Source organism: Zeugodacus cucurbitae, chromosome 2, assembly GCF_028554725.1.
Source record: "Zeugodacus cucurbitae isolate PBARC_wt_2022May chromosome 2, idZeuCucr1.2, whole genome shotgun sequence".
Taxonomy (NCBI): domain Eukaryota; kingdom Metazoa; phylum Arthropoda; class Insecta; order Diptera; family Tephritidae; genus Zeugodacus; species Zeugodacus cucurbitae.
In genome coordinates this window covers 23,328,683-23,617,040 of record NC_071667.1, presented here as the reverse complement: position 1 = coordinate 23,617,040, position 288,358 = coordinate 23,328,683, and the positions used below count along the sequence as shown (strand labels likewise).

General features: G+C 35.4%; 27 protein-coding genes and 2 long non-coding RNA genes across 53 annotated transcripts; 14 read left to right on the top strand and 15 right to left on the bottom strand.

Annotated features, from left to right (window-relative positions):
* The first annotated feature begins 14,335 nt into the window (after positions 1-14,335).
* LOC105216716 (acetylcholine receptor subunit alpha-like 2) lies at positions 14,336-32,157 on the top strand. Its single transcript, XM_054233826.1, has 7 exons — positions 14,336-16,027; positions 19,011-19,165; positions 19,965-20,145; positions 20,289-20,448; positions 23,688-24,282; positions 24,418-24,619; positions 31,679-32,157. The coding sequence occupies exons 1-7, from the start codon at positions 15,794-15,796 to the stop codon at positions 31,871-31,873; spliced, it is 1,722 nt and encodes a 573-aa protein (XP_054089801.1). The 5' UTR covers positions 14,336-15,793; the 3' UTR covers positions 31,874-32,157.
* Positions 32,158-41,698: 9,541 nt separating this feature from the next.
* Positions 41,699-43,345, bottom strand: LOC128922640 (uncharacterized). The gene is made up of 2 exons (XM_054233830.1): positions 43,153-43,345; positions 41,699-43,085 (listed from the first exon to the last, which is right to left on the bottom strand). The coding sequence occupies exon 2, from the start codon at positions 43,074-43,076 to the stop codon at positions 42,228-42,230; it is 849 nt and encodes a 282-aa protein (XP_054089805.1). The 5' UTR covers positions 43,077-43,085; positions 43,153-43,345; the 3' UTR covers positions 41,699-42,227.
* A 6,417-nt stretch (positions 43,346-49,762) lies between these two features.
* On the bottom strand, positions 49,763-51,520 carry LOC105216714 (uncharacterized). The gene is made up of 3 exons (XM_011191340.3): positions 51,284-51,520; positions 51,085-51,197; positions 49,763-50,982 (listed from the first exon to the last, which is right to left on the bottom strand). Exons 1-3 carry the CDS (start codon positions 51,443-51,445, stop codon positions 50,610-50,612), a joined length of 648 nt encoding a protein of 215 aa, XP_011189642.1. The 5' UTR covers positions 51,446-51,520; the 3' UTR covers positions 49,763-50,609.
* Positions 51,521-52,452: 932 nt separating this feature from the next.
* On the bottom strand, positions 52,453-54,347 carry LOC105216715 (tenascin). The gene is made up of 4 exons (XM_011191342.3): positions 54,118-54,347; positions 53,890-54,002; positions 52,797-53,786; positions 52,453-52,701 (listed from the first exon to the last, which is right to left on the bottom strand). Exons 1-4 carry the CDS (start codon positions 54,268-54,270, stop codon positions 52,569-52,571), a joined length of 1,389 nt encoding a protein of 462 aa, XP_011189644.1. The 5' UTR covers positions 54,271-54,347; the 3' UTR covers positions 52,453-52,568.
* A 5,058-nt stretch (positions 54,348-59,405) lies between these two features.
* LOC105216713 (ficolin-1) lies at positions 59,406-61,381 on the bottom strand. The gene is made up of 4 exons (XM_011191339.3): positions 61,068-61,381; positions 60,834-60,946; positions 59,750-60,730; positions 59,406-59,654 (listed from the first exon to the last, which is right to left on the bottom strand). Exons 1-4 carry the CDS (start codon positions 61,218-61,220, stop codon positions 59,522-59,524), a joined length of 1,380 nt encoding a protein of 459 aa, XP_011189641.1. The 5' UTR covers positions 61,221-61,381; the 3' UTR covers positions 59,406-59,521.
* A 975-nt stretch (positions 61,382-62,356) lies between these two features.
* Positions 62,357-63,666, bottom strand: LOC128919829 (uncharacterized). Of its 2 annotated transcripts, XR_008469963.1 has the most exons (3): positions 63,580-63,666; positions 63,460-63,513; positions 62,357-63,283 (listed from the first exon to the last, which is right to left on the bottom strand). XR_008469963.1 is itself a non-coding variant. In XM_054225245.1 (2 exons), exon 2 carries the CDS (start codon positions 63,239-63,241, stop codon positions 62,606-62,608), a length of 636 nt encoding a protein of 211 aa, XP_054081220.1. In that variant the 5' UTR covers positions 63,242-63,283; positions 63,460-63,595; the 3' UTR covers positions 62,357-62,605. The 2 variants fall into 2 exon arrangements, 1 of the variants encoding a protein (XP_054081220.1); XM_054225245.1 differs by having other exon boundaries at positions 63,460-63,595.
* Positions 63,667-70,369: 6,703 nt separating this feature from the next.
* On the bottom strand, positions 70,370-88,777 carry LOC105216704 (acetylcholine receptor subunit beta-like 2). Of its 2 annotated transcripts, none has more exons than XM_011191325.3 (11): positions 88,555-88,777; positions 87,878-88,071; positions 84,471-84,599; positions 84,117-84,302; positions 80,904-81,036; positions 80,569-80,696; positions 74,676-74,851; positions 74,391-74,543; positions 74,058-74,140; positions 73,525-73,631; positions 70,370-71,095 (listed from the first exon to the last, which is right to left on the bottom strand). In XM_011191325.3, the coding sequence occupies exons 1-11, from the start codon at positions 88,610-88,612 to the stop codon at positions 70,880-70,882; spliced, it is 1,563 nt and encodes a 520-aa protein (XP_011189627.1). In that variant the 5' UTR covers positions 88,613-88,777; the 3' UTR covers positions 70,370-70,879. The 2 variants fall into 2 exon arrangements, with proteins under 2 accessions (XP_011189627.1, XP_011189628.1); XM_011191326.3 differs by having other exon boundaries at positions 70,371-71,095; positions 74,058-74,137.
* Positions 88,778-93,206: 4,429 nt separating this feature from the next.
* Positions 93,207-96,189, top strand: LOC105216717 (cilium assembly protein DZIP1L). The gene is made up of 5 exons (XM_011191344.3): positions 93,207-93,440; positions 93,495-95,144; positions 95,221-95,362; positions 95,432-95,594; positions 95,652-96,189. The coding sequence occupies exons 1-5, from the start codon at positions 93,341-93,343 to the stop codon at positions 96,063-96,065; spliced, it is 2,469 nt and encodes an 822-aa protein (XP_011189646.1). The 5' UTR covers positions 93,207-93,340; the 3' UTR covers positions 96,066-96,189.
* On the bottom strand, positions 96,142-97,137 carry LOC105216705 (DNA replication complex GINS protein SLD5). The gene is made up of 3 exons (XM_011191327.3): positions 96,897-97,137; positions 96,392-96,845; positions 96,142-96,331 (listed from the first exon to the last, which is right to left on the bottom strand). The coding sequence occupies exons 1-3, from the start codon at positions 96,993-96,995 to the stop codon at positions 96,210-96,212; spliced, it is 675 nt and encodes a 224-aa protein (XP_011189629.1). The 5' UTR covers positions 96,996-97,137; the 3' UTR covers positions 96,142-96,209.
* Positions 97,138-97,382: 245 nt separating this feature from the next.
* Positions 97,383-98,245, top strand: LOC105216706 (pre-rRNA-processing protein TSR2 homolog). The gene is made up of 3 exons (XM_011191329.3): positions 97,383-97,549; positions 97,615-97,753; positions 97,808-98,245. Exons 1-3 carry the CDS (start codon positions 97,433-97,435, stop codon positions 98,134-98,136), a joined length of 585 nt encoding a protein of 194 aa, XP_011189631.1. The 5' UTR covers positions 97,383-97,432; the 3' UTR covers positions 98,137-98,245.
* A 353-nt stretch (positions 98,246-98,598) lies between these two features.
* LOC105216707 (uncharacterized) lies at positions 98,599-99,232 on the bottom strand. The gene is made up of 2 exons (XM_011191330.3): positions 99,071-99,232; positions 98,599-99,013 (listed from the first exon to the last, which is right to left on the bottom strand). Exons 1-2 carry the CDS (start codon positions 99,127-99,129, stop codon positions 98,731-98,733), a joined length of 342 nt encoding a protein of 113 aa, XP_011189632.1. The 5' UTR covers positions 99,130-99,232; the 3' UTR covers positions 98,599-98,730.
* A 582-nt stretch (positions 99,233-99,814) lies between these two features.
* LOC105216708 (uncharacterized) lies at positions 99,815-100,747 on the top strand. Its single transcript, XM_011191331.3, has one exon. It carries the CDS (start codon positions 99,925-99,927, stop codon positions 100,552-100,554), a length of 630 nt encoding a protein of 209 aa, XP_011189633.1. The 5' UTR covers positions 99,815-99,924; the 3' UTR covers positions 100,555-100,747.
* On the bottom strand, positions 100,620-103,227 carry LOC105216709 (pre-mRNA 3'-end-processing factor FIP1). Its single transcript, XM_011191333.3, has 6 exons — positions 102,776-103,227; positions 101,727-102,714; positions 101,382-101,664; positions 101,178-101,328; positions 101,039-101,112; positions 100,620-100,980 (listed from the first exon to the last, which is right to left on the bottom strand). The coding sequence occupies exons 1-6, from the start codon at positions 103,106-103,108 to the stop codon at positions 100,821-100,823; spliced, it is 1,989 nt and encodes a 662-aa protein (XP_011189635.1). The 5' UTR covers positions 103,109-103,227; the 3' UTR covers positions 100,620-100,820.
* A 467-nt stretch (positions 103,228-103,694) lies between these two features.
* Positions 103,695-114,151, top strand: Nmdmc (bifunctional methylenetetrahydrofolate dehydrogenase/cyclohydrolase, mitochondrial). 5 transcript variants are annotated; one of them, XM_054225828.1, is made up of 4 exons: positions 105,815-106,084; positions 106,271-106,611; positions 112,991-113,778; positions 113,843-114,151. In XM_054225828.1, exons 2-4 carry the CDS (start codon positions 106,502-106,504, stop codon positions 113,980-113,982), a joined length of 1,038 nt encoding a protein of 345 aa, XP_054081803.1. In that variant the 5' UTR covers positions 105,815-106,084; positions 106,271-106,501; the 3' UTR covers positions 113,983-114,151. The 5 variants fall into 5 exon arrangements, with proteins under 5 accessions (XP_011189640.1, XP_054081805.1, XP_054081803.1 ...); XM_054225827.1 differs by having other exon boundaries at positions 105,843-106,084; positions 113,840-114,151; XM_011191338.3 differs by lacking the exons at positions 105,815-106,084; positions 106,271-106,611 and adding an exon at positions 103,695-103,863 and having other exon boundaries at positions 113,840-114,151.
* LOC105216710 (nuclear factor NF-kappa-B p110 subunit) lies at positions 107,592-111,563 on the top strand. Its single transcript, XM_011191334.3, has 2 exons — positions 107,592-109,154; positions 109,213-111,563. Exons 1-2 carry the CDS (start codon positions 108,255-108,257, stop codon positions 111,310-111,312), a joined length of 3,000 nt encoding a protein of 999 aa, XP_011189636.1. The 5' UTR covers positions 107,592-108,254; the 3' UTR covers positions 111,313-111,563.
* An 886-nt stretch (positions 114,152-115,037) lies between the features above and the next one.
* Positions 115,038-116,143, top strand: LOC105216699 (acylphosphatase-2). Its single transcript, XM_011191318.3, has 4 exons — positions 115,038-115,251; positions 115,327-115,343; positions 115,412-115,521; positions 115,572-116,143. Exons 1-4 carry the CDS (start codon positions 115,071-115,073, stop codon positions 115,684-115,686), a joined length of 423 nt encoding a protein of 140 aa, XP_011189620.1. The 5' UTR covers positions 115,038-115,070; the 3' UTR covers positions 115,687-116,143.
* A 198-nt stretch (positions 116,144-116,341) lies between these two features.
* LOC105216700 (serine-rich adhesin for platelets) lies at positions 116,342-250,726 on the top strand. 4 transcript variants are annotated; one of them, XM_054225820.1, is made up of 12 exons: positions 116,342-116,455; positions 118,934-120,495; positions 120,557-121,709; positions 121,771-122,196; positions 122,300-122,460; positions 123,072-123,560; positions 124,235-124,778; positions 124,858-124,965; positions 125,357-126,230; positions 126,297-126,375; positions 126,799-126,932; positions 127,010-129,249. In XM_054225820.1, the coding sequence occupies exons 2-12, from the start codon at positions 119,352-119,354 to the stop codon at positions 127,766-127,768; spliced, it is 5,871 nt and encodes a 1,956-aa protein (XP_054081795.1). In that variant the 5' UTR covers positions 116,342-116,455; positions 118,934-119,351; the 3' UTR covers positions 127,769-129,249. The 4 variants fall into 4 exon arrangements, with proteins under 4 accessions (XP_054081795.1, XP_054081797.1, XP_054081796.1 ...); XM_054225821.1 differs by having other exon boundaries at positions 116,408-117,184; positions 123,072-123,509; XM_011191319.3 differs by having other exon boundaries at positions 116,408-117,184.
* LOC105216701 (angiopoietin-2) lies at positions 129,565-133,840 on the bottom strand. The gene is made up of 5 exons (XM_011191323.3): positions 133,605-133,840; positions 132,193-133,528; positions 131,766-132,095; positions 131,462-131,672; positions 129,565-131,372 (listed from the first exon to the last, which is right to left on the bottom strand). The coding sequence occupies exons 2-5, from the start codon at positions 133,526-133,528 to the stop codon at positions 131,183-131,185; spliced, it is 2,067 nt and encodes a 688-aa protein (XP_011189625.1). The 5' UTR covers positions 133,605-133,840; the 3' UTR covers positions 129,565-131,182.
* Positions 135,035-157,013, top strand: LOC105216703 (serine/threonine-protein kinase PAK 2). The gene is made up of 2 exons (XM_011191324.3): positions 135,035-138,178; positions 153,754-157,013. Exon 1 carries the CDS (start codon positions 136,015-136,017, stop codon positions 137,728-137,730), a length of 1,716 nt encoding a protein of 571 aa, XP_011189626.1. The 5' UTR covers positions 135,035-136,014; the 3' UTR covers positions 137,731-138,178; positions 153,754-157,013.
* On the bottom strand, positions 158,111-160,223 carry LOC105216698 (methionine synthase reductase). Its single transcript, XM_011191317.3, has 4 exons — positions 160,120-160,223; positions 159,739-159,906; positions 159,522-159,683; positions 158,111-159,457 (listed from the first exon to the last, which is right to left on the bottom strand). Exons 1-4 carry the CDS (start codon positions 160,153-160,155, stop codon positions 158,330-158,332), a joined length of 1,494 nt encoding a protein of 497 aa, XP_011189619.1. The 5' UTR covers positions 160,156-160,223; the 3' UTR covers positions 158,111-158,329.
* LOC105216697 (tetratricopeptide repeat protein 1) lies at positions 160,295-161,465 on the top strand. Its single transcript, XM_011191314.3, has 2 exons — positions 160,295-160,982; positions 161,047-161,465. Exons 1-2 carry the CDS (start codon positions 160,405-160,407, stop codon positions 161,333-161,335), a joined length of 867 nt encoding a protein of 288 aa, XP_011189616.1. The 5' UTR covers positions 160,295-160,404; the 3' UTR covers positions 161,336-161,465.
* LOC105216696 (probable fatty acid-binding protein) lies at positions 164,159-169,084 on the top strand. The gene is made up of 3 exons (XM_011191313.3): positions 164,159-164,372; positions 168,546-168,817; positions 168,889-169,084. Exons 1-3 carry the CDS (start codon positions 164,300-164,302, stop codon positions 168,937-168,939), a joined length of 396 nt encoding a protein of 131 aa, XP_011189615.1. The 5' UTR covers positions 164,159-164,299; the 3' UTR covers positions 168,940-169,084.
* LOC128919948 (uncharacterized) lies at positions 168,603-177,428 on the bottom strand. Of its 3 annotated transcripts, none has more exons than XR_008470060.1 (3): positions 177,296-177,428; positions 175,950-177,010; positions 168,603-170,707 (listed from the first exon to the last, which is right to left on the bottom strand). It is a non-coding gene; the product is annotated as an uncharacterized LOC128919948 (long non-coding RNA). The 3 variants fall into 3 exon arrangements; XR_008470059.1 differs by having other exon boundaries at positions 175,950-176,362; XR_008470058.1 differs by having other exon boundaries at positions 175,950-176,362; positions 176,834-177,413.
* Positions 170,587-172,277, top strand: LOC105216691 (tricarboxylate transport protein, mitochondrial). The gene is made up of 4 exons (XM_011191307.3): positions 170,587-170,726; positions 170,789-170,915; positions 170,985-171,208; positions 171,519-172,277. The coding sequence occupies exons 1-4, from the start codon at positions 170,612-170,614 to the stop codon at positions 171,947-171,949; spliced, it is 897 nt and encodes a 298-aa protein (XP_011189609.1). The 5' UTR covers positions 170,587-170,611; the 3' UTR covers positions 171,950-172,277.
* On the top strand, positions 172,831-187,158 carry LOC105216692 (putative tricarboxylate transport protein, mitochondrial). 3 transcript variants are annotated; one of them, XM_054225831.1, is made up of 5 exons: positions 172,831-172,973; positions 185,154-185,426; positions 185,548-185,674; positions 185,733-185,956; positions 186,021-187,158. In XM_054225831.1, the coding sequence occupies exons 2-5, from the start codon at positions 185,225-185,227 to the stop codon at positions 186,422-186,424; spliced, it is 957 nt and encodes a 318-aa protein (XP_054081806.1). In that variant the 5' UTR covers positions 172,831-172,973; positions 185,154-185,224; the 3' UTR covers positions 186,425-187,158. The 3 variants fall into 3 exon arrangements, with proteins under 3 accessions (XP_054081806.1, XP_011189610.1, XP_054081807.1); XM_011191308.3 differs by lacking the exon at positions 172,831-172,973 and adding an exon at positions 175,366-175,527; XM_054225832.1 differs by lacking the exon at positions 172,831-172,973 and adding an exon at positions 179,760-179,783.
* Positions 188,509-200,849, bottom strand: LOC105216694 (8-oxo-dGDP phosphatase NUDT18). 7 transcript variants are annotated; one of them, XM_054225825.1, is made up of 4 exons: positions 200,712-200,776; positions 200,549-200,631; positions 199,188-200,493; positions 197,882-199,131 (listed from the first exon to the last, which is right to left on the bottom strand). In XM_054225825.1, exons 3-4 carry the CDS (start codon positions 200,481-200,483, stop codon positions 198,454-198,456), a joined length of 1,974 nt encoding a protein of 657 aa, XP_054081800.1. In that variant the 5' UTR covers positions 200,484-200,493; positions 200,549-200,631; positions 200,712-200,776; the 3' UTR covers positions 197,882-198,453. The 7 variants fall into 7 exon arrangements, with proteins under 7 accessions (XP_028898976.1, XP_028898975.1, XP_011189612.1 ...); XM_029043143.2 differs by lacking the exons at positions 197,882-199,131; positions 199,188-200,493; positions 200,549-200,631 and adding exons at positions 188,509-189,618; positions 189,674-189,963 and having other exon boundaries at positions 200,712-200,849; XM_029043142.2 differs by lacking the exons at positions 197,882-199,131; positions 199,188-200,493; positions 200,549-200,631; positions 200,712-200,776 and adding exons at positions 188,509-189,618; positions 189,674-189,963; positions 196,959-196,987.
* On the top strand, positions 201,065-202,913 carry LOC105216690 (metallo-beta-lactamase domain-containing protein 1). The gene has a single exon (XM_054225833.1). The coding sequence runs from the start codon at positions 201,143-201,145 to the stop codon at positions 201,827-201,829; it is 687 nt and encodes a 228-aa protein (XP_054081808.1). The 5' UTR covers positions 201,065-201,142; the 3' UTR covers positions 201,830-202,913.
* On the bottom strand, positions 203,974-238,432 carry LOC105216689 (uncharacterized). 4 transcript variants are annotated; one of them, XM_011191304.3, is made up of 2 exons: positions 237,098-238,432; positions 203,974-207,327 (listed from the first exon to the last, which is right to left on the bottom strand). In XM_011191304.3, exons 1-2 carry the CDS (start codon positions 237,107-237,109, stop codon positions 204,547-204,549), a joined length of 2,793 nt encoding a protein of 930 aa, XP_011189606.1. In that variant the 5' UTR covers positions 237,110-238,432; the 3' UTR covers positions 203,974-204,546. The 4 variants fall into 4 exon arrangements, with proteins under 4 accessions (XP_011189606.1, XP_054081799.1, XP_028898973.1 ...); XM_054225824.1 differs by lacking the exon at positions 237,098-238,432 and adding an exon at positions 223,918-223,938; XM_029043140.2 differs by lacking the exon at positions 237,098-238,432 and adding an exon at positions 223,557-223,592.
* LOC128919947 (uncharacterized) lies at positions 244,174-250,657 on the bottom strand. Of its 3 annotated transcripts, none has more exons than XR_008470057.1 (3): positions 248,950-250,657; positions 244,320-245,768; positions 244,174-244,262 (listed from the first exon to the last, which is right to left on the bottom strand). It is a non-coding gene; the product is annotated as an uncharacterized LOC128919947 (long non-coding RNA). The 3 variants fall into 3 exon arrangements; XR_008470055.1 differs by having other exon boundaries at positions 244,174-244,929; positions 245,024-245,768; XR_008470056.1 differs by having other exon boundaries at positions 244,174-245,754.
* Positions 250,727-288,358: the final 37,632 nt, after the last annotated feature.

Here is a 288,358-nt window from a genome sequence, read left to right as displayed (position 1 = left end):
CCAATCGTCAGGCATGCTTTTTTCTGACCATATTCTGCAAAGAAGTTGATGCATGCACCTTATCAGTTCTTCGCCGCCGTATTTGAATAGCTCTACCGGTAATCAATCGGCCCCCGCTGCTTTGTTGTTCTTCAAGCGGGTAATTGCTATTCGAATTTCCTCACGGTCGGGTAATGGAACATCTATTCCATCGTCATCGATAGGGGAATCGGTCTTGAAACCTTCGTTAAGTCGCTTCATTTTCGAGCAATCCCTCTGTCTGCCAGCTTCTCAAGCTCTTCGTACTAACGCATTTCGGCCTCTTTCTTTTTTTGTCTGCAGATGCGTCTCGCTTCCCTCTTCAGTTCTCGGTATCTATCCCATCCCGCACGTGTTGTGGTCGTCTGCAACGTTGTGAGGTGCAGTCCGTTTTCTCTCCGCTGCGAGACGGCAATCTTCATCGTACCATCTCGCTTTTTGTCGTTGCCGAAATTCAATTGTTTCGGCTGCAGCGGTACGCAGTGAGTTTGAAATGCCGTTCCACAGTTACCTTATACCGAGATGCTGACGAGTGCTCTCAGAGAGCAGGAGTGCTAGTCGAGTAGAGTATTTCGTGGCTGTCTGTTGTGATTGCAGCTTTGCGACGTCGCACCTTCCGGGTGCGTATCTTCGCTGCAACCAAATAATGGTTCGAGTCTATATTTGGTCTTCGGAGCGTACGCACGTCTAAAACACTGGAGACATGTCTTCCGTCTACCACAACGTGATCGATTTGGTTCCGCGTGTTTCGATCAGGAGACAGTCATGTTGCTTATTGAATTTTCTTGTGCTGGAATCTGGTACTACAGACGACCATATTTCGGGCCCCAGCGAAGTCGATCAGCCTCAGGCCGTTTCGCGATGTTTCGTCATGGAGGCTGAATTTTCCGACTGTTGTGCCAAAGGCACCTTCTTTACCCACCTTAGCGTTCAAATCGCCAAGCACGATTTTGACATCGTGGCGGGGGTAGCGCTTGTAGATGCGTTATACACATCACAACGTTACATCGTCCTTCTCTTCCATTGGGGCGTGGGCGCAAATAAGCGATATGTTGAAGAACCTCGCTTTTATGCGGATTGTGGCTAGACGTTCATCCACCGGGGTGAATGCCAGGACTCGGCGAAGGAGTCTCTCTCCCACCACAAATCCAACACCAAATTTAGCTCCTTTATATGGCCGCTGTAGTAGATGTCACAAGGACCCACCTTCTTCCGTCCTTGTCCCTTCCATCACACTTCTTGGATGGCGGTGATGTCAGCCTTTAGTCGTATGAGGACATCAACCCGCTGGGCGGAGGCACTTTCCCAATTAAGGGTCCGGACATTCCAAGTGCATGCATAAATTTAGTTAGCATGTACCCACTTAGTAACTCTATCTGTTTCGTGATATCAAACAATTTCTGGAATTTTGCGACTATCTGGTAAATCTCAGAACCATTATATGGTCTTGAAAAAATCTCATTAAAATGTTTACTGAAAAAACACTCTCTAGCTCTTGCTTTCTTTAGCTGTTGCTCTCTCTCTCCCTCTTTGCCTCTACAATCTTAAGCATTTAATTCGCAATATTGTGAAGAGCTTTTGCATGCACAAGAAATCCCCTTCAAACTAATCATCGCAATTCAGGAGTTCAACACAATTGTACTCAAAATACAAAACCAACAAATTTGTTTTGTGCTTTTTAGTGATGTTACAAAATTTTATCTGCATATTTCCCCGAATAATACATAAACTGAAAAGTTCTTGTGTAAAATCCTCACAGAGGAGTAAAAATCCACCAACACATACTTATGAATAGATAACACACACCCACACACGCATGCCTTAACCGACCACTCAAAGTTGAACTGCAAATCCACTAAATCGAAGTGGTGTTAGTAGTAAAGTGAAGCAGAGTTGAAGCGAATATAGCAGCCGACATGCATATGCTGCCATGAAAGGCCAGTTGTTGTGGAATATGTTGCATGCAACATCCGATACTGCAATGTTTTATGAAATTGAGTGCAAGCAAACTATTTGCAATATACACCTTAATAATGGGGCTGAATTAGAAAAAAACTCTGCAGAAAATAGAAAAGGCTAGTGTACTAAAAATCCAAATTTTGTTGTTGCATGTTTCTATTCAATTGTTTACTCATACTCGTATTTAGAGCACAGAGGAATTATACAAATTGTATTTTTCCAATCAATTGAGTATTGTAGTCCAACAGTAGAAAGAACTAACTCATATTTGTTATTAAAATAAACGAACGAAAATACTTAAGCAGAAAAAGTTCCAATAAAATAAGGATCGACTGAGTTTAATTATTATATTATAATATAAAGACAATAGAGATCGATAACGGGAAAACCGATAATATTTCTGACATTGAAACATTACTCATAATTTAAATCAGAGCTTTTTATTGAGATTTGAAAGAAAAAGAAGAGAGGTTTTGAAAGCTTTGTACAAAGCTTTTGGTGCAGGAGCAACCGATAATACTTTTGACATAGAAATATTAATCATAAATTATATCAGAGCTTCTGAAAAGAAAGAGAGCGAGCTTTTGAAAGCTTTGTACAGAGGTTATTGGAACACGAGCAACCGATAATATTTCTAAAATAAAAATATTACTCATAAATTATATCATAGCCTTTGAAAAGAAAGAGAGAGAGCTTTTGAAAGCTTTGTACGAAGCTTTTTGGAAGCTTTTTTAGAGCTAAATTATTGAGTATATGCAAATTAAATGACATTCCTTTTTAACCTTTGTATATATGTACATTGCCGCCACTTAATGCGTAACCCTCAACCATTTACCGCTAAACTCATTACCTTGTTCTAACACCAAATGTTAAGTAATCAGTTAGGACAAGAAAAATGCATTTTTCCATTTTTCCCCAGCAGCAGGTGTGTTCGCCCACTCAGCGAACATCAAATGAAGCAATATGTTAACGTCAATGTCCTTCTGCACCGCTTCAAGGTAACGCCAGAGACACAGCTGTGTGTTAGTTGGCTTAAAAACGAAAGTGCAGCATACTTTTAGGTGCAACCACATTACCATTTACTCCAGATTATATGCAAGCAGCAGAACGCTCGCATAGCATACAAGTAGTGTAATTGCAAATGCCAATAATAATAAATTTTTAAAGCTCGTTGCTACAGCAGCACTACTTTAACTATGCCACCGACGCCTTGACCATGCTAAGTGTTGCAGTTGCGCGTGTTTTAAAACTTTTTCGCTGCACCGTTTTTGTGCATGGTCTTTAGCGGTGGTTAAGCTGGTTAAAAATGTGGCTGCGTTTAGTAAAGAAATGTGCTTTTAAATAATTAATCATGATTTCTCCCTTGGCGAAGGCGTGTCCGGCATTGTAAGCGTTCGCTTAAGTAATTGAAGTGTTGCTGGCACTACAGGGCGTATGAGTGATATTAGTATTTACATTTTCATTTGCTCGTGTATGCATACATATGCTTGTAGGTGTGTCTGTTTATGGCTTAATGTGCAGTCAAGGTGAAGTGTAGCTATTTAACTCATTAATAATGTCACTTTGGTAAGCTGTCGCAAGAGTTACTTTGCAGGGTGCTACTGCGAATTAGAGATTATATCTGAAATGACATATCAAGTGACGTTAATGCAATTGCATTTACTAAATAAAATTTTAAAATGTTGGTAGCAAAATTAAAATTCATAAGAAGAAGCTAACCACAAGGACAGTGGCAATATATGCTGTATAGTTGAATATATTCAGTGTAAATGTAACTAAATATATATATATATAATATATATGTATATATGTATTAAACTAAAATTTAATTCAATTCTTTGGAATATTTATAAAAATTATTAGTACTTCTGCCTTATAATTACTCAAACTATATGGAAAATAATGGTAAATTGAGCAGACGTGGCGTATACGTAACATAAATAAATGTGTATAAAAATGCATTTGTGCGTATAGTGTTGTTCGCATGTCTTAGAAAAACTTATTTCCTATAACATTATGTACATAGAAACTTCTTGAAGCAACAACCATTTCATTGGTTTTCTTTACTCTACAGCAAAGTCTTAAAGTGCATTCACAACAACAAACAAATTAATGTGTTTCTTAGTAGTGTACTTCAATATTTAATATGAATTTTCCCCTTATTCCTTTCGCATTCTCTCCCTTTAGCCATTATTCGTAATTGTTAGCAAATGTAACATGCTTGTGGCTTTGCTTCTAAGAAACTTTATTTACTTTATTTAGAAAATGTTGATATTTTGGTCATTTCAAAAGTTTTGTAAGAAAGAATTTCAACTTTTTAGCTCTTCTTCTCGTTTATATGACGCACTGTGAACCATTTTCTAATAAAAAAAGTCATGTGATAGTGGCGAAAACTAATTCCTACCCAATAATTAATGTTAGATTAGGTGAGGTTAAGGGGTAGATCTCCGCAAATGCAGAGAATCGCACTGAGACAGATTCGACTGTCGATTGTGACACCCGTAAAAACTCCTAACGAATCACTAAGATCCTTATGTTGCGACGAAGCGCTTGGAATTAATAATAAAGTTCTTAAGTCGGCTAATGTCGATTCCAGTCACTTCGCTGGGTTCGCAGAAAATATGCCTACCGAGGTGATTTATCCTAAGTCTGGCGAATGCTGGACATTGAAGGAGGAATTGTTTGGACGATTCCTCTTCGCCTTCCTCCAAACAGCTTTGGCAACTAGCCTCTGCCATGATCGCTAGCCTCACCGCGTGTGTGCCTACTGGGCAATGACCAGTAAGCATTCCAATCATCGCGGAGAGATTAGCCTTATTAAGAGACAGTAGCTGCAAAGACCGTTTTCGATCCACTGTGGGCTAAAAGGACCTCGCTACTGCGCAGGTGCTGGTTGTTCTCCAGCGCTTGACGAGCTCAAACACAGTGTGTCCAGCGCTCTGGAGCAAGTGGACCACGGACTGCCCACACGTTTCCACTCCGGCGCCAATATTGCTAGGGTACCCTCTCTTGCAAGCTGATCCGCTTTACAGTTTCCAGCGATTCCGCGGTAAACGGGTACCCACACAAGTCGGATTTTAAAGTAGTTCAAAGCTACTGATAACGATGTTAGGCACTCCCTTACTAGCTTAGAGCGCACTGTCATCGAATCCAAGGACAGTATTGCCGCTCTGTTATGGGAGTGAATAAACCCCTCTCTGAAGGATACTGCACTTCGAAGCAGTATATCTACTTCCACTTTGATGGCAGCTACCTATGCCTGAAAGACGCTGCAATGGTCTGGCAGCCGAAAACTGGAGTTAATTGAGAGCTTCCGACAAAAAAACTAAAACTGAACATACTTTTCACAGTTACTCACTCCATCTCAGTAGTGTGGTAAATTTTGAAATTTGAAACAAAAATGAAATGAACGTTAAATTTAACGTTATCATGTATCGAAAAAATTATCAATCTTGTCAGGCTGGTACTTCGTTACTCGGTTAGGTTAGGTTAGGTTAGGTTGGTCTGGTAGGCCTGCAGGCCACGCATAGACCAGTTATGGTCCTTTGCGATACCAGAATGGAGTGCCTTTACGTATTCCCTGAGTAGTAGTCATCGTTCAGGATGCCTGCGCCTGTCGTGAATTTTAATAGTTTATGAGGCTTCACTGACGATATCTCCTCTAGCTTATCGTACAGTGGGGCCCCTAAGTATCTAACACGCTGTCTCGCTAACGCAGGACATACGCACAAGAGATGCTCCACTGTTTCCTTGGTGCCCCACTCTTGACATTTTCTGCATTCCTCCCGTTCTGACAGCCCCATTTTATAGGCATGTGCCGCTACAAGGCTGTGACCGGTAAGAATGCCAACCATGGTCCTACAGCCCTTTCTATCGAGCTCCAGTAGGAACCTTGTATATTTTTGATCTACCGCTTTGCACATGACCTTTGCAGTTTTACACCCTGGTAGATCCTTCCAGCGAGATATGATTCTTCTTGCCATGCACCTGTCTATGTCATCGTATAGAATGTGCATGGGTTTAGCGATGTTGATCATGTTTCCGGGTGACAGCTGTACACCACTCTTGGCAATCCCGTCTACGATTTCGTTGCCCTCGATGCCTTTATGGCCTGGCACCCAGTAGAAGTGTAGCCTCATATATCTGGCGACCCTCACCACTGCTGCCCTGCTGCTCAGGACACTTTTGGCCGATATTCGACACGAGGTTACTGCCTTGATTGCTGCTTGGCTGTCTACGTAGATATTAATTTTAGAGTATTGGCCTTGTGCGCTGGAGGCTAGCTCTGCTGCCTTCCCAATAGCAAAGACCTCTGCTTGAAATATACTGCAGTGGTTCGGCAGTTTGAACGGTTGTCTTATGCCTAATTCTGGACAGTATATTCCTGCACCTACTCCCTCATCCATTTTAGAGCCATCCGTATAGATGTTTAAGGTGTTTCGTGTAGTTACGGTGCCCTTGTGCCAACCATCCTTTTCCATGTTTACCATGAAACCTCTTTCCCAGTTGTAGAATGGGACCAGATAGTCAATACCTGTCAGACTGCTCTTAGCAACCGAGCTGTGTCCAAAAGTTCTGTATGTGAATTCACCTATTGCCATCAGTCGACCCGCCGATTTCGCCGCGCAGCGCTGTAAGCCGCTGAACCGATATGTAGATTTTCTGGTACCCGTCCACCATACCAAAACCCCATAGAGCAGAATTGGTCTCACTATTGCTGTGTAGCACCAATGCATGAGAGTGGGAGAAAGCCCCCAGGTAGTGCCAAGCATCTTCCTGCATGCATACAGAGCATTACTGGCTTTCCTCACTCTCTCCTCCACATTGTACTTCCACAGAAGTTTGGTGTCCAAGACTACCCCTAGGTATTTGGTACGGTCCTTGAGCGGGAGCTCGGTCCCATTTAGCGAAGGGGGCCTCCATGCAGGTATTTTGTACCTTCTAGTAAACACCAGAAGGTCTGTCTTTTCCGCATTAAGCCCCAGTCCCGCTTGCGTTGCCCAGTTATTGACAGTGCTGAGAGTGCTGGTCATTATACTGCTGACAGTGTGCAGACACTTTCCCGTTATTAAGATGGCGATGTCATCCGCATACGCTGTTATCTTGGGAGCTTTGTTTTCAAACTGTTTTAGTAAGTAGTTTACCACTAGTGTCCATAAGAGTGGAGATAGCACTCCGCCTTGCGGAGTACCTCTACAGACTTCCTTGGTCACACTGGCATCATTCCATTCTGATTTTATCTTTCTAGACATCAAGAGGTTTTTCACCCACCTTTGTATGACAGGCTCAACCCCCATTGACTCAATACTTCGCAGTATGGATTCCGTAGACACATTATTGAATGCGCCCGAAATGTCCAGGAATGCTCCCAGAGCATATTCCTTGTATTCTAGAGCTTTTTCAATGTTATATACCAGTGAATGGAGTGCAGTCTCCACGGATCTGCCTTTTGTATACGCATGTTGCGATTTTGACAAGCTGCCAGGAGGCGCTGTGTCCCTTATATGTGCATCTAGTATTTTCTCCAGCGCCTTCAGAAGGAAAGAGGTAAGACTTATGGGCCTGAACTCTTTCGAGTAGGTTGGATTGTTTTTACCTGCCTTCGGTATGAAAACCACCCTAGCCTCTCTCCATGAGTGCGGTACATAACCAAACCTTAGACATCCTCTGAATATCATTCGCTTCGTTACTCGGTACACCAAGAAAGAAATAAATCTACTAAACGAAGGGGAAGTTTCTGATAAAGCGGAGGCCTTTAGAAACCGAAATCACCAAGCAATGACTTTGTAGCTTTGGTGATGATTTTCAACCACTTTTTCCATGCATTTTTTTGCGAACTTTTCATAGGTTTTTTTCCCAAAATTTTTTTAATGTATTATTTGCTTAAAATTTAATATGAATCAGCTTTAGATATCACTTCACTTGCATAAACATACAAACAACACTTTAAAATGTCGAAATTTTTTGTAAAAAAATTAAATTCGTAAAATTCAAATAACATATGTATAATAATATATGAAAATAACTGTAAGTATGCATATTAAAGAGGAAGCATCTATATATGCAAGTTTTTACAAACATATTGTTGTACAACAAAATAAATTTCTCAGTCATATTTTCGAAGCTTATTTTTATCAGCAAAGCAATCATCTATACTCGTACTTATATTAACATATAAATATATATCAACAGCATGACTTCGTGCAAAACTCAAGCATCACATCACACACCTAAACATATTATAAATAACTAGTATGTACAATGAGATGACACCATCGTTTTTAACTAATGATAGAAATTTTTCGTTGTGAAAAAAGAGACGAATTATTTACTCCTAATTTGCAACTCATACGCTGAGCGAAGCGTGTAGTACAAGAGATAAGTAAGTTGTGTACATTGCAGTAAACCAAGCAAAAAAACTGTTTTCAAGTGTACCTACTAAAATAACAAAAGCAACAATAAATTAGCTGGCACATGAATGATGTAAGCGTACCCTGTAGGAAATCATTTTGTGAGAGAAATGAATTACGAAGTTAGTTAATGAGACTTTATTATGTAAATGCTCTCACCATTCCTAAACAATATTGATGTAAAAAATAGTGCCATTAGACAATCAAACTTTGCAAACGACTAAAATATTGAAATCGGAGCAATATGAGCATTTGTTGAATGAAGTCTGACATATATATACATGTTCATTTTAAAAGTATTCGATCGCATGTTTCAAAGTTTTTAGGACATAATCAGATATATTTTAAGATTTTTTTTTACAAAAATATTGAAAAATAACGGAGTTATGTGCTGCGTTCGGAGGTGCCAAAAAAAGTTCTCCAACTGATGACATGATTCCAGCCGAATGAATAGCTGAAGAAAAAAATCAAAAAGATTATTAAAGTTGAGGGTATTTCCTATATTTCTTTCCTATGTTTTTTTTGAAAAATATCAAAAATTAACAAAACGGCGTGGTTCTGTCATATTTTAAGGTACAAAAAATGAACGCTTTTAATACCAAATTGACAATTTTTAACCAATGAAAAAGATCGTAGGTCGTAGAACGTTGCCATTCACAATCTATTCAAGACCTTGGCGATTTCATATTTATATTTTTGAATGTATAAACCATCGAATAACCCAAACAAAATCGATTTTTTGAAAGTGACACTGGTATCGCACCTTAAACTTCCTCATGAATACCAATACCTCAAGTCTCTTCTCCACATATTGAAGCACAACTGCTCGATAAAAAATCAACAGAATTTCTATATTTGCTTATATGTGGTTTCTTAAAAAACTTTTCCGAATTTGCCTTTCCGAATTTTTCCTACAGGGCTCTTCACGCACGCCCACACATACACCAGAGCAGAGCACATTCTTAAATGCAATCAACGCAAGTCAAGCCAAATGAACGTCGCCCAACTTAACGGCAACTCAACTTCACGCAACTCGGCGTCAACTAGTGAAACTTTTCTCATTTCCTTGCGGGTGTCGTACGCAAACGAAGCGGAGAAGCGCATAAATGAATCTACCACAAAGACACGCACACACACACACACTCACTACATTAAATACTAGCAAGCAAGCAAGCAATTTCAGCTGTAAGCCGACAATCATATCGTCGCTTTCTTTAGCTCTTTGTTGTTGTTGCTGTTCTTTTCTTTTCTTACTTGCTGCCTTGCGTCTAGCAGCAAAAGACTACGCCAGCAAAACGGAAGTCGGCAATGGACACATTGGGAATTATTAATCACTTTGAATTTTGCAGTTTTGTGTGTAGAAGTTTTGCATTGGTGTTGCATCTTTCTTTGTTGAGGCATCTTTACTTAACGTTTATGCTGATATTTTACCTTGACAACAACAACAACAACTGTATAATGACAAAATTTTGAAGCTACGCAATTAAAGTGCAGATTATTAGTGCTTGTACTCCCAGTGGTTGCCGGTCGCAAAAATACATATATACATACATAAAGGCAAGTGCGTGCAACCTTTTTAAGTTTATTATTTATGTAATAGTTTTTTGCAGCCTGCTTTGCATATTTTTGGCGCAATTTTAATTTACACTTTCCTGAGTTTTGTTGTTGTTGTTGTTGTTGCTTTTGTTTTTGCTGTTATTGCGTAGAATTGTGCCAAGCAATCACGCCAAAACTTTTGTCATTTACTTTGTTGCGTTGCAAAATTTAAATTTTAATTGAGTTTTCGTTGTTGTACTCCCAACGCACACATACACGCAGCCACACTTAGCGAGCAGTAAGCACCAGCAACAACCACAGCAACACATGCACGTGTCAGGGAAAAGTGTGAAACTGCGCACTATGATGGCCTGCAAGTCATTACACACTTGCCCGTTTGCCGCTATTTGATTTTTGTTTTTCCCTTCGAACTTGGCTAGTACTCTACTCACTGTTAGCCGTTCCCCGCCCTCCGGTTATGCTTCAGCAATCATCGTGTTAATTTACTATTTCGTTGTCAGTGCTTAGGCATTATTAACGCACTATTCGTAGCATACTTTTCAGCGCGCAGCCTGACTGTCATACTCCCAGTACACATCACTCAACACTTGCGTCAGCCATCTACATGCAAACTATAGTGACAACTCTCGTTACTTCGCCGCTTTCACGTCATACCCCTCTCCGACACTTCTGCCGTTTCGCCCCCTGCTTTGACTAGCTTTTAACCGTCATTTGTTGGCCTTTTCGTCGGCAAGTGTCGACTTTTACGCAGTTACCGTTATAACAACTTAGCTTCAACGGTATCGGCTGTCACTTTTATGACACACCTTGTCAATTAGTGCTCACCGAATGGCACTTGTTTGTTTTATTGTTGTTGTTCACGTGTAAATATTGTTATTTAGTTGTATTATTGTTGTTTGTCGCGCTGATAACGGTATGTTCCAAGTGCCTTCTCTTCGCCTTATGTAATTTGTAGTTTTTGCCTTGTAATTAATTGCAGTTCACGAGCTTTCGAAACTTTCGCAAACATAAAGGACAAATGTAGAATTATCACACAGCATAGATCTTTATGGACTTAGGCATGGTATTTATGTATATTCGCAACTTTTCGAATAAGTTCATCAGATAGCATGAGGGAGAAACATTGCTGAAATCAAGAAATAAATAGTGGGGTATGCGGTGAGTTCGCTTAATTGCGGATGGATTTTTGCCATTTAAAGAATATCGAAATATTAGTTATTTATTTATTTTTGAACTTAAACATTATGATAAGAAAGCTTACACAGCTTACAGTATATCTGTTATCTCTTTTCAATACATAAACTTCACGGTATACCAACAGCCAAGCCAATATTAAGATATTCAAAAATAATTTATCGAATTATGTTTTCTCACAGAAATGATTGACTCGAGACCTTTTTCAATAAAAGAAATTCGTTTGAAGTTTCAGAACCGGAGTTATCGATGAAGAAATTAGTGAGAAACAAACTAAAAATCGGGCTCAGAGGAAGTCATCTAAGACTGGACCGATGGAGTTCAGGTTATAGACTATTGCTTGTAAAGATCTTGATAATATGAGGACTGACTATCGTCTCATACTAAAAAACATTCTTAGAAAATTAAATAAATAAATAGAGAATACATTTTTTCATAAAATTTAATGTTTTGTAAACCACTTTGAAGGTTTTCATAAAGAGACTTAAAAAATTATCTCCAAATACTTAATTAAATTAATAAATTTAACTAACTGTTTTAATATTCTAATTACACTGTGTTAGTCAAAAAAAAAGACAAGACAAAATTCGACGGTTTCCCCCTATTTCGGGTCCTACGAATCGAACTGCATCATTACTTTTTTGAGTTACAATCATGGTTTCATACAAAAATGTTTGTTGAAGTTTTTCATCAAAGTGGCCCATTGTAAGAGAAAGGCACATTTTTCTTCGGTGTCTAACTTTTTTCAATGTTGACTTTTTTGGTAAACTTTCTTTGGCAAAGCTTCTCAGAATAAGTCCGTCTTTAAGTTCTTAGATGACCGTAAACCCCAAAACCAATGTTTTTTGTGTTCTTATAGCCAATATGTCGAAAAAACTAAAATTTAATCCATTTTTTAATGTTTTTTCCCTCACGTTTCGTCAATATTTTAATTTACCCTTTGATACTTATACATTGAGTGACATCTTGTAATAGTAGGAAACTTAAGCAAAGACAACGTTCTGAGCAAACTAACCATTATAAAGAAAACTTAACAAAATTTGTATTTTTTAAAAAAGCTACACTAACGATGTTAGTGTGCTGTTTTATTTTTTTTTTTGTATCTTATAAGACGGACTTATTCTGAGAAGCTTTGCCAAAGAAAGTTTACCTAAAATGAAAAATGTGCCGAAGAAAAATGTGCCTTTCTCTTACAATTGGCCACTTTGATGAAAAACTTCAACAAAAATTTTTGTATGAAACCATGATTGTAACTCAAAAAAGTAATGATGCAGTTCGATTCGTAGGACCCGAAATAGGGGGAAACCGTCGAATTTGGTCTTGTTTTTTTTTATTTTGAAAAAAGCTATCACAGTGTTATTTAAACATCAAAGTTAATGAGAGGTAGTTGAATATTTTAAAGAGAAAAGTCTACAAAACAACCATGCTTTTTAATACAATTATGCGTCATCTTTAACTGTAGTTTAGACTAGAATTAGTCCATACATGTTAGTTGCTAAAAATTGAGGTTCCCAACCAACCCAACAGAGATAAAAAAAAGGAATCATACAGAAAACCTAATTTATAATAATATTTAAAAAGCACTTCTCTCAACCACCGAAGGAAAATCTGAGTGTTTTTGAAATTTAGAAATCGTATTTATTTTTGTTCAGTAGAGTATCATACAAGATATTTTTGAGAATTTCGCAAATATATAGAGATAATTTCATATAAAACAAAATAAGTCTGAGTTGAGTCTGAGCCTTTGACGTTGCAGTATTATTGAGCTGTTAAAAACCTGTTAAGTCCGTAGTTTTGGAGACTTGCCATATGAAGAATAATATAATAACAGAAAAGAGAGGTGTATAACAGATAAAAAGAGTAATTTAACAGCTAACAGAAACACTTATAAATTCGGGAGAGAAACAGTTGAAAAACAAACCCCGAAATTTTTTAATGTTGAGTATAACATAAAATTTAAATGTTCAAATGTGTGTGTTCATGCAAACTAGAAATATTTAAAGTTAAATGAAATAAAATACATAAAATAAAATAAAACAAAATTAAATTAAATTAAATTAAATAAAACAAAATAAAATAAAATAAAATAAAATAAAACAAAATAAAATAAAATAAAATAAAATAAAATAAAATAACATAAAATAAAATAAAATAAAATAAAATAAAATAAAATAAAATAAAATAAAATAAAATAAAATAAAATAAAATAAAATAAAATAAAATAAAATAAAATAAAATAAAATAAAATAAAATAAAATAAAATAAAACAAAATAAAATAAAATAAAATAAAAAAAATAAAATAAAAAAATAAATAAATTAAATTAATTTAAATTAAATTGAAATAAAATAAAATAAATATGAAATTACAAAAAATTTATTGTCACTACCTTTTCATAGTGAAACTTTAAAAGTATTTATTATAATTAATTATAATTTTTTAATAGTACACTTTTATTTTGATTGCACGACTATTAATGTTTCAAGAACTTGATTTTAAACAAGTCATTACCTGAGATATACCATACCAAATCTCATTAATCAATATATTGGGAATATTTGGAAAAGAGAAGATCCGGACCTGTTCAATATATTTTAGGTAATTTAATTCCTAATGCCTCATGCTTGATAAATAATTTCTAGAATAGTAATATAGTCTGCCACAGTTACGAAAATTAATATACATATATAATATATCGGTCTTGAACCGAATTTACCAATTTTCCACACCAAAAAAGAGTTTGTCCAACAAAAGATTTTCACTTCATTTTGTTAAGATATCCAACTCATCGGACGTTATAAATTCAGCCAGATGGGAACTAGCGTTACTTTTGAACCAATTTCCTCCAAACTCTCCAATATTTTCTGTTTTCGCTATTTTTTAAAAGAGAGTTGTCACATATCAGAGATAATATTTATGCTAAGATTTTAACCGATATATTGGAAGATGCTCCTTTCATCTTTGTTATATTATTTTAAGTATTATGTACAAGCGTTACGGAATTATAATAGTAAAAAAACAAAAATAAATAAATGGGTCGATAAAAACTAAACTGAATATAATAATTTTTTACTCCTAAATATTACCAAAATAATTTATTTAAATATCACACTGCATGTATTAAAACAAATAAATAAATTTTCATTTCAACCTTTCTTCAATTGAGCAGGCCTTCTCCAATTTCATTCAAAGCGCATGTACCAATACACTCGCACCAAACAAGAATGCTTGTCAACATGGCACACAATATATAGCAGTTAGCAGACATTAGATGCAGGATACAATGTAAAGCACGAAGCACGCCCTTAAAACGTAATAAATTAACTACAACCAACTTGAAACTAAATACGGCGAGTGTGTGTGAAACTCGCTGCAATGAAATATACTTTCCATTGCACACTCAGCTACAAAAAAAGTTGCGCTCAACTGAGAGAAAGCGCTTGGAGCGAGCTTGCTTCGTGGCTCTTTTGCAGCATCCAACAGCTTCCACTTTCGTTTGTGCTGGAATTTCTTTGTTTTTTTGTGCGAGCGAAGCGACAAATCAGATGCGGCATTGTGGCACGCTTACAATATTTTAGCGGCAATGGCAGCGACGCTACAAAAACAATACTCAGCGCTTCAGTACGGTTTTTGATATTTTTGCGCAAGGAACTGTGATGTTACGGCGCGTCTCCAGTGCACGAAAGTAGTTGCAATAGCCAGTGCAAAGAGAAATGTGAAAAAATGTGTTGAAAATAAAAGTCAATTAATATCTAACGGTATTACACGAAAAATGCTTTATAATTTGGAACAAAGTTAATTCAAGTTTTCAAAATAAAATAAACAACTTCAAAGTATTTACTAAAAAATTTAAATATTTCTCCAAAAACGTGTTGTCCAAAAATGAGAGCAAAATATTGGTGAACCAAAAAAAAAAAACGAAAGTATATTTTTAGGCGCGTTGCGGCCGCCATCAGCAACTATCAAGTCAATGACACAGGCCAAAATCACAAAAAAAACACAGAACAAATAACATAATGACACATATAACGGACGCTACAAGCACTCAACAAAACAACAACAAATTCGGCAACAAAACGTGCGCATCACAACAATAGCAACAACATTTCATACCGCTCACACCAAGTACGCCCAGTCCTGCGCTTCCCACTTGACACGAAGCACACGCTCTCTCAGCGCGATAAACTCTCAGCAACAGCTTACCGCTGTCATTTCACGAGGAGCGAGTGTTATTCCAGCTGTTCAATTTGCTGACGTTTCTACACCCAGCTTGTATCAAAAGAGACTCTTAGTACTTGCTTTTAGTACTAAATCGCTTAGACGTCACAGCAAAGTGTACTAAAAGCAAAAGGCAAAAACAAAAGCTACATCAACGCAGCAAAATAAATAAAAAGTAAAAATCGTAAGAAAACAAATAAGCGACGACAAGCATAAGGTGGGTGCAGTAAAAATAGACGGTAACCACCACCACAAGCGGCTCCGTTGCAAATCTAATATGCCTGTGCTCGCAGCAACTATGTCATATGCGTCCGTAAATATGCATTGAATTTTGTCTTTATCAATCTAGCGTTGCATACTTTTAAGCGCGCACACGATTTTTTTCAACCTTATTAAGATATGCAAATAACGGTGCTTAAACTAAGCAAGTTGTAGAAAATGTCATCGCTACGCAATTTAGCCACTTATTGGCTAAATTGCAAATTTATTTGCCTTTTAATTGTGTTGCTATTGCTCTGCGAAAGCGTTGTCCAAGTGCACGCGAATCCCGACGCCAAACGGCTCTACGATGATCTGCTCAGCAATTACAATCGGCTCATACGACCTGTTAGCAATAATACGGACACGGTTTTGGTAAAACTCGGCCTGCGCTTATCACAGCTGATCGATTTGGTAAGTGTGTTTGAGTGATGGAAATTATTATGTTTGTTAATTGGCTAAATAGTTATAATTAAAAAAGGATATAAGCAATTTAACAAGAAGAAGAAATTAAATAAAATGTCTTGAAATCAGTAGCGAACTTTCTTTCGAACTCAACTAATTTATTATAGCAATCTATTTGAAATACTGTTTGTTAGACTCTCACTACCTGCTTTATAGTCTTCGAGTTAGTTAAATTGCGCTGAACATGCCTTTCAGACAACCTAAAAAAATAGATTGCCAATTGCATGCATTCATTACTATTTTCTTCTGCATTCACCATATTTCCGGATTTGGTTCCAATGACTGTTCTGAGTGCAAAAGAAAATGGTCATTGGAAATAAATAGCTATAACTAAACCAAAAAAGTGTTTTTCTTTAAAATCATACTGCATTTTCGATCTTCCTAATTTATACTTGGTAGAATAATTATGTCCGTATGCCCTGGAGGTTAATGTGAGAAAGAGTTCTCTTGTTACTAAATATAATCTTCTTTATTTGCTTTTAAAACTATCTGGTATCTGGTATCTATGTTTATTGAACCCAAATGGAAAAGCTTTGGGATTACTTGAATTTGAAGAGGCCGAATACTAAAATGGAGTTCAAAATCGTATGTTCCAGTTCCCATGACATCACTTGCTTTATTCTGCTATCGTCGACGTGTGCTTTCACTATCCCGTTCCAGTTCCAGAACCCCTATTAAGCATTTATGACGCTTTTTCCTTAGTCCTCGCTTTAATCTGAGCTCTTCAATGAAATTTCTCGACATTCCGAACTGTCTCCGCAATTACAGTATACTTTTTTCTCACTAGAGAGGAGTTTATTATGTGGAGTTGTCTGTGTATGTGCGTTTGATTGGCGAAGGCACCGCTTACGCGCTTACACGATTAATGGCCGAATCAATAATAGGTTAGGTTAGGTTAGTCTGGTATGCCAATAAGCCACACATATACCAGTTTGGATCCTTTGCGATACCAGATGGAGTGCCGTCACGTAGTCAATGAGGAGTAGTCATCCATTAGGATGCCTGCGCTTGACGCCGATTTTAGAAGGTTATCTGGATTTAATAACGATACCTCATCCAGATTATCGTACTGTGAGGCCCACACTTTTGGCAATCCCGTCTGCAATCTCGTTGCCCTGAATCAATAATAGCGCGCTATTCAATTCTTCTTCTTGCAATTTGGCGCAAATTGTAAACACCTAGCGAAATCAGATTGCCCTCCACCTGATCTTTCCAACGGAGTGGAAGTCTTCCTCTGCTTCCACAAGCGGGCACTGCATCGAACACTTTCAAAGCTGGAATGCTTTCATCCATTCGGACAACATGACCTATGTATCTTTTTACGCCGAACTGTGTCATAATACAGGATGCGAATAATAAGCGACTTGTAGAGGTTAGTTTTGGTTTGTCGAGAGAAGAATTACTTTTAAATTGCCTACTCAGTCCTAAGTAACTCATGATGGCAAACGCGATTCTATGAGCCAAGACGTGGTTGAATGAATGAAAAATTCTGTACTATACTGTTTTTCTGGACCAATCATCTATCTCACGTCTGCTAAGGTTGTAAAACTAATATTCTTGTTTCTTTTTTTGCAGAAGCCCCGTGTGTGAGTGTGAGTTCCTTTGAACCTATTACTAGATTCTGACGATAAACTTTTATATCAAGCTTCTCTCACAATTCTGCACAATATATTGGCACTAATTTCAGCACTCTTGCCAGTATTCTCCAATGTGACTTTGATGCTTCGATGTTCAGCATACAGATATCGCTATATTAACACACATAAACTTCAATTGCCACATCAACACATTTTCAAATTATATTTCAAGAATTTATTTTCTTAATTTCATTTTAAAATATACAATTTCAAACAGTTTTAAAACCTTACCATTTGGCACACTCACACACATGGAGACAAAGTGGCGCCTTCAATTGTATTTGAAGTTGTTAACGCCCCTAAGGCTAAGTAACTGGTGTACCAAGTTTGTCTGTTCGTACTTCTATCTTTTTATCAGCAATTCCAAAATTAAATTGAGCACATTTCTGTCTATGCTGTCGACTGACTCCATACAGCGCTAAGCAATCACAAAGGTGCGCTAAAAACTTGCCTTACACCTTTATTCACCAATAGCGCCGAAATAATATCAAAGTCTGTCCCTTTTATTGCCAACAAAGGACACAAAAAAGTGCCAATTCAACAGCAATTTGATGGTGTCAAATAGACACCGGTCTACACATACACATACACACACATCTCGAGAATCAAATCAACTGACTGACAGACAAAGTCATACAACGCACACACACACAAACAAACTAGTAGAGTACACCTAAAAGGCAATTACTATGCAAAAGTGTTGGGTCGAATAAAAAACTGTAAAAAAATGGTTTATACACATTTCTCTTCTTCAATTGCATGAGGAAATAAATTTAATAGTCAAGAAATTAGACTTTTCATTTGCACTATAATGAATGGAAAAGGACATGCGGGCGAAATTAAAAGCGCGCACTTTGAAACAAAAGGTCAGCAATTATAGCGAAAGGAAATCAGCACACACCAATACACACACACACACAAAATACGTAGCGCATAAAAATAGAAATAGCAATGAAATAGTGAATACAGAGTGAAGTAAAGCAAAAAAATGCGCAAAAATCAAAGCACACAATCAGGCGCTCACAGGCGTCGTCGTCGAACAGCTCAGTTGGCAATTCAATGCGATTGCCAACGGGTTTCTTCGAATGCCTGCAGCCATTTCGCAAATGCTTAAGTGTTGGTTGCCTTTTCAATCAACTCTAGTTTTTCATGTTATGCTCTCTCTCACTGCCGCTGCCATTCATCCAGCCTTGGTGCGGGGTAATTTTATGCAATCATTGTGTCGATATTTAACTGACATTGTAAAAAATTTATTTAATTTTTTTTCCTGCATTTCACCCTTTGTTTCTTTACAGAATTTGAAAGATCAAATCTTAACGACAAACGTTTGGCTCGAACACGAATGGCAGGATCACAAATTCAAATGGGATCCCTCGGAATATGGTGGCGTTACGGAGTTGTATGTACCGTCGGAGCATATTTGGCTGCCCGATATAGTGCTCTATAATAAGTGAGTATTGTAGAGAGCAGAAATGTTTGCAATGAATTTCAACCATTTTAGTTAGCGAATATTCCCGGTAAAATACTATATCTACTGTTAAATATTTATTAGTTTGGGCTTCGCTGAAAGTATAAAATCTCAGTTATAATTTTACTCACATTTCAGCCAAACCAAATGACCGAATACTCTACTCAAACCGTTTAACATCGACTATATTTATATACTTTGATTTTTTACCACCCTGTAAGGTCAAACGATGTTGCAATTTTTGCAATTAAAATTTCTAATTTGTCAATTATTCCATTTGAATTCACTTTTCGCTTTCATATTCAAACGGAATTGTAAATGGTTAAAAAATGAAATAAAATAGCTCGAATTATTGATCTTCATAAATATGAATTCCACATACATATATATTATATTTAATAAATTTAAATTACTTAAACATCTATATGAGGATATCAACTTTAAAGCAAATATTTATATAAAAAAGTGTTCGTGGTGTGATCTTCAAATCGAAAATCAACCACAAAATTTAACCTTACTCTCTTAGAATCCTTCATTCTGCAATCGGTCCATATCATCCAAATACTGTTGTGGTAAACTCTTGCTATCAGTCTGGGAGCATGTCTTTCTATATGGATCTAGGCACCGATCACAGTTTTGTTTTAAGTTTTCAAAGATAGATTATTCAAAGAATGACGAGATATTGAAGTACACCAGTGTGCCAATTTTTTTTATCTTATCACTTACTTATATATATTATATTAGGATTTATGCAATCGTATATAATTATTATTTCCAACAGCGCTGATGGTGAATACGTCGTCACCACCATGACGAAAGCTATTCTCCATTACACCGGCAAGGTCGTTTGGACTCCGCCGGCTATTTTCAAATCGTCCTGTGAAATCGATGTACGATATTTCCCGTTCGATCAGCAGACATGCTTCATGAAATTCGGTTCGTGGACCTATGATGGTGATCAGGTAAGAAAGGAACCATTGAGTTAATTTTACATTACAAATATATTTTTTCAAAGATACTTTTAAGACTTTTTTCTAAATTTTGAACTATATTTTAATGTTTCAGAAATAATATTTTTAACAAATTTCCTCTTCTTTTTCCTTAGATCGATTTAAAGCACATCAATCAGCGAAACGATAAAGATAACAAAGTCGAAATTGGTATAGATTTGCGTGAGTACTATCCTAGCGTGGAGTGGGATATTTTAGGTGTGCCAGCAGAGCGACATGAGAAATATTATCCCTGTTGTGCTGAACCATATCCAGGTAATTTTAAAAATACTTACATATGTTACATAAACATAATTATATTATATTACCTACAATGTATATATATATATATATAAAATATTTACAAGAATAAATTCAGCTTTTAAATAGAGATTATTTATAAATTTTTAGACTATTTGGAAGATTATATTACTCGCCGAACTCACCGATTTATTACTCTCAGTTTTAAAAGCTTTCCTCTGACTAGATTTGAACCCATCACAGACTATCTTCAGTGACATTGAACCAGAGACGTGTTAGAAGATCGTATTTGTTAGGCTTTTAGATAGTGAGCATCAATTCGATGTTGTGTATAAATTTTGCTTGAGCTCAACTTGACTTTAATCTCACCTCTTTTTCAATATTTCTTTAAAACTATCTATTACAGGGTATTCCGGTAGGTGTCTAGCTTCTTGATAGGTATATTATTTGATCCAAAAACCTCTATTTTCCCTTTCTTCAAGTACCAGTTCTTTCAGATTTTCTTCATAATTATCTACATTACTACTCGCGCTCACGGTCGCTCCGCTGTACACCGACTTCATTATTGTTGTAATTTGGCTCTCATTGAAGTATGGAACTTCAAACAGTTTTCTTCATTCCACTTGAAAAGTCTAGTATGCAGAGGACTACTTCGTTACCCTCAAAGTATAATAATACTGTAATCATTGCTCCAACCAATTCTTTAACGAATAGTACTACTGTCGACATTCAATTCTCAACATTTATTACATAACCAAGGCATGGTTATTTTGCCTTAATCCTGAAAATAATTCATTTTTCAGTATTTAACTTAATTTATTGTACTTTTGTTGGCTTGAGAGTATACTTGTACGCCACAACGTGCTCGGTCTTTCAAGTCCCAAACCAACAAACAAAGCCCCTACAACGACAATGTGCTATGCATTGAAATCGAGTAAGATACTGTGGGGAATTTGCAATGCCACAGACAAATAAATAACAGCATTTTTGTGTTTATGTATATTTATGTGTATGTGTGTGTAAGTGACACACATAATAGATACTTTACACACAATTAAATTATCTGCAGATATTTGTGCTTATAATCAAATATACATATGTATATATTTATATTCATGTGTGTGTGTTTGTGCTGGCATATATGCAGTCCTGTAGGAATTTTGCACAGCATTTTCAATTTCAAAGAACTAAAGAATTAAATTAACAGTAAAATTCAACAGAAATATGCTGAAACATTTATGAATCTTTGAAATATTTCTAAACCCATGAACACACACACCCAGATGTGTAGTGCGTCTATGACAGCTCTTAAAAGCACATATTCATTTAATAGAATTCATTTGTATGTGTATGACTGCTGACAAATACTCCCCGAACGCTACAACGTACGGCTGTCTAAGACTTTATTATTTTGCATGCAAAGTGTAATCAAACTGTCAACATGGCCAGAAAGCGCCAAGCACGCACACCAGCGAAGGCACACATGCCTTACAACTACAAATATACTTTAGATACATATGTATGTATTGTACATATATATGTATGAGCACTTACACCCACATACACACACGTCGGTGCAGACAAAAGCCGCATAGCAAGCACATGCAATTTATAAGCCTCAAAAGTCTAACACATCATAAATCAGAAATAAGGATAATAACAAATACAACAAAAACGCAGGCAAAGAGCTACTCGCTACGAAACCCAAAAACAAAGCAAGTAACAAGAAAAAAAACATAAACAGAAATTACAAAGGCAGCAATCACAGGCGGCGAAGGCGGCAGCCAAGATTTATGAGTCTCTCGTTGATTATTTCATTTCATTTCAAAATTCAATTCGGCTAAAGCTAAACCGATTAACGGTAGCGTAAATTTTTTACTTTTTTACTTTTGTATCTTTCACTTTTTTTGTTTTTTTTTTTTACTCATGTATCCTCCCTATATTTAGATTTCAATAACACACTCCTGCCGTGCTGCCTGCCTTTAGACCGTACTTTTCAGCGGCAAGGTATAAATTGTTTATGAGTCTCTAGTTGATTATTTCAATGCCTAGATTTTATAATCGTTGTTGTGATCTTGTAATTTTTCATGTTTTACACTGAGAGAAAAGCAGACAGTTTTTGGTGAAAAACTTTGTGTAAAAAAATATTGTAAAATTTAGTAGAACAAAACATTCAATTTATGTATATACCGTTAACACACAATAAATTTTTGGTACAATCTTAAGAGCCTTCGAACACAATTCTTTAAATGTGCGTAACCTCAAACCAAAACAATCTTTCCTTGTAAGACATTTGTTAGCTAACGCCAGACATTTTTTAGTTATTATTTTTCAATTTGTTCATATTCCCAGAGCACAGTGGTTCGGCTTGTGTGAAGGCGCCTTCATAAATACTTCCCGTTCAGATATCGCTATGAAATCCAAAAATCGGAAAGGGGGCTTAGGTGTCAAAAAATCAATTTTCACTTTTTAGTTGATTCGGATGGAAGATGAGAGTTGTTTATTTTTAACAGCTGTTTCCCAGAAAACTAGTTTTCGCACGCTAGCTCCCTTTTCGTAGACCAGGTCACATATAGTAAAAAAATTGGTTCCGTCAGACTACTAGGTCCTATAGCTCACAGTAATTGCCATTATATGGCAATGATGCGCAAAACTACTTCTCATAAAGCAGAACGGAGATGATAAGAGACTCATACAGTTTGGTTTTTGTTCGACGGAAGATAACTTCATTTTTCAATTCCCTACACAGTCCATAGTGGCACCTGTTGGCAAAACTGATCAGCATTTTTTAACCTTTTCACATACTCTTCACGACATTGCTCATGACGGTATAGTTTATGTAGAATATCTTTAAAATAAGGAGCCATAATTGCTGCGATAAAGTTTCTCATTCTCAATATCTCTTTTTTCTCATATTTCGATAACTGTGTCAATGTTATGCTTTTAATTACATATTTGGGTACAATTCTTACCTGTATCAAATATCTGACGTCAAGTCACAGTCAGAATATCGGACTTTCTTCGGGTTCATAAAAGTTCTGTTCCTATATAGAGCCTTACATCCGCATAGAAGATATATTATGTTATAGTCTCGTTTTCATCCACTTCTTGGCAGATTCTGTAGTAGTCATTAACATAACTAAGGTTTTATGCCATACCCTTCACGGATTAGATACACTTAAATTTTAAAAGCGTCGATGCGAATAGGATCGTATTTTTTAATTTTTCTCATCATATATAATATGTACTTCCAGATATTTTCTTCAACATAACTTTGCGTCGTAAGACTCTCTTCTACACCGTTAATCTCATCATACCCTGCGTCGGCATCTCATACTTATCGGTACTCGTATTTTACTTGCCCGCCGATTCTGGTGAAAAAATCGCGCTCTGCATAAGCATTCTACTCTCACAGACTATGTTCTTCCTGCTAATCTCCGAAATTATACCGTCTACTTCGCTGGCACTTCCACTGCTCGGCAAATATCTACTTTTCACTATGCTGTTGGTTGGGCTAAGTGTCGTCATCACGATTATCATACTCAATATACATTACCGCAAGCCGAGCACACACAAGATGGCACCGTGGGTGCGCGCCTTCTTCATCAAACGGCTGCCGAAATTATTGCTAATGCGTGTGCCAAAGGATTTGCTGCGCGATTTAGCGGCAAGTAAAATTAATTATGGCACCAAATTTAGTAAGACCAAGTTCGGCAAGGCGCTTATGGATGAGATGCAAATGAACTCGGGCAGCTCCAGTCCAGATTCGTTGCGACGCATGCAGGGACGCATGGGCGCTTTGGGCGTAGGCGGTTGCAATGGACTGCATGCGACCAGCGCAACCAATCGGTAATTAATCTTATTACTAGAGAGTGGTACTCTATTATATTTTTATTCACATACATAAATGGATTTTACTTGAAATTGTTGTATTTTTTTGTGCTCTTCTTCCTTCCTGCTTTCTTTTTATTTCGTTGAAAACAGCTTTAGCGGTCTGGTAGGCGCTTTGGGTGGCGGCTTAAGCACTCTCAGCGGTTACAACGGCTTGCCATCGGTACTCTCCGGCCTAGACGATTCACTCAGCGATGTGGCGCAGCGCAAAAAATATCCATTCGAGCTGGAAAAGGCTATTCACAATGTGATGTTCATACAGCATCACATGCAACGGCAGGATGAATTCAATGCGGTGAGTTCATATGTAAATTTATACTGTTATATTCATTCGTAGAGATACTCAAATTAAATAATCTCCTTATACAAATATATATCATAAGAGTATGTAACACTCTCATATCAGCTTTCATATTCCATTTGAGTGATTCTTATTTATGGCAAGTGGGATGAATGCTGCAGACTATTGAAAAGCGTTTATCTATACTAATATTATAAAGCTGAAGAGTTTGTTTGTTTGAACGCGCTAATCTCCGAAACTACTGCATCACGCTGCGACCAATAGCGATAGAGCGAAGAAACAGTGGTAAATGTATAAAAAACGGGGGACATTATTTATCTTTGAGGGCTTCCGTTCCTTGCGCTACCAAAGCGGTTCAAGATACACAAAAGTTATGCATGAAAGAATTATTTCTCTTTTAATGATCTAAAAAAAAGTCCGTGAGTACCGTTTTTTTGAGATAACTAATATACTATATATGATAATTTTCGTTATTCTATTAGACTTTATGCCGAATATATGGGTCAAATTGTGTGATATCTTAATAAAACTATAGCAATAAATTGCGAGAGTATAAAATGTTTTGTTGCACCCAAACTTAGCCTTTCCTTATTTGTTATAGTATTGAAATATACGTGGAAGTACAGGGAAAAAGTAAACAAATATTAAAAATTTGCTAGAAAGATAATAATAAAAGAATTATATTTAAGTTGACAACAACGGGGAACAGATAATATTGAGTTGGCAACAATACGATTTCAAAATGGCATTGCGTTGGCTCTCGCATCTACTGGAATTGCTGCAACTTTACTAGAAGTTGGAAGAACGACACATTCGGCACTGAAGCTTCCGTTAAACATGCAAATCAATGTAACACCTGTTTGCAAGGCAAGCTATGTAAAAGTGTAAGAATTGTAAACTGATAGTATGAGATAAGTGCAATTCTCTAGGCAGAACAATGAAAGATCTGTGGAATAATAATCGTCGCTTTGGTTGCGCAATGATACCGTTAGCTGTCGATTTTCGACAAATACTTCCTGTTATTCCAAAATCAACAGCGGCGGATGAATTGAATGTCTCAAGTGAGATTTGTATGTTGAATTTCTAAATTTTTTGGATTTGCTTGACATGCCGCCGCATCATTTACATCTTAAAGTTGGATTCGTCATTATTATGTAATTATGTCGAAACCGTGTAATTAAACCCTGATTGTGACGCAGCTATCGAATAATGTGATAGTTGCAAGAATTTTGAAATGGACTTACAAGGGGCAGAATGCTTGATTCCACCAATTCCTCTGAGTTCCAACGATTTGCCATTTCAGTTCAAACGTATTAGTTTCCACTGGAACTTGCATTTGCGATGTCAATCAACAGGTCACACAGACAGTCGCTGGAAATGTGTGGCATAAATCTGGAAATGCCATGTTTTTGATACGGTCAGCTATATGTGGTGTGTTCACGAGTCGAAAAACCATCTTCTCTGTATATTTACGCTCCCGAACACAAAAACAAAAAATCTTGTTTATCAAGCTGCGTTACATTGAAAAAAAAATGTAGAAAAATCGCAAATAAATGCTTTTCAATACAATCTAAATTCAACTTTCTTTCCTTTTCAAAACAAATAATTTCACGCAGGGCAAAGCCTGTGGGGTCAGCTAGTTCTCAAATATATACAGCGGTAGTCAAAATTATTTACACATCGAACATTTTTTACAAATTTCACAGAAAAAGATTTTGTTTGTTTTTGTTGTTGGCGCAGGGTAACAAAATACTATGTTGTTGTAAACTTTGATCTATTCCTGAGAGAACGGAGTCATTTTGGCAAGAATAGCTGGAAATATGGCGGAGAAATAATCAAATGAACTGATGACTCGCAGTAGTCCTGTTCTTTTTTAATGATATTTTTTTTAATTTTATCGTTTAGTCTAAGTTACTATTCTAAGGTGATAAATTCATAATTGGTTACATCGCATTTCGCATCAATAACAGCCTGATAGTCCGGTTGTACAATGTAGTCAATAGTTGGAAAAGACCGGCTAACCACTACAATGGCATGGTCATGGGAAATCTGACATATCCGGATGATTTAGGGTCCCTAAATTAGTACCAAATTTTCAAAACTTAGGTAATGAAAACTTCCTCAAAAAAATGATCAAGTGACCTTCGAGCGTAAACTGAAGTATTCTTCTGCTCACATGGTAAATGCATAAAGCGTTTACTAAAGAAGCCCTGGAACTAAAATTCAACTTTATCTGCCCACAACAAGCTTTAGGATGCAATTTAAGGCAAATAAAAGGCATATCACTTTTTTGATTTCGAAAGTATTGACCACTTTATGCACAACGTAGGTGCTTATTTTGATATGTTGTTGCTGCAATATTAACAGGACTAATTGTGGGATTTTGTATGACTGTTTCTACTAATCTTCTACATTATCTTTGAGTTATCACAGGTTTCTGCCCAGTTCTCTTCAATTTGTCCTTTCAATTGTTTGTCTCCTTCTTTTTAATAACGTTATAAACAGTATTCCTTTAATTTCTATATTTTTTTTACTAACTTCGAAGCCGAAACACCAGTCTTAAGCTTAATAACAGCCTCCGATCTAGTTATAATCGATAATTCCTTTGTTTTCGACATTTTATTTGCCAAGTTTTATATTTTAAGGCTTTGTTAGTTAGTTATGAATGCAATAGAAGCCAATCACTACGCCAAGAATAAAGGCTAAATCGCGGGGTGTAAATACTTTTGACGCAAAAAAAAAATATGTGTAAATGAGAGCTCTTGGTATTCGACTAATCGACTAACCGAATTAACCGAATAGGGCATTATTCGAATAATAATATTCGGTTTGCACTATTCGGATAGTCCTCAGTCATCGACTATTCGATTAACCGCCTATTTCCGACTATCCGGTTAACCGTTCGTCGTCGACTATTCGAATAGTGTAAGTTCATTCAATTTCCATTTTTATAACTATTCGAATAACCGCAGTAGAACGACTATTCAAATAGTCGTAACATTGCGACTAATCGAATAGTACTAACCGGTTAATATTCGTACGAACGGTTACAAACCGGATATTCGAATAATCGAATAATTTTAAGAGCCCAAGTGTAAATACTTTTGACTACTGCGAGTAATCAGTTCATTTGCTTATTTCTCCTTCATATTTCCAGATATCCTTGCCTAAATGACTTCATTCGCTCAGGAATATATCAAGGTGTACAACAACATAGCATTTTGTTACCCTGCGCCAACAACAAAAACAAACAAAATCTTTTTCTCTGAAATTTGTAAAAAAATGTTCGATGTGATTTAATCAAAAAAAACCTATTTGGGGCTGGGCCACACACACTTTTCAAAAAACATTACACCCAAATATGTTCCTCCCTAATGTGATCCTCTGTACCAAATACAATTTTCATAACTTTATTTATGACTTAGTTATGATACTTTATAGGTTTTCGGTTTTCGACATATTGTGGGCGTGACAATTTCAATACCAACCTCCTCAGGGTGCTAGGGAATATTTGTACCAAATTTCATTAAGATATCTCAATTTTATCTCAATTTTTTTTATCGCTTACACGGACAGACAGACATCCAGATTTCAAATCTGCTCGTCACCCTGATCATTTATATATTGTATGTAACCCGATATATAACTTTTCTGGGTGACACAAACAACCGTTATGTGAGCAACTCTATTATACTCTGTGCAACATGTTGCGATAGTATAAAAATGTAGTGTTTCCTATAGGAGTTCCTAGTGGCTTTTTCCTCCCAACTTTATACTGCCAGTAAAGACTCCATTTAGTTTATGCTCTTTACATGACATTTTCCTAAATACGTTTCCGTACGTACGTACTTTCCTTTTTTCTCATCTCTTTTCTTATTAGTTAATTTGCTAGCATTCATGTCTAAAAGAGTCCTATCTAGGGCCAGTATCCATCCAAAGAATTGAGTTGGTTGGGTGGGTTGAAGAATTATCTTATGAATTCATATGATCTGAGTCGACCAGCGCAAAAAGGGGATCATTTAACCAATAACTACCAGACCGACATAACGATGTCAGAAGAGGAATACACCCAGAGAATGTCCGAGACGGAAGTAGCTTTAACATTAACCCGCCAGCCATTTGTGATGCATGTCACCTCAGCATATTCAAGTGGGGGAATAGCTCGACCAATACAAAAATAAAATCCCGGTTTGGGTCAATAGTTCAATAAAATTATTTTAGGCCGTAGAGGCATGGTTGACATTTAGCATTGTCCTTGTTTAAGCTTTACTAAAAATTTCTTACTTTTTAAAGGTTCACTTTTTAAATAAGTATTTATAAATATGTATGTATATGTATATACAAAATATTTCCTGCCGAGTTTTTGCGGTTTTCGAAAATGTCTGCTATTATTTCAAAATTCATTTTTAATTTCACGCTCGATTGTGTACAATCATTACTCACAGTAATCAATACAACGCTTTGCTGGAAATATTGATACCAAATTGCTTTGTTTCTTGTACGATATGTTTTTGTTTTTATTTTCCCCGTATTGTTTTTGTTGTAATTGTTAAACTTTTCAGTATTGCAACTTTTGCTAAAAGCTCAACATTTTACTCACACTTTAACTCATATCTAACTATTACATACTTCAATGCCGCCATTACTCGCTTCATTGCGCTCGCCCTTTGCACTCGGCTCTGAACTTTACATAGTAATTCTCATATTTGGAAGCACATTTATGGCTACATAATCTAATTTCCTTGCTTTGCTTGTTGCACACCGGCGATAAACTGTTAAGCTTTCTCCTGAGCTTTCACTAATAATTATATTGCGTAATGACCACCATCAATACAGCTTTGAACATTTTGTGGATTACATTTGATTATGAATTTATCATTTCTGACCTGCGTTAATTAGTTTTGGTGGTTGCTGTACTTTTGTGTTTCAAGGCGGTGTGGTATTTAATAGTATAGCAATGTCTTTTCAAATCACTTCAGAGACAATACTTTTTCTTCTTAAGAAATCAAACAATACTATACAGTCTACAGAAAGTGACGATTTCTACTTTAGTATGCTTCTCAGAATGTTCGGACCTCAAAGGAAATTTAACTACTTTCATTTATCTAGACGATTCCTTGTGAAATTTTATGAAATTTCTGAATATGAGTGAGACTGTTACATTTAGTAGTTAAGTTCATGAGTTCTTTAAAGACAGAGAAAAAAACGTTGAAACTCTACATTATTGAGGTTAATAACAAAGGGTAATACAAGACAAGAAGTTCATTAAAACCTCTCAATACATACGTGTCCAACTTTATAAAGAGTTTCAAATTATTTTTTGGATATCTTATAATAGATCTCTGTGGACATCGAATAGATACATGATATCGAAGTGGATGAAAGAAATGATTAACGAATGATAAAAAGTATGTGAAAATAGGGTAGATCTCTTTGAGTTAAGGATTAGGGAGCAGATCTAACAGCACTACACATTATATTCTAGATAAAGCAGATGTATCGGACAGAGGTTTGTGAATATTTTGTTGTAATGTGAGATCAAGGAACTAGAGAAATCTATGTCATGTTGAGCACAAATATATTGATAACTTACTTTTGTGTCAGATAAACTCCCATTGCATTTGTCGATTCGTAATTTCTTAATTATAATGAAGCTCAGATTTTAAATCCCAACCCAATTTGATTGAGTAAACGAACGAAACGATTTGACGGCAATTCGTCAATAACTTGCATTCAGCGAACTGTCAGCAATCCTTCAAAGAAACTCATCGCTTATCTCAACTGAAACACATCAACGCATAGGGCTATCAGTCAGCAAGTAGTAAGCACACCCTCACATAGAGCCCCTTCCAAGCGAAAACCCAACAAAGTCAAGCGTTGCTGCTCGTACACGTCCGTTTGTTGTTGATTAAAGTATCAAACTTCTGCACATGTCTGTCTGAATTGCAACAACAAATCACAACAACACGTATAGCTTGGCGGCTACAACAACAACTACAGTGAATAACCGCCAAATCATCCAAAAAAATAAAACAAAACAAAAACACTAAAATCCACGCCACCGATTGTAGCGGTTTCTTTGGTCAGAGTTGGTGGCATTTGTAGTTGTTGTTGCTGTTCGGTTACCCGATGGCAGTCAATTGCACAAAAGTAATTAAAAGTGGATTTCGGCTATGTTGTGCTGTTACAATCAAAAGAATAAATATTCCGCTAAACATACAAATGTATGCACATATAAAAGCCATCAACCAACTGAGCTTTAGCCTTTGGCTGTGGGGCTTCTTATTCATCGTCAACAACAACAAAAATAGAGCAATGACTTTTTATAGCGCGCAAAAGCAATAAAACGGGTCAATCGCTACAACTCAACAATAACAACAACAACAGCGAAAACCCAACTTTTGCGGTTTACATCGATCATTTGGCAATTGATTGCGATGATTGAAAGATGAATGGCCAGTCAACATGTCGCTGATAACTTCAGCGAATCCCTTGATTATGAAAAGACGCATTTCAATTGCAGACTTAGCGCGAAGAGACAGTGAAAAGTTTGTGATGAGCAGTCTAAAAAGTTTAGCGGGTAAAGCAAATGTGTTTGTGTAGCCAAGTTCTTAACAAGTATAGTTCAAAATGACTGGAAAATCATTGTGGTCCATTCAGCGCTTGTCCGGGAGGTAATTAAGAAAGTGTAGCTAATAAGGGCAGTCACTTAAACAGTTACAGGCATCTTTATAGGGCTCAGCACCACCTAAGCACTTAGATAAGTCGTGGACTAAACTAAAACAGACTTATCCAAAGCTTTCAATGGCACTTCCGAAAACCATTTTGCAATCTTCACTCTCAGAAGAATTAAAATCATGCAACCAGAACTATCTGAAATTCTCAGTAGACCTCTAAAACCACTGTAAATTTGACATTATAATCCACAAGTTGGAGTCCTCTCTCAAGCCATTTTCAGGTTTTTTTTATAATACATACTAACAATAATAAAACAAAAATTCACTTCTGAAGCTCTAACTAAATAAAACACATTATCTTCCTTTTTCTTTACAGGAAGATCAAGATTGGGGTTTCGTTGCCATGGTATTGGATCGTCTCTTTCTATGGCTCTTCATGATCGCATCCTTAGTTGGTACATTCATGATTCTATGTGAGGCACCATCACTGTATGACGACACCAAGCCGATCGATGTGGAGCTGTCGGTTATTGCCAAGCAACTTTATAATTTAACCGAAAAGAAGTCATAAATGCAGAAAGCAAAAATAAAAAAAAATTAAAAACCAAAAATTTAAAAATATAATATTAAAATGGAGCCAAAAGATTTCAGAAAGGAAGTTGAGCTTAATTAAACAAATGCTTACTTAGGAATATAGTAAGCAAGGAGCACACAATGTGCACGCACTGAAGGTTTTTCTCTCAAGACTTGACTCTTCCAAAAATAAAAAAATATTGATTGAAATGAAAATAAAAACGAACATGGCAATTAACAATACATGTTTGCCGAATTAAAAATACTGTTAAATTAAAGGAATCACATGAATAAAAAGTATCTGTAGTTAGTAAGCACTTTGAATCACATAAAACCCTAAGAAATATGAAGCATTTAAATAAAAATTAAATAAATAAAAAAGTTTCCGGGTACTTTTTTTCTAATCTAGTGTACCAGAATTTCATTCTTCTAGAAGGTAAGACTTACTTAATATAATGATTGGTCGGTCGATTTAGCAATCTTGGCCTAATTTTTTTCATTCTACCTGACAAATTTTTTTGTTGATACAATTTGAACCATTGAAGATATCCCATCTCAACTGGCTGAATACTTGTAATTCTTGTACTTAACCAAGTTTCTGACGATAAGCCCTCGGGAGTGCGCTCATACAATACTACCAAATTCAAATCATGATGAAAGAGGCGATGCGAAAACTACGGTCAAACTCTTTCTCGGTCTTCCAGCTTTACATATATGAGTTACCCCTTTTTATTACTAAATTATATTAGGAAGGTAGGCAAAAGCAATCTATATACAAACCGGAAACCTGTTATTTGATGCTAAGAGAGGTTATTATAATTAATTAAGAGGTTATACATATATGTTCAGGAAGAAGAATGGGAAAAATTCTGCTAACGGGGACGTTTCTCATAAATGCTAATTTTCTCCTCTGATGAAATGTATTGAAAAATTCATAACTTTGATATGAGATTTTAAACGAAAAAAATTAAAACGGCAAATAATTTACGCAATTTGAAAAAATTAAATCGGTAGAAAACTCTTTCGGCAATCCAAGTCACCGTTTCGACGTTTGCGAAAAACATGAACACTATAACTTCGCTTCTACTGCTTAAATCTCTATAAAAATTTAGATAACATTCTTAAGAACGTATACTTTAAGATAAAAGAATAAACAAAAATTTCGACATTTTAACTGACCTCAACATATACATATAACACCTTAAAGAAAAAGGAGTATAATTTTATAAATTTAAAGCTGAACATTCGCTTCATCAGAAGTCGTCCACAGATACGCCTCATTATATTTGGAATCAGCTCTCGATCATTTCTCAATTTACAGACTGCTGCCTAAGTTTGAAATGGAAGGTGTTCTTTGTTCAAAACAAAAGTATTATCTGCATTTTAAAATCGAATACTGTCGAACAATGAACAATGAATGAATGAGTATTGTCACACACAACAGAACTGAAAATATTTTATGCCACGACGGCAACAACAACAATATTATAAAAACAAGTAAGGAAGAGCTAAGTTCGGGTGTAACCGAACATTTTATACTCTCGCAATTTATTTACTTAACTTTATTTATATTATATAATACACAATTTGACCCACTTATTCGTCATATATATTGTATAAAGTCCATTGAAAGTTGGAAACCATAATATTAGGTTAAAAGCACCGAGGTCCTCGTGTTCGATATATGGGGCCTTAAAAATCTATGGTCCGATTTCGGCGATTTTTAGAATGGGGCTGTCACACTATAAGGATAGTATTTGAGCAAAGTTCTGCACCGATATCTTCACTAGTGCTTACTTTATATATTGTAAAGTAAATGATTCAGATCGTGTTCAAAGTTCTGGTATATAGGAAGTAGGCGTGGTTGTGAAGCGATTTGGCCTATTTTCACAACATATCATTGGAATGTAAGGAAACTATTACAAACCAAGTTTCATTGAAATCGGTCGAGTAGTTCCTGAGATATGGTTTTTGACCCATAAGTGGGCGACGCCACGCCCATTTGCCATTTTGTAAAAAAATCTGAGTGCAGCTTCCATCTGCCATTTCTTATGTGAAATTTAGTGTTTCTGACGTTTTTTGTTAGCGAGTTAACCCACTTTTAGTAATTTTCAAACTAATTCTTTCATTTTTGGACTGTATTAGGAAGTGGCTAAACAAAACGACTGCAGAGAGTTTGGTTTATATAGCTCTATTGGTTTCCGAGATATGTACAAAAAACCTATTTGCGGCCGGGGCCACGCCCACCTCCCCAAAAAAAATTATATCCACATATGCCCCTTCCTAATGCGATCCTTCATACCAAACTTTATTTCAATAGCTTTATTTATGGCTTAGTTATGGCACTTTATGTCTTTTCGGTTTTCGCCATTTTGTGGGCGTGGCAGTGCTCCGATTTTGCTCATTTTCGAAAGCAACCTTCCTATGGTAGCAAGAAATAAGTGTGCCAAGTTTCATCAAGATATCTTAATTTTTACTCAAGTTACAGCTTGCACAGACGGACGGACGGACGGACAGACAGACATTCGGATTTGAACTCCACTCTTCACCCTGATCACTTTGGTATATATAACCCTATATCTAACTCGTTTAGTTTTGGGTGTTACAAACAACCGTTATGTGAACAAAACTATAATACTCTCTTTAGCAACATTTGTTGCGAGAGTATAAAAAAACATATGATTGTAATTATTATAAGGTCGGAGGTTCAGTTTAAAATTTAAGTGACTTAATCGTGAGTCACCTTTCACACAGTTATAGTGAGACAATAACAATCGTATATTTGCAGGAATTGTTTCAGAAATTAAAAATGGGCTTTCATGAAATACATACAAACGCCGTTACATGCGTACGTTTTTCTCCCATTAACTGGATAGCTCATTAATTCTACAACGCTACACAATTGCGTTCATCCTTGATGAATTAACAAGAACTTTAAGACAAAGCTGCAGAATCGGAATCAAATGCCAGCAAAGGCCATAAGCGCTTCATCTTCTTCTCACATTCGCACACACTCACACACTCATACACATACTACTACACTTTCAGCGTTTTCCACAATTCATGCTACTTCGTTTTTAATTGTTCATTACGACAATTGTGTACAACAGACAGACTGTAATTTGCATATGTATTTATGTATGTATGTGTGTGTGATAATAATGACTTTTATATGCAATTTGCCACACAATTTGTTGTTATAATAGTACAACAAAAAAGCCAATGAATTGCAGATATGTCCTTGCTACACCTGTAAAATGTCATCAACGCGTAAAAATGAAATACATGAAATGAGCTTACGCAATTTCAAGCACACACACACACTCATAAATACATATAATTATGAAAACATGAATATATGTGCCTGTTTGTGTTTATATATATACATATATAGGTTTACAAACGGGCAGCAATTTGCTCGGTCAGTATGGCAATCAAACAGTCACTCAACTGAGCAATTCCGTTAATCAACAGCATCAGTTCTATATGTAGGTCATTATGGATAAATTCATATGTAATATTGCACAATACTTACGGTGTGAATGTTATTTACATATTATATATTGGTATTAAATAGGGTCGGTTTCGTCTAAAAACTCGAAACGAACTATTCGTTCACTTGCCGAAGATAGGCTTTCCTATAAGATTAAGAATCGGACTGAAAATAAGCTAGCCTAAGGATGGATAAGAGAAAAAATATTAATTCAACATAACCTTAAAAAGTTTTAATTTCTTTTCCTCTTTTCTTAATCCAAGCTAGCTAGAAAAGCTAGCATAAGAAGTATGATATCTCGAATCAATCCCCCACGACAACCAGTTCAACATTACCGAAATTAACTCCGACTAATGGACGATCTATCCAAGTTAGGAATGGCACATTGTAAGTTAATATTGTCATCATAGGAATGTTGTTCTGTATTCTCTTGACTCATGCTGGTAACAAATTAAACCGTGGTCTACAGAATTTTTTCTGCTCGAATATCAAAAATCAAAAAGGTGACATCCAAATATATAAAGTCCCCTTATGATACTAACCTCCTCTTTCGCCTCGGGGCGTCCCACTAGATACTTTTCACAATTCATGGTTTAAATAACTATTATAATAACAGCAACCACACGTCTTGTGTATGCAATCTGTTGAAACCAATTTCTTATTCTCTTAAAGTGGTTGCAAAATCGAAGATAGCTCTAACTGTGATCTTGTCATCCATATAGGAAGTTATGTCCATAAGGAAGAATACTCAAACCATTATTTTGGGATAACAAACAACAATTATTAAAAATTGTTAATCTCAGTCTCTCTCGCCCTTATATAGATGTCACTGCTTATGTAAACTAACGTAAGCTGATCCAACTCGTATACTTTTATTTCGTCACACCTTAATGCCCGTTGACCACATTCGAATAGCGTAAATTATTAAAATTACAATTAAACCTTTAAAGCACTTTCCGCTGTCACTTTCACGCTCATTTTTGCTGATTTACATTTGCACAAAGTGTGTTCTCATGCTTTTGGCCAAGCGTGTGCATACATACATATATTTAAGTAGATAGCTGTATTTATGTATGCTTATAAGTTATAACATTCGTGTAACTCATGAATATTATCTTATGCATTTTACCTGAGTACCCACTACTCGCACATGATAGCTACATATGTCTATATGTATTTATTTATTATCAGCTTGTATGTTGTCATTGGCAAATTTGCAAATGTGATCATCGCAATGCGAATTACAGTCTTATACCATTAAAGTACATAATTATATTACAACATAAATAATTAGCACATACTCTCACTTTTAACATTTATAAGTGTTCAATGTGAATGAGTAGGAAGACAAGATATAAGTTTTCCTAAAGTTCATATTTGATATTCTATAATTATATGACATAAGAAGTTATCCTTCTTCCATCTTCTTGACTACTTCGATGCATATAACCATATTATAAGATAAATAGAGTTTTGAGACGCACGTGATTAGCTTTATATCCCTGACGAGGGTGCTACAAGAGCCTTTGACCTAACAATGAAATATTTGTTTTCCCAATAAAATATGGATGCATTTTTTGTAACGGTTTTACAATATGTCAATACCGGTTACCGTTAGAAAGAATTTCTAGTTCTCCAAAATAAGTGTTTATTTCCATCTTGTCCGCCTCATTTGAAAGTCATTAAATTTAACTAAGTGACATCTTATTCCAGCGAACCACTTTTTGAATCTGCGAAAGACAATATAGACACGGTAATCCCACTGTACAGAATACGGAGAATAGGAAACATAGCAATTTTAATGCATTTCGTCAACATTTATATTTTTTATCAGCATGAGGAAGTGTTTTGAAAACTGCAAACTAATTTCTCAAACACACAGGCAATTACGGAATAGAAATTGCAAGAGTTTCAAGCCAGTGGCCAAATTTTACAATATTCTGCACACAACAACAACGTAATCGCAAACATATTAGATAACTGAACCAAAGAAAGCACTGCAAACAAATTATTTGCATATACACCTGCATATGGATGAGTGTGTGATCTAAAATAACTAATAATCTGCAGAAGCTTTAGGCATAGCCATTTCATATGCATACATATAAGAAAAGTTTGGAAAACAAATCTTATATCCATTCAATCAGGCGAGGCTAAGCAACACTGCAGTTAAAGTGATTAGTATGTTTTGTATAAATTGTGACCAGATTTGAAACTCATATAAGCCAAAATGTGCATATTTTGTTTGTTGAGTATAGATGGTACATATTTGGAAATGTTTTCACGAGGGCTGTTAAAGAAGTACGTGTTTTTAATAATACAACGTCAACAAGTAATGAAAGACTATATATTAAGATAACACATATTCGGCATCCTATAGAATAACGAATATCCTCATATATAGAATATGTGGGCTGAGGTAATTCCTGAACTGTTTTCACCACCAAGGTACACTATATCAAGGCACGTATTTTTGAAAAACCTATAATTAGGTATATGGGAGCTAGAGGAAGTTATGGCCCCATTTTAACCATTTTTGGTACACAGACACACTATTAGAAGAAAAAGATTCCCTCTGAATTACTTTAAAATATCTGAGATATTTACCGATATTTTCGGTGAAAAATTACACTTAGGCACTGAATTCTTCATGGTCGATATCAGGGATCTTGAAAAGTTGTAGTCCGATCTCGACATATTTTCCACAAGTGATGCCACCGCTCAAATACATACATTATTTGTGTAAAGTTTTATTCCGTTATCTTTAGTGGTTCCTAATTTGTCTATACTACTATTATAAAGAGGAAAGATTTGTATGTATGTTTGTAATGAATAAACTGAAAAACCACTGTGCCGATTTCAAAAATTCTTTAACCATTGAAAAGCTACATACACCTCGAGTAACATAGTCTATATTTATTGCTAGAATCTCAACTTTCTGGAAATAGTTACCAGGTTAGGATATCAAAAACACTCCCTGATCACTTTGATATATATTAACCTTATATCTAACTCGTTTAGTTTTAGGCCCGTGCGAAGACTGAGCGGTCTGCTAGTATATTACAAATAGAAGGAATCAGGTGAAATTCAAAATTGAGTTACATGGGAAGTAAACTGGTGAACCAAAGCGTCAAGTGTACCACGTTATATAACTGAAAGAAAGACTAACCAAGCTTCTCATCTAAGATAGATTGTAAGTAGAAAGTTTTGAGATTAATAGATTCTAACGTTCAATATAGGAAGCATGGGCTCTTACATTAATGGATCGACATTATCATGGTCTCTTTCACTTGCTCAAATTAGATAAATAAAGAAAGTAAACTCGTTGGGAGGAAGATTTGTTTAAAATTTAACTAAATTTTTATGGTTTTTCATTTTCAGATAACTTCACTCGACAGATTTCAATGAAATTCGGTATATAATATTTTCTTGACACCCTGATGACACTGGTGGAATATTGGGGAAATCGGTTTACAACTACGCCTACTTCCCATATAGCTCAATTTTGAATTTCATCTGATTCCTTCACTTTATAAGATATACATAAGGAAACAATGAAGATAGCGAAATAAAACTTTACACAAATACTGTAGGTAAATCTCTAAATAAATTGCGAGAGTATAAAATATTCGGTTGCACCCGAACTTAACTTTTCCTTACTTGTTTAAAGTGGTTGCTTAAAGTTTTTCTTGTAAGACTGTCGATTTTTTAACTCAACGCTTGGCTTTAAGCATCTTGGATCTCACTAATTTGTTTTCGAATAAAGATTTTAGAATCATATTTCTTTTAGCATATACATATGTATTTATTATACAACTTGGTCTCGATAACTAGTTTGGAGTTCTGGTTACTTTTGGTCATTTATATGTATATCTACATCTATAAATACAGTTCCTTCAGAGAAAGTCTAACAGAAACGAGTAATCAGATTGTAGCAAGTTTTAAGAATAAAACACATCAACACTTCAACTCCATTAATAAATAATTGCATAGTTTTAAACATTCAAGCTTGAAATCTTCTAAAAAATTCAGCACTCACTAGTCAAGTGTATCATTCTTGTTGCGCTCTTCAAACCCGGCAACCCGTCGTCTCAATGTTCCACTGTGAAACCACTTGCGAAATCCTTTGAGATTGGCATTGTTTTGTTGGTTTCGTGCATTCTTAAGCAGGTGGTCGGCTACACAAACTGCACTACAGCGCAGCAAGCAAACAATAAAAGCCTAACACAAACATAAAGTGCACACTCCTCTGTCCACTTCCGCTATATTGTCTCTCTTCTACGCTATGTAACTCTCCTTGCATAACTGAAATATTCGAGACCCTTGTGTCTATTAGTGCCTTGTCATTGGCTGCACTATGTCACCATTGATGGTATTCCACCTTCGCTCCATTATGCATTCAGCTTTGAACTTTTTTCTCAGACACTCTCGAACTTTACCCTCGCACTGGCAGCGCAACATCATCGAAATGAGCTTATGTAAGTTATGTAATGCAACGTAGTGTCCTTCGCGGCACATCCTTTGGATTACTCTGCTTGCTTACTTTGCAGCCGCTTTGTACTTTATTCTTGCTTCTTAGCTTTTCTTTGCATGGCTTTGGTAATTTAAAATTTATTTAATTTAATATGCTAATTGGTTGTGATGATGATTGAAAGTCAAGTAACAAAAGTTGCTGCCATCGAATGGCATTGCGAGCGCTCTGCCGTTAACTTGCCTGCACTAGCATTAGTCTTTCGCTAGAGCGCAGCCAGCAGTTGATAGCGCATTGGAGGTGTGCGCCATTTTTCTGCACACTCTAAATAATTTATATTGATGTGAAGTATGTTAATATGATCATTGTTTAAAAAAGGCTAATAGAGAGAATATTAAATGAAATGAGAAATTATAGAAGCAGTGTCCTCGACCTGACTTATGTTAGATTAAGTGAAGATTGTAATTGAAAGGCAAAAGGCAAATGCATATGCATTTAACTTATGACCTACATTGCTGTAATGAAATGAAATGACTCATACTAATTTTGTTTTCAACGATCATATTCAAAATACTATATGCAACCAGTTTTTATAACTAAATCTTTTGGATTCGGTTTTAATAAGAAAAATAAAAAAATACTCGCATTGGGCTTGTCTCTGATCCAAACTTGTGGCGATTGATTGTTGACCGTTATCACATATCGAATTTTAGTTGTGAAATTATAACTTTATAGAATTGATTATAGCTTTTCCCAAATATAAAAAAACTTCAGCGCAATTATTATTTGCAAATAGTCAGCCAAAACTGGACCCATCAATGACAACAACGGATACAACTAAAGGTTTTTTCAAAGGTGACGCTACAAAAGTAGACCGATAGGGATAGCAAACGATCCATATTTTTTCCCGCTCATTTGACATTTCTCTTTGTTAAGATTGGACATTTCATCATTAAAAGATATACCATTAGGGATGCAAACATCGTGAAATTAAACATCGATGGTTCGATGTATCGATGTTTCTCCAAAACCCATCGAAATCAAAAACATCGGCCATTAAAACATCGATACATCGAAACATCGATGTATTTTTGAACTTTTTTAGCGTATTTTATAAGTGAGCATAAAAGGCTTATTTCAGAACCATAAATAAGTGAAATACAGTAGTACGCATTTAGTTGATATATATTTGAGCTACCTATTAAAACCTTTTCTCAATAAATAAAATATATAAATAGTTTTTTAACAAACAACAAATTATTTATTTAAAACAGAATTTAAAAATAGCAATTTGGAAAGTCTTTTTCCTGTCAAGCGATTTCTTTGCTGTGTGATCGTTGCTCCAGCTTTAGAAAACAGTCGTTCACTTGGTACTGAAGTGGCCACAATAGATAAATATTTGGAAGCTTGTTTATACAATTCCGGAAATACATTTTTCATATCATCCCACATTTCTGTTGGATTCTGATTGATAGAAGCAACAGCCGATCCAAGATACATTTGCACTTCAACTTCCGTTGTTGTAATAGCAGATGAATTGGAAAACTTACATTTCATATTTTGGTGGGCCAACTGTTTATGATGGCTCCAAATATCAAACGGGTTTTCTGTTGCAAACTCATCCGAAGATTCCGACGTACTAACGCTATTATTTGCATCCTTTATGAAACTATTTAAATACAAAACTGTTTTTTTTTTTAGCCAGTGCATCTTTAAAATGCTGTAATTTGAATCTCGGATCCAATACAGTAGCCAACGCCAGAACTGAATTAAATTCAAGTTTGTCAAATCTCTTATTCATGTTCTTTTGCAGTACACTTTTTAGCTCCCCTACAATAGCATCTTGAGCTGAAATTTTTGTCAGAGCTTCAGTTAAACAGCTTACTAAAGGTATAACCTTGCTAATGGTAACGTAGGTATCAGCCGAAATCTCCCTGGTCACAATTTCAAAACACTTTAATAATTCAATCAGCTCCTTAATTTTGTTCAGCTCGGAGGCATTAACCATAGAGGGTGCTTCTGGGCGAGTGAGCAGTACTTCACTTAAAATAGGGGCTAACTGGACAAATCTCTCTAACATATAAAAACATGAATTCCATCGCGTTCTTACGTCAAGAATCATTTTCTTGGTATTACTTGTAGAAGCCCCGGTGTCTATTTGTTTCTGCCGCAATTGATCACTGGCATTAACACTTCTTTCAATAAACTTAACAATGTCACGCACCTTAGTTATCAAAGCCGATACTTCCGTGGACTTATCTATTGATTGCGTTACAACCAAATTAAGCGTGTGTGCGAAGCAGGGTATTATTTTTTTTTCGCCAAACAAGCTTCTATTTAATTTCATCATGGTTGAATCATTATCAGTTACACAAGCAGAAATTTTATTTATGGAAACGTTCCACTCGTTGAAAAGTTTACGCATAGTTCCTCTATATAAGCTGCTGTATGACTTTCGTGCAGTTCGATTACTCCTAACGTCCCACTCAACAAAAGTAAATTGTCCAAAAAATGAATTGTTACCCCAAGGAACGACTGATTTTTCATTGTCTCCGTCCATATGTCATACGTTAGGCAATAGCTGTCGCACTTTCGAATATACTCTTTGAAAATTGAAGACAGCGCTTCATATTTTTCATCCACTCGTAATTTTATTGTTTCTCTACTTGGAACTTTAAAAAGCGGAACCAGTTCTTTCATCATCTGCAGAAAACCTTTTCCTTCTACCGTGGAAAATGGCTTGTTGTCCATTATAATATATTTCACAATTGCTTCAGTAATTTTCTTTGATTTAGACCCATCTTGGTAAGAAATACTTTTGACCTGCTCAAAAAAGTCTTTCACATTAGGTTGGATCAGCGCTGGCAACTGATCCGATTTATTTTGCAGTACTGACGGAGTACATGTACTAGGAGACGATTCAATACATGCAGTCTTCTTACTACTATTATCGGATAACTCACTTGACGCTGTCGTCCCAGCGGTTGGTGTTTTGTTCATTATATCAGAAATTTTTCGCTGTTTTGGTTCCGAGTGCGGCGTAGTTTTGGAGGAGCATTCTGCATCATCAACTTGATCGAGTAATACCTTTTTATGTACATTCTCAACGTGACAGCGAAGATTCGACGTGTTACCTGATGTTTTTAATTTCTTGCTGCAGATTTTGCATGTGGCGGAAGCATCTGAATTTCTTATAAAGAAGCTCCAGACCCTGCTTTTTAATTTTGAAGGCAGCATTTTGAAAATCTGAAATATTGTGTACATATTTAATCGTCTAATGCAATTATTTACATATATTTTATATTCACTACACCTGTAATAAAGTTGTGATTGATAACAGATGAATTCGAAACAACACTTATATTAAACGCTCAAAAACAACTTCTAACACACATAGCACGAAAAAGACTGTCACACAAAATGTATTTTCGATTTTTTGTAAATCTTATTTCGCATTAATTCATAAGCGAATTCTCAGTATTATTCAAGTGCACATTCAACCAACGAATTCTCCGTAGCAGATGTTTTCGCATTAATACCGAGAAAAAGTGCTGCAAAGATGTGGAGTAAAATTTGAAAAAAACATCGACATAAAACATCGTTGAAAGTGACATCGATGTATCGATATTTTTAGAATCACAACATCGATGCTTTTTGACGAAAACATCGTCTTGGCCTACATACTTACAAGTTCAAATTGAAGCAAGAACTGAAGCCGGTTGTTCATGAACTGGGCTGAACAACAGCTTGAAAATGATCCGGATTTTCATCGGAAAATCATCTTCAGCGACGAGGTTCATTTCTAGCTGAATGTCTTCGTCAATAAGCAAAATATGCGTACTCCATGAGTCATCATTCCATCCCGAAAAAACAGTGTGGTGCGGTTTCCGTGATGATCAAGACCGGACAGGGACGGTCCAAGTAGCGCTTGACTTGTCAAAAGCTTTTGACATAGTCAATCATACAACGCTACTAGAAGATATTGAACAATCTGCGCTACCTCCAGGGCTGAAGAGGTGGACCATTAATTACCTGTGCGGTCGTCAGTGATGCGTAATGTTTCGAGGGCAAACATCCAAGTTAAGAAGAATTAAACTAGGGGTACCTCAGGGTGGTGTCCTATCCCCCTTATTATTTAACTTCTATATTTCGAAACTCCCTCAACCACCAGAAAGAGTCTCAGTTACCTATTACGCTGATGACTGTACGATATTGACGTCGGGCAATGGAATCGATGACATGTGTTCGAAAGTAAACAGCTACATCCTCGACCTTTCTCGCTTCTTCACTGCCTAACACTCTCCACTACCAAATCCACAGCGACCTTATTCACTAATTGGACGAAGGAGTACAGTCTAGACCTCAATATTTCAGTCGATGGTATTAAAATTCCGACAATTAATAATCCCAAAAATTTGGGTGTTACATCACCCACCCATCCATCCATCACCCCCCACACTACCGCGATCGTAACCAAGGTACAGAGCCGCAACAAAATCCTCAAGTCACAGCACCTGGGGTAAAGACAAAAAAACGTTTTTGGCAACTTACCAGGCAATCGGCCGGCCGGTCCTTAATTACGGAGCCCCGATATGGTCGCCTGGATGCAGTAGGACGCAGATGGGGAAGCTTCAGACTTGTTAAATTACCGCCCTCCGAACAGCCACAGGTTGTTAAGGAGCATAGCATAATGCTTACCAAGCAGTTTCTGTTGCGATGCTTTCGCAGAAATAACCGAGGTCGAGTTGCTTCGCGAAACTAGAGTGACCCTTGCGCAACTTCGTTCTGGATATTGAAGCAGACTAAACTCCTACCTAACCAGACTAGACCCTGACATACTCAACATGTATCCTGTATACAAAGAGTCCTGACACTAACCACTTCTTTGCATGCCTCCTTAACCCTACTCATCTAACACCCCTTTCCCTTTGGTCCGACCCCCTCGAAACAGCTCGTTTCCTGGGCCTACCGTTAGATGACTTCAATGAAAATTAGGCGTTTCAGGCAGGGCTGGGTAACCGCTACAACAACAACAACATGATCAAGACCGGCACGTTACTGTAAATGGGAATCTCTACCGCTCAATGATAACCGAATTTTTTTTTGGCCCGGATGGACGATATAAACTCGGACAGTATGTGGTCGGAGGACGGCGCCACCAGCCACACAGCGTCATAATCGATTCATTGAAATTTATTGAAAAATTTACAGAAATGGCCCAGTTATTTGGCCGCCTCGGTCGATCGTTTTGACGCCGTTAGACTATTTCCTGTGTTTATTTCCAGTGACTATTGATGAACTTCGTTCGAATATCGAACGTAAAATTGTAAAAGTATCGGCCGTCTGGACTTCTGCAAGCGTGCCCGTCGTGGCCATGCAAAAGATATATAGTGGTCGAATGTACTTTACTTTAATTTTTATTCCAAACTGTTTTTGTTTTATTTAAAAAACGTGTAGCACTCTTAATCCTTTACATATTAAACATTTTAATTGGTAGTACTTTCAACCTCGGACCGGAACTGAACTGAAAAAGTAAGAAAAAGGATAAAACCAAGTTGCCCAATATTCAATATTTTGCGACATTTGCCAAATACAAAATTGGTTGCAATTTTCCTCTTTTAAGTGCCTTTTAATATTTTTGACTTTGAATACGTTGAATATTTTCAAAAGGAAAACATATACTTAGTTTAGTAATATTAAAAATAAAGTAAAATATTAGAATAAAGTATTCGAGGCACTTAAGCGGGATTCATTTAAGTGCCTTTCCCACTTAAGTGTCTCAAAAGTCTTGCATGTTAAGAAGGGGTACTTATGAGGGGATTACTGTATTAAGAAACAACAATGTGCTGAAAAAGAGAAAACAACAGCACGGGTGTTGACATCCTCTCACATTGATTTGCTCAGTGTTCCCACCCAAAGAAGTCCAGATGATCTGGTTGCAAGAGATGAGAAATTATTACATGGAGATCTTGTGAACTCGAAATTGAGACCTAAACTAAAAATCAGAAAAAAGTATATAAAAACAAGTAAGGAAATGCTAAGTATGGGTGCAACCGAACATTTTACACTCTCTCAATTTATTGCTATATAAGTTCACACACAATTTGACCAATACATTCGGTATAAAGTCCAATAGAAAAACGAAAATCATCATATATAGTATATAGGCTGAGGTTATTCCTGAACCGATTTCACTCATTTTCATCACCAACATACATTATATATGAGAGTAGACTTAATTTGCTAAGATATTTTACATATTAACCGATTTATAAGTTAGTAAGCCTATCGTATTTTTGAAAATCCTATAATTAGATTGAGAGAGATTACCGATATTTTCGGTGAAAAATTACAATAAGGCACTGAGTAATATTATATACCGAATTTCATTGAAATCTTTCGAGTAGTTCCTGAGACATGGTTTTTGTCCCATAAGTGGGCCCATTTTCAATTTTTTAAAAAGATCTGAGTGCAGATTCTTTCTGCTACTTCTTCTGGAAAATTTAGTGTTTCTGACGTTTTTCGTTAGTGAGTTAACACACTATTAGTAATTTTCAACCTAACCTTTGTATGGGAGGTGGGTGTGACTATTATCCGTTTTTTTTTCAAGTACTGTATTAATAAGTGGCTAAAAGAAACGACTGCAGAAAGTTTGGTTTATATAGCTTTATTGGTTTTCGAGATATATACAAATAACCGACTTGAGGGCGGAGCCACGCCCACTTACCCAAAAAAATTACATCCAAATATGCCCCTTACTAGCGCGATCCTTTTTCCCATAGCTTTATTTATGGCTTAGTTAAGACACTTTATGTGTTTTCGGTTTCGGTTTTTGTGGGCGTGGCAGTGGTCCGATTTTGAAAGCAACCCTCTCACGGTCCCAAGGAACATGTGTGGCAAGTTTCGTCAAGATATCTCAATTTTTACTCAAGTTATCCGTTGCACGGATGGACGGACGGACTTTGACTCGTCTCGTCGCCCTGATCATTTTAATATATATCCCTATATCTAACTCGTTTAGTTTTATGACTTACAAACAACCAGCAACTTTTGTTGCGAGAGTATAATAATAATAGAGATATAATTTAAAAGAGAGGTACTTTAGTCAAAAGTCAATTACATATAACCGTCTCTCCCACAATTGTGGCATAGAAAAGAATAACAAACCAAAGAACTGCGTCCATCAATCAACTTTTGTTAAATACTGGGTATGGAATCAGTTTCAAGTTCAAAATAAAAAAATGCTTTAAGAAGAACTATATGTACTTATACATATTTCTGCGTCACGTATTAATCACGCTTGTATCAATGCTTAAGTGATTCCCCACGTTGTTGTTCATCAATTTAAATAATTTGTAAAATGTATAATGATTCCCCCATTGAAGTGCATTTGTATACAAGTAAGTATGTTTCAACTCAGTATACTTGTAGATAATTCGCAAATGTACATACATTAGGTTGGCTCTTAAATTAATGAAGACCATATTTTAATCATGATTTCCCTAATAACAACTTTGATATGGGTACTACTGTAGAGAAAAATATCTCAAACGATTTTGAAAGAGTGACATAGACTCGAAATTTTTAAGCCATCTCCAATTGGGTGCTAAGAAAATATTTGAGAGTCCATAGGTCATTGTGACTTATTCGGCCCTATTCCCGTTGTCGTTGTCGTTCTTATCGTCGTTTCGTTCCTAAATTGGTATTCTTGAAGTATATCGTAACGCCTAAGAAAAGTTATCGAAATTTGTCTACATATTTTATAGAGTATACTTTAAGGAGCACTTTTGCCATATAAAAATTTCTTATGCAACGAGACACATTTTTAAAGCAGTCCTTAATGGGTTTTATGCTATTCTATATTGACTCTAAACAACGTTATCACTGTAATTATTGTACTTCCGTACAAGAATGTTAGTCTTCCATCTTTATTTGATTTTTTAAAAGAAGTAGTGGTAACATCTGCGTCCTTCAAACTTTCTTCTAAAATATGTTATACTTCCAGCGTCTCATGCTCCTTGCTTCTGGCTAATCCAACTACTCTAACTAATGGTCCAGCCAAAGGAGACATGGGTATCTGTTTATTGACTCCTCCTCTCGTTGGAGTACTATTTTTTCCTTCGTTTTGAATTTTAAGATCTTTCATATCTTAAAATATAATTCTTAGATATAAAAATGCAATTTTATTAATGCCAACAATTTCCGACGCGAGATGGCTGTGGAATGGATTTATTTATTTATTTTTTTTTTTTTTTTTTTGAGAGAAAAATATCTCTCCCAAAAAATCGAAATTTAAAGGATTTATCCCTTTTCTAAAGTCCTTGGCATTTGCAGGATATTTTTCCATTTCAGAAATTAAAATTTCAAACTGTTTCCGATTTGGAATTTTCATCTTCACTTCAAATATTCCTTCAAACAACCGCGTCGTTTCTATGTCGCTCACAATTATAGCAACGACAAAAAACGACTGTTTCTATGTCGTTTCTATAGTCGTTTCAAATTGGGGAATCTCAATTTTTTTTCGATAAATCTCGTTAACGCCAACGGGAATGCCAAATAAGCGTTCTTAAGTCGTTTTAAAACGATAACGGCAACAGGAATAGGGGCGATTGATTCGCGATATCTTAGTTCTTGCTTTGACCGATTGAAATTAGTATTTTAAGAACCACCTTAATTTACACATTACACTACAAATACACCGCGTTACAAATATTAATGTGTTTTTTTTCTTTAAAACTTACTCTCTGCTATCAAGTACATGTACATGTCCCTCTTTATGTGTGTGCATACAGCTAATCTCGAGGGATTTCAAAGATTACCATTATTTTCAATTGAAATGCACTTTTGCTTAAATGAAAAATAAAAAAAAAATAAGTAAATATGTTGCGACTTGGGGAATTGTTTTACAACAATAACAACTACTCATACTTATGCGGCATGTGAAACACGATTATTGCGAGTACTCACTTAACGCAGCGCTCAGCAGCGGAACATAACCAATCTTGATGACACTGACAGCGAACATAACATAAACATTACAGCTCAACTTACACTTGTATGCAGTCGTTTTTTTCTACTATTTACTTTGACTGTTGTGGGCAACATCCACAGTAGTGTATATAGGTTTGCAGCGCGCATTCACATTACTGATAACAAATATGTAATACAAGCGAGTTACTAATATGTAAATGCATTATGGCAACAGTCAATTGAGATAAGGTAAATACTAAAGGACGAAGTTCAAATAAGAATGTGACTTCATAATGGTTAGTTTATGATGAGTCTTAACCCAAAACTAGTTAAATTTGGATGGGATTGAATGGTTTTTTATTTTATTTTTTTATAAACTGAGACGACTAATAAAGCATAACTATCTCTCTACAAACCAAAATAAGAACTTTAGATAAAAATATAAAAACTTTCTAAACAGTATTAAATGGCTGAAAAACCAATCTTAATTGAATACAAACTATTTCATTTTAGTGCAACATGCAGATCCATCAATATATTTTATATACACAAGCTGGTAGAGAGCAGCAGAAGAACGCCGAGATGGGAGCTGAGAGATTTACTCCAAATATAACCACATCAACCAAAAAAACATTTTTATACTCTGGCAACATGTTGCACATAACGGTTTTTTATACCACCTAGGACTAAAAGAGTTATATATATCCTGATGTCTGTCAGTTTGTCTGTCTGTCCGTGCAAGCGTTAACTTGAGTAAAAATTAAGATATCTTGATGAAACATGGTACATGTGTTCCTTGGAACCATGAGAATGTATTAAAAATGGGCGAAATCGGAAATCGCACTAGGAATGGGCATATTTACATGTATTTTTTTTTTCTGGGAACAAATCTTACAATATCATACAGTCTAAAAATGGAAGAAATCGGATTATAACCACGCCTACCTCCAATACAAGGGTTATGTTGAAAACTATTAAAATGCTTTAATTCAGTAGGGAAAAACACGAGAAACCTTAAATTCATGGTAAAGATGGTACAGAGGGGCTATACTCAAATTTGTACACACAATCTAAATGGGCGTGGCTCCGCCCACTTATGGGTCAAAACCCATATCTCTTAAACTACTCGACCAATTTTAACGAAATTTGGTTCGTAACATTTCTCGGGTATCCTAATGATTTGTTTTGAAAATGGTTTCACAACCACGCCTACTTTCCACTATTTTGAAGCCCATCTGATTCGTTCACTTAGCAATCTAATGAAGCATCGGTAAAAATATCGAAGCTTTTCTGAAATACTGTATTTCTATAGAATAGCCCGCATAAAAATCACAAAAATCGGTCTTTAACTTTTCAAGGCCCTAGATATTGAACATGTGAACCTAAAATCGTTTAGCTAATTTTTTATTGAAAATATCGGTAAATCTCTCCGATATTCTAAAGAAATTCAAAGGAGATGTGCTCCTTACATAAACAAGTGTGTCTCTTTGCCAAAATTGAGCAAAATCGTGTCAATAGTTGAAATCAGTCCATGAATAACGAGAGTCCCCATATATATTCTATATAGATTTTTGATATTCGAGTGAACTTTATGCCGAATATGTGAGAAAACTGTGTACTCGTATTAAAATTACATAAATAAATTGAGAGAGTATATTTTTTAAGTCACATCGAGAATAGAATATCCACATAACTATAGCTTCAGGCACTTAAACCACATTTATTCAACAATTTGTCTCTTATTTTTCATTGGCTTAACACCTAAACTATTGCAAGAGCGTCCTATAAACCCGTCTAGAATTAAGTTTGTGAATTGCAATCATAACATGTTGATGAATCAGTTGTGCGCGAGGATATGTCTGCAGCACTTTCGGAAGATTTTGTTCCAATAGCTGGTAAGTATGCCTCACCAATAAAGGATGACAAGTCGGTAGCAGGTATATTAACTCCACCAGCAGAAGATTGTGTACTTATAACAGGTACGTCAACGCCGCCTGCTGAAGATTGTGAGCTGGCGGAAGACTGTGTACCTAAGCTCGGAAAAACTACACCACCAGTTGATGCAACTGATAAAGAAATTGATTCTCCAATTTCGCCACGTACATCAATCCCATGCGGCTTAGTCTTTGCCTCTGGTAAACGTTCATCCAACAACTTTTTAATGTAATCCAATCTGTAGGCAAGCAAAATAAAAGCATGCATTAATATTAATGGTTCATAAGTGAAAACAAAGACTGACACAACAGAACTTCGCAAGATCGCAAAGGCTACTCACCTCAAATTGTATGAGTCCAGCAGGAGAAAAATATTCTTCATAGCATTCTTGATCTGAGTAACCTGTTGCGCCACATTCTTTAATTGCTCATCATCGTAGAGAGGTGTGACGGTCTGCAAATAGTAATATATTATAAATCTCAATTATGTTCAACCGAAGACGCTATAAAAACGCCGCTTCGTTGTTTATGCTATCATACTTTGCTTTCCGCATTATTCGGATCAGTTGAGAACAGCTGCTCAAAACTGGTTGTCTGCTCACTGGGCGACGCAAACGACGTCGCTAAGTCAAAAGTTAAAAGCAACAACGCTGATAAGAAAGCTCCGCTACTATGACGTCTATACTGAAGGTGTGTCCGCATTGCTGTCGATTCACTTGACTACGAGTTCAAGATGCTACTCCACTGCTGGTTGTTATACAAATGACACATGTCATAAGCGAGGAGTCATGCTTTATGGTGTAGAACCAAGAGATTTTTCAGAAATATGCTTGGTCTTTGTGTTTGCCATAATCACTTTTTCTATATTATTCATTGTGGAGAGCAATTCAAGTTTCGCCCCAGACAGACGGTAATCGAAGACCGCGTATAAGAGGCGCTACAACAAGTTTCAATTTAAGTCGATTTTGTGAACAAAAGAGAGCATGGAACACTCCAGGATCGAAAGCAAGTAGCTGCGGTTATATTCACTGATTTCGTGAAGAGGTTAGAGTAAAACGTGAAAGTGATTACCCTATTAAGAATATAACCACAAAATATAAATTAACCTAACTTAACCTCCTTCCAAACCACAAAATATCAAAACAAACTGACTCTATTTTATGGTACTATCTCATGAAGTCTTTCCAATTAGCAGAGTATCTCATCATACATATTTTTAATGGCGGTCTTAATAGCCACGGTCGAGTACCACAACGGACTCTTTTCCTATTGTTACATTCTGTACAAAGCGAAGCCCGAAGTACCAATGTTTAGCCACCCATACCGAACGAATCAGCCGTACTGTCTCTAGAGAAATGTGCTATCTATCTAACAAGGAATAACAGGGTACCATGGCGTAAGTTCAACAGAAAAAGGAGAGGTAAGTTGGTCTGACATATCTGTTATTAAGAAATAAATTAATTTTTATACAAAACATAAAGGTCTAACATCTATTCCTCTCAGAAATTATTTAAATCAGAAAAAAGAATCAACCTATGCTAGCAAATACAAATACGTTTGGCAGCAACGACATATTGCCGTTAGAACCAAAGCTTGTTCTCTATCTGAATCACACAACGTACAGTGATAGCATTAGCTATTTATAAGTACGGTAATTATCTCTTCTTATCGCTCTTCCCAGTAAATAAACTATGTAAGTAAGAAATCAATTCAAAATTGAGTATTTCGCTTTATTTCCTTAGTACGATTAGAAATATATTTTAATATATAAATGAATATGTGGTGGTATAATGCTAAATTCGGTCAATTATCAGACTTAAACATTTTATTGCACAGCTCTAACAGCCATATGCACATATTTTAGAGAGTATTCATGTCCATGCCAATGCGTCCAATCAATACCTTTGCCATACTTATCTTTACTGTATTTGCCACGTAAGTACTGACCATTCAAATTGCTGCAAAAGTCAAGAAGAAATATAAATATGAAATAACTAAGTAATGCAAATTGAAAACTATATCGCTGCTTCAATTGAATTTATTCTGAACTCACCTATCATGACAAGCCTTATACCACCATGCACCCGTATACTCCGCAGCACAATTACGATCCCACATATCATGATCGGCATCCTTTGTGCTAAACTTCTGACCTTGACTTGTGCGCAAAGAATCACCCGCATTGCCTTCAAATTTACCAAGCATATTCAAAGCATACGCTTCATGCTCATCGCCAATGGCGAAATTCTCATAACGAGCATAACGCGTTACATTTTCAAAATCCTCCATTTGTACCCACAATTCGTTAAGATGTGCATGTGTTATGCCATGCAAACGTTCCAAGCCGATGAAGTATTCACTATTCCAATTACCGAAACCCGTTTGATATTCCTCCCAATTGCGATGGAAAGAAATCGAGCCATCTTGTCGACGCTGCGCAACCGTCCAAGCTGTTCCGCCATTTGTATCGAGAAGACAGTAGGCATAGAAAGGTTTTAAACCCGAATCAGGCAAATAGAGATGATAGATACCGCTCTTAGCATTAGCACCAGCTAGCTTCACGGCCTCTGCGCAGGTGGGCGGCAGCACAGGATTACTATAAGGGCAAAGAGCGCCATATAAACCCGACTTGTATGAAGTTTGTGGATTGCAGCCACATGATGATGAGGATGAATCGGTTGGGGAAACGAATGAACCACCTGTGGCAGATTGTGAGTCAGTGGCCGGTATATTAGCGCCACCTGCTGATGATTGTGAAACGGTAGCCGGTATATTATTGCCACCGGCAGCGGATTGTGTACTAATAACAGGTAAGTCAGATAAGTCGCCGCTTGCTGAAGATTGTGAGCTGGCAGCCGGGATGTTTGCGCCACTGGCAGAAGACTGTGTATTTAAGCCTGGGAAAAGTACACCACCAGTGGTTGCATGTGTTGAAGAAATTGATTCCCCACTTCCGCCTGCACCACCGCGTACATCAATCCAATGCGGTTTAGTTCTTACCTCCGGTAAACGTTCATCCAACAACACTTTAATGTGATCCAATCTGTAGGCAAGCAAAATAAGTGCATGCATTAATATTATTAGTTGATAAATGAAAACCAAGGCTGCTGTAGCAGAACTTCGCAAAAAACACAAAGGCTACTCACCTCAAATTGTATGAGTCCAGCAGCAGAAAAATATTCTCACTAGAAATCTTGAGCTGAGCAACCTGTTGCGCCACATTCTTTAATTGCGCTTCATCGCAGAGTGGGGTGACGGTCTGCAAAATGTAAACAAAAAAATAGTCAACATTAAAAGTAAGTATATCGATTGTGTTCTTCCAAAGACGCTGTAAAAACGCCGGTTCGTTGTTTATGCTATCACTCTTCGCTTACCGCATTATTCGGATTAGTTGAGAACAGCTTCTCAAAACTGGTTGTCTGTCCACTCGATGTCGCAAACGACGTCGCTGAGTCTAAGGTCAAAAACAGCAACGCTGATAAGAAAACTCCGCTACTATGACGTATATACTGAAGGTGTGTCTGCATTGTTGTTGCCTACTTGTCTTCACTGCGCATTGGAGATGCTACACCATCGGTGGTTGTTTCACAAATGACACATGTCATAAGCGAGGAGTCACGCTTTATGGTGTAGCACCAGGAGATTTTTCAGAAACATGCTTTGTTATTGTGTTTGCCATAATCACTTTTTCTATATTCTTCACTGTGTAGAGCAATTAAAGTTTCGCTCCCCACACGGACGTTAATTGAAGACAGCGGATGAGAGTCGCAACAGCATTTAAGTTTCAATTTAGCTCGATTTTGTGAACAGTAGAGAGCATGGAACAGTAAAACACGAGTAAAATTCTAAACGTGGAAGTGGCCTCCCTATTAAGAATAAGCTACAAAACATAAACCAACCTAACTTAACCTCCCCACAGCGGCGAAACTCCCTATTATAGCGCCTTTTGTGCAAACGAAATACATTAAAATAAACAATAACTTAACAAGTAAGGAAAGGCTAAGTTCGTGTGTAACCGAACATTTTATACTCTCGCAATTTATTGAAGAAATTTTATTAAGACAACGCACAAATTTACCCAAAAATTCGGCATAAACTTTAATAGAATAACGAAAATCGTTATATATTGATATGAGGACTGAGGTAATTCCTGAACCGATTTCATTCCATTTCACCAGCAAGGGACACTATATCCAATACTATACGCTCACTTAATTTTGCTAAGATATATCACATATTAACCAATACATACATGCGTAATAAAGCCTAACGAATTTTTGAAAAACTTATAATTAGATATATGGGAGCTAGGGGATGATATTTTTGAAAAACCTATAATTATGTATATGGGAGCTAGAAGATGTTGTGACCCGACTTTAATAATTTTTGGAACAGAAACATACTATTCGAAGAAAACAATTTCCTCTGAATTACATTAAATTAGCTGAGAGATTTAACCATATTTTCGCTTAAAATTTAACCTTAAGCGCTGAGTTCAACATGTTCGATATCTGGGGCCTTGAAAAGTTATAGTCCGTTTTCGACACTTTTTTCACAAGTGATGCCACAGATCATATACTGTATTTGTGTAAAGTTTTATTTCGCTATCATCATTGGTTCCTAATGTATATGTTATAAAGTGAAGGATTCAGATGGAATTCAAAATTGAGTTATAAAGAAAGTAGTCGTGGTTGTGAACCGATTTCATCCATTTTCCACACATGTCATCAGGGTGTCAATAAAATATCATATACCGAATTTCCTTGAAATCTGTCGAGTAGTTCCTGAGATATGGTTTTTGACCCATAAGTGGGCGATGCCACGCCCATTTTCCATTTTGTAAAAAGATCTGAGTGCAGCTTCCTTCTGCTATTATTTCTGTGAAATTTTGTGTTCCTGACGTTTCTCGTTAGTGAGTTAACGCACTTTTAGTCAATTTCAACCTAATCTTTGTATGGGAGGTGGGCGTGGTTATTATCCGATTTCTTTAATTTTTGGACCGTATAAGGAAACGGTTAAAAGAAACGACTGCAGAAAGTTTGGTTTACATAGCTTTATTGGTTTGCAAGATATATACAAAAAACATAGTTGGGGGCGGGGTCACGCCCACTTTTCCAAAAAAATTACATTCAAATGTGCCCCTCCCTAATGCGATCCTATGTTCCAAATTGTATTTTCATAACTTTATTTAGGGCTTAGTTATAGCTCTTTATGTGTTTTCGGTTTTCGCCATTTTGTGGGCGTGCCAGCGGTCCGATTCCGCCCATCTTCGAACTTAACCTTCTTATGGTGCCAAAGAACACGTGTTCCAAGTTTCATTAAGATATCTCAATTTTTACTCAAGTTACAGCTTGCACGGGCGGACAGACGGACGGACAGACAGACATCCGGATTTGAACTTTACTCGTCACCCTGATCACTTTGGTATATATAACCTTATATCTAACTCGTTTAGTTTTAGGACTTACAAACAACCGTTATGTGGACAAAACTATAATACTGTCTTTAGCAACTTTTGTTGCGAGAATATAAAAATAAGTAACTCCACATAACGACATTTTTTCTGCTACTCAAAAAACATTAAACAGATACAAACATTACAGCAAGATTACTCATCTAAATCAAGTTTAAACAATTACAACAACAACCTTGAACGATCCAATAACAAACGACAGATTCTATTCTTCTTCTTTATTTTCCAATTCGTTCTCAAATATTTGTGATCATATAACACTTGATAACACGTACAATATTAATAAAAACAATAATAATATAATAATAATGTTAAGCTTGAAAATATATTTATTGTATATTAATAAGTAAATCATAGGTTTTTAATTACCGCAGCGTACTATTATCGATCTCTCGCCACATCTATGAAGTTGCCCACGTTCTGAATTCCTGTCCATCGTCGATTGTTTCGAAGCCATGAGAGTTGTTTCCGGCCGATACCCCGTATATTTTTCCTTGAGTAATTAATTTTACGAGCTTGTAATTAGGATTCCTCAGAACATGTCCTAGGTAGGCCGCTTTTCTTTGTTTTATAGTCTTATTGCGGTTCACTCTTCTCAAAACTTTACTGTTTGTTACTCTAGTTGTCCATGGATTTTTTAAGATTCTTCTAAGAAGCCATAACTCGAAAAACTCTAACTTCTCGATATCTGTGCTTTTCAGAGTCCATGTTTCCATGGCATAGTGAAGCACTGATAAAACATAGCATTTTAAAAAACGAATTTTGGTTGTGATGTTAAGGTTGTAACCACATAAAATGTTTCTGTATTTGAGAAAAGTTGCGCAAATTCGATTCGACATTTTATTTCTTTAGAACAATTCCAATTTTCGTTGATCTGACAACGAAAAAAAAATATATGCCATGAAAAAGTTTGCTTTTTTATTTAGGACACTGTTTTAACGATATTTTTTAAAATATGTAGTTTTAATTTTTAATTGAAAATGAAAATACTTAAAGAAACATTTTAATTAAGTTTTACTATCAAAATAACTTACAAATGAGCAAAAAAAAATAATCATTATATTATTTATGATTTATATATTTTTTTTTTTGCTCAAAATTAATGATTATTTATGATTTTTTACAAATTACTCAAAATTAATCATTAACGGTGAAGAAAATCATAAAAATTAATATAATAATGAATTGTACTCTCGCAACAAAAGTTGCTAAAGAGAGTATTATAGTTTTGTTCACATAACGGTTGTTTGTAACACCCAAAACTAAACGAGTTAGATATAGGGTTATATATACCAAAGTGATCAGGGTGAAGAGTGGAGTTCAAATCCGAATGTTCGTCCGTCCGTCCGCCTGTGCAAGCTGTAACTTGAGTAAAAATTAAGATATCTTTATGAAACTTGGCACACTTATTTCTTGGCCCCATAGGAAGGTTGCTTTCGAAAATGAGCAAAATCGGATCACTGCCACGCCCACAAACTGGCGAAAACCGAAAACACATAAAGTGCCATAACTAAGCCATAAATAAAGCTATGGAAATAAAATTTGGTATGAAGGATCGCACTATGAAGGGGCATATTTGGATGTAATTTTTTTGGGGAAGTGGGCGTGGCCCCGCCCCCGACAAGTTTTTTGTACATATCTCGAAAATCAATAGAGCTATATAAACCAAACTTTCTGCAGTCGTTTTTGTTAGCCATTTCTTAATACAGTCCAAAAATGAAAGAAATCGGATAATAACCACGCCCACCTCCCATACAAAGGTTAGGTTGAAAATTACTAAAAGTGGGTTAACTCGCTAAGGAAAAACGTCAGAAACACTAAATTTCACATAAGCAATAGCAGATAGAAGTTGCACTCAGATTTTTTTACAAAATGGAAAATGGGCGTGGTATCGCCCAATTATGGGTCAAAAACCATATCTCAGGAACTACTCGACCGAATTCAATGAAACTTGGTTTGTAATAGTTTCCTTACCTCCCAATGATATGTTGTGAAAATAGGCTAAATCGCGTACTTTCTATATACCAGAACTTTGAAGACGATCTGAATCGTTTACTTTACAATATATAAAGTAAGCACTAGTGAAGATATCGGTACAGAACTTTGCACAAATACTACGTTTATAGTGCCCCATTCTAAAAATCGCCGAAATCGGACCATAGGTTTTCAAGGCCCCATATATCGAACATGAGGACCTCGGTGCTTCTAACCTAATATTATGGTTTCAATGGACTTTATACAATATATGTATATATATGAAGAATATGTGGGTCAAATTGTGTATTATATAATATTAATAAAGTTAAATAAATTGCGAGAGTATAAAATGTTCGGTTACACCCGAACTTAGCCGTTTCTTACTTGTTTTCATTAATTTCACTTTCAAATAGTCGTTCCACATTTTTCTCCGTCAATTTATCCAGATTTAGCTTCATTTTGGGCTTACTTTTATAATTGCGGCTAGCATAATGCGCAATTCTCCTGGATATGTATTGACCTTTTTAATTGAGGAACGAAAGCGATTATTGATCACGATATAATCTATTTGATTTCTGATGATGTTATCAGAAGCATCAGATGGAGATTTCATTTATAAAGTCTTCTTTCACAAACCATAAAATATCAAAACAAACTGCCTAAACTTTATGCGAAAATACGCAGAAAATATCTCACCAACTCTTTCCAATTAGCAGAGTATCTCTAACTACTGACTGGGGAAGTACTTACTACACATTGGGCTCTTTTCCAATGTTTAGACACCCATACCGAACGAATCAGCTGTACTATCTCTAGAGAAATTTGCTATCTATCTAACAAGGTACCATGGCGTAAGTTCAACAGAAGAAGGAGAGATAATTTGGGCTGACAAATCAGTTATTAAGAAATAAATTATGTTTTATACAGAACATAAATATCAAACACTTTGACAGCTATTCCTCTCGGAAATTATATACCTCAGAAAAAATACATTGTTGCAATTGAGAGATTATACGACTGTTGACATGAAATCAGATACTTTTACATAGCAACGATAGTGCCACGATTGCCATAAGAACCGAAGCTTGTTCTCTATCTGAAACACAAAACGTACAGCTTAGCAATGTCTAAGTGCGGTAATTATTTCGTCTTATCGTTCTCCCCAGTAAATAAAATATAAGAAATAATATTATATATAATTTAAGAAATCAATTCAAACTTGAGTATTTCGCTTTATTTCCTTAGTACGATTAGAAATATATGTTAATATATAAATTCATATCGAGTGTTATAATGCTAAATTCGATCAATTTTCAGACTTAAAAATTTTATTGCACAGGTCTAACAGCCATATGCACAAATTTTAGAGAGTATTCATGACCATGCCAGTGCTTCCAATCGATACCTTTGCCATACTTATCCTTACTGTATTTGCCACGTAAGTACTGACCATTCAAATTGCTGCAAAAGTCAAGAAGAAATATAAATATGAAATAACTAAGTAATGCAAATTGAAAACTATATCGCTGCTTCAATTGAATTTATTCTGAACTCACCTATCATGACAAGCCTTATACCACCATGCACCCGTATACTCCGCAGCACAATTACGATCCCACATATCATGATCGGCATCCTTTGTGCTAAACTTCTGACCTTGACTTGTGCGCAAAGAATCACCCGCATTGCCTTCAAATTTACCAAGCATATTCAAAGCATACGCTTCATGCTCATCGCCAATGGCGAAATTCTCATAACGAGCATAACGCGTTACATTTTCAAAATCCTCCATTTGTACCCACAATTCGTTAAGATGTGCATGTGTTATGCCATGCAAACGTTCCAAGCCGATGAAGTATTCACTATTCCAATTACCGAAACCCGTTTGATATTCCTCCCAATTGCGATGGAAAGAAATCGAGCCATCTTGTCGACGCTGCACAACCGTCCAAGCTGGTCCGCCATTTGTATCGAGCAGACAGTAGGCATAGAAAGGTTTTAAACCCGAATCAGGCAAATAGAGATGATAGATACCGCTCTTAGCATTAGCACCAGCTAGCTTCACGGCCTCTGCGCAGGTGGGCGGCAGCACTGGATTACTATAAGGGCAAAGAGCGCCATATAAACCCGACTTGTATGAAGTTTGTGGATTGCAACCACAAGATGACGATGAATCGGTTGGGGAAACGGTTGAACCACCTGTGGCAGATTGTGAGTCAGTGGCCGGTATATTAGCGCCCGCTGCTGATGATTGTGAATCGGTAGCCGGTATATTATTGCCACCGGCAGAGGATTGTGTACTGATAACAGGTAAGTCAACGCCGCCTGCTGAAGATTGTGAGCTGGCAGCCGGGATATTTGCGCCACTGGCAGAAGACTGTGTATTTAAGCCTGGGAAAAGTACACCACCAGTGGTTGCATGTGTTGAAGAAATTGATTCCCCACTTCCGCCTGCACCACCGCGTACATCAATCCAATGCGGTTTAGTTCTTACCTCCGGTAAACGTTCATCCAACAACACTTTAATGTGATCCAATCTGTAGGCAAGCAAAATAAGTGCATGCATTAATATTATTAGTTGATAAATGAAAACCAAGGCTGCTGTAGCAGAACTTTGCAAAGATCGCAAAGGCTACTCACCTCAAATTGTATGATTCCAGTAGGAGAAAAATATTCTCACTAGAAATCTTGAGGTGTCCAACCTGTTGTGCCACATTTTTTAATGGCGCATCATCGCAGAGTGGAGTGAAGGTCTGTAAAATGTAAAAATAACATAGTCAACAATAAAAACAAATCATATGAATCTCGACTGTCTTGATCCGAAGACACTATAAAAACGCCTGTTCGTAGTTTATGCCATCATACTTTGCTTACCGCATTGTTCGGATCAGTTGAGAACAGCTGCTCAAAACTGGTTGTATATCCGCCGGGCGACGGTGACGACCTCGCTATGCCGAAGGTGAAAAGCAGCAACGCTGATAAGAAAGCTCCGCTATTATGACGTATGCACCGAAGGTGTGTTTGCATTGCTGTTACTTATTTGGTTACACTACGCGTTGAAGAAGCTACCTCAGCGGTGGTTGTCTTACAACTGCCGCTTGCGATAAGCGCTGAGTCGTGCTTTATACCTAACAAATGAGTAAGAGAGAGCAACGAAGGCATAGCTGCCGGTGATTTTTTAGCAATATGTTTTGTTTTTATTTCATTTCGGGCAAACCCACATTTCTGTATTTTCAATTTGTGTAGAACAAAGTTTTGACGAAGATTACAAGTACGCCTTTAAATATATGGGAAATTTTTTTGGGCAAGAGTGTGAATTTCAAGTGTGTGTTGTTTAGTATTTCGTGACTTTTTGCTTGAATTTTGGTAGCATTCAAGTTTACTAAATCTTCAATATCATAATAATTATAAGTAGATGGTAGACGTATTAATTTCGAATACATTCATAACTAACTTAAAACATAATAAGGTAGATTGGAAAGTAATTCCATCGGAAGTGGTTGAGCTGTACGAAAATTTTGCTAGAAAACCTAAGTTTAGATATAGTGATCTCATTAGGAAATGATGGCACCTACATAAAAGAATGTTCTTTAAGTTATTAAAGAAAGCGAATGTGCTACTCGATAAGTTCTAAAAACATTGTACTCTCTTGGATATAAAAAAAATGTTTCTTTGAAAAGCTGTCAAATGCATACGCGGGCATTTCTCCTTTTGTCAGTTTGGCGCCAATTGGTAATACCAAGTGAAGCCAGGTCCTTGTCCACCTGGTCCTTCCAAAGGAGTGAATGTCTTCCTCTTCCTCGCTTCTGCACCATAAAGTAGGACGGGAATGGTGTTTGATGGGCTGGTGGGCTGGCATTGTTATTGCTGACCTTGTTTGGAAATAATCGACATCGGCATAATCTTTGCCAACTGCCGATTAACCGGCATCGACATCGGGCAAAAATTGGGTATCGGTCGGACACAAGTTATGTATTATATGAGTAGGAATGCCAGCAAGCAAATTTTACTTCTATTTTAAATCCTGTCCTGTTTATTATATTTTGTATAAATTAAAATCCTAACAATGGTTGAAGTACCCTCAGAGATCTTTTCCGAGTAGAAATCATGGAAACTTAACCTCTGTTGTTTAGCACTGGCCAATAAACAGAAATATCCGCCATTTGATTTATCGCCTACTCCCTGTTCGGAGTGGATAACTCCATTTTTTCGTAAATAATTCCTTAATTACAGGTTTTTAATGTCTATAATGGCTGATGATTTGTAAAAACACAGTTGGAAAGAAAATATTAAATTCATGATTAGCTGTCGTAAAAATGAAATTAACAAGCATCCACCGAAAAAGGACAGTTGAATTCAATAAAACACATGTCACTTAAAACTTTTATTTGAACATTCGACATAAATCCGCATTAGCCATAGTAATAACCATAAGGCGAATAATTACCGGCATAATAATAGGGATAACTTGAGGTGGTATAAAAATTATTGGTTATATTTTGTACCGATGCTGTTGTTGGTATTGCTGCAACATCGTTAGTTGCGGCTGTTGTTGTCGTCCTATCGCGCAGGGCACTTATTAAGCTTGCCGCAATTACTCCAACATTATCGTTAGATAGCAAATTTGTCAAGAGCAAAGGAAGCAAACCATTGTCACCGAGTAGGCCCGGTGCATCTGTATTGGCGGTGACATTAAGCAAAAATGGAAACAACCGGCGCAGCGTACGCTCTTCGCGGGTCAATGAGCTTGGCACTGTTTCAGCTGCTGCTAAAAGAGTATTAGGGTTAGAAGGGGTTGGTTTGGATATTTTGTGCGCCGAAGTCTCTGCGGTTGACAGCTTTTGACCTTTTATTATACTCAAAACATTCCCCATAGCTGTTACTTCTGTTAATGTTGTTGTTTCATTGGTTGTGTGTGAATTCACAGGTCCTACCGTTATTTCAGTGGCATTTCTTGTTGTTGTTATGTTTATTATGCCAGCTGCATGACTGCCATAATTCACAATTAAAAATTCTGTCGCACAAATAATTAAAAAATATAACAGCATTGTTTTGTATTTTATTTCGCCGTTATTGCACACGTTTTGGACCTATTTTATGAAAACAATAAAGTCTAATTAATTATGTATACTAATAATTAATTTCACATTCAAAAGCAAAAAACAAATAAACGCATTTAGATAAATTCGCCGAAGGCTCGTAAGCACATACATATAAGCACATTTGCTTTTGTATATATACACAAATATATGGTTTAAATACTCACCAATTATTTCCGGAAATTTTTTGCTGCGTTTTTTTTTTGCTTGGAAGTTATTAGCTGGGGAAAAAAATTTTAATTTTATAATTAAAGTAATAAGTAGACACTGTCAACGTTATTAACTACAATTTATTTTCTTTCGTTCCCTTAAGAATACTTAGCCTCAATATCTACAAGACTCAAACGCCACCGTTACTTTTGAAAATCGGATATCTACTAAACTCTTAAACGAATACTATGCGCAACTTTAATATGTGTTCGAACAAAATGGATTACGAGGGCTGTTTGAGAAATCGTGAATAATATATTCGCTGATTAGTAAAAGAAAAGATTAGAACTTCCCCAAATGAGTTAAGAAATCAGTTATGAAATAGTTAACGAAAGATCAATGCAACATGTGTTTCAGTGAGATCCGACCAAACACTATTCATTTAAAAATTGAAGTTACTCTCCAGGGGATAAGAAGAAATGTTGGCGTACAATATGAGTAACATAATGTTCGCAAGTTTCAATTCGTTATATGACATGTGATATTATACGGGACCATTTTTACTTCATTTTATAGCTCTTTTAAGGCCAATGAAGTAACCTGGCAGTATAGGTCTCTGGATAAACGTTCACCGCTTGACAAAACAGTCATGACTATAATTTTTTGATATTCTTCGCTGCCCTCACTCACTTTGGCTCATTCAAGGAGGTCCAGAAAAGAACCTATCGTAATGAAGACGACGTAGTTAATTTGCGGATACGCCACTTCCATTGAAACGCTACACATTCAAAGAGCTGAAGCAGGCCATCCAAAGTCAAATTTGTTCCTCGAACTGTTCGTCGAACAAGAATTATATTTGCCCAACATTTCTTGCGAACATCGAATTCAACTGTGGTTGGGCTGTTTCTATTTTCTTGAACAAACCGTCGAATACAAAATTTTATAAAATTCTGTAGAATGAATGAAAGCTAGCAGCTGATAGTTAAGAACAACCATTTTCTATTTTTCCAATTTACAGGTTTTTGATAGTGTGGACGTATTGCTAACCTTTGCAGATAGAGTTCAGCTTGGATCTCCAAAGGAACATTGAAATTGGACAAATTAAATTCTTCAAAGAAACTACGAAGGAAATTTTAGACCTGAAGCAGAAGTCATTATTTAAACTTGGGTTTGAAAATATTCCAAGAATATTTTATTTTTAAAAACAAATGCTGAGCTCGCGAATAGATTTTTGAGAATTCAAAAGTTAATTGCAAAGTAATATATATATATTTCAAAAGCTCACTGATTTCTTCGAACCACCTCGTACACACAGAGTACATCATTGACGAATTCGACCTGAATTCCACTGGTGATAAGAATATGCTTTCATGTTCGATTCTTTCAAAATATGATTTCAAAATTGCTTGTGACTTAAACCACTAGAATTATGTAAGCTACGCCATCATTTGGGGCTGTTGTTGTAATGTAATAACTTTTTTAAGAAGGTGACACATATACTTTAGCTATTTGCATAATTCTTAATTACCCTTGCATATATGGAGGTCACTGAAACATTTAGTTTACAGATGTTTCCAACTGAGTTAACATACAAACTACGTAGTTATGTATAAACATATACCCCTTATATCGGCTAAAACGCTATATTTCGACCATTATACATATTTTTTTTAAAGAAACCCCGGTTTTAACTGATGCCTTTGGATTTTGGGATGAGATCAATAGAGTTTCACGACATGAAATTTCATTTAATTTTTTTAATTAATAATTAAAAATAAGTGTTTTCGGAAAAAATCATTATCAAATCAGTTTATCGGACTAAATTGAGATATAGCATAAAGAAATATTTCCTGTTTCTTTCGATAATTTAGTTTTATTTTCAATGAAATTATTTTTCATACCTTCACATTTCACAGTTTTTTCTATTTTATCAATATTTTGCATTCCAAATTTCAAACTGCACTTACTCCTTATGCGGTAAGCCTTCACTACCTCCAATCATTACAAAAAATAACATTTGATACTTTAATTGTTAATTCGCAGTCTAAAAACGCACTTTTTACATTTAAGGAATACCCTAATATAGTACATTAATTGATTTATATGTACACTAAGTAGTTTAATTGTCTTTGAAAAGTGTCTACTCAAACCGGCATAATTTTCATAATAATAACTGGGAAACCCCAATGTGATGACGAATTAATTTATACCCACTACCTTATTCATAGGTTTCAATGTTTGACGATGTTAATCATTAAACCGGTTTCATTTTGGCAGCAGCCAGCGACAACAACAAGAACGGAGAATTCAATTGCACAATAGATAATGAGAAATGTTTAACTGTAATTTTCGGTTAATAAGGTGAATAAATGTTCTATAATAGCAATCAATTTATTTAAAATTATATTGTTGAATATAAATACGAAAAAAAGCAAAACAATAAAAAGCAATTCAACAGCATTTTTGAATTTGTTGGGAATCCCATTTGAGATTTGTAAATACATTTATACCCTTTTGCAAAATTATAAGACCGATCAAATTATAGCCAACAATCAACAAAAAATGAATAAATACTAAGTAGGTCGCAGGTCAGTGACTTTTCATAACAAAATAAAAAATGTTCCAAAGTCAAGTGTCACCTTTCCAATTAGTATTAGCTTTTTGTCGAACTCTTGTCTTTGGTTCAATTGCCAGAAGCAATTACGTTGCTTATCAAAATAGCCGCTGCGATGAAAATGGCTTTCGTCAGTATTATTAATGTTTCGGTCAGAAGAATAATGCAAAATAATGACGTTGAACTGTGGACTAGGTTCAACGGCATAAAATCACAAGTACACAGACAGTAATACTGTTCCTGAACAAATCGCTTTATAAAACATGTAAGGAAAGGCTAGGTTCGGGTGCTACCGAACATTTTAGACTCTCGCATTTTATTGATGCAATTGTATTAAGATAACACAATTTGACGCATATATTCAGCATAAAGTCCACTAGAATAACGAAAATCATCATATATAGTATACTAGCAGACCCGGCCACACGTTTTTGTGGCTAAGGTATACATTAAATTAAGTTGGTCCAATCTTGGCTTCTGCGACGATATTGATTACTCGAGGGTGATTTATGTTACGCAGCATTATGACAACTCACACTACTTTTAATTGCAAAGTGAGTGGTGATAGTACAGGCAATTTTAAATAGTTTGGGATAACTGACATCGTCATCCTGGTTTGTAGCTGTGTCAACTCTCTTGGTCCGAAATTCTAAATTGTCGCATTAAGATCATCGATATCTTTTTTTTACCACCAATATAGGTCATTCAATCAGTCATTTACGGTTATCATATTGAGGTTTCATGTCAGCAAAACTTCTCTTTCGAGTCAATGAAGTGACAGAAATCTGTTGGAAATGCTATTAATCCATCGAGGTGTCAACTGCGACCCTACCATTTCCAACTGCTTCTACAACACTCATATGTTTGTTGTTAATTGGCGATTCTTTATGTGTCGCCACAAATTAAATGATTTTAGGCATGCGATTAGCCCGTCAGTAACAGTTGAACCAGGAATAATTGGAAGAGTCTGGCGTAAATCACCTGCTAACAGAATCCTGGCCCCATCAAAAACGTTCATCGACAATCAAGATCATTTAAAGTCCTGTGCAGTACCTCCAGCGACTTCTTGAATATTTGGAAAATCTTCGTTTAAGCGCTATTTTTGGCGATTTTGCCCACTGGTGTTTCGTTCATTTGCAATTTGGGAGTAATTTCAAGGCCGAATGTGCCGTTTGTTTGCCTACTAGCAGGTGCCAAGTTGCCCCTATTCCCGTAAATCTTGGTGGTGAAAATGAGTGAAATTGGTTCTGGAATTACATCAGCCTTCATATACTATATATGATGATTTTCTATTGGACTTTATGGCGAATATATATGTCAAATTGTGTGTTATCTTAATAAAATTACATCAATAAATTGCGAGAGTATAAAATGTTCGGTTGGACCCGAAATTAGCCTTTCCTTATTTGTTACAAATTGTTTTGAGCTGTCGACACAACCTTATACAATTGAACAATAACAAAAATATTTTAACAAAGCAACAATGATAACCTTCAAAATATTTTTTTTTTTTTGTTTTCTCTTTTTATATTTTTCTTGTCAACTCGAATAAAATTCTCTTATTATTATCTTCCTCGCAATTTTTCCATATTTACTCACTTTCTAATCTATTTCTGGCTTTCCACGAATATTTCAAGACTAAAATTAGCCAGATCGGTGTGGCCGTTCTCGTTTTTTTTTGCGGCACAAACAAACAGCAATTCTTTTTATACTCTCGCAACAAATGTTGCTAAAGAGAGTATTATAGTTTTGTTCACATAACGGTTGTTTGTAACACCCAAAACTAAACGATAGATATAGGGTTATATATACCAAAGTGATCAGGGTGAAGAGTGGAGTTCAAATCCGAATGTCTGTCTGTCCGTCCGTCCGTCTGTGCAAGCTGTAACTTGAGTAAAAATTAAGATATCTTGATGAAACTTGGCACACTTATTTCTTGGCACCATAGGAAGGTTGCTTTCGAAAATGAGCAAAATCGGACCACTGCCACGCCCACAAAATGGCGAAAACCGAAAACACATAAAGTGCCATAACTAAGCCATAAATAAAGCTATGGAAATAAAATTTGGTATGAAGGATCGCACTATGAAGGGGCATATTTGGATGTAATTTTTTTGGGGAACTGGGCGTGGCCCCGCCCCCTACTAAGTTTTTTGTACATATCTCGCAAACCAATAGAGCTATATAAACCAAACTTTCTGCAGTCGTTTTTTTTAGCCACTTCCTAATACAGTCCAAAAATGAAAGAAATAGGATCATAACCACCTCCCATACAAAAGTTAGGTTGAAAATTACTAAAAGTGGGTTAACTTATTAACGAAAAACGTCAGAAACACTAAATTTCACATAAGAAATGGCAGATGAAAGCTGCACTTAGATTTTTTTACGAAATGGAAAATGGGCGTGGCGTCGCCCACTTATGGGTCAAAAACTATATCTCAGGAACTACTCGACCGATTTCAATGAAACTTGGTTTGTAATAGTTTCCTTACATCCCAATGATTTGTTGTGAAAATAGGCCAAATCGCTTTACAACCACGCCTACTTCCTATATACCAGAACTTTGAAGACGATCTGAATCGTTTACTTTACAATATATAAAGTAAGTACTAGTGAAAATATCGGTGCAGAACTTTGCATAAATACTATGTTAATAGTGTGGCAGCCCCACTCTAAAAATCGCCGAAATCGGACCATAGGTTTTTAAGACCCCATATATCGAACACGAGGACCTCGGTGCTTCTAACCTAATATTATGGTCTCCAACTTTCAATGGACTTTATACAATATATATGACGAATATGTGAGTCAAATTGTGTATTATATAATATTAAATAAATAAATTGCGAGAGTATAAAATGTTCGGTTACACCCGAACTTAGCCCTTCCTTACTTGTTTATATTATATTATTATCAAGCGACAATTTTTTTTAATTCCGCACACGACCATTCAGTAGGGAGCCGACCGCGCAAGTGATCTTAACCCCCCTCCCGTACCCCCGTGCCCGAGTGACGCCTACAACTCGACAACGCATATATAGCCGCCGAGCCGCTTTTCAAAATTTTTAACTCGTAATACCTTTTAAATGGAATGTCAGAATCTAATAATTCAAAAAGTTATTTAAAGGTTTTGAAGCGATCTTAAATAATAAATCATTTATTTCGATAAGGATTAATACTAAGGTACAAATAAAGAGCCTTTTCAAGTAGTGGTATTTTAATTAATTTTTTTATATAAAATCGTTTATTGTGACAAAACTATAATAGTCAGAGATATGATGTCGCGACGTTTTTTTGTAGATAATGATAAGTTCTACAAAATTGTAGTACATCACTTTGTTATATCTTCAATCGTTTTCGCAGCATTCGCGATTAAATAAAGCTTTTTGGTATTTTTTTTACATTATCGGAGTTTTGGTAAGGAACCCTATTTTTTTTAAACTAAATATAGCCTATGTCACTCAGGGATAGTATATATATTATTCGAGACAAACAAACAAAAAACAAACCTTTCCTCTTTATAATATTAGTATAGATGTAGGCTGAGGTAATTCCGGAACCGATTTCACTCATTTTCTCCACCAAGGTACAATATATCCAAGACTACACGCTCACTTAATTTAGCTAAGATATTTCACATATTACCCAATATACGCGGAATAAAGCCCACCGTATTTTTGAAAAACCTAGAATTAGGTAAGGGAAGTTATGACCCGATTTTAACCATGTTTGGTACAGAGACACACTATTAGAAAAAAAATATTCCATCCGAATTACATTAAAGTATCTGAGAAATTTACCGATATTTTCTTTAAAAATTATCCTTAGGCACTGAGTTCTTCATGTTCGATATCAAGGGCCTTGAAAAGTTATAGTCCGATCTCAACAATTTTTCCACAAGTGATGTCACAGCTCAAATACAGTATTTGTGTAAAGTTTTATTCTGCTATCCTCATTCGTTCCTAATGTATATATTATAAAGTGAACGAATAATATGGAATTCAAAATTGAGTTATATAGAAAGTAAGTGGGCGTGGTTATTACTCGATTTCAAATATTTTTATATTTTTTTTTAAAAAGAGCAATGTGAAACAGTGTTCTCAACACAGCCTTATCCGTTTTTTTTTTAAGTATATGGATTTACAATTCTCAGGAATTAGGCAAAGGTTTTAAGACATCTGACCTCACAGTTAATTCATCAGTCGGAAAGAGGGTTTTTGTTTTCATCCACCACTAAAATGTAAGATAAATGAGAGTAAATCATAAGTCGTTTTCCAAAATATTTTGTTATAAACACACTAACTTTCAAAGTGATAATTTTTTATTCATTTTTCTTGCTGTTATACATTAAGTATTATACTTAAATATCATTATATTGCGAATCATTTTTTTTTAATTCTTCTCAAGGATTGAATGGCGTTATGTGTAGATGTAAGTCATATGCATTTATTAACATTACATACTATGTGCATGTATCTTACTATTTTGAAAATTTAGCATAATTTTTTTTTTTTTATTTTCCTGTAAGTTGGATAAGGTTTTATGCGAGTGCGATTCAATTTTTAAAAATTGTAAAATGTATCTTATTTAATGCAAGCAATTCTCTTTTCACAAGCTTCTTCATTTTTACAAACGATCGCTGTCTTTGCTATTTGTTTGTGTCAGACTATATGTTTTTTTTTCTTAATAACAATATGTATTTTATTACTTAATATGTCTTCCAGTGTTAACTCACTTTCAAATTTTTCAGCTTAATTCCTTATTTAAGTCTTAAACATCTTAAAACTTATCACTAAACACACGAATTTTCTCTTCAAAACATTTCAATTAACAATCTGACGCACAATATCCGGTGGCAGCATAAAGTTGTTCTTCCTCAACGGTATATCGCTGAGCTGTCGGTCGATCGGTTGGCGTGTGTCATATAGAGATGGTGATTGACAGATAATGGCGAAGGTGCCAAAAACACATGACAACGTAAATGTCCAGAGAAAGAAACGATCCAATACCATCGATACGAACTTCCAGTCCTCGACGATCTGGTATAGAAAGGAAGTTAAAAAAAAGAAAATTATATTATTAATTAATTATCAATCTTTTATTGAGAGAAAAAGTTAGAAGCTCTCCATGACTCTAATAGTAATGGATTTTCAAGGTTAGATTGAAGCATTCCCTTAAAAAGTTTCTTAAACAACTTTGTGTGATCCGAGTTGTGATCGCTTTATATTGTATATACATAAAGAGATTTTCAATAGAGACGCTACAAAAGTAGATTTATAGGGACAAACGACGCCATATTTTTGCCGCTCTTTTGACATTTCTCTTCAGTAAGGTTTACCAGTAAGGAAAGATATACGATCCAACAACGAGTCGAAATTATTAAATTTTGCTATTGAAATTTGGAGTCAGGGTCCTGAACTTTAAGAGCACTACGTAGGTTCAATAGGACGGCGCCACAAGTCACACAGCGAATGTCACATTCGATTTATTGAAAACCAAGTTTGGTGAACGTGTTATCTAACGAAATGGTCCAGTCAAATGCTACGATTTGACCCCGTTAAGTGCCTTGGAGACGATCAAATAATTGCGTCAAACACTTTAAGTGTGTTGGTGTCGTCGGCTCTCGTCGGCTACACGTACGCTACACCGACCTGTTGTCGGCTCTATTTGATGAAAATCAAAAGTTTTTGATATTCCTATTTGACGGACGATAATTTGATAGTCTCCACTCATGTTTGACAAGCATGAGTTCATTTGCAGGGAAGATTTCAAGCTGAGAGGACATAGAAAAGTGAAGTGAAGCGAAACGGAAAAAATAAAATAAAATAAAAAAAAAAATTAAATTAAATTAAATTAAATTAAATGAAAAAAATAAAAAAAATTAAATTAAATTAAATAAAAAAAAATAAAATAAATTAAAATAATAAAATATAATAAAATAAACTAAATAATATAAAATAATACAAAAGTGGAGAAATTTTTTTCATAAGAATTGCAGCACATGCCAATAATAGATAATCATCATCCGACGATGACATGATGACCGTTCGTCACGAGCTCAAAACTAAACTGATGTTTGACGTGTTAATTTGAACGTTTGCGGGCAACACACGATTGAACATCACTAACACATATGCACTGTTTGACGCAAGTATTTGATCGTCTCCAGGGCACTTTAAACTTTTTCCTGTGGGGCTACGTCAAGTCTGGGGTCTATGCCAACAAGCCAGTGACGATTGATAAACTTCGTACGAACATCGAGCAGTATCGGCCGATTTATGCTTGACCACCGCCGAGTTCCATACATAATGGCATTGAATGTACTTTCACAGGAATAAAAAATGTCATCGATATCCCAAACCGTTTTTGTTTTATTTGTAGCGCTCTTATTCAAAAACCCTTTATAAGTAAAATTTTTAAGTACGAGAGAACGACGTTGTTGTCCTTATTGCGGTAGAATACATTTCTTAAATTATTTTAAAAATTGCTGCCGGGAATATAATTCTAATTCGTTCTGAATACGAAACCCGATGGTATTACGGGTCTGCAACCGCTGTGGTGAAAAGTTGATAAATAGAAACATTTTACATCAGTTAATATAGAAATCGCCTTGGACTAGATTTTGAATGTTGGAGAGAAATTGTTTCCGGTTTCCTTAGAAACATTGGACATGACTTCTCTTGACTTAGTACTGTCTTCAAACTGACGTGCAACTGCCTTCTTCCAAATATTTGCAGTTGAAATTGAATATATAAATGAATAAATAGCTAAAGTAGATCCTTGTAAGTGCAGGCAGCAGTAATGTTATGACTATAAATCATAAATTAAATTTAAATCACGCTGCTTTACAAACTCGTCGATTTCCTAGTTGTTGTACATATAGAATATATACAAGAGAGTGATTGTGCGCCATCAATCGAAATCCCCTTAAGCAATCAATAAACTGACAACCGAAATAAAATAAATCTTAGAACGTTTCTAAACACCTCCACGTCATACATCTCTCATGCTCCAGCAGCTAGACTTACGCGCATTCAAATATGTTTAATATTTTATCGTAAATATTACTATTGTATTTGCAGGGTGTTATTCATAAAAAATGATAATAGCAGTAAAGAGAGAGGAGACAACAAACACACTACCAACAATAAATAAATCGCTTGTATTACAGCAATAACAAATTAATGCCACAAACCACTAAAGAGACAGATATAAAAAATAGTAAACCAATAACGCGGAGATAAACAAATAAGCATCGTAAAAATGCAATAAACCAGCAGAAACTAAGCAAATAAATAAAGAAGCGAGATGCTTATAAAATCAGTGAATGTTTAAGTCCTTGCTGGGGCAACATAAAAAAGTAGACGAAGTCGCAGCTTTAACTGTCAATAATAAATAATATTCAACATCAGCGTGTTATATGTATGTATATGTAAATATTTCCTTCTTTATTACTTGGAATACTCACCTCATTATCCTTGTCGGCATCTTTAATGTGCTGCGCAATAAAACGCACCGCACGTAATGCCTGCAGCACCTCGGGTGTCAAATTGCGCGGTATCACATTGTCAGAATCTAGCGCGAATGAAAAGGGAATCACAGAAAAGCGATGTTAACAACATTTAGTTGAGGTTAATTTTAAAAATAAAAGTATTTTTCTATTTCAGAAAGAGGACAAGTTAGGAGATTAGTAAACAAAGTTAAGTATTACACCATTTCGAATAATTAATTACAGGAATCTTTAAAACTACGAAAAATAATATCCACCAAATATCCTAGTCTTCGCTATATCTGGGTCAGAGAAACTAAGTAAGTACCAAAGCTCCAGAGGAACTATGTAAGTACCAGAACTCCAAGATAGTTGACAGCAGTAGCACTTTTAAATGGATTTATAACGATTTAGCGGTTTTTGATACTTGAGAAATTTGAAAAATAACATACAAACCAGTTCTCATCTTACTCACCAATTATAGTTTAATACTAAAACAACAAAACACTCACCAATCGAATTCTGTACACCATTATCATACGGCCCCTCCTGGCTGTCCTTGAACTCACTAGGAAAATCGCTAATACTATCGCTGCTTGCATTTGAATTCCACAAGAATAATGAAATAACAGTAAAAAGGTATTACAGTTATAGTTTAGTTTATACATACATACATTAATTACAATTACTATAAATATCAGATCTACTAGTAGTAAGTTATACAGTGCGTATGAGTAACCTGCAGGCATAAAGGAGCTTCAAGTAAATAAGTATTGGAATAGAGTTGCCATACAGAATAAATTTCAAATAAGTTTAATATGTATACTGAAAAAATTAAATCTCACCGCACATCAATTTCATTTGTATAACCATTACTGGGTGTGGAATCATCATAGTCAGGCAATGTATACTGCGTACGACGCATCATCATCAATTTCGGCATGAAGTGCAAAAATAATTTACGTACAAGTGGCGACATTTTATGCGTTGACGGGGATCTAAATTAATGTAAGTTTAAATAGTTTAATATACACACTCATAAATATATATGCACAACTGAAAATTTGTCTGTTTAAATTAATTATCATATTTTTTCTATATACATATAAGTATATGTATTTATGACTTACCTAAAGTGTATATTTAATACACATACCGTTGTCCATACGGACAACGAGACCAGTATCATGGTAAATAGCAGATATTTGCCTAGCAGCGGTACGGCCAATGATGTTGGCGGAATAATTTCGGCCAACAGCAAGAAGAACACAGTCAACGAGACAAGAATTGAAATACATAACGTAACCTGTCAACGAAATTCAAGTGTAGAGTTTTCTTCTACATACAAACTCATACAAGTTGTATACTCTTTTGTACAGTGTAATGGTAAAAATATGTTCGGTTTTATTCTTTCTTCGTATTTTTTATACTCTCGCAACAAATTTGCTAAGAGATCATAATAGTTTTGTTCACATAACGGTTGTTTGGAACACCTAAAACTAAAAGAGTTAGATATAGAGTCATATGTACCAAAGTGATCAGGGTAGTAGATATGCAAGCGATAACTTGAGTAAAAATGGAGATATCTTAATGAAACTTGGCACACATATTCCTTGCCACCATGAGACGGTTGGTATTGAAAATGGGCGACCACTGCCACGACCACAACGTGGCGAAAACCGAAAACACATAAAGTGTCATAACTAAGCTATAAATAAAGTTATAAAAGTAAAATAACTCACAAGTAACTTACTACGTCAGAAGCACTAAATTTTACAGAAGAAATAGCAGACAGAATCTGCACTCAGTTTTTTTTACAAAATAAAATATGGGCGTGGCATCGCCCACTTATGGGTCAAAAACCATACCTCAGGAACTACACTACAGATTTCAATGAAATTCGATATATAATATTTTCTTGATACTCTGATGACACGTATGAAAAAGCATGAATTCGGTTCACAACAACCGCAACTTCCCATATAACTCAATTTTGAATTCCATCTTATTCCTTCACTTTATTATATATATGTATATAAGGGGCCAATTAAGGTAGCCAAATAAAACTTTGCACAAATACTCTAGCGCCCATAGACTATATGATCGGTGGTATCACTTGTGACAAAATTGTCGAAATCAGACTATAACTTTTCAATGTCCCGGATATCGAATATGAAGAACTCCGTGCCTTATGGTAATTTTTCACCGAAAATGTCGGTAAATCTCTCAGATATCTTAATTTAATTCAGAGGAAATCGTTTTCTTCTAAGAGTGTATCTCTGTTCCAGAAATAAGTCATAACTTCCCCTACGTCCCATATACCTAATATTAGAGGTTTCAAACTTTAAATGGACTTCATACTATATATGTATATGCCGAATATATGAGTCATATTGTGTGTTATCTTAATAAAAATATAGCAATAAATTGCGAGAGTATAAAATGTTCGGTTGCACCCGAACTTAACCTTTCCTTATTTGTTTTAAGATTTCTTTTTTTTTTTGTAAATTTTAGAGCTTCTTCAATTTATAAAATCCACCTCACAAACAAGCAAATAAACAAGCAAACTGTTTTACACTCAAACAAACAATTATACATACAGTACGTAAGGTCAAACCATTTCAACAAAATCGAAAAATATATAACAAATAATAGCGTATTCTTTGCCAATTGTAAACTTAGACCAACTAGTTACTCAACAAACCAAAAAACGAACACAAAGGAAAGCACAAAATAGTTAAAAATTTGTGGTTAGAATTTCGAGTAATTTTCATACAAATACAAAGACAAATCAAATTATTACATTTTTTTTGTAAATTTGTTTTTGTAATATTTTTAAATTATTGCTAAAAGTCCTCCGCATGAACTGTCTATGATTTTAGAAAGTTCTTTTCTAATTCTTTCTAATTTTTTAAATAAGAATTTAAATTAGTTTTGAGTAAAAAACAAAATGTACATACAAACATACATTCGATACAAGAACTGAAAATGCTTGTTTGGTGTCTTTCTTTAGCAGAAAATAGCCTTATTTACACAAATTCAGCAAATCACTTCATTAACAAATTTATTTGTTCACTTCTGTCTTAGTTATCTACTTGTTAAGCACATACAATTTATAATACAAATTATAGAATCTACTTATATAATCAAAAGCTACCGATCTACTCAAATAACTTTTGAATTTAATGCAGAATTAGGAGAAGTTTCTTTATGGCTGTATAAGACGAAATATCTCCAGTCATCCAACAAACAGTCAACGCGTTCGTGTCTTGGATCTATTGGAACCAGTATTAACAACACCAACACTGTCATCCTCGAAATCCGACGCAGAATCACTCGTGCCAACAGGTGCTACTTTGGACTGAGAAAGCAATTGAAAAGTAAAGTCCTCTCTCGACGAACAAAAACCAAACTATACAAGTCGCTCATCATTCCCGTCCTACTTTATGGTGCAGAAGCGTGGACATTCGATGGAACGGCACTAGGAATTTCGAGAGAAAGGTTTTGCGGAAGATTTACGAACCCTTAAACATTGGCAACAACGGCGAATACCGCAAACGATGGAACGATGAGCTGTATGAGTTCTACGAAGACATAGACATAGTTCAGCGAATAAAATGACAGCGGCTGCGCTGGCTAGTTCAAGTTGTTAGAATGAACGAAAACGCTCCAGCTTTGAAAGTGTTCAATGCAGTACCCCCTGGTGGAAGCCGAGGAAGAGGAAGACCTACACTCCGTTGGAAATGCCAGGTGGTAGCCCTTTAAACTGATCTCGCCTGACTTCCTGCTTATCCTCCCTTGAAAATCATTTTGAGAAGTAACATAAAGCCAAGTTGGTATACATTTCCAGATGTCACGTGGTATCAAATCTTTTAGTGTCGCGAGAGGTCCCGTTTGTTTAGCATTTGAGTGGTACGAACGCCAAGCTAAATTGACGGAAGGTCAAGCTAGAGGTCGCGTAAGCAAAACGTATTTCGAGTTCAAGGAACTTCAAGAAGTCCAGGAAGTACTGATCTCTGGATCATCGCAACAAAGTTGCTACGAGAGTATTATAGTTTTGTCCACATAACGGTTGGTTGTAAATCCTAAAACTAAACGAGTTAGATATAGGGTTATATATATCAAAACGATCAGGGTGACGAGAAAAGTTCAAATCTGGATGTCTGTCTGTCCGTCCGTCCGTGCAAGCTGGTTAAAGAAGAAGGTTAAGTTCGAAAATGGGCGTAATCGGACCACTGCCACGCCCATAAAATGGCGAAAACCGAAAACACTTAAAGTGCCATAACTAAGCTATAAATAAAGCTATGGAAGTAAAATTTGGTATGAAGGATCGCACTATGAAGGGGCATATGTGGATGTAATTTTTTTGGGAAAGTGGGCGTGGCCTCGCCCCCTACTAAGTTTTTTGTACATATCTCGCAAACTACTAAAGCTATATTAAGGAAACTTTCTAGAGTCTTTTATTTTAGGTACTACCTTATACAGTCCAAAAATCGAGGAAATCGGATTGTAACCACGCCCACCTCCCATACAAAGGTTGTGTTGAAAACTACTAAAAGTGGGTTAACTCACTAACGAAAAACGCCAGAAACACTAAATTTCACATAAGAAATTGAATATAGAAGCTACACTCAGATTTTTTTACAAAATGGAAAATGGGCGTGGCATCGCCCACTTATGGGTCAAAAACCATATCTCAGGAACTACTCGACCGATTTCAATGAAACTTGGTTTGTAACAGTTTCCTTACATCCCAATGATATGTTGTGAAAATAGGTAAAATCGCTTCACAACCACGCCTACTTCCTATATACCAGAACTTTGAAGACAATCTGAATCGTTTACTTTACAATAAATAAAGTAAGTACTAGTGAAGATATCGGTGTAGAACTTTGCACAAATACTATGTTTATAGTGTGGCAGCCCCATTCTAAAAATCGCCCAAATCGGACTATAGGTCCAAGGCCCCATATATCGAAATTGAGGACCTCGGTGCTTCTAACCTAATATTATGGTTTCCAACTTTCAATGGACTTTATACAATATAAATGAAGAATATGTGGGTCAAATTGTGTATTATATAATATAAATAAAGTTAAATAAATAAATTGCGAGAGTATAAAATGTTCGGTTACACCCGAACTTAGCCCTTCCTTTCTTGTTTATATATAGATTTTGCTGACACCAGGAAGTACTCAGCGAACTCAGCCCTTCCTTACTTGTTATTAATATATTATTATCGATCTTCCGGTGAACGAAATAGTAGCTTAATAGCTTTATATTTTACTAACCAAAACAAATTCATTCACATTGTAAACAACAACATTAAGGAATTATTTGTATACCAAAAAAAAAACAATAACAACACAAATGAAACTTACAAGCAATAGAAATTTAACTTACAAAACACTAATATTCCCCCAATTTCCTTTCCAACATTTCTTATACAAAGTAACACCTGCTTTTGATTATTATGATTTATTTTCTACACAAAAACAACAAAAATTATGTATATATAAAATTCTCAACAAAAATTATACATACATACAAATTTAAACTGTCAAAATATTTAAATACCAGCCAAAAAAAACTACAATCAAAACTGCGGCGCTACTGCGAGCAAACCAACCGATCTCAGCTTACTTGTTTGTATGAATGTAGGTAAGTATGTATATGTATTGGTATTATTGTATGCGTGTTCATCTTGTGCTGTAGATATGCGCGTGTGTGTGTGTGGTAATATTGATGGCTATGCCTTTGAAAGGATGAGTATTTTACTTAATTTGTGTGAATAATGCTATTTATTTTCGAATAATCTGATTTTTTTTTTTTTGTTTTTGTAATTTTTGATTTTCGATGAAATTACGTTATGAGATTTCATTACTTCTATTAAGCATAGCGCGTACTTTTATACAGCTCTACCCTTGGTAGAAAAGCTGTTTGTAATGTAACTCGATACTTGAGAGTGCTTGAAGTACGCCTATGCTTAATTTTTCTCAGCCGGACAATTGTGAAATAAGTATGCGGCACTAATAAGTGATTAATATGCAAAAAAAAAAAAGAGTATAGAGTACATATGCTAATGAAAATTGAGAGACTAAGCTACACAAATGTAGAAAAATAGTTTTTATAATAATTATTTAGAGTTAGTATTTTGATGAAAAATTGCAAAAAGTTGAGTATTAAGAGGTTAAAATATTTCAGTTATTTCAAAAATTAGTTTTGCTAGCTATATTTGTGATTTTCTAAGTAATTATATTAGTTTTAGTAAGCTAAATAAATTAATTAATTAATTAATATGTTTAAAAAATATATTTTTGTACATATTTTATCATTTATTAAACAATAAAAAATATATTATTTTATTATATTATTACTATTAACAATTCATTTTGTATTTTGCTAATCACATTTTTTTAATATTATTTAATAAAATATTTTTGTAAATCTTTAATTTTATATATCTATTTTTTATTAGATGCAAAATATTCTTATTTATTATAAATTTTTTCAGCATAAATGGCTATATACAAACCAAAAATTAATAATTCGCGTTTCATACGATTTGGCCACATTTACGTTATAAAAAGTACCGTTATTTTAATATCATTAATTAATTTCCGAACAGTTATGAAGTTATAATAAATCTAAATCCTTTCGACTATATTTTTCAATGCAGTGATAGTGTCTTTAGAAAGCAAGTACAGTATTTGGAGGGTATAAGTGTATTAGAGATAGTTTTAAAGAGATCGCATGCAATATAAAGCATTTTTAAGTAGTACAATAAACATTATAAGAAGTAAAAAATTCGTAGTCCATATCGAATGGCATTAGAATACAAATATAATTGGAATTACTAAACATGCTTAAAACATAAATATACAAATGGAAAGTTTATTTACAACAAATATTAAAAATACTGAGAAATTATATTCTCTATTCCAAAAATTCCCAACAACTTTCCCGCCAACCGGCAGTATATATTTAATTAAAGAATTATATGTATTGTACTGAATTTGTTACCTTCTCGCCGGAATCGCTGGGCAAATAAAATACCAACACCGTTAAAAATGTCAATGCAACACAGGGCACAATTAAATTAACGGTATAAAACAGTGTTTTGCGACGCATGGTGAGCTTAAATGTAATATCTGTGAAAAATATATGTAAAAATGTATTGAAAATACTTTAAAATGCATTTGGACACAATTCGATGGTTAAATATTAAAAAGTATTTATAGAATATTCATATTTTAAGTAAAAATTTTTTTCAGTAAAATCTTTAAATTAATTGCGGCAAATACTTTGGCTGTAATGTTGCAATAATCATTGATATACTGTGTTTATCTTGGTTTTACCAGAAAACGGTTCCAATGTGTCTGGATAGTATTCCTCATTCTTAGTTGCAGGAACTTCGAGTATGTCCCATTCGACCGATAAGTAAAATTCACTTAAATCAATTCCGATTTGCACGAGATTACTACCAGGAACCTATGTACGAATCAAAGATCAAAAACAAATATTAAAAAATTCCTAAAATTAGGTTATGAGAAAATAATAAGAAAATAATAATCCGTTATAATAAAATAGCCTCAAAAATGGGAAGGCAGCGTGGAACATTGCGCTTGTCGATGAGTTAGATGCTTCATACCAAACCCGAGGTTCATGGTTTATAATATTTACTGAATCTTAATAATATATTATGAAATGGTGAAAGTAGTACACAGAAAAATCCTATGAAGTAGTATTGTCATTTCTTCTTTGATTTTCTTTAAATAATATTGAGGATGGAATCATATGTAGAAGTTCATGTAAGTGAGGAAAGTTTCTGATTGTCATTCACTTAGGAATGGTCAGGAACGATTCTTTTGCATGTGGCTCAAGCAGCTCACGACTTCCTGTCTTAGACCAAGTATCCTCTGGGTGGCCAACAGACATCCGTTTGGAGGCGAGCTAAAGTGAAAAGGCGATTCCCGCTTATGCGGTTGTGCGTAGGGTTTGTGACCCACCACATAAAAACGAATAACCAATGAACAGGAAGCAACATCCTCGGATAAGGAACCCCAATATTGATGACGACCACTGCAAACATATTAAAGACTATACGATTCCCGCTTATGCGGTTGTGCGTAGGGTTTGTGACCCACCACATAAAAACGAATAACCAATTAACAGGAAGCAACATACTTGGATAAGGAACCCCAGTTTTTATGACGACCACTACAAACGTATGCTACTTTGGGCTGAATATGCAATTGAAAAGTAAAGTCCTCTCTCGACGAACATAAACTAAACTCTGTCAACATCCGATGAGACGGCACTAAGAGTTTTCGCGAGAAAGGTTTTGCGGAAGATTTATGGTCCCTTAAACATTGGCAACGAATATACGAATACCGCAGAAGATGGAATGATGAACTGTATGTGTTATTCGACGACTTTGACATAGTCTAGCGAATAAAAGCGGCTACGCTGGCTAGGTCATATTGTTCGAATGGACGAAAGTGCTCCAGCTCTGGAAGTGTTCGATGCAGTACCCGCTGGTGGAAGACGAGGAAGAGGGAGGCCTCCACTCCGATTGAAGGACCAGGTGTAGAAGGACCTGTGTTAACTTGGTATTACCAATTGGCGCCAAACTGCCAAAAGGAGAGATGGCGCGCTGTTGTGGACTCGACTATAACCCCGTAAGCCGTGTCTACGCCAGTCAAGAAGAAGAATAATATTTTCTGTCTGATCAACAATCTTTATTGAAGAGGACGGGACTTTGATTAAGTCTCTCTAAAAGCATTTTGATCATTCGATTCAGACTTGAGATATTTGGATTAGATGAATAACTTGAAAATTAGATTGTACTTTGAACGAAAACTAGACGACACCATTTTAAATTCCATTAGGTTCTTTAATGGATAAATCCAATATCAATTTTATTATATTTTATCTAATAATGATCGATTATATTTTAAAGAGGGTTTAAGTCACCAGATGCCAAATACGTGCAACACTGTGGCTATATTTGATTTTGAACCAAAAATATCGGTTTTCACTAACAATAATAAATTCATTCCTAACACAATGATTTTGGCATTGTACTATAGGTATGTATGTATACGAGGGCTGCTATATATATTTCTGGCCTAGGCAACACTAAGTGTTGCCAGGTGCGATCATTTTTCACAACTTTCGACGTGGATTATCGCGACAAGAGTGCATCGATGAACTAAAATCTTTGTATGGCTATGAAGCACCATCCTATAGCACTGTGAAAAACTGGTACAACGAATTCAATCGTCGCCGACGCTCGCTCAAAGACGAATTCCGTGAAGGTCGTCCAAAAACAGCTGTTGTGCCAGAAAACATCGATGCCGTACGTGAAATGATAATGCAAGACCGTCATGTAACATACCTTCAGATAGAGGGATGCCTATGCATTTCTCCCACCAGCATACATTCGATTTTGCATGAACACCTGGCCGTAAAAAGGGTTTGTTCTCGTTGGATCCCACACAATTTGACAATCGCTCAAAAAAAGGCTGAAAAAAAGTGCTTCGAAAATTGGTTGGAGCGCATGCAAAAGTGTATAAATCTTGATGGAGAATATTTTGAAAAACAATGAAACCATTTTCGTTGATAAATATTCCTATTTTCATTATTAGGCCAGAAATATATATAGCAGCCCTCGTATCGGTCAGCATGTAACATTTTGTATTGAAATTAAGTGGACATATTTTCTTGGCTACAATGGTTGGTTTAGCGTCGAAAATTTATAAGATTGTATCAGATCTTGTACTATACCCCATATATATTTACCTAATGCAAATGATTTCCGTCTCTCTAGTCGACTTTATTCCAGCTTGTTCAACTTGTTTATATTTAAATTTTTTTTTTTTACATACATACATATATTTCTTTTTTTTCGGTTTACAACTGAGTCATTTATACATTTGTTGTGCTCTTTAAGTTGAACTTTTCACCAACTTCTACCACACTTTATTGTTTAGGAACGCATATTCCCCCTTGGAGTAGCACCTCGTCAGTTGAGAGAACAAAATATTTAACAAAGCAAAATATTAACGGAAAAAATCCAATCAAGCAAAGTTAAACTGGAACCTGTGGCCCAAACCGGGCAAGCAAATCAAACAGAAACTCCACCAAAGCAAGCTGACCGCCACTTTATTTATTACCATATAAATATGGATACATATGTAACTGTAACATCTGCTAGTTTGCCAGTATTTGTGCGTTTGTGGCGCATAAATTGCTAATTGTGGTGCGAGTACATTGCCATGGCTGCAAGTTGAAGCGTAGCCTAGGAGACGTACTGCGCAATATATATTCGCTTCAAATGTATCTGCGATTGTTTGTATGCATTTGACAAAAAAAAAATAATCATACAAATAAATAATAATAAAAATTAGTACAAATAAAGAATAAAAAAACGAATAGTTAGAGCAGCATGGCAAAAGTTAAACAACAATAAAAATACAAGCGAAAAATAAAAGTTACTTCGTTCTGTAACATTGTGGCTTGCTGCAGCTTTGCTTTCAGTCCCTTGCCAACGCAGTGCTTGCACTCACCTGATCCAAATGCTTCAAATCCACTTGTGCACCGTTGTATGTCCATGAACCGAATTTCATGAAGCAAATTTGCTCATCGTAAGGAAAATATTCGACATTCATTTCGCAAGAGGACTTGTAGATAGCTGGCGGCTCCCAAAAGACCTCTCCGGTGTATTTTAGTGTTGCCTTTGTCATGAGTGTTACCTGTGGAAAGTGCGCATGCATATACATATTTGATTGTGAATATGGCTATTATAATAGTGAATATAATAAAATTTTCTTAAAATATTAAAGAATAAAAAAATATGCAATACTGTATTTATTTTTAATATGTAAATTACTATTGACTTATTACATGTATTAATTACTCACCTCATAGTTACCATCCCAGTTGTTATATAAAACTATATCAGGCACCCAAATATGTTCGGATGGCACATAAAGTTGTTCAACACCACCGTACTCTTCAGGGTCCCATCTCAATTTGTAATCGAACCAACGCTTGTTGTTTTTAAAAAAGTTAAATGTCAATACTTTTAAAAAGCATAGTTTTTGAATGATTGTTTAAAGCAGTCAAGATATGTGTATGGTTGCTAAATATTCTTTAACAGTAAAAACTTGTATTAAGATATTTGAACATATTTATTCTGTATAAAATAGACACTACAGAAGTAGAAAATCTCTGCGTTGGTCATAAATATTGAATTCAATGAGAAGAGATTTTTAGTTAATATTAAGGGATTACATAGCTCTAGAATTCTAGATTTCTTTTCCTTAAAATCTTCAAAAGTGTTTTGAATAATATAACATATGGGCATTTCCGCCAGAAGGTCCACCACAGACAAAATATTAAACATTATTAGAATTACAAAGTTTTTGCATATTTTCATAGGAAAATATTTAAATTTATTTATATAAAATTTATTTTAAATTAATTCATAACCAATTACGAGATATACGAAAGCCAAGTCGCATTGGAGCTACTTTTTTCATTTCGATTTTTCTACTGCATTTGTTTTTTCGTCAAAATTGTTAAAGAAACATATCAAGTATAATTTTTTGCTTTGTGTAAAACCTTTATAAGGGTACAAAGAGCAAAATAAAATGCATAAGGAAGCATGCGATTGCAAATAACTGTAAGTTTTTGCTCTCTTATTATCCTATATTTTAATGTACCGTGCGACATCAAAAAACAACATTTGTTCCCACTGCAACGCAAATATAAGCAGCAAGCTCGCCAAATTTTGGGTATAAACGGTTAATTGGCATACAATTAAAATACAAAAAAAACCTTGTTCAAATATCAAAAGATTTGTGGTTTTAGTAACTACTTAAAATTGGTCACGTGCGACATCGTAGGTGTGGAGTTCAAAAATTTAAAATTATTTTTTGTCTTATAAAATTCATTTAAGTATGTAAATAGATACGTTTACATTAATTATTTACATATGAGCAAAGACCGCACTTTAAATTCCACTGAAATAGCTATTCAAATAGATTTTGGCGAAAATTATAGGCTTACAAATCAAAATAAGAGGGCACATTTTAACAAGGTTGTCGGAGAATATCGTTTGCTTTTAAAAGTTAACGTATGACATATTATTTTCTTGATAAATCTCTTAACTAAAATTAAGAAATCCTTTAGTTGCTTTTCTAAAATATTTATTTTTTTAAGGTAACTGCTCTCAGTTTTAAATCAAATTTATATTATCAACCTGGTTGGTTTTATAAAATAATTAAAAAACTCTTCATTAGAATATTATTTTTTTGAAAGGAGCCTCGATGGAGTGGGAGCAGTTATCAAGGAAAGTCTAGCAGATAACGAAATCCAAACATTTGTATACCCGAGGACTGCATTTTCTGAAAAAACTGTATTTCATATTATAAAATTTTTGTTGTGTTTCTCGTTGGATGTTAGTTAAAATAAGTAAAGAAACACATTTACTACTTTTTTAAGCCATTTTATTGGACTTGTTGTTAAATAATTCCGTATTATAACAACAAAATCAACATAAATATGTCCCGTGCGAAATGTCCCGTGCGAATGTGGTAAATATTTAATTAAAAAAAACTATAAATTATTTTTGGGTCAAATTCATACCAATTTTAAAAGGCATCCATTCACAATGCTCTACAATCAAAAACATCTGAATATTGCCTCACAATTCGTACACACACATTCACACAATGTAGAAGGCTAGACTCCAGACAGATTTATGGACACCGTTGGAAATGTATCTCGAAAAAAGTTTTGCTGATTGACTTGTAATTTGAGCAGTATTATCAAACAAATTTATCTATACATACATATATAGTTATAGGGATATAATACATTGCGTTTAAGCATTTAATTTTTCCGTTGTTCCTCCGAAAAAATCTTGAATGAAGTGATTTTGCGACTATAGAATATGCTAAGTAAAGATCCTTTTTTCGTACACTTTTTCCAGTCCGTCAAACGGATTCCTCAGTTAAGAGATTCGGATTTATTGTCATCTCCTCTAATTTGCTGATCAAATTGGAAAATTGTTTTTAGAAATGTATCGGGCATCGGTGAATACTTGTCCAACTGAAGCGACAGACCATCATTATTACCGTCAGTCTGTTAAAAACCTTTGTGAAGGTCTTTTATTAAAACAAGCATTTTTCTTTGCTTTTGTTAATATGTATTTTCTCTATTAATACAACAATCTGATGGATTTAAGCGGAGTACGAAACAAGATAAGCTTTCAGTTTACAACTTTTAGGATCTTGGTATCTATATGGTAAATAAAGAAGTAGAGGTCAGCAAAAAGAAATATATATTTAATATACACATGTAATCACCCAAGCCAATACCTTCGTACATTCCAGTAATCAAACCCGTTTAAAAGAAAGGGACTTCCAGGCTACAAAAAACAACGTGCTACCAAAACAAAGCTTATCTGGTTTTAACTAGATATGAGATTTTATAACTTAGTTTTAAGCTTTAAAATAGCAGATTCAATAAATAAAATACTAAAAAAAATTCTATATTATTCTTGACGGATAATACTAAAGAGAGTATGTGTTCAAAAAATAACGGGAATTTTATAATTTCGTAGGTTTAAAGAGTCCAATTGTCAATGTTTTTATTGTACCCCTGAAGTACGATACAATTTGCAACTGTATTCTGTGCTTTCCTTGCCTGTAGCAGCCGCTAACTTAACTAGATTAAGTTTTTATGAGCTTGGCGATTTTCGTTTGTTAAAGCATCAATTTGCATCAAATTTGGCGTAAAAAATTAAATAAAGTGTAACAAAGTGCGTGAAATGTTAATAAAGGCCATATTGAGTATGTTATGTGTAAAGCAAGAGTTTACAGGTGGTATAAGCGTTTCCAAGATGACCATGAAGACGTTGAAGATGACGAGCGCCTCGGACACACCAGCACATCAACAAACTAAAGGCTTTCTCAAAAATTGAATACCAGCATAAGTGCATAATATCGAATGTTTCCGAAAATTCCCGTTATTTTTTAACATTCCTCGTACGCTTGAATATAGAATTTCTTCTTCATTTTTAACAAATAAAAGTTTTTAGGAGCAGAACAAAAATAAATTCGAAGATTTTACTTTGCCTCTAGGGTGACGCCTTTAGAAAAAATCTAAATTATATATTTAGCATCGGTCAAATTTGAACATATGACCCTTTGGATGATATTATATACATATGTAAATGTAAATGAGATTTAGTTATACATAATAATATAATAAAATATTAATTTATTTACTATTTATATATTATATGCTAAATATCACTCACCTGTTTCACCCATAGGTTAGTGGTCATCACTTGATTTCGCAAATTCACCTCAATGAGCTGAGACAATTTTAAACCTAACCATACTGTCAGTGTCTCAGTATTATTGACAACAGGGCGTATGAGTCGATTATAATTACTCAATAAATCATCATAAAGACGTTTTGTATCTGGATTAGCCTCGAAACTGACAGGAGCTAAACACATAGGATATTTTTTAATGTCAATAGAATTTTGAAAAATAACGGAATAATCCTAAAAATATTTTAATAATATTTGTTTAAAATAACATAAGATAAGAAAAAAATAAAGTAATGAAAATAATAAAAACAAAAGCTCGTACCGGTAAAAACATAGTACCTCAAGGCAGCTCACCACGTGTCATGTAAGGTAAACAAAAACATAAGCAAAATGTAAACAATAAACAGTTAAACTACCCAAACAAACTCAAACCAGAGTGAAAATTAATTGCAACCACCCACAAGAAATATCCCAAAACACTGAAAATCAACGCATGCGTCTGTGCCAATGTCAAACTGACAGCTGTCTACGTGTGACCCACCCCTAGTTGTCGGTTTGCAAAAAAGTGTACAGAATATAAATGCAACGAAATCCATTCCACACCCCAAAAAATAAGTAAACTAATTATTTTTCACGGGTTTTCACTTCTTAACACTCACGCGTTGCATTGCTGTATGCGAAGAGAACTAAAAAATACACAAAAACTACTTTTAACATCTTCGCTACTAGTCAACGTTATCTAGTTTATTAGTTAACACATTAAAATGGTACAAAAATCGTTCACATATCTTTTATCTCTAAGGAGTATTGCTAATGGCGAGCACGTTTCGAGCGTTTAGGATGCGCTCATTTGCAGAACTAAAGTGCTATGCGTGCGCCGAGCTGTACGGATGCTGTATCGGCATTCAGATGACATTTAAATCGAGGGAAATTTCACTTCAGGCGGCGTCACGAATTTGACAGCATAACTAACGGTTTATATTTCAAATCCGGCGATTAAGGAAGACATACATATAGAGGCGGACATAATTATTCACACATCGTTCAGTTTTCCACAAAAACAGTTTTATCTTGGAAATCATAAAAACTAGCTTATAGGTTTATTCTAAGGAAATCTTTATTCATATCTTAGGTATGAACTCCGACTCCTCCACAGTCTCCAGACCTAAACCCCATAGAACAATTGTGGGATGCGCTTGGTAGGCGTGTCAGTAAGCAAAATATTACCAGCAAATCTCAACTATAAGAAGTTCTACAGCGAGAATGGCAAAATATAGGACCAAGTGTGACAAAAAAGTTAGTTTACTCCATGCAAAATATGCTTAACGATGTATTAAAACAAAAGGCCCACCAAATACACTGTCCAACAGCATTTTTGGAACAGAATAGCGACCCTATAATTCTGAAAAGGTATGTTGAGTAGATCATTTTTGTAGAACAAACTTATGGTCCAGCACGTCTGAGTTTTTTTCACAGTGGGTCAAAGTTTTCATTTTTTGGTCGAAGGGAGCATTATACTATTTGAAAAAAATGCTGTAAGTTAATGTCTGAGAGAATTCTTATGATCAGAGTTGTATTGTGGAATTGTATGAGGATTATTTTTGTGGAAGATCTTAACCCTCTAACTGATTTCTTTATGGGTCAATTTGACCCTTTTTTCGAGAAAATCAAAAAATATCCTTTAAAAAAGGACATTTAAGGATTAAAATATTCTACGAAAATGTTTGGCGGAAAATTTCAGTGGGGGTCACAAAAAAAAACCATTGTTGTAAATAAAGCTCTTTACGATTGATAAAAAAATTATAATTTTGGTTTAATAGTGGTTTATTATAGTATGTACATTTTTTTTTGCTTCAGCAGTAGTAGGACAATGGATTAAAGATTAAACTAAATATGCTTTCCTGTATTTAGCTTGACGTGAATGTTTCGATGTGTCAAGGTTTCTGTACAAGCCCCATACGTATTCAGCAAGCATTACAGTTTGGGATTTCCCTTTGAATCTTTCTTCCAATACCTTTATATCCTGATGAAACCTTTCATCGTGTTCATCTGAAACCGCTCCAAGGTTTTCTTTAAAAAAATTTAGATGAGAGTGCAGAAAATGCAGCTTTAGTGACATCTTACCGCCAATATTGTTAAAACCGATTAGCATGCTTTCAATATTTTCTGCATAGTTTTGTGCTTTTGAGTTTCCAAGGAATTCTGCATAAAGTCAAATGCTGTCTTTTGCATATCCGACAGATGACCATAAAATTCTTCATCTTGTAATAATTTTCTTATATCGGGTCCAACGAGCATTCCTAGAAAAGGTAGTTTACATTAAATTAAATAAATTATTTCTTAAAACCGTATTTTACCTTCTTTTAATTTTGCTGCAGGTAATCTGGGGAAAATTGTTTGAATGCGTTTGAAAGCATATCCTTGTGTATTTAAGCTTTCAATAAAATTTTTCACCACGACCAACTTAATATGCAGCGGTGGAAGTATGACCTTATCTTTTGGGACAAGAGATTCATGGATTACATTTAAGTCACCAATAATATTTTCTTTACGTTCTTAGAAATATTTAATATAATAATGGCTGCTGGTAGCATGTGAATCCCATTTCCAAAGAAAACACATATATTTTGTGTATCCTGTTTGCATTCCAGTCAATATTGCAATCATTTTGAAGTCTGCGCATACTTCCCATTTATATTTATAGTATTCAATTTTATTTAAGAGATTTGAAATATTTGCGTATGTTTCCTCCTTTTTTGTGGAATACGCAACCGGTATTGATGGATGCTGATTTCCATTGTGCAGTAAAACTTAGTACCGCCTTTGTACCAGGTCAAAAGACCACTTTCGCAAGTAGTACATACAGTTTTTGGTATCCAAGCTTCACATAAAAATCGTATTCCAAAGAAAAGAAAATATGGTTCTTCAACCATTGTAGGGAATATCTTTCTTCTGCTTTGCAGGTGCGTAAAATGTCCACAAATAAAACAAAACCAATCTCTTAATTTGCAAACAGAATCCGCCATGCTTATTTAAGCTTTAATTGTTCTTTTTTTGTATTAATTTTAGTAAAAATCACACCCGATATGTACTGCTTAGTAAGTCAATTATGCTTAATTTTATCACACCCGATTTGTAAGTCACAGCTGACTAGACGCGAGAACTCAGTGTTTGGCCCGGCCGAACTTGACGATGTTTTCACCTACTTTGTATATGTTGGCGTGCAATTTTGCCAATTAATCGTAAAGAGCTTTATTTACAACGATGGTGTCTTTGGTGACCCCCACTGAAATTTTCCGCCAAACATTTTCGTAGAATATTTTAATCCTTAAATGTCCTTTTTTAAAGGATATTTTTTGATTTTCTCAAAAAAAGGGTCAAATTGACCCATAAAGAAACTAGTTAAAGGGTTAAGATCTTCCACAAAAATAATCCTCATACATTTCCACAATACAACTCTGGCCATAAGAATTCTCTCAGACATTAACTTACAACATTTTTTTCATATAGTATAATGCTCCCTTCGACCAAAAAATGAATACTTTGACCCACTGTAAAAAAAAACTCAGACGTGCTGGACCATAAGTTTGTTCTACAAAAATGATCTACTCAACATACCCTTTCTATTCTGTTCCATTCAAAAAGTCTTCATTTGTTGGACAGTGATATTATAATTTTTCTTGTTAAACAAGAGTGTGTGAATAATTTTGGCCCTCGCATAAATGAAGTAATATGCAATTTTGGTAGATTTATTTAAAATGGAAAGTCAATTTATTAAATTATTGTTATTTTTAGATACCTAAGATATGAATAAAGATTTCCTTAGAACAAACCTATAAGCTAGTTTTTATGATTTCCAAGAAAAAACTGTTTTTGTGGAAAACTGAACGATGTGTGAATAATTATGTCCGCCTCTGTATGTATGTATTCGAAGGGTTATGATATGAACTTACAAATCTAGCAAAATGTACGACCCATATGATTGTATTAATAAAACTACTTAAAGTGCTATAATTTTCTAATTACTTTACATAAGATAAAGTATTTTAGGTTACACAAAGTTTGGTATTTTGAGAAAAAACAAGTAAGGAAGGGTGCAACCGAACATTTTATACTCTCGCAATTTATTGATGTAATATTATTAAGATAACACACAATTTGTCCCATATATTTGGCATAAACTCCACTAGAATAACGAAAATCATCATATATAGTATATGAAGGCTGAGGTAATTCCTGAACCGATTTCACTCATTTTCACCACCACTATGTATATCCAAAACTATACTCACTTAATTTGGCTAAGATATTTCACATATTATCCGATTTATAAGGTATTGAGCCCATCGTACTTTTGAAAAAACTATAATTAGGTATGTTATCGGAGCTAGGGGAAGTTATGACCAGATTTAAAAAAAAAATGGTTCAGAGACAGACTATTCGAAGAAAAAGATTCCCTCTGATTAAAATATCTGAGAGATTTACTGATATTTTCTGTGAAAAGTTACCCTTAGGCGCTGAGTTCTTCATGTTCGATATCTGGGGCCTTGAAAAGTTATAGTCCGATTTCGACAAATTTTCAACTACTGATGTCTTGCGAGATATATCCAAAAAAAACTATTGGGGCCGGGACCACTTAAAAATAAAAATTAGATCCAAATATACCCCTCTTTAGTGTAAACCTCGGCACCAAATACTTCTTCCACAACTTTATTTATGTTTTGTTTTATGAGTTACGAACAACCGTTATATGAACAAAACTAGCAACTTTGTTGCGAGAATTTAAAAATTTTTTTTATGAAAAAAGCTCCGATGATTCCAAAAAGGGACTTATCAATTGTAGTCCGGGCTCTACATCAAGCAACCATTCAACCAAAAAAAAAGCTCACCCTCAGAGGATTTCAGAGAAACTTATTAGGTATATAGCCAATGAATACATGCACATTCGGCCACAAGACCAAACCCCATGCGTCCAGTTCTTTTCTCTGACCAGAATAACATGCTCGCTGGAAAAAAATTAACGACGATTAAGGGGTAATCACTAGTATGTATTTTACTAAAAACCTTTTTCTTTAAAACGCCATTATTTTATAATTATTTAATATCATGTTGAAATTTGTAGCCAATAAAGGTACCCATTAACTTTCGAGTCTCACACAGTTTAACAACTGCTTCCCCACCAAGAATCAATGGAATATTAGCCCGGTCTTTTACGCCTTGCGACTGGAGCTACAGTTTATAACCAAATGCAGCAACATTGGACGGCAAACATTTTATGAACTACCTTTCTCGATTATTTCACCCCCAAGTGAAAACCCACATTGTTGCTTGGCGACCATTGTCAACGACTGGGCCAAACAAAAATAAATTTTTGTATATATTTTCAGGAAGTGTGAACTTTTTTTGTTTTATTTACATTAATGTTGTTTAACTTGCTACTTGAGAATGTCAATAAATTTCAATTACAATTATCCTCAACTTGCGCGCGAAGCCGGTTTCAAGCTGCGACAATACAAAGATGGACCCATCGACTGGCGTATCTTAGGTAAGCAAATGTAACCGAATTAGAAAACATAAAGAAGAACACATCCTTTCGTAGGTACCATCGAAATTGAGCGTCTACTGCAGGATCAACGATTCGAGCAAGTGGACGCATTGTTGGCACATCTCTCCGAAGCGCCTTTGGCCACAATCTTGGATACAAATATCTTAGATAGTGGTATAGCCAAGTACTTCGTAGTCTCGCAATTTGCCATACAATACCTGCTCTTCTGTCGTAAATTTCTTGATGAAACTATACGCGAACTACGGGAGGCGCACGCCGAATCACAAATGGATGTCGCCAAATTACGAAAATCACTTGTCGAAGCGAATAATGAGATCTTACAGCTACACAAGAAGATCACACAAATCGAGGCTATACACGAAGTGATATATCCATGTCATCTCTGTACGAAGAGTTTCATTAGCAATGATGCGCTGAATATACACATTAGTCGCCGTCACGGCATGCATATGACAAATAGAACTACTGGCGGCACCGACACTGGCGTCTCTGAACGGCATGTTGACACTTCTGCCAGTGGTGGTGCTACGAAAGAGCGTGAACATAATGATTTACAATTGATTAACGCCATCAAATTGGAGCTGGAAATTAAGCAGCTTAAAGAGCGACTTAACAATGCGGAACGCGATATACGTGAACGCAACACCGCCGTGTCAAATAGCCGACGCGATACGCCACGTGAACCAGCTAAAACTGTTAAGAGCATTGCTATACAGAGTGAACTAGTGGAGACCAAAGAACAAGATGACGGCGCAGATGCGACATTAAACAGCACCAGCGCCAGCACCGACAGCAGCGAGATGAGAGAGCGCAAAGCACAGTTAACCAATTTGCAGACGAAAATACAGGAATTTGAGGCATGGCGGCAAACGCAGCAGACAAATAATGAAGAGTCCATCGCTGAAATTAATCGGAAGTTAGGCGAAATTGTGCACACTTTGGAAGAGGCGAAAGCCGCACCGACTGTGTCACCTGTGACAGCAGTCGCCGAAACAAAGGTGGAGGAGGAATGTATGGATGCTGCTGCCTTGACAAGACGTGGATCACCCTCAGTGGAAGATCTCGAGCGCTTGTTAACACAGAAAGTAGTTGAAATCGGACAAAAAAGCGCAGAAAAGCTTGAAGAGTTCGTACACAATATGGAAGTCAACTACAAAGAGAAACTGAACGAACTGGAACGAGAGATAAAGAAGCGCAACGCTGCGGAAATTAGGATGACGAGCCCCGACAAAGCCACAGATATCGCAGCACAGAACGCGATAAATGCAGAAACAAAAACTGTCACACGCGCAACTTCCATTGCTGAAGCGAGTATACCGCAACGTGATATAAAATATACAGCTTTTAATCCCACAGAAAGTGATTCTAGTTTAAGTGTTGAACCGAAACCCGAAGCAGCGAAGCGTATGCCGCGCATCAGACGAAGCATAAATGTGGTTTCAGAAGTGTATGCAACAAATAAAGCAAAGCACACTGATGAAACGTATTTAATAATGGACAAAGAGGTTACGCAAGACACAACAGCAGTGAAGCCAAAGCCAAGAGTACGAAAAATCAGGGGTATTGAAGCAGCGTCGCCGAACAAGAAGAATACGCAAGGAGAAGAGTTGTATTCGCTGAGCGCGGAGAGCAATAGAACGTTTGTAAAGCCAGAAGATGCGGACTTGGCAATGGATGAGAGAGGTTTGTTGTGTTTTTTGTTGTATTAATAATGTTAAATATTATTTAAAATATTTAATTTTAATTTTCAAAAATATAGTCGAAAACGACAGCACAGACATCGCGGAGAGTTTAAGTAGTGAAAGTGAAGAAAGTAGCAGTAAATCGGAACTGGCTCCAACGGTTCAGAAAACGACAAATATCAAAGAAAAGAAAAAAAAGGAAGATATGAAAAAACCAAAGTAAATCAAGACTAAATCATTACTTTTTAACTATTTCTTACGTTTATCTACATATGTTTTTATACTTAGAGAACCACCAAAACCAAAACTCTTTACACGAAATGATGCACAGAGAATGGTAAATAAACGCTTAATTGCTGCAGGCTTGGAACCAAAATCAAATGTCATATCCACAGTGGCAATGAAGCGCCTGAGTGCGAAACTGGTTGACAAACGCCACAAATTAAAGCAGGTGTGTCACACTCAAATATTTATATTTGCAAATATTTATATTTTTCTACGCACATAGAAATATCCAAATTTTTATGCAACACGTAACAAAATTAAGAAGCTCGTGGATAAGTTGTGCTCAACAAAACTTCCCGGACCCGTTGAAGATATGTTGATGCACACAAAACCAATTAAACCGAAAACGACTTACGATATAGCGCGTCAGAAGCGCGACGACGTACAAGTCTCCACGGAAATAGATAGTTTCGAGACGTTGGAACTGACCTCCACGCCTATCCAAACTGCGCAGAATATGTATGAAAAAGACGCATTCAAGCAACGTTTAGAGAAAATTCTTGCCTCTCCGATGCGACAGCCTAATAACGAGGATGTGGTTTTCGGCGATCAACAGTTAACGACTGCACAAATACATGCAGCTCCACCAGTGCCATTAACGCGTAAACGAGTAATGTTTAATACACTTAGTAAATAAATGGCAATGGCGAAAGAGTGGAACAATTATTTAGAGATATAACGAGTGACTAAAACTCCAATGATAAAGATAAATATTTAAAAAAATATTAAAATTCTATATTAAATTCATTATACCTAAACTATATCTCTATGAAGAATAGTATCATATTAGCTGCGCTTGATTTTTGTATATTAGATCAGAAACTAGCTGATAAGGTATAATGTGTTGCGAACCAGCAGTCAAATCTACCTCCTCGTCATCAACACCAACGACAACAGATGGTACTGCAAAAAATTAAATTGATTTTACTACAACTGAAGCTAATTTCTTTATCCCAAACTTACCATCCACATTAGCTTTGATGAATACATGACTCATTAGATTCGGACGCACTATGCGTTGTTCGGCTTCCGCACGTTGCATATTGGGCATATATTGTAACGCCACTTGTTGGAAGTACTGTTCCACATTATCAGCATACTCTTGCGCATACTTGGACTCTTCCGGTGAAAGTCGCTTTTCAGCTTCTTCTCTAGCTTCCTCTTCATTTAGAATATGTTTAGTGTATGTTTCTATTTTTTGTAAGCGACATCGTAAATAACTAGCAATCACATATCGTATACGTTCCAATTCCATTTGATGTACAATAAATCGGAAGTCATTTTTATCTAAATCCTTCATATTCTCCTCCATATGTGCTACCTGCCCTAGCATCAGCTCCAACATGTCGGTTTGATGTTGAAGAATTTCTGGTGCACATAATTCATTTTGCCAAGCAGTTTCGACAATTTCTAAAACCTGTGTGCAAAAATATTATTGAACATTATGGAATTAAAAGTATCTACGCACTTTCTGAGCTGTAATCAGTTCTTCCTCATCACCCTGGTCATCGAAATCCTCATTGTTTTCCGTATCGCTGAGAGGTGGAATGAGATCGTCTTCGGACATTTGTATATTTTCTAAAATTATTACTAGATTTCAACCAAATAGGTAATGGCGCGCAAATGAAAATTAAAAACAAAGAAATGAAATATAAATTTTGTGGTTTTGTTCTAGTTGTCATTAAGTCACAATGTTGTCATTACGATCAGCTGTTTCAATTACATGTTAGTACACTAGTGATATAAACAATATATATAACTTTCATTACAATACATATTTTTACATATTATTAAAAAAAAAAAATAATAATAATAAATGTGTGATGTGTTGATTTTCTAAATTACTAACCACAAACGTAAGTTTTACATAATGCAAATATACTAACTACAAAAAATAAAAAAAAATAAAAATTTTAATAGCAACCCTGATTTCACATGTGCTTGACTTTGTTTTGACAATTGCTGTCCATTATTCTTTTATCCAAACAAATCTCCAAATCGGACATGGCGCAAACAGATTTCCAAAAGAATTTTCGCCTAGTTCTGGAGAAAATCTTCAACAACTGGCAAAATTTGCGGCTAGCTGTTGAACATGGAATGGGTGGACGCAATGGACAACAAGTACAGTGAATAATAATACACTTTAATATATGTATGCGTAATAAACTATATGATTTCTTTCTCAGCTAGCAATTGAAATTATGGACTACACATATAAATATTGCATAGGCAATGAAAGCATAACTCAAGGCGAGCTACAGGATGTTTTGGAAGAATTATTAGATCAGGAATTCGACACAATCTGTGATGACAATTCAATTCCTGGTAAGGCTATAAAATATCAATTTATTATTTTAAATAATTACGGTATATTTACAGAGATCTGCCGTAATTTATTGCGTTATAAAGCGCTCTGTCTGAAAGGGGAGTATGCACAAATTGAAAGCGAACTAAGCAAACTGCCACAGGGTAAAGATTGGTTACGTCCAGATGTAAAAATTGTGTATACACCTGTTGCAGGGGAAGATTCATCTTCAGACGAAGATGATGAGAGCGGAGACTCCGATGACGGTATGGAAGTAGACGAAGATGACAGTGATTTGGCCAGTTGTAGCCGTGTAACACGATCACAAACACGCAGAAAACAACAAGAAGAATTTGTGGAACCTGAACCAGGCTGGACAACTGTGCGTACTAAAAGGAAGTAGTATATATTCGTATATGTTATATATTACATCAAGAAATCTAACATGATTGAACTTATATAGTTTAATAAACAAGTTCACACATGATATAATTTAAAGTAAAAAACTAAAATATTGTTTCATATTTTATATTAATCCATAATACTCCTGTTTACATCTTGTAAATCTAAAAACCGTAACGTTGATATCTGTTCATGAGCAGCTGGTAGTTGATGTGTGCCTTGACAAAATTTACAATTGGACAACACTTTGCGCTCCTTTCGCGGTGTAACTTGCTTGTTGTACCTCACTCGAGACCAACCATTTTGGTTTAATATTTTTGCATCTAAATTTATTTCTGCATGACGAAGTAGTAAAGCTGTATCCATCACAGACTCCAGTTGATCTACATTAGGTGTCATCGCTAGTCCTATTCCGGGGTATATGAAGAATTCGAAAAAGAACATGCCCATAAGTATGAGTATAGGAAGATATGCAGCAAAGTATTTATCCGGTAGGTAGTGCAAGCCCCAGCTCTCAGTTGGAAGCAATGCCCACATTACGTACAAAATGAAAAGTGTAAGAAACAGTAAATAAAAGCCAAAACCATAAACTGCTCTATGTGGAGTTGGCGCTGGTGTATGCTCCGGCATTGTCGTTGTCTGTTGTTATTGGCGCAAATTCTTTTATTGTATCCGTACAAAGTAGGAGCGCTCCAAAAAATGATGTGATTGCTGTGCGAAGATTTTTAACTTGGTCAGCAATAAAATGTACTTCTATTTGATCACCCACTAAACGTAACTCCTTTTGGACAAAATTGCGTCGAGGTTCTTTATCCACACTTAACACGCGATATGCAATTTCTGCACTCTTGGCCGATTCGAAAGGAATTTTAAGAGTCCTGAAAGTGAACAATGTAATTAAGCAATGGTTCAATAACCGCTTTACTTTCACATACGCTTCAGTAGATTTGTTCTCTGTGTGTTCCTCAGATCCTGAATCGGTTGATGGTGGCATATTTAACGTTTTACTATCACAATATTTCTATTACCCTTTTAAATCCCACAAACCATAGTGCGTATAAACATATGTGAAGATTCTCAACAATTCTTTGGGTCATATAGTTGATAGGGTGCACAATATGATATAAAAATAGATATTAGCAAAATATATGAAATCTTTGCCTTAAATACAATATGATTTTAATTTGGGAAAACTTTAGAATAACATCCCACGATTTCGCAGATAAAATGTGTATGGTTGGATAGAGGAGATCCTCCAGATTAAGAATATATATAATTGTAGCCGCAGGAGACTTATAGTTTTCGAGATATTCGCGTTTAAATTTTAAAAGTTGTCAAATTTTAACACGTAATTTGTCGCTATATAGTTAATTTTTCATTTATATTTTTCACTTATTATACACTTACACTTCACTACTTTCTTTCTATATATTTGTTTTATGTTAATTATTTAGAAATTTGCTTTAAATAAGCATTTTAATTTTTATTCAATTTTATCAATGGATATAGTATCTTAAATTAATAATAGTATCTATATATTAATAACACGTAGCTTAGTACATAACTGTTTTATAACATGTTAGAGCTACAAAGAATTAACTTTTTTAAAAATAATACATTTATATGTGCAAATTCTAAAACTTAAAGAAAATAAAAAAATAATACACGCCCTATGCTGTCAAATTACAAAAGCAAACATTATTTGACAAGTGATTTGTTGACATCATTCGGAGAAATTTTTGCAATTTTACTATTTTCGTTCGTATAACACTCAAATACTTTAGCAATAATGGAAGCCTTAGATTTACTTGAAAAACGTATCGATACGCTATCCCGAATGTTAGGTCCGTTTCCCGACGAAGGAAACGCAGCTGCAGCTGGGACTGGTCCCGACCCAAACAAGCCACCAGCCGCACCCGAAACAGTTGTCGACTCATTGCTTACAGTGAATAGTATGCTAAATGGGGTTATTGGAAACCGTGAACAAATTGCAAAAGCAATTGTTCGTGCTCCTGAACTTGAAAAATATTTGGATCCAAATTTTCTGGAAGAGAACCAACAAGTTCGTTCCAAAGAAGTCTATTTAAATGCTATTGCACCAGATTTACATGCACAATTCGAACAGTTGGATCGTGTAAAACAACTTGAACCTACATTGGGTGCTGAATATTTCCGTAGTATACCCGGTGAATGTACAGAAAAATTGAAACAGCATTCGCAAGATAATACCGAGTTTGCTCATCAAGCTGAGTTAATAGAGGAAAGTTTAATTTTGGCTATGAAACGGTATGGAGAAATACAAACCGGTCTTTTGGAATCGCTCGGCACCATGAATAAGCGGTTAGAAGCGATAGAGGAAAAAATGGAGCAAAAGAAGCGTACCGAAGCTGAAAAGGAACTTCCTTCTCCTAAGGAATGAAAATATTAGACTTAACCCAATTTGTATTCGTATATTTTATAAGGTTCAATGAGCAAATATTTAAATTCATAGTTACGTATTAACTTGTATTTTATATGTAGCCTTTATTCTAATTTATTTCTAAGTCCATGTCCATTGCTCTGTCTTACATATAATTGAAAAAAAAAAAAAATTTAACATTGTTCGGCAACTACTTTTTGTGTTTTTTGTTACTTTATTTTTCTAATTAACAAAGACTATCAACATCTTAACGAGAATCTTGTCTTTTACTCTTCTTCTTCTTTATCTTTACGATGTGATTTCTTTTTGTCACTACGGTTTGTTGAAGACGTGCTACTTGTTTTACTGCTTCTCTCACGCTCTTTTTCCCGAGATTTGGAACGACGTCGCGTTTTTTCACGACTACGCGAACGCTCTCGTCGCGACCTGAAAACAGAACGTTAATTTTTTATTAATTATACAAATAATTAATTATTATTATTACCTTTCTCTTTCGCGATCTCGTTCACGATCGCGTCGTCTTCGCTCACGTTCTTCATCGACCACACGATCAGTATCCTATAAACACAAATAATCAATAAGAGATTTTCTGTATTAGAATCTTACCTTTAAGGTTTACTTACATCAAGTTTTTCACTCCTGTCCCGTTCTCTTTCTCGTTCAGATTCTCGGTCGCGCTCACGTTCTCTGTCACGTTCGCGGTCGCGTTCTTTCTCACGCGATTTCGAACGCCGTCTAATTTTTTCACGGCTACGTGAGCGTTCACGGCGAGGTCTAGAAAATATCATATTATATAATCTGTTTTATACGTCCATAATTTCTCTTACCTTTCACGTTCTCTTTCTCTATCGCGTTCACGTTCCCGTTCCCTTTCGTTTTCACGATCTCTATCGCGATCACGTTCCCTATCTCTGTCCCTTCGTTCAGTACGCTCATATTCTCGCTCTCTTTCACGCTCACGCTCGTGACGTTCGCGATCCATATGACCGGGATTTGGTGGCCCACCACCATGTGGTCCCATCATGCGTGGCGGTCCCATTGGCATTCTCATTGGTGCCGCACCTCCGGGTCCCATCATCATGCCCATGCCTGGCGGTGGTGGTCCCATACCTTATCATGATAGAGGACTGTTAATAAGAGTTAAGATTCTATAAATCAAGAGAAAAGTATACCCATATTTGGTGGAGGCATTCCAGGTAGTAACGGTGGATGTTGACGCATTTGTGGAGGCGGTCCACCAATTTGTGGTGGAGGAACTCCCATGGGAGGTACACCAGGTGGTCCTGCCATTCCAGTTGCAGGTGGTTGCGCCATGTTTGGTCCAGGCGTCAACTCTTTTATGCCTGAAGGCATCCAATTAGGATTTTCATTATTCCATTGCGACTCTTGTGTAGGCTCATATCCGTAGTCGAATGTTTCGGGTTCCGGGAAATAGGGTTCATCATTTGGCGGTGGCGCACCAAAATTCGTAGGTATTTGAGATACCGTACCTGGACGTGAATATTCACGGCATTCAGCTGTCATTACTTGAATGGGGTTCTCTTTGCTATTGGTACTGTTAATTGGTCGTGGACCACGCGGCATTCCCATACCCATACGTGGCGGCCCATGGTGCATACCTTGAGGCGGTGGCAAAATACCAGGTGGTGGTAATTGCATTTGTTCTGGCACCATTCCAGGTGCCATTGTACCAATCGGAGCACCATTAACAGGACCGTCATGCTGCCTTTCACCAGATTGATTTATATTTTGTGTTAAACTAGCTAAGCCAACACCACTTTCTTGAATGCGAAATCTTTTTTGTCGTTCACAATAAGAACGCCAGGTCTCTTCGTTGAATCCGTAATTGAAATAATCAGTTATATCAGCTCCAGGTTTGCGCCAAGGTTTATCTTCCAAGGAATCAATACTAAATTCATGTGCTGGTACGCCGTTTATTGTACCAACGCCTTCAAAATCTTCAACACTAAATTTGCCGCCTGGTGCACCAGACTTGGTTTTCTCTTGGCCCGAACCTGGTGGCCCACCCAATAAATTTGTGCGCTGCTTAATATTATAAGTGCTGGGTGCTGCTTTTATGTCACCGATTACAACATTGATATCATCATCGGAATCATCGTCATCATCTGAATTCGCCTCACCATCTTCCGAACTTTTTGACTTCAAAATTGAAAGCGACAATAAAAATAAATTTGTGTCAATTTAAATTCCAAATGTTTACCTTTTGTGCGTTTTCGCCCACATCGTCGTCACCATCAGTAGTATCTGCTGCTGTGCTAGCAGCAGCGGCTGCGGCATCTTCATCTTCTTCCATTTCCTGTGCTGGATCTTCAAATTCACCAAAAGGCTCTTCTTCATCAGGAGATTCAACTGGTTTTGGCCCCAGTGCCTCACTCACACCACCCAAAGCTGTTGCTTCATTTTCTGATTTTTGCGAAAGAAGCGGTGTTTCTTCGACAATGCCGGCTGCCACTTCAACATTCTCTTCATTTGTTGTCGAATCAGGATTTGAAGTGCCATAAAGCCAGCTATCTTCATTAGTATCATCGGCCATTATGTTTTAAATATGTAAATCTTTTTATAAAAATGTTTTGCAATATTATATTACTACCGAAATGCGTTTATTAAAGTTTCACGACTAAATAATATACTTGCACAAATGTGACAAATCGTTCAAGACACAGGGTGATCATATTTTCTAAACTAACACCGTATGTATTTATAACAGTTTCGTGGCTGATTTTCGCAATATTTAATTTCTATTAAAGTTTTTTTTAAATTTATTTCGCAAAGTCAAATATTTAATATGGGTTAAGTATCATTAAAAATGTATTTAGACAATATTATCGTTGATGGTATTTTTCAATATATTTATATTAATGTATGTGTTTACCTTAATTTTTTATTCAATCGTTTGCGCAAACAAATGTTGAGGGTGTAAATGTCACATATATAAAAAAATATACTCAATAAAGAAAATATTACTTCAAAAAGATCATTAATATAATTATTTTTCATTAAATATCATGAATTAAACCGAGTGTTATTATTGTGGCCTATCAGCATCAAACACTCACAGCTTTAACATCTCTTTATTCATCATTGCTATAAAAGCTTTATATAGCTTTTAAAATCGAACGATTATTTGCATTACTGTTTCAATTCATTATTTAAAGCGCTATTGATCAGTCAATAATCTATGTTTTTAAGATATTTTTTTAGTTTTTGGTATATTGTTGAGTGTTATTAAAGAAAAATTCGTACAAAATATAACAGTATAATTATTTACAGCATGCGTTTCAAAATTAGGTAAGTCATTCAAAATTTTCAAATGAAACATTTGCATAAAAATTATTATTTAATGTTATATCGAAAATAATGTAATTAGCCAATATGAAGTAAGAAATAAAACAACGTTAATGAAATATAAGTGTGTAAGTAAACTTTGAAACTGAAAAAAACATAATACTTTTTCAGTCAAATAATTATTATTAATAATTAATAATGTTAATATTTTTTATGGGACTTTAAATTAAACACACATTTTCAAAATATATATTTTTTGTGATGGTTGAAAAAAAGCTTTGTGCATAAAACTGCCATTGGAAAAGTTAAGAACCAACCTTAAGAATTATAGTTTATCTTCTTTTGGTTAAGAAATACTAAATTACTTCAATTTATCTACATTTACATATTTACACATACATACATACATTTGCTTTAATAACGTATGCATTTCATAAGTAATGACCTCTCTAAAGAGTCTGTTTCCTTGCCTTTGTTTTTGCCATGACGCACGGGATATACTCGTACACACCCAATTTAATCTATGACGCTAAATGATATGTTACTTATCAGCAAGAATATTTAAAAAGTAATAAAAACAACGTGCAGTTATTAAAAACATGTTTTCGAGCAGAGCATCACAACAACACTGTTCAAGCTGTTGCCGAGTGTATTTTTGTTTAGCTGTCTACTACACGGAGACGTAATGAACGTATTCTTAATATTATTACTTAATTGTATACATTAATATTTTAATAATCGTACCTGTAATTCCATAATAAAAAAGGGAGATCATTAAGATTTCCGAATTTAATGGTAGCACTTTTGATAAAGTGATAACAATTTTCATACATATGTATGTATGTACAGAAATAAATCGCGTCATGAGTCACATCACTAGTATTTCGCTTATCAATGTCTTCCCTCGGCCTTAGAAGGCTGTTAACAGATTATTTTACTAATTGCCTAAATAATATGTATAGGCGAGTAGACATAAGCAATAAACCACAAAACGTCATAAGTCAGAATTGTATTTATTTATTATTACAATGTGGTTGCGGATGTTGAATGATTAAATTGGTATTTCTATGAATTTCATTTGCATTATTCGAAAAGTATATGTATGTATGTATTTATGAATATTATAATTCTTTCTAATGAGTATATGAAACCACAACAAATATAGTACCTATAATTTATTTCGAGTTAAGATCTTTTAGAGTTTAATTGTATATATAGACATAGTATAGACAGACATGTTCTTAATTGTACATTAATAGATTAATTAATAATTAGGAATAATAATAATTATTATGTCTAGTACAATCATTCATAAATTTATATGTACATACATATAATATATAATACTATATATAAATACGCATGTAATCTTGTATGCAAAATCTGACAACATTTCATCAGCATTTCATTTGTTATGCCACCTCTTTATCAACAACAACAACAACCTTCGTTGATTGGTAACAACCAATTTATTAATTCTTGTGGAAATATTCGAACAAAATTTTAACAATTAATAGGATATTTATTTTTGGTATTCTAACATTTTAATTATTATAATAAATTTTAATTTTACCTTACCTTAACCCTTGTACATGTTGATAAATTGTTAATAGTGATTGTGCAGAGTTTGAATTAAATTTAAATTATTACATTAATCTTTAATTTACGCTTAAATATATATATATGTATTTTCACATGGCAATACTAAATTGTAAATTGAAAAAAATGTAACTCAACTCAATTTGGACCCACAAATAGCTTTTGGATAAATTGAGTGTGAAATGAATGTGAGTAAAATGCTGATCGACACAAAATTCATTTATTAATGATACACATGTGTGTATGTATGTATGTATGGATTTCTCAATTGGAGATCTTCTTTATTGTTGTTGTTTTTGAAAATGATCTCAAATAAAGAGTCTATTGTAAGCAATTCCTTTTTTCAATACATAGTGTAGTAACAAACGTCAGAATAGGGGTCACACTTCATAAATATACATGCACAGGTAGTATATACATACATATAGACGTTTTGAGCCAAGTGAATAGTTTGAGTCGAAATCGTAATTTAGCGTACAACGAAGAGCGCACACGTTTGCCAGATTTGCTTTGTCGTGGTAAAGTGGAAGCGTATTTTATTGGCGCTGGTTGACTTTGTGAATTTGTGGATAAAATTCTTCAATTATTATTTTAGGCTGTGAAAAATGGCAGATATTGAAACGAGGTATTTGGCATTTGTTTTTTGTATAATGTATTATTGGAAAATCTTATTAGATACACGTTATAATGTATATAATACATTCCAATAATACAAATTAATTTATAATTAGTAGTTATAATGACAGCGATATACTCTTATATGTATGTACGTTAATAAACTTATTTCATTGACATGCTTTTATTGTTATAGCGCAAATTAGTTGTGAAGCGCACTACTAAATCGCGTGAGATAACGCGAAAAGAAAACGTGCGCGTGCATACTTACGTGTGTACGTATTGTTTTTGTAATTTACCTGTATGGGCAGTGTAAACACGAGGTTGGCCAACAACAATTTGACAAGACCATACACAGGCATCGCAGTGAAATGTCAGAAAACAGCTGTGCTCGTATGTTGTGTCGTTATAGTTCTGTGTATATTAAATGTTTTTGCGTGTAAAAATACGTTTCGCATTGCATATTTGCAATTACACAACTCAAACAATCAGTCTAATAAAGTGCAAACATGTGACAAAGAGTTTTTCTTGCAACAGGTTTGTGTAAATAATCGGTATCAAGTTTAATATAAGAATGTTGTGTAGGTGAATCCGACACCTTCCTACTTCAATTTTTATCGTGTACAGTGGTGTCGATTTATCCAATTTTTCCCTCTTTATGTAGACGGGCAGAATTGGTAAATATATATGAAACTTTAAAAAGCTAACAACTTATAGTAATTATAAAAAAAAAATACCTTGTGAATTTGAGTATATGTAAAAAAATGCCAATTCAAGAAGCCTTGTTTCCGAAAAAAACATTAAAATCTAAGTAGGCAATGATTAATGTTTGAATAAAATTTATTTAATAATAACCGACGTTAGCAGTTCTTGGTAGAGAAAAGAAGGATCAATGTACTTTTCTTTAAATATTTGAAACCTTTTGTTATGATATTATGGCAATGGAACGAAAGATTGTCGAATAATGCAATGTTCAAGTTACCGCGAGTGCACTGTATCTACAAAAGCTCGTTTGACGAGATAACCGTATCTATTGTATTGACCGATTTCACACAGGCAATTTTTGTTGCGGCAATTCTTAGTTTTATAGGAGAGGGGGCGACCAAGGGAAGCGAAAGAGAGAGAAATTCTCCTCTCTTCGTCGCCCCCTCTCCTATAAAGTTAAGAATTGCCGCAACAAAAATTGCCTGTGTGAAATCGGTCATTGCACCAATACATTGGAAAGTTTCCGGAGTGTGTGTGAATTAGTGATGGAAGCTTTCGATAAATAAGCAGCTGAAATAGACTCCCCTTGACTTAAAATAATTAATATATTGTTTTAGTATAGTTGTGAAATAAAACGTAAACTTGACCAAAAATAAAAAAGTTATGCTGTAGCATTATGTAATAACAATATTTAATTAAAAGGTATACATTATATTTAAATATATAAAATATCGATAACAGCATTGAGATTATGTAATCGTTAGAAAAGTTGCACTCGTGCTTATTGAAAGCGTACAAATTCATGCAAAAAAGCTATGTTGGCGCATTTGTGTATCTGGCACTGCTAACTAACATAGTTTTGAAAGATTATAATGGTCTTCACGTTTTTGTGGAAACAAAATTTTTACTAAAGTGTTATTGAACAAAAAACTTTCGTAGTAAATCATTAATAGTGTGGAGCAATTGAATGGTGTGATTATTTTCATAAATGTGATTCACCGATTAAGTTCGTAACTTGTTTGCACGATCGGAATTTTAACGAAGAAACTAGCCGAATACATCAGCAACTGGAGAGAAATGCCAACAACGGGGAAGAACCCATCTCAAATGGCGGTGCTTCAACACGATGAACAACGAATGAATCGAACGAAATTCATTTTAATTTGATCACTTGATCAAGTCAGTTGTTAATTGCGCATAAAGTTAAACCTGTTAAAACATTTAGGCACACATTTTTTATTTAAATATATTCATATATATATATATTCAAGTACTTTCAAATATGCGTAGAGTTACAATCAAGATAAAGCAACGTCAATGTATTTAGTGTGGTAATCGTGACAACGCGAAATTAAAAGTGAGTCAACGTGGAAATTCAAATACATACATACATACATAGGTGTGTGTATACTATATAAAAATACAATTTACAAATCGTTATATAGAAAACGATAAACGTAATAAAAAAATACAAAATGATAAACGAGTATATAGATATGGATACGCAAAGTATTCGCTACGTAAGCGAATCATCGAATGCCAGTACTAGTGGATATTCCACGATGTCACCTGGATATAGTACTGTGAAATCAACACCACCGTCACCATCACAGTCTCCATCGAGTCAATTGCAGACAGAATTTTCAAATATGAACCTGCCCTCGGAGTCTCCACAAAATCAACCTTGTTATGCCACATTACAAAATGCAACTCTGTTGTACAATCAAACTGCTCATCCCCTAACTACAACAAATAATTGTATGAATTTCGCACCGGTCATGGGAATGCCATCAGCAATGGTTACATTACCACAGCATCAATTCAGTGGACTGCCGTCACAATCCTCACATATGTTTTCCAATACTTCCCGAACAGCGATGAGAACAACACCATCAAATGGGAAATATCCTGCGGAACTGCGTATACTTGAACATCCTGTAGAAAAATTTCGATTTAGGTATAAATCTGAAATGCATGGAACACATGGTTCGTTGAATGGCGCCAATTCCAAACGTACACCAAAAACATTCCCTGAAGTGGAATTGTGCAATTTTAATGGTAAAGCCGTTATACGATGCAGTCTCTTTCAAACAAATCTGGAAAGCCCTCACTCACATCAATTAGTAGTGCGTAAAGACGATACGGACATTTGCGATCCACATAGTTTGATTGTTTCACCCGAGCGTGGTTATGTGGCACAATTTCAAAATATGGGCATCATACACACAGCAAAGAAGTTTATTTTTGATGAGTTATTAAATAAGAAAATGAATAGATTGAAATTTGAATTGGCTCGTGATGAATTAACTACAAAAGAGGTACAAGAGCTACATAAAGAAACAGAGAAAGAGTCAAAGGAAATGAATCTGAATCAGGTAATGAATATTGTAGACAATTATTTTTTATAAATATTAACTTATTTAAATTTTATAGGTGCGTTTATGTTTTGAAGCGTTTAAAATGGAGGATGATGGGATTTACACTCGTATAGCAGCGCCTGTATATACAAATCCAATCAACAATCGTAAGTCGGCACAAACTGGTGAACTACGCATATGTCGTCTAAGTATTGCTACCGGTAGCGTGACTGGCGGCGATGACCTCATTTTGCTAGTTGAAAAAGTAAGCAAGAAAAACATAAAAGTACGTTTCTATGAATTCAACGATGAAGAAGACCTGGTGTGGGAGGCATATGGTAAATTCCGAGAATCTGACGTACATCACCAATACGCAATCGTTTGTCAAACTCCGCCATACAAAGACAAGGACATTGATAAGCCTGTCGACGTTTGCATAGAATTAGTACGTCCCTCAGATGATGAACGTAGCTATCCACCAGTGACTTTCCGCTATAAGCCTCGTGATGTTATTGTGTCGCGAAAACGTCGGCGAACATGCTCGAGGTCCACCAGCAGTTCTGGTTCTGGTAGCTCTGTAAATTCATTTGAATTACCGAAACCAGTACAAGAACAAACTGCTAACCTAAAAATGGAAAACCGGCCAGTAAAAGTGCAACTTGTTAACACAAATGGTGGTGAATTTACAAATAATCATCCAACCATAAGTGAAGAATTCAATAAGGATTTACAAATTACTCGTATAATAGGTAGCGAAACTTTCAGAGAATGCATGCAAATGAACTCAGCCGAACTCGAAGATATATGTCACATAGATTCTATTGGCAATATTACGAATATCATAGATATGTACGAACTCTCTGGCCCTGGAACTCCAACTATTGGTGCACTTGTAGAGGATGGTGTATCTACGACATCCTTTTCAAACCGACAAATATCTGGTGATTTGCGTAAACAGTATATGAAATCCATATTAGGAGCACCTACGGATGTGCAGCTCAATAGCTATTTACAAAAAATATTTAAAATATTCGATGATGTAAGAACATCAAAAATAAAAAGCGAAAACGAATTTGAGAAGGCTAAAGCAGCTAAAGAAATCGACGATGTATTTATGGAGCATTCAGAAAGAAATGAATTCCGCGAAAGCATACTACATGAAATTATAGTCAGTGATAATATAAAAGCGGTCTTGAAAACATATCATATTTTGGAATACTTCAAGCTTACACACCTTTTGAATAAAGTGCTGAATGCACGCAATGAAAGCGCCCTGCATACCGCTTGCTTGCACAATCGTGTCAAATATATTCGTCCACTTTTAGGTCTCGGCTGCGATCCAAATATTCAAAATCATGATGGAAACACAGCACTGCATATTGCTGTTAAGGAACATAATGAAAAGTGCATCGAAAGTTTTCTGAATAGTGGTATACGACTTGATTTGACGATTAAGAACGATGAAGGCTTCACACCGCTACATTTAGCTATTCGACAAAGGAAATCTGAAGTAGCTAAAAAGTTATTGCAATATGATCATCGTGCGGCACTTGTACCAAATGCGAAGGAACAAAATAATGCCCTCCATATGGCCGTATTGCAATCTGATTTTGAATTTGTCAAATTAATTTTAGAAACAGCAGCAGAAAATGTAAACGAACTCATGCAAGCATCCAATGCAGCCGGACGTAATGCTGTTGATTTAGCTAAAGAACTTAAGACAATAGTGGGCACACAAATTATCACATACTTCGCTTCATTAGGTTATAAAGTCATTGATAGTGGTAATTTAGTTGTAAAAGAAGAGGAGATATCCTCCACCTCTGGTGAAGAAGATGAAGATGGCACATCAAATTCAGTCGAAGAAACTAGAGAGATGGGAAAAATTAGAGTTAAAGATGAATTTAAAGACATGGGCTTGAATGATGTCGCGAAAAATAAGCCAACTACTTTTGAGGAATTGTTGCGCGATGAGCGAAAATACCGAATTCTTGTTGCTGCATTGAGTTTGCAAGATAAATGGAAGCAGCTAGCGGTGCCTTGCAAAATGCAGCATTTACTATGTTTGTGGAACAAAGCTGACGATATGCTGGATTATATGCGTAAAAATATTGAATTTGACGTGTTTGTCAATGCACTAGGGCTGGTAGATAAACAGGCCTTGAAGCTGCTATAAGATATATACATACATATGTAAATATGTCTATGAATGCACATGAAATTTGAAAATACATATTGCGTTATTAAATAATTTAGCTTTATAAGTGGCCATGTCAATGACTATAAACAACCTTTGATTTCTCTGTACTCCGCAACTTCTAATTGTACGTTATTTATCTATTTATATTTATAAAAAAAAATTAAGAATTCCAAGTTGTACTATAATATAATTATTAAGCAAATATATAAACTTCATTGTACATAGCATAGCGTTTGTTTCCTTGATATTCGATGATAAAATAAAATTGGATTTCATATGTAAGTAGATATGCATGTACATACATATGTGCAATGCGTGTAGGTTAGATAAGAGCTATGCAGCATGATTAATAAATATTTTTGCATGTACTTCGTTTAATGTATTTGATCCAATGACATATGTACATTTATGTTAAACCACAAACTCTTCCGCCTTTTTTGCGGGGACTTACAGTGGCACAATATTTTCTACGAGAAAACGTGAGCAACGACAAATGTTATTTTGTTGTTTACTTCTTTATTAGGGTGAGCAATGCGGGGGAACAACGTATGCGCACTGGTAAATCCCCAAATATACATATACTAGCAAACACCTTGTTGTTGTTGACAACAAATATATGTATTTGTGAATCCCCTTGAGTCATTTATTTATGCGATATCACAGAGGCGTGTAATCTGCACTTGCATATATTCTTTTGTATATTTGTATGTTGATAAATATGGGTGTTGGGCATGCATATACATATTTATTATTACGCACAGCACATTTTCTCTGGAATCGATACAAGTTTGTTGCGGTGATTTGCTGTTAATTGTTCAACAACTATAAGTAAATTGGATTCATTTGAAGTATAATACGGAAAGTGAGATTTTTCACTTGACTTTACAGTTCCACTCTCTACTAATACCAAAAGATGAATTTCTAAAGAAGTTATAGGAAAAGTACTTTTATATGTAAAGTAAAAGTACTTTATTTGTATATATGTATGTATGTACAAATGTAGGTTGCATATTATCGGATCGATATGTATAATAGTTTAATTTATCGATCGATATTAATAATAGTTAATTTGTTAGAATAGATACATATGTAGATTTAAAGATACCATAACATTCAATACCTTCTGCAATATTTCTCAAGTTTAAGCGTACATTTTATAATAGACTATATACAAAAATTATAAACACATGACAACTAAATTTCTTTGCTCAATTTCAACAAAAAGTAGTAAATAAATATAATTAAAAAAAACATTTCTCATGCGCTGATTAGAAATTTAAATAAACTTATAATTGCATACAAAGACATGTCTCAAAGTTGTTATGTACTGTGTGAATGCATTGTAGGGGATTTTTCAAGAATTTTAGTACGACCTCTGATAACCTCAATTTAAAATGAATTTATTCGTTTACATGTATACGTTTACGTATGTATATATATTATTTATGTATATGATATAATCATCATATAATAAGTAAATGCTTACAAAATATATCAATTATACATACATATGTATGGAAAATAACACTATTTGATCTTTCGTTGTCCAGTTATTTTTAATAATATACAAAAATATACAATATACAAAAATAAAATATAAATAAATTATAAAAAGCCATATTTTTCATTTATGTTTTCAACATCTACTTTACAGTCATGAAGCAAAACTCATCGACGGCAAGGCTATTGCCGATAAAATTAAGAATGAGCTCAAAGAAAAGATTTCAGACTATGTAGCTCAGGGGAATCGTCCACCACAGCTAACCGCTATTTTGGTTGGCAATGATCCAGCTAGTCAAACATATGTCAAAAATAAAATGTTAGCTGCTAAAGCCGTTGGCATAAAGAGCAACACGATCGAACTGCCTGACACTACCAGCCAGGATGAACTGTTAGAGCGCATCAGCAAATTAAATAACGATACGTCCGTTGATGGTATTCTAGTACAGTTACCCGTACCGGAACACATTGATGAGCGTACCATTTGTAACGCTGTGGCGCCTTCCAAAGACGTTGATGGTTTCAATGAGATAAATGTCGGACGTTTAGCCCTCGATATGAAGAGCATTGTGCCGGCAACACCGTTGGGTGTGTACGAGTTGATACGGCGTACTGAAATACCCACATTCGGCAAGAATGTAGTTGTGATTGGACGTTCCAAAAATGTAGGAATGCCGACAGCTATGCTGCTACATACAGATGGTCGACATGAGTCGAAGGGCATGGATGCCACTGTGACCATATGTCATCGCAATACGCCACCGGAGCAACTCAAAAAACATTGTCAGAATGCTGATATAATAATAACCGCAGTTGGCAAACCGGGACTGGTGCGTCGTGATATGGTTAAGACTGGTGCATGTATCATAGACATTGGTATAACACGCGTACCCGGTAAAGAGCCAGGTAAAACCAAGCTTGTTGGAGATGTCGATTTTGATGGTGAGTAATGTATACAATGTCGTTATTAATGATAGTATGACTTAATTATTTCTTAATACAGAAGTGCGTAAAGTGGCTGGCCACATAACACCGGTGCCAGGCGGAGTTGGACCCATGACAGTGGCGATGTTAATGAGCAACACCTTCATGGTGGCACAGTCGCTCGCTAAGACGAAAATTACCAATGGTTTCGGCAGCGATTAAGTTCTTCGCAATAAAAAAGTTATTTAAAGTCATAGTTTTACTACTAGAGTATTTTTTGTCTAAATATTTTATTAATATTACTTTCTAATGCTACATAAGCAATATGTATTAAAAATATATATGCATACATATGTACATATTAAACATATATGGATGTAAATGGTGCACATGTGAACATTTTTTATTTGGAATACTTTATAGGATTTAGAGTACATATAATAAATCTCATCAAACGTTGGCAGTTATATGTATGTATATATATATATATATATATATATATTACGTAGACCCGACTAAACACATGCGTAAAAATATTACATCTACATATCTACTTACCCGCTTGAAGAAACAATAATAATACAATTCGCTCAATTTATCTATAACACTTTTAATGATATTCGGTGGGTTATACAGTTATATATACAGTGATGTTATAAATATAATAATCCGAAATCAACTAAAACTACTGAAGCTATGGAAAAATAATTATTTGAAGTAATTTAACATATTTTATCAGCATAAACTGTATTTTCTTATCGGTTACCGGTTACCCATCACAAAGGATGTTTTGTAAACAACAGTGGGTAACCGGACTGTGTAACCGGAACGAAGCGAAATTTACATCCGGTAATACGAACCAACAAACTGTGCTGCCAAATTAACTACGTGAAATAAACAATGAAAGTTTTTCTTGCCGAAAAATAAAAAATACCAAGCTATACATAGTTAACTTATTGGGGAATACTAAAAATAAACTGAAATAAAGAAAACAACAAAAACAATTTCAGGTGCGGGTGGGAAAGAAAACTACTGGTTTATAATTTTATCGGTATTTTTATTTACTAATGCCTTGCTTTGTGGGTAATAACAAAAAAGTGCCAAAATTTATTAATTACCCATTTAGTGAGTTGTCTCTATCAAACATCAAAAATGTCTGTTCCTTCCTTTTACGAAATTAAGGGTTAAGAGTTCATATACATATGTATCTAATTAAGCAAACCTGGAGCCCTGTCAAACTTTCCTTATGATGGAACAGCTGATTTCGCTTTTTTAGCTTCTATAAAAATACAAAAAATCACTGTGTTGTTATGGCAGCTAATAAATTTTTCGGTTCCATTGAATTACGTTTCATAAATTTTTTGCTTGGTGCTATACTCTTTTGTGTCGTTTATAAACCTCATTCAGTAATAGGATCTAAAAATACATTAATCGAAATGTCTGCAAAGCAAATATTTAGTACTGATTTCGAAATCTTTGGAAAAGTTCAAGGCAAGTATCAATGAATAAAATTGTTGGCTTATTCCATGTCTAATAAATAACATTCTTTTTTATGTCAATGGTTAGGAGTATTTTTCAGAAAGGTAAGATTACATTAACGCTATTGTTAGTTAGATTTATTGAATGATTGTATGCTTTTTTACTGCAACAGCATACGGAAAAACAAGCAAAGTTGTTTGGACTACGTGGTTGGTGCATGAACACTTCGCAGGGTACCGTGCGCGGTCAAATGGAAGGAGAGCTCAATAAAGTCAATGAAATGTAAGCATTTATTTAGTTTTCGAGTCTTTAATATTTATTTGTTCTATTAGGAAATATTGGTTGCAAACCAAAGGCAGTCCCAAATCGCGTATAGACAAAGCTGTCTTTTCGGAAACAAAAGAAATCCCCGATTATACATTTAAAGCCTTTACAATCAAACGTTAAGGACATTAAATAATCCAATCTTCAAAATTCAGAGGAAAGTTTCAAAATCATCATGTTCTTCATATAAGCTATAGTTTTTGTGGATGCAACTCTGAAATGTAGATAAGGCAGTGTTATGTAAAAGAAAAGCGTGACTACTGCATATTTCCACTTGGACAATTAATATAAATTTGTGACATTAGCCATTGGATTTGGAAAACCTTAATTTCTGGTTGACGAGCATTTCTAGAAGTTTACATGAATTAAAATGGTTGCAATGAGGGAATAGAAATATTTAATCACATCTTTCACCGCTGAAATAATGCAGTATGAAGTGCGTGTTATTTCACCGACAAAGTGATGCCATACCTCTAGTAAAAATCTCAATTTATATCTATCACAGAAATGTATCTAAAAACGATACTCTTGGTAAATAACGAAATAAATAAGTAACATTTCTGTTTGACTTGTAGCAATATGGCGGATTAGTGTTTTTAATATTAGATTTGCTATTGCCTTATTACAAATCTGGAGTGAATTTTAACTTGTTTTGTGTAGAATATTAATGCGGGGAAAAGGGACAGTTGGAGTTGTATTTTGTGTGAGAGTAGGATGGCAGACCACTCGCTACATCGGGCAACGAGTACGCGCAATGTGAGTCCGCTGGCGAAGGAGTAAATGGAAAAACGAGTACAGCTACCATTAATTCACAGTGTACAGTGTGATGGAGATACACGTCGGTTTTAAGGTTTTAGTAGTGGCTGTGTTCGTTCGATTTCGGATGTGCAGAGTAAAAAAAAGATTATTTTGTAGTGAATAAAATATTTTTTGAAAAGCGCAGAATAAAAAAATTCGCTATCGCGACCGCCATTGTTTTACTGCGCACAGTATGAAAACGACATTAGTGTTTGCTATTCAAGAAGTGCGGAGATAAAAAAGTGAAAAATTGAAAATTCGTAAAACTCAAAGCAAGCGGAATAAGAATATGTTGGGGAAAAAAGTTTTCTCACAAATGTCGAATTGGCTTTTGTTATCCATATAGTGGCTGGTGTTGTTTTTGTAAATCTACAGTGACTACCACTCGTTCATTCTGCCTCTAATTAAATCTAAAAGAGAATAAGAAAAAAATAAAGGCGGCCATAACTAAAAAAATTATAATTTGAAATAGTTTCGTGTAGTTAATATCAAATAAAGTTTGCTATTTAAAACTTACTTGAAGAGTGCTTGTGGGGGTTTAAAGTTTTTGAGTACATTATAAAACCTTAAACCAACAGAAAAAATCAAAGTAAATAGTCATATATGAAAGTACTAAATCGAAATTCTGTTCCCGTTTCGTGGTGAAAGAAGAGGAAGAATTTGTAGCAAAGCTAAACCCCTAGCTGTATGGTTGTATGGCGCGATTATGAATTTGTGATTTCGTCAAAAAGTTTAAATTTAAATGAAATACTCCACATTTGCAGTATTGAAAAAGCTCGCGAATTTATAAAATTCAATAAGTTTTTTGAGTGTAATGTGTTAGGTATGTAAAAAAAAACTAAATAATAACAATTTATAAAACTAGAAATTTGAAATAAGTAAAGAATATATATTGAAATTAAGAAAGATTTTGTGAAATTCCAACTACAAGTGAATGCATGTAATGTGCGCGGAATCAAACCAGTGTTTCCATACCCTTCACTAAAGGAAGACGACGTTGTGGTGCGCTGCTGCTAGCAGCGACGAGATGGTTAAAGGCAGAGTGTACCCAGACATTACGTCCCATACCATGCTTGTTATGAATATCGTGCCATTCCATCTCGAATTGTAACGTAACTAAATATATATGAACAGTTTAATGACAATTGTATTAAAGTTAAAGCAATTCCGTCGATGCGCAGTACTTTATCCCTCTCTTTTGCTCACGTGCGTCTGTCACTGTTTCGGTTTGCTTAAAAATTTGCTTTACTCTAACTCGTTGTAGTGCGCACTTCTCGTTAGTTTGTTCTGCTATATTGACTAGTTCGCAATAACAATTGCAGCCATGAGTACTGTGACAACCTATTGTGAATGCCCAACTACTTTGCTTGAGTTGGTGTTTTTTTTATCATAGTTACCGGGGTATATTTAGTGTGATGTAAATCCAAATGCGCGTCTATACGATATGTTGTTTGTGTGAATATGAGGTTGTGTGTACGCTTCAAGCCTTTGGTTGAAAAATTTAGAATAGCGCGATTACATAGATAAAAATGCATTAATTTATGTTTTTACTAATATTACATTATTGATATACTATTTCAATGACCTTTATATACTTAATGTATGTATGTGATGTGAAGCTAACGCGAAACATGTGCGTTATTTCGAAATACTTAGAAACCTATTCGAACGAATTGAACTACATACATTTTCCGATAAAAATAATTTCATATATACTTAGCTTCGTTCTATATGAAAACAACAATTGGAAACGTATTGTTTTGTTGCCCATAGTCTAACGTTTTCCAAACGTTTGACATACTTTTTGTATAATGTCCAGTCGGTATTTGTTTGACACTGGTGCATTTTCTGTGAAATTTTTTCAATGTTGTGAAAACGTTTTAATCGATAACTATTTTGATCACAATTTTAATTCTTGTAAATAACAACAAGAACCTAACGAAATCTAAAATACTTTACCGCGCTTTTCTAGTGTTGCGTTTAAATAAACATATCTAGGACATTTAGTTACTTTTATCATATGTTACTTTTGTTGTATTAGCAAACTTTTTTGTTATTGTTATTATTCTCAATGTTAAAAGGATGAGATCGTCGTGTCAAGACAAAACATTAAATATTTTTTTAAAATACTTCCGAATTTACAGTCATTCTGTTCAGTTCTGGTTAGATAGAAATGATCACAGGAAAACCTTCAAATAACACTCCCCAAAAACCATAATAATGATTATATTTTCAATCCAAAAGAAGTATCTATTATCCCTCAGTTCATGTGAATTTTCAATTAAAATATCTAATGATAAAAAACTTTAAATGTACATATTTTGATCTCATAAAAATATGTTGTACGTTGTTTTTATTGTGTTGTGTCATTAAGCTAAACACATTATTTGTCAAATATGACAATTCATTGGTTGGAGTCTCTAACATTTTTGTTCTTGGAAAATACGTACTATATTGAAAATCAGATTCCAAATATTTTACGGCTAGAATCATAACGTCTCTGGTTTAAGACAAAAAATCCTTGCTTTGTACTGGTAATCCTAATGTTTATACGGTTTTATTTAAATTTCAGAAAGAACCCTATTCATTTTATGCAAAATCTACTTCAGAGAGACAGCTTGGAATTGGCTGGTGAACACCAATTCCACATATGCAAAATAGATCAGCTGATTTGTTCCACAAAGAAAGAAATATTCACATCGAAAGAAAGAATATTTATAAACAGCTAGCAAACACTGTTCTTTTAAGTTATATATCAAGAAAGAAGGAAAACAACATTAAAAATTGAGAAGTCAATTGATACGACGACGCGCGCAATACGCAGGCGCAGTCAACGAGTTGGCAGTGGTCGTGGTGCTGAGAACGAAACCGTGGCGGTGGATAGTGGAATCAACGCCAGCGCATTGACAGACGCTGCGTATGATAGCATCGTGGCCGCTGACGCCGCGATTAATGAGAAACCAGATGAATCAGCTTCTGGTAGTAAAACTATGGCACCTGCGCTCAACGAGCCAATGAGCCCCACTGAAAAATTGTCCAACTCGATGACAAAAGTTGCACCTCCATCTCGTTCGACTAAGAGTGTTGGTGAACCCGGCTCAACAACGCCAACAACGCTCATCACCAATAGCGAACAAAAAGTAAAAGGTTACCATCGATCGTCTGTTTCTACCCCAACGTCGTCATCATCGACATCTAATTCGACACGGGTGACCCGCTCCAAAGACGCCTATCAACGAGTTTTTGAACAGGCTGTGTCGCCCACTACAACAATTGCGCAACAATCAAAACAACTAAGCAACACATTGACAGATAAAAAAGGTACATCGGTAATAGATACCAGTTTGACAGAGGTGGAAAAGAGGGAGACTCAGAAGGAAGATACTAACAGTAATGAGCCAATGGGCCTAAGCGTAATCTTACATAACAAAGGCATTAGTATTGGTAATGACAATAATATTGTTGAGCCAATATTTTCGGATGCAGAGGCGAATGAGACACTTCGCAAAGAAACCGAATCAAACTTCAACAATAATAATAATACAAGTATAAGTTGCAAAAGTAATTCCACGGAACAGCTTTTGGCCGATTTGACAAACGATATTGAAGAGAGCATAACAACGAAAGTTTGTATTCGCAAACATCTTCAAGAAGTCACAGTGGGGAAGAACGGCTCAAATACATCGAACGTTCTAACAAATACAAAATCGGAAACTAAAGAACCCACTAACAATCTTAAAAATTGTGGAAAAGACGCAAAGGAAGCTTTAAGCCCCCATAACGCACAATCCTCTCAAAGAGTTGAATCACAACACATGGAAGTGGAGTTTCTTAATGAAAGTAATGAAAAAAGCGAAAATTCTATAGGGTCCACCTCCAAAACGCAAGCACAAAAGATATCAATAGGCAATGAGAGAAAAAGGAGTAGTGACGGCAATTTAACAGCTCTGGGACAAGAAAAGCCTACACCGCCTGTTCAAAATGAAGAGGTACATGCCGAGTCGGGGAAAGGGAACTCAAGTGCTCTGAAATCAGATGCTGCAACGCGTATTCAAATTTTGTCGGTAGACGTCCTGCCGCCAATAAGTACAGATTCAACAATGACCGCCTCAGAAGTGGAGGATAATCTTGAAGGTTAGTTTTCTTTTCCTTTCAAATTAAGGGCTTTTTGTTATTTCTTAATCAAATTATTTAGAGAGATTAAGTCAATTGGATGGTACGGCGATGGCTTCGCCAACTTGTGACGAGGGTAATGCGCCAGTAAGTGGTAGCATTGGAACTCTTCCCGTATCAACAACACCACCGTGCACACCAACAAAGCAACAAACACATCTCCAACAGGTGCAGCAGTTGCAACTTCAATTGCAACAAACCCCACCAACACCATTATCAAATCAAGTGCGCCAGCTACAACACTCTTTCACGCCGCAAAGCAGCACATCATCGGTGAATACATTGAACAGCACGAATTTACCACCGGCGTTTATGAAAGAGGGTGGTGCTGGCGAACTAGAGGATCAAGATATAGAGGAGGTTTTGAAAGTGCTTAAAGGTTTCGATGGCAGCGCTGGCGCTGATACGCTCTGCGACTTAAATGTACTATTTAATGAAGAGTACACACTATACGAAGACGTCAGTAGCCAGGTAGCATCTACATCGAACAAACCGAGCCCTTTAAAGGAAATGCAAAGTGAAATCGAACGAAATCAACAAGCGATGCATCGGAAAATTGATTTTCTATTACGGCGTTTGAGAAAAATACAATCTCGATATATGAGCAAACACTGTAGCGAAGAAATAGCTGGATTGTTTGAGTGGACGGCGCGTATATCTGTGGGCAAAAGTAATTCGATGAATAGAGTTACGGATTTAATATGTCCTGACACCGCAATCAGTGTCATAGCAGCGCGACCTCCCGCCAATAATTGGGAGGATGAGAAGAATCCAGTGGCTTCAACTCAAATGTCATCTATGTTACGACGTTTAGAGCAGTCTTCGAACGCCCAACAACTGTGCATGGTTCCCACAAATAGCAATTTGAGTGTCGCCAGTGCGCAAATGCCCCGAAAATCTAAAAAGGCATTTTTACAAGATTTGCAAACCGCCGCGTCAACATCCGCAGCGGCGCCGTCAATATCGACGCAAATTGAACGTAAAGGTGAAGTTGTGGTTCCCAATTACGATATAAATGTCAGCGAAGAATTGGCTCAGGTAGCTGGGCTGTTGCAAACTGAAATGCGGGAGGTACAGACAGCCATGGATTCGGATGCGACAGAGTCCAGCTCTGGCGGTGAATCAGCCGATGAAATGGTCACCTATAATAATCAAATACAACAGCCATTAGCTATGTAAGTTTTTATTGGTTAATATGTGGTTATTGTTTTTAATATGTTTGTAATTGTTTTATAGCGCAAAGCGGGCAGCTTGGCGATATTCACGAGATAGAGCAGCGATAGCCGCGCGTTGGTCATGGCTACTTTCACAAATAGCTGATTTAGAAATTAAAATACGGCAACACACTGAACTACGACAGGAAATTGTACGAACCAAGGGCTCAGTACTATGTGGTCCAGATGAATCGTACGCAACTGCGAATGATGGTAGTCTCAAAACAGACGAAGCCTCCACAATCAATATAACAGCAACATCTGTTAATGGTTATAAAGGTAATCTGACAGGAAACACAAGTAGTAAAGTGGATTTAGCCGAAGGGGATGGAACGGGAGTAATGGGTGCTGCTCGCACTCGTGGATTTGTGACAACACTTTTCCGCAAACGTAAACTTCTACAAACACAGAGCCTGCACACAATTTCTAAGAAGGCTGCACGACCAAGGTGCGTGTAATAAATATTACATTAATTAATTTTCGAATTTAAAATTTGTTATGATCAACATTGAGAGTTTAATTTCTTAATTTATATTTATGGATAATTTCAGTAATATCAAATGTGGTTGCCAGTGGCCGTTCAATCCATGTGCACTCTGTACGGGCCGAATAGATCCGACGGCGCCTCGTGATCCGCCAGATACAATGATGATGGCGGATAGAATAGCGCTACTGGATCCTGGTTATCATCCTGTTTTAAGTTTCCGTGAAGGTATGTTGAGTTATATTATGTAAATTTTTGGGGATTTATATTTTGGAATTTTAGTTTTTTACTTCGAACAATCGTTTGTAAATAGTGTATAATAATGCTCTGAAAAGAACTACAGATTTTTCAAACAAAATGATGTAAAATTCATTATGAAATTCCGAAATTTTTGAGATATGTTCATTTTGATATTTGATATTGCGAACTATGTGTCCTATTTTAACAAACCTTATTTAAAACGGTTTCTAACGGCATGGTATTATAATGTAAATGCTAAATGAAGTGGCAATCTCCTCTTTAACGATAAACTTCCGAACTACAAAAGTAATAACTCTTTGAGTAACAATGATAATATTTAATTGTGTTTATCTCTACAAAAAACATCATCCTTTAACAGTAAATTTACGAATATATGAATTGTGTATTTTCGCTGATATAACCTTAGACTAGACAATACAGTATTCGATTATTTGAGTATTAATTTTATTTAGGGTCAAAATATAGTATTTTTTTAATAAAAATAAAACGAAGTAATATTTTCAAACATATTATCTAATGTAATAACATCGATGATATTCTTTGTAATAAATAAGACACAAATTTGCATTCTTCTCTAGACATCAGCAGCACTTTGCACTTGGAGGCTATTGCTCGAATTCCAGAATGGCAGCAAAGAGTTATGCGTTGTCAAGTTAAAAGTATTGCGAAAAGCGTCTGGAAAGCTGAACGAGAAGCCGAACGTGCAGCCGGACTTAACACATCCAAGAAATACAATGAACCGGTCGTGAAACGCCGCTATACAAAGAAAAAGGATCGCTTGGCGATGGAGGAAAAGAATGCGGCGGCGGCAGCGGCTACGGCAACAACAGCAAATTCTGCGAATGCGTCACTGTCAACGGCAATTGGTTTTACAACAGATTCATCGGCTAATTTAACAAAAGGAGTCGGTCTGGAAAGTGTTGGAGCGACTACGAATGTGTCAGCAGCTAGCGCAAATGAAACCGCAGCGATAACAGCAACAGCAACGTCATTGCCGGCGAGCGATGGTGGAAACGGTACTGGCATTTTGTCTACGTCTACTACAACAACGCCACTTGTGGCCAACAGTAAATTATTGTAAACATGAAAAATTCGATAATTGATATTAACATAAAACAAAAACAATTTTGCATCTCTTTTTCTTTCCATTTTGTGTTGCAATATGAACTGATCTGCTCCATGTTGAAACGACTCTACAATATCGATTACAACATAAAACTTATTATTCTGATTATGAACTGCTCTGCTCATTGATCGAATTATATTATGCTTGACATTTTTATCTACGTTCTTGACGCTACTCAAATGCCGCCTGCCGCCAAATGAAATTAAATGAAAAATCACACTCCACCATAATGGTGTTAAATGGATTGAATTATCGCTCTGAACGATATAAAACAAAAAAAAAAAAAACAAAATAATGAAAACATAAACCTATCGCGTGCGCTTCGTTTATTTCATCAAACTTCATTTAATATTTTAATTTATCTGATTGATTGCTGCAACCATATTTGAAAACACCAAAAAAAAAAATAATAATAAAATTACGTGACAAACACACATCTATTCGAAAATGAAAATACTTTTCGAAATAAAACAAAATATTTTATGCAACCGACTTTTGTTTTCTTTTATGCAATGTTAAAACTGGATCTTATGATTTTTTCAACACATACCATATTTACAAAATGTTTTCAAACGATATTCGATCTATTGGAATTACCTGCTTGCATTGTAATAGAAGTGGCAAAAAATTCAAAAAAGCTGCATCATTATCATCTAGTTGGCGACGGTGTGTTGTTGGAACCGCCACGACCCTTATCACCGGTCGCCACCAATCACAGCAGTCACAGTCAAAGCAGTTATCACAGTCAACAAAGCGTCAACAGCAATTCGGTACATCAAACAAGCGACAATCCTCCGCAAAATTACGATCCATACAGTCCCAACCCAATACATTCATCATTGATCTCCAGCAACAGTAATGGCTTCAACGGCGGTGGCGGAGTAGTAGGCGGTGGTAGTAGTAGTGGTATTGGCAACCACAAACATAATAAACATCGTAAAAGTTCTGCGTCAAGCACATCAATGGGCAATGCGAACAACAGCAGCGGCAACAACACTCATTTTCAATATCAGAATAATTATGTGTCATCGAACTACACCAATTACACCGGTGAATCGAATGATGCAAATTGGGACGGCTTTGCGACAAGGAGTCGCACATCATCGCCAACACATGTCAGTGCATCCATCGGAAACAGCAACTATTACAAATACGAAAGGTAAATGCAAGCGAAAGCTAAACTTAACAACTTTTATGTATCACCTGCATTCATGACGCTTGCTTCTAATTCATTGCAGATCTAAAAATCGAACTTCATATGACATAGACAACATTGTTATACCCTATAGTGTTGCGGCGACGACACGCGTTGAAATTTTACAATATAAGGAAATACCAACACCCAAGTAAGTAGTCCCTTTTTATTACTAAGTTGTATACCCATACATGCATCTATGCTCACATATTCATATAAAGAATTTAAGCTACACGACATATTTTAGAAATTTTCCTTCCCCAAATTGCAACGATCATAATTGGATAAGTATTTTTCAGTAGTTCTTTAGTAAAACTTTGTAAAGTATCTATTATAAAATAGCAACCGTACAAGGAAAATGTATGTACAAAGACTTAAGATACATGCGAGTGCTTACGCATCTCTAATTAATCTCTATATAATACCATTTTAAGATTATTAAAAGAAATGTTTAAACATGTTACATTAAAAAACCAATTTTTTATTTCTAGACAGTATTTTTTAATCGTTCGCGCTAATTGCATATTTCACAATATTTTTAGATGGCGTGTTATTGAAGAAGGTGGAAGACCTGCTTCTGAGACAACCGAAGAAAATGTTACGGATAATACAGTTACAGCGAAAACTGATGTCGATGGGAGGTTAGTAAATGATGTAAGTGATATCGCTGATGTGGCATCAGATGATATAACAACAGCGAACACAAATGAAGATGTTAAAGAACAGAGTGCACCGGCGTTGTCAGTTGAAAACTCAGCAGCGACAACAACGGCAACAACAGAAAATGCAACGCAAGCATCCCAAAAAATTGATGTTTCTAAGGAAGTCCTGCCAACAATTGTTTCTCCGCTTGTAAATGCGCCGAAAGTGTTAGAGCATAAAAATAATAATGTTTTATCAAAAGATGGCAATGTTTCAACAAAAGTTGAACGAGAAAACAATACAGCTGACTCAACAACAGCTTCTACGTCGTCAGACGAGCCAGCAACGAAAAAAGTAAAACATGAAAACCCCTCATCTTCAGCTGAATACACTATAGCGGCTGAAACAGAAACTGTAGACGATCCTAATCCAGGAAAAAATAAAATTACAGAAACTGAGTTAACTTTGTCTTTCAATGATACGTCGCAGCTGAATCGTAGTGACACAATTCAGGAAGATAACATTGAGCCTGATCTTACTGCTGATGAAGGCAATGAGACAGAGGACATCTCTGAAGAAACTGTAAAGTTACGACATGAGCGCGCGCTGGTAGAGGAGCGGCGAAAATTCCAAACGTATTTAAAATATCCTTGGAGTACACGTTCACGAGCTAATCGGCGCATTGACAGTCGCGCAGAATCTAGTGGCGCCAACACTCCGGACCCCACTTCTCCGGCCCCACAAACCGCCAGTTTATGTGGTGGTGATCAGGAGGTAAATATTTTTTTAATTAGTTTAAGTAACAGATCGTAGAAAATTATTTTTTTCTTATGCTTGCAGAGTATTCCGTCTCCTGCACCACCGTCTGCACCACTTAATCCCTTAGACACGATCACGGAAGTGACCGAGAATGGCTTATGTAAGTAAATGGCGATGTTATGTTTGGGTTTTAGCTATTTTGAAACTAGAAAGGGTATATTAATATTATATCATTTATAAAATTCGTAATTTAGTTCATTTACATTTTTTCAATGATTTTCGGTTTTTTAGTAGATATATGTATATGTACATATAAGAAGTTTATTTGTTTCTCAGTATTATGAAATTAATGTTTAATATTTAAAATTCTCTTTAGGAAAGATTAAAACTAAAATTCATAAATCGTAGATTTTTAATGTTCATATCTTTATTTTGCGATCACCAAATATGATTTACATTTTTCAATTACCGCCGTCTAATTTTTCCTCATAAACCACAAATAAATGTTATATTAACTGCTACAAATATTTGCAAATATGTATAATTTTTAAACTAAAATTCCAACATCACCTTCATCCTTCAGCAAACCCCATTGGTGGCACCTCAAATTGTGCGAATAATAATGATTTAAACAAACGTTTGGAACGCCGTCGTACAACATCGACGAAAAAGGATCGCGAAATGGAGCGACGAAGTTCTACGCCAGATTTAAGAGAGGTAAACAAAAATTAATATTATTCATACGACTTTAACAAGGACTTAACCTTATTTATTTATTGTGTATTTGTATATAGCTTGTGCCTCCATATGAACCTTTGAAATTCCCACTTACCGATGAGGAATTTGAAGGCTTGCTAAAGGCAATGCCCATCGAATTTCACCATTTGAATTTCGACGCAAAATATTTAGAAGACTGTAATGGCACTGGTGCTGCCGCTGGTGGCTCCAAATATCCACGTCATCGCAACAGTTGGCGTGGTGATGGTTCGACTGTGGTTAACCGACGTGGAAAATCAATGCAAAACTGTGATGTTACAACAAATAAAAGACAGCGAGTTAATGGCGGTAAGATACGTAAAGGTTCGAAGGGCGGCAGGGGAAGGCGCCGCGGTAATCATACCCGCGTTAAATTTAATAATGAAACGGTGAACAATTGTGTGAAATATGGTGGTGGTGCGGCGGACGATGTTGAAGAAGCGGATGATGACGACGATGATGATGATGATGTCGATTTAATGATGCTTTTAGCCGAGGGGGATGATGATTATGACTATCCAAAACATCATTTGGCTCCCGATGATGATCTCTTTGATGGCGGCGCTAGTAGTGCAGGCGGTGTTGGAGCCCTAAACGGTGGCGCACGTGAGCGAATGATGAATATAGACGATGAGTATGAGGCTTATTTAGGCCGACGTCATCGTGACAGCGATGCGGAGTCCACGGACAGCGAGCCATTCGGCGATGATGATCCGAACGATCCAGAATGGCGTGGCGAAAGCGATGATCGTGGTGGCGTTGGCGCTAATGAACGTCAACGCCGTACCGTGAGGTAGCGAGAATAAATAAATAAGTAAACTTATTAAAGTCGCCTGAAGTAATCGCCACTACGCTTTTATATAATATTTGAATATTTTCCACATTTGTTTTAACAAATTCGATTCATGTTGCGTTGCATTAATATTTAGTGTGCGTAATGCCTTGTTCGTGGTAAAGCTATAGAATTAAATTTCCCAGTTTTAATTACAATATCTAAAAAATTACACAAATACTTGCGAGCAAACACAATTGACAAGAGTGATAGACGAATGGATGTATAAGAAAAATAAAAAATAACCCAGACCTATAGTTGCACTTAATTAATGTACAATAACATAACATATTTCAGTTCTTACATAATTTACACATTTATAAGAAATGTTTCGTAAATATGCAAAAGTATGCTTTTCTCCATTTGAAAATTTGTAATTTATATACATACATAAATACCTACATATATATAAATGAATGCAATTTTGTTGTGCTTTCATGTAGTTTTAAATATCTACAGATGTATATAAATCAATATCACATATGTTCATGAAATTTTAATGGTAACAACTGTAGGAGTATATTAATTTTTTGCTGTCTTAATAAAATGCAAAAGTGCAGAAAAACGAAAAACGTCGAAAGTAAAGCATTAACAATAATTGAAGGCATTTTTTTTTTTTCTAAAAACACATTTACAAACTAATTTATGTTGTATTCGTCTTCATTTGCGCACAACGACAGGAGGCGAAGTACGCATTGTAAAAATTATAAATAAGTTAATGCTTTTAATTTCTTATCGGTACATTTTATATTAGCTTTCATATTGAAAACAAAAAGAGAGAAAAATAGTAATAGCAAACAAAAAAAAAACAAAAATTTGTATTTAAAAACAAAAATAGTTGTCAATAGCATAACCTATAGAAAACAAAAACTAATATATTAACATTTAATTATAATTAAATATACATACAATTTATTATTATGCTTAAATTTAGTATACACACATAATATTCACATGTAAAACAATACATTTACACATAAACATAAACGCAGAATCTACAAACAAGATTTGGAATTAACTATGTGTATACAGCGCGTGTTGCGCAATTATACTAATTGGTTAACAATTTTGTTGTCTTAATTATGTTTGTAACACTCAAAATTGTACACGACCACCGCTACTCGGAATTCGAAACGATCTCTTTGCAAATGCATTAAATTTTATCCTCATTTTTGAAATTCCAAATATCAGAGTTTATTGTTTGGTTCAATATATGTACATATGTACATGCAAAGTTAAACATTTTGTAAAATATTAATTATTCGCTCTCAGAGAATGTACGTAGACTCACTTAAAACCATCAAAATTATTTGCTTGTAAATTGTAAAGTGTTCTCAAGAGACCACATAAATTGTTGATCGCTCGTTAATAGGCTCTAGGAAAGGCAGTTTCAAATAACGGCTTATATTTAAGAAATATATTGGCTTCTGCAAGCCGACTTATAAATCCAGTGGTTTTATTTACATGTGAACTTGTGAGCATTGTCGATGGTAACGGTATAAAAGAAAGGATTTCAATTTGTCTGTTGTAACTTCAGTGCTACTAAAAACCGTTAACAATTCTGAATTCCTTTTTTTTTTTGCTGTTATAAACACGAGTAAGTGGTAACACTTTTTTTCATCCAAGCATTAAAACTTCAATCTATTTAGTTTTATTAAATCGTTTCAGTTTACACTCTATAACGTTATGAAAGCAGCAAAATTCGCGTAAGCTGTTGCTGTACGAATTAAACAGATTTATGAGAAAAATATTCTTATTAGAATTTTAGTAAACATTTCTTAAAAAATTAAACACAACATATAAATGTAGATGTTTTTGCTGTAAATATTTGAAAATATGTATGTATATTTATACTCAGTTCTAAATGTATAAAAATAATGATTATCAGAAAACAAACAAAAAACCAATAAGAATTTACCAATACAAATGCGCAAGCGCATTAGTATTAAGTACAGTTTTTGCAAACATATTAATTAAGTTTTTAAATGATAGGCGGTACCTAATTATAATTTTAAAAATTACATATAATCATATTATAATATAAAATAGATCGACACCAAATGGTATAGGGTCAAAGTTTGCAAGGCACACTTTCTTGTACATGAAAAAACACAAAAACATAGAAATAAACAATAATTTCATTGAGCTACTTTTTAATATTAAATTCTACTACTTTCAATAACACAAAATAATAATGTTAACTTCGTTTCAACCAAAAAGAAGATTTCAATTACATTGCACTCTGCATTTTGGTGCGCGGATTCTAATTACATATTCAAACTTATATATTCGTTTTCGAACTTTGTACTCGAACCATTTAGTATCGATCACCAATTCTATTCGAGTCAGTGCACTGTTAGCGCACGATAATAAAATGCTACATATAATAATAAATCATAAATAATGCTAAATAAAAAAATACATGTCCGCATGTGTTGTTTACCAAAGCACTTAGGAAGTATTGCTATGAGTTACAAATTCAACGGCAGCGATGAAAAATAAATTTAAAACAACCAACAATAATAGTGTGGAGGACAATTTCGTGATTTTTCTAAATATTTGCTTAAAATTCTATTCATATTTTCTTTAATTAAAGTAAGATATTGCTTTTTCCCAACTCATATGCAGTTTAATATACTCGTATGTGCTGTATTCGATAAATTTTTATAAATCCTTACAATTTTAAATAATAAAAAGTTTGCTAACAGAAATTTGTATGAAAAAAGAAGTAAATTTATTTAATAAATCTTAAAAGCCCAAAAAAATAAAAATAATAACAGTAGTAGGTATAGATACATTAAAAATCGTTGTAAAAAAAATTGATACATTTATTTGTGTGAATTTGTGTGTTTGATTGTGTAAAGTATGCATGTAAAGATTGTATATACTTATAAGCAGTGTTACTGTAATATTCTTTATTTGTTAATATTCAACAATTATCTCTATTATTAGCAGTGAGAAATTACAAAACAATTTATGTTATGCATAAGTATTTATTAAAAATACAAAAGTAACATATTTCGAGAGGTGTTCATTATGCACTGCAAAATGAACGTATATATGTACACGCATATGCAAGAGTTATTATGTATATATACGAAATACATATGCATGTTTGTATCTATGCATACATATGTTACAAATTATATGTTATGAGTATATGTTAAAAATTTTGCGAAACTGTGAAAAACCACAAAATTGATGAATGGACAAATAAAAAATATATATGTAGACATATATTAAATAAGAATGGATAAAAATTATTAACGTAAAATAAAATTGTAAAGAATATAAAAAATTGCTGATTTTCTTAGAATACAAGTTATTTCGTGGTGCTTTAAGTTTAATGCTTCTTACGGTAATAATTGTAAGCATATTTTTATGGATCTTCATTGTGGGCATTACGTCCTTCGACTGTTTTTACTAGTTTTGCCAAATTTTTCGGTCTAATTAACATGCGCGTTTTAAATAGCGAATAGTCACCACGCCATTGCTCCCAAATGATGCCCACGTAATTGTGTCCATTGGGTGTTTGACGATAAATACCATTTAAGTTCGCCTCCGAGCAGCTATAGTATGTAAAAAAGGATAAATAATTTGTGGTTTCATATATTTTCATTACAAAAATTACAAAGTCATTTAGACACACTCCACTCACTTGTCAAACCACCAGCCGCTACCGTAACCGGTGGCGCATGCGCAACATGCATCAACGCTCTTGTCGTTGCGTCGATCATAAGTACTGAAATCCATTTCGTTGTGATAATGCATTGCATCGGGTGCCGTACCGCTATGTCCGCCAACCAACAAATTGTAGTTGTAACGCTCACTGTCCAAGCGGAATAATGAGTATTCGGCCCACATGTGTTCTGTTAATTTATGTTAGTTTGTATTTGAATGATAAAATCAGTATTAGATACATTAATATATAGACAATTATAATACACAGTTAAATCGTTTACCATTCTCAAAATCCGCCAATTCAATACGCAGCTCATAGTCATCTCGATCAACCAATTGATGTATGAACTCATTACCATACCAGAATTCTTTGTCCAGCTTACCAAATCCATACTTATACTCCTCCCAAGAACGATTGAAATTCTCATGTTCGATATAGGGGCCACGGTTTTGTATGACGGTCCAAGCAGCACCGTCAGTTGCAAAGGTACAGTAACGTTCATTAAAATCGCGTTTTGCTTCATTGAATTCGGGCGTCGAGAATTTGTAAACGCCATCGACTGATGGACCAGACAACTCATGACAGCCGATTTTATTTGGTTGTAAAAAATCTAGAATTTTTATAAAATAAAAATACAGTTTCGTAATTATTTAGCTAAAGAACTTTAAACGTGGCTAGAGAACCCGCAAATTCTGTTTCTGACTCACCAACAATATCAAAACGATCGTCAATCCGATCTGTCTGCTCTTCTATTGCTGCATCTGTAGGTTCATCTACATTTTCATCAGCATTTGCTGTCGACTCATCATCATTTGCCGACTCATCTTCAGTCTCTTCCGCTTCTTCATCTGCATTAGTTTCATGCTCAACATCATTGTTATCGTTACTCACTGCCTCGTTAATTTGAGGTGTGTAAACCATATCAGCATCTTCCGGTTCCTCATGCTCACCTTCATGCTCTTCATCATCTCTATCACTTGTTTTGTGTAACGGTTGCTTCGCTAATTTTTCATTTACTTCGTGTAGTAAAAATTCGATGCGTTTTAGCAGTAAATCGGAGCTTTCAGTAAAAGTGGTTAGCTCACCAGACATGGTCTGACATTGTTGCCAACCCATGGCACTTTCATCACGCCACTGCAACAATTGCTCATCGATTTTATCCATCCAATTTAAAACTTTCTCCATTTGCTGTGCATCCTTTTTCGCTAACGTGTGTATTTGATGCAATTCTTTTGGTGTTGTTGGTCGTTTTAGAAGTTTACTTAGCTGCTGATCCATAGCTTTTAGCGTCTTTTCCATATTGTGATTTGAATTGTAACCGCCAATTGGCGCCATTAGCTTTCCGACCTTATTGTTGCCATTCGCTGGTGTGTGGCGTTGTTCGGTGCGACAATTATCGCGTTCAATGTTCTGCACATGTCGCAATATGTTGTTGAGACGTGTTGACAGCTCCTCACGCAGCTGCTTGTCAACGCCGATGGCATGCTTTACGTCCCCCAGCAATGCGATATGCTCATATAGCAGTTCGTTGGTATCTCGATTTCGTTGTTGTTGCGGAGTTTCACGGCCATTGTCATTGCCATTGCTGTTCGCACGGGTATTATAGAGTATTGGTGATCGCATGGTGTCGCCGCCTCTTTGGTGCGCATTGCAAGTATCACTCAGATACACTACTTTGCTCAGAATGTGATTCAGTGTGAATTCTAAACTGATAAACTTATTTCCATATACTTGTTGCTCATCCTGTGTGCGCCTAACCAAATCTAATTTGTGTTCAAGGGCCTTGATTTGTTCATTCCACGCATCGATGTGGTGTCGGAAGATGGCCCAATTGTGCGCTTTTTCTTCTAAACTTTGCACGCTGGTGTCGATTCGACTTAAAGCGTGATTGATGTGCTCCAGCTTCAAGGAATTGGTGCAATCATTTGATAAATTAGGAGGTTCTTTTGATGTTTCCACTGTAGTCGAATTGGTCACAGCCGCTGCGTCCGATCGTATTATACATACTAATGCAAAAGTCAGACAAATCGTGCTTAACCACATCTGAAAATACAAAAAATATTATATTATTTAATATTATTACTAAAATATATTATATAATAAAATAATTAAACTTAACTGTTCAATTTTGTTGTTTAAGGAAATTAAAACACTTGATTCCGCACTGTTCGAGTGTTCGAATTAAACTGAAATAAGTGACTGTGTCTTTTGCCAAGTCGTATCCAGATTTAACTTAACTCATCTGTTGAACTCATCATCTCAATCAGAGGGTGTTTAAATGTTCCCATGAGTTTATAGTCAGGCTAACAGATGCTTTTGTATACGTAAGTATGTTTGTATTATGTATGTGACTATGGTTCCGAAGAAAGAAGATACTTAATTATGTGCCAAAGTAAAATATCTTCCAGATGTTGATAGTCTTATAAATATACTAATGTCAATATATTAACACTTGTACACATATCCAAATGGGTTCGATTTATTTTATTTTGTCATATACTTATGTATGTATGTATGTACATACAAAGACGCATATAACAAATGGAGTACATTCAAGCTCATAGGATAAAGACATTATTTCTACATATTTGTAGCATACAAAGTTAAAGCGCCACAGATTGACAAACATACAGCAAATGGGAATCAAAATTTATTGTGAAAATAAGTTGTTGTTTTTAGCAGTTAAAAAACATTACAAAACTATGTATATTTTTTGCTTTTGACAATACTCAGCGCATTCAATGCAAAAAAAAATTAAAAGGCACTTAAAAGAGGAAAATTGCAAAAAAAAATTATTTAAAAAATTTAAAGAAAAAACAAACGGTGCACTAAAGCGGTGAGGCACTGTATACAATTATTTTTACTACTGAAAATAAATACTTCATTTCATTATTAAACATTTATATTTTTTATAATCTTAACGAACATGACTTGAAGCAAAAACCGACAAGGAAATATCCGTTTCCTTTTGATCATTCTATGTCGTCGATTGAGAAGAAGAAGGAAGAGCTGCTTAACCAGCAATTATATTTTTCATAACATTCTTCGGCGAAAATTTTAATTCATTCGCTTATTATTTAACCTCATACAAAATACAACGCAATAATGAATGTTTAAAAATAAAAATACAAGTTGAACAATAATTTATGAATTCTAAAACTAGAAACAATTTTTACATTTAAGTTAAAATTTTGGGCGTTCGTATTCTAGACTGTGCACCTTTAGGAAACTGCATTGCCGACATTACACATTAGAGTGAGAAGTTACTGCACAACGCCGTAGATGGCCTTTGTTAAAGTGAGATGCAAATTTAACAAACCACCTCAGGGTTGCCATGTTCACAAGTTGATTATTATACATTTGTCTTTAAAATTTATTTTTTATTTACAAAAAACACGACTTTATTTAAAATGTTTATACCTGAAAAATTGTGTGAATATACTAAACTACTAAACCTTTTGGTTAGATAAATATTTCATGTGTAGTTTAAAATGGATTACATGCATCCCTGTAGCAAAGCAACAACAACAAATTATTTCGTTGGCGGTGTCAGTCGTTCGTCGACATTCAATCGAGAAAAGTGTAAAATTGAATTAAAACAAATCACAACATATCTCTTAAAACTACCAATTTTCTAAAGTTTTTGTTCTGCTGCAATGAAATAAACCAAAAAATAACTAAAAGAAGGGCATAGAAAATATGAGGGAAACAGGAATAAAGATGTAATAAAGATATTACAAGACGTGTGTGAAGGAAGAGAAATAAAGAAGGTGAAGTGCCACTCCTTTGTGTAAAAGACGAATGCGCCAGCAGTGGAGACAAAAGTGCTAAGTGCATAAGTGAAGGAAAAGCCAGATAAAAAAAGATATATGCAAGGACGGAATGTAGAGTCAGCAATAAAATATTGTTGAAAAAGATGCAATGTGATTGTACAAATGCAAAGAGGAGTGAATTGAATGCATCTGAGAAATTAGTAGATAAGAAAACATGTAACTAGTGCATGTGAAATTCATGTGAATAAAGAAACAAGTTTATGTATAATTGAAACGTAATTGGTGATTAATTAAACCACAGATATTTTAAGAACGAAAGAAATGTGCATACATGACGAAAAGTGGAATATATCATGTACAAAAAGAGCGTATTTGAAGTAAAGTAATCTCCAATAATTTAAAAGTTGGGAGTTAAAAGTACGACAAAAAAACTTGCTGAGTATTTGAAATAAGGCAATATATACATATGTACTTTCATGTTTTAAAGACTGATCGTCACCATGCATACTATAGAAACGCTACGTGTGAGTCACGCATTTTAGTAAGCAACACCTCCGAACTAGAGCTAAATGAGCAGTAAATTAAGGGTAGCAACAAACATCAACAAAACTATGTGTGTGTGTTACTGACTTAAAAAATTGCGATAATAATAAGATCGAAGAAAAAAATTATCAAGTTTACTTGCACAAAGAAAGAATACAATTCAAAATAGTTTATATAAACTAATATATATATATATATATATATATTGTCAAAATGACTAGTTTCACAAGTCTGAAAGGTTGGTTTGGACGCAAGAAGGAGCCTATCTCAGAAATTGGTAATCCAACAAACTTCCAGAGACATTATCATGTTTCAAGAAATGAAGAGACCGGGCATCTTGAAGGTTTGCCTGCGTCGTGGACGAGACTCATGAATGCACAAATTACCCGCGATGAACAGGATAAAAATCCTGACGCTGCCTACCATGCCGTTAAATACTATAACTATTCCATTAAGAAAAAGGACAATGAAGTATTTAAGCCGTTCATTACTGAAGAGGCCATTCATGAAGAATCAAAAGAGATTGATAACTATGTAAATTATAAAAATAAACACAAATCTCATGATCCAGATAAATCCGATGATGATGAATTATATGGGGGAGGAAGCTCGACTGGGGAAAGCGGTGCATCGTCCAGTGGAAACAGCAATAGTAGTAGTTTCAACGATAATCAACAAGCCATCCGTATGACCGGTTTGAATCAAGTGATTAAAGAACTTGAATCAAATTTATTAGCGCAACGCGAAACATTGAAACCAATATCATCATTGACCGGTGACGATCGTCCTCCATTGCCTGCCAAAAAATTACAAACTCTACCCCCTAAACCAGTTTTAAAACCAAAGCCCAGAGCTGTAACTCAACAGCTTTCGCGGGGAGTATCTGATCTTACTACTATCAACGCAGAAGAACCTTTGAACAAGATCAACACTAATACTATTATCCTCAATCCTGTAGCACCAGCAGATGCTGAAACCGAACCTGCTGAGGAATCTATTTTACGTCGATCCAAAGATAAACGTGCACAAAAGACAGACGCTGAAATTTATGAGGAATTACGGGCCATATGCAATATGGATGACCCTCGCGAGCGCTATCATACTACACAAGAAGTGGGTAAGGGCGCTTCTGGCATTGTATTCATTGCAGCCGATTTGCAAACCGAAGCGCAAGTTGCTGTTAAGACGATCGATCTTAAAAACCAGTCCTCAAAAGATCTCATTCTTACTGAGATACGTGTATTAAAGGACTTTAATCATAAAAATTTAGTAAATTTCTTAGATGCATATTTACTTGAACCAGAAGATCAATTATGGGTAATAATGGAATATATGGATGGTGGTCCACTGACAGACGTTGTCACTGAGACTGTTATGAAGGAACGGCAGATCGCGTGTGTTTGTCGTGAAGTTCTTTATGCAATAAGTTTTCTACATTCCAAAGGTATCATTCATCGTGATATTAAGTCGGATAATGTGTTATTAGGCATGGATGGTTCCGTAAAGGTGACTGATTTCGGTTTCTGCGCAAATATTGAAGGTGATGAAAAACGTCAAACAATGGTCGGAACACCATATTGGATGGCCCCCGAAGTTGTAACACGTAAGAAATATGGAAAAAAAGTAGACATATGGTCAATCGGTATTATGGCAATAGAAATGATCGAAGGTCAACCACCATATCTCTATGAGACACCGCTTCGTGCGCTCTATCTTATTGCAGCTAATGGCAGACCTGACGTTAAGAGCTGGGACAAACTGAGCCCTAGTTTACAAGACTTTCTAGATTGTTGCTTACAAGTTGAGGTCGACAAACGTGCGACAGCTGATGAGTTACTACGACACCCATTCCTTGATGATTGCAGTGAAGTAAAAGCATTGGTGCCGAACATTAAAGCAGCCAAGAAAGTGCTGCGGCGTATGGTGTAAAGTAGCATGCGAAGGGATGGGAAGATAAAAACAACGATTGTATACATAAAAGATCTGATCATGTTGGGTAGATTGACGTGCAATTGTAATATTGGATTAGTTCAGTTGTATTCATGAGCTGTGCAAGAACGTTGTGTATTTTAGTTGCCTATTTATATACTACGTAGCTATAAGTATGTATAAGAAGAGCCTTCAATCGGATATGAGGAATATTGAGTACGAAAATACTGTTAAGATATGCCACAAAGTCTTAATGCTAAGTCAATAAGTGTGACAGAAGGGTGAAGGCGAATGCTGAATTCAATATAGGGGGGAATACGAATGGAATATTGCTGTTGACAGAAAAATGCTATAGGGAACAGAAATAGTGCAACATAATTTTTATGAATTGGTGCATTAAATGAAGCATGCTAGAACATCGCTGGACGAACAGTATTGCAGTCGAAAGGTGAGCTCATTAAATTAAATAAGCTTACATACATAAAAAATATTTTTAATTTTTTTATTAACTTTCTTATTGCGATCGTATTTAAGTTGTACATATTACAATTCGATACATATTTGCTACTGTTTACAAAAATGTATGTTTTTGTACTATTTTCACAAAATTCGAAAAAGTTAAAAATTAAGTGTGAATATACTGACAAAAGTTTGGTTTGGCAGATGATTTTGGTTACATAATATTCCAATAAATATATATACATACATCGAAGTGGAACGCATCGTTGTATATTCGACATACGTAAGTTGCTTTTACTAGTCAACCTGACTAGGGAAATTAAATATTTTTTTTTTACAATAAGTTTTATATTACCTCATGTTATTGTTAAAATCGTACCGATTAATTCATTTACATAAAGTTTCTTTCATTTGTGCGACAAAAAAGTTGTATAGTGATTAGTCTGGCGAACTGCGTACCTACCTATTGTAGTCTTTTGATAAAATACAACCGCATACAAAGTGGGGTCGATACGTTGTGCTTAAGATTTCCCTCTAGGAAATTGAAACCTCCTAGTATATATAATAGTTTTGATCAAAGACGTTAACACCCGATTAGCTACAAATAGAGAAATCAGCTGTAATGTTTTTTACTTAATTATTAGTAACTTCTTGTTGCTAATACAAATATGTATATGGCAGATTTTAGTGAAAATAATGTGGATCCATCTTATTAACCTAAATATTTCCGAGCTACCATAAATTAAAAAAGCAGCCACTATAAAAAAATCATATGCAGATATTTATTTTCTGTGCTTGTTTATTATTTTATCAATATGCGCAGCGATAAACGAAAGTGTTTCCACTAACTTATTTATTAAGCGAAGCTCATTGGCATTCGTTGTTGATTATGTTTTTTGGCAATCACGATCGGGAAACGATGGCTGGTATACTGATGTATAAGTTGGTATAATGGGTATTAGCATGTACATTAGTATAACGAGTCACGATAGCACCTACTGGAAGGATAAAACGGCATTAGTTGTAAATTACTAGCCACGTTACTGTATTCCAAAATATTTTCGTATAATTTATTCTAACATACGTAATTTTGCGTAATACGTATTGATTGTCTTTTTCAAATCTCATTGTTACTAAATCACTGAAAATACATACATAGATGTGTGTTATTCTACATATTTGTTGTCTATCTATGATGAAAATGCAATTCTAACAACGATAGATTGTTTAATTACTCTAAAAGCTACTTAAATATATATGTTTAATTTTTTTAAATAATATTAATACAAGTTTGCTACATTTTGATGTAATTTTTAAATGTATTTTATGCTCCATTAATTCGGTAAAAACGTTTTGTTATTGAAAAGAAAATAATGCCCTGAAGGTAAAATTAGATTAGATAAGACCTATATTTGAAAGTTCTTATATAAATTTACTTTTGCTGTACGCATATATTACAAAAGAATTTTTGTTGTTATCTGTTAAACCGTTATCACAAATAGCAACAATCAACTTGCATTCGCAATTTTATTGCTGATAATTTTTGAAATGATTATAGGGGATTTTTTTATATATAAACGTTAACCATTTGCTGATTTGTTATGTCACAAATATATTATTTTAACTTTGGTTGTCGTTGTTGTTGCAACGGCATAAAATATTCCCAAATAATTTTGAGAAATTCTGCCAGTTGACAGTCCTTGGTAGGATAAAAATCCGAGTCCTTTCCGGTTACGCAGAAGGGACTGTGTTGGGAACGGTAACTTTGTAGGTATTGTCATACGGTGATACTATCAAAGTTTCATTCCTAGTTCATAACTCATTCCAAACAATTTGCGTTGTGAAGTATCTTATTTTTTGTGAATTTATTTAGACTCTTCTCTAGGTTAGAAAGAATTTGTTCCTATACAGGTTCATGTCTAATTCTTTGCTGGTCCGATTGGTATTGGCCCATTTAGCAGCGAACATCAGTTGCTCAGAATTTAAAGCCAACGTTGTATAATTCCGACAGCAAATACGAGAAACGTGCATAAATAAAAGAAATATACAAATATCGTTTCTTTTTTTTTAAAGAATATCAATTTTTTCGTTTTTTGTGTTGTATATGTAAACATCCGCCTTGCAATGTGTCCATCTTTTCCTGGTAGATGAGATTAAGTTTGTGTGAATTATGAAAGTATAGATGCACGGGGCCAGTAAATAGTATCCGCTACAAAATAGCAACTTGAAATGATTACAAACTAATATTAGTGGCAGCCAGTGAGTGACTCGTCGACATCTCTGACTTTTACGTTTCTCCTTTTTCAATGAAATAATTTTTGTGTAATTTCGTTTTCACCAGACATTTATATTTCCCCAAAGTGGTGTGAGTGTTTGCGGCGTGGCGCTTGTGTTGGCCATGGCGGCCGGCATTCACGATTTGTCTGTTGCTTTTTGGCTATATTTTGTTTATTTATTTATTTTTACTTGTTTTTATTTTTTTGCTGGTATTCGTACGTGATTTGTGATTTTTTGCCTGTTTTCTTAGTTAGTTATTAATACGTTTTTTTAAGTATGCTTTAAGAATTTTTTCGATGTAATTATGTGTATTTCTTTCATATTATATTAATTATTCTAAGCGCTCATTTCCTTGGCCTCAGTTGTGTGCCAGCTGTTTACGGATAATTAACAATAAAACCGAAGGTGATTGCTTGGATTGTACGTACATATATAGGAGTATGTTTGTAAATTTGTATCTGTGGCACCTTATCTCCATGATGGGAAACTACACTTGAGTGAATACGAAAAATGCATTCACGTGGACGTTCGCTTATTTGTATATATGTATGTATTTTGTTGTACATACATACTAATGTATTTAGGCATGTTCGTATGGCATGAACATAATTTACATACAAGTGTTGTTTGCACTTTAACTCACATTCATACAAATCACAATTGTACACAATCGCTTCCACTATAAAACGTGTGTGAAATTTGCAATTATTTATGTTAATGTTGTTGTTTTTTTTTTAATTTACTCATCGCGGTGGCACTTTTACTCATCAACCAAGTGTGGCTGTTATTCCAGACGTGTTCGCTGATTTTATTTTTTAGCCAGATTCATGTTGCTAAATTTCAGTGGAAAGCAAGCCAAAAAATAAAATTGCAAAAAAAAGAAAATATATATGTAATGCATTAAATATATAAAATAATTTGTTTACTTCAACTGTTTTATAGGAAACTGTACATTACCTTTCCGCCTCCTCTTACGTGTCGCCGTTAATGGAAATAAGAACTGCCGGTATAATCGTACACAAATGTATACCGTTTTTGTTTTTATTAAGTAATAAAACAACAAATGATAAAAACAAAATATACACTTGAAAAGCTATATTATTAAAAATAAATTGTTTAATTTACCAAAAATATTTCATTGCTCTGTTTAAGTGGAAAAATTCATGAATCACGTTTAATATATGTATGCATACATTTATATGGTTGTACATTATACATTAACAAAATATACAATTGAGTTTGTTTCCATTTGCTATAACCTGGTTCGTTTATATATTGAGCTATTTTGAAAATTTAGAAGAAAGCAGCGTCGTCAGCAGTTATTGATAAAATTGTATTTAAATTAACTTAATCCAACAATTAACCCATTCAGTATTCACTTTATTCATTTTGTATTTATTCTTTAGAAATTGAATTGAGAAATTGTTATTTTTTGATAATATTGTATTAGTTTCGGCTTGAATAATGTATTGAGACAACAATACTTTTATTATTATCATTAAGATCTGATTGTGAGTTATAAGAGATAAGGATTCGATTACAAAGATACAGTTGTAAGATAGTTTTAAAATCATTGCAAATTGTAGATTTAGTTGGACTCTTGCTGAAAGAACCGTAGAATGATGTTGTTGAATGTGGCCTATAAATTCAGAAATATCTTATCTGCTGATCTAAAACTTATCGAAAATTACGACAGTTATGCTTGCTTAACCTGAACGTGATATTTTTGTTCGTAGATAAAGTGTTATTCCTCAAGCAATTTTATTATACAACAGATTTTGTGTGTGAAGCCAATCCAGAGGTTTTAAATATTGTAGTGTTAAAATTAAATTGAATTCGTACGCAGGAATCAAGTAAACTAAAGATTTTTTTGCATATTTATTTAAATTATTACCCTAAAAAATAAGATTCGAACGCAATGTTCACTTAGCTTTGCTTCCTTTAATGATACACATTAATTTAACTGGGGTGGTTACACGTTGTGACTATCAAATTTCAAACAAAATTATGTGTCATTTCAACCCCATTTCCCTGGCCAACATGGCTATTAAGTTTTCGTGCATTAAAAACCGCTGAGTCATGTCATATACTGTACTGACTATGATGCATTTGTGCGAAGTTTGCATGCGTATTGTTTGTGTCTATGGTACTTATTATGTACATATGTATATATTTATATAAAAAACTAATAGGACTTATGACCGCAACGAAAAAAAGGAAGGGCTGCAAAAGAGTAAAGTCTTTTAATTATAATTACATACATATATACCTTAGGAACGCTCTTATCTTGAATGTAAAAAAACGGAAAATTATTATATTATTATGTGACTTTATTTAAGCGTGCATACATGTTCTCTTTAACTTAACTTGTGTAGGAAAATATTGACAAAATATGTTGTACAAGCGGCTACAGTTTGTTGACCTTGACTTGATTTTTAATTTGCCTTTTGGCTACCTACTTAACGAGTAATTGTGTAAATGTGTTTGCACATATTCGTATGTTGTAATCTTAATGGCTCGCTTTTAAGCTACGTTTTGTATTCGTATGTATGCCTATTTACGAATTTCTGCAAGTTATTTTTAAAAATGTTTCTTCGTTGTTGTTGTTTTGCTGTTATTTAAGTACAACTATTTTCCCATATGCTATTAAATATTATTTCCATAATCGCAGCGCAAAGTGAATGAATGTGCATTTCCAACTCAGCGCAAGCGTTAATCTCTGCATGAGTGTTAACATCCACTTACATGTGTACATATTTACATATGCGTGTGCATATATGTACATATGTACATACATATTTATATGTATGCATAAAATATTGTATCAATCTTGCACGCTTTTACAGACACGCTACATACAGTCATGCAAACATATGTATGTCCATACATATGGCTATGGTCGCGTCTTTGTGCCGCTGCCCGTCACTCAGAGTCAGTCAGTCAGTCGGTAATGCAACGCTGTAAACTTGTTAATATCCATGGGTTATTTTCGATTTTTAAATCGCCACACCGTGGCGCTGTCGATTTCGTTGTTGGTGCTAATATTTTTCTTTTTCATTTATTTGCATTTAATTCTTTTTTATTGCTGCACTGTCTATGTTAATGTTTTTGTTTCCACATATTTTTTCACTCTGATTTTCTTTTGGCCTTTGCTGCCGTTCCAGCTGTTGGTCTGTTGTTGGTGCCTCGGACTAATCATTGGTGAGTTGAACGGCAGTCTGCTCTTGCAGTTGTTGTTGTTGTTGCTGTTGATGCAGACAACGTATTTTAATTTTATTTTTTATTATTCATTGCTTTTTGAAATGTGTGGTGTTGTTGTTCTTGCTTGGTTGCTGTCACTGGCTGTCATTGCCATGGCTTTATGTTGTTGTTACTATTACTATTGCTTCTTGTTGCTTGAGTGCATTAGTAGGATTGTTAATGTTGCTTTAGCTGCTTCGTTGGCTGCCATCTTCGCTGTAAAGTAATATTGCTTTTATTATTGTTGTTTTTGTCCTTGTTGTTGTTGTTGTTTGGGTGTGAATTATTTAGCCTCAACGTTGATTAGCATTTTGTATACACACATTCACAGTAGCTTTCGCGCATTTCATTTGGTTCCGTTTCATTTCATTTCTTCATATTTCATTTGAAGTAGTGCAAGAGTAAAAGTCGAAATTAAACATTCATGCTTACGTATACACTCGGTCATGCGTGGATACATATGTAAATATCAAATTATGTGAATACTTGCAGGCATCAAATCAGACAGTTGCTATATTAGCGAAACTACTCCATCTACAGATGAGTTATGTACGTGCGTACTTACAAAGATATATAGATGGTGTATATCTTATTACATAATGAAAAGAGGTCATTAATCGAAGCTTTAATAGCCGGTTCACGAAAACTTTACACTGGTTCATTGGATTTTCGTTATCTTTCAGGGGTTTTGTTTGAACGCCATTGACCTGCTAGCTAATTCCACTTATTCATTCTAAATTCATTATCACAAAAATTAAACTAGTTAAACATTTTACAGACTACTCTAAATAAAACTAGTTTTATTATCAAGTTAAATTTAGTAGTGTAGTATACATATATGGTACATTTACGTAAACCCTTTATATATTATATTTATTTATATTTACTATATAGCTACATTCATACATATGCACGAGTATGTATCTCACACATTATGAGCACTTGCGGAAACAAAGAAATTCCTCACAATTGCTTATTTTTCAGTGTATAAATACTGTTTTCGTGTTAGTTTGCGGCTTCTGCGTTTGACAGGCCTAATTTTTCGGAAATATTAATTAGTAATTTAAAGCAAGTTATTTTAACATAATAGAAATCCATATTTTATAATTTGCTTGTAAGCGAAATTAATCACAACTATAACGAAATTTGAGAAAACCATTTAAAAGAACACACGCTACACATGTTGTGTGAAGAGGAGAAAGCACTTTCTTTTAAATTTTGGTATTTGCTTAGGTTAAGGTTCTTAGAATACCCAATTCACAAAAAAAGCTCAGCCTAAAATGTAAATAACTAAAATTAATCAAAAGTATAATAATACTAAACAAAATTAAGTAATTTCATTCACTCGGAAATCTTTTATATCTACATAAAATTTTGTTTTAAAAAGTCTAACAGCCGGTTTCACCAAAATTTTTAATTAAAAATTAAGTTCCATTTAATTCTAATTTTAAATTTTATTTTGTTTTGTACTTTAGTTTCCTGGGTTTCAGCTTTATGTACAATTCACATACAAAAAATTGTATTTATTTGTCAAAATAAAAAATATTCGAAATCAGCTGATAGAAAAATGTAAACATAGTTGTATATGGTTATATTTATTATAAATAATATTTAAATGGCAAAGCGAGACCGATTAAATAAAAATTAAATCAAATGGTGAAACTGAAATAAATAATTTTTCACTTCAATTTGTTTTGTGAAACCGGCTGTAAATGTTCGTTTATATAATCTTTAGGAAAACATTTTTGTCGACAACCGACAATTAATATTACCCACTTATTAAATATATCCTTTTTTAATCCGCTATTAACACTTTATGCCAAAAGATTCAGTACAATTTGTAGTTTTTTTCAAGTTAGACCTGATAGGTATATTGTTGTACTAAATAGAAATATTTTTTCTAATATGCATATTCGTGCCGAATGTTGAGAGATTTTAGCGGTCTTATATGTATGTACATATATGCTATATATATTTTCTCACCATATTCATTTCCTTCGATTTGTGGTATGAAAGTGGAATAGGAAACTTTAAAAATTCATCCCCGATCAAATAAAAAAAATAGAAGAACTTTCATATCCGCCATAGTTTTGAAATAAAACCTTTTCCCGTCCTTTCGTCATGCTGTAAGTCATACGTTTGTACTTCATCTATTTGAATTGTGTTCAGTTGACTTTGAGCTGCATTTGTGACAGTAAATATTTGTTCAGCCTGTTATTTTGTGGCTCACGCTCAAAATTTAGTACGCTCTTTTGTTCCCTTTTGATATTAAAACCATGTTTATCGCTTTTTATTTGCCGAAGAACCAAAAACGTTGAAAATATCTATGAACTCGTTACATCAATACCGTTAACATGTGACTTTTCATGCAGAGCGTTTGTATATTGACTCACCCACTACAGTGGCCCATTCTTGCACTCTCGCACTCTCTAATCAGTCGTCAATATCTCCAATAAAACTGATAAGGACACTGATAAGTCGCTATTAATTTCAATTTAAGACTTAAAATAAAAATAACACGTACAAAATATATTTATACAAAAACATATATGGTGAGTGTATAAGCGCACTTTGGTCTGTGTATGTTTGGTCAGTGTTAGTGAAACAGTAACAATGAAATGCAGACTGCAATAGATAAGAGTTTTGGAATTAGATAGTTTGTTGGTAGTATTATATGTATATATATATATCTATACATTTATATACGTATGTACTTTCAAAAATTAATCGATGAGAGGTTATATAACGGAAACGTTGAACAGCATATGACCCACAAAAATATGGGTGTAATGTATATGTTTACTCTTCACAATTAAATCTTGTACAAACAACGGTGTTTTAGCAAACCATTGATATAACTAAAACATTATATTGTACCCGCTAAAATAAGTAGCATTGCAAATAAATATGATCTTTTATAAGTAAGCAGTACTAGACAAATTAAAAATATATTTCACTTAAAAATATGTATATGTATATCTAAATATTTGTATATATCTGAGTAATCTAAACATGTTTCTACCATTTTGGCCATATCCGATATGTATATAGTCTGTGCATGTATGAAGCCAAGAAAGTATTTATTATAATAAACAAAATAAATTACCACATATTCGTATGTACGTAATGCTTTTTGAAAAGGTCACCTGTGAGAATGCTTCATTGTTTGCAAAAATTTACCATGTTTATATACAACAGACAGAATTTATTGTTTTCAACACGTAGAAACACAATACATCAATTTGTTTGAAACAGCAAGCATATTGTTTCAATAATACAGGTACCATATCCTTGCTACTTAAGGCTTTGCCTAAAGAATGTGTTACACAGTGTCTGACAGGTAACGAAGAATTTCCAAATAGACGGATTACATCTAGACATACTTAAATATACAGACAAAAAGCCAGACAAATTGTATATTGAGGCATTGTAGTAAAATAGATAAGCAATGCCACAGGAAAATTTACGCTTTAATTGCAGACAGAGTTCATCGGTTGTATTGCTTTCTTCATTTTACCCACATAAATACTGAATGCGTTTGTAACTGCGCTGCAAAAGCATATCAGGTAACATAGTGTCAAAATGGAATGCAACAACATCAATTCAACTTTAATCCGGCTCAAATGGAATCGGTGTTTTGACAATCGATTTGAATGTTGCTGAAATGCATTTTTTGTTTCTTTAAAATTATTTTTTGTTTAAGATCTTAGAACATTTGATATACTCGACTTAGTATTTTTATCATTTTTATCTGAAGATGTACATAAAATTATACTTATAAAATGTAAACACATCCTTAGAATTTTCCATTCTATTCATTTGTATGTATGTAGTGTAATAGTCTAAAATTTTTGATGTCCAGACCCTTTAATATCTTTATTGTGTTATCTATATTGGTCTACGTTATCTCACGGCCATTCAAAATAATGTTGTAACTTGTTGTAACTTTTCGAAATTTAGCATATCTCATATGAACAGTTGCTTCACTTGACTCAGAATCAATTAAACGCTCATAAAGCCCAAAATTCAAATTTCTTTGTAAAACTTTTTTAAATACTAGTGTCTCGAAGATTTTCGTTTTTCTGAAAACTGTATATTTTACATACATAAATCATTTCTACAAGAGTGTACAGCTCCTGGCGTATGCCGATGATATTGATATCATCGGAAGCAACAACCGCGCCGTTTGTTCTGCGTTTTCCAGACTAGATAAAGAAGCGAAGCGTATGGGTCTGGTGGTGAATGAGGACAAGACGAAATATCTCCTGTCATCAAACAAACAGTCGGCGCACTCGCGTCTTGGCTCCCACGTCACTGTTGACAGTCATAACTTTGAAGTTGTAGATAATTTCGTTTATCTGGGAACCAGCATTAACAACACCAACAATGTCAGCCTTGAAATCCAACGCAGAATCACTCTTGCCAACAGGTGCTACTTTGGACTGAGTAGGCAATTGAAAAGTAAAGTCCTCTCTCGACGAACCAAAATCAAACTCTATAAGTCGCTCATTATTCCCGTCCTGATGTATGGCGCTGAAGCGTGGACGATGACAACATCCGATGAGACGACTCTTGGGGTTTTCGAGAGAAAGGTTTTGCGCAAGATTTTTGGTCCTCTAAACATTGGCAACGGCGAATACCGCAGGCGATGGAACGATGAGCTGTACGATTTATACGACGACATTGACATAGTTCAGCGAATAAAAAGACAGCGGCTACGCTGGCTAGGTCATGTTGTACGGATGGAAGAAAACACTCCAGCTCTGAAAGTATTCGATGCAGTACCCGCTGGAGGAAGCCGCGGAAGAGGACGACCTCCACTCCGGTGGAAAGACCAAGTGCAAAGTGACCTGGCTTCACTTGGTGTTTCCAATTGGCGCCAAAAAGCAAAAAGGAGGAATGAGTGGCGCGCTCTGGTGGATTCGGCTATAATCGCTTAAAGCGGTTCCTACGCCAAATATATATATATATAAATCATTTATGGATAAGTCTAATTAGGGATTTAAATTTAGTGACGTTTTCTCATTAAAGCGATAAGGATTTTTCAATGTTTGTGAAATCTCTTTCTCCGACGAATAAATTTTGTTTTATTTAAATTTGTATTCACCACTCCTTAAACCTTTTTCAATCTCATTTGTTTATCATAGGTCACCACAAAGATTATTAAATCGATTTACAAGCTGAATATGTATTGAATGAACACGTTGTACACAAACTTTCCAACGCCTGTAATTTCTCTATGTTTTTAAATCATTCAAACATTGAAACATTGTAGGAAACTATCGACGTTTCGAATACCTTTTCGAATTTACATAGATTGGTTTAAATTGTCGGTGATTTGATGCAATCGATTTTAAAACTGAGAAACAAATATACGTTAACGTATGAAGTTGTAAACATAATGGGATTGCTTATAATCAAATTAGTTGTTTCTTTAATAAAATTTTCGAAATTTCGACAGGTATTTCAGCGGAGATTACTGTACATATTAATGTATTTATTTATATACTCACGGAAAATGAAATATATTTAATCGATATCGCTTCTGTATATAGTCTACTGGCTCAGACCTTTAGTAATCTTCTTCTACAAATATTCGTTGTGTTTTCAATGACACATAATGTAATAGACCCGGATTGTAATATTAGAATTATTCAAATCACTTTTATGGCCTTGTATACCATTTGTCAAGTTTTTATGTATTCACCCGACCAATGTTTGTAGTAATAGTAGATATCTACGCCATAGTACTTTCAAACAGCGGATCAAATTGTATCAAAGTATTAATCAAGTCACACATTTCTCAAGCCTCAGCATTTGACACAATTTTAGGGGTGTTTCCAATTTTTACATATTTTTTGACGTTTAAGTAAGTAAAAGTGATAGTGAAACTTGAAATTAAATACCGGTGATTTGTCATAAAAGTAATCTGATATTTTTTTTTTAATTTTGTCAAGTATTAACCATGTTAAAGGAACTAATGTCAATTATTACTTATACATACATATAATACCATTTGGAAGCATACGTATGTATGTGTATAAAATACTACTTATTTGCTATAATACCGAGTCAAGCTGGCCGCGGATTACAAAGTACATGCGTAAGCACATACTTAGTTAATAATTAAGCATGCAGACGAAATTCGTCAACCGATAAAATATAATGCAGCTGTTATTCACGAAATTATAAGTTGCTCGTATGTGAAACAATAATAATAACAAAATGTATTTAATAATGAGCGCTGGAAAATTTCAGTTTTTTTGTTATATAAATTTAAAGCACAACACTGCAATTCATCTGTGTGCATTTTGTATATAGCTACTTACATATGTATGTATACAATGTCGATGGATATGTGTAGTAATATCGCATACAGCAATGGCTTCGGCGTCACCAGCGTCAATTATCAGCGTTATAATTATATTTATCAGCAATGGGCCGCCGCGAGTTGAGGCCATTGCAAATACTTACATAGTTATACACATATACAAGTCTGTATGAATAAAAGTGGAAAAAACTTCAACGGCAATTGGTGAAAATAATCATTTTGTTTTTGTATTGGACATTCCTATGTGAAGTGGAGCGCTTTGGTGGGTGTTGAGGCATTTTTTTAACGCACATACATACATACATATTTATACAGCTATGGCTGAAGTACATAAGTATGTTTTAAATGGTGTTTTGGAACTCTATGCACACTCCTCCAGGGATATGCTTTAGCATAAATTCACTAACTTGCGTTCTATGAGAAAACCTACTGATTTTCAGGTTGTGTTCTGCTATTGTTTTGCATGTGTAAATCGAAAATTTGCAAGTTTTGACGCCATTATACACCTGAGACCATTCGGTAGTCCGTTGATTTTGTTGTTGGTCGGCCCCTAGACAAAACATTCGGAGGTCAGTATTTTGTATGCCTTATTGGCTCTATTGGACACCGAGTTTAAACTTATTAAAGATTTTTGGGCCAAATACTATACATTTAGTAAAATGTATGTTAATATTATTATTAAAGCATAATTACAAAAAAGTACACATTTTAATGGCAGCTAAAAAATGTATATCCAATAATATGTTGCACACTGTATACTATTACTTTGTAAGTACTTATGTATGTATATGTTGTAGTTGTGTGAATTATTGACACACTATAATAAAATATAACAATGCAAAGACACGACTGCCTTATTTTAAAATAATCGAGCTATAGTACTGGTTAGCGTTGGAATTTCCGCGAATATTATGCAAGCCTGTACGAACATCTACATATACTACATATATTTACTAAGTGTTCACTGCATAACATTTCACTCTAAATCAGCAGCTTTATGGCAATGAAACCTATTAGGACCACAAATTAAGTAAAAGTTTGGTCGTAGTCGATGAAGCACTCAATAGTATTCTGATTGCTTGAATTATACTAATTCTAATAATCATAATAGAAGCGCATATAAATCAGCTGTTTTTTATTTTCCATGAATTGCCACAATGACGTTTACGGTATGAATGATAAAAAGTTGTTGTCGTCATAATGGATTGTAATGTCGTCCGTGGTAAGTGCATGATGAAATCCTAAAAATAATTTGTTTGGGATAATGAGAAGTCTTGTAGTTGTCGCGTTATTGGTAAAGTTCAAAGTTCGTTTCTTTTTCTTCGTCTAAAAATCATCCGCTATACTATTTTAATATGCTCAATCGCCGTATTGGGAATAAATCAAAAAAAAAAAGATTAAAATTTCAAAAATGTTTAAGAATGTTACAAATATTAGATTTTTGAGTTTTTATACTCTCGCAACCTGTTGCACAGAGTATTATAGTTTTGTTCACATAACGGTTGTTTGTGTCACCAAGAAAAGAAAGAGTTAGATATGGGGTTATATATATATATAAATGATCAGGATGACGAGTAGAGTTGAAATCCGGATGTCTGTCCGTCCGTCCGTCCGTGCAAGCGATAACTTGAGTAAAAATTGAGATATCTTAATGAAACTTGGAACACATGTTCCTTGGGACCATGAGAGGGTTGCTTTCGAAAATGAGCAAAATCAGTCCACTGCCACGCCCACCAAATGGCGAAAACCAAAAACACATAAAGTGTATAACTAAGCCATAAATTAAGTTATAACAGTAAAATTTGGAATAAAGGATCGCACTAGGAAGGGGCATATTTGGATGTAATTTTTTTGGGGAAGTGGGCGTGGCCCCGCCCCCACATCGGTTATTTGTATATATCTCGCAAACCAATGAAGCTATATAAACCAAACTTTCTGCAGTCGATTCTCTTACGTACCCCACCACAAACCATGAAAATAGTTGAAATCGGATAATAACCACGCTCACCTCTCATACAAAGGTTAGGTTGAAAATTACTAAAAGTGGGTTAACTCACTAACGAAAAACGTCAGAAACACTAAATTTCACATAAGAAATGGCAGATGGAAGCTGCACTCAGATTTTTTTACAAAATGGAAAATGGGCGTGGCGTCGCCCACTTAAGGGTCAAAAACCATATCTCAGGAACTACTCGACCGATTTCAATGAAACTTGGTTTGTAATAGTTTTCTTACATCCCAATGATATGTTGCCAAATCGCTTCACAACCACGCCTACTTTCTATATACCAGACCTTTGAAGACGATCTTAATGGTTAACTTTACAATATATAAAGGAAGCACTAGTGAAGATATCGATGCAGAACTTTGCACAAATACTATGTTTATAGTGTGGCAGCCCCATTCTAAAAATCGCCGAAATCGGACTATAGGCCCAAGGCCCCATATATCGAACATGAGGATCTCGGTGCTTCTAACCTAATATTAGGGTTTCCAGCTTTCAATGGTCTTTATATAATATATATGACGAATATGTGGGTCAAATTGTGTATTATATAATATTAATTAAGTTAAATAAATAAATTGCGAGAGTATAAAATGTTCGGTTACACCCGAACTTAGCCCTTCCTTACTTGTTTTTATACTCTCGCAACCTGTTGCACAGAGTATAATAGTTTTGTTCACCTAACGGTTGTTTGTGTCACCAAGAAATATAAGAGTTAGATATGGGGTTATATATACATAAATGATCAGGATGACGAGTAGATTTGAAATCCGGATGTCTGTCCGTCCGTCTGTCCGTCTGTCCGTCTGTCCGTGCAAGCGATAACTTCAGTAAAAATTAAGATATCTTAATGAAACTTGGAACACATGTTCCTTGGCACCCTGAGGAGGTTGCTTTCGAAAATGGGCAAAATCGGTCCACTGCCACGCCCACAAAATGGTGGAAATCGAAAACCTATACAGTGTCATAACTAAGCCATAAATAAAGTTATGAAAACGAAATTTGGAACATAGGATCCCATTAGGGAGGGGCACATTTGGATGTAATCTTTTTGGAAAAGTGGGCGTAACCCCGCCCCCAAATAGGTTTTTTTTATATAACTCGCAAACCAATAAAGCTATATAAACCAAACTTTCTGCAGTCGTTTCTTTTAGCCATTTCTTTATACAGTCCAAAAATGAAAGAAATCGGGTAATAACCACGCCCACCTCCCATACAAAGGTTAGGTTGAAAATTACTAAAAGTGGGTTAACTCACTAACGAAAAACGTCAAAAACACCAAATCTGCCGTAAGAAATGGCAGAAGAAAGCTGCACTACGATTTTTTTACAAAATGGAAAATGGGCGTGGCGTCGCCCACTTATGGGTCAAAAACCATATCTCAAGAACTATTCGACCGATTTCAATGAATTTCGGTATATAACACTTTCTTGACACCCTGATGAATATGGGCGAAATCGGTTCACAACTACGTCTGCTTCTGTATATATGTATAGTACTTCAGAGTATTTATCGTACAGTTGGAGATAATAAATATCAAATTTTATCCACTTGGACAGTTTCGGTACGGAAAGTATTTGATTCTACGAAAATTATCGATTTAATTTAGCACTATTATTTTTTACTATTTATTAATTAATAGTTTTGTAGTTGTATTTATTGCTATTTTATTTGTATAATATTTAATTAACAATTATATTATTTGTTTCAGATAATTAGACGATAATTTTGAGTGCACCACCGGCAATTTAGATTAAATGCAACATCCGGAGTATTCCGCGCCCAACTATAGCAGCAGCAGCAGCAGCAGCAGCAACAAATACGACACAACACCGTTTCTACTACTACTATTATTAATAATACAGCAACTACTACTACTACTACTACTACTAAATAGTAATCATTATGAGAAATATCAGCAAAGTCTGAGTTCCATATTTTTTATTAAACACACACATCCGCACATCAACAAACAGTAGTAATAAAGTAATTATAATTATCGAAAATATAATTAATATGTACGTACGTAGTTTGTATATCGAATAGCCGACTATACAAAATAATCACTTCAACTAAACTATCAAAAACGCGCATTTTGGCAGTAGCTAAGACATAGATTCTTACAGTGGTTGTACTCTTTCAGCTAATTCATACATACAATGTCAAAAAGAACGTAGTTTAAAAGCAGACAATTTAAAAAAAAAATAAACTAATTTATTCCTATTTTCCATTATTTCAAATATTTGCTTTATTATTTACTCAAAAATGCCAATAATTTTGCACTTGTAGTTCTTTTTTTTAACTAAAATAAAGTGAAAGCTGCAAAACAAAAAATATAATAATATTAAAAAAAAAATTAGTCACATTTCTATGCATAAGCAAATATGTATATAAATACTTGCACACAAAAAATATATACGATAAAACGATTAGCGATATTTTCATTGCCAAAATTATTGTTATTATACTTCATTTTAATTATATATAAACTTGTATGTATATTTAAATTAAACATTTTTTAAATAAATAGTTATTTTTACATACATAGATATGTACTTTATTTAATATGTAACTTTATTAGTATTTAGTTATAATCTTGCGTTATTTTTTTAATTTTTTTAAATATTTATTTTGTTTCTACAAAATGCAATTGCACTTTTAATGTAACTTGCAAACGAGTTAATTTGAATTAAACATAGTACATGCATACATGCATACACTTACCAATATATTACGTTAAAGAATTGATGAGCGTAAATACAACTCGTAAATACTTATAATCAATTAATATCAATGTGATTTAAGCGATTTTATCAAAGCTATCTAATGTCTTTAAAACCACGTTAAAAACATAAAAAAAGTTGTTCTATGCGATGTTGTTGTAGGTTCTCAAATGCAAAGTAAACTAAATGAAACATTTTTACGCAATAAGAAGTACTGCAAATATAAAATGTAAACATATTGAAAATAAAGATTGTATTTCAAACTAAAAGAATGAGACATCAATTAAACATATACATAAATACATATGTAGGAATAGCAATTAAAATAATAAATTAAAAAACAAAAAAATAAAACAAAATATCGTGGGCATTAGACGAGTATTGAATGGGCCAAATATTGTTACAACGCGCATTTTTAATTTAGTCTTTACAATATGCAAGTTGTGATGCCTGATTATTGAGTTTCGCTGTCATTGAACCATATAAACTAAAATTGAAATAAATAAATATACATACATATAAGTCTTCTATATTTTTTTTTTATATACTGTTGTAAGCTAAAGTGCCATTAGGTCTAAATTGTTTAGAAAAAATCGAAATTTTATTGTTGTTGTTAACAATAACGCTCAGCAATAAGTTTACAAGTTGTATATAACTTAGCTATGTAAAGCGATAAAATTTCGTAAAAATTCCTTAAAAACGCATTGTATTGTAATTTGTAGCTTCGAAAAATCCATAGATTCCGTTTGCATTTACATCAGCGAAAACACATTTGTATTATATAAAAACCTTTCGACTGGCATTTGCTACAACATAAATAGTAAATGCATTATTTTTAGACAGGCAATTTTAAATACACACAATAATCATATATGTACAAATTTTAAAAGGTTATTTTTTCATTATTGTACCACAACAACAAATATGTATTAAACGAGTACTTGCTTGTAGGTTAAAAAGCTTAATTTAGCACAGCTGAAAAGTTTAAAAATTCTAAATTTAATCATAAGCCGGTAAATGAAAACACGCAAAGTGTCGCTGTATATAACTAAAATTCAAATAATTTCATTAAGAATTTGTACTTGGGGGAATACAACATATTTTTCAATATTAAAATATCAAACAACTTTTAGTGTATTTCTGCCATGCAATAGCTTGACAGTTGGTGGCAATACATTTTGTATCGCTGAAATTAAACAATAAAAATTATATGTAGTTTATAAAAAAAATACATAATTTACCATAATTTGTGCTTTTCTTACTATCGGTCATTTCACTGAATCAAGATACACTAACATTATTCTTAATTTATTTAAAACCACAATTAGCTTCAATTTAATGTTTACTGAAATAAAAATGAGCTGTTTTCTCACCTTTGTGATGGTTACAGTAATTTATATAACGGTTTTGAGTAATTTGGCAATATTCTAATGTTATAAAAACGCAGCGCCACTGAAAACATCAAACGCACAATTAGCAATAATTATATGTAGTAATAACACAAAATTTCATTATAGCTAATTATTGGATGCAAAAATATAGTTAAACAAATCAATATGCCATTATTATGTGCAGGCATATATTAAAAGCAGTATAATTCACATATGAGCACCTATACTTATAATAAAAAGGCAGATAGATATGTATATTTTTTATTTCCACCCAAACGGTCTTAATAAATTCCGCTATGACATTGCATAGCTTTGTTGCTTTAAAATGTTGTAAATGAGTTTAAATTATTTCACGTTCCATTTGTTTATATCATTTTCTTGTAAATGATAGTTAAAATATCGTTTTTGACCTGCAACAAATCTTTATTGAATTATCGACTTTACTGTCTAAATTCTAACCCATAATAAATTAAATTCTAAAATTTACTTCCTTGCATTGTCATATAAATTTAAAATTCTTCCTTATTTCGCTCTTTTGCAAGCTAGCAAATCAAATATATCATAAGAACACAAAGTATAACTAATTCAATTAAAACCTGCTATTTATTCGACCTTCATTATGTTGTGTACATACTTGCACTCAGCTCATACTTATTTGAGCACTTTCCAAGAAATAACTATTCTCCTTTTGTGAACTCCCAATTGAGGGAAAAATCAGATCAACGCATAAGCAACGATATTAATACCATTTCTTTATATACATATATATATACATAGTTTTAACAGTAGCATAGTTATCCCACAATTATGCAATAAATGAAAAAAACCAATAATTTTATAGTATTTAAATGTTTAATGTAACAGTGAATTAAGTAAAGCAGAAATTTTATACAAACAAAAAATATAAAGAAGTGAAAATTATAATCGAAAAAAAGTACGCAAAGCATTCGAAGAATTAACCCAAAAATTCGCATTTATGAGTATGTGTGTACGATATGCAAGGGTTTATTAGAAATATTTGATATGCAACGTGTTTGCGGCAAGCGAAGTGAAATGCCAACACAATATACGTGTATTATTAATAATTAAAATCGTTTTTTATTATTATTATCGTAATGTAGGTACTGTATATTGTATGTATTATTATCAATTTTTGATAAGAACACATTTTTTGATAGAAAACTTTTCTGTAGTGTGCAAATTTTATCGCCAAAAATAAGTAATAAATAAAATATTAATAAAATTATATAAATTGAAAAAAAAAATGGTTTTATTCATATACTTGACAAAAACAGCAGTGATTGTACACGCACAAATATATTTCTCATGTACATAAATTAATTAATAAATTTCATAATTTTAAAATTCAACTAACATATTATAAATATATTAAGTGTGATTAAGAATTAAATACATTAATTAGAAAAATGTGTTTTGTGGAAGCAATGATTAAAAAAATTTAATACCCCTACGAAATCCACGGCTACACTTCGGTACGGATCGGACGTGATAATACACATTCCTTACGACCAAAGAGACGTATTACCAACAAGCAGCAAGTTGGTCATAAAACATGCCGCCGACGCAGACCTGTGACCTGCCTCAACACTACATGTTGACCAGTGACATGATGGCAAGTTCCTCAAGCAGATATCAAACTGCTCTCCTAGGTTTTAATTGTTTTTCTTGTAGTGAAATAAGACATTCGCCAATTCTTTTGGAGTTCTAACGGTTATTTAGAGCTTGCTTTGAGAGAAAGAGTATATTAATGGTCATCCGAGTTACCTTAACGGAAGCCGCCACGAAACTAGCTATTTCGACCGAGGCGGAAGGTGTTAGATGGGTAGATTTCACTGGGCATGTATAGATTTAGTCGAAATACTTGTTGTACTTTTACATAGTTTCGATCTGGATAACATTAAAATAATTAAAAATCTACAAAATAAAAGAATAATTTTATTTTTACAAGCTGCTTTATTGTTATTCGAATATTTACTATGTACATATGTATGTATGTTTCTATGTACATATGTATGTATGTAACACTTTTTAAGATTTTTTATTTAAAATTAAAATTGTCAATTTTAAATTATTTTTTATTTTAATATTAACCCTCGTTTATTTACAATTCAAATATATACTCGCTCATATGCAAGTATTCACTTCAAATTAATTATAACCACAAATCTTCACGATATTTGCCATTTTGTTTGTATAATTTCAACTCTTGTGTAGCTTCTTCAGGCGTTATATGTTTAACTTGTGTTAAACATTCTACAATTGCCTTTTCTATTGATTTTGATATCGATCCACCATCAGCGCAAATGTACAGCATCGTGTTTTCTTGATGTAAAAATTCAACAAATTCGCTGGCATACGCCACTAATTGTTCCTGTATATAGTGAAATGAGGCACTGGACACACGAGAAAAACTTTCAAAGTAGCGTTGCAGTACACCAGTCTCTTTACATGCTAATATTCGATCTCTATGTGGTAGATGTGTTTCATTGATGGCACCAGCAAATAACCAAGTGTCACCTAATGTTTTAAACGGTGCATTCTCAAGTAATTGTTGCTTGAGTTCTAGAAATCCTAAAAACGGTGCTAAAGCTGTGCCCACACCGATTAGAATGTGATTTCTTTCGGTTGCTTCTTCTGCGGTAAAACGAAATTGATTTGGTTGTCGTGCATACAATGTAATTGTTGGCAACTCTAAAGGATTAGCAGAGTTGAGGAAACGTATCGTCAAGTTGTTCAACATATCAGTTGTTACACCAGGTTTTTCTGTGAGTCTTGAGAATATAATTTTTAAATCATTAGCTACAGGGTTATTTGCTATTGAGTAAGGACGCGGCAGTAAACGTGGAAGATGTTCAATAAGTACTTCTAATGTAGGTTTACACGATGGACATAATTCTAGCAGATCGAGAAGTTTAAGGCCACGTTCTAAAATAAGTTCGTTGTAATAATTACTGCCTTCTTTTGACGATAAACTGCTTAGAAATGCTCGTTCATCATTATCCTCACAACAATTGGCTAAAACATTAAGAAATTGTTTCTTTGGTATGGCATGTATGCTTAAACAATCACGCAACAATTGATATGGTGTGCAACGATTTGGAATGTGTGTCGGTAACTTTGCAGTTTTTTTGATGCACTTTGGAGAAATCAACAATTGGAATGTATCATCAATATTGTTTTCCAGTTCCATTTGTTTTAGCAGTAATTGCACATCATTAATGTTGTTTATCGGTAGTATACCAATTGTGTCGCCAGGTTTAAAATAATCTCCAACTGATTCCTAAGGTAAATTAAATGAAATCGTAAGTTAGAAACAGTTACACCATAATGTTTACATTTGATACCATATTGAGCGTTATTTCCAATATCCGTTTTCCTTTGATTTCATCATCTGCTTCGGCCATGATTTGTGCCGCACTAATAGGTACTTGTATTGGCGAAGCTCCTGTTCTGCTAAACGGCCAAACAAGTTCAGTACATTGAAGTTGTGAGTGCTCATTGGGGAACTTAAAGAAAATTTAATGATTATAGTTTTATAAATATTGTTGCTTATGCACTAACCTTGTTTTCATTCAAGCAATCCACAAAATTAACCGAGTAAATGGGTTCCGACAGTTTTAGAGGTACATATTTCTCCAATATGTAGTCCTTGATATTAAGTACATCAAAACCGGAAGCAGTAGATTTAGTGGGACACACCATCTTGGAAATATATTTTAAAGGACACAGCTGTTAGGACCAAAGGTAGGAAGAAATATATCGATTTATGGAACCACCATCCGATACACGTTGTTCCCGGCAGTATTTTTTTACAGCAGCATTCGATTAGATATAAAAATGAATTCGATATAATAGAATATATCGACTATTTAAAGACTTCTAAACACATATTCTAATAATTTGAGAAATAGAAATATTTATAATTTGATTCACCATATTTACCCAAACCCTTTTTGATGGTATAAATAAGGATGACATATGTTATTAGTCAATGTAATAATAGGTATTAGCAATTTCGAAATATGGGTAGTTCTCTCATTTAATAGTTGAGATGCGTTAATGAAATATGGTAATTTATTTCAAATATTTTTTTTAATGTGGCAACATGTTTTGGATTTGTCATATGTTTTTGTTATTCTATTCTCCTTTTAGTAAGATATTGTGAATAATTCAAAGTTTTAGTTCATTGAGTTATATTTTTTGTAAAACTATTATCATAAATTAAGAATGTCTGGATTTACTGACGCAAGTGACGATGAATTTCACGACGCACTTACTGAAGTGCCTGGCGAAAAAGAAACGAGTACAACCTCAGAAATCGTAGCGAATGAAACCACCAATTCGTCACACCTTAAAACTAATGAAGAATTCATTGAAGAAATAACACGCCAGCAGGATGATCTCAGACTTCCTGATGGTGTTGAGGAAAATGATGATGCTGAAAAAAAATCAGACAAAGATAAAGCTGATGACATTTCAAAAATGTTCTCTGATGATATAAATATTGAAGAGTTGCGTGAACGGGAAAAGACCATGAATCCAGAAGAATTGCAGCAAAACAAAGAGGAATCAGATAGAATGAAATTAGAAGCAAATGAGCTGTTCAAGTCAGGTAATGCACTAAAAGCTGTTGAAATTTACACAAATGCTTTGCACATTTGCCCCACAACTTATACCAAAGAGCGTGCTATATTGTATGGTAACCGAGCTGCTGCTAAAATTAATTTGGACTCGAAGAAATCGGCTTTAGGCGATTGTACAAAGGCTATTGAGTTATGGCCAGATTACGTACGTGCACTCATGAGGTAAGTGTTAGTTGTAATAATACTTGTTTAAATGTTTCATACAAAATATTTTATTTATTTAAAGACGTGCAAAATTGTGCGAAAATGAAGATCGATTGGAAGACGCATTGGCAGATTATCAACGTGTGTGTGAATTAGAGCCAGGCCAAAGAGAAGCGCGGGAAGCTGTCTCACGTCTACCAGAACAAATCACTGAACGTAATGAGCGTTTAAAAACAGAGATGCTCTCTAAACTAAAAGATCTTGGTAATATGTTCCTTAAACCATTCGGATTATCCACGCAGAATTTCCAGATGCAGCAAGATCCTAATACAGGCTCTTATTCCGTAAATTTTCAACAAAATCCTAGATAGTTTATGTTTATACCAATATCGAACTTAGGATGCTTCAATTATAATTATTATAAATATATTTTATAAGCCGTGTAAATATAAGTAAATTTCTGTTTAAATCAAACGTAAATAAATTGTAATTAAAATATTATAGTTTCTATTAATTAAATCAATGACCGTTTTCTAGGAATTTCTGTAATAAAATACCCTCAAACAATTCTATATTTAATTTTAAATATTCATTTTGCATTAAAATGTAGTTTGATGTAACAATAAGTATATTGACAGATTCTGATGTACTTTTAAATGTATGGGTGCTGTGTGGCATTAACAAATTTATACCAGAATGGGCTTAAATTCTTTGTCGAGGCAAACCGTAAAATTATAGAAAACGTTTTTCCTATTTTTAATAATATTCTTCATTTCTTACAATATTTTAAAAAGTTAAAAGTTCATAGAAAAATATTAGCAAAAATTTTTTTAAATATATTTTTTTTTCAATATGCTGTATGAATTCAATTAAATTAAATTTATTTATTTTTTTTACTTCATCCATCGGTTATGCATACATGCTATGAGATTCGTAAGTATTGTTATTGATATGTTTCTCTGTCTAATCTGAGGCAAGCGATACTGTTCCTACTGCTTGTTTTTAAAACCTTTCGTCCCTACTCGAATAGCAATTTACAGAAAACAATTTCTATGAAATATAATTCGGACGTTTCTGAAAGTTTTTAGTATACAACTATTTTAGACCAATGTTAGTGACTATTTCCGATTGTATTGTGATCTGTTGAAAAAACTATCTATTCGAAGACTACTTTAATGCACCACAGGCATGATGAACATCTAGAGCTAAAACAATCAACTTCTTTGTTATGAAATGTAACTGTTAATAAAAGCTATAGTTATCGGGAATTGTGCATTGTGCAAGTCATAAATGATAAATTAATCAACCAGGGTAACACGTTTGTAGTTTCTTCTTCAGCTGGTTACTACGGCCAATAAACTTTATAGCCGATGTCATAAACGTGATATCCATATAATCAATATAGCAATACTTATGTACATATGTATGTATATGTAATTATATGGTTCTAATCTGTTTAGTAGTTGTTGTTGTAACGACAGAAAACATAATTTTGAGGTATGCTGCCGAGTTAACAATCCTTGGCCGGATAAAAGTCCTGGATCGTTCCGGTTACCTAGAAGCGACTGTTGTGGGAACGAAAGCTGTTTAGGCATTTACATAGTATATTGGAAACATTTACATATAATTGAGTGTAGTAGATAAAATAAGAACATACTAATATATTCACTATACATATCTCTATTAGAAGTAGCTTACAAGTTTATAAAATTATTAAAAGATATTCAAAAATGTCAATGCGCGTGTGCGTGAAATCGCGACAATTTTCGATTTAAAATTTCGTATTTTATAAATTTGATATTCAGTTATTTCAATTATTTTATTTTATTTTTTTATTTAATGAAATATGTATATATTTGTATGTATGTATGTATATATATGCGCAAGATTTATGGTCCTCAGAACATTGGCAACGGCGAATACCGCAGACGATGGAACGATGAGCTGTACGAGTTATACGACGACATTGACATAGTTCAGCGAATAAAAAGACAGCGGCTACGCTGGCTAGGTCATGTTGTACGAATGGATGAAAACACTCCAGCTCTGAAAGTGTTCGATGCAGTACCCGCTGGAGGAAGCCGCGGAAGAGGACGACCTCCACTCCGGTGGAAAGACCAAGTGCAAAGTGACCTGGCTTCACTTGGTGTTTGCAGCTGGCGCCAAAAAGCAAAAAGGAGGAACGAGTGGCGCGCTCTGGTGGATTCGGCTATAATCGCTTAAGCGGTTTCTACGCCAAATATATATATATATATATATTTACTTTCCAAAAAATAATAATATAATTCTTTTGAAATAAATTAATTTTCATCATAACCGACTTTTATAGTAGAGACGCTCAATTCAATAAATTAAAAAAATAGGTACTATTATTGAAAGTTCGTGCTGATTTGCACTTTATGTACATATGTACGTATGTGGATGTATAAGTATGTATAGGTAAGTGCAAATGAATATATAATAAAACACGCATCTACATACACTTTACATAAATAAATATGTACAATTTTAATTTTAGCCTTATAATATTCATATGTACATATATTGCGACTCTAGATTAGATTACAAAGCGATCTTCTGTTCAATTGTCCAATTTTCATTCTTGCATTCTTCATTTATATTGTACTTGTGGCGCGCACACATACATATGTAAATATGTATATACGTGTCCATTTTACTGTCCATATGTGTATGCCTACATGTATTTATTATATTATTAACGCATTTTTTATATTTAATTTAAGAACTTTCTTATATTTATTATAATATTATATTTATGAGAGCAACGTTTCAGTGAGATTATTACTGACTGTTGTCATTGGCAATTATGTATTTGTCTACTTATATACAATTTGTACATACATATATTATTTATATGTATATAAATACATATTTATGAGTTAATGTATGTACGTATGTTTTCGCCTTCTATCAGTAATATGAATCATCAGTTCAATATTGGTAAATATACTAATAAATATGTTTCCTATATCAAACAACTCTGTTAAAGTAATGAAACAATCATTATTAAAATGAAAAAAGGTCTTCGCATTTCCTGTACGGTAAATTTCAAATGAGCAACATCAAAAATTCCTCAATCTTTGTATATGATTAGTGCTTGGTGGCAACGCTATGTTTATCAATGTCGCCGCCATTGTTGCTGTTGTTGTTCCAATTGGCGTTTGCCGGCATACAGCTGCTGCTGTCTGTTATAAAAGCGCAGCTCCATTTGCGTCGACGTCTGTCATCAAGTGTCGTCCACTGATATCGTGTGAGTGCTCCAGTTCTTTAGTCTTTTCAAGTTTAAAGTAAAACTTATAAGTAAATTTTCAAAAATGGCCGTCTGGGAAGGAAAGAAATACAAATTGGAAAAGAGTGAAAACTTTGATGAATACATGAAGGAATTGGGTGAGTTTTATATAGATTTTATATAGATTATTGCTGTGTTGTTTATACCGTTAAAACCGGACATTGAGGAATTTATCCATTCCTCCCTTATACAAGAATTTTATAAATGGACACTAAAGGGTAGCAGTGTAGCCTACGTAATTACTTCAAAAACTTAAATGAATGATTTCAAATGATTCATAAAAATATACATATGTATATACATACATATATCCGCATAATTTTACTAAGTACTAAATAAAGAATGCACATACTGAAATGCTTATTTAGTGGTGGTTAACTTAGCACCGATGGCGTGATTTTCAGCAGAGTTACATACATAAGAACTGGTGGGAATTTAGTGTACATAGGTACATATAAACACATGTGACTGCAGTGAAATTTGGCGCATTGCTGTAAAAAGGAAACAATCGATTTTTCATTTCTTTTTGGAATTTCGCATTCCACATTTCTCTTAAACCGCAATAGCCTCAGCATCAATGCAGCAGTTCATTTCCTTAAGTTTCATTGGTACAGCCAAAAGCCGGCTTTTATTTCGATCATAACTAAACCGGTTTTTAGGTTCTTGCTAAAGAGTGCAATAAAATGTGGTAAAGTTAAATATACGAAAGAAGATTACGATTCATTTCTCTTTAGTGACAACAAAAAATATACAAGCGATAATAAAAAATAATGAGCACCTATATACATATGTATATATGTATGTATATTTCATTTATTTGTTGGCACTGTCGGTACTTTTGAATATAACCAATGGGAAGGTTCAAAGTACAAACGTGTATTAAGTCAAAGAAAAGTTGAACTTCGAACCGAATTTTGTATGAATGGAAGATAAAAAGGCATATATTTTAGTCATAAATAAACTAAAATAGATAAATATTCTCATACATGCATAAATATATGTAAATATATGAAAATAAATGGACACACCCTTTTTATTAAGAAATGCAAAGTGCAGAGTATTTCCATTTAAGATTTCAGTTACTCTTTTAGCTTTTATTGAAAATTTTGTTTTCTTAAGCTCTCAAATTAACAATTTATTATAAACTTTAAGAATTGAAAATTACAAATTAAAAAATTGTTTTCAGAAAAAAAATTGTTTGACACGGAAACATAAATTAAATTTGGACTTTGGTTGTAGTGCTGCGTTCAGTAGTACACTGCAATGTATACTATCCAAATATTATAAGGGCATTATACATTTATCAAAGGGAATGCGCCATACCTTTATTATTAGTATTTTGACGCTCTCAAGTTGTAAAGTACTAATTGTAAATTAATTTATAAGGGCCTATATACTTACTTAGTATTATTAGTTAACATGGATATTTGTAAATATCTTCAAAATCGTTTAACTGATAAGTAATTTAATAAAGCAATAATCTGAAGTCATAAAGTCCATTTAGATTTTCCTATTGCGTGATTAATTTATGTGGTCATATCTTTACCATATATGTATATGAAACATGTATGGGTACTACACCTAAGCGTTACTCAGAACAATTATAAAAATAATAATTTATTTAATTACTTTAGCAATTTGTATGCCATTTTGTATTGAGGTGTACATTTAGTTAATTTGAAGTGTTTACTGGCTAGGTGGTGTATACATATTACTAAGTTTATTATATATACATATACAAATTATTTGTTTTTTGTTTACGATATTTAAATGTGTATAGTTCCTGAAATCGTATACAAACGATTTTGCTTTTATAGCAATAATATTACTACCAAAGTCAGCAAATTGTTCGGTATAACGACGTATTTATGTATATTTTTGTTCTCGCTGTTTATTACTAAATGTTATTTATATGTATATTTTGCAAAGTGTATGCATACATATGTATGTACGTATTTGTGTGTATATTTGCAATTAATTTTTATTGTTGAACATTTGTTTAATGAGGCGAAAGGGAGAGTCTTATCAGTAATATACTGAAACAGCCGGTCGAACAATATTCAGATATCACATTAACGTCCACATACATATATTTATTTGCGTTAATTTATGATCTGAAATTTGCAATTTGCTTGTCTAATGCATTATGTTGATTTAAAACATTGGTTTTAGACTCTTATCTTCTGCATTTGGTTGACTTTTCAACTTTGATCACTACTTTGATTTTTATTAAACTATTTTTAGGTTTTTAAATTGGGCGGGGTAATATAATTGTCATTCATACATTATCTGTTGGCTACTTGACTACGCTATATAATTCCATTTTTTATTGTTTACTTCCTATTGAGAATCGTATTTCTCTCGGGAGGAACAATCGAATCCGTTTCTTATTTCACGAGATGAGCCCTCAACATACAATGCAATGCAAAGAAATTATTTTAAATGCGTTACTGTTATTAGATTATACATATTTATATAGCGGTACTTAAATATCTTCAATTTAATCTGATTAATATTTCGTCAAGTGCGTGACAAGCCTCCAGTCAAGTACTTGTGTGTATATAAAGATATACATACAATTAAATATGTATATAATGATATGTGCGAGTACATACTCCAGTTCATATACATATACTAAAAATACATATGGATATGTTTATTCGGCGTAGCGACATGTTCGCCCAGTGTGGTGGCGTATGGTGTGCCAGTATCTTATGTCAAGCGAGTTCAATTCAATTTACATATTTTATGAATTATCTGCTTGTTAGTTATATGTACATACATTAATACAATGCAAGCGCATTGATGATAAATTGCCGTTTAAGTTGCGGTATCACGTAGCACAATTAAATTAAAAGTTCTTATTATGTCTACTTTTTGACTTTACCTGTTAGTTTATGGGAATAAATTTAAATTTAAATTTGAATTTGTTTAATTGCATGTTTAGACCATAACCTATAAAAAATTATTATATTAGAAAAAAATACAAAAAACCGTTACTGATTTGGAATTTAAAAAAATTCAAGTTTACAGTTATTCATTAAAAAATTAGTGAAAAAAGATTGCAACAGAAAGCATATTATTCCTTCCATAAGGAAGTCTAACTAATTTAAGATGTCTACATAAAACTATCTACATATGTACATATGTAAGTGTATACAGTGGAACTTCTCTAACTCGAATCACCATAATCCACTAAAAACTTCGAGTTAAAGAGACTGCGAGTTATAGAAATTTTCATTAAAACATAAATTTTTCAAAAAAGTATAAAATATAAATTTACCCAGTTTTACTTATTTACTTCGCAAATAGTTGTATATAAATACATTAAAACGTGTATTCTGTAATTTTGTTTGTTGCACTTTGCTATTGTTTGTCTCTTGACGTCTGTATCTCATGCCTTTGTTACACGATTTATGAAATCTATAAGTATAATATCATATTTTTTGTTCGCCTCCATACGAATAGGGACTCCTTTAGAATTATTCCTTGATAGTAAAATTTTAAATTTTGTATTATGCCCTGGTCGAAAAGTTCGATTTATGGAAGTTCCACTGTATGTAAATACACGCACATATGTATATTTGTAAGTCCAAAGAATTTCTCAATTGAATTCGAAATTCCGCGCCACTCAATTATTTCTCGCTTAATGCAACAAGTGCATGTATGAATTTACTTCTTTTCTACTTTGGGGCAAGGTACATACATACAATCTACATATGGACTGGCACTCGCCCTTTTCCAAAGTGATTTTTTTAGTTTTACCGCGTTGATTCCCGTTGATTACGTATAATTGAATTTGATTTGATCGTTTTGAACTTTAACGCGGCCAATTTTGGGTTAATTTTATTATTGTATAACAATATGTGGGCAATATACATACAGACGTATGAATGCATATGAATATGTATTTGAATAAATATGTAACTATGTTGATTGATATGTGAATAAAGCTTTTGAAGGCAGAATATCGCTTATAATGTAAGAATGTGCTAAATTTAAAAATTGCCCTTTGTCATTTTCAATGCGTTGTATATCAATTAACACTATTATCAAATATCTTTGCATCCACATTTACATATGTGTGTATAAGTGCGCATGTACTTCTATTATGCATTGTGTAATTGATTCACATAATCTTTGTCGTAACCACAATGCTGTATTTTAATATGCCAACACTTTTACCTTGAATTGCAATTAATACAAATTGAATATTTACATAAATACGAGCATTGCAGTGAATTAATTTTACCTCTCCTCGTTTATTGCAGGTGTCGGTATGGTTATGCGTAAAATGGGCAATAGCGTCAGTCCCACCGTTGAGTTGAAGAAGGATGGTGAGACTTACACTTTCACCACTACCTCCACATTCAAGACATCGTCTATCAACTTTAAACTGGGCGAGGAATTCGATGAAGAGACACTTGATGGTCGTAAGGTGAAGAGCATCATTACTTTGAATGGCAACACCCTAGTGCAGGAACAGAAGGGTGACAAACCCTCAAGCATTGTGCGTGAATTCACCGACTCCGAATTGGTGACTGTAAGTGTACTAAAGCTTTATAAAATATAATTTCAATTAGTAAAATTAATTTTAACAACTTCTTTCCATAGACCCTCACCATCAACAACGTCAAATCCGTCAGAGTGTACAAGGCTGTCTAAATGCACTGTTAATTGCATACCATAGCAACAAATAGTTAAAAAATATATTTAAATTAATAATGCCACATCTTGCGAGAATTAAGAATTGAAATACTAAATATCATCAATATTTTGCACTTTATATGACAACATATACATCAAGATATATTTTTGGTTTTTGCGTATTCCAATATTATTTGACTGAAAAATTTTGAATTAATTAATGCATAACCGTTACTAAACTATTAGTTTGTTATAGAATAACAATTAACTAATATTGTACTGTTAAGCATTTAAAGAAAGTAAACTATTTTTTGCTAATACATTTAAATGTATTTATATTTGAATTCAAAAATTGTATTATTGATACACATTTAAGCACAAAACTTACGACTGTGAAAAGTGAGTAAACTTTTGCATCAAAATAAACTTTATTAAATGAATAAAATGGATTTTAATGGAAATAAAAAATGTGAAATGGTTGTTTCGGGTGTTTTCTGGCTTACATTTTATACTAATATTCATTTAAAATACAGTGAAACTTCTATAAATCGTAGATCTCCATAACTCAAACTTTTGAATTGACAATAGAAGTCCAATTTCCTTCCATAAATCGTACTTTTCGACGAGGGTATAATACAAAATTTAAAATTTTACTATCGATGCAGAATATTAAAAGAATTCCTCAATATCGTATGGATGCGAACAAAAACTATAATATTACACTTATGGATTGCATAAATCATGGGATACAGACGTCGAGTGCCAACAATAGCAAACTGCAACAATCAAAATTACATACATATGTACATACAACTTTATACGATGTAAATAAATAAAACCATAAATCTATATTTTACAGTTTTTGAGGAAATTTATGTTTTAATGGAACTCTCTATAACTCGAAGTCTCTCTAACTCGAAGTTTTTTTGTGGATTATGGTGATTCGAGATAGAGAAGTTACATTGTATTTACAATTTTTAAATTTTTGGCTTAAGTTAATCAAATAAATTTAAATGTTGCAACAAACGACATTGCCTTAATCATAATTATCACGAAGATAGGGGTAATTTGTATTAAATCTTTTCACCATTTGCTACTATAGATTCTTTATTTATTTATTTATATTTATTTTCATTGTAATTAACTGTAAAAAATATGATATGGTTATGGTTACGATTAAGTCTATAGCAATCAGCTGGAAGAAATGATGATTCGATATCGGGAAATCGATTTTCAAAGCATGTATTTATATCGATGTTAATAATAAAAGTTTTACGATGCTTTTTGAAACTTTATGGAAGAACTCGTAAATTATTTGTATTGAATGAACATTATTCACGTGTTGTTATGTATTATGTTTATTATGTATTTTACAAAATTTTATTCACGTTTGCTTGATATATTTTTACGAGTGTAAATTATTTCTTTTTATTTCTTCCATCACTAACGAAATAGAATCAGCTGGTATTTGTTTACGTAGTCGAAATAATTTATAACTTTTATATTAGATAATACATTTGTGATAACAAAGCATATAGATTTTATAAAAGCGTAGATATTATTACTATAACTCTCGAAAAATTATGTAAGAAATTAAAAAAAAATATTAAATGATGTATTAGCAAACAACATTTCGGAAACATACGTTTGTTAAAAATTGTGAAGTAAATCAATTTATTTGTAATTTATAATGGGTGATAAAAGATGGAAAAGTATTTTATGCGGTGGCATGGCTGGTGGAACGGATGTGCTGCTCACATTTCCCATTGAATACATAAAAACACAACTGCAATTAGATGAAAAAGGTATACATTTATAACCAACGTTAATTGTTTATGTTTTTAAAAGAAATAAATATTATAAATAGGCGATAAAAAGAAATATAGCGGAGTGCTGGACTGCTTTAGGAAAACCACCAAACAATATGGTATTTTTGGGCTATACCGTGGAATGAGTGTACTGCTTTATGGAAGTATACCAAAAACAGCCGTGTGGTAAGCCAACTATAGGTAAATCTCTTAAGATATTTGTGTACATAAGAAAAATTTATGCCTCTCTTCTAGCTTTGGATCATTTGAATTTTTTAAGTCACATTTAGTTGACGAAAAGAAGTCACTGTCAACATTTAATAGCTTCTTATGTGGTTTGGGCTCCGGAATAGTCGAATCTCTGGTTGTGACAACACCAATGGAAACTTTGAAGGTCAAACTAATAAATGACCGACGTAGTGAGAAGCCAAAATTTCGCGGATTATTTCATGCAGCTCGTCTTATAATCAAAACGGAAGGTTTGTCCATTTATATAAACTTCAATTATATTTTCATTTAATGTTTTTGTTTTTATAGTGCACTTTACTCATAATAACTGTGTTAAATCATAGTGTAAAATTGTTAGCTCTATTTGAGTTGAGAACGATTGTAGGCATACATTCAAAAGGTATGAAGAATCCTTTATGTTTTTTTCCTGTGGACCCATAATGGCCGAGTTCCCTCCTTTGTTCCTTTCCAATTCTTTATCATATTGTTGAATCATTCTATTCGTTGTACATTTTCTACATTTGTTGTTTTCTCTTTAATACTTTAAATTTAATCTTATAGGTTTCCATGGTATTTACATGGGTCTTACGCCGACGTTGCTCCGACAGTGTTCCAATCATGCAATACGCTTCCCAATAGTGGAAACATTTAAAAACTACTATAAAGGCGATGATCCAACTCGGAAGCCACCAAAATGGATGATAGCTGTTGCAGGATTTATGGCCGGCGGTACCGCAGTGTTGGCCAATACTCCAATCGATACATTAAAAACGCGCATGCAAGGCTTGGAAGCAGCTAAATATAAAAATATGTTCGATTGCATGTTGAAAATATCTCGTAACGAGGGAGTGTTAGCACTCTATAAAGGTATGGTGCCACGATTTATGCGTTTATCCTTACAAGCCAGCGTTATTTTTACACTTTACGATGTATATATGGAAGCATTTGATGCATTAGAAGAAATGTTGAAGGGAAACAAAGGGACGAGTTGATATTGTATTGGCAATAAATTCCATTCCTAACAGATGTTGCATCTGATGTAGTATATTAATAAATCTAAATGGTTAGGATAATACGAGATGAAGATATTTTTTTATAAATAATACTCAAATGATGAATTGCGGAATTTGTTTGGCGCAAAAGAAAAACGTAAAATACTGATAATTTAAAATGTTTTTAAATTAATTTTTTGTATAAACTAAACTGCCGTAATTGATAGAAAGGAACTTTCTATACTCTAGAACCGTCTATAATGTACAATGACTATAGAAAAATATTTAAATTATGAATAAATAATAAATTTGTAATGTTGATATTTAATCAAGCGTGGTTTACTATATGAAAAATTTTTTTGACTTATTTATTATAATTATTTTCTACTGCTTCAACAGGAATAACAAATATAATATTGTTGATATTAAGTAAACCGGCGTTGAGTAATATTTTTATGGCTTGGCACTCCTCTTACTGCTACTGGGTCCTTAATGTTATCAGCTGTGTGTCTCTTTTTAAAGCATGCGCAGTTTTGTCCTCAGATAAGTTGGTATATATTGGTAGGTGTTAATATGACAGTCATTAGCGTTTTCAGGGGTTCAAAATATTTATTGGCATTAGTACTCTCTATTATGAGCGTATTTGTTTTGAGTTGTGCATATGATCTGCAGTTTGAGAAGCGCTGAGTTAACCTAAGTTACATACATACTGAGCTCACCTCTGGCGACCTATAAACATTGCTTGTATGCGTTAGTAATAGACTGCCGGTTGATATTGTGTGGCGTGTGTACAACTTTTCATAATTTTTCGAGTGAAAATAAAATTTATGTAAGTTTTTATAACTGTTAATTAGTGCGTTTCCATTGTGTAGTGTTGAAGTGTTACTTTCGCAAAAGTTTGTCATGGCGTATACATAACGTGGCATTGGCATTGAAACCGATCAACACGCCTACATTCTGATTCATATATTTAGACGCGATTCTTTCTAATTACGCTCTTATTAATAATAAGAACATATAAAAGGTATGTGTGTTAAATGTGTCATTGAGTGTATGAGTTATGCGTTAAAAAGGTTTCTCATGCGACTTATGAATAATGCGATTCATTTACGTGTCACTTCTTTTACGTCGCTGTGTTGTTGGCCATTTTAGTGCCGCTTATTTTATATTCCCCCGTGCAGAGTTAATATTTAAACATTTTATTCTTTACAATTAAAGAGTTTTATTGGCGTTTAACGTGTTGCACGTTAACGTCTGAACTAGCAATTTAAAATCACGGGAACTTAATGTTTTACCGTGTATTAATTTTAAGAGGCTTGAAATTCATATTGAAAATTTTTGCTACCTAATCGCATGGAATAATAATTAAGAAAGCCTTTAAGAGGGAGGCACAGTGGAAATCCAATCCAAATCCAATATTTATATAAAAACAAAAAAAGAGACTAAGAGATAGTAGTTCTTGGCAGTATCTTTATGGTTATTAGACGAAACTAATAACGATTGAACACAATTTTTTTACCGTTATTTATGTTAAAATTGCTCACTGAAATGGTTTTGATTTTACTTCAATTCGACTTATCCATTGCATTATTTGTTAGACGGAAGTTATGGCCATATTAATCCATTTTTGTCATGTTGTAATTGGCGTAGGCACCGCTTACGCAATTATAGCCTAATCACAATTTGGCGCCAATTGGAAATATTACGCCAAACCAGGTCGCACTTCATCTGGTCTGGCCAACAGAGTGGAAGGCCTCTTCCTCTGGTTCCACCAGTGGGTACTGCATGTATGCGTGTTGTCTCATCGAATGTCGACATCGTCCACGTTTCAGCACCATTTAGCAGGGTTGGAATGATGAGCGACTTGTAGAGTTCGGTTTTAGTTTGTCGAGAGAGGACTTTACATTTCAATTGCCTATTCAGTCCAAAGTAGCACCTGTTGGCAAGAGTGAGATCCATGTTGGATTTCGGGGCTGATACTGTTAACCAAAATACGTATGGAATTTGTAAGCCTATACTAATAATAAGCATTATACTGTTATCGGAGTTATTGAGATGAACAAAATCCAGTGTATCTAAAAAAGGTTAAAAAAGCATACGAATTCAAGTTTTGTGCCTTGCTCATTCTTTATGAGATATATTTTCTGAACTGCTTCACAACACTAATAAGTGCCAATCATCTTATTAGGAACTATTATTTCTAATTAATAGAAAATCGTTTATTACTTCATTATCCAATATGGATATTTGCATAGCTGAGCTCTAGCAGTTGCTAAAATTAATTTTCAACTTAGTATAATTTTACGAAGATCGTTATAGCTAAGGAAATGAATGAACAGTCTATCGAACAGAATGGGATTTATTCGAGTTAATCATTCAAATTTGGTATCCTCAGCTACTTGTATTCAATTCAAATTTATTTGTCGTTCATATTTTTTCCATCTTCTCTTATATTCGACGAAGGCTTTAAATGTTCGTAGAAAAAAAAATTTCATATTCATAATCATACTAAAATCATGTAGTCCTAGGAACTAAAGGATTTATGAATAATTCTAAATCACTAGAAAGTCTACAATATGAGAAACAAAATTGAAATCGTAAAAAACCGAAAGCTCTAATTCATAAACATGCTTTGTGTGCTTTATTTTCTCCATAAACTCAGACGAATATAAATGAATTTATGCAACGAATGAGTAGAAAGTTTCAACGGAAACAAAAAAAAAAAAAAATATTAATGAGCAGCTAAACAACACCGAACCACATCACGCTCTTTCCAGCGGCTCAGGTAGCTAACGTGCAAGCTTTCCATACCTCACACAAATGCGCTGTCGTGCACATTAAAGTTAATGGCGATCGCTAACAAGTAGATAGCTTTTGCCAGCCAATTTTTGTGTGACTCTCATCGGAACTATGCGCTCATTGACATGCTGCTCTTCGAATCGTTGAACTTGAACCGGCGAGTCAACAAGCAAACGCTTCTTTTTTTGCAGTAGCTTTGTTGTAGTAAAGCTACATCCACACATACATAGGTAGTTATGACTGTTTGTATGTTTGCTTATGGTGAATTGGGGCGCATATGGCTATCGAATTGAGAGCAACTTGGACTTTTGTTGACATTTTTTGTTTTCCCTTTTCCATGAGCATGTACTCGTACTAAGTGGTCGTCACTTTGCTTTTGTAGCCACACATTTGCATTGTATTGAGCGTGAGCAGAATGCACATACAAACAAGTATACATGTATATGCATGTATATGAGTGGTTGAGTGTAGATATGTATGTGGCATGGTGGTTCGATTTGGAATTGGAAAGAGCTGGCCAATACCAACAAGCTACACACATACATACATACACTTATTTGCAAGCGCCAATACATATATATTTATGGAGAGCTTCGTATGAATATTTCCATTTTCAAAGTGTTGTGGGGACCATAGCAGCAACAGTCGCTTTTATACAAGTACAGTGTATCGTACGATCGCCAACACTAGCGGTGCGTGTTCTATTTACTTGGTTACTCAAGCGCGCGCATTTCGTTTGGACGGATTTGAAATCGATTGTCGTAATCAACCTTTGGAAGGTGTGTGAAAAGTACTATTCCTACATTTATTTTCAATTCAATTTCTTCAATAAACAAGTTTACAATATTTTCTTTTTATAATTTTTGAACTTGAGTAAAAAGAAATCTAGAGATTCCAAATGTGTAAAAGAATTGAGTTGTACTTATATTACTCATACCTACATAATATGTACATTGTATACTTACATTTGCTTAGTTATGTATGAGAGTGATAACAAAACCGGAAAATATTCAACGCACGCTGGCTCAAAGTGTCACGTTTGCGAAATATATTTAAAACACTTCGCAATTTGATGACATTTTTTATTTACGAGCTCATATTTGAAATAAGATCATGTTATGCAACCAGTGTTTTGTACTTTATGGCAATTTCTACCAAAGTATTCAAACCTTAAAAGAAACCAAAAGTATTTTATACATACCAATAACTCAGTAATAATTGAGCACCAAAATTTAGTGACCTATTTCTCTGAAGTTCGTGGTGATTTTCCTTTCAACAGACATGCTGCTTTGACGGTGCCGCCGTATTATGAATATGTAGATTTTATCTTTAAAGTTTAGTTTCTCTCATGACATGTTCGGTGCACTATTATTTTATGAATTTTTCTTTATTTTTAAATATTCAAAGCCTTCGATATAAAAATATTAATTTGAATTGTACTGAAAATCATTTCCATGACACCTTTATCGACGATTTTTGTAGGCAAACTCATCTTATTAATATTGTTTAATTCATTTTAAAGTTCATAGAATATTTTTTTTAAGACGAATGTCGGATTTCAGCAATTTATAACTCCATCCATAGCACGTATACCTGTTGAAGGGGTCCATTTCTCTACGGCAAAATATAGAAAAAAAACCAAAAAGTTACTTATTGCATGTTCTAGTAAAAAACATTTAAATACTGAAAAAACTCATCGAACCCAGGAAATAATATTGAGTAAATCGAAACTGTCGAAGAACTCTCCGATGCCACAACTTTAAGATCAAAGCTTTTGAAAACATTTATAATTACAATTTAAACATTTTACAAATATATAATAATAATTTGTGGTTACTTTCACATATGTATGTACAACAAATTATCGCCAGTTAAATTAATTACAAGAGACATATATTGGTGAATATTTCATCAAAGTGGTGTGATCTTTATATATTCCCCCCATATTTGAGTATTCCTTTCTATAAGACTTATACCAGTTGTTTATTCCCTGCTCCCTGTATATTTTAGTTACTGATTATTCTCCAGAAGTGAGCACATATAGTTCTGCTAATTAATTGCACACGTCTGTACTTATAAACTTACATAGAACGTTCATAGACCGGCATTGAGTTGCTTTACATGCATCTAAAATTCCAGCAATCTAGTCAAATGTCCACTTGCATCTCTAAATTAACATTTGCATTTATCAAATAGAAACTGAATGCATCTGAATTTGTGCAATTTTCTCTGTAGCATAATTTCAATTAATTCGCCTTTTCACTAAGGACAGAACAAAAAGTAAAATAAAGTAATAGACGGAATGGTAAAAGAGAAATCAATAGTAGTTTTTAGCTTAATTTGCATGCCTAAATACTTTGTAGTTTTTCTTTATTCAGTGTGCGCTCTACATTTCATAACTTCTTACTTATATATTTGTTATAAGTACTTAGTATTTCCAATTCAATTATATAATGTGAAAAAATAAAATAATATTTTAATATAGTAGAATATTAAATGGAATATTGCTTCGTTTGTCACACAATATACAACACAATATCTCCTTACATTAAGCTTATCTTCGCAGACGTCGTTTGGCAGTTAGGCCAAATAGTCAGCCAGCAATTCACCAACAAAATGTGAATAAAAACAAAAAAGTAAAGCAAACAGCTGAGCAATGACAACGTCAAAAGAAATAAATATTCCAACTAGTCTTACGTTTTTTGTATGGTGCGACGCTGGAACATGTTTACAAACATACATATACAGACGTCAATAAATATGTGTATTAGGGAGGTGCATACCTGTGGGAATTCAGTTTTTAAAAACAAATCGATATAAAAAATTTTTAAGATTTTATATATAAATTTTGTTTCCAATTAAGATCTTCTGAGATAATTGAGTTAAAAAACCTAACAATATACATAAGGATTATAATTGAAGAGAGAAGGCGTTACGTTGTGGTCTTATGTCAACGTCATTATGTTCTTTTCACATGCTGTAAAATATAGGTATTTATGGTACTAAAAGTAAAATACTCCCACGAGTGCAGTAAAATTGCTCGTGTGAGACTGCGTATCAATAATAGACTGAGTATAGTCATCGACAGGCAACCGTAGACCAAAAAATACATTACCAAAGACTATCTGCGAATAAAACGTGCTATTGAGTAATCGGAGTCGGTTTTTTTATATTATTCATTATTTTAAATCATTATTATAGTATCCAGAAATGTCAAAATATTTATAATTCTAATAATAGTGCCTAAATAGATTTCCAGGTTCAGGTGGGTTTCAGAGGTTATACATTTTTTTTATATATACAATACATTATTTCATTTAAACAATTCAACATGTCAAAGAAAAATATTTAAAGAGTATTTGTTAAATTTTTATTTAAAAATAAAAAATCTTCATGACGTGTTCAAAAACATCATAACTCATGACTGGTTCATCTAAAAACAATAAACCATTTCGATTTCGAAATTTGAATTTTTTACAGATTTTTCGGCATATGTAAAAAAATATTATAGTTGGTTCATTAACTAGATAATGTTATTGCAAAGGTTTGTGCAAAATTCGAACAAAATCACTTCATAACTTTTCGATCAATCGTGTCCACCGAGTTGAAAAATTGAGTATTGAGATAAACGCGTTTAAAGTTTTCCATTTCATACTGGCCTGGCCTGATGGGCGGAACTTCCAAAGAGTATATCTCTTAAAATATTACTCGGATTGATTTGATATTTTTGAATAATATTTTAAATATATAACACAATTTATAAGACAATTTTTTTTTTAATTTTAAAATCCACATAATCCCGTAAAACTGACAATAACAATAATCTATACTAATATTAAAAAAAGGAAAGGTTTGATTTTTTGTTTGTTTGTCTCGAATAGGCTCCGAAACTACTGTACCGATTTGAAAAATTCTTTCACCTTTGGAAAGCTATACTATCCCTGAGTGACATAGGCTATATTTAGTTAAAAAAAAAATAGGGTTCCTTACCAAAACTCCGATAATGTAAAAAAATACCAAAAAACTTTCTTTAATCGCGAATGCTGCGAAAACGATTGAAGATATAACAAAGTGATGTACTAAAATTTTGTAGAACTTATCATTATCTACAAAAAACGTTGCGACATCATATATCGAACTATTATAGTAATATATATAATAGATTTGAATGTTACATATTTTATTTCATTTTATTTCAATTACGCAATTTTGTGCGATTTTTTTGTGAGAATGTGTCCATCCTAATATACTTAAATGTAGATTTACTCACTAACCTATGCACATACGAAAGTATGTCTGTTTGCTTAAAATATATGTATAGTAAGTATACAATTATGTATGTCACATGAAAAAGACACATCATTTAGCGTGTCCGTTATCAGTTAAGTCTATTTGCTTCTGTTTTTCGTCGATGCTGATTTGTGACAAAGTCGAAAAATGCCCATTTCAATTATTGCCATTCGAAAATTTGCCTTTGGATTCTTATGTAATCGGTACATTGCAGTCGCTTAGCTGACTTGACCTTGACTAGTTTTTGAAAGTGATAACCGAAATTTCGAAATTAATGCTTATCAAAACTCAAATTCCTCTGTGTGTTTCATACAATTTAGCAATCTTCGATTTAATACTCATAATATTTCTAGCCACAATATTTTAATATTCTTAAAAATAGTGCACTGCATGTGAATACCCGTAGAAAGATTAGATAGACATAACATTTTGGCATTAGCGAAATCACTTACTGACGGTTTTGTTTTCTTAGGATAAGTAAAACGTGTGCTTTTGAATAATCTTAAATAAATTTAACAAATATTAGGCAAATTCAAGTTAAATAAATCTTTATGACACAAAACTAAACAATAGTATTAAATGGATTGAGATAATCATGACTAATGAACGGAAAGTTGTTCTACAAAATCCAAATAAGGCAATTCGAAGTTCGGTTGTAATGAAAAATTATTTATTTTCGCACTGTCTAAGAGCATAAACACATGTTCTAAAGGGATAACGAAAATTTTGTATTCAAAATTTAAAAGTAAAAAAAAAATAATAATTAATTCCGTGTAGAACAGCTAATTATATGTGCCGTGCGGCGTATGAGTACCCTTTATAAGTGAAAGTGAAATTTATAGAAAACTAGCTGTTACCCTGTGCGCTTCGCTACACCTAAATCGATTAAAACTCTTAAGGGTTTTTACTTTGTGTTTTATTTATTGTTGTAAAACTGTTACTTATTTATAAAACATATTGGTATACAACATTTTTGGTTTTTCCACCTGGCGCGTAAATGAATAAGCACCTTGGTGTTCCCACTCTCGAGCATGCGACGAACAATTGGCCGTGGGAGAAGCACGGTTCTTTCAAATTGACGCCGCACACTTGAAACGTTTGCCCTTGCGATTTGTTGATGGTCATCGCAAAGGCAAGACGTACTGGGAACTGCAAGCGCTTAAATTCAAACGGCATGTCCGTTGGAATCATGGGAATGCGTGGTATGAGTACAACTTCACCTGCTGCCTTGCCATTTAGTATTGTTGCTTCAATCAAATTTGGCCACAATTTTTTGACTGAAAGTACAAAACTGACGATTTTAAACATGCGTTTATTTCGTCGGCAGGAGTTGATCGAGGAATGACTGACAAAGTTTGCCGAAAATCGCCAGATAATAAGACTAATGCTCCGCCAAAAAGTTGTTGCTTTTGGCGTAAATCTTGCATTGTTCTATTGAAAGCTTCTAATGACTTTTTGTTAGCCATTGGGCACTCATCCCATAGAACTATTCCAGCTCCTCGCAAAACTTTTGCCATTGCTGAATTCCTCGATATGCTGAATTGCTGAATGCAGCGATGCCTGACGAAGCAATTGCCAGCGCAATTTTCTGCTGTGACCGTATAGTAGCAAGAATCAAAGAGATCAGAAACGTTTTCCCTGTACCACCGGGCGCATCCAGAAAGTAGAAACCACCGGCATTATTGTCAACCGCTCGTATAATCTTATCATAAGCATTTTTCTGCTGAATATTGAATTTGGTAATGTTAGCTTGTATGAAAGCACACAATTCATTGCAATCGTATTGTTGTTCACGTTGAAGCTAATGGTCAAGCATATCAATCGCTGAACGATTGGGCGCAGTTATGCCAAGTTACGCTATTGCCTTATTCGCAATTGTAAGGCACAGATCTTCAGCCAATATCAAAGCATCATTATACATTTGTAATGTATATAGCAAGTCTGCGTCCGATGCTCGATTACGCGCCAAAATTAATAAGTCCTCGGTCATGCAGCCTTTGTACTTATTCCACAGTTCTTGCGGATTTGACTTTTGGAAGGCATGTAGATATTATTATGGCGGTGTCCCAATGCATATCATCTTCTAACAAATGCAATCGCTGACATGCTCCACGATACGTCGCACACAACTGACCGTCAACAGTTTTCAAATCATCAAATGATCTTGGTCCGCGCACGTTGACTAATAGCAGACGCAAATAGAAATATTCGGCGTTGTTCGGATGGATGGTTTAAATTCGTCCTATGGCATCGGTTTTACGGACCTTTGGCTAACCGTCAACACGCTCCCCTTGCTTTCGTCGTTGAAATGTATTCAATGATGCATTCCAAGTGAAATATGGTGGTATTTTGGAATATAGTAATGTTCTTGCAAATTCATTTTTTTTTGCAAAACGTACAATGATACACACATTAAATTTCTTATGTGCACCCTCCACACAGACCCCAATCACCCCTGAAAATTTCATTGAAATCGGGTAAGCCGTCTAGAAGGAGTATGCGAACAGGAAGTTTTGCCACTTAATTTTATATATATAGATGTACCAAAGAAAATTATTGAAAATTATGGAAAAGGAGAAAACAAGTATACAATTGTAATTTTGGTAGGACCCCTAGTCACCTTGTTGGACATAATTGTTATTTGCTTAATTGATAGAATGATATACTTACTATATTGTGCGAGTCTATCAGATATATTTCCAGATATTGCGCTACGCAACTAAACGAGCTGTCAAACTTCAACTTCCTTCGTGTGTGACGTCACGAACAAAATTTTAACGTGATGAATATATCGCAATCTTCATCTATAATTCCCTTCTTGGGAAAATTCCCAATTTTTCAGCTTCGTATTATTTCTTTCAAATAAATGTATATTTAATTGGTAGAATCTAAAATTTTTCCAATAGAAATCCGAAATCAAATGTTTAAAATTACATATAATTCATGCTTAGTCCTTTGCGGGTTCATACCTAGGCTTGGTACTCTACAACATCCAAGTTGTCCTTTGAGCATGTCTATGTCTTCTATGTAATGTCATTTTTATACTCTCGCAACAAAGTTGCTAGCAACAAAGTGGCTAGAGAGTATTATAGTTTTGTTCACATAACAGTTGTTTGTAACACCCAAAACTAAACGAGTTAGATATAGGGTTATATATACCAAAGTGATCAGGGTGAAGAGTGGAGTTCAAATGTCTGTCTGTCCGTCCGTCCGTCCGTCTGTGCAAGCTGTAACTTGAGTAAAAATTAAGATATCTTGATGAAACTTGGCACACTTATTCCTTGGCACCATAGGAAGGTTGCTTTCGAAAATGAGCAAAATCGGACCACTGCTACGCCCACAAAATGGCGAAAACCGAAAACACATAAAGTAACTAAGCCATAAATAAAGCTAAGGAAATAAAAGTGGCATATTGGGATGTAATTTTTTTGGGGAGGTGGGCGTGGCCTCGCCCCTTTTTGTACATATCTCGGAAACCATATCTCAGGAATTACAATATATAAAGTAAGCACTAGTGAATATAGCGGTGTAGAACTTTGCATAAATACTGCATTTATAGTGTGTGGGTCAAATTGTGTATTATATAATATAAATAAAATTAAATAAATAAATTGCGAGAGTATAAAATGTTCGGTTACACCAGAACTTAGCCCATCCTTACTTGTTTTGCTATGTATTTCACACATCTCGATTATTTGTACGACATTACAAACAGGTGTGGCACGATAGCAGGTGTGTTATTAACAGTATTTGTACGAAGATAAGAATGTTTAGTAAAGCAAATATTGCCATTACTTTTCCATCATGAAGACAACAAATATTGTTATGATTTATTTCGTAAATACGCAGTATTCGCTGAAAATCATAAAGCCAGATAGTGTCAGATTCTATGTTTGTATATACTAAAATGTGATTTGCAGACTTTATTCTGTGATTTAGTGAATTAATATGTCGACATTCTTATTTTAGTATTTGTTTGAACCATCCTTTTATTAATTTATAAGAATATGCGGAAGCTTCCTCTTGAATTATAAAACCTTGTCTACATAATGCCTTCTTTAATTTGAAGTGGTGTAGAATATACAAGGTCGCACTAGGGCGTTGAACTCTAAGCGTTCCCTACGCCTTCATAATCAGGTCAGAGAGAAAGACAACGGACACCAAAGACTAGAGGTCGTTATCAAGATTTAGCTCATTACAAATAAAATATAATTTCATATTCGAATTTTCCTCATTTTGATTTTTTAAAATGAACCCCCGCAGGAAACGGGAAAGTACATACATATGTATGGGAGAGTGTGTAAAAACTTATAACTTTTGAAATGTTTGTTTAAACCCGTGCGAAGCCGGAGCGGTTTGCTAGTGCTTACATAATTTTAAACATGTATGTGGATAGAAATTCCAATACCTGGTGTTCATTTAAAGAGTTCAAGACTATATCACTGTCGTGTCTTGAGCTTATGGTAGCGACTTCGTTTTCTAATTTCAATTATATATCAAGTTAAAAATATTCCTTTACTTATTATATTCTTAGGACAATGTAAATTATTGTTCATAAAATATAATTGTTTATAACGTTTCCCTATTAATATGAACAAAACTGTCGATGATAACTTTCATTAAATTTCTGCAGTACTTTCACAGATTAAATTTAGCGACAGATTGCAAAAGTAATCAAGAATTCAGTTGACAACTAATGTGTGGTTTATTTAGTATTTTTGTATACAAATAATTAATTTATTGATTTGCATCTATAAGTGGCTGCATTTATATATTATTCAAACAAACTGTGTGTATATATTATTTTTTAATATTTATGATAACGCATATGCAAAATGAAATTAAGCGACTGGCGGGTGTTATTATTCTACTCTTCCAAGGAAACATTATAAAAATATTTCATTTAACCTCTCTTAATTACCGAGCAAACTGAATAACTGCAATCTTTAATAGCTGCTTTTGAAAGAAATCAATAAGTGGTTCTCAGATTATCTCATATACATAGGTATGGTGTGATATTTCTGCATTAATGAGGCATATAAAATATGATTATTGAACAAATAAACTTTAGTTATGTCATAATCGAAAATAAAGCATTTTTAGTGCTAGTAGTAGTACTTTTAGATAATTTTACAGGTAATTTATGACATTTATTCGAAGCAAGCTTCCATGTTTTGGCCGATAAATAACTGTTAAGTTAATTTATGGTCATTATTATAATTTTTGCAGGTTTTTTTATAGAGCTTAATATAGTCAATATAATTATAGAATATATACAATGGTGAATAGTGTTATAAGGATTCTTAAAAAAATTATAAATTTCATTTCTCAGCCTACATATAACAAGTGATTTTACTCTAAATAGTTGACATTGCTAATGTTGCTTAGTCCAGAAGATATCGAGAAATTAGTCGAGAGTATTTCGTTTGGTTGAGAGATTTCGTATAATCTGACTTGGTAACAAAAGTGGAAGGGATTGGTAAAGATCTTTCTCTACCATTCACATGGTTTGACAACTGATTTCCTTTAAAAAATGCTCCGTACAATGTTAGTAAGGCAGAGCTAATAATATAACTGGAGTATCTGTAACCTGAGTTTATTCGGAACTCTGTTTAGCTTCTTTAAAAGCGATACACCTTCCCATCATATAGATAATAGACTTAGTCCTTCTTAAAAAAAAAAATAAAATAAAAAAAGGTATAACCCAAATTGGAAAACAGCTGTCATAGTTTATATTACTACAACAAAATATGACGTGCCTTCATACATAAGAAATATGTATAGCTCTTGAATTCCGAATTTTGCTCAGCTGACTGCCAGCTTTCCGGGTTAGGTGTTCAAGGTTCTTTATGATGCTAAAATTAGATACTATTTCTTTTTCAAAATTCATCTTGTTCAGATATCAAAGAGAGCAAATATACTCGCGCTCTCTATTACTTACGTACAGAAACATGAAAATAACAAAAATTGCAAGTTAACATAATTTAAAAAAATTATGACGTAATATGTTTGGCCGACAGCCAGCGGCGTTTTCCATAAAACAAGAGAGGGTTTTTTCCTGTTGAGATATGTAAATACCCCTTACTACCTGTAAATTCTTATTTTCTCTTCATAGTCCACACGCTCCCCTCCACTTAAATACATATATCCGTGTAACTCGAAAACTCGCACAGCTACAAATCAAGTATGGATCGACGAGGATTATGTACGGCCTTTGTAAACCCCTTCGGACAACGGCCATGGATGGCAAATACTGGCGCGGCAGCACCTTCAGCGGGTAACAAAGGCTTGAAGGGTATTGTGGCGGGCGGTATTACTGGCGGTATCGAAATTTGTATTACATTTCCCACCGAATATGTGAAGACACAGTTGCAGTTGGACGAAAAGGGTAAGTAACACTGAACTTGAGACTGAAAGGTATTCCTAATGTCCGATTTTTCACTTCAATGTAAGGTATAAACAGCAAACAAAAGTCAACTAACCTTAAAATTTCCTTCTCTGAAATGCAGGTGCCAATAAAAAGTACAATGGTATTGCCGACTGTGTCAAGAAGACTATTAAATCCAACGGTTTCTTTGGTTTGTATCGTGGCTTAAGTGTGCTGATCTATGGCAGTATACCCAAATCTGCAGCACGGTGAGTTCAAATATGATCTATTCCTCTTTCACTGTTACTAATTTATTTTGCTCTACAGTTTTGGCGCATTTGAGTTCTTGCGCAGCAACATGGCCGATTCCAATAATCAGTTGAGTAATTCCGGCAAACTCTTATGTGGTCTTGGTGCGGGCGTGTGTGAAGCCATTTTAGCTGTCACACCCATGGAGACCATCAAAGTGAAATTCATCAACGATCAGCGCTGCGCAAATCCACAGTACCGCGGTTTCTTCCACGGCGTCAGCACAATTGTGAAGCATGAGGGTGAGTACATACCCCTACGTTATTATTATTTTATAAAACTTAACTGTTTTGTTTGTTCTTCAAGGTCTGGGTGGTATATACAAGGGTCTGACACCCACCATACTTAAACAGGGCTCGAATCAGGCGATACGTTTCTTCGTGATGGAATCACTGAAGGATCTCTATAAGCGCGGCGATCACGAAAAGACTGTGCCCAAGCTGGTAGTGGGCGCTTTCGGTGCGGTCGCTGGTGCCGCCTCGGTGTTTGGCAACACACCACTCGATGTGGTGAAGACACGCATGCAGGGTCTAGAAGCGTCTAAGTACAAAAATACTGCTGATTGTGCGCTGCAAATTTTGAGAAATGAGGGCGTAACTGCGTTCTACAAGGGTACCGTGCCACGTTTGGGACGTGTCTGCTTGGATGTGGCCATTACATTCATGATTTACGATTCATTCATGGATCTGTTCAACCAGGTTTGGAAATAATAGACAACGAAATGTGACCAGCATTAGCGACTTAACGAAAATATATACATATGAAAGTTGTTGTAAAATAATTTAGAAAATTAGACCAAGTCCACATGTACGATCACGTGTTGTTGTGCTCACACATACACATATACCACGGACATATATGATGATACAACTGTAAATTAGCTAGAGTGTAGAGTAGAATTAAATGAATGGAAGTTACACGCATACATACTTACATATGTATACAAAGACGTGAAGGAGAACTACACAGCAATTATTACAACTAACGGGTTCGTACAACAAATTAAATGGGCAAAATTAACGTATAGATTTTCATCATTAAGCGAATATAAAGAATTTACAACGCAAGCCAATTTACATATGTGGCATTGTGGTGGACAACTGGAGGAATATGCATTTTAATAATTAATTTAGTTGAAAAATTGAATAGCTGTGACTTTATGCCCTTCGACCGTTGATTCACATATATACATACGTACATATGTACATATTTATATTAAGAGAAGCATGTCAACACCCGTATTTGGTCACTTGAAACATTCTAGCGATTTTTTAGAAATCTATATGTGTATAGCTATTAGTACACAGATTCATGCATTTGTATATTACAATTATTTTTATGGTGTAATTTGATTTGAAGCTGCATTTACTTAAAAATTTGTAAAATAAATGACACAAAACTATGTATGTTAATTGTAAATTAAAAGAAGAAGAAAACAGTAAAACTGCTTTTATTTAAACCCCCTAATATGTGATCCAAGTAGACGTACTTTTACCAATGGCCTTGTTTTGACAGATCACGCGTGAATCGCGTCAAGCTGTCATGTTATTTTTGTTCAGTATTGTTTGACATTTCATCATGGAAAGGCTTATGCTCTGAACACGGCTGACGGCTGGCTACAAATGTCGCTTTGAATTTTGAAAAACCGACACCGTATTCGTAATCAGCAAGCCCAAAAACCCACGAGTAGCGAGTTTTGACCGATTCCGATGAAGTTTTAAAAACAATGCCCGCCATATTGTTTTTCTGGGGTTATCTCAAAACTCTGATCTGATAAAATAGACCTCGATTCAGCGACCTCAAAAACATTAGGCACACATAATAAGACCCAGGTCATAACACATTCTGTGTAATCAGACCGATGGTGCCACTATCGCAGGACTGCACACTAGTACCGTATATTCTTATAGACAGCTACTGTCAAAATTTCAGCCGAATCGAAGTTTTTGGAAAGAGTACCGAGAGTTCGGTTATCGTTTTGGGTAGGGAAATCATAAATTGAAAGCAAAGAAAACTTGGCTGATGTAAACGGCTATTCTTCGTTTTTTGATGTCAACGTAGTCACATGAGTGGTTTTAATGACGTCCAAGTTCACAGATCTCAAAATACCCCATGGATCATATGAGAATCCGGATCATAAAAGAAATCGTGAGAACACTTCAAAACCGTGTTTAAGCGCAATTCGAAAGAATTTCTGGAATTTCTATGGATCTTATGGTACACCAGAGACCAAGTTTGAAATAGTGGACATCATCCACGAACCGGAATTTCCAACATCTCTACCATAGCAATTACCAATGAACTGCCGCCCCTCCTATTTATTTTTGAGGCAGATTAAAGAAGTAGACATTTTACATGTTATTTTTGTAGAATGACAGTGTTGGCACTGATAAATTACCAGGTTGGGCCCAGTCACGTAGAACCGACTAACTCAGTGGCGTTTTTCGACGACACAACCGTTTGTCAACAGTCATCATCTTTGAAGCGGATCAGGATTATCGTCATTCAAATCGTCTGGGAGATGTTTATATGATGGCATTCCTGATCGGAGGAAACACTGATGAAATGAATGAAATATACATATATAGCTCACTTGTTTCAGAAAACAAGATTTAAAAAAAATAAAATATTGAAAAATATATTGAATTCTCAGTCTCAGTTGAATAGGTGTCTGTTTCCAGCAATTATTTTGCGCTTTGCAACGGGTGAGTTCTAACAGAAAAATAGAAGAATCGCAATAATTCTGTCGTATGTGTTTCCTTCTTCTTTTTCCTTAGTGAGTTAACGAATAGAGTACGTAGTTAACATGGAATTTTTATTTATAACATAAAAATTTGTATAACAGCAACTTAATAAACAATGATTGGTGTATATAAAATCAAAATATTTAAAAAAATAAATATTATTGCAAATAAGTAGTATAAGTTGTAGCGCAGCACTGCAGCTTCTTAGATATTCCCTTCAACTTCATGATTTTGTAATTTAACTCATTTTAATATACAAACATACACAAGCAATTCCCTAATTATTGAATATATTTTACGTTTTATCCCATTTGACTTCCACTTCCCGAATCCAGACCCTAAGCACAACCGACACTTCAACGTATACTCATACAGAGATTAATGTGTCTATCGTATGACATTTAGTGGAATTGTGGAATGCTTGCTCGACAGTATGCGCGCCAATTTCTCCTCGAGCGGACGACTCAACTCGTGCCAAGTGCATTTACCAATGAGCGCCACTTCCTCCAGCGGCGGTCGAAATACCACCAACACATTCAGGCAAATACCATCGCTGGTGTATGGCATTGGCGAGGGGCAATGTTCGACGCTGAGTACGCCGTGTGGCCGATGTTGTGGCAACTCTGCACCAAAGAGCTCAATCATAAATTTGCGTAGCGTCGAGTGAAGACTTCGCTGGGGATGCACCTCGACTGTGGGGAAGTGATGCACATTCTTCTCACTAACGAGCACATTCAACGAATTGGTGGCACGTTTGCGTATCACCGCGACGACACGCAAGTAGTTTTTGTGATGTGAGTATTTGGTTGGCAAGACATCTGGGTGATATGGTAGTGCTTGCGGTGACGAGTTGCGTTCATTATACGAGCGACCAATGTCGATTAGATTTATAATATCATTAGCGCGTAACGGCAATTCAGAGAGTTTGCCGATCCATTTCGCTTGTAGTGACTCGTTATCCGCCTGTGCCGGTGTCTTCAGTTGACCACCGGTGACGCGACCGGTGAGCACAAAACGGAACCATGAGCCGCCCGCTACCTCGATGGCCAGTAGAGTTGTGATATCCACATTTAGACCGGTCTCTTCGTAAACCTCTCGCACTGCCGCCTCACAGATGGTCTCGCCCTTTTCCATGCGTCCAGCTGGGAGATACCATTTGCCTGAAACGGTGAAAAGTGATACAGACTTACTATTTCATTATTAAGAATTGCTTACCGGCGCATGATTGTTTGGCCTCCTGCATCATGAGCACCTCATCCCGTTCGTTGAACAATACGCTAGCGACTATGTATGTAACAGATTTTCCGAGTACAGGTATGTAATCCGCGGAAGCGCTTGGTTGTATACCTTGTGCCTCGGCTGTGGCATTTTGTTCTTCGAGTGAAAAATCGCATAGCTCCTGTGTTATATCGCCTAGATCTTGTGCAGCAAGTATTCCGAGCAGCTTTTGCTCAATACTTTCGGCGGCATTGTGGGAATTGGTTTGGGGCATTTTAAAGCGCAGGCTAGAAAATAAATTAGATAAATTGTAGAGAATATGAAATTAGTGTTTGTTTGAAAATATGAAATAAGGTCACAGTTAAGGAAAATATATGTATAAGTTTAAAGTTTCGTCATTTGTAATACAATCACAAGTGTGTATTCTGAATATTTTTGGAATCTCGCAACGGTAGTTATAGATTGCTTTTTGATGGAATGTATTTAACTTTCAGTAGTTTCAGCTTCTTGAATTACATGAAGTGGAAAATGTAATGAGAATGGATGAGGGGTATATCCCATTTTAAACCATAATTGCCCCAACTTTGATGTTCGAGGTTTTCTACTTTTTAAAAGAAAAAAACTCGGAAAATTCAAATTTAATTGGGAATGTTTATTATCATTCGAAAGAACATTGTTTGGCATTCATTTTTTAAAGATTATCTCTTTTGAATGTAGTCCATCCGTTGAGTCCAATTTTCGATGGCTCGTTCGAGCATTTCGACAGGTAACTGGAGCTCCAAGGCCTGAATCAAAACGGGATTGTCCGCATAGACTTTAGACTTTACATATTCCCACAGGAAAAAGTATGTATAACGGTGTGATATCACACTGTCTTGGTGGCCAATCAACCGGTTCAAAACCTGAAATTATATCCTCACCGAAGTGTTCTTACAATAAATCCATTGATTGAGCCTCAATTTCAGGCATCAAATAATCGGTTATCATGGCGCGATAAATGTCGCCATTATGGTTACGTTCTAATAGGCTTAATTTTTTAAGAAATATGGACCGATGACTCCACCGACCCACAAACCGTTGTCTTTGGATGAAATGACAGATCTTGAATCTCTTCTTCTTCTTCTTCTTGTTTACATACCCAATGAGCTAGGAATGTTTCTCATTGCTGAACAGAATTTGGCTCGAAAACGTCGGATCTTCTTGGAACTTTTCAAGAACCCATAGATCGAAGCGCCTGAGAAGGTCGAGCGGCTTCAGTTCTTGCACTAGCAGTATTTTGTACGCTTTTAATTTAGGATCACGACATAAAATACGCCAAGTCGTTGCATACGTCACTCCGAGTAGCTGCGAACGGCTCCGAATCGATTCACCACGGTCTTCGTGAAACTCTCAGCTACGGATGCAATATTTTCTTCAGTTTGTGCTGGACGTGGACTATTCGGTCGAAAATTATCCAATAGTGAATTCTGGGTCGCAAGATGGGTTGCGAATAGTACGGTCGGTAGGCCGATTGGGTTGACCATAAGTTTAGCGAAGCGCGTAAAACATTCTTTACTTTACGTAATAAAGTTGAACAATTCGTAAACGTTGTACAACGTACGCCTAACGCCTTTCCATGCAAAGGCTAGTCTTTCCGATTAGAAGGCAAACTTAGCGGTCTAGCTGACCAGTAGGAGGCGGTACGTAGTCATTGTTATCTGGGATATTAATTCGTCTACCCAGATCCACAGATTTACATTTGCCACGTTCACCAGAGAGTCCTAGTACCCAAAATAAGCTAATATACAAATATTGTGATGATGTGGAGAGATATACCTGATTTAAAAGTCATCTACCATTCTTAAGTTCTGAGAGCCCCTTAGCTGGTATTATCGTTGACTTTAACTAAGGTAACTCTGATTAACGATAACCACGGGTGTCAACACGGTTACGCAGAAAGTAGAGTAAATCTCAGTTCCGATTCATATTGAATAGTTTTTCTAACAGCAAACCACTGTCATGAAAAATGTTCCAATAAACGAATCATCAGCTGTTCTACACCAACTTAAAACATTTGTCGGATAATCTCAAAGGGCACTATACAAATTTCAGTAGAAGCTTCGGCTAGCATCTAGTAGAGGTGTAATATGAATATATTCAGGTAAGTTGTTAGTCCACAGATTACAAAAAGGCGTTTAATCAATTTTAACGAATCAACGCTGTCCATTTTAAATGAAATAAAAATTTCCATAGCGTGTTAAGCGTCTCTTTAGCAGACTGAAACTAGTCTGAAACTAATTAGCATACTAATTTATAATTTACATAATACAAATATAATGATGAGTTATTTTTTGCGCTTTGTGTTTTGCTTTTCGTACTGGAGATGACATTAACACACTAAAATATAAACGCAGTATGTAATTTAAAAAAAAGCAACGCAGATGACACACTTTGCCATATTTGCCAGTGCTACGGGCCGTAAGCAACACACCTAACTAAGAGAATATGGAGAAAAACAACAAATAGCGAATGGGAGTTGCATGGTATAGTAGAATAAGCGGTCATTATGGCAGTAATGATTACAAGAAGTGAAGTAGTTTAAATGCTGTAGTATAAAACTTAGAAATATTTCTAATAACTAAATAGTTGTAAACAAGTGATGAGTGCACATACTAATTTGATGTGAAGAAAGATAAAAGTGATGAGCACAATAAAGTGAGCAGAGATCAACAACAGTTAGGCGAAGAAAACTGCCATTAACAACGAAGTGACACAGCAGTGACACTGACAGACATTGATGCGCATGCAATCGAAGCTTGAGAAATCACAAATGCGCCGAGGGGAGAGGGCGGGCAAAAAGGTGAGTTGTGAGCTACAGCTAAGCATGTGGCGGCTGACAGTGGCAGGTTAAGGCAGGAGTTGTAACTGAAAGCTGCGTGCGTGCAACAAATAAATGGGAGACTGAGACGCGTTTAGCGTGTCTATTTGTGGCTTTAACGATAATTACGGTGTTAGTGATTTAGCCAAGACTATTGCAAGCGGATGCAGTTGTAATGTGAATGGTCGCTACAAGCGGTAAATAAAGCAGTCAGCGGCCTGAATGACAGATCTTTTGTAATCACTTGCCGCAAGCTGTTGCGGTTGTTGTGGCAGCACGTTGACGCGTGACTTAAGCAAACCAAAAAATATATACAAAAAAGAAAAAAATGCATAAAATACGAAGAAATTCAAACTAAAGAAAAAAAAATACAAAACCAAAAAGAAAATAAAAAAAATTGCAAAAAATAAAGAAAAAAAAATATAAATGAAAAAAGAGAAATAAGTTAGAATAGCGCGTCCCGCGTACGTGCGCCTGCGCAGTGAAAAAAGAAAGTCAGTAGACGACTACAATGTGTCTGTCGTTAGGATGTGATTGCGACAATTTTCACCTCGACTCTATGTTGTTATGTGAAAGTGGCCGGTAATTTCTCTCAAACATTTTCACGCTTTAATGAAAATTCAGCAAACTTTTTCTAATGACAACAGCACCAACAATTGCTTGCCAAAAATTCCAAAATTACATATGTCAGCTCAGACATACTTTTCTACACAGATAAGCTGAAACTCAAGAATGTTGTACACAAACACACACACACAGAGACAATTTGTTGTAGAATGTTTGGTATTTCTTATGCAAACTTCAAAAAACATCGCACCAAAACAATAACTCGAACTCGTTGGTATGCCTCGCGTTCGTTGCTTAGATCTTTTGTTTTTGTTGTTTCCTTTACATGTTGCTTGCTAACAATGCACACACAACAATCACTTACTATGTGGACACACCGCTTTAGCTGTTGTTCTTGCTATGTTTGTAGCACAATTTCTTTTTATTTTTGTTTTTTATAAATTCTTTCCTTATTATTTTTTTCTAGTTGACTTTTTAATAATTCCTTCTTCTTTTGTCGTTTTCGAAGTTTGGTTATCTATGCTGGTATTATTGATTCACTGCGGTGCGCGCATGCGCGAGACACGGTACAATGTTGAATCGTGACTGTTTCCCAATTGTTTATGCGGTTTGTTTGCTTCTTCACCGAGCGCTGTTGGCATAGGGTAGCAGTGTAAAATACCGGTTGTAATTCGCTATGAAATTGTCTTGTGAAGAAATTGAAGAAGCTTTATAAGCTGCGCTTCGTTTACATATTTTAATGATTTCTTATTCCATTATACCGCTTCAAAATTTGTTATCTTCTCTCTGAGAGCATAATGCTAGCGTGACGTCATATTTGATAACTCTCACCACTTTGACAATCTCTCAAAATAACTTGTTTCATCTCTTTCTTGAGCCGATAACAAAGCTTTTAATTTGTTTTTCTTAATCACAATGCTGATACCATTAGAGTTTATCAAGGAAAGTGACAATTTCTGTTAATTGTTTTAACATTTTTCACAAGCCCCACATAACTCTCATCACGTTCTTACAATGAAATTTGAGTTTTAATTTTTAAGATAATCCCAAATTGTATATATATTTTTAATATTTTATACTTCTGGTGGTTATTAATTGTGGTAATTCAAACAGGAGGAAGATCATTTCCAATATCCGATGAATTGCAGAAAGCTAGCCTCAAGCTAGTTTGGATCTGTAGATGATTCGACTATGGACTTACAACAGAAGACAATAATTTTTGCGCGAAGAAAATGGAGTACGGTACGAAAAAGAAATGTTTGGCAATTTCATTGCTAAAGCACCTTTCCTCTATGTGATCTCTTTCTATTCACGAAAGTCAAATATATGCTCCGTGGAACGCACTATAGGTGTTACAAAAATTGGGCGAGATTTTACATCGAATGGTGGAGACTAAAATATAATAGAAAAATATGAAAAGATGAAAACCTCAGACAAACCAATTTATCAGAAGTCACCGTATACACACTTGACTTACTTATGCTCGTTGCAGCCACCACAATTGTGTTCGGTAAACAGTCAATAGTTGTAAGCGAATAAACTTCAATGCAAGGGAGTATAAAGTATCACAGACTAGCAGGTTATTTGGTTTGTTACTAGAGTATCTAGTTGTGAACAACAAATGAATGTAAATATGTAAATACTTGCAGCGCTTCGGTAACAAGTTTACAGTTTGTTTTGATCTGTACATATACGAGTATGTATGTATGTCGTGGGAGTTTATGTGTGTTTAAGCCAAAACCCATAACAAATGAATAAGAAGAGAACTGAGAATGTGACTGACAGCTTGGAATGTCGGCTAACGTCGATGGTAGGGATTAAAGAGAAGGTATGCGTTACCTTTTTGTTGGAATTCTTTTCTTAAATTTCATAGTTTATGTAGGTTCGTTTTTATAACACCTGTTAATTTGATTGCCTTTCTCTATTGGATAGATAAATATTAAGTACAAACGTGCGAAGAATCTTTCTTATTTCGGAATTTAAAGAAAGCATTAAAAGAAAATTAAGCTTTGTTATATAAATAGAAGGGTTCTACAAATTTTAATCGAACTCCGATCGTTTGAGCCTCTACAACGGATAAAAAACTTGATATATTTTATCATTGAAAGTAATATATTTTATATTATTTTTAAGTTGAGAGTCTTCTTGACTCTTTATCGAAGTAAATTAGAGGGTGTTAAAGTGCTCACGCAAGCCCCGTGAAAAGATGATCGATACACACCATCTCTTTGTCTATTTTAAAGCTGCTTTTGAAAGCATGCAAAACTAATACAGCTGTGTAAACTGACGTTGGGCAACACCAAAAGCTCAGTCAGAATCGGGATACCAATCGAGGTTTCAGACAAGGTGACTCACTATCGATTGACTTCATTAGCCTGATGCTGAATAAAATAATATGAGGCGCAGAGCTAAATAAAGAAGATACAATCTTCTGTAAGTGTGTACAGCTGTTGGCGTACGCCGATGATATCGATGTCATTGGAAACAACAACCGCGACGTTAGTTTTGTTTTTTTTACGGAAGCGAAGCGTATGTTTAGGAGGAGTTTTCGAGAGAAAGGATTTGCGGAAGATTTATGATCTTTTAAACCTTGGCAACGGCGAATAGTGCAGACGATGGAACGATGAGCTGTGTGGGTTATTCGACGACATAGTTTAGCGAATAAAAAGACAGCGGCTGCGCTGACTAGTTCATGTTGTTCGAATGGAAGAAAACGCTCCAGCTTTGAAAATTTTCGATGCAGACCTCCACTCCGCTGCAAGGATCAGGTGGAGAAGGATCTGGTTGCACTTAGGATTTTAAGAAGAAAAGTTAAAAAAGCCTGATTTGTTACTTAGTTGTTTGCTTAACCGTAATAGATCCAAAATTTTATCCAGCCAACCACTATTACAAGCTCAACTACATACAACAAATTACTTGGGTAATGTTTTCTGTCGCTGAAATAACAAAGGCAGAGAGAGAGAGAGAGAGAGTCTAACTGGATATTGTAGGATCGGCTATGGATCTTGGGCCATAAAGGGAGTATAAAACTTAAGTCAACTTCACGCAACAAAAAAAGCGTAGCGTTATCTTTTTTATCGTACTAAAAGTAGTTTTAGAGAAACCCGTTAAATGAGAGCGGGCTTAATTTATGTAATTTAAGTGCAGATGCACAGAAAATTAATCGATTTGGACTTTGTTAGTTCTAGCAGAGGTATATAGCAAAATTTATTTGTAATATATACTAAGGAAGGAACAATACGATTTTGTGAAACCGCTTCGTCTCATTATTTTAAACATACAGATATTTAAATTTATCGCAAATATTTTTTACACTACATACATACATATATAAATTTTTTTACACCAATCATAATTTTTGCACACAACTGTAGTTTAATTGAAATCATTATTCTCTGCATAGTTAGATTACTGGTTTGACAGCGTGCAGCGAATAATCAGCACTTAGATGCGGTGATTGAGCGCGGTTACCGCTTTAATGACTGCTTTATGTGAGGCTTGGGGTATGGCCAGAGTTCTGGGCAACACTTTGCAATAAACTAAGACATTTAACATAAATAAATATGTCTAATTAAAGCATAACTATGCGATACAGTGGCATAGCGGCAAAATATATGCTTACATTCCTACATACATACATACATATGTTATATGCTTTTAAGAAAGGGAGTAATGCCATTTTATTGTACGATTTACATTTTTTATGACAGTATTAGGGCATGTAACTGCAAAAAAGTCTTATGATTTGCCAAGCGTGTACAAGATACTTATATACGAAGTAAGCAATTTATATAGAAGATATTATTTCGATTTGCTGATAAAAAGAAAGTTCAATGAAAAACAGAATAATATACTTACATATATACAAACATAAATAAATGTGCATTGAAGCGTATAAACTCTAGTTCTGCGCATTTGAGTCGTTGACTTGATGATTCTATTTTCTCAAAAGCTTCAAATCGTAACAATTATTTTCTAGGGTATTGCAAGAAACATACATACATACATACATACATACATACATATGTAAAAATAAAGTTAAAAACCTAAAACATTTATGCACGTTCCCGTTAGAATTCAAAGTGATCGGTATTCTTGTTATAGACGTGAATTGGGTAAAGTCGAACACAAATACAGAAAAGCAACAACAGAAAAACAATATTTTCATTTACCGCACACTACTCTTAATAATAATATAAAATGTATAGTTGAGTGTTTAGCAAGTTAACAATCGCATTGATTGACAGTAAATACGCTGAATTTCTCACTTTCACCACAATCACTCACAACTGTCCATAAAAATGTAGTTTTCACATGTATTGCGCGTGCCAAAAGCATTTGTCTTACTTTTATTTCGATGAAAAAAAATATACATATATATCGGTTGGCGGTCAAGGTCGGCTGGCTCGTCGCGTATCGAAGAAGACCGCTAAATTCATTTGCATTGCATTTCAGTATCACGTTGATGACAACATCTCTTTGTACATCGTTTTGTATTTTGCGTATTTTGCGTATTTTGCTTTATTTTTAACTTGTTCAAGCGCTTTAAATAGTTATTCGTGCAGATGTTGTTAGTTGCATTTGAATTTTAAATTCCTTACTGCTCCGCAGACGCAACAATTGTGTGAAGAAGTTATAAACAGAGGGTTCTTGGGGGATTTTCAACTTTTATTCGTGGAATTAATGTTTACGTAAACTGATCAAAGTTGATAAAACGCAAAAACCTGTGCCCAAATTGCCAATAAACTAACTTTTAAATGAAGTAAATTCGACAAAATCGGTTATAAATTTATAATTTTTCGTTTTTTAAACTGTTTATTAATTTAAAACATTAGGTATGGTGCCTATAAGATATTTTCCAATTAATATTGACTTCAATAAACGGTCATATAACTTATGAGAGGGATTCTTAACAGAAATTATATTGATAATCCGAAAAACTTTATACTTTAGTAATTCAAATAGTTTCTTCATTAACAGCAATCAGCTTGGAAGATTGGACACGCTTTGATGAAATAGAAGTTGCCTATCTACGTATTTCCAATTAGTGCAATCACCGATTAGGAACTGTCAACACGGAGGCAAATCCGAAAATTATTCGGATAATGTTTCTGCCGCGACACTAACAACAACAACAAAAACTGTCTACTATCTACGTATTTCCAATTAGTGCAATCACCGATTAGGAACTGTCAACACGGAGGCAAATCCGAAAATTATTCGGATAATGTTTCTGCCGCGACACTAACAACAACAACAAAAACTGCATCTGTTTAGCTTTACTGCATATTCAACCAATCTGGAAGTTAGCAAAATAAGACTTCAAATTGCAACGATCGCCATCACAGCTATCTTAACTAAAGTAGTCTTTTATACTAGGTTGCAGGAGTTTTTTCTTTAATTCTACATAAGGTTGCATCAAGTTATTTAAACCACTTTCGAAATGTGTTAAGTTTGTCTGTGCTTCGAGTTGACCTAAAGTTTCCAATAGATCATGTGTTAAATCAAATGCTTTGTTTATTATTTGTATTTGTTCACGCGCTTCGGTATTCTTTTTCGCAAGAGTTGTGTTATTGCTTCGTGTAGGCATTCGCAATTTAGAGCCATATTCATTGGAATCTTCAGTTTGATGAAATTGTATGAAGGCTTCTTCGTCAGATTGCTCAAATTCATGCACTTCATCATCACTGTCGGCAAATTGAATGTATATTTCATTTTCACTAACTTCTTTTATGCCCTGATTTATGATAATGTCAGCGTCCTCTGATTGCGTATCTGAGCATAAGCTGATAAGCTCCTCATTTTCTATTTGAACAGGCCGTTCCGCAGATTTTTCGTACTTTATTTGTTGAGTGGACTCTGTTTGTGTCTCAGGTTCGTTATTTGTTATACTCTCGCCGAGTTTCAAATGCTGCTTTATATCCTCAATAGTCATATCAGCAAAATCATCTCCGGGTAGTTGTCTGCCATTAATTGTAATATGTGTTATTTCATCAGCGAGGAGAGAATTGTGCGAAGGTTCGATTCCAATCTGAAAAAAGTAATTTTAGGATTAAAATTGTTTACTTAATATCAGCAGATACTTGCTTTTGACCAAAGTTGATACCAGCCACTTTTCCAGCTTTCTACATTGATATCTTCCAATGACTCATGTATGTTATCAATGGCATGGGCGATTGAGTATTTCTGCCAGACTTTATACAAATCAGATTCCGTTTTCACTTCGAGACTTTGCACCAAATGTTCGAAGAATCTGCGCAAATATTTGCAATGGAAAATTGGCAACACACTTTGCGCAATTGGGTGCAGCAATTGTGCGGTGTTTTCTGGTAGGAATTCAACGCGTAAAAATGATTCATCGTATGTTGGAAGCACCATTTGCTGCAGCTCACTACTTAAAAGAAGTACGCAACGTTCTGGCATTTCCATAATTTGCAAATAATTTCGAACGCGTGGTGTGAAACATTGTATGAGCCAATCATGGAAATGTGATGGCGTCACTTTGGGTGAACTTTGTGTTTGACGTCCACGGCAACGCCAAAATACGGGTAAATCGCTTATTTTTGTGTTACGTAGGCAATGCGGCATGCGTGTACGATGTATCAACATTGGTTTGACGCAGAAATTTCCTTGCGCGTTATTACATATAAGTAAGCTAATGTGATCATAACCCATTTTGTCTCGTGATTTGTCTTCTTTTGCAATGAATGTATGACTTGGCAAGCTTTTCCAGGCAAATGACAACTCAAAAGCGCTAAATACTTGACATGGCTGATAGTTTTCTGTCTGCATTAACTTACTAAATTTTGCTGCGTATAAATTGCATATAGATTGATCAACGGATTGAGCTATGTGGGGAGTGTTAAACTCTAAATTATAACGTTTGCGAAATTTCACAAACCAACTTTTGCTAGCTTTAAAATCACGGCTATCCAATTGCAATTCTTCGTCACTTTTTCGATTGCTTTTACCACAGTTGAATACTTCTTTTTTACCCTTAAGTGATCTATATATTTCTCTTGCCTTGGCACATATGCTGCTAACGCTTTGCGTACCACCGTGATGGAGTTGATCCTCATACCACACATACAATTCGTGTTCCATTTTTGCTTGCACTTCATCCCGTGGGATATATGCCACAGATCGATATGTATATTTTGTACACTGCCTAGCGTATTTACGGATTTGGCTTTCGCTACTTATAAGCGAACGTATTGTACTATCGCTGATTTCGTATTCTCGACTCAAATCCATTGTACGTTCTCCAGCTTTTAAACGATCCAATAGTTTTATTTTATCTTCTATTGTAAGACAACGTCGCTGTCGCTTACTTTTTGTGGTACTGTCCACCGGTAATTCATTCGTTCGCTTGTGGTACTCCATTATTTGAATTCTAAAAAATAAATTTAGAATTAAAAATTGTAGATAAAAGGTACATATAGGCTTACCAATTCACTTTGTGCAGAATTAAATTGGATATGTTTTTTAGTATAATCACATATTTTCACAAAATTATACTTTTATAATACTTCTTTTATATATAATGCATTTTTCAAGAAAATATTTGGTAAATTTATTAGAGTTAAAATTATTAAAAATGTAAATACTCACAATAATATTGTTTATTTATCCTGTTTTGTTTTTAATTAAAATGCAAGTTCGAGAGAATGTTTATTTTGGTGAAATGTCAATGAAACTTACAGCTGATGGATCTCATGAGAGAGAAACTATTCATATCGATTAAATATCGATAACAAACATTTCACAGAAATTTAATAAACATATCAACAAAAAGTGCTTAATAAAATATATTCATTTGCATTTTTACAAAGTAATATTACAATTAGAATCAACTTTTTTCATGTATTATATAAATTTACGAAATTTCAGAAGTGAATTCGATTCGATAAAATAATTTCCGATATATTTGGTTATTCAGCTGCACATCATCTGTAAATCAACATTTACCGCCTTTATCAAACGTCTGATTGCGTCTTACCCTAATAAAATTTATAAAAATTTTAAAACCACTTCCAACTAGGATGAGTACTAAACAAAATGAAGTACATATTTTATTCACGGGATATTCCAGACCAGATAGTAATGATTCCAACGCCATGCGCGCAAATTGTACCTGTACTCTGATACGCACACGCAATGGACGCAACATCATCGTTGATACCCTCACCGCTTGGGACGGAGATCGTCTGTCAGAAGCTCTTCAAAACGTACATGGACTTAAGACACAAGATATACATGTAGTTGTTTGTACACATGGTCATTCTGATCATACAGGTTGTAACTACCTCTTTCGTGCGGCACAATGGCACTTTATGGGCGCATGTGTTTCCAATCGTGACAAATATTTAGATTGTCCACTAACCCGTGGTGACTCGGAACCTTTTCAATTGTGTGGTGATGATGTGGTTGTAGTACGAACCCCGGGTCATACCCTCAACTGTGTATCCGTGTTGGTACGAGACACTAATCTGGGAGAAGTTGTTGGAGTTTGTGGAGATTTATTTGAACGTGTCGAGGATATAGCAGATCCCACCATTTGGCTGGAAGCAGGCAGTGAAAATGCGGAATCTCAGCGGAGTCAACGTTTGCGAATGGTGGATTTATGCAATTACATCATACCTGGTCATGGTCAAGGATTTGCCGTAACCGAAAATATGCGGGAAAAACTGCGACAACAAGTGAATTCCAACAACGCGAATAATCAATAACATAATGACAAGCACGATTGATGATAGCAGTTGCGGAATAAAAGCCGATGCCAAATAGTGTGTGTCGAAAACTCGCCTGCGTCAAAAATTTGGAAATAATTTCATTGAGGTTTTGTTACTCATAAATTACATATTCTTCAAATTAGTATAATCTTGTCCCAATTACCACAATATCCCATTCCGATTTCCCATCGCTCGTCTTATAAGATAAAAATCTTATCAGACATAAAAACCTCTGCCTGAAACTTACATTATTCCATTCTCTGAATGGGGCCTGCTACACCTTCAATATGTATCGTGATATTTGGATCGCGATCTATTTTGAATATTGATGGATTACTTCGCGACTGCTAGACGTTCAATATATATTACGTCAATATTTATACGATGTTGTTAGTGTTTTCATAAGAAAAAATATTTAAAGAATTTATTTGTTTATTTTTTCGTAAATTTTTTCATAAAATTTCGGAAGAAAACCTAAGAAAATCATGTTTGGCTATTGTTTTTGCTCCCACAGCAATTCATTATTACTGTATCCAATATTTGGACGTTATCAAAAAACCTTTGGCAGATGAGTTGCATAGCTCTGGGAAAGATTCTATTTTAAACAGTATAATTCATGTTCATTTATTAGAATAAAGTTTATTTTAAAATTTTGGCACTGTTGTATTTCACCAATTCGGACTTGTAAATCACAAAATATGCTACACATTCAATTTTTATCTCGCGATCCACGATCCGCGATCTGGATTTCAAAATATTTAAATATTTTGTGATATGGATCGTGATCTATCAATATTGCATGCTAAACGTTCAATAAATATCGCGATACAGGAAATATCACGATAAATACTGAACGTGTAGCAGGCGCCAATAAGTAAACCCTTTTAAATGAAAGCCAAACGGTTAAATTTTAAAAACAAATCTGTCATATATTTTCTCTTGCTTGGGTTTTCACCATATTTTTATGTTTTCTTTTTATAAAACATTATTATAATTTCTTAATATTTGTTCCATTTATAAATAAAATAAAAAATACTAATACTTATGCCTGAACTATGAATTACATTAATTATATTTACCACTACTCTATAGAAATACATGAATCCTTCATTATTTTGAAATACGCACTTGCAGTGACATAGTTAATGCCAAAACATAACTGTTTATTTATGTATAGCGTAAGGAAATTGTCTTTAAATATACATAGTTCCATATATATGTTTGTACATATGAACTTATTTTAATTATATATAACTCTCACAAATGATTTTGAATAATATATACGAGATAATATATGTATATTTTATCTAGTTAATTTCACACTTGATTCTTGATCGTTAGCTTGACTTTTAAAAGCTATATTATTTACATCAGTTTCAATTATATATTATTATTAATTATGCCAAAATCTTATTATATACAGTGTAAGTTATGTATTTACATAGCTATAAAATTTGCTACATATATAATTTATGTATTTATTATATACATTTTAGAATTCTGCTAGTTTTACTATAGTGTCTAACGAGTATGAATTACAGTTTTGAGTGAAAATATTGGCAATAAATGTTTAAATTAAATTTATGCAAAAGTTTTAAAGTAAAAAGTTCTAATGTTGTATGTGTCTTTTGTGTACAGGCGCATACAACAGAATAACTTTTTAACATACAATACTAAAAGCATTTGACAGAATTGAGTTTCTGAAATGTTAAAAAAAAAAAACAAAAGCCTTTTCTTCAAAAATAATATTGAGTTTTAAATGCAACCGCTTTTTGTAGCTTATGGTTGCACAAAATAGCCAATAAATAGGTGTATTTATTTGAAACAATTATAAAAAATAATATGTCAACAAATTTTATATCTTTGCAATCTGTTCTAGCAAGGAGAGCCGCAGTTGTTAGGCGCATAATTGGAAAGAAATTTTTATTAATTTAATTTAATAATAATTTAATAAGAAATAGGGTTTTAAAAGAAAAATAACTAATTTAAGATTTTCCTATTAAAAATAACATTTGTTCTTAAAGCATTTCACAACTAAAAGCAAAAAAAAAATCAATTATAGATATTTTTTACATATCTGCAATATTTTACAGAAGTAAATTTTGTCTGCATAATATTGCAAATTGTAAAAACATAGTAAATTAAGTACAATTCTGCTTCTGTATTAAGTATTTTAAATTCACAAATAAGTACATTTTATGACAAAAGAAGATAATTTCTATTCAAACTATGCGCCTTAGCTGCTGCTTTGTGTGCTACTTGCTGCACATACAGTTTTTATACAGTTTCGAAACAAAAAGTTCACAACCTGACCATTATACACTTAAGAGAATTAATTTAACTTGCAGTCAAATTTTTAATACAAAGTAGCATATATGGTTGTACAAATCTAACAAATACATATGCATGTATGCTAGTGAAAGAGCGTCAGAGCGCTGCGCTCACTCCCACATGGAAGTTATGTACATATACAATGTATCTTAACATATTTTCGGCTGTTAAGTGTTTCCGCTGCTTGCTGCTCAGTGGCTTAGCGCACCCGCTACTCGCCACAACGTATGCCATGTTCTCCATGGACACCAGGCGTCCGGCGCCATTAGCGGTCATAAACACCAGCAAGGCCACCTGTTGGCGTTGCAGTACGTACCGCCGTCACAGTAGTATAAAGCTCGGCACCACGTCTCCTGCATTGTTTCGCTGCTTTACAATTGATACTAACTGCCGACCATAATGTGCGCCGGTTGTTCCAGCTCATTGTCGTGCACGGAGGAATAACGTGACGCCGCGACCACTGGCGTTAGACTGCTCTTGAAGAGCTCATCCGAATTCAATTTACAGCTGGGCACTAATTCGGTGAATTCTGAGCCCAAACCGAATTCCATATCAAGAAAACCGTACTCCCACGTCGAGGACGCTGAGGCGGCCGCTGCATTAGCGCTCATGCTGCTCACATACGATGAGGTGAGCGAATGCGTCGCTGAGGAGATGGTCGAAAGCGTGGTGAATGTGGCCGTCGATGAAGAGGTACATGTGTTGTATGCTGCACTGCTGCTGCTACTGCTCGTGGTTGTTGCACTGGCGCTGGTGCTGGAGGCAGATGTTGATTGCACGGTGGTGAAGGTGCCACTGATAGCAACAGCCGATGCTTGTGTTGTGCTGTCCGACGCGCTGGCGTTCGTTGCTAAAGCAGCTGATACGGGCACCGGTGTTGCGGTGGCTGGGCTGGCTATCGATAACGCGGGTGGCAATATGGCAAATAGGTCGTTGTTGTTGAGCGGATCCAACGCAGATTGTGATGACAAACTAAGCACCGAACTCCAGTTGATGGAACGTGTTGAATCGTCGTCCGCGTAACCAGAATCACTATTATCGGCGGTGGCAACAGACGTCGCGGCGGTAGTTACTTGTGATGCCGTACCTACGCTACTGGTTGCGCTTGTTAACGCCGCTGTGGAGCTTATGTTCTGCATTGGCGCTGCTGTTGTTATATTTGACGCACTCATTGTCGTTGAAACTGTGTGCAGTTGTGTTTGCGTCGTTGCCGGTGTTGGTGTTGTTGAAGACGGCGCGGGCGACATTACTGGTTGGCAGGGAAATGGAGTTGCGCGTCCAGATTGCGACTCCCGGAAAGGATAGTGGTCGTAAGGATGTATTGCCGCTGCGCCATTCGTAGAATCACAGTTATTTACATTAATACTACCAACGCTACTGTTGAGTGCAAAACCGCCGGTGACTGGCTTCTGTAGGTGCTGTGTAGGTCCGCTCAAATAAGGCGGCGGCGTGTCGAGCCGTTCGGGTTGTTGACTCTGATAGTGTGGTACATGTTGCGTGAAGTGCTGTGGCGGTTGTTGTTGTAGTAGCGTTGGCGGTTGATGTTGCACCTGATAGTCCATGTTGGAGAGACGCGCACAGTTCATCACAGGCGGCGCATAGTCCTGGTGCTGTTGATGCAGCATGGTATGTGGCTGCTGGGGCACCAAGAGTTGTTGCGGTGGCTGTTGTGGACTCAAGTGATGTTGCAAATGATGCGGCGGGTGCAGATGCTGATGGTATTGATGTTGTGCGGCTGCGGCCTGTGCAGCTGCTTGATGCATCTCCTTCGCTTCGGTTTCGATTTCGCGATCGATGCGTTTAAGGGTATTGCAGATGAGCACCGAGCGGTAGAGGGACTGTTCGGATACTTGTCGGAAACGCGATAACTTGAACATGGAGAGATTGCGTATCTTCAAACGCAGATCCTTGTAACAATTCTTATTCGTATTACACCATGTACCACGGCCATCACAGCAGCGTTTCAAAGGATGACGGGCGTCAAGATTCGCGGCTGCTACATGTAGATTTCCGAAAGGCGGTGGTGGCACAACAGGCGTATTATTCACATTGGGCGGCGGACTGCTGCAGCCCAACTCCAAATATGATTTACCATTCTCAGCGCAACGTATTGTCTGCTGTTGTTGTGGCGGTTGCGGTGTCTGTTGCTGTGGCGGCGGGTATGCCGCTTCGGGTGGCACATAAAACTGCTGACCGCCACTAGTGGGTCCGGACGTGCTCTGCCATTGCGTGAAACCATTGCTGCCAGCCATACGCATATGCTGCGGACTGCCGGTACGTGAACAATTCTGTTGTGGGTATGGCTCGGAGTAGTAGTTGGGACGAGAGCCATAACCATGCGTCGCGGGCGCATAACTGCCCAGACGCTGTTGCTGATGCGTCGCCGTATTCGCTGCTGGTGGCGGTGGAAAAGTATGATAACGCAGTGGACAATATGTTGGTATTATGCTTTCCTCCTCTTCATAGTCATCCTCGAAATCATCATCATCATCGTCTAACTCATCGGCGCTGAGCAGTGTTGTCGCCAAAGTGGAGCGTGTCGCAATGCTGCCCCACGGATCACTCGGCATGGCGACAGCCTGCAATTTGGAAATGCAGTCGACTGGTTCTGTCGCAGCATTAGTCCAGGGCTCGCAACAGGGCACGGCAGCGACCTCCTCCAACTTGGCAATACTGTCTTCTGGTACGGGTGTGGTGGAGGTGGGTGGCAATGGCGTTGTGGCAGCCATTTCGCTGGACATAGGCAACAGCGAGGCGACCATTGATGGTAACGCTATAGTGTTGGAAGCGGCTGTGCCGCTTGTGTGCTCAGCGTTTTTAGTAACTTCTTTACCATTGCTAATACTATTGTGGAGGCCATTGCTATTAATACTATTACTATTGCTATTTATGCCGTTGTTATTATTCACATTTGTTGTGCTTTTCGTGCTCTCTGTTGCGCCATTCGTTAGTGCACGCAAACTGGCGTTTGTGTCTTTAATATTGTTGCCATTCAATTGTTGCTCCTCAATGGCTTCGATGTAGTTGTTATTATTAATTGACCATTTGCCTGTCTTCAATGGTGGCGGACTGTTTGTATATGTATTAGCATCCTTGCCATCGAATGTAATCTCATGTTTCCGCTTGGTAGCGGCTGTAGCTTGTAGACCCATTGCTGAATTAACCTGTAAGCAGAAGAAGATGGTTGAATATTAGTTAGATTCGTTAATAAATCGTTTTACTAAATTTAAAATTTTAATAAAAAATAGTTCAAAATGTTTTTTTTGTTGTAATTAATCTCATTTAAAAAAATTTGAAGTGTAAATTAAAACGCCAAACAACTCATAAAGTATGTATGAGGAGCAGACCAACTTCTCGGGTTTGATCGATAGAGAAAGGACAGAGAAAGCTTAAAAGGATTACATTGTCGCAAGAAAAAAAGCCGAGCACCAACTTGTGGTGCAGAATTACCGTTAAGTGTATCGCGGAGAGTGGCTTTATCGGTACTATTTCATCGAAGTGATGAATTAATATGACCGATCGTTTGAAGTAACGAAAGCCCGTCGAACTTCGTAAAAAGTTTTAAAAACTCCAAAAAAGTGAAATCGCTACCAAGCTTTTCTTGTCAGGAAGAATCAGCTTCGCATATTATCAATGTGGGTGTGGTAAGTCCACATTTGGTTTTTTAATCTGCTTGCTAGTGCTATTCTGCTAAATGCAAAGTGAGGCACCGGAAACAACAGCCAACTGTCAACCGGTCGCTTGCAGACACTTAGCCAGACATTTGTTGTCGTCGTCGTTGATGCTGTCCTATCTGCCGTATGCGCGCACAACTCCAAGCCGGACCCAAAATCGACGCATCAAATACTCCAGTATACTCGTATAGGGGTGCACCCCGGTTCCTGCTCTTATGTGTCGTGTTTTTTTGCTTTCGTGTGTTGCTCTTAAAACTCAGACTCAGTGCTTGCTTCAGCGCACATCTGTAAATACAAATACACTCCGGTTGTGTGCCGCTGATGTGCACGTGCATTTCGTCTGTGAAAGTGACGTTGATGGTGGTGCTAACGTAAGGCATTGCTGCCTAGCGCACAGGACGACAATAGCTCTAATGGTGGTGGATGTGGCCATTTCATCCCTTCAATACAACGCATTCGAAATGTGCGCCGGTGCCGCCGTACCCTCTATGCGACGATTCGACTCGATTCTCTGCAAGCCGCTACGTAGCAAAACAATGAAGACAAATACCAACAACAACAATAAAAAATAAGAAAAACAACTGCCGTTGCAATGTACGACGACCCTTTTGCCGTATGCTGTGCAACGTCTACTGTCGTATCTGCTTGCCTGCCTGCCTTGCAGCTTACGCTCCCTACCTTATTCCGTCTGCTGTTGGTTGCCGGTCTGCTTGCCTGCCTGCCTGTTGGTTGGCATGCATACACTTCGTATATTTTTAGAAAATAATTTTAACGTCGCCGCGACTCACAACCATCGCTCGCCGTATACTCGTTCGCGCCGCTCCCTCCGTTCGTGCGTTCGTCCGTCCTGCCGGCGCACAAATGAATGCGCGTCTGGTTGCATTCAGACGAAATGCGACGCACTGGCGGCGGCTGGCATCTGATATTTATAAATGTGTTTTTCGTACGGTGCGCTCGGTCGGTCGGTACGTTCCCTTTTTGGTAAACGTAGTGTTGGTGGTGGTGGCAGCGTTGATGTTGCACGTTGAACGGTTGGTTGGTTGGTTGGTTGCTTGTGCGCTTCCATGAAAACCGAAATGAAATGAATGAAACCCAAAATAAGGAAGACTGACAGAAGCAAACAAATGTGTACAAAGGTCTGTATATGTGTGTGTGTGTGTGTTTATGGAGCGAACGACCCGGTCGTTCGTCGTTCCGTACTGTGGTACGGCGCTGTACTTAAGCATGCATTCTGGAAATATTGAAGAGGGTACACAACGACATGTAGTATGACGTTCTTGCCGCCCTCATCGTTGTCGCTGCTATGGATTACAGAAGAAAGCATTTGCCCTGTCATTGCTTAAGTCGTTGTATATTCCTCTGTATGTACATATGTATGTTTGTGCGCCAGTTTGGTATTGTGCAGCTGAAGTGCGTCTACTCCATATGTCGATATTACTTATAAGATACGAAATGTATTTGTAGGCTTGCTTTTGCTCGACAATATGTTGTTGTGAACAGCTGGAGTGTGTTCTTCAATGCTCAGCTGTAATTTTATAGCGTATTTTTGGGAGGGGAAGTAATTGGGAATTCTAAACAGTCTTATAAGCTTTTAGAACGTAGCAGTAAACGAAAGCAATTTAGAAGCTTTTTGCGGTGAGCTTTTGTAATATTTTAAATTAAATTAAATATCGGTTTCAAAAATTTCAAGTATGTTTCCTCGAGCTAATCAGCTTCCATAGTATTATATAGCAAATATCTAAATATTTCTTCACCTTCTATATTCTCAATCCCGTATTTTCGAAAGTGTTGATCTGATAATTCTGTTTCTTCGACGCACTAATGCTTTCTCAGCAATCTCAAGCGCACATATGTAGGCTATACTAATGCCTGTCGAGCAAAAGCAACAGCGGGCCATAAGTGGCATGATCGCACAGCAACAGTATGCATATTTATACAAACATACATATGACTCAAGCATACAGCCATTGCTGCTGACATAGAAAAATTTCACTCGCCAACAGTCGTTTCTTGCTTTATTTTCAGGTTCAATTTGCAGCGCCAACGCCAGCTACATAGCTGCTGTTGGTGCGGTGCCCACGCTCCATTTTCGTTTGCTTTGCTTTACTTTGTCTTGTTGCTATTCGAAATTTACTCGAATTTATTTTCATTTTTTCCATTTCTTGCTTTTTAGAATGCTACATTTCATGCACATGCATATATATACTGTATGTGTTCATATGTGCGTGCTTGAGTTTTTTTTATTGAAGCATTTCTTGTTTTCTTGGCGTATTTTCGATGGCGAAGACGATAGCAGTGACGGTGGCGACGTTCTTGTAGTTAAATGTGTGTGTAGTAAATTTTAGCTTTTGGGACTTACACACGTATTACATATCTACATTTTTGTCTTTCCATTTGTACGCGGCTACAGTGTGTTTACTGTGTTGCGTCGTTCCCCAAAAATATACATACAAACAGCAAATTAAAGCCAAGCATTGCTGAGGTGTGGTTGCATGCATACATACAAACCACCAAATTCAAGTTTGTATGTACATTTAGGTTCGCTAGTGGGTGGGTGCGGCTAAGCGTTCTTTAGCGTTTGAACTCATTGTTGTTGCCAGCTCTTAGTTTGTTGGCTAACTAACATACATACATACATTCTGCTTATCGTCATTCGTTGACTTTTTTCGTAGGTGCCTTTGCGACTTTTGGGTCGAGGTTCGTTTCGATGTCACCACAGAGTGCATTAAAGCAATTGCTGTATTTAGTTTTAGTGTTGTTACCAGTGGGAAGTGATTAGTGTGGCATTATACAAGTATTTGTTGCTGATTTAGGTTGCTAATAGAAAATGTAGAGTCTCCCGTTTATATGAAATTCAACATCAGTTTGATTAATTAAATTTATTAATTAAATTTATATTTATTATTATTGCTATTATTAATTAATTTAAAAATATTTTTATTATTTATGTTATTTTTTGCTATTAATGGTTGTTTTGTTTTGTAAATGCTATTTTTTTATTTCTGAAAAATTAATATTTAATTTTAATTTTTATATTTTATACAGTTGGATATTATTATTGTTAATCAAAGAAATAATTTTAGTATTAAATTTTTAATTGTCTTATAGTTTTACTTCAAATATTTCGAAATTTTTATTTAAATTATTATTAGTTAATTTTTTTATTTTTATGTTTAATGTTTTTAATTTTAAATTTAATTTTTATATTCATATTTTTTATGTTTTGTACTTTATTGTCTGTTTTTGTTTTGTTTTATTTATTCTCTACACATTCGATTATTTATCCACACAACTTCTCATCCGTTTCAACATTCTTGCGCACACCTTCACATCTACTCTACCCTCAATATGTACATACATATATGTATCTCGTTTATTTGCTTTACTTGAAATTCTTGCTCATTTTATTTCTCAATATTTGTGTTCTTTGTTACGCTGTTTTTGTTTTTATTTTTATTTTTATTTATTTCTTCGCCAACCGTCTGATATGCGTCATTGCTGAGTCACAGCGCTTTATTGCGAATCACTGGCGACTTTTTGCTCGCTATAACGCGGCTATAGACTGCTAAGTGATTTTGTAATAAGGGTTTACCCACGGCTTGTAGCGGCCACAGTGCATTTTCCAGAGCAGCTACGGTCGCGTCAGCTCAATGAAATTCTTAATTCCTGCTATATGTTTGTGGCATGAGTAAGTCTTGCGAAAAATAGAATAAGAATGAAATAAGAAATACGGTTGAAGACGCGCAATGTACTCTATATACATATGCATGCAACAAATGGGCCTACGTAATAGCCTGCATCATATATGTATGTATGTATGCATGTGCCTGTCCCCCTGATTCACGCTGATTTATTACTGCACTGCCAGACATCAACGACTCGCACATTCACGCGACTTCAATTCAATTCAAAAGAAAAAAGCTATAATAATAGCTTATATGAGGGTGCAAGCGGCTGTCGAAAGCGTAGGCAGCAAACGAAGCCATCAAGCAGCGTGGAAGAGCGTAATAAAAAGCAATTTTTGGCGCACGTGTTCTTCACTTCGACACACACAACACAGCACCCAGGTGCCGCCAGATATACTTACGTCCTGTACACCACCACCCACCCTCACACTGTCATTCAGCAATTTATCTTTGCAAGCATCTCGGCATGCATCCCGTTCCATAAAGTGCAACAACAGCAAAACGAAAATTGTACGATTTTTCAAGGGTAGCTTTACGCGCTGTCACACACACGCATACAAATATACATACATACATTTGAAGTAAATATATCGTAAAATATATTTTTTTTATTTCTAAAACTTCAATTGCTTTTGTTGTATTGAAAACAAATATTCTGCGCGGGTGAATGAATTTCCTTCACTTACCGACAAGTTCCCCGCCGCTGTGGCATGACAAATCTTCACAAAAGTAAACAATGCAAATTCAAGCAAAAATATTAGTAAATAATTAAAAAAAAATCATATAAAAATTGTTAAAAATATTTAAAGAAAAATAAAAAAATATACATACATATGTATGTATGTTTGTCTGCATGAATATGTATTTATTAAATATTGTGTGCGATCGCAAAACAAGTAAAGAAAATAATAAGAAAACGAAAAAAAAATATAAAAAAATTTGCAACGCCAAATTTATGAATGGTTTATACATAAGGTAGTCAAATGCTGCCTAATCGTCATTTAACGCAAGAAAAACATATAAACCAACAAGCAGCTTCATTAACAACTGTTACTCAAATATCAAAGCAATGTTTACTACACTTCCCCACGCGTTCACACACCGTGAATCAACTGAAAAAAGTTAAAAAGCTGCGCGTCACTTGATTATAAATTAATAATTTTATGACTTTTTTGCTAACTGTATACATATATATTCTTTGTATTTATCAGCTGTTTTTGCAAAAAAAAAGGTCGCACTTTACCGCACGATTTTATTTATAACAGTTTGTCATGTTTACCAAATAACACTCAAATCTAGTTCGTTTGTAGTTGTTGTTGCTGTTGCCAAACATAGTTTGCAACACTTTCATTTTTGTCAATGAAGTTGTGAGTTTCTGTGTGTGTGTGTGTGGGCGCTAGTCAAGTCAATAACCCGGAAAGAAAATTGTAATTAAAGGAAACAAAATCTCGGTCTTCATTGGCGCACATACACACACATACTCAAACACCTACACAAGCATCGATTGCATGCGCTCCCACTCTCAAATAGAGCACTTAAGCACGTTCACTACACTTTATATAGTATATAAATATGTAAGTGTTTGGTGTTTGCTGCTCGTTCTTTTGTTGTTTTTATTTTGAGAAAAAAAGCGAATGTAGCCGCAAGACAAAAACAATGAACAGCGCAACAACAACATGACTAGTTGGAAAACTATGCGAAAAAGGAAGGAAGTGCGCACGCTACAAACTGCAGCAGTGAGGATGACGCCAGCAATACAAAGATGAATGATAGAGAGGCATACTTTTTAAAAATAAAAAAAGAAACTCACACTGATTACATGAACCTTTTAAGTTTTGTGCCAGAGAGAGCCATACCGGCGCAGACAATAAATATTTTGAAGGTCGTTGCATAAATTTGTCATATCAAAGCAGCAATAAAAAAATGATTGAAACAAACAAAGCAAAACAAATAAATGATGTATTGAAAGGGTTTGCTGTTGTTGTTGCCGCGACGTCGCAAGTAAGCGCGCTGTTGTAAATTCAAGAGCAATAAAATAAAAGTAAATAAAAGGGCAAATCATTGAAATGTAAAGGAGTCGTGACGGCATCGTGTAAAGAAATGAGAGCGCGCGTTGTAATATTTATACATATACGTCATTACGTATTGCTGTATGTAAGATTCTGCAAAGAGCGCACGAAAGCAAAGCGGAGAATGCAAAATTTGCATGCTTATACTTCTAAGTAGCACATCACACGTGGCAGGGGAAATACATATTTATGTGTGTGAGGTGAAATTCGTTAGTTGAATCCCCACTTAATACACAATAACTGCTAATCGCTGACGAGTGCACATCACTAGCGAATAAAAATTTGACAGCAGAAAATTAAAAGGCAAACATTTAATTTCAATTAAACGGCAAAAAAGTGCATAAAATCTTATTGTTAAGCAAAAAGTTTACAAACAAATAAAATACAAGTGATTCTCGCCGTCAAATAAACCTGAAAAGCGCGCGGCCACACAAATGCCTTGAAGCACGTGCGTACACACCATTTAAATGCGGGCATTTCTGCTTTGCGAATATTAAAAGCAAATCATAATTCAAATCGCTGGCACTTCGCTTAGCGTTTGCCTACAATCTCTTAATTAATCACACATTAATTATATAGCAATAAAATTTTCTATATTTTAAGCGACTCAAGACATACACAACAAGAGAACAGCTGTGGGACGTTTAAGAAAATAAAAACGTCATAGTTTGTTTATATTGTCATATACTCGTGTATAGTTTTTGTTGTTTTCTGATTGTTAATGACATTGTCATTGTTACGCATCACATTATGAATTCAATAACGGCATTAATATATGTATTTAAGTGTACAAATGTCTGTCTGTTTAACAGGAAAGCCAACAAACACTACGACAAGGCAGCGCAGCTCTGACAGCTGATTAAATTTATGAGCATTGTTGAAAACGAAACCGAGAGCGCGCATAGACAAATGGCGATGACGAAACAGGTGGCAGGCAATTAAGAAAATCCCAACAGCTCATACATAGAAGTGTTTGCTGCAAGACACACATTTGCACAAACATACAGACGCACTTGTTGTTATTGTTGTTGTGCAGTGAAATGCCGCCGGTGACTTATGCGTTCGGAATGACAAAGTGAATGAATTCCGCAATGGAATGTAAATATGTATGCGCGATTGTGTGTATGTGTGTATGAAAAAAATGATTATCGCCAATCACTGGCGCACATCATTGAACGATTTGGACTGATTGTTAATTGTTAAGAGCAGAGTGTTTGTTTACGTTTCAAGTAAATAGTGGTAACAAGCAAAATGGTAAACAATTAAAATAATACAAATCGGGGCCGGTAAACAGTTGGAGCGTTAAAAGTGACATAATATTATATGAAACAAGTGTAGCTAATAAAATCGTATTAAAATGCCGTAGTATAATTAAAGGAACAAGCAGAAAGTTGAAGAATGAGAGGTGTTTTTTCCGCATTTTATTTATAGTAACTCCCATGAATTGGAGCAAGCGCCCGAAAAAAATCTTAAAATTACCATTAAAGCTGTCTATAACTATTCCTGGCTGGCAAAGTGCCGCTGGCGGCGGTGGCTTTGGCATAATTGAGGGCGAGACGTTGTTGTTTGCTTGCTCCCAAGAGCATTATTGCCGGTCATAAAAAAATCAAACAACAATAGCATATAAGCTTTGTGTTGGTGGCACCATGGTGCCGCTAAGAATTGTCTGCCTGCAGCTGGTGTACCAGAAAGCAGCAATAAAAAGTTGAGTTAAAAGCTCCAAGACGCAGCCAAGCATAACAACCCAACGATCGGTCCAAAAAATCATAACTGCCATGATACCATAGTGTTGAATCTACGCAACGCATTTCGTTCGGAGCGCTAGTCAAGATCTCGAATCCACTATGCGACCGACCGACCGCTGTGTATACGCAATAAAATGCTATTTCTACATACGCGCGCTACGTTAGTGTCTACTGTGTGCTGTTGACTTTACCTTCAAATTCCGACATGCGCTCAAAAAAACGAAACAAAGTGAAGTGATATCACAAAAAAGAAAGGAACGAACAACATATAAAACAAACAACAGCAATACCCAGCTTTTAAAGCTAACATTGCCAGCAAAAAACCAAGCTCGGCGTAGCACCAAGTGGCGTAGACACGGCTCAACTCTACAGTTATAACACGAAACACTTGAAAGCCACGCAGCAGCAGCAAGTTGTTGCTCGAGCTGTGCCAGTGCCGTCGTCATCACTTGTATAAAATCATTTTTTATTATTATTTAGCTGTTGTTGTTTTTATTATTATTATTGCTTTATGCTTTTACAGCCTCTACGTTTTTATGCCAACGGCTAGCTGGCTTACGTACCATCAAGCAAGCGCTTGAGCAAAACTACTTCTACTTTGTTCAGCCGCAACTTGCTCTCATATGCAAGCAGAAAGAAAACCAAAAGCCAACAACGGAAACATACATAGTCAACAACATCGACGCAAACCTGCTTAGCCAGTTAGCTTTTCGTCTTTGCTTTCGTGCGCTTCGAAAACGCATTCGAAGGCGATGCCAAGCCAAGCCAAGCCAACTCAAGTCAAGCACTGGTTTTCGTTGCTGTCAACTCAACTTTACTGTTGACTGATGGACTGACTGACTGGCTGTGAAAAGTAATCGCTTGGTTGGCTATTTCACCGTTTCGCCGCTTTGGTTGCTGGCCCGCTGCTCTACGCTTTTGATTGGATCTTTTCAAATGCCGTTCCAACACGCGCTTCACTTCATTTGTGCCGCCAACACACATACATATGTACATTCGCGCGACGGCCATGAAGTCCCACTTCACTCGACACAATCGAAAAGCCAAGAAAAAACAACAAAAATGAAAGAAAAGCTGAATGAAAACAATGTGAAGAATTAGGCGGCGAAAGCTACCATAATAATAATAATAGTTATACATATATGCAACACGCGCAACAGAAAATGTTTGCTACTTTTTTCTCGATTAGCAGCAGCAGCTGTAATTGTCAAAGCGGTTGAAATTACACAGAGGCAAAAGCCTTGCTTGTGATTGCTATGATATTGTTGGCGCGAAATTCAAACTGAGATTCTGGCACTAGAAAGTTGGTTTTGGTGCGGAAGCTACTTGGCTAATGTGGGACGCTCGATTAAATGAATGAATGGTGTAAGTTCTATGAGATTTTTGAGTTAAACTAAGATCGATGACTTTATTTTTGTTTTTGTATAACAACTAACAAATTTTCTTACTATAAACAGTATCTGATGTTGGTGGAGAGCTTTTGGTACTGCCTCTGCCACATTTGAGCGGTTGGCTGATTTCGAAAGAACTGAAGTGTCTAATGTTTCTAAAATGCTAAACGTCTGACTAAAATAGCTAAAACAACAAATCATGCAACAGCGATTCAACAGCTGCAACAACGACTAAGCTAAGTAGCTTTGCAACAACTTCGGAGGCGCAACAATTTGTTAGCATTAAAAATGGAAAGTACAAAGAAATATTTCCGATGAGCTTTTGTTGTTACAGCTGCGTTAAGAAATGGACAAGACACGAAAGTAAACAATAGGAAATGCTGCATTTAAGATTTTTGCTGTTCCATTGACATGACATCCCAGTACTACTACGAGTACTAGGCGCAAACATGCAATGTGGCGCACTATATAAACAGATATGCGTTATTTGTTGCTGCTACTTTTGAGAGTAATGCTGTTGCAAGCAAGTCACTGACAAAAAGCTATGCGTCAACTTTGTTGAACAAATTTACACAATAAAGTCTCTCGAGTGCAGCAGTTATCGGTGATGCTGCAATAAGCTTGCAGAGCAAAGTTAAATGCAACAAATGTGAGCTTGCAACACTGCAAATATTTTTGTTTTGATTGCTTTTGCAATTAATTGGGTTATCAATGTTGTTGTTGTAGTTGTTGGCAATTTGCATCACATGTTTCAAGGCTATAAATGCGCTAAATGTGTGAGTGCGTGTGGCAAGTAGTGCATTCTTTGGCGCACAAAAGACATTAAAAACGAAGCATACCCACTGATGATGTTGCACTTAATGAGCTGAGTAAATCGCGCGTTAGACGGACTAGCGTCCATATTGCGCGGCAGCGTTGCACAGCTGGTTGACATTGAAATTCCAACAAATGTATGCACTTAGCAAGTATTTGCTTTTATAACTTGTTTGTTGTTGTTGTTTTGGTGTCGTTGATTGGGTAAATTTCAGACTTTTGTTTGTCTTAATTGTTAGCTATGAATGCGCATGCAACAATAGGTAATAGCGGCATGTTGCCACTTCAGCGCACATAACATACGTATATTCTTAGATGATTATATGAAAGTATGTATGTTTGTATGTATGCATAACCGTGTGACATTAGCGCTGTGATGCTTAGTGGCAAGGCGCCTTTATGATTTTTTGACAGCACCCCTCACTCGCTACCATCATATAATTAATGTCAGTATGTATGTTTGTCTGTCTGGCGATGCTTCTTGCTGTTGTAGTTTTTGTTGTGCTTGCATTATTGTGGTCACTGAACTGGTAACCGCAAATTGTGTTGCAAGTAGCGTTAAAACGCTACGCTTAAGAATGGGTTCGTGGCATGCACTTACATATGTATGTTTGTATGTGTTTGTATGTGTTTGTTTACATGCGCAAGAGTATATTGCACTCACGCCCATAATTGCAATGTACACATGTACCTTAAACGCTTTTGCCACATTACACGTTTGTTGACATACAAGTGCGTCTATGGGTCAGCGGCAAATAGTTGGGAATTCCCTTGCAACCTTTGGTGCTATTAAATTAATGTGTTTAAAGCAATAAAAGGCGATGATGTTGATTTGTGTATGTGAGATAGCGGGATGACGTCACTTTGCGCAGGTATAATATGTATATATCTGCTTGGTGACCTAATTTGCTTGTATGCATAAAGATATTTAATAGTTGTAATTATAAATATTTTGTTTATACCAGTTTAAGCGAGTTATACCAGTTATTTGTTCGATTCGTCAAACTCCAAGTATGGTCTAAAATTTACTTTTCATACGCCGCCGAACTCTCTAAAACCTTGAACATATAATTTTTTATTAACTATTACTTTCGAGTAGTGTCAAATTCTCCTTTAATTTGTAGCTAAATGGTGACCTTCTCTTAAGCAATATAAACTAATTTAAATAGTCGGAAATATTGTTATCCTTTTCTAGAAAAATATTTAAAAATAGCATTTCCACAATTTCCGTCCATAAAATACTTAAATCCTTGTCAACTAGCAATGTCTAAGAACTACCCACATAAATACATATATTATTTTTGAAAAATTTCGTAGCACACAACACAGTTTGTAAGGTTGATATTTTTGGAAAGATTCATTGCAAACGACTAAAAATACAGACTGCATATCAGAGCATGGGCAAAGGAAGCGCACCAAAATAGCACAGACCGTAAATTCACAATCCCCGAAAACATTAACATAGCAATTTTCGTACACACAACACATATATGTATTTGTATTGAGTTTCGAAAATTTTTACTTGAAAATTTTTGAGAAAAATGTTCCTCGTTGCATACATTAACGTATTGTCGTAAGCAAACAGCGTAATTACGGATAAAAATCGAGGAATCATTGTTGGAAACTCATTTACGAAATGGCTGTAAATGTGCACAGCGACGAATGAAGGACATGCCAGGATCTACTGGCAGGCGATCTACCTAAGTACCTGCACACAAATGAGGCGGCAGAAAGAATGCTGTGTGTGTGTGTGTCTAACAAGGGCAGCGGTGCATAAAGGCCGTTTGACCGAGTGACTGATATATATATACACACATAGTGCGAGCTATGTGATGAGGCAAAGGTAAGATACCCATGTGTGTGTGTTTATAGTTCGGGTAGAGTGTGTGTTCTTTGCAGGAAAAAGGTATTGTAATTGAATTTCTGCAAAAGGACATACGCATTAATGTAAATGTGATTTTATTTGTTTCTTCGTAGCAAAGTAATAGCTATTTTCGTTACGAGGCAATATCACTTTTCTGTGTCTAGAGAGCATATTTGTTGCTTAAGACGTGCATTTTCAACATTTTCAACATTTTTTCTTTTTCGTTTTTGTACATTTCGCCAACAAAGGTGCGAATTATGGGATGCGTGTACATTTCCATGATAAACAAAACCGTTAGCATTTTGCTATTTTCTAAGGCGTCGCAGGTAAAAAGATACTTATGTGTGATATTTGCTTGAATTTTAAAGAAAGCAGAAAATATTGTATTTTGTGTCTGCTTTTGCCAACGAGCAAAGGTACAAAAGCTTAGTTGCGACTATTTAGTGATAAGATAATTACTAGCTATCAGCAATTAGCAGTTTTAGGCGAACTGCAGTGCTTAACTGCTGACTAGAGTCTAACTAAATATATATATATATGTACCTACAAATATATATGATTTGATGAGTCTATAATTTTGCCCCTAAATATATATGTATCTCTCTCTCATTGGTACTTTCTTTTGTAATGCTATATTATTATTTACCATCGTCATTGCGGCATTATACTACATTATTTTAGTACTCTTCACCGACGCCAACGCTGCCAAGCAGATGCGCTTATCACTCGTATGCGCCGCCATACAGCACAGTCAGTTGTGATAAGCGTCTAAAAATCAGTATTACAAAAACAACATGTGCTTACTTATATATGTAGCTACGTATAGACACATGTATATCTATGTGATTTTTGTATTTTTCTATGTATGTATTGTAGACATATTTTTGTACCCACACAAAATTCGTGGACATACAGACGAAACAAGTGTTTGCATTGCGTTCGATGACGTCAATCGCTTCTTTTCATATGCCACACAACAGCTTTACGTTATTTATACATATATACATATGTACATATATACTTTATACTGCTGATTGGTTGTGCGCAAAAAGCAGCGTTTTAAACATTTTAAACGTTAAATTTAAAAAGCAAAAATAAACAAAATTTCACGCGAATTCGCCGTTGTGCATGACATAGAAGAATTAGTTAAAATTTATTTGAAGTATATAAAGCATTATACAGACTATAGACCGTAATATATTAGAAACGTTAATTTTTTCTAGAAAATTTTGCGGTTGGTTTGAGGTTTACTTTAGCTGTTTTGTTACTTTTTAAAGACGTTTGAGAATTTAATTTTTTCTATAATTTATAAGAAAATATTAGAACACGCTTAGAAAAATTACATAGAATATTATCATATCACATTTTATCGCCTTTATTTTTTTACATAAAAAATTGAAAATTTTAAGTTTTGTGTATTTTTTGTATGTATATTTTATTTCAAAAATATCACATTTGACTAAAAAACAAATAAAAAATTTTGAAATTTTGAGGTTGAGTGTTTTTCGAATTAATTTTTGAAGCTATCTGGAATGCCTGTAGGCAATTTAAATAAGTATATAAATTATTATATAATTAATAAATTAAATTAAAAAAAAATAATTAATTCGCATTTATAAAACCGTTCTAGCTCGCTTTTGACTTCCTCAAACAAAACAATGTCAGCTAGCTTACAAAGTCTAAACTGCGTAAGCATAGAACGTTGCTAATTAACAGCACGATCGCATATTTTGCGCGCTCCCGCTCTCGAACAGCATGCGCTGCTAACAATTAGCTTCGAGCTTGATCACTCGAATTTTCACATATTTTGAAGATTTTCTTTTTCGACTGCGTTTAGCAATAATTTCACCCAAACAGCGCTAGCCAAGTGTAATGAAGCGCCATTAGCCGGACTGCTGGCTGCTGAGCCGCACATTAAAGCTCCAACAGCAAGCACAGCACGGCGTTTTCTCACAGCTTAGCTACAATGCGAGTGCACTGCGAGAAAATGTTTGATATACAGATATGTATTCAGTGTGGCATGCAACACAGCAATTGGTGTGGACTCAAAACATTTTTTTTTTTCAAATAAAATAAAAAAGAAACCGTCAGTCACATGCCTTGCCAAACAGCTAGTGGATACAACACAACATTGAGTTCGTTTGTAATTTTCCCCTACAGCTGCAGTAACACCAGCCACCATTCGCCTCCACCACAAGCTTTGGTGGCATCGATCGCACCAGCAACAGCACCAGCCAACAGAAATTCGTACGTACGGCTGGCTGGCTGACTGCCTAACAGTTGCTGTGGCTGCTTGGCGTTTTTGATGGCCGTTGGAGCGGTTGTCCCATCGTTCAAAACGACCGATTTAATGTGCACACATACACTCGTATATGTGTATGTGTGGATTCATTACGTTCGTTGCTCGCATCGCGTTATTGTTGTTACTGTTGCTACAATGATTTTTTGTTATTTCATGTTTTTGTTGCCGCCGTCATGTCAGCTTTATCAAGGCATTCACTTCTCACAAGCGCACCAACACACGCTTGCACGTATGCACGTAGATACACACAAGCACACATACGCTCGCATTCACATTCCCATTTCGCCTTGCTTTTGCGCTCCATCCATCATTGCATTCCCTGCTGGCCGCCATCGCCTCGGCATACCATCACCTACATTTATTATGTCGCACACACACACACACACATACATATGTACATTTTATATTTGCCCTCGTCGTTCGCTTCGCTACATTCATCGTTCGTTCGTTCGATCTCTCCGCAGCGCGCTGTCGTGTTTTTGAACCCTCCTCGTTCAGACCCGTGCATACACACATATACTCACACATGTTTGTTTGTATGTATATGTGTTTGCTATATTGTTCATACAATATGTATTCCTCCATTCCCTCGATTCGTTTGTCGGCCGGTCGATTCAACATTACTGCCACCACCACGACCATTAGCATTAGCAGTGTTCGAAATACCAAAATGTTCATATGTTTGTATGTGTGTCTGCTGTTCGCTACGTTTCATGTTGCCTGACGACTCGGTCTGCTTGCCTGACTGTTGGCAAGTCAGTCGGTCGGCCGTTTCTGCTTTGTCTCATGGCAAACAGAAAATTACTCACATACAAAAATAACAATAAAAATACGTACATACATATTTAAGTATGTATCATACGGCCATATTATACAGGGTATGCAGTTTGAAAGTCGCTTTGAGGTAATATTTTGGTGTAGCGGAAATTGTGTGATCGTTTCACTATTGGAGTTTCGAAATCGATAATTGTCTATGTCGTGAAAGATTATGTTTCAAAGCCGAAGCTGATTGTAATTTATAGTTTATGACGCTCTCATTTCGTTATTCGTTATTACCGTTAGTTGTATCAAAATGAGAATTATTTAATTTGAATTCGCAAAAGTATTTTTGGGTATTAATATTGATTAATATTTCTAAGATTAATATTATTTTTAAAAACTAACCTCAAATTTCAGTTTTAGAACTGGCAAATTTAGCATTTTCGTTTCAAAATACGTACCTGCAAAGAAAAGAAGAAAATATGATTATTAGTAAAGATTATAGAAAAATAATTTTAAGTATCAAATAATTTAATATTTTTAATAGTAAAAATATTTTTAGAAAAAATTTTACGTATTTAAAAGTATTTTTAAATAATTTACATTTTAATATTTTCAACACTAAATATTCTTCTAAATATTCTAAATATTCTTAGAATAATATTAATATTTAAAATTATCAAACAAGTTTAAAAAAAAATAGTTTATAAAAAATAGAAATAAAAAATAATTATTATTAGTACAAATATTGAAATATTTTAATATTTCAAAATAAATAATTAAATTTTTATAATTTGCACAAATACAAAAATATTTAAGTATTTTAAAAATTTTATTGCTTTAATAATTATTATTTCTATTATATTATGATTATAAATTTGTGTGAGTATAGATTTATGACTAATTTATTTTAAAATTATTTTTATTTTATTTAATTTCAAGTATTTCTTTTTTTTTGAAATTTTATTTTTAGAATTCTTTCAAAAAATTAAATATTATAATAAATATTTTTTCTGCATTTAAAAATATTTATTTTAAAATTTTTATATTAAAAAAGAATTCAAAAAAAGCAATTTTTAAATTTTCTAACCTCAAAACAAGTTGCATACATAAAAAATCATCCTATAAGCACGCTGTATATGCCAGCAAAAATATTAAACTTCGAAATACAGCTTAAATTTACGGAGTATTTCCACATCCAATGTTGCTGACTCGCGTTAAAATCGAATGGAAACAGGCAACAACAGCAGAAACAACGAAAAATAAAACTTATATAGCCAGCAGTCAGTATGTACTATATGTGAATTGTTGTTGCGTTTCGACGTTACGCTGTGTATACTGGCGACGACGGCAGCAGCAACCAAATGGAATGCCATCAAAAGCAGCAACAATAAAAAAAACAACTACATAAACAACGATATCACCGACATCATGATCAACAACACACACACCTTCATACGTATAAACACTGCCAGTCAGGCCGTCCAATAAGTTGGCGAACGAGTCGATCTGTGGCGGCAATCAGGCAGCCAGCAAGCAAGCAAAACAACAAAACAAAACGAGCACAAACTGCAGCAACACCACACCAACAGCCAGTCAACCAAACCAAGCAAGGCAGGCAAGCAACCAACCAGCCAACAACAACAACTATATGTTATATGTAGCAATAACAATGCACACAGCGAGCTACGTATACGTACAAAGAACAGCAGTGTGCCGAATACATACGAAGTACAGTCGTCGCAGTGGAGATAAAAATAAAATGCCAAGCAAGCAAGCAGTGCAGGGTTGGAATGGCAAAGCGGGGCGCGGTGGTGAGGTATTCAGCCACAATACCGATGGATTGAAATGATGAGGAAAGAGTGACTGCTTTTGGGTTATGTAGTGGTGCGGTCGGGTGTGGTGTATTGCAGTATAATATATATACCGTCACACACATAGATACATATACTTGTATATTGTATCTGACAAGGCAAATGCGACGAGGGTTTAGAGTACTCAACTTGATTGTATGGCATACATATCTCTGTATATCTGTACAACGAAGCTATATTTTGTTGACTGGCTGGCTGACTGGCTACGTAGTTGCCATCGAAAGAAAGAAAGATTTTTATGTGTGTTGGGGGAAAAATATGCAAGTCGCACTGGCAATGGTGTTGGCAAAAATGACAGTGTGTTGTAGCTGAATAAAATTTTCGTTGTTGTTGGTGTGTGATGAGTGAAGGGAAATGAAAAAATTAAACTCAGGCGATGCCTGTGTTGTGCTGCAGAGCGCTACACTAACTACAGGGTGTTGTGAGTGCAAGGAAATTGACTGTGCAAGAGTTTAAAATTATAAAATTTATATTATTTTTTCATAAAAAATATCAAAAGATTATTTTGAAATGAAATTCATTAAAATTGTATTTATTAAAACTCAACTTCAACGCTAAAATTAAATTATTTTTGCACTTGCAAACACCCTGCATTTTTAGTAGCACATATCAAATATGTACATCCCCGCCACCGCATTGGCTAAATGCGAGACCTTCAACCGGGCTTAAACAATTTTTCTTTCCCGTAAGCAACTTTTTTTCGAGCTGCAAAAAAAAATGTGAAAAATTAAAAGTTGTTGAAAATCGCAAATATGAAATGAAAACCAAAAATGCAGCACACAAACTATTCGCCAGCATATTTTCAACGTTGTGTCGGTTGTTGTTGTTGCTGTAACCAAACCAATCGTCCAGAGCGCGCTCAATTTGGCATGTTCCAACGAAATTGTGGTACAAAATAATAATGGCAACACCATTTTTATGCTGTCCGTTAACATTTGTCAGTCAACGATGTCACTGTAACTGTTGTTGTTATTGCATTTCACTGACACCAACTGAGTAGTGTAAAAAATATTTGTCTTAATGATATAGAAAGAAGCATGTGAAAACTTTCCATGCTTTGCTAGCGCATTTCGTGTGGAAAATCAAATATAATTTGTATGGCAACCTTTGTAACGTTTTACGAATTTCTAGTTGCTTAAATTTAATTTCATTTTAAAGTTTTGTATTATGATTTAATGTATATAGAATAGTAAATAAAAGTCTGCATAAAAATTATAAAAAATTAGGAAAAAATTGTTAGTTAGAATTAAAAAAATCCAAAATCTAAAAAAACGCCACATATTTGATATAAAATGTTCTAAAATTTTTGGTACTAATTTTAGTACTCGAAAATGTGTACTAAATACTTGTTTTTGACAACTTTTGTTAATAAAAATAGCAAAGCTACAAATTTCGTGCTGAAAGCTGCATTTCAGTGGAAATATATTTTTAGTACTAAGTACTAAAATTTTAAAATAAATTTAATTTTATAAATTTCTAGTAACAAAAACTAGTGCCAGATACTAACAATATTTTTTTAGAAATTTCAATGATTTTTTTTAATATCTTAACTGGTTTCCCTCAAAATTACAGTCTTGGCAAACGCTTTAGAACAGCTGTGGCACTCTAACACAACATATCATATGCCTCCACGCTGTTAATTCCATGTACCCAACGCGCTTTAAACGCCGCCAAGCACAATCTAACCAACATGCAATCAAGCAATGGCTCGCAGTCGTGGTTACTGCACCACACAACAGCGCCGCAATGACTAAACTTCGATTTAGCGTGCGATTTTTAAACATGCCATGCTCACATAATAGCAGTTGCATGAAAAACGGTAATTTTTTTTGTATTAAAGCGTAAGAAAAATCTCATTTCAAAATCCGCCCACAAGCGTTTGTTGCGCCTCGCAGCGACGTGACATTTTCACCTCACCACACAGTTCACCTCAGCGCGTGTTTTTGTCTATTAAACTGACTGCTCTGCTCCGGCATACCAATACATACAGATGGCATTGTATAAAAAGTGTTTATTGCTATATTCTGCAAATGCATTTGTGCGTGCGTGTGTGTGGGTGTGCAATTGTATTATGTTGGTAATTCCGTGCACGTCGTTGCTGTTTAACCGTTATCCCAAGCAGCCAGCGCAAGTGGCAGACATTTAACTGTATGTATTTTGGTCTAAATGTTTTTGTATACATGTATGCCTCTGCGTTGCCATGGTGAAAAGTTATGTTTTCATGCCACATTCGCCCACTATTCAACTGCGCCAACAACATCCCTACCGCTTTGCCATGCCGTCGTCGTCGTCATTCAATGGCCAACGCCTGCTAACGTCAGTCCGTACACTCTTGCCACTTTTATAAATTTTATGAAGCTGGCATTATTATAATATTATAACTTTATGCAAATGTATATAAAAGCACAAACACACACACACACACAAATACATGTGCATTTATTCTCTTTTATGTGTTGAAGTGTGAGTGTATATCCTGCGCAGGAAAGTATGCCAGCTTTTGTGCTTGTGTGTGTTTGTAATTTATAATAATGGGTTGCCATATCGTCGCTTTTTGTTTGTTTCTATATATATATGTGTGTGTGTGTTTGTAGTTGTGTAATTTTGTTATAAAAAGCGCTTACCACCCACATGCCACCAACGCCTGCTACCCTTGCTGCAGGCGCCACACACACATCGATTGCTACTGTTATTGCTGTTGTTGCCTTATTTCATTATATTCTACGCTTCCTCCCCTTTGCGTTTCATGCTTTGCCACGCTTTTGTTACACTCATTCACTATGCTACAGTTGTTGTTGTAGCGTACTTTTTGCCAGCACTTTTGTTGTTGTTGTTATAAAATAGAACCACATTGCGGCGGCGTCGACGGCAAGGCATGACATGAGCGGGGCGGTGGTGTGTGTTATAAAAAGGGTATGGCGTTGCAAGTGGGTTGCCAAACCGATATTCGTATGTGTGTGTGTGCAATTGTGTAGGCCATGGCGGCGTTGGTAGAAAGGCAACGAAGGTTGCTGCCCTCGCCATGCTCGCAATCAATTGTTTGCTGTTTGTATATAAGTATAGCTGTATATATATAACATACTATGTCCCATACATACATATGTACATATAACATTTGCAAGGATATCTGAATTAAAACACGAACCCACTTACCGCTCAAACGAGCACGCCTTCGTTGCATACGAAGGCTACACTTCGTTTGTATGTTTATGTAAATGTCAGTTGCTTTTTGACGTTTCGTTGAACTCACTCGTAACTGCTGCTCGTCGTCAGTCTGTCGGTAATTTCTTAGTTTGCCCGTATCTACAAATCCTGCTCTCCGTCCTTTCGTTCGTTTACTGTTACATAAGTAGATATTTTATGTGTTCGTATATTTGTTTTTGGATGCTATGTAGGACTTGTGAGGCTTTTGTGGAACTTTTCTTTCTTATGATTTTTAAGAATATTTTTAATAAACAAAATGATTTGAAGAAATAATCTTAGTACTCCGCAATGATTAAAAAAAGTACTTTTATGCTAAAAATATTATAAAGTTGATCTGAATGCATATAAAGTCGAAATTAAATAGTACTAAAACCAAACTTGTTTGTACTAAATTTTAAAATTAGTACTAAAAGCGAACTAGCTTCAAGACGCAATTAAATTAGACAATATTAAATAAGTTCTAAAATCATAGTACTAAAAATTCAATTGAGTACTAAAATAAAAATTGTACTAAAAATTAAAATTAGTACTAAAAAATAGTATTCATATTAAGCATAAAGTATAATTTATTGACTAAAAAATTAAAACTTTGTACTAAAAATGCTCCATAAGTCCATACAAAATATAAAGTGAACGCCTCGTGGCAGCCTAAAAGCTCAAAATCACCAACATCACATGAGCACTTTGCCGACGAGGACGATGTTGATGATGTTGGTGGTGGTGGTGGTGGTGGTGCACGGTTCAGGGATATTGTTAATAGGTATGGTATATACAATACATACATATGAACATATATACTTACATACTATGTATATAAGTATAACAAAGTGGCGGTGTGGTGCTAGTGTATTATACGCATGAAGCGAGTGGGTGGCACTAAAGTTGGCAACTGTATGCTCAAAATACATATATATTACATAGCATATAGTATATAATGTGATATGCATAAAGTATATAAAGTGTCTTTGTTGTTGGTTGTGCGTAATGAAAATGGTCAGGACATACAAGCAAGTAGCAACAACAAAAACAAAAGTGTAGAACGTAAAACCGAAAATAAAGTAGAGTATAAAATAAAAGCGCCGCATTTAGATGTTTATGTGTGTATATTGGCGAGCGCATAATGAAATTGGGTGAAATATGTGGCAACAAAACGAAAGGAAAAAATGAATAAAATAAAACAAGTAAAATAAAGGGAAAATAGCAAAACGAGAAACAAATCTGTAACGACAACCGCAATGAATGCTGACATAATAAAAACTCACCAATGGCGCCCACAATACGCCACACAACAACCGCCGTGTTAGATGTTTGGATGGCGTAGTTAAGTCATGCCGGCAACTGTTAGCAGCGCAAGGCGGCAGCAAAGAAATTTCGAACTCAACTCAATACGAAGCTGCCACTTAACAGCAAAGTTATCATGGTTAATTTTTTTTTGCTGCTGTTAGTAAAAAATAAATAAAATAATAACAACAACAGCAACGACTTTTTTCAAGACAACTGTGGGCGGCATATTTTAGTTGTTGTTGTCATAGTCATCATAATCAGCGGCAGCAACAGTAGTAAAACAGCAACGAAATACCGAAAAGAAATTTCTAGTGGGTTGTACAGTGCGTATGATGAATTTAATTTACTTTAATGTAATGAAATGTATGTTACTCATACGCAGTGGCGGTCGTTGATGGTGCGGGTGTATTGCTGTTCCTACTGCTGGTCGCCAGCAATGCTGGTCAGCGCATCAGTGTTTTTATGCTTATAAGTATGTTTGTATGTATTTTTGTGTGACTGTGTGTGTGTGGGCCGTTGGTGGTCAGCCGTAGTCCAGCCGCACCTTTCTGTGTGTGCGTGCGCTGTGCGGTTTGGGTGGTGGGTGGGTGGCTGTATGTATTATCAGCTGTACGCTTTTAAAGCGCCAATTTTTTTCGGCGTTATTCATTATTTTAATTGCATAGTTTTTTACGCCGGCTTTGTGCTATATATTTGCGTTTGAATTGTTTGTCTCACGTATATATGTATTTATATATGTAAGTATATAGATATGTGTTATATATTAAAGCAAATATGCTTTAAAATTTGCATAATTATTTTTTGCATTTTCTGCAAAGCTTTTTCTATTAAATGCAAAATATTTATTATTTTTGCATTGTATAACACACATTTCATATATTTCATCATATTTTTAATACTGCCAACACTTTTCCAATATATTGAATTATTTTTTCTCAAACTAAATTTCAGTAATGAGTCAGTTATATTTAAAAAATAGCTTTCTAAATTAAGCCTGTGACCACTTCCGCATAAAAAATATAAATAAGCTGGCTTTCTATAAAAATCTGTTGAATGTAGCACAACAACAAAATTTAGAGATTCTTGACTGTATGCAAATTCGTCACCATTTACGTAGTGAGTTTGTATTTTTCGCTGAGTAAATTGATACTGAGTTATGTCGAATTTACGTAAAGAGTTCGCTTATTTGTTTAGATGACTTTCAAAATTTGCTTATTTGGCGTGGAAATTAGTGCTTCAATAGTGTAAATAGTGCGAAAAATTGTTTCAGTCACAATTAATTGCAAAAATTTGTATAAATAACAATATATTTAGTAACATAAAAATATAAAAAAAATTTAAATAAAAAAAGAAAATTAAATTTAAAAAAAAAAATAATAAAATTTATTTTTGTTTTGAATTTGAATTTTTGTATTTTTATAAAATACGATAAAATATTGGATTTTATAATTGTTTTTATATTTTCAGTGCATTTAACCCAAAAAGAAGTATTAAAATCTCAATATAACAGCAAAAAAATATGACTTTCGCTTGACATTAGCAGATATTTGGGTAAAAAATGCAAGCTTCCGCTTCAAAAAACCTACCCTCTTGCGCATATGTAACTCATAAAGCTCCCAAAAAATACGAGCACCATTCATTAAAGCAACAAGTTATAAATTTTAACCGCATTTATAGCGGAAATCGCCACCACCAACCGCATAATCGACAAGCGCGTAAGTACTGCCAGTCGACAGCCAAAGCAAGGATCCACATAAAAGCGACGAATTGGCAGAAGAGGCGCGGCTCACCGCCCGCAACCGCGCAACGTATCAATGAAGCGCAGACGAAAACCATTAATAAGAGGCAAGCAATGTGTACACGATTACTTTTTTGACAAGTGAAATGGGCAGCAAGAAAAGCTGCGGAAAGGATGAAAGGCAAATGTGAGAATAACTGTCTGCGCGCACATACATACATATATACCGTTGTAAAGGGGTGTAAGGTGTAAGTGGCAACGCTGTTTACAAGGTAAACGTGAAAAAGTGGCGAAATTTAAAATCAGCTGTTTGCTTGCGGCAACAACGGCGTGGGTTTAAAATAAGTGGCGCACATGAGAGGAACAATTGAACAGAGAAGGAAGTGCAAAAGAGTTTGTAAAAAGTAAGTACGTAAGCTGTGTGGCATGTATTAGTAATTAAGAAGTGATATAATAAGGGTAAATATTGCAGACCAGGCATGCTGAAACAATGCCGAGTGTGGCAACAAGCAGCCATGGACACATGCAGCGAGTTGCTGGACATTTTAAGCAAGGTTCGAGTACACGTTGCAAGGAAAATGTGTGTTGCTAGCATGCAAATTGAACGGGGTAAGTAAAAAAGCCAATATAAGATTATTATATACATTCAGTGTTGCTTATGTGGCACGAAAAAACAGCAGTGAACATGCCACAAAGTGTAGAAATGCATGCAAGTAGGCGCTCGATGGACAAAAGGCACTACAATTGCATGTTGAGTATCATAAATAGATATAATAACAGCATATTAACAACCGAGCCGAGCAAACAACAGGTTAAAGCCTAGCATGGATATTCCCGCTTATTAGTATGCAGGTATGTCTGTATGCTGTGGCGGCATGCCTGCACTTATGTGATGTTACTTGCGCCGTGGAGCGCCAAAATTTCGGACGACGACACGCGCAAACTTTCAACTCTTTTCTGTCGCTAAACGACGACGACGAAATGCCGACGCATGAAAACACATATGCATATTTGTGCTGCCATTGTTGTTAAAATAGAAGTGCACCAACCAACTAAACACCCAACCACCCACTCCATGTTGCACGTATGTAGTTATGCTGGGACAGTGGCGTTGCTGCTGCTGCTGTTCCCTCGATGTTCGAGTGGTCGTGCTCGCGTCTCGCTGAAATATATGCCCAACAAGCAACAAAAACAACAGCAATGGCAACTTGCAACAGCGTGGTTGTAGTGCGTGCAACATGCTCGTTGATTACGATTTGGCCACGCAGACACACATCTGTACGTAGACACAGTTTTCGTTGGGTTGCATGTGCCCATACATAGAAAATTTCGTTATAATTGCTGTCGTAGCGTTTCTTGTTGTTGTTCTTGTTCAACCCATTCATACGTACGCGTATGCATTTGTTCATTCGCTAGCCGTTTGGTGGTTCTTTGGCTGTCGTCTTGCTTGGTCGTTGGTTGGCTAACAACTGAACCGGCGCGCCAACATTTAACGCTATTTATGAATAAATATCGCGCAGCATCCCATACACCAGCGGCAACAGCAGCAGCCAACGCTATCGTCGTCGTCATCGTCATCGCCTCTCACAAGATGTTGCAAAAGTACTCGCACACTCAGCTCAGAGTAATTGCCATAACAGCGGCGGCAGCGGCAAACGCTGTCGTTACGATAGTTAGCGCTGTTGGTTAATGGGTTGGTGTTGTTGTTGGTGGTGGTGCTGTATTGGCAGGCCGCGGCAACATTAAAAGGTGCTGTGCTTACTGAATGCAGCTTTTTGGGGTTTATGCCATTATAGGCAGCATGCAAAATAGCAGCGACGCTGACTGCCTTTAGGCACTTCGTGGGTATGTACATATGTACTCGTATTTTGTTGTTGCCACAAATGAAAATGAGCACGTTTATTGTGGCATGTAATGTAGGGGTAAGGATAACAGCGGTCGCAGCATGCCGTTGTTTGTTGTTTTTTTTTCGTTGTTGTTGTGTCTCCTTCCAGTTTTTTTTTTTTTTTTTTTGGAACATTACGGGAATGCCCGTCTGCGCTTTATTTTTCATTTTTCGGGTTACGCTTTTCCATTTGCTTGCATTTTTTGTTTATCGTTGGCTGACCACCTGATTGCTAGCGCCGCTGTTTGGAGTGTGTTTCTTATTGTTTTTGCGCGCTTATCACTACGCGCCGCACATTAAAGGATGCAAATTAACTGTGTCATTGTTGTTTGTAGTTATACACACGTGTTTGTTGTTATTGATATTATGTGGCGCCTCAGTTTTTGTGGCATTAAAGTGATGCGAAAGTGTAAAAAATATATATTTTGTTTTTATTTCAGAACATTTCATTTTGACTTCTTTCGCATTTTAGTTGAACTTCCTCAACAGCTGCGCCGCAATGAAAGCGAAAGCCAAACAATTAACAATGCGAATGATGACAAACCAAAAAGTGTATCTGTCTGTCTGTCATATACATATGAATGTATATACAAACATTTCTTAATGTTCAGCAAGTCACAATTTGATTTTGTAATTATTATGACGCTGACACACAACAACTAAACCAAATAGCCGCGGCCAACGCAATGAACGACGAACGGAAGCAGTTTTAATGCGTGACGCGGCGGCTGGCAGAAGCAGTTGTTCGCGTTTGCTATTGGACAAGAGACGTCGCAAATGTGGCCGAGTTTTAACTTGGCGGATGTTAAGCGCCGCACTAAGGCAATCATACCGATGCGGATGATGACGCCGTCGCCGCTGTTAACGCGTTGCGGCGCGTCAATGCGCTGCGCTGTTAGCGTTTAGTGGTCATAAAGGTGCATGATTAAAAGGCGCACACACACATGCTGACAGGCATAAAAAAAGCGCTAAGCGCTCACACACATAAAAAGCGAGCGAGCGTGTGTTTTTGAGCAGAAGTAATTAATGTCGTTGAAAATGTTTGGCATTTGTTTATTGCTTGAATGGTGGAGGAAATTATTAGTTGCTTGTTGGCTTTGTTTTTGTACCTGTTTTGTTTGGTTTTTCTTGGACGTGTGAGTGAAAGAATTGGCAAAAGATAAACAAGTGGCGTTTGTTGAAAATTTGCAGAGCAAAACAAAGAATGAGAATACATTTGAAGACATCCAACTTTTGAAGCAACAACAACAACAATGATTATAATAAAAGTAAAGGTCATGTCGCAATTACCGAAATAAGTGAGCGCTTTTAAATATGTAGATATGTATGAATGTGGTGAAAAGTGTAGCGTGCATTGTTGCATGCCACACAAAGGCCGCTAAAAACAATGAGCAGAATTAGCTGTTTATTTTTATGTACATATGTAAATAATAGCGAATAAAGAATTGCAACGTCTACAAGCAATAAATTGACAACGCGCTCTGTCTGCTGCTGCAAGGCGTCGGCAGCGGCTTTTGCTATGTTGCCAGAGTGCAACCGATGGCATGAATGCCAAGTGAGACAGAAAAAATGGATGAAAACAAAAATTATAACAACGGCGAGCACGTGCGCTGTGGAATATCAATTTCAGTATCTTGAGCATTATTGGTGACTTGTGATACCGTTACTTTGCGAATGAAAAGGATGTGCATGCAACACCTGTGCTATAGTTATTTTTGTGTTACACATGTTGCATTCAGGCAAAATCTGATTTACATATGTTGCGCTAACAACACACTAATGTTGCATTTTGTTTTTTTGGTTTTTGTTTGTGAAACGAATACTTAGAAGTTCAAGAAAAGATAAAAAATTTGGAAAAAAAATTAAAATCACAAAATTAAGCAAAAGAGAGACAGAGAACGCGCTTAAAGCAAATAAACAGTTTTCGCCAACTTTTCTAACATTATAGTATCTATAGTATACATATGTGCCGCAACGTAATGTTGCACGCACGTCAATCGGCTTTTCAGTTTTGTTTGTTGCCCGCAGCAGCCAAGAAAGGAAGGAAGTTTGCCACACAACAATGCAAGTTTCGCCAACTTTTCCGCATTGTGTGCACACATACAAACACATTTACGCTTGCAAACTCGCTGAGTTGTTTGTATTTTTCCACTATTTCCCTAAACAACTTGTCATGCAGTCGCTGCTGACGTACATTATTTGCTACGCACAAATAACATAAGGACAACAACAACAAATAATATGTTTAGTTGATTTATATGTTCATAAAGAATGCAGCATGCAACCTTGCAACACGTGCAGCCAGCAAAAAGCTGTTGCACCTCGACAACTGTATTGGTCGGCATATAGGGAGTCCCTGACAAGTGCACTGCACATTATATAAATCGATCAAGTGTTTCTCGCGTTTTTATCACAAGCGCCACTCTAGTTGCAGCCTTTGCTTGCAACACACACGTGCCGCTGTTTTAAACTAAGCGCATGCATTGCTCTACAACTGTGCCAAACAAATGTACATACATATGTATTGCACATGCATTCTAACGGCACACACTCACCCCTACCAATTGCGTGGAGGCACAGCGCAGACTTCGTTGCAGCAGCATGAAATTCGCAAAGTGCGGTTATCGTTGCCTCTGCCTGTATGCAGCAACGACTTGTGGCTGCGTAAAGCGCCACTTTACACACTAATCGATTCACTTCACAGCTAGGATGCTGTTGCGCTTATAACAATAACAATAACAACATGGCAAAAATTTAAATTGTAGACATATGTTTGCTGTCATGTATGTATGTTTGTGGTTGTTGTTGTGTTGCTTTGGTGATAAGGTTCACAAATTGGCGTAACCACATGTTGGATTTGAAATTGGTCGATTGGGCTTTCCCTGCCGGTCAGATAGACTGTTATGTTACAATATTACCTTAGTTTTGTTGTTGTTATTTTACTATGCATTTGCTACACTTCCTTTGTTATTGGTCTAATATAGATATGTGTTTATATGCGTTAAGGATACTCTAGGATATTGATTATAAGCGAATTATCAATTTATAATTGCTCGGAAATGCAAGTGTTAATGATACTTATGTGTGTTGCACATGTGCTATATAACTGTTTATGGGGAAGAAATAGCATTAAAAGTAGAAGTTGCAGTACTCGTAAGAGTTTAGTTTTTGAAATGGGTTACTTTCTCAAATCACAATTTTTTGGCTTTGCCCGTTTCGATTTGTGAGGTTATATCTAAATGTATTAAGATATAGAAATTATAAGCCGTGTAGTAGTTATTTCTAATATATTTTCTGTTGACTTTGCCTACTATTTTCTTTACCTAAGCCATCATCTCTTCATAAAAATTTAATACAATTTGATAATTTTCCTTTCAATTCAATACATTGCATTATCCTTGTTCATATAGTATTCTTATTTATTTATTCTTTAGAAACTCTGCCTCTAACCCACAAATTACTCATTTATTCAGTCAACGCTGTACAGATCTGCACTCAGCGACTTTCGATATTTATTTACGCTAGCGTGTGTCATGATTTTCTAGTATTATTCATGGTTTTTTCGCTTTGCATAGTCTCTGAATACAGGGTGTAGCTGGGAATTTAAAAATGTTTTTAGCACTTGACTCATCATGGAAAAATAGCGCTGAGTTTTGGTAGAGAATTTTAATGAAAAATCGATTATCGATGAATATTGTTGAATGAATATCGTTTTATCCATTTATGTAGTGCTAGTAAAGATTAGGCTTAAGTGTAAAATAATTCTGAATATTAACTCATGAAATGATATTTGTCGTCAAGAATAGTAGAAAACGTGATAAGCCATCGATATATAAAAGTTGTAATGAAGATATATGCTGAAGTTAGACTGCATCGAATTTGTTGAAATCATAATAATTATCAACTTTTATTTATGTGTTTTTGAAATTGTTTTCGAAATCAAAAATACTATGAAATTTTTAACACTACTTTTCATCTGGCCGAATTGGAATATAGAACAGACTTTCAAGTGACAAGTAATACATTTAGATTCCGAAAAATATGATTGCATATGATAATGATGATCTTGTAGCTTTGAACATAGTATATTTTAATTTCGAACTATTTTAGAAATGATCTATTCTTAAAAAACAACTGAAATAAATTTCGTTTAAGACTAATGTCTAGCAATGTCTATTATTATTTTTGAAATTGGTGCTGTTTCGTACATGAATTTTGTAATGTGACGCTATTTTAACTTTTAATATATTTAATATAATTTTTAAGTCCGATTACTTCTATTTTAAATAATGATTTAACCATCTGTGATGATATTACAAAAACTTTGTTTTATTTTGATTGTTATTGTGCTTTCTGATTAATCCTGAAATTAGGAATATAAGATCACTTTGACATACATATATTATCATTTTCAATTGTATTTCAATATTATCTTTTCCAAACAAGAAGCTATTTTATAACTAAAAAAATAATATTTTATAACATTCTTAAACCATTACAAATAATCCCAATCATAATCCTCACTAGCGCTCACTATTTCGCTGCTTCCAAACAGCAAGCGCTATCCCCCCAAGTTGCTGTCAATATATGTAATTACAATGTTAGTTTGAAAATTATAAAAGTAATTTTATTTTAGAAAAACTTACCTCAGTGCACATTATTGTTTGAAGTTAATAAAATATACAGTTGCCACTGTGTCTTCTTAGCGTATACTCCAATTAGCTGCTGTCCTTTAAATACGTTCAGCGCTTGTTGCTCTTATTGGGCACAAATCATAAACAGGGAATTTGAAGTTATGATTTTTCTTAGTTTAGTAGTTTATGCCAAAATAATTGCGTTTTTCTTAAGCTTTAAGTGCTTTGTTGTAATACTTTTTGTTGCTGTTGCAGATATTTTGTTACTAATATTTGTTGCTGCTGCTAGTTCTAATTGTTAGCCGCTTTTAAACACTTTCTGTGTTCCACTTGTCACTAGATAGTGTTAGCTGTTGTTGTTGTTGCTGCTACTGCTGCACTTGTGCGTGGTTTTGCGCGCTTATTGTATTTGCCACAAGAAGTGCTGCTGCTTGCTGCTTCTTGTTGTGTTGCCGCTTTGTTTACACCTCTCAATGCGGAAGGAAATCTGCTGTCACACATACATGCATACATATACACACACAGTCGTTAAGATGCTGCAACAACTCTGGAATTTGCACTGTTTCTTCGCTAGTTGTTCTTGTTGTTGCTGCTGCTATTTCGGCAAATGTCAATGTGTTGTTGGTGTTGCTTTATTGCTACAGTTAGTTACACTTGACTTTGGTTTTGACTCGATAATTCGGCGCTGTTTGTGGTAGAGCGCGCGTTTTTTTCTGCAATTGTTGTTGTGTACAAAATGCACGATGTTGCTTATAGTAATACTTTAATGGAATTTACTTTAAATTTTTATTAATTTTATATTTGCACAGTTCCTTGTTGTCACTGGTTTGCTGTGTTGTATTTTGTGCGGCAACTTTTTGTTTTGAAATTTATTCGTTCTTTCTTATTTGGAAATTTACTTGTCTTCTGCAAAACTCCTGTCACTTTGCTTAGGAAATTCCAAAAATGTCACTTTTCAAACTGTTAATTTTTTATTGTAATTTTTCGAAATACTTATTCGAATTTTTGTTGCACCTTTGGCTATACACTTTTATGCTTTGCTTACTTGCTTGAAACAAATGATTTTTCGGCAAAATATTTTACGTTTATTTGTTGTATAGCTTATTAGTAATATTTGTTTGTAAAATTATTTAATCACGTACGCGCGTTTTTTATTGGAATGAGAATTATACGCGCGTTGTCACATCACTCTATTGACAACTACTAGCTTGGCTAATGTGTCGGCGGCGCTACTATAGTGTTTAGTGCTTTACACAAAATTTATTTTTCTGTTCGACGAGACTACGACGAAACGAGCTAGCGAACGAACGAACGTGCGTGCGAGCGACGTTGTACCTTAGTCTACCATGCTAAAATCACAAATAATCTGGCAAACCGAAAGATACGTTCACCAGAGGCACACAGTAGAAACGTTCGAAAATGTGTTGGCTGCGTCGACTGCGCTGCCGACTGCCATTGTACATATAACGACGCTTCGTCGTCGTCGTCATCAACAATGAGGGTACGTGTGTGTGTGAACTATATGTTGTTGCTTAAGCCACACAGCGCACTCGATAACGACACACACACATACAAGCATTCGGATATGTACATACACATAAACGACGAATTGCTGCGTTTGTGTGCTTCGTTTCCTCACTTCGCTTCGCTTTGCCCAACTTCGTTGTGGTAATCTTCATCGTGTGTAGCGTTCGCTCGCTATCTACCTCGTCTCATACATATTGTATGTATACATATAGGTATATACATGTGTACATAGCTGGCTGTATACCCAATAATCAAGCAAGTAAGCAAGCGTTGCGCTAACGTTTCGTCCAACAGTCCGACAGTTTGACGGACGGGCTGGCATCGAGGCGAACGTTTTGTGTACGTACCTACCCAGTTGTCGGCATAGTCGTAAATGTCGGCACGGCACAGTGGGCTTTTCGTCTTTCAGTTGGTTGTATTCTTCTCGGTGTTTTCTCGAAAGTAATTCGACCTATTTTTTGCAAAAGGTCAATAGTGGAATTTAAAGTAAATTTAAATTTTCTCTCTCAGCTCTTCTAATCTTTCAATGATTTTCCGCTTGTGAGGTCTTCTATTAAAATATTGTCGAAATCTGAAGTTGTTTGGTGTGTATAAATTTCTATCTATAAATTTTCACAATTATTTATTTAACACATTTTTTTAGTAAAATAGAGATAAATTGTTGATTCACGGATACTAATATGACAGTATTCATATAGTACTAAAATTTGACCTGGTTTGGATTTTGTAGAGCAACTTCCATATTTCGAACTTCTATAACTCGAAATCCATAACTCGAACTCTTGATTTGGCAACAGAAATCAAATTTCATACAATTTAACTTCCATAACACTCTAACTCGAAGATTTTTGTGGATTATGGCGATTCGAGTTAGGGAAGTTAAATTGTATTTTAAATAATGCCTTCTACACTTAACCTCAATTAATAGCTTTCTTAGCCTGAGATGTATTGGTAAGCGATGTCTATACAAAATAAAAATATGACTGCATGTCATTCTACAATGGAGATCGAAAATATGAAACTTTCAGATGAATTGCTGGCCAGAAACATTTATTTTAGGGAAACTTATTACATTCCGGAGACAGTATAAACGTTTAAAAATTCATCATGTATGCGATGTTTCAAAATTTTCGTTCCGAGTGCTATGAAAAAATCAATCACTGACGTACTAAAATATTCTAGACCATACATTAACACTCATCTCTAAACAACAGGTTTATAATTTTTTCGGAGTTATCAGCTAATTTCTTCAAGGTACCCGAACAACCATTTTGAATAGTTAAACTCTAACTTCACTTAGGACTACAAGTACTACTTCTCCCAACAAAAAGTGGTCCTTTATAAAATATATTCAAATAAGTTGTTTAATCTAAATCGAGATGTTAACAAAAACATCTCGGTAAAGATAGTTTTAACTGTATTTTGGGAATACTATTTGTCCATATAACCAAAGTATGGATCACTGTGTCTCGTCGCTGTCGGTCGCAACTTGTCTGCATTATATATTAGGCGTTGTTGGTGTTGTTGCTGTTATGGTTGCTTGTTACGAGTTCGTTCGCCAGCACAAATAGCATAGCAGAGTCAGCAACAACGGCTATGTGTAGAGTGGCAAAATAAGTCAGGTGCGTGCGTGAGTTGAGGGTTTGAAAATATTAAAGAACCTGGCTAAACTATTGGAAAATTATGAAAGTTATATGAAATAATGGAAAATACAAAATTTGTACACTGTTATGCATTAGCGCTCATTGAGAGCGTTTAGCTAATCTGGCAATATAGAGTAACCGATCAGAAAACTAAAAATTCGAGAGAAGATGATGAAGGATTCTACTTGAAGTTTAGAGCGGCAGCTTGAGATTTGAGAAATGTTCCTGTTTAGAGAGATGCAGAGAGAGTTATATAGCTGCACTATAAACCGAAAAAAGACGAACAGTAACAAAAGCTATACTTCGTTGTAAATTCGAAATTTCTTCGCACAATAAATGAGTAAAATGATGTTACACTCTTTTAATGCAAAATTCTTTCATACGGTTATTACTAACGCAGTAAAGAGAGTACCACCTCAAAACGATCTCGTCATTGGCTTGAAAAATTTCGAAAATAATCGTTTTTCTTTGTATCGTTGAGATACCTTGAAGTGGTGACCCTCTCAAACACCAAACTACCTATACACCACTGTCGGCAGTTACGATCACGACGACGGTACGGCGGTGCTGTAGCAGAGGAAAATTGAGCACACGAAGCGAAGCAGGCAAGCAATTGAACGAGCGAACGAACGAAAATTGACAGCAATGGCAGCGGCGAAAGCAGCAAACAGAGCGACTGACTGCCAAAGTGTATATAGCAACATGAGGTGTGTAGCGTTGTGCATTGTTGCGTCTGTGTTTGTGTGTCGGGCATGGAATCGACCGTCGTACGGCTGTTGTTGCTATTGTTATATTGTGCTGTCATTCTCTAGCGCTTCGTGCATACAATGAGTTTGAGTGTGTGTGTGTATGTGAATGTACACTTTTTCATTCCTCCATTCACCACGTTCGTGCCCGTACTTCGAACGTACTTCAATGTATAGAAGCACACTCATACACAAATATACATATTTAACAATACTGAGGAAGTATATACACACACAAAAATATAAATGCGAATGCATACATACAGCAACAACAATACACATACATATCTACAGAAATATGTGCAGACAAACGTCGCTGGTATTTAGGTACGCGTGGAGCATATATACAAACACATCTATATACATAAGATACATTCAAACTAACACATGTGCACATTTGTATCTACCAAATACCCATCCAACTCAACGCGACTCATTTCAGCGCTCTACTCCGCTCCGCCGCGCTGCGCCCTAAACTGCTGGTTGTGCTGTGTACTGCTGTGGCGGGCGAGAGCAAGATAGCGCTAAATAAAATAATAATACTATTGCCAGTTGGGTTTTTATACGAAAAAAACAGCAACAAAACGAAAAATACATTTTACGCTTTGTGGATGTTTTTCCCTCAACACCAGCGACTTGAAACGAACTTTGTGCATGCTGAATTTCTAGCTGGGGTTGGCTGGCTGGTCGTACTTTTGCTAAATGTTAGCGCGCTGCAGAAGTAGAAAAGCAAAAATAATAATTTAACAGCAAATCAGCCAACCAGCCATCTACAATACTAGCGCTTGCTAGCAAGCAAGTTGGTGCTGGAAGACCTCATTTACGCACACATGCATAAATATCAATAATCAACGCGCTTATACCGTGCTTGCGGAGTCCAACTCACACACACATACTTTTTCGAAGGCTCCGCGAAACGGATATGCCACACATACGCGCACAGTTCTACATGCATGCCTGTGTGGGCATAGTCGTAAAGCTTCTGCACGGATATGCGTCAAAAAGCCGCCGCGCAACCGATCGATAAGTTTATGGCCTGCGTCAGGATCTGCCGTCAGATGAGTTTCGTGTGCCGGCATGGCAGGTTGGGCGTTTAAAAAATGTTCAAATGTAGGCGGTTTCAAATATTTATTTAAATTTTAAAATAATACTTCAGCGCTTCTCGGTTATATTTAATACTGAAATCAACGTTTATTTGTTGATTCGAAAAACTGAAATTCTTTGGTTTACAATATATTCTTATAAAAGTATATTTAAAAATGTATTGAACATTATGTATGTATGTATGTATCTAATTGGCGTTGAACCGTTTAGCCGGTTATAGCCGAATCGATGAGAGCGCGCCACTCCTCTCTTTCCTTCGCAGTTCGGCGCCAGTTGGAGATTCCAAGTGTAACCAGGTCGCTCTCCACCTGGTCCCTCCAACGGAGTGGAGGCCTTCCCCTTCCTCGGCTTCCTCCGGCGGGTACTGCATCGAACACTTTCAGAGTTGGAGTGTTTTCGTCCATTCGGACAACATGACCTAGCCAGCGTAGCCGCTGTCTCTTTATTCGCTGAACTATGTTAATGTCGTCGTATAACTCGTACAGCTCATCGTCTGCGGTATTCGCCGTTGCCAATGTTCTGAGGACCATAAATCTTGCGCAAAATTTTCCTCTCGAAAACTCCTAGTGTCGTCTCATCTGATGTTGACATCGTCCAATCTTCTGCACCATAAAACAGGACGGGAATGATAAGCGACTTGTAGAGTTTGATTTTGGTTCGCCGAGAGTGGACTTTACTTTTCAATTGCCTACTCAGTCCAAAGTAGCACCTGTTGGAAAGAGTGATTCTGCGCTGGATTTCGAGGCTGACATTGTTGGTGTTGTTGATACCTGGGAAGGTATACGAAATTATCTACGTCTTCAAAGTTATGACTGTCAACAGTGACGTGAAAGCCAAGACGCGAATGCGCCGACTGTTTGCTAGATGACAGAAGATATTTCGTCTTGTCCTCATTCACCTCCAGATCCATTCGCTTCGCCTCGTTATCCATCCGGGAAAAAGCAGAACAAACGGCGCGGTTGTTGCTTCCGATAATATCAATCAACTTTATTAACTTGAAACATCATAATCCACAAAAAAATTTCGAGTTATAGAGACTTCGAATTATGGAAGTTCAACTGTACTTCCTTCTGTATTTGATGCAGATTACTTACGAAAAAGTAAACGATATCTTTGCTCTTGAGATCTCAAGTAATCTTGATTACTCAATTTGTTGTTTACACGAAAAGTGTTCTCAGAAATTGTTTTGTTTTTTTGTTAATTTTTTTTTTATTATTTTTAAATTTTCATTTCGTAAATAAGATTGTTATTTAATATATTCACTATTTTGATATGTGCCTATTAGTGCGTCATATATTTCCAATTTGACGAATATTTATCTATACGTACTGGGCGTAGGGACCGCTTCCGCGATTGTAACCCAATCCTCCAGGGCGCGGCACTCATTCCTCTTTCTTGCTATTTGGCACCAACTGGAAATATCATAAATCTTTCGCAAAACCGTTCTCTCGAAAACTCCCAATGTTATTTCATCGGATGTTGACATCGTCCACGCTTCTGTTCGCAAGAATGATGATCCAGCGTTGGATTTCGAGGCTGACATTGTGTCTGCTTTTGATGCTGGTTTGGCGCATATAGATATTAATAGTATGTATATAACGATGGATTCTAGGAAGATAGAAATAAACTCTATTTATTTTCAGAAATGTTGACTTCTTCGAAAATCATTTTATTATAAAAATAGATACAACCGTAACCAACATGATCAAAAGGGCAGTACCTCCACTTTTGAAAAGTCATCTATCATTCATCACGCCAATCAAATATAAATAACCAAAAACTTGAATTTATATCTGGCCGAGAATTTTAACCTCAGAAAAATTTGTCTAGACTAGAGTCCAACACCGGCCAACAATTCTAGGAATATGTTGACCATTGGTAAAATAAAAATTTAGTCTAAATTGTGTTTAATATTTATTTTGCGTAAGAAATTGTTTGGATTAATACTTATTATTTACAGTTGTTGAGATATTTTAGTTTTTAACTAAAGCTTTCAAATCGAGTTAAATTGAAAGTGCAGATTTATTTTTCAGACCTGAGAAAGTGATATATGGCTTACAAATATATATTTTCAAAAAATGTTAAATACATTTTGTTTAAACTCATTCTGTCACTTTGACCCCGGTCAGCCATACAAGCCACCAATCAATTTATGCGCTAGAACATATAACACATTTAATATTAAATCGATTGAATCTGGGACAAAGTATTTACGAGAACATCTGAGGTTTGGGTAGCTGGGTATACACTGCTATTTATGCACCACCTCTATGCGCTTATGAATATAAGGACTAGCATTCATGCTCCTGAACAGTGGGCTGGTTATTCGCACAACTTTTTACCTCGGTCGGTCGATCTGTTGGCTGCATTTAAGCGTCTATTTTGTTCGCATTTTGTGCGCTCGCACCACTGTACACATCCTGACGCCTTGTGGAACGACCCTTTCATCGTATCAAGTCTGTGAAGGCTAAACCGAGTGTGTTACAACGGCGAATGGCAGTCGACGAATGGCAACGCTGAGCGAAGTCTTTTTTGCCGCTTACTGCCTTGTGCTACATTACCAATTCCGTTGAGTGGTCAAATGTGGCAGGAAAGTAAGAATACACCAAGCATAAGTATATTAACGAAGTAAAACAACAGAAGTTGCGGCAGAGTGGTCGAGCGGCATTAAGTTATGAGTGTGCAGGGTTGCCAGATGTATGCAACGTACATTTACCGTTATTTGAAATTTCCAACAACGAGCGTTGCCAGATTGTGCGCAACCATATATTAAGTAAATTGTGAATACTTAGCTTTGCTTTTGCTGCTACGACAAGGTTGGTAACTAGAATAAAGTCAAACATGAGGAAAACGTATTTCATACGAGCACAGCAACGACGTAAATAACTAAATTAAAATGCATAAGTGTGCGTACGTACATATACATATGTATCTCGGTGTGCATTCGTGTGTAAGTGACTTGGTCGGCGGTGGTGAGTGCATGGATGGTGCTGGGTCCGGTTTGAATGTGTGTATGTTTTGTTGCGTTTCGGCACGAACACCATTCGTCGGCAGTTCGTTCGTTTTGTGAAATCGTTTTTTGTTGGTGGTTGTTTCACTGCTGCAAAGCGACCGACGAAATATTCTCGTACAAGCGAAAAGGAAAACTCGTAACCCAAGTCAGCAGTGTTAGCAGTACGAGTGAATATATATAAACCGATATTTTGTACACATACCCACACACTGCCACATAATACGCTTTATGTATCAATATGTATACTTGTATGTATTTTGTGGGGTTGTTTGCCGTTGCCGTCAGTTCTACACAACGTAAATTTGCCTGCTTCGTTACGGCGTATTTGTTCATTTTACAGCGCACTTTGGTAATCGCGTGCATATGTACTCACAAATTCATAGATTTTTAAAAACGAAATTTCCACTTTTGAGTTTTACTTTATGTGGCAGCACTGATCCCGCATTGACAGTTCAATGCAATTGTCAAAAAATTCTGTGTCCTTCAAGCCGATTACCTGTGGGTGTGTGGTGGCTGTGCGGTTAATATGTGTTTGTTGGAGTGTGTTGTGTGTGGGTGCGCCTGTATTGGTGGCATGATGAAATTTAGAAATAGTTCGTTACTGCTGTTGCGATTCAAAGTTAGCGGTAATTTCATCTGAAAATTAAAAACTTACCCTTTAGTTGAGGGGGGAATTTAAAATAATATTAAAATAGATACAACATTTGAGTTTTGAAGAGTTCAACCATGTACTTTTTAATCGAAAATACTTCGAAATAATTGAATATAAGGAGATATTTGGAAACTTAATGTTGTTGAAAGTTTAAAACAGTAATAAATAAGTAGGAATAATTTTTTCCATTAAAGACTATTATTAAATATTTTTATTATCAAAATCTCAATATTAATAATACCTATTTCATAAAAATAATTTAAAATTAGGTTTTAAAAAAATTACCTGGAATTATCGAATGCAATAAAAAGTTTGATTAAGAAGTTTTCTCAATTTAACTTTTTAAGGAATAAAAAAAAATTTATTTCGATTAAATTCATATTCAAAAGCAGAAATGGTACGTTAGGCTATTTAAACTATTTGGTTATTTAAACTTTTATATATGACAATATTGAATTAATTATAGTATATTCTTTTTAATTTAAACTTTCAAAAAGGTCGCAAAACCTTCTCAGATGTATCTCCAAAAAATCCGTTTAGGTAATTTGATACATTTTTAAGTGGTTGGCAACACTATTTATATATAGAGTTAATGCCAATATTAATTAATAATTATATTTGTTTGAGGAATTTAATTGTATAGAATTTCTAACAGGTGGAAAAAATTTAATCAAATTGACTAAATAATCTTAAGAAAGATTTAACTGTAAGGCTTCATAACAGATTTAGGTGTAATGTTTATATTTAATTTTTTCTTGTAAAATATTTTCAGTTGAAATTTTTATTACATTTTTTTCATCTTTGATCCTTACAATATGACTGCTGTATCATATATGTATTTGTTCAATTAATCTCTCAATCAAAAAAAAATGAAAATCGGTCATCGGTGGTGCTTGATATACTGCGATTGTGGTAAAATTGGAATTGGCACATACATACATATGTATGTACATAATTTCGTTGCAGTCGATCAATATCTAGATAGTGGTGATTCTTCACAAATTATGAAATAAAATAATAGAAAACACAAATAGTTAAACAAAAATTAGTATTAGAAAATATTAAATACCTGAATAAATATTCATGGGGCTATATCAGGCTAGTACAAGCACACAAACGTTTAATTCAGTTTATGATAATAAAGATATGTATATAAAAATGGGTGCAAATACATTTAGATCATCAAATAAAAAACGGGAAACCTGATATGAAATTATAGTAATAATTTAATAAAAATAGTATCGTTAATACTTATATTAAATTATATATTAAAAACTAAAATACCAGTTAAAACGAATTAAAAAAAACATAGTAAAAAGTAAGAATTAATATATAAATAAAATAATTAAAACTGAAAACATAAATACGTTAAATGAACTATCCAAATATAAAATAATATTAACAAATTAATGTTGATAAAAATCTAATGGTATACATATTACATAAAACTAAAACAGAAAATACTAAATGAGAAAATTCAAAACTTCAATTAATTAAAAACAAAACTCAAGTAAATTACAAAATTCAAAAAAATTAATTAACGATGAAAATTGGTTAAAAATACAGTGGAACTTCTCTATCTCGAATCACCATAATCCACAAAAAAACATCGGGTTATAGAATTTTTATTAAAACATACCATTTTTCAAAAGCCTGTACAATGTAGATTTACCCAGTTTTACTTATTTACTTCGCAAAAAGTTTTATTTAAATACATTAAAACATGATTTCTGTAGTTTTGTTTGTTGCACTTTGCTATTGTTTGGCTCTCGACGTCTGTATCTTATGCCTTTGTTACACGATTTATGAAATATGTATATAAGTGTAATATTATATTTTTTGTTCGCCTCCATACGAATATAGGGACTCCTTTAAAATTGTTCCTTGACAGTAAAATTTCAAATTTATGGAAGGAAATTTGTGCGAAATTTGATTTTTATTGTCAATTTAAAAGTTCGTGTTATGGAAAACTTCGAGTTATAGAAGTTTGAGTTATGGGAGCAAATTTGTATGAAATTTGATACCTAAACGCTTGACTTACGGAAGTTAGAGTTATCGAAGTTCCACTGTTTAACTAAGTATCCATAACTCTCTTTGCAACATGTTGCGAGAGTATAAAAATGAAGTAAATTAAAATAAAACCAAATAAAATTACTAAATAAACTAATATTAATAATAAATTTAAAATAATATGGAAGTTTTAATAATGATAAACATAAAATGATTAAAGTAAAAAATAATAATATATAAAGAATTTGAATTAAATTAATTAAAATTAATTAAATTAAATAGAAAAACTAAAATATAAAATGTCTTAAAATAAAAATTAAATAAAGTATAATAAAGTAAAAACACAAATAGCCAATGAGTAACATAAATAATATTTTTTTTTGAAGATTTTCGATAAGGCACTGAGTGCAATTTAGTGTTTTCGTAAATATTTATAATAATCATAGAGGGTTAACATTCAGGAATTTAATGAATGTGTAAAGTCTTAGTATAATCCATTCTATTTGGGCTATGATCGACTGTACTCTTGTAAAATGTGTCTGGAATTAACAACAAAAATTTCCAGCTGAATTCAGTAATATGAAATACTGGGATAGATCATTAAAATGATGTGAACTCTTGCAATTTGGTGAAAGTTTATGTGTGATCTGGGAGAAGTATTTATTTTTAAGTTTCAAATACTATAGAGTCGCTTATATTCGAAGCAGCCTTGAATACAATATTAGGTATGGACGTATTTATGTTTTAGTGTTACTTCTGTTAAGCTATTTGTTTTATGCCCGATAAATCGTTCTGTAGGGAGTTAAGTTTATCACAACAGTCCTAAGGAGAGTTCAAAAAGCGATTATTTAAAAAGTTGTTACTAGAGATAGAGATATTTTTATATTGCGGTTCGAGAGTGAATTTTTTGAAATAGATATCTTTTGTTTTTTTTTTTTCTATTAGAATGTGTCGATTCTCAATAACGATAACCACACAACTTTACATTTACGAGAATTAAATACTTTTCAATGTAACTAAGTACATACTGAACTTTATATAACTCAACTTCATGAAAAACCCGCCAGTTTTGCCAGTTTCTCGCAAAATGTGAATATTTGAAACGCAACTGTCATTAATCGATAACAATTTCAATTGCTTAGTCAATTTAATTTGAATTTCTTGTACACCTGTACGCCGCAACGTTGCCAGATGGCATGGAAATCACCACGAATATGCTACCGATGATGGCGGTTTGCGAACAACCCACTATTGGCTCGAACGCCGCGACCGCGTTGAGTCGAATTCTTTATATCGCCGCTGCTGCGCTGCAATTCTCGCAAACCAAACAGCAATGTCCTTGATGGATTTTTACTGCCACTTTGCTTTTGCTAGTAATGTGCAGCCAGCCAGCCGAGCAAGTTGCATTGCTGTTGGTGCATTTGCTATTTGCTGTCATTGTGCATAGGAAAAAATGAACGCGAATGCTTGGCTGCATGGTTGCATGGTTGATGAGAGAAATGCCAAATGTAAAATACCAACAACAAGTTGAATACATGCATATGCGCGCCTATGAATGTGTGTTTGGTTGTGTGTGCTGGGCAAAAGTTTACAATTGCATAGTCGTTGCAATCGTGAGATTAAGCTGTGGCCGCCACTCGAACGATAAGCGAATAACGCTGCATTGGTGCAAAACGCAAACAACCGACACCACGACGACGATGAACGACCCGAGCCCATTCGGTTGGGTTATTTGGCTCTGCCTGCCCCGGCTGGCTGGCTGCCTGACTGGCTGCTTCGCATTGCAGTAAAGCCATAGCCGCCGTTGTCGTTGCTATTACGGTCGTCGCTTGAAATGCGCGCGACCGAACTGCAGTGTCGCAACAACGAACCGAGCAAATAATGAATATATAAGAGAAAAACAGCAAATCGTCGAACAACTTGTCCGTCAGTCAGTGCGCCCGTCTATACGTACGTCCGTCAGTTCGCGTGCTGGTGGCACAACTCGGTCGCGAGCATTGCGCTCATAGTCTGGCCACTGCGCTGGGCTGGGGCGCGTACAGTCAGTCAGTTGGTGCGAGCATTAAAGGGCACAACGACGAAGCGAGGCCACGCGAGGCATTCACTTACTCGCAGTATGGACCTGAAAAGCTTTTGCTGTGTTGCCGTTTCGCCAGCCTGTCAGTTGTGAATTTTTTCTACGCTCGTTCCATTGTTGGCTTTCTGTATGGGTATATTCGTATGCGCTAATGTATTTATATTTATTTAGTAACAAAAAATCTACGATTCGTCGGCTGCGCAATCTGGCAGCACCGACAGTTGAGTACATTTGTACGAGTAGTATAGTGGTTTCTCTTTATACTATTGCATACAAATGTACGGTGAAAGTTACCAGATAGTTTTTAATTATTAAAATTGTCTCGTTTGTTAGGTCTCTTACCCGCACGAAAATTGTGGCACAGGGCATTACAATTGAGTTCAGCTAACGGTAGTTGGTAGAGACTGTGGGGTTGTATGAATAGTATATCCACCAACAAGTTTCTGTATTTCAGAAATTTTGTTTTAAGTAACATCGGAGGGGCCGTCACAGGGCAAGGAGATTCACCTTCTCGGTGAGGTGACAGACATTCTCACGACCTTCCTTCTAAAACAGCTTTTGATTTAAGGGACGATGAATATATGTAGTTTGCTTGTCGAATCTATTTCTTCCACTAGCTGGCTGGCCTCGGACCGCTCCGTTAATTCAGCATCCAACTTTAGACTAAGAAAGAGCTCTGAAAAACTTGATTTCCAATTTGAATTTGTTCCGAAAAATTTAGTTTCATCGAACGAAAATGGCTCCGCTAACAATGGAGTCTTAAAGTTATAGAGGTTAGACATATAGAACCTCCAAACCCCGATACTTCGAGAGGTATTATTCACACGGATTTGATTCTTACGTTTTTTGATTAGATCTACTGATGCTATCTGAGAGTCGCGAATGGACAAGTTTCTTATAAATTCTTGAATTAGGTCTGATTTGTTGAAGTTAATGAAAGGCGTGGGTAGCCATGGGAATTGAGGTTTTCGTGTTTGCTGTGATGTGAGTTCCGTATTTCCAGCTGAGGACATGTCGTAAATCGAGATCACGTAGCTATTCAGTATTAAGTCGAGACTAGCATATTTTGAATGTGGTTCGCAAGGTAAAAAGTTGACCTTGATCACGCCCGATTGGTACAGGTTATGCTAGTGACCTATGCACAATGGAGTCTACCGGTATTATGGGCAATGTTTTTTGCACCAATGTATTGGGACCTCGGTTGAAGTTCGTATAGGGGTTGGAACCGTATCAAAATAAAGTAAGTTAACCGGGTTATTGCAGCACCTCTCCGCGTAGGAATTGTCGTTATTGCGCTCACTTTTGGATCGCGACATGTCTACCATGTACTCCGGGGGTTTATGTCATATTTATTCTTGATTGCTCATTTAATGAGAACGCTGATAAAGCTGTGATGAGTGGCTCGAAAGATGCCGCTTACGAGTGTTTTCCGTGAATCGGAATATTTATTTACCCGGAATAGGTTCTACATACCCATACATACACATGTGAGTCGCTACACTTCGGACACTGTGCCATTCCCCACTCAATTGTTTGTTGGATCACATGAGCGCCACAAAATATTTCTGTTGTTGCTGTATTGTGTAACCACCTCACGCCGGCGCCCTGCTCTCGCCCAACGGCTAAGTATGTTCAATAACAGTGAACGAACGAACGACCGAACCAGCCAACGAGCGAGCAAACGACGAATCCGCGCTGTCGTTCCATCGTTTCAATTGTGTGCTGCCGTTCGTGTTGCTTATTTTTTCGTACATACATACATATATTTTTCATTAGGTTGAGTATAAAAGTTTTATAAGCAGCAGCATTTGAACAACGAATACGATAATAATAAAGACAACATATAGACAAGTTTTGATATTACGTAGTTCGTTCGCACAGTTCGCTTATGCATACGGGTATATATATCGTTCGATATTTTTCGCCGTTCGTTGTTGTCGTTTCAAGCGCGTTGGCATTCGCCGCCACAATCGGTGCCGAGACGTTTCCATTGCTGCTGTTGTTTTCGAATTTTGTTGTCTCTGCGCGTTTGCAGTGTGACTGCTTGTTGTTGTACTGTTATTGTACTCACACATGACCATATCAATTGTTGTGGTTGTTGCTGTTATTGTTGTACGGTATGTTGTATATCGGTATCTGTGGCTGGGTCCGTATGTCAGCGTGTTTGGCTAAAATAAAATTATTGCCAACTGCTGGTGCCTTTGGCTACGATTGACGTTGCTGTTGTGTTGGCTCGGTGGCTCGCTGGTCGCTGATTCGGTTGGTTGTTGCCATTTGTTGTTCGTTCGTTGTGCGCCCGTGCTGCCGACTGCCGACCGCCACACAGTTGTTGGCTGTTGGTCGCTATGAAATTGTAGTGTTTTTAGCTGGCTAACTTGTACCTGGCGACTCATAGCAGTAGTCGCGCCAGTCGGGCAGCCAGCCACTCAACCCAACATTGCTCGTTTGGCATTTGGCGGCGTTTGCGTTTTCTGTTTCCCAAGCGCACAAGTGAGCTCTTCTGTGGCCGCTTTGCAGTGTCGTGCTTTCATTTGCCATTCGCTGCTATTGTTATTGTTGTTACTTTTATTTTTTGTTGATTACTATTCTTTTTTGTTGTTTTTTTTTTCTTTTAGTTTTTTCATTGTTGACTGTTGCTGTTTTGTTATTATTGTTGTAGTTGTTGATGATGATGACACAGCGCCTCATAGCGCTCATTTTGCCTTGAAACATTTTTTTTCTCGGCACTGTGACTAGTACACAGCGAATAGCGAATAAAATGAATGTACGAAGTGGAGAGAAAAAACTACGAAAAAATAGCAAAAAGCTAAAAAATATTTATTTTATTTTTACTTTATAAAACGCGCCCATTCCAATCGACAACATAGGGTTGCTGTGGCAATGACAATTATCGTTACTGCGTTTACAGTTTGAAAATATTGAATCTACTACATATGCCATCTCTGTGTTAACGATCTATTAAAGCAGTTCAACAGTGTTTGGATAATAAATTATTCAAAAGAAGGAAGGAAGGAAGTAAAATTCGTTGATGGGTGTTGAGTTGGTCGCTAACGGTGTACCACTTATAGTTTCGACCAGTGATAAGCCGTTAATGCGTTGCCAGGCTGCTTTCGTGGAAAAATGTTGCATTAAGATTTTTTAAGAAGGTGTAACCATCTTTTCGGTTCATTTAGAATATTTTTCATGTGATAATTAACGGTGATGGAGTATCGACGTAGAACTAAAATATTATCAAATTCACCTAGATTAGATACTGAATGAACCTTACTTCTTAGAAATCAGTGCACTTATAGGAAACCCGTCTGGGAGCTGAGGAGGTAGCAATTTCTTTTAGTCTTGTTGTGTTTTTGCAACATAAATGTTGGGACATTATTTCCTCCAGACTCTCTTTTCTTTAGCCTTATCAATTTAGACAGAGACGGAATTGGTCTTTCCTTTAACTATTTAAACAATGCGCATAACGAGTGATATTTCCAATGCCTGAATCGAAGCAGAATTGTCCGCATAGACTTTAGACTTTACATATTCCCACAGGAAAAAGACTAACGGTGTGATATCACACGATCTTGGTGGCCAATCGACCGACCCAAAACGTGAAATTATCTGCTCACCGAAGTGTTTTCTCAATAAATCCATTAATTGATGCGATGTGTGGGAAGTGGCGCAGTCTTGATGAAACCAAATGTCGCCGAGATCATGAGCTTCAATTTCAGACATAAAATAGTCGGTTATCTTGGCACGACAACGGTCGCAATTGATGGTTACGTTCTCACCGGCAACATTTTTGAAGAAATATGGACCGATGGTTCCATCGGCCCACAAACCACACCAAATCGTTATTTTTTCTGGATGAAATTGCAGCTCTCAGGTTGCTTTTCGTCCCAAATCCGGCAATTTCGCTTGTTTACATACCCATTGAGCCAGAAATTGGACTCATCGGTGAACAGAATTTGGCTCGAAAACGTCGAATGTTCTTGGAACTTTTCAAGATGTCGTAGAGCAAAGCGATGTCGCTTGGGGAGGTCGAGCGTGAGCTGTCAAAAAGAAAAGTTATTGAAAAAAATACCTCTATTTGGATCAACCGTTATTTTTAATATATATAAAGCATGTTCGAGTAATAAAGTTAAGTTCAAGTAGTCTAACATATCTTCTATCTTCTCCATATCGACTTGCTCGTCGGTTACACGAAACCAACCAGAGTGGCAACATCTTGCACTGCATTGCAGTTTCAACAAAGAATTTCACCTGCCTGACTATACGATTTGCACAACCAATACTAGTGCGCCGTACAGTTGCCGACTCGTTGTTAACCGTTAGTTATCAAAATAGTTAAAGCTTGAAGTATACGTTGACGTAATTGTGCTGCAGCAACTGGTAAAATTGCTTTTGTACACACACACACACACATATCCATTGAAGGGAGGCGTGTGCAGCAGTGTAGGATTACTCGGTAATTTTGATGCAAACTGTTTGTTTGTCATAAAAGAAAGAAAAACAAAAACAAAGCAGCATTTTTGTTGCAAAATAAACTGATGTCGAGGTTATGAGGACGTTATTGCCGATTATTGTGTGTAACAAGTCTACAATTGTTGCTAATGATGCTGTTAAATGCAATGTGTTTCTTCTTTGTACTAGTTATTACTACGAGTACTTTACGTACATACGTAACTAGCATTACGTTCCACTGTTTCAAACAGTAGCGACTAAATTCTTTATACTATTTTCGCATGACGTTGTTTGGCTACATATACATTTTCCTCTATTCATTGTCTTCAACGTCTTTCGTTATTGACTTCGTCGTCACTGACTTCGACTCGGCATCACCATACCGTTGTGCCGGTGGTTGTCCGAGCTTTTTGTTGTTGCTGCGCAATACTGATTGCCATTGCCACAATTGTACTCATGATGTCATTACTTAAAAGGTTCTTTTTCTGGCACGCATGCTGTTTCGCTTTCGTTTGTCAGCTGACTACGCGCGCATTCCAAATGAAGAAATTAAATTATTTTAAGTGATTCTTATTGAGTGTCTACACTTTTTGTATTTGAGTGAAATGTATTCCATAATTTTCCAGTGTAAACGCAGCATTACTCACCACCTAAACTATTTGCGTAGCGGAATATTTGGATAGGTTCTGGAATTCACTTCCGGACGAGATGCAGTTAGTAGAAATTCACTCGAAACTGTTCTTCTCGGTTTTAGTGCAGTCTTTATTGAACATTTTTTTAGCTGAATTTCTAATAATTGCTAAAAGGCAATCAATTCCTCGTCAGGTTAAGTGATCGTGTTTTAAACTGCAATATCATTGGAAGTGAGGAGAAGAATCCATTTGTCAACTGGGCTCTTTAAAAACAGAAATTGGTTTGTGAGACGCCAGTTTTAATTTTCTATTAGAGTTACCCAAGAATTTCTGCACTGCTCTCTTTCCTCGGATAAGTATTTGGAGAGTTACGAAGGTGAAACTTCAATTACTTAGTGCTCTCTTGCATTTTGCTTTCCGAAGGAACGTGTCGTGAGCACTACAATTTATTTCAGAAATAAAACGGAAAATGTTTCAAAGGTTACATCCCTGTGTTTTGGACGGTACATTTTTTCGAAAATATCACATTATTTCGAGGGTACGATGAACATCTCTATTATCACAGCTCGACTTGGCAAATACTTTTAAATAAATGCTCTCTATGATCGTGAGCTTTTTCCGTAAAGTGTTGGAACCAATTTCGTTGGAAAATTCTTCAAGTTGGAACATTTTTAATAGAAGCCATATCATCTGGAGACACGGAAGTTTTCTACGCGCTTTTGCAAGGACTACTGTCATCGTATGGTACAAACATATTGCATATGTATATGGGATCCATGTGTACTATCTGGGAAGATTGAAATATGACAATCCTTATCAGATATGTGATCAGCATTTTACGGTTCGCTGAATCAAATCTGTGTAAATATAAAACAGAAATTGAATTCTACTTCTATGGTTCTATATACATATGTCTGATACAATCAAAATTCAATAAATAAAACGATTGGACAAACCTTAATACATATAATCACTTCTAGACATCATATGCCTTGTAACAGTACTCAGTTCCATATACAAAGGATAAAATCCTCAAATTCTTTCGATTGAGATTCGCTCAACATATGATATATGCACATATATTCTGTTTTTCACATTATGTGGCGTCCCAAACCAGTAAACTAGGTCATACATAAATTCGCAACTCCCTCAAAATAAGCGCGTTAATTTTCTTCTCGATAACACAAAGGTAAATGAACCGATATGAGTCGAAAAGTTGTATTAGATAAAATGAGCGGGTTTCCAGCTTATCTAATGATAATACTTCATTTCCAAATCGCACGACTTGTTGATTGGTTAACTAACTGAAAAGAAACAATAACAAATCGTATCGAATACAAGGGAGTGTCATTAGAAGCTTATTAATAACGGGTTAACAACGTAGCTCGATGCAGATTTTGTTTTGTGTTACTTTGTTACGGATTGGTGCTATAGAGTAACGAAGGAGAGAGCAATTCGCAGCGCAAGCAATTTATGAGCGACGCAATCGTTTTCGGTCGCCAAATTATAATGTTTGCCGGTACGAAGGTACACAGCGGCAGCGGTAATAGATGAAAGTTGTTGTTAAAGCGCGGCGAGTCGCAAGTTGCTCTGATACGATTAGTTGTGGCTGCCGTCGCTGTTTGGAAATGTGGATGTTTGCGCGCTGATAAGGGTGATTCCCCGATTTTCGGCTGTTGGCATAGCGGCACACTGCTCAGCCATCCATTCGCCATAGCGTAGTGCAACTTTTCAATGTTACTGCTTTTAAGTTAAGTGGCTGTTGTTGTTGTTGCCATGCTAACAACTGCCTGCATTTGCACGAATTCCGAACGATTTTCTATTTATTTATGCGTTTGCGTCACTTCCACAAGTTGCTCTTATCGTGCGTCTGGGAGGTTTTCGTTGCTCTTATTGCTGTTGTTGTTGTCATTGTTTGTGTCGTTGTTCACATTGTGTCTCATGCACTTTGTGCCGGCGTCTCATGAATGAAATTCCATTGTCTGTGCATACCAAAAAATCAGATAAGTGAACATGTACATATTTTTGTATATGACTGTGTATGTATGCATGTACTGTTAGGTACATGTTAGGCACTTGTTTGCTTGCAACAAATCGTCGTCGAATGCGTACTATAAATACTTGGTGTGAGTCAAAAAGATTTGAGTGTTCACCGCCAATCTATGAATGAAATTGACCAGCCATACCTACCCGAGCAAGCCATTGAACTCGTCCTGTCGCACGTATCTGTTATAATAACATAATTGGTCACGTAATTGCGTGCATACTACAAAACATACGTAGATATGTATAGTGTATATCGTATACATATGTACATATATTAATATATGTTTTAACAATTGAATAGGCATGTAACCTGTGTTGGTAACCTGTAGCAAACTCTTCATACTTTTGCAACATGTTGCACAGCCTATAAAATTTTTATTAACTCAACAGTTGATAATCAATCCATTCTTCTAATCGACTAACGGATAAGTTGAGTGAATAATGAGATATGTATCTCCATGATCCAATATCCAGAAGAGTCGAGCTGCCTTAATTTGTTTAAGCAGAATCGAAAGATTGGGTCACGCCAAAAAACCGGTACTTTTTATTTATTTTAAGTATAAGTCTCTAAAGAAAAATTTGACATTTAACTCAGGCGGCGAAGGAAGTTTGTGGATTTGAATGTTCTGAAGACTGAACTTGACGCACAAATCGATAATTACATATTTTTTTATATATCACAACGACGTCTATTTCCCTTCGAAGCCCATTTTGAGTTCCATCAGTCTATATCACTTTCTCGTAAATTAAGGGAAAATAGGCAAGCCTAAAGCCCTAAAGAAATGCTTTTATTGACAATTTGTTTGGGATTAAGAAGAAATAAATATAGTTTTTATTTTTCGGATTTTGTTGCATGGAAAATATTTATATTATCAATTTTATACAAAGTATCGGCTGTTGAGCTGAGATCACAGTTTCAACTGAGCCTCAACGATAAGATATCGATTTAAGTTGTAAAATATAAGATTCTCACCCTATTTATCAATTCGCATTTTTCATTAGCCTTCATATTCCGAATATGCGGGTCTCATCCATGGAAATGAATTAATATTATTTACTACGTAGTAAAAGAGATTAACTCCATAACTTTTATCGATGATATACTGTTATACTGTGTAATCGCATATTAAAGATATGAAACTTTCAACTCAGCATGGTTTATTCTATGGTCACCAGAAATTTCCCTAATCAAATCGCGTGAGATCATGAGAACCGTTAATACCGCAGACATATATGTATACGCTCAAGTTCAGGTGCATTAATCGTTAGTTAATCAGATGTTGCAGTCAGCTGATTCAGTCTTATACAAACAAATGCAAATAAATTGCGATTTACACACACATACTAAATATAATTTTTGTAATCGCTCACGATTACCGCCGACTCATACGTAACACGTACATAAGTAAGTGTCTTGTCAACAGATAGTCTGGAACTATCAACTCTGACAACATGCATACTTATATTAGTACGAATGAATGCATGTATGTATGTGCGCTGTGGCGTTTACTCGCCTATTGACAGCCCTTGAAACGAATCAATGACTCGGCTACTTATCACTGATAAGTGCACTAATGCCAATATATGTTGTTGCTGTGATTGTTGTTGCAGCTATTGGTCTTATCAGTGCTTCACGTGTAAGCGTACACATATACCTATATATGTATGTATATTTGTGAGTGTGTAGATATGAATAAAATATGTCTCTATTTAAATCACACCTTCAAGGCAAAGCATTCTGAAAATAGATTGGCGATTTTCTATATTCGTTAGATACATACATACATAAGTAATACATATATACAAAAATATAACATCGAATTCTGTATGTTAGACATTAAATTTATTAGAATTTTTGTTATGCTTTCAAGGTTTGCAAAAATCGCAAAAGGTCTGCATGTAGTGATTGACCTCTTGCTGCTATGTGAATTGTGTGTTGTAATTCAAGTGGGAGTGTTAGAGCTTTTCTAGTTTAGAAGTGAAAATATAATTTTTTAAGAAATAATATTTTTTAATAGGATATACCCGTCGAACGAGCGGGAAACGAGCTGGGGCTCCGCTGTCCTGTTGTCCTCTAACACTGTATCAACGGACCTCTCGCGAGCTTGGCAAACGCCTGCTCCGTTAACCCAAAGTGGAATACAAGAGGTTGGCGGAACTACGAGCACTCAAAAAGGTTCACCTTGCCGCTATAGTGGGAGTACTCACTGGACACTGCGAAATAGGCAACCATGCGATGAGGCTAGGAATGCTGCCGGGCACGAACTGTTGTTTGGAGGAAGGCGAGGTGAAAACACCAAGTCATTTCCATTGCTCAGAGTTTGTAAGACTGAGATTAAAACTTCTCGCTAGTTATACTTGTGCGAACCATGCGAACTTGCTGGAATACACATTAGACGCCTCATAAAATTTGTGATAGACACAAACCGCTGCGGCGATAAGTAAGGGCGTTTTTGTGAGTCTTTTGGCTTCACAATGGACCGGCTCTTTACCTATCCAAGTGGGATCTATCGCGACACCTGTTGTGAGAGTACTCCTTTTAACCAAACCTAACGCGTCGACGTATTAATAGAATCTTAAGTAAAGTAAAGCAAAAAGGGGAGCATTGTAGAGTCGTTTAAACGCTCGAAGTGTAAATTTGCAAGTTTCGTCCCATACTGTCAATAAATAATATCAATTCTATAAATAAATTAATATCTATCTATGTATGTGTATTTTATGTCTTTTTTATACAAGTTATAAATCTGTAACAAATATATTCAACCGTACGATTGTCCAACCCGCCCATTTAGTGAAGATTTTTTACTCAGGCGACATCCCTGTAAATATTGAAACCAGCAAAGAATAACATTGAACTATATCATAAAACTAATCTCTCTATTCTGTTCTGGAAAAACTCGGATGTATACCTGAGATAGGGAGAGAAAGTTGGTCGATCATCTAGCAGAGAGTCAATATCTTTAATTTCATATGGTTTATGGTTGGTATACATATATTCCTAATTTTTCAACGCCTTATTTTTTAATGTAAAGCTTTCATGGTTATACCAGGTTGGTTCCATTTTGACACTTTCAGCGCAGCTGGCTGCGGTTGTTCAAATATTTGTTTCGAATAGCTAAATATAAATCAATCTCATGGAATTTGATGAAATAATTATCCTACTCATATTATCCAAGAAAATATTTTTTTCTTCAAAATTCTCTACGAAGATCAGGTTTGGTCCAAAGTCAGTTATAGAGACATTAAAGAAAATCAACTAAAGCATACAATATGATAGTTAAGTTAAATATTTTTAATAATTTTTATTTAGTTTTTTTATTTAATTTTTTTTTTAATCTCGAATAAAAATCTTCTTTTTTTTTACAAAAATTTCAAGCATTTTCAATCATTATATGCTTATAATTTTATGCGCTTGCATCTGTGTATTTATATTTACATACAAACATTTTTATTGATATGCTTTTTCTCATAACCGTATTTTTTTCCTATTGGAATCGCTTTGCCTCAGCGTTTTTAGATAAACACGCAAAGCGTCAAACGCCAAATGCGCCGCAACAAACGAACGCGCTCAAGGTAAACGCAAAAGTAAACAAATTCAAAAGTGTGTTGTTTTTCCCTATTCAGTATTATTTATATTTTTATTTTTATTTTCTGGATTTAATTTTTGCTTACGTGCCGCTAGTATGCATTGAGTAGAGTTATTTTTGTTGGATCTCGAGTAGTGTTGCGCTCACGTAAGATCAACACACCGCAAAGCGATCGGCGTTAACAATGCGAAACGTCAAAACATCAACAAAGCCAAAGCCAAAGGCAAAAGGCAACGAAATAAACGTATTAAATGCATTTGTATGTATATGTGAAGGTGTGTAGATGTGTAGGTGTGTGTGTGCGCATTGAACCACAACAGTGTTAGAAGTGCAAAATGAGCAATACATATTTATAAAGAAATGTTGAGTAAAACAAAGTGATGCGAAATGAAATGAAATCGAATAAATGGCAGAACAACAATTGAAAGAACAAGTGCGTCGTTAGAAGCAACAACAACAACAACAGTAGAAAGAAAAAAACAAAGCAAACAAGTTGACTATGATCGAACGATCGAGCAGGTAGAAAGCAAATTTGTATGAAATTTGAAATGAACAATCGAATTCGATATTATTTTAGCACCCAAGTATGAGGAGTGCATGATTCACAGCGCCAACAACAACAGCATTGCACTGCACTGCATAATTTTACCTGGCATGCTGCAGTCGAATCATACAAATAATTCTTTGTTTTTGTTGCGAAGATTAAAAAATTGTACTGCGCTGACGCAGCATCATTACTCACACACACATACACACCTGCGAGTGTAATCTGAGCAGCGGTAAACACTTCCTCGTTTTGCAAAATTGAATTCTTGGCATACCAGCGCCAAATAGAACATTACTCATTGCAATGCTAGTGTATTGGCCGAAAATGAGCGAGAGCCAGCGTTGTTACCAAAATTTACAGTAATAACAGACGCTGCGCTGAGTAGCAAAAACAAAAGACACACTGCTTAATGGCAATTGTGTCTCTTTTTACAGCGTTACTTAAACGAAGAGTCATGCTCGGTCGTCACTTGTCGAATCTTTGATTGTATGTACGTTTGCATAAGCTACATGCTTGATATCAGTACAATGATCTTCAATCAGAAATGGAGAAACTCTTTCCTTGTCTTCTCACACTCAACTCAAACTGCAGAGAAAACTGTACTCGGCAAAAATAGTTTCCTTTCAATTTTGTTTTCTCTACATGATTACCTCGCCAGCTGTTAAGTTCGGAGAGAGCTCGTGAGAGTTATGCTACAAGAAATACAGGATGCTTAAATGAAATGAGTCCGACAGCTGGGAAATCTAGGCAACTTGTGAGAAATGGTGCTCCTTTATGTTGTGTTGGTTGAGGGATAATGACCCGATTGTTTACTGAGAGTACAATTTCGTAAGTACAATTTCCACTTGTTACGACGACTACAGAAGGCTAACAATGTCGCAATCCCAACCGAAACTAAGCAGAACTGATCAGAAACACCGATTATGCAAAGGATGCAATATCTTTTATTTTCATCATACACGTAGCTCAGTTCTCAGTTTGCCAATATAATTTAAATATAAAAATATATTTAATTTAAGATCAGAGTTCAATTCATTTTAAGATCAAAGTCATGTTTCGAGTTAGTGAGTTCTTTAGTTTGAAGTGGCGTCTTATAAAAGTGAACAACAAGGTTTCTTCTTATTTGCCATTAGAAGAATTTTTGCTGCGGTAACAGCCTATAAAATAAAAAAAAAAAATTATTGAATAAATTGCCGAAATATTATATCGTATATTATCCATATGGATATTATAATAAATCCCCATGAAAATCAACTTTTTCATACACCCGCCAACATTTTCAGTGTAAATGTTCTTAATAAAGGTGCATTCCTTAGTTGTCCCTGGTTTTTTGACTCATTTTCAGCTTTTATTTAAAATGTTCTCTTAGGAAACAGGTTTCGGGTTACTGGAACTCTTAGTGCCACCTCTAGATGACAATGAATCAAAATAATTACTTTTCATTTTTCAGAATTAACGTTCAGTTTCATTTATATACATATATGTTACAGTCTAGTCGAAGTCCCAGTTTCTACATATGGGCATTTCCGCCAGAAGGTCCACCACAGGCAAAATATTAAACATTATTATAATTACAAAGTTTTTGCATATTATCATAGGAAAATATTTAAATTTATTTATATTTAATTAATTTTAAATTAATTAATAACCAATTACGAGATATACGAAAGCCAAGTCGCATAGGAGCTACTTTTCTCATTTCGATTTTTCTACTGCATTTGTTTTTCGTCAAAATTGTTAAAAAAACATATCATGTATTAATTTTTGCTTTGTGTAAAACCTTTATAAGGGTACAAAGAGCAAAATAAAATGCATAAGAAACCATGCGATTGTAAATAACTGTAAGTTTTTGCTCTCTTATAATCCTATATTTTAATGTCCCGTGCGATACCAAAAAACAACACTTGTTCCCACTGCATCGCAAATAAAAGCAGCAAGCTCGCCAAATTTTGGGTATAAACAGTAAATTTTTATACAATTAAAATAAAAAAACCTTGTTCAAAAATCAGAAGATTTGTGGTTTTGGAAACTACTGAAAATTGGTCCCGTGCGACATCGTAGGTGTGGAATTTAAAAATTTAAATTTTTTTTTGCTTTATAAAATTGACTTAAGTATGTAAATATATACATGTACATTAATTATTTACATATGAGCAAAAACCGCACTTTAAATTCCACTAACTAAAGGGTGATTTTTTAAGAGCTTGATAACTTTTTAAAAAAAAAAAAACGCATAAAATTTGCAAAATCTCATCGGTTCTTTATTTGAAACGTTAGATTGGTTCATGACATTTACTTTTTGAAGATAATTTCATTTAAATGTTGACCGCGGCTGCGTCTTAGGTGGTCCATTCGGAAAGTCCAATTTTGGGCAACTTTTTCGAGCATTTCGGCCGGAATAGCCCGAATTTCTTCGGAAATGTTGTCTTCCAAAGCTGGAATAGTTGCTGGCTTATTTCTGTAGACTTTAGACTTGACGTAGCCCCACAAAAAATAGTCTAAAGGCGTTAAATCGCATGATCTTGGTGGCCAACTTACGGGTCTATTTCTTGAGATGAATTGTTCTCCGAAGTTTTCCCTCAAAATGGCCATAGAATCGCGAGCTGTGTGGCATGTAGCGCCATCTTGTTGAAACCACATGTCAACCAAGTTCAGTTCTTCCATTTTTGGCAACAAAAAGTTTGTTAGCATCGAACGATAGCGATCGCCATTCACCGTAACGTTGCGTCCAACAGCATCTTTGAAAAAATACGGTCCAATGATTCCACCAGCGTACAAACCACACCAAACAGTGCATTTTTCGGGATGCATGGGCAGTTCTTGAACGGCTTCTGGTTGCTCTTCACCCCAAATGCGGCAATTTTGCTTATTTACGTAGCCATTCAACCAGAAATGAGCCTCATCGCTGAACAAAATTTGTCGATAAAAAAGCGGATTTTCTGCCAACTTTTCTAGGGCCCATTCACTGAAAATTCGACGTTGTGGCAGATCGTTCGGCTTCAGTTCTTGCACGAGCTGTATTTTATACGGTTTTACACCAAGATCTTTGCGTAAAATCTTCCATGTGGTCGAATAACACAAACCCAATTGCTGCGAACGGCGACGAATCGACATTTCACGGTCTTCAGCCACACTCTCAGAAACAGACGCAATATTCTCTTCTGTACGCACTGTACGCATTCGTGTGGTTGGTTTAATGTCCAATAAAGTAAACTGAGTGCGAAACTTGGTCACAATCGCATTAATTGTTTGCTCACTTGGTCGATTATGTAGACCATAAATCGGACGTAAAGCGCGAAACACATTTCGAACCGAACACTGATTTTGGTAATAAAATTCAATGATTTGCAAGCGTTGCTCGTTAGTAAGTCTATTCATGATGAAATGTCAAAGCATACTGAGCATCTTTCTCTTTGACACCATGTCTGAAATCCCACGTGATCTGTCAAATACTAATGCATGAAAATCCTAACCTCAAAAAAATCACCCGTTAGCTATTTAAATAGATTTTGGTGAAAATTATATGCTTACAAATCAAAATAAGTGTGCTCATTTTAACAATGTTGTCAGAAGAAAATCGTTAGCCTTTAAAAGTGACAAGTTAACACACGACATATTATTTTCTTGATAAATCTCTTAACTAAAATTAAGAAATCATTTAGTTATTTTTCTAAAATATTTATTTTTTTTTAATGTAACTGCTCTCAGTTTAAAATCAAATTTATATTATCAAGCCTGATTGATTTTATAAAATAATTAAAATAGTCTTTATTAGAATATAATTTTTTTGCAAGGAGCCGTCGAAGGAGTGGGAGCAGTTATCAAACGAAAAGTCTAGCAGATAACGAAATCCAAAAATGTTTATTCCCGAGGACAACATTTTCTTAAAAAACTGTATTTCACATTCATAATACTATTTTCATTTCATACTATAGAATTTTTGTTGTGTTTCTCGTTGGATATTAGTTAAAATAAATAAATAAATACATTTACTACTTTTTTAAGCCATTTTATTGGACTTGTTGTTAAATAATTACGTATTATAACAACAAAATCAACATAAATATTATGATGGAAAAAAATGTCCCGTGCGAATGTGGTTAATAATTAATTAAAAAAAACACTATAAATTATTTTTGGATGAAATTCATACCATCTTTAAAGGCCATCAATGCGCAACATTTTACAATCAAAAACATTTGAATATTGCCTCACAATTCGCTGAAATCGCCGTTTGAATCGTTGTCCCCAAAAACGACTTCCACTTTTTGTCCCGTGCGAATGCCTTGGTTTTTTGCAATTATCTTGAAAATGAAAACCGTTCCAAAATCAACCTTAACACTAAATGTAGAGCTAATGAAGAGCTATTAAAAAATCCTACTGTCAAAATTAAGAAACGTTTTAGTTCATATTATATTTTAGTTGAAAGGTGTACGATTGTCCCGTTCGACATGGCGGAAATGCCCATATGTTCGAATGAAATTACATATCCAAATTCCAATATTTTTCTTCAAATAATGCTATAGGCAAGAATTGTGAACTACATTTTGCCCAACACTTCTAAAATCGATCTAATCTAATCGATCTAAATTAATTTCAAAAAGATCGAAGTTTTCAGTTATTGTTTTCTTCTCTATAAACTTAGACATTAAACATTCATATTTTTTTCCTAAAATAAGATCACTTATAAAATCAAATTGTATATATATACATATATGTATCTTATATATTTATTTAATGAAATTATTTACTTAAATAATTATAATATATATAAAATATATCTTCTCCGAAATGTTGTGCCGATGAATGTCAACATATCTTTCGAAATTATATTATCGAAAAAGTCCACGAATTGCTTGATTTTTTATCCTCTTAACACCTTAAATTTGGCGGAACTAGCGAATATATTTCCGCTCCTGTCGACTAGCATTAAATTTATACGAATAATTTACAAAAGTAATAGCTACTCGCATAACAGTATCTACTTCACGGCGCACGATCATCTCTTTTAATAACTTACGTTGGTATTAGTTCGTTAATGCGTGTGCTACTTCCGCTTTCGACTCAACAGAATTACAATAAATACAGACGCACAATCAGAAGACAAAAAGCATTTCTGAAGACATTGAATCAAACAGAATCGAGCAATCGTATGTTCATCGTTCAATATACGAAAATACACATTTACATATGTATATACCTACATATGTGTTTGTATGGGCTTGTTACTTGCACACGCTTCGTCGCTGATCGCGCAATAACGATGCTGATCGCCTTGAACGCCACAAAAATCAAACAACAACAACAAATAATCATGAAATAAAAAATAAATATGTGCCCAGTATCGCCTCCATTCTAGCCGCCGAGTGCTGTTATTGCTTTTGTTGCCACTGTCGACAGAAGCTGACAACATAGCGCTGGTATTTGATTTGCGCTGTTAATTTCTTCGACTCCACTCGGCTTCTAAGTATAACTCGCCGAGTGCCGAAATTCAATTCATTTAGTTTTTGAATTGCGAAAACAGAAATTCTGTTGCTCTCACACGGCGCTATACTGCCATACATTGGACAAGCCGGAAAATTGACTGTAAAACATACAGATTTTTATTATTTTACAACAACAAGGCACTTTCGAAACTACAATGTATGTGTGTGTGAGTGAGTGTCTAACAGCTGAATGAGTGCAACGTTTTTATGAGTTCGTTGTTGGCTCTAACATAGCTAAGAGTAAATTGGTAGATAACACAACAGCAACAGTAAGAAGAACAACAACGATAACAATTACAACAAAAATATTGAGCTTGGGGAAAAAAGCCCTCAATCATCTGTCCTATGCGCCAGAACTAAAATGAAATTCCTTTGACTTAATTAGGTTCCTGCTTGGTCTGAAATACTCATGCATATGGATTTGTGTGTATGTATGTATGTTTATGCATATGCATGCAAGAGCGCAGTTCTAGGTTTGTATTTACATGCATATATACTGACATATGTACATATATAGTGAAATAGATGAGGGAATAAATGTATGTGTATTTGTATGTAGATACATATGTATATATGCATATTGGTCGAAAAATACTCCATAACATGTGCATTACAGAGATATATCTACAAATACATATGTGTATGTATGTATGTATGTATGTATGGGTAAATACACAGTCGATACTCTGGCTAAACTCCCATACATTTTTCCAAGCACAGAAACAAAAACACATGCATACATTCTATCGAATTTAAGCCACCAACAAGCGCAGCAACAACAATACCCATTAACCAACAACAACAACATTTTATTTTATATTGTACAAATGTTCGTATGTATCTATATGTATATGTATAAGTGTATGTATCTATATGTATATGTAGTGTGTATGTCTGCATGTGTGCGCGTTGTGGCTTAATGGATAGCAACGAACAACAAAACTACACTACTCGACGATGGCAAAAAGTTAGTTGCCAGCAGCTACGAACAAATGAACGACACAGCGTAGTTGGCAAAATAACAAAAACTATTTTATTTGTATGTATGTATTGCATATATATTTATATATACATACATGTACATTGAAGCAATAATAGCTGTTGTTGTTGCTGTTGTATGGTGAAAACCAGTTTTACTATGCAGTTTGTTGCTTGTGCGCTTCGTTACTCAAGCAATGAGCCCGGTTCAGATGAGCTCAACTGGATTCGAAGTCGATTTGGTTTGCACAGTGGTGTGTTCGTGAGCCTTAACTGTACTGAAATATATATTTTTTCGTAGTTGAAGTGTAATTTTTTTAAAACTCGGGAGAGCTGGTTCAGGAAATTAGTTTTACTCTCATGCCTCGTTATTGCAAGGAATGTGTTTGATCTTCGTACAAACCCATATTGGGTTTCCCTGCAACCTTCCTAATGGGTGAAGAGTCAATGGACTTAATGTACCTCAATACTCGAGCAAGAGCTCCTCAATAATCAATGTAGTGTACGACGACCTAAGGCGCAATTGAGACCAATAGAAAACTGGATTATTATATCCAAAAAGAAGAAGTGAGAATTCGCCAAAGAATCTCAACAGGCTACCACACTTCGGTGACGGAGATGATCCACTTGTTGTTGTTGAATCAGAAAGGGTGGAACGAGATGAAGTCAGATTGCCAAGAAGTTGGATGGAATATTGGACAAGTTCGATAAAATACCTACAGGCTACCTTCGACTTTTCGAAGATTGGTCAACTTCAAGTGATAAGTTCCTGGATACACTTGGAAATCTGTTTAAACAAGGATGATCGAAGAGAATTTTGTCGATAATATTTCGGAAACTGGAAAACTGTATACATCTCCAGCTGGAAAGGGTCGATGATCAATCAACCATTACATTTTTGGAAAGGCTGGAAACTGAAAAGATCAATAGCCCTTTGAATTTAAGAGTTTGATGGGAATAATGTTCACCTAATCCATGTTCCGGCTATTTTATTCTAAATCAGATAGAAAAACTCATCATAGATCACAGCTTCGAGAAATCAAATTTGTAACGAAGTGCCATTTAACGTTGATATCCAAGACAACGATCCTATTTAAAATTTACACTCAAGTCCGTTCATTTATGATTCACTTCTATGGGATATTGATATAAAAAGTGATCGGTTTTTGCGGTATCTTAAATGCTTTTCGTTTTAAGTCATCTCAGCCTGACTTTATATTAGTTCATTTGAAAATTCTGTGATTTAAATCTCAGGGATTCGACGGTAAGTCCCTCCGAAACGTCCCACCATGCAGCGCACCGAATACTGCCATAGTTGGAATCAAGTTGTGAGCTGCCTCAACGTCGGTCGACTCGTTGAGTCGAGTTTTGCCTGGCTTGGTTACTTTTGTTACTGGCTCACCACATCGAACGTGTAGAGCTGTACGTCTACTGCGTTGCTATGTTATATTTTTATGTTGTTTGCTGCTGCCGCTGCCGTTGCTGCTCGACGTTTTCTCGTTCATTAATACGAAATTTTGATTTGAAACTTTTACATGCCAGCTCTAGCATGCCAGTAAGCTAGCTAAAGCGTTCGCGTTGCACGTATTGTGCTATGACTGACGGCAAAATACAACAAAAACCGAAAGCAACAACAACAATAGAAGAAACTGCAAAACAAGCAAACGACCGAACGTCTTGACGTTAGATGATGACTTTGAATGTGGGTACAAACGAGTACGTAAAGTATAACGAATAAACAAATATTTTTTCTCATTACCCGGTATCATCGTAAAAAATTGCATTACATTGCATTGCATAGCATTGTTGGCATGTCAGTTGTTGTACACATAGTTGCTGCTTCTAATGTCTCTACTGCTGTTGATGCTTCTTCATCTTCTTCTTATACACTTTATAATTTCTAAGTTTCGCTAAGGCATGCTTTTCATTACTGGATACGAGTACTTAGATACTTCGTTCATGTGAATTCTCTTTTGCGCCGACTCTACTTCGACGACTACAATCGAGTTTAACAGTTTACTCGCTGCGCAATTTCACTATATTGCTTAAATTCCAACAGTGTTGCACTTCGAGTTGTCAAAGTTCGGCCGGAGGAAAGCGTATGCACGAGCCGAATACATTTTGGACTTGACAACTTGAACTCTGAACTGATTTGATTAGTTGATTATAAAGACATTAGTATTCACCGTGTGAGCGCAATTGGTTGTGTACGCTCTCACGAAGTTTGATTTATTGGAATCATAGGGTAAACGAGTTGAAAAGAGGTTCAAATTCAAACATTTTGAGATTTTTTTTTAAACTCTGATTAGTCAGTTAGAGGAAAGAATATGAGATTTGTCTCTCCCCAAACTAAGGTTCAGAAGATCAAAAAAACGAAGGGTCACATTTTTGATTTGATTTGAAAAAGGTATTACAACTTTTTATTAAAATATAGTCATTAAATATGGAAAAAAATATCTGATCTACAAAAAAGATGATCATTTTGATTATAGGTAAATACCAAAGTTCAAACCTTCAAGCCAAAAGTGGGACATCAAGCAAATAGTTACAAGATACTTTGTCTAAACCAAATTCGATCTTCACCGGTTCTTGTCTTGGCAGTTCGCATTGTTTGAACTCAGTCGATTTAAATTGAGCTTTCATAAAAAGGTGAACTTGAAAAACGAGACTAGTCGTAGGTTCGAAAACTCGTTATGATGATTTAGCGATCGCGATTCGACGATCTTCATATAAATTATTAGCAAATCTCTAAATGGTATTTCGAAACTTGTGGAATACGTCATTAAGTAGTGCAGTGATCACCGCTCAATGAGCTTTATAAAGCTTAGTTAGATGTCCAGTATTAATTGTATGAATCCCGATCACAACTCTTAACCTGCGTTACATGTAAAATGAACATGTGGAACACTTAACAATACCAATCTCTAAATATTGAAGCGCATTAAATCTCTCCACAAAAAAACCATTACTAACATACTGTTTGCATCCAATTTACAGTCCATCCTTATGCATCCATATTTGCTGACTGATAGTAGGTCGATTCTTGGAATTGATGTTGGAAATCAAATGTGCTTTTACGTACGTTTTACGTGCGTACCTACACGCCTTTATGCATCAGCAATCATATTGCCATTATGAAAGTTCATCATATACTTACATACCAACCATACTTACGGACATCCAACCTATACTATAGCCGAGTATTTGTGTGCGTGTACCGTGAAGTGTTTGCACTCATTGGCGCTACCTTCGGCTGCTTTTGTCTTATTATCCGTTCTAAGCTACGTTTGCAACTGAAATAAATTTTATCACTTCAATTTAAGGCCGCAGCAGCATCCTTGAGCGCTGGTTAACGCCACCTACCATTGCAAAGCTCCCACACACACTCAGGCATTCGTAAATGAAAAATGCCATGCCACATAGAGAAGAGTATTTCCGAACAAGTATAAACTGAGTTATACAAATACCCTATGTATGTTAAACTTTGTACATACTATGTACATATATATTTATACATAGTATATACATATGTACCATAGATCCTTGTGAAAGTGTTAGTATATGTGTACATAGTTTGCTATATTTATGGATATTTCCATGTGCAAATTCGATCCCATTAGGAATGCTGAAAGCTCGTTCGAAAGCTCTCACGAAATCCTCGCTTTTTCTAAAAGTGTTTCACTATGTCTGCAACGGTGGCGATGTGCCCGAACTTTAAGTTGGCTTAGTCAGAGAACCAACAGCAAAGTCAATAATTTTTTTTTTTGATTCTAGAAGGAACTTTTGGTTGTCAGTCCTATTCAAGTCATTGGTTGACTAGTTTGAAACAGTGCGCTTCGCATAGAAAACTCAGTGGCGATAAGCCTGAAACTACAAGTTGACCTGGTCAGAGAACCAACAGCAAAGTCAATATTTTTTTTTTTTATTTTAGAAAGAACTTTTGGTTGTCAGTCCTATTCAAGTCATTGGTTGACTAGTTTGAAATAGTGCGCTTCGCATAGAAAATTCAGTGGCGTTAAGCCTGAAACTACAAGTTGGCCTGGTCAGAGAACCAACAGCAAAGTCAATAATTTTTTTTTTTTTTTTTTGATTTTAGAAAGAACTTTTGGTTGTCAGTCCTATTCAAGTCATTGGTTGACTAGTTTGAAATAGTGCGCTTCGCATAGAAAACTCAGTGGCGATAAGCCTGAAACTATGAGTTGGCCTGGTCAGAGAACCAACAGCAAAGTCAATGAATTTGTTGTTTGATTTTAGAAGGAACTTTTGGTTATCAGTTCCTTTCAAATCATTGGTTGACTAGTATGAAATAGTGCGCTTCGCATAGAAAATTCAGTGGCGTTAAGCCTGAAACTACAAGTTGGCCTGGTCAGAGAACCAACAGCAAAGTCAATATTTTTTTTTTTTTTATTTTAGAAGGAACTTTTGGTTGTCAGTCCTATTCAAGTCATTGGTTGACTAGTTTGAAATAGTGCGCTTCGCATAGAAAATTCAGTGGCGTTAAGCCTGAAACTACAAGTTGGCCTGGTCAGAGAACCAACAGCAAAGTCAATATTATTTTTTTTTTGATTTTAGAAAGAACTTTTGGTTGTCAGTCCTATTCTAGTCATTGGTTGACTAGTTTGAAATAGTGCGCTTCGCATAGAAAATTCAGTGCCGTTAAGCCTGAAACTACAAGTTGGCCTGGTCAGAGAACCAACAGCAAAGTCAATATTTTTTTTTTTTGATTTTAGAAGGAACTTTTGGTTGTCAGTCCTATTCAAGTCATTGGTTGACTAATTTGAAATAGTGCGCTTCGCATAGAAAATTCAGTGCCGTTAAGCCTGAAACTACAAGTTGGCCTGGTCAGAGAACCAACAGCAAAGTCAATATTTTTTTTTTTTTTTTTGATTTTAGAAGGAACTTTTGGTTGTCAGTCCTATTCAAGTCATTGGTTGACTAGTTTGAAATAGTGCGCTTCGCATAGAAAATTCAGTGGCGTTAAGCCTGAAACTAAAAGTTGGCCTGGTCAGAGAACCAACAGCAAAGTCAATATTTTTTTTTTTTGATTTTAGTAGGAACTTTTGGTTGTCAGTTCTATTCAAGTCATTGGTTGACTAGTTTGAAACAGTGCGCTTCGCATAGAAAACTCAGTGGCGATAAGCCTGAAACTACAAGTTGACCTGGTCAGAGAACCAACAGCAAAGTCAATATTTTCTTTTTTTTTTGATTTTAGAAGGAACTTTTGGTTGTCAGTCCTATTCAAGTCATTGGTTGACTAATTTGAAATAGTGCGCTTCGCATAGAAAATTCAGTGCCGTTAAGCCTGAAACTACAAGTTGGCCTGGTCAGAGAACCAACAGCAAAGTCAATATTTTCTTTTTTTTTTGATTTTAGAAGGAACTTTTGGTTGTCAGTCCTATTCAAGTCATTGGTTGACTAGTTTGAAATAGTGCGCTTCGCATAGAAAATTCAGTGCCGTTAAGCCTGAAACTACAAGTTGGCCTGGTCAGAGAACCAACAGCAAAGTCAATATTTTTTTTTTTTTTTTTGATTTTAGAAGGAACTTTTGGTTGTCAGTCCTATTCAAGTCATTGGTTGACTAATTTGAAATAGTGCGCTTCGCATAGAAAATTCAGTGCCGTTAAGCCTGAAACTACAAGTTGGCCTGGTCAGAGAACCAACAGCAAAGTCAATATTTTCTTTTTTTTTTGATTTTAGAAGGAACTTTTGGTTGTCAGTCCTATTCAAGTCATTGGTTGACTAATTTGAAATAGTGCGCTTCGCATAGAAAATTCAGTGCCGTTAAGCCTGAAACTACAAGTTGGCCTGGTCAGAGAACCAACAGCAAAGTCAATATTTTTTTTTTTTTTTTTGATTTTAGAAGGAACTTTTGGTTGTCAGTCCTATTCAAGTCATTGGTTGACTAATTTGAAATAGTGCGCTTCGCATAGAAAATTCAGTGCCGTTAAGCCTGAAACTACAAGTTGGCCTGGTCAGAGAACCAACAGCAAAGTCAATGAATTTGTTTTTTGATTTCAGAAGGAACTTTTGGTTATCATTTCGTTTCAAATCATTGGTTGACTAGTTTGAAGCAGTGCCGTTTGTAGAAAAATTCAGTACCCGATAAGAATTAATTTTGTAGACTATATCAACGCACTGTATGGGTGAATCAAGTGAAGTATGCTATCTCGACTTCCTTCGAGATTGAAATAACTAAGAATCTATAACGTTTTCTATAGGTCATCTAGATTCCGTTTTTGCATTTTGTGAATAGTCTAATATCACAGCTTAAACCCATGATTCTAAACATAAGTTAAAATAGCTTTAGATCAGTCTTAGCAGGTTGAATAGTTTACTTTCTCAGAATCAGTTCAAAATATCTGGTAATAACCAACTTAAAAGTTTGCTTCTCTTCACGCCATGTACACGTATTTTAAATAAATCTGCAAAGACGGCTACTTTCGGGAGAATTTGGAGCAAAATTAATAAAAAGATAGTAATGAAAATTCAAAAGGAACCAATCTACCGAGCTTTTTCGCATGTCCTTTTATTTTATTTTGTTTATTCTTGACGACAAATAAAAAATTGATGAATCGGTTTTTTAGAGATCGATTTGGATTGAATAAACTATCCTTAGAAACTTGATAATATCTCTTTATAGATGTTCATGTTCGATGATATCAAAACCCATCCTCAAAAAGCTCATTGATAACTGTTAGCGCTCTATGAAATTAGAGTTCCTCTGTCATTACCGTTATTGAAACATTTCCTAATGGCTGCATATATCATAGTAGTAGTAAAATTAGTTGATTCGTTCGTCTCTTCTTACTCGTCCCTTTGCTTTTGTGACCTATCTATGTGCTCGTAAGTATGGTATTTCTGCACGTACGCTCTCACACTCTGGAGATTGGTGTCATTCATCCAACCTTTTTTGGTCGGTTGTAAAACCTTAGCGATGCATATTACGGCAGAGGTTGGTCTCATACCATTATCAGCCCACTAAAAACTTTCTCTCACACACTCACTATCGCCAAAAATGTGTACATTTTCTTATACATATATACTCGTACATATATGTATATCTATGTATGTATATCAACGTTGTAATTTTGTTTATGTTGCATGTACTCGTACATACAGTGATTGCTAAAAGCATTCTGCAAAAATGATTTGTCATATTGCTATAATTTTACTTCACTGAAATATTTATATCAAACTATTTTGACGAATATTATTATTTTTGAGTTAACAGAATAAATTGGTGTTTAAATCTAGAGCAGTAGATGCTTGCTTTGGTGCCTTTAAATAGGTTACGCTCTTAAGATTATTAGCATATTCAGCAACAAAATTTTCGAAATTGGTCGGGTGAAAGCTCAACGAACTGATTGACGAAAATTCTAAATAGTACAAGGTCTAGAAGAGTGATAAAAAAGAAACTACTTATAACAAAAGTATCATTGATTTGTGCAGTAGGTTGTAGTCAAGCTTTTGATGTTATCAGGTGAAAGCTCAGTCTTACGAGTATAACTGATTGATGCTATTAATATAATTTCAATTCATAAAATTCACAAATCTTACTATAAATAACGCATTATTATTAAAAATAAAATTAATAGTAATAAATAACTAGGATTACTAAATTTAAAATAAAATTAAAAATTTTATTATCAAAATCTTTGTAATATATATGTATTCTTTGTACTAAAGACTAAATAATACTTTAAAACTTTTCAAAACAATATTATAAAAAATTTTTAAATAAAATCTTATTAGTCCTAAAAAATATTTTTAAACAACTGCTTGGCGAGTCACTGTATTCATGTACGTGCACTCTGCGGCATAGTATGGCAAGTTGCACACAAACTGTAGCTGAAAATAATAAACACTATGTAACAAAATATTATAAAGGTCATTGAGGTCATTCTATTGAATTTTTAAATATTTGGAATCACATTTTTCGAACTAACTACTGAATTATTTTTTCCGTTTCCATTTTGCCAAGTCGAAACCAGTATATTTTGGATTCGGAATGGTTTCGTATTGTATCCCTTAGCTATGTTTGAAACATCTCCTAAAATGTGCATCATAGTTTTTTGAAATTGTTTCATTTGCTGGGTCAATCACCTGGGAAACAAGCAAAAACAATTATCATTACAATCATGTCGAAGGAAGGTGATCATTTATTGGAAAAGTTTTGGGTTTCGAACTAGATATTTCCTCTTTTTTTGCAAACTGCATGGAAAGAAAAAAAATATGTTAACAAAGATGATAGAAAAGAAGCTAGGAATATTCTAAATTCTTCCATTTTTACACTAACCCAAGATTCTGAGCTTATATTCTGCTTTCTTAAAAAAGGAAATGCTAAATCAAATCCAAGTCACATAAAATAGTATATAGTGGAAAGTTTAGCGCTTGCCTAAAAGTAATAGAAACAAGTAAAGAAAGGCTAAGTTCGGGTCTAACCGAACATTTTATACCCTCGCAGCTTATGTAATTTTATTAAAATAACACAATTTGAACCATATATTCGGCATAAAGTCCAATAGAATAACAAAAATCATCATAAATAGTATATGAGGGCAAGGGTACATTAAATACGCTCACTCACCAAGACTATACGCTTACTTAATTCTGCTAAGATATCACACATCTTAACCGATTTATAAGGTATAAAGCCCACCGTACTTTTAAAAAACACTATAATTTGAACCATATATTCGGCATAAAGTCCAATAGAATAACAAAAATCATCATAAATAGTATATGAGGGCAAGGGTACATTAAATACGCTCACTCACCAAGACTATACGCTTACTTAATTCTGCTAAGATATCACACATCTTAACCGATTTATAAGGTATAAAGCCCACCGTACTTTAAAAAAACACTATAATTTGGTATATAGGAGCTAAGGAAAGTTATGACCCGATTTAACCCTTTTTGGTACAGAAACATACTATTAGTAGAAAAAGATTCCCTCTGAATTAGATTAAATTATCTGAGAGATTTCCCGATATTTTCTGTAAAAAAATTGCTTCTAAGCACTGAGTTCTTCGACATCCGGGACATTGAAAAGTTAAGAGGCACATCTAGTGTAATGGCCTAAAAAAAGGTGATTTTTGGAAATTTTATTAAAAAAACTACTTTATCAATTATTTCAAAATTTTAAGAATATATTAATACATGTTTCAAAAATATACAGTGAAATTTTGAAAAAAAAATAAATATTTTTTAAGTTATAGTCGATCTCCACCGGCGCGAAAAAAAAGTTCCTTCACTGCTGGAGTGATTTCGTGATTGAGTGATTGATTATTTTGAAATTTCACACTAGGTGTGCCCCTTAAGTTATCAAAAAACTTCTCCAAAGGAATATCTCTATACTACTTATTTCGACTTCCTTCTTCTATATCATGTTATACTTCTAACATACATATTCAGCTTACATACATGAACATGAACTTTGTTGCATAGTGTAACTGCAAACCAACAAACGATCGACTGAATTTCTGTTCGTCATATGACGCTTATTTACAGTGTATGTAAACAACTATGCTTGAATGTGTGTGCGCGTGCACTCAGCGCTGTTATATACACATAACCTACAAAAATGTTTATATACTCGTGCACTGGTGAACCTAACAGCAACAGCACCACTACATACTCGTACACATATTAAATACATACTCATAAAAGCAGCAACGCTGCCAACTAAAATCGAACAAAAAGCATTTCATACAAAAACGACAAAACGAAAGAGGAAACGTAAAGCTGTTGAGAGTTTTTGTGCAGCACAAATGCTCGACGGCTGACGGCGGTGGTTGTGGTGAGGCCGGTTGGTTGTGCGACGGGTTCGTTGGGCTGTTTTGTGGACTCTGACTGTGTTATGTACGTTCGCTCTTACGGTCGCACGTTCGTTCAGCTGGTCGTTCGTTCGCCGAGTGTACCACTAGCACGTCGGCTGACTGACTAACTCACTTGACTGCCGCGCTCATTCAGTTTATAAGATACAAACACACTCACAGCTATAGCTATATGTATTTCCACCATTATACTGGGGTTGTTGATGGAACTCCGGAGCGGCAAGCGCTGCGTCGGGGAGCTGCGGTGGTGCGGTCGGCAAAGTTTTGTGTGTACGTAAATTCATTTCAATGTGGGAATGAAACTCAGCAACAATGCGCGCGTACTTTGCTTGGCAAATAGACTAAGGGGGAAAGGCGGCAAATCGACAAGGGCGGGTAGCAGTGCCGGCAGCATAGCATTTGAAACCAAGGCGAAACCCACGGCACTCGGCGGCAACAAATAGTGGAAATGAAAACGAAAAAATCAAGCAAGAAACTTTTATTGTTGTTGGGTCTTGAAATTTTTCCTTCTTTCTGGTTGGAATATAAAATTATTTTTATTTTGTTCATGCTGTTGGGATTTTACATATGTACATACATTTCGTTCAATTACGAAAAAATCGTAAGTATCGAGTACGGGTCTTACAGCTGCGAAATGTGTGTTGTGTGCGTTTTGTTCGTAACGAGGGTTAATAGCGGCAAGCCCCGAGCGCCTTAGCACAGTGGTGTAAATCTAAAGATGCATTTGTACTTATTATCAGCAAGTCGGCTGCAACTAAATTTAAGATTAGCTAGAGCCCTGTATCTCTTTAAATGTTGGTTCTATAAATAGTAACGATGGGTTGTCTGTTCATCTACATATGTACGTACGCTGCCAGCGACACATGTTCCTGTATGGTCTGATAAGTGTACAGCTCAAGACCCAGCAAGATTAGTCACTCTTGAGCGTAAAAATGTGTCACTCAAAATGTGTTCCCCAATTATAATTGGCTTTAAGAAGATTCAGATAAAAAATTGTAAAGATAACAATTTAAATTCAATCGTCACTTCTTTCTAATAATCTACCGACCCTTTTTTCATGTTATTTTATGTTTATTCTCGACGACAATTAACAATTTGATGGATCGGTTATTTTAGAAATACTGTCGATCGATCTATCATGAGAAGCTTGATAATATCACTTATTATATGACCATGTTCAATAATACCAAGACTGCGAGAGTTTCCCCAAAAAGCTCATTGATAACTGTTAGCGCGCTATGAAATTAGAGTACCTCCATCATTACAGTTATAGAAACAAATTCCTAATGGCTATATCATAATAGTAGTAAAATCAGTTGATTCGTTCGTCTCTTCTGGCTCATCCTTTTACCTTGGTGACCTATATACATATGTGCTCGTATTAAAAAATAGAGAGTTTTGGGGAGTGGGATAAAATTGGTTTTGGTTTTATATACTAAGATCTACAACGGAATCATATGGCAGCAGTTTCTAAAGTGATTGATGTCAATACTTAACAAATATGTATAAAATATTCCTCACACAGTTTCAAATAAGACTGTCTATAAAATCATTCTACGGGTTCGAAACTCAGTGCTAAGAAGAATAGATTAAAATGTCCATTAAATTAATTTGCGAGGGGCCACCATATACGAAAAAGACCTACTTCAGAGTAAGTAGATTATTGAGAATGAGGCAATCTCGTAGATCTTATCGTCCAAATGCTTTAGTCCAAAAAATAGTTCGATCTTTTATGTATCAAAAAGAGAAATGCTACTATATCTGCTAAAATAAATACGGTCTATTGACCACAGTGCGGCCCACTGTCGAAAGTCTGATGTTCTATATAAGCACATACATACTACTGATGTTGAACGTTGAGTATTATTTGTTGCAACGTAGAAAGTAAACGAGTGCGCACACAATATCCAACGAACGAATCAACCAACCGTACATATCTCCATAAAACCATAGAAGAGTTGAATCCATGAAAATAATAACAAAATTATAAATGAGCGCATAAATTGAAAAGCGAAAAAGAAGAAAAAAAATACGTTCACGAAAGATTATACCAAAGGAAAGTAGAATTACCCGAGAAAGAACGGAGAATGAGAAATGAGAAAAAAGTGTACGAGAAATGTCAAATACTTAGCATACTTTGCTGCATTTGCCGGCATACATATACACACTAACTTGGGGTGCAGCAGTGTTCTTATGGTAGATAAGCAAGCGATGGATGGCAACTGCAGCTGGCGAAGGCTTGTGCGACTGTTGATTGCAGCTGTAGACTGCAATCAGGGTTGCTCTTGCTCGCAAACTACCATTAATGTTGTGCCGTCGACTTTTGGAAATTTTTTCTTCGTTCATACAAGGTGAGAGCGTACATTGTGCCGTTAGTTCTACAGCGACTACTTGCTGTACTCAGCTGATGAAATTGAAGAGCACACGAAATACGGAAAAGAATTGTTAAATGGAAAGCATAGAAATACATAGTAGTTGTGTTATAAGGCATGGTAAATTGACAAGTAATGGGAGAATTTACAGCATCGACCCAAAGTGTAGTGTGGCAGATATTTTAAGGCAACAACAACACGATGAGGCAATGTGGACTTTGTTGGTGCGCTAATTTCGTCAGTTGTATTTTCATTTTTAGAGAGCGATTGGTATTATTACTAAAGGCATTTTTGAGAGATCATGGCGGAGAAGAATTATGACTTCGTTTAGGAATAAAAATTGCCAATCGGAAGGAGTAGACGAAGTAAAAAAAAGAAGTATAGTTGAGTCTACGTCCAGCAGATAGTCCATTTAAAACCTTTTAATATTTGGTTGTTATAAACTAGTAAAAATTGAGAGAAGAAGACAGCATAGAGACTGATTTGGGAATTTGCAGCAGATTTAAATGTCTTAAACATTTTAAAGCTACAATCTCCCTATAATACAATGACTTTGCTAATAGTTTTCAACCAGTATATTTCTTTTTTTATTCCCACACTTTCCGAAGCTCGTTAATATTGGTTGAGGGCGAGGTCATGAATTTCTAGACTATTTGTTCTGGCAAACACCGAACTCAAGAAAGAAGTTCTACTGTCTCAAATATCATCCATCAGTATTCGTTAACCATTAATTAAGTTCTATCTGAATCGTTTAGTAGACCAGATTTGATACTTTGAGTCAGTGTCTTAACATCCCACCAATTATTAAATTAGGGCTCCATAGTCATATCAAGCTCCAGTACAATTTCATTTAATTTCTCCGATTTTGATTTCATCTCACCCTCATAATGTACTATAAAAATGCCGTTTGTAGCTCTGGTATTGTGAAAGAGGAATTTTTACAATTTTACCTCGCACCCGCTCGCCAGCGCCTCGTTCCAAGGTGTATTATCTGCCGCTCTTACGTAGGTACTACACTTGAAACGTGTGTATTTTTAGCATCGAACGAGCCAACGACGAACGCTAGCTGTCGTCGTCCGTTGCCGTTGCCTAGTCTCGCCTAACTAGTGCTGTTGTGCACACGAAACTCTTTGGTAGCGACACGAATACGAACAAGTCGCCGTAACAGTGACTAAAGCATTGGCAACGGCAACAATTGTTGTTACCTCGTTTGCATCCACTTCCATACATATTTCTATAAACGATAGTGCGCTCGCTCTGCAATTATTTTCATTTTTGCTTCATTTTCTTATTTCTATTTTTTTGCTGTCAGAATATTTGCTTGGCGCGCACAAATAACGGCGCAACACAGGTGAAGGCGATTCAGACAATGCTGATACCAGCTACACTACACTATAGCTGACACCACCGCGAGCAGGTTGGCCTTGGTTGGCGGTGGGCTAAAGTTTATTCAATTCTTTTTTCATTACATTTTGATTTTCTGTAGCGTTAGTTTTAATACACTTCCCTGAGATTGTGAGGAAAATTAAAAAAATAAATTTTATATGAACATTTTACAAGGAAATATCTGGAAATATATAGTGAAAGTACAGAAAATTTCGGAAAATAAAATTGAACGAAAGTAATCATAAATTTATATACATATGTACATAGTTATTAGTCACATAAATTTGTATATATTTTGACAAGGAAACAGAAAAACACGGAAATATTCCTTTTTTTATATATAGATTACATAAATTCTACATATTACACATTTCTATAAAAATTATACATATTCACTAATTCTTTCATTTATTGCTCATTTGAAAGACCCCGAAGTCACTTATAAATTTAAATTAGTTTATTTTTTTTCGATTTAAAATTTTATTGAAAAGAAGGTCGAAGGTCTGGTCTTCTCCACTTACCGCTCCAAAATGTTGTTGCTTTTGTTTTTTAATTTGTAATCGGTTGAATGCGACATTTCATTAAAAATATGCCTTCAAATCGATTATTTTAACAAGGCTGAATGCGGGATTGTCCGCATAGACTTTCGACACTACCTATCCTCACAGGAAAAAGTGCAACGGCGTGATATTACACGATCTTGGTGGACAATCGACCGACCCAAAACGTGAAATAATCTGCTCACCGAAGTGTTATCTCAATAAATCCATTGATTGATGCGATTATGGGAAGTGGCGCTGTCTTGTTGAAACCAAATATCGCCGAGATCACGAGCTTCAATTTCGAATAGTCAGTTATCATGGCACGATAACGGTCATCATTGACGGTTACGTTGTCACCGACATAATTTTTGAAGAAATATGGAACGATGATGCCACCGGCCCACAAACCACAACAAACCGTTATTTCTTCTGGATAAAATGACAGCTCTTGAAACTCTAAAGCTTCCTTTTTGTGCCAAATACGGCAATTTTGCTTGTTTATGTACCCATTGAGCTAGAATGAATGGGTCTCATCGTTGAACAAAATTTGGCTCGAAAACGTTGGATCTTCTTGGAACTTGGAAATTCGAACAGACCGAGTTACTGCTAACGGTATTCCACCTTGTTCGATACACTCTCAGATATGATTGCTATATTTTCTTCACTGTGTGCTGGACATGGTCTATTCGTTCGAATATTATCCAATAATGAATACTGGGTCGCAAGATGGGTGATGGTGTTGCGAATAGTACCCACAGTAGGCCGATTGTGTTGACCATAAGTTAAGCGCGAAACACATTCTTTACAGATCGATAATTTTCGAAATAAAATTTAACAATTTGTAGACATTGTTCAGGCTAAAGTATTTCCATGATGTAATGCCAAACAATACTGAACAAAAATAAAAAGACAACTTTACACGACTCACGCATGATCTATCAAAAAAGGCTATTGAAAAAAGTACCTCTACTTGGATCACTCTATTTATGTATGTATATATTGAAACCTTGGCTTTAGGCTTAGAGTACTTAGAGCTTTTATAGGACTTTTGGCTTTAGCGTCAATTCAGCTTATGATGGTGAGGCTGAATGAACAATTGAAGAAAATTAACCTTTGAGTACAACTTCACCCCAACCTTTTCGATAATTTCAGCTCTATTATCGCTATTCAACTAACATTCTCTGAAGCTGAATATTTGCTGAAAGTCATAAATTCCCATTTTAATATTCTGTTGAACTATACAAGTAGCGTTTATGCAGTGCTTATGAGAAAATCGGAAAGAGTTCGAAGCCACAAATGTCTAATTTTTTCATTGCTATTTCTTGGATGAATTTGTTAATACCAATATTTTAAGGTTATGAGCGCCAAGAGTGTCTTGGAAACAGCAAACGTTGCCCAAATTTTTTGAGGATCATAATCCGGTTCCGCGTCATTGCGTAGATCCGACTGTCGTGTGAACGCTTCGCCTTTGCTCATATGCTGCGGCATTCTATAAATATGTAAAAATATTTATTAATGAAATAATTTATTCAAGAAATGTTTCTAGAGATGTTCCCTAATCTATTAATATTTGTTATATTCCTCGGGATGGGGTCATATGTAGAAGTTCACGCAAGTGAGGAAAGTTTCTGATTGCCATTCACTTGGGAGTGGCCAGGAACGATTCTTTTGCATATGACTCAAGCAGCTCACGACTTCCGGTTTTAGACCAAGTATCCCCTGGGTAGCTAACAGACATCCGTTTGGAGGCGAGCTAAAGTGAGAAGGCGAAGCCCGCTTGTGCGGTTGTGCGTAGGGCTTGGGACCCACCACATAAAAAAATCTCCCCAATGAAAACAAACACCGAGCCTCGGATGAGAAACTCCCCTTTTGATGACGACCCCTGCAAACGTACTAAGGATCATGATTTGAGGGCATGCACCTGGAATGTCCGGACTCTTAATTGGGAAGGTGCCTCTGCCCAGCTGGTTGATGTCCTCATACAACTAAAGGCTGACATCACCGCCGTCCAAGAAGTGCGATGGACGGGACAAGGACGGAAGAAGGTGGGTCCTTGTGACATCTACTACAGCGGCCATATAAAGGAGCGCAAATTTGGTGTTGGATTTGTGGTGGGAGAGAGACTCCGTCGCCGAGTCCTGGCATTCACCCCGGTGGATGAACGTCTAGCCACAATCCGCATAAAAGCGAGGTTCTTCAACATATCGCTGATTTGCGCCCACGCCCCAACGGAAGAGAAGGACGATGTGACCAAAGACGCTTTCTATGAGCGCCTAGAACGCACCTATGAGCGCTGCCCCCGCCACGATGTCAAAATCGTGCTTGGCGATTTTAACGCCAGGGTGGGTAAAGAAGGTGTCTTTGGCACAACAGTCGGAAAATTCAGCCTCCATGACGAAACATCGCCAAACGGCCTGAGGCTGATCGACTTCGCTGGGGCCCGAAATATGGTTGTCTGTAGTACCAGATTCCAGCATAAAAAAATTCATCAAGCAACGTGGCTGTCCCCTGATCGAAACACGCGCAACCAAATCGATCACGTTGTGATAGACGGAAGACATGTCTCCAGTGTTTTAGACGTGCGTACGCTCCGAGGACCAAACATTGACTCGGACCATTATCTAGTAGCAGCAAAGATACGCACTCGCCTCTGTGCAGCAAAGAACGCCCGTCAACAAACACAAGGAAGGTTCGCCGTCGAAAAGCTGCAATCACAACCGACAGCCGAACGATTTTCTACTCGACTTGCACTCCTGCTCTCTGAGAGCACTCATCAGCATCTCGATATAAGGGAGCTGTGGAACGGCATCTCAAACTCATTGCATACCGCTGCAGCCGAAACAATTGGTCTACGGCAACGCCAAAAAACCAGTTGGTACGATGAGAATTGTCGTTCCGCAGTGGAGAGAAAACAGACTGCCTACCTCGCAACGTTGCGATCGACCACAACACGTTCGGGGTGGGATAGATATCGAGAACTGAAGAGGGAAGCGAGACGCATTTGCAGACGTAAAAAGAAAGAGGCCGAAATGCGTGAGTATGAAAAGCTTGAAAAGCTGGCCGACATGGGTAATGCTCGAAAATTTTATGAAAAGATGAGGCGATTAACAGAAGGTTTCAAGACCGGAGCATTATCATGTAGGGACCGAGAAGGTAATCTGGTAGCGGATGTCCAGAGCACACTGGGATTATGGAGGGAACACTTCTCCGACCTGCTCAATGGCAGTGAAAGTACAACACCAGGAGATGGCGAACCCGATTCCCCAATCGATGACGATGGAATAGATGTTCCATTACCCGACCATGAAGAAATTCGAATAGCAATTACCCGCTTGAAGAACAACAAAGCGGCGGGGGCCGATGGATTACCGGCCGAGCTATTCAAATACGGCGGCGAAGAACTGATAAGGTGCATGCATCAGCTTCTTTGTAGAATATGGTCGGAAGAAAGCATGCCTGACGATTGGAATCTTAGTGTGCTCTGCCCAATCCATAAGAAGGGAGACCCCACAATCTGCGCCAACTACCGTGGTATAAGTCTCCTCAATATCGCATATAAGGTTTTGTCGAGCGTATTGTGTGAAAGACTAAAGCCCACCGTCAACGAACTGATTGGACCTTATCAGTGTGGCTTTAGACCTGGAAAATCCACAATGGACCAGATATTCACCATGCGCCAAATCTTGGAAAAGACCCGAGAGAGAAGAATCGATACTCACCATCTTTTTATCGATTTTAAAGCTGCCTTCGATAGCACGAAAAGGAGCTGCCTTTATGCCGCGATGTCTGAATTTGGTATCCCTGCAAAACTAATACGGCTATGTAAGCTGACGTTGAGCAACACCAAAAGCTCCGTCAGGATCGGGAAGGACCTCTCCGAGCCGTTCGATACCAAACGAGGCTTCAGACAGGGTGACTCACTATCGTGCGACTTCTTCAATCTATTGCTGGAAAAAATAATACGAGCTGCAGAACTAAATAGAGAGGGTACAATCTTCTACAAGAGTGTACAGCTCCTGGCGTATGCCGATGATATTGATATCATCGGAAGCAACAACCGCGCCGTTTGTTCTGCGTTTTCCAGACTAGATAAAGAAGCGAAGCGTATGGGTCTGGTGGTGAATGAGGACAAGACGAAATATCTCCTGTCATCAAACAAACAGTCGGCGCACTCGCGTCTTGGCTCCCACGTCACTGTTGACAGTCATAACTTTGAAGTTGTAGATAATTTCGTTTATCTGGGAACCAGCATTAACAACACCAACAATGTCAGCCTTGAAATCCAACGCAGAATCACTCTTGCCAACAGGTGCTACTTTGGACTGAGTAGGCAATTGAAAAGTAAAGTCCTCTCTCGACGAACCAAAATCAAACTCTATAAGTCGCTCATTATTCCCGTCCTGATGTATGGCGCTGAAGCGTGGACGATGACAACATCCGATGAGACGACTCTTGGGGTTTTCGAGAGAAAGGTTTTGCGCAAGATTTTTGGTCCTCTAAACATTGGCAACGGCGAATACCGCAGGCGATGGAACGATGAGCTGTACGATTTATACGACGACATTGACATAGTTCAGCGAATAAAAAGACAGCGGCTACGCTGGCTAGGTCATGTTGTACGGATGGAAGAAAACACTCCAGCTCTGAAAGTATTCGATGCAGTACCCGCTGGAGGAAGCCGCGGAAGAGGACGACCTCCACTCCGGTGGAAAGACCAAGTGCAAAGTGACCTGGCTTCACTTGGTGTTTCCAATTGGCGCCAAAAAGCAAAAAGGAGGAATGAGTGGCGCGCTCTGGTGGATTCGGCTATAATCGCTTAAAGCGGTTCCTACGCCAAATATATATATATATATTCCTCGCTAAATACAATTATTTCCACGTGCAAATACTGCTTTATGTCAAATATATATATATATATTCCTCGCTAAATACAATTATTTCCACGTGCAAATACTGCTTTATGTCACTCGCTTGTTGCTGAGAAATCATTATTTCGTCCGCAACGAATTCTCTCAAATTACCGTTATCACAAGTACGGCACATTAAAATTACTTAGCCATAGTTTCGGTTCCCATAACGCCAGCTGGCACAACAACTGAAGCGCCGCCGTCATCTTTGCATTTGCCGGCAATTGTCGCCAACCAAACGACTGTGAATCGATAGAGAGCACTGAGCGCGCCACAGCATTCAATTACTATCGATGCACTCGTCGAAGCATTGGACTGCACAAATAACAAGTTGCCGCCAACAGACATCAGCCAACAGCCATCAGCAGCAGGCAAGAGCAGCAGTCGCCGCCGCCAGTGCCGTCAGTGGGGAAAGCTCGAAAATGTTGTTAAGTACTTGCCACCAATGCATGTGAGTGCAACAAATGCTTGTTGTTGCTGATGTTGCTTTTGGCGCATACCAACTGACAGTGTATTGTTGTTGCAACATCACATTTTTCTTAGTATGTGTATGTGTATGTGGGCATACACTGACCATTTGACCGTCTCACTGTCTGCTTGCTGTTGTTGCTGTTGCTGTCGTCAACGTTTCGACATTCAGTTATTTGCTTCACGTGCGATTATTTGATTTTCCTTCCCTTTTCGCCGCAACGCTGCCACCCACAAGTACACATTTGTGTGTACTTGCATACAACAATAAAGAAAAGTACAACAACAACAACAACCCTATAATGTAATGAAAAATAAATAAATAAGTAACAAAAAAGCGAAATAAAATGGAAAATGCCAGCAAAAAAGATAAAGCCAACAACGAATGTCACCAGCAACAACAACAACAACGAAAATATAATGAAATGAAATGAGTTCGTACGCCGGACAGGCGACTACAGTGGAGACGGGCGTACAACGTCAACAAAAGCAAAGTAAAGCCCAGCAAAAGCGTAAAGCAATGACTGCACAGATACCAACAACAAACACATACATATAAATGTGTTAAAACGCACTATATACAGCTGCTGGCGGCTGAAGTCGGCGGTGGCGGTGGCGACGCTTGAGCGAAAATGAAGTAAATACGAAAAAATACTAATAAATCCCCACTGCCACCCGCTCGACTGCGCGCTGTCGCTTGTTGGCGCACACTTAAAAGCATACTATACAGAATGCATGGCTGCGTGTATGGATGTGTGCGCGCTTAACAGATACGACTTTGGCAGGAAACGGTGTCGGCAATAACACGACAAAAACGACAAGAGCAACAACGCAATGGCGACGAACGAGCGACAGCAATGATGGCGACGGCGGCGGCGACGCTGATGGCAGTGACTGCGACAGCCGCAATACCAGCGACAGCACAACTGAAGGCTACACGCGTACAAGCCACAGCACAAACACACATACACACGCGTTTATTAATACATACAAACAAATTTATATAAGTACAAAAAAAAGTTTGCGTTCATGCACTTGTACATAGCAACGTGTGTATCTCTGACTCGACTCGTTGCCGCGCTGTCAGCGTGTGTTTGTGTGTGTGTGTGTCCAAGCGAAAAGCGCTTTTATCGCTGCTGTGTAGGTTGCTGGCTTTTTGTCTGTGCCACAGTGCGCTCGTATGCATGTGTGTTTGTTAGTCTGTGCCGCTTGGCTGGCTTTGTAAAGTAGGTTCGTGTGCAACGATTCGTTTGTGATTTTCACGG

Coding starts and splice junctions, on each gene's coding strand:
- LOC105216689 (XM_011191305.3), bottom strand. CDS start 222,907: ATGCTAAATTTGCCAGTTCTAAAACTGAAATTTGAG. Junction 207,328..222,871: donor TTCTAAAACTGAAATTTGAG/GTTAGTTTTTAA, acceptor TTCTGCTTACAG/GTTAATTCAGCAATGGGTCT.
- LOC105216701 (XM_011191323.3), bottom strand. CDS start 133,528: ATGTGGTTAAGCACGATTTGTCTGACTTTTGCATTAGTATGTATAATA. Junction 132,096..132,192: donor CGATCGTTTTGATATTGTTG/GTGAGTCAGAAA, acceptor TAAAAATTCTAG/ATTTTTTACAACCAAATAAA. Junction 131,673..131,765: donor ATTGGCGGATTTTGAGAATG/GTAAACGATTTA, acceptor ATAAATTAACAG/AACACATGTGGGCCGAATAC.
- LOC105216690 (XM_054225833.1), top strand. CDS start 201,143: ATGAGTACTAAACAAAATGAAGTACATATTTTATTCACGGGATATTCC.
- LOC105216715 (XM_011191342.3), bottom strand. CDS start 54,270: ATGCAGACACACCTTCAGTATATACGTCATAGTAGCGGAGTTTTCTTA. Junction 53,787..53,889: donor CTGGACTCATACAATTTGAG/GTGAGTAGCCTT, acceptor GCTTGCCTACAG/ATTGGATCACATTAAAGTGT. Junction 52,702..52,796: donor TATAAGGCTTGTCATGATAG/GTGAGTTCAGAA, acceptor TGACTTTTGCAG/CAATTTGAATGGTCAGTACT.
- LOC105216692 (XM_054225831.1), top strand. CDS start 185,225: ATGGATCGACGAGGATTATGTACGGCCTTTGTAAACCCCTTCGGACAA. Junction 185,427..185,547: donor GTTGCAGTTGGACGAAAAGG/GTAAGTAACACT, acceptor TCTGAAATGCAG/GTGCCAATAAAAAGTACAAT. Junction 185,675..185,732: donor ATACCCAAATCTGCAGCACG/GTGAGTTCAAAT, acceptor TTTGCTCTACAG/TTTTGGCGCATTTGAGTTCT.
- LOC105216699 (XM_011191318.3), top strand. CDS start 115,071: ATGGCAGCTAATAAATTTTTCGGTTCCATTGAATTACGTTTCATAAAT. Junction 115,522..115,571: donor CTCAATAAAGTCAATGAAAT/GTAAGCATTTAT, acceptor TTGTTCTATTAG/GAAATATTGGTTGCAAACCA.
- LOC105216700 (XM_054225820.1), top strand. CDS start 119,352: ATGGCACCTGCGCTCAACGAGCCAATGAGCCCCACTGAAAAATTGTCC. Junction 124,966..125,356: donor AAGGAAATACCAACACCCAA/GTAAGTAGTCCC, acceptor CAATATTTTTAG/ATGGCGTGTTATTGAAGAAG. Junction 126,231..126,296: donor TATGTGGTGGTGATCAGGAG/GTAAATATTTTT, acceptor TTATGCTTGCAG/AGTATTCCGTCTCCTGCACC.
- LOC105216709 (XM_011191333.3), bottom strand. CDS start 103,108: ATGGCCGATGATACTAATGAAGATAGCTGGCTTTATGGCACTTCAAAT. Junction 101,113..101,177: donor ACAGGAGTGAAAAACTTGAT/GTAAGTAAACCT, acceptor TTGTGTTTATAG/GATACTGATCGTGTGGTCGA. Junction 100,981..101,038: donor CGAGATCGCGAAAGAGAAAG/GTAATAATAATA, acceptor TTCTGTTTTCAG/GTCGCGACGAGAGCGTTCGC.
- LOC105216713 (XM_011191339.3), bottom strand. CDS start 61,220: ATGCAAACACACCTTCGGTGCATACGTCATAATAGCGGAGCTTTCTTA. Junction 60,947..61,067: donor CAACTGATCCGAACAATGCG/GTAAGCAAAGTA, acceptor TACATTTTACAG/ACCTTCACTCCACTCTGCGA. Junction 60,731..60,833: donor CTGGAATCATACAATTTGAG/GTGAGTAGCCTT, acceptor GCTTGCCTACAG/ATTGGATCACATTAAAGTGT.
- LOC105216703 (XM_011191324.3), top strand. CDS start 136,015: ATGACTAGTTTCACAAGTCTGAAAGGTTGGTTTGGACGCAAGAAGGAG.
- LOC105216717 (XM_011191344.3), top strand. CDS start 93,341: ATGTCAATAAATTTCAATTACAATTATCCTCAACTTGCGCGCGAAGCC. Junction 93,441..93,494: donor CATCGACTGGCGTATCTTAG/GTAAGCAAATGT, acceptor ATCCTTTCGTAG/GTACCATCGAAATTGAGCGT. Junction 95,363..95,431: donor GAAGATATGAAAAAACCAAA/GTAAATCAAGAC, acceptor TTTTATACTTAG/AGAACCACCAAAACCAAAAC.
- LOC105216710 (XM_011191334.3), top strand. CDS start 108,255: ATGATAAACGAGTATATAGATATGGATACGCAAAGTATTCGCTACGTA. Junction 109,155..109,212: donor AGGAAATGAATCTGAATCAG/GTAATGAATATT, acceptor TAAATTTTATAG/GTGCGTTTATGTTTTGAAGC.
- LOC105216706 (XM_011191329.3), top strand. CDS start 97,433: ATGGCGCAAACAGATTTCCAAAAGAATTTTCGCCTAGTTCTGGAGAAA. Junction 97,550..97,614: donor GTGGACGCAATGGACAACAA/GTACAGTGAATA, acceptor TTTCTTTCTCAG/CTAGCAATTGAAATTATGGA. Junction 97,754..97,807: donor TGATGACAATTCAATTCCTG/GTAAGGCTATAA, acceptor GTATATTTACAG/AGATCTGCCGTAATTTATTG.
- LOC105216697 (XM_011191314.3), top strand. CDS start 160,405: ATGTCTGGATTTACTGACGCAAGTGACGATGAATTTCACGACGCACTT. Junction 160,983..161,046: donor TACGTACGTGCACTCATGAG/GTAAGTGTTAGT, acceptor ATTTATTTAAAG/ACGTGCAAAATTGTGCGAAA.
- LOC128919829 (XM_054225245.1), bottom strand. CDS start 63,241: ATGCTGTTATATTTTTTAATTATTTGTGCGACAGAATTTTTAATTGTG.
- LOC105216714 (XM_011191340.3), bottom strand. CDS start 51,445: ATGCGGACACACCTTCAGTATAGACGTCATAGTAGCGGAGCTTTCTTA. Junction 51,198..51,283: donor CGAATAATGCGGAAAGCAAA/GTATGATAGCAT, acceptor TACTATTTGCAG/ACCGTCACACCTCTCTACGA. Junction 50,983..51,084: donor CTGGACTCATACAATTTGAG/GTGAGTAGCCTT, acceptor GCTTGCCTACAG/ATTGGATTACATTAAAAAGT.
- LOC105216691 (XM_011191307.3), top strand. CDS start 170,612: ATGGGTGATAAAAGATGGAAAAGTATTTTATGCGGTGGCATGGCTGGT. Junction 170,916..170,984: donor ATACCAAAAACAGCCGTGTG/GTAAGCCAACTA, acceptor CCTCTCTTCTAG/CTTTGGATCATTTGAATTTT. Junction 171,209..171,518: donor TCTTATAATCAAAACGGAAG/GTTTGTCCATTT, acceptor TTAATCTTATAG/GTTTCCATGGTATTTACATG.
- Nmdmc (XM_054225827.1), top strand. CDS start 106,502: ATGTTTTTGCGTGTAAAAATACGTTTCGCATTGCATATTTGCAATTAC. Junction 106,612..112,990: donor AAGAGTTTTTCTTGCAACAG/GTTTGTGTAAAT, acceptor TCTACTTTACAG/TCATGAAGCAAAACTCATCG. Junction 113,779..113,839: donor TGGAGATGTCGATTTTGATG/GTGAGTAATGTA, acceptor TTCTTAATACAG/AAGTGCGTAAAGTGGCTGGC.
- LOC105216708 (XM_011191331.3), top strand. CDS start 99,925: ATGGAAGCCTTAGATTTACTTGAAAAACGTATCGATACGCTATCCCGA.
- LOC105216698 (XM_011191317.3), bottom strand. CDS start 160,155: ATGTCATCCTTATTTATACCATCAAAAAGGGTTTGG. Junction 159,684..159,738: donor ATTGCTTGAATGAAAACAAG/GTTAGTGCATAA, acceptor ATTTTCTTTAAG/TTCCCCAATGAGCACTCACA. Junction 159,458..159,521: donor TGGAAATAACGCTCAATATG/GTATCAAATGTA, acceptor AATTTACCTTAG/GAATCAGTTGGAGATTATTT.
- LOC128922640 (XM_054233830.1), bottom strand. CDS start 43,076: ATGCTGCCTTCAAAATTAAAAAGCAGGGTCTGGAGCTTCTTTATAAGA.
- LOC105216707 (XM_011191330.3), bottom strand. CDS start 99,129: ATGCCACCATCAACCGATTCAGGATCTGAGGAACACACAGAGAACAAA. Junction 99,014..99,070: donor GAGAACAAATCTACTGAAGC/GTATGTGAAAGT, acceptor GTTCACTTTCAG/GACTCTTAAAATTCCTTTCG.
- LOC105216696 (XM_011191313.3), top strand. CDS start 164,300: ATGGCCGTCTGGGAAGGAAAGAAATACAAATTGGAAAAGAGTGAAAAC. Junction 164,373..168,545: donor TGAATACATGAAGGAATTGG/GTGAGTTTTATA, acceptor CGTTTATTGCAG/GTGTCGGTATGGTTATGCGT. Junction 168,818..168,888: donor CCGACTCCGAATTGGTGACT/GTAAGTGTACTA, acceptor TTCTTTCCATAG/ACCCTCACCATCAACAACGT.
- LOC105216704 (XM_011191325.3), bottom strand. CDS start 88,612: ATGTTAAAAGTAGTTTTTGTGTATTTTTTAGTTCTCTTCGCATACAGC. Junction 84,600..87,877: donor CTAACCTATGGGTGAAACAG/GTGAGTGATATT, acceptor AAAAACAACAAG/CGTTGGTTCGATTACAAATT. Junction 80,697..80,903: donor CACATTGGAACCGTTTTCTG/GTAAAACCAAGA, acceptor TATTTTTCACAG/ATATTACATTTAAGCTCACC.
- LOC105216694 (XM_011191312.3), bottom strand. CDS start 200,483: ATGGAGTACCACAAGCGAACGAATGAATTACCGGTGGACAGTACCACA. Junction 199,132..199,187: donor GGTATCAACTTTGGTCAAAA/GCAAGTATCTGC, acceptor TACTTTTTTCAG/ATTGGAATCGAACCTTCGCA.
- LOC105216716 (XM_054233826.1), top strand. CDS start 15,794: ATGTCATCGCTACGCAATTTAGCCACTTATTGGCTAAATTGCAAATTT. Junction 16,028..19,010: donor TATCACAGCTGATCGATTTG/GTAAGTGTGTTT, acceptor GTTTCTTTACAG/AATTTGAAAGATCAAATCTT. Junction 24,283..24,417: donor GCGACCAGCGCAACCAATCG/GTAATTAATCTT, acceptor CGTTGAAAACAG/CTTTAGCGGTCTGGTAGGCG.
- LOC105216705 (XM_011191327.3), bottom strand. CDS start 96,995: ATGTCCGAAGACGATCTCATTCCACCTCTCAGCGATACGGAAAACAAT. Junction 96,846..96,896: donor AACTGATTACAGCTCAGAAA/GTGCGTAGATAC, acceptor TTTTGCACACAG/GTTTTAGAAATTGTCGAAAC. Junction 96,332..96,391: donor CATCAAAGCTAATGTGGATG/GTAAGTTTGGGA, acceptor AATTTTTTGCAG/TACCATCTGTTGTCGTTGGT.